Source organism: Leuresthes tenuis, unplaced genomic scaffold, assembly GCF_036924035.1.
Source record: "Leuresthes tenuis unplaced genomic scaffold, fLeuTen1.0.hap1 SCAF_13, whole genome shotgun sequence".
NCBI classification, from domain to species: Eukaryota; Metazoa; Chordata; class Actinopteri; order Atheriniformes; family Atherinopsidae; genus Leuresthes; species Leuresthes tenuis.
The window spans coordinates 11,471,960-11,704,254 of record NW_027325367.1 but is presented as its reverse complement, the minus strand read 5'-3'; the positions used below and the strand labels follow the sequence as shown (position 1 = coordinate 11,704,254).

The 232,295-nt window shown below is 39.5% G+C and overlaps 3 protein-coding genes across 6 annotated transcripts; 1 reads left to right on the top strand and 2 right to left on the bottom strand.

The window, feature by feature from the left end:
* The first annotated feature begins 4,089 nt into the window (after positions 1 to 4,089).
* Positions 4,090 to 16,637, top strand: slc22a16 (solute carrier family 22 member 16). Its single transcript, XM_072362193.1, has 8 exons — positions 4,090 to 4,258; positions 5,117 to 5,593; positions 6,714 to 6,831; positions 8,490 to 9,051; positions 10,324 to 10,451; positions 13,553 to 13,662; positions 13,934 to 14,033; positions 15,112 to 16,637. Exons 1-8 carry the CDS (start codon positions 4,215 to 4,217, stop codon positions 15,304 to 15,306), a joined length of 1,734 nt encoding a protein of 577 aa, XP_072218294.1. The 5' UTR covers positions 4,090 to 4,214; the 3' UTR covers positions 15,307 to 16,637.
* Positions 16,638 to 18,353: 1,716 nt separating this feature from the next.
* On the bottom strand, positions 18,354 to 69,155 carry usta (uronyl 2-sulfotransferase a). The gene is made up of 8 exons (XM_072361764.1): positions 68,638 to 69,155; positions 38,588 to 38,631; positions 33,068 to 33,223; positions 27,236 to 27,315; positions 26,989 to 27,142; positions 20,544 to 20,641; positions 20,269 to 20,426; positions 18,354 to 20,055 (listed from the first exon to the last, which is right to left on the bottom strand). The coding sequence occupies exons 1-8, from the start codon at positions 68,867 to 68,869 to the stop codon at positions 19,763 to 19,765; spliced, it is 1,215 nt and encodes a 404-aa protein (XP_072217865.1). The 5' UTR covers positions 68,870 to 69,155; the 3' UTR covers positions 18,354 to 19,762.
* A 2,337-nt stretch (positions 69,156 to 71,492) lies between these two features.
* Positions 71,493 to 224,381, bottom strand: sash1a (SAM and SH3 domain containing 1a). Of its 4 annotated transcripts, none has more exons than XM_072361755.1 (20): positions 222,936 to 224,381; positions 110,943 to 111,071; positions 102,214 to 102,264; positions 102,029 to 102,078; positions 96,923 to 96,963; positions 96,613 to 96,702; positions 96,407 to 96,519; positions 94,072 to 94,170; positions 89,555 to 89,690; positions 88,794 to 89,215; positions 86,225 to 86,299; positions 85,846 to 85,989; positions 83,794 to 83,926; positions 82,784 to 82,953; positions 82,294 to 82,503; positions 80,154 to 80,304; positions 79,709 to 79,837; positions 76,019 to 77,064; positions 74,361 to 74,492; positions 71,493 to 74,111 (listed from the first exon to the last, which is right to left on the bottom strand). In XM_072361755.1, the coding sequence occupies exons 1-20, from the start codon at positions 223,434 to 223,436 to the stop codon at positions 73,854 to 73,856; spliced, it is 4,080 nt and encodes a 1,359-aa protein (XP_072217856.1). In that variant the 5' UTR covers positions 223,437 to 224,381; the 3' UTR covers positions 71,493 to 73,853. The 4 variants fall into 4 exon arrangements, with proteins under 4 accessions (XP_072217856.1, XP_072217859.1, XP_072217858.1 ...); XM_072361758.1 differs by lacking the exon at positions 222,936 to 224,381 and adding an exon at positions 139,615 to 139,802; XM_072361757.1 differs by lacking the exon at positions 222,936 to 224,381 and adding an exon at positions 119,040 to 119,696.
* Positions 224,382 to 232,295: the final 7,914 nt, after the last annotated feature.

Here is a 232,295-nt window from a genome sequence, read left to right as displayed (position 1 = left end):
CTGGAATGAAATCTAGTTAAAGGCAGGAAAATGAAATGGCTCCAGCTATATCATGTCATTGACAAACTCCTTTGTTTTGGTTTTGCCTTGTAACCAGTTCTCTGCCATCTTGGATTAAAACACTCCTATTACTCCCTTGGCATCTGTATTGCTGAGGTCACGCAAATTATTGCTTTTAATTTAGAAGCAAAACAGCACTTTACTTCTTTATGATCATGCAGTTTCGGATCAGTCACTGTATACATACATACATTAGCAAACACATACTCCTGTTGTAAAGAGCAAGGAAAGAAATCCTTGGCTGTTTGTCTCGTTTGTCTGTATGTGGCCCTGTGATGGACTGGCAACCTGTCCAGGGTGTACCCCGCCTCTTGACCAATGACACCTGGGATAGGCTCCAGTCCCCCCGAGGCTTTGAGTTGGACTAAGCTGGTACAGAAAATGGATGGATGGGTCTCTTTATGTAAAAAAACCCAATAGAAATGAGGATTTTGCATCCTCTTTCCTCTTGATGAATGTACATGAACAACAGACACCATCTCCACAGCATATTTTCAGTCACACTGCATAAAAGGGTGACTGTACATTGCCATTCGCTATGAAGTGGCATTATTAAGATTTGAGTAGTAGTGGCAACAATGCACTAGTAGTTTAATGTATTGATCCATCCAGCTTTTTACTTGCATCTCTAATTAATTGAGTTTTATTTATACAAAAACTCAAGTTGAACAAAAAGCTTTAAAGTTTCAAAGCATTTGAAAGAGTCTATGTCTTAATGTGGTTTTATCGGACTAAAGGCTGCTCCAACTGTGTGAATCACTTCTCGTAACCACAAAATTTTGTAAACCTGGCAGTTACACAAAATCAAATGAATTTCATTTGGAAACCCAGAAGTTGTGCGAAACACGTTATTGACATAAGACAATCTCTGCTGCCACCCAGTGGCTGATTATGAACACTTGTCACGTCCATACGGAATGGATTACATTATGTGAGTCTGTGGATTCCAAATGCAATGTTCTTCAAATAGTACTAGAAATGATGATGGAAGGTATAAAACCATAAGTAAGGAATGCGTGTAGTTAGAAGTGTAAGAAAATGGTGATATTACAAAATTAAGCAGGATCAATGCAAACATACACCAAAACCTAAGTTCAGGGTATATCTGCACACACATGTGCAACTACAGTTAAACATGAGCGTGAGTCCTTATTTTGTGTGCCTAAAGAGAATGAAGGAAGCCTTTATTAAAAAAGAAAAAAAAAAGTAACCAAACCTTTTCAAATGTCAGACACGTGTATCTAACACAAAGAGAATCTGCATTTCTGTTATAGCTTTTTTCAGCCAGGATTACACATATTGCAGTAATTTGGCCAAAACCTGTTGCCACGTGGAATGCATTTGTGTCTGACTGCTTCTTACTCTCCTCTGCTTTCCTCTGTTCCACCAAAATAGACGTCATGAACACAGAGTCCACTAGCATTGCCTTTTTTGTTTTTTAGCCTTGTAGACATATCAGAGCAGCTGTCAGAGGGCATTCGGAGGTCCGCCATTAATCAACAGACTCAACAAGCATGAATGAGCCAACTTGCTAGCCAGCTTCGGTGTTAAATGGATAAAGAAAAATACCGACCTTCACCCAGACATTACGCTGTTCAAAATTTTTAGCACACAGCTCTTGCAAAAACACAAATAATGCTATGGCAGATAAGACTGAGTCAACAGATCAGCTATTGAAATTTTGAGGGCTGAGGAGAAATGGTCAAATGAGCCTCCTGGGAGTAAGAAGAGGGAGGAAGATGGTATTTGTGACATAACACAACAAACACCTAACGCAAGGAGAGAAGACTAAATCCACATCTAGGTCACAAAGCTGAAAATCTTTTTTTAAATCTATAATTTCAAGAGAACGTATCCGGGATACTTGTAAGTGGAAATTACTTGATGCTGTCTTGTAAACAGGCAACAGCTCCTCTGATATCTGCTATGTTCAGATTTCACAACACAAGGCGTAAACTGCTCTGAACTGGACTAAGATAGGTTGGTCTGCGAAGCAAAGTCAAGGATTTTTATTTTTTAGCTCGTGCGCATGCTGAGATCTGGATAAATGTATTGAAATCTCTCACAGTGGGAAGCAACCAGTTGTGACAGGAGCAGGTGAAGGTTAGTGTGTGTTTGCTTCTGGCTAGAGACCAAGATTTCCCTCACAAACACACATGCGCACACTTTCAAACATTCAGTTAAAACAAGTGTCTGCACACTGGCTCACTCAAAAACGAACTACTCTAAGTTTGAAAAGAAATACACAAATAAAAATGCACTTGTAATGTGACAACAGACTGAATTAGAAACACAGATCTAAAACTTTGACACATACTTTGAACAGGTTTAAAAATATTACCTATTTACTTTTTTAAAAATGTCTTTGAAATCATATCCAATGTTTGGACGTGTTGAGATCATCATCGGATACATCTGGTATAGCAATGAGTAATTTTGTTAGAATTCCTGACTGTATTTTTGAGTTTGTCATTTTTCTGGGTAATGATTAAAAAGATGTTGATGACTTAATTAATTTTGCATCTCCTAAAACACTTACTTGAATTATAACATTTATGCAGCAGGTGCTGCCTGCACCGACTGGTAAAGATGACCAGTAAGAGCAGCTTGGACTTTTTAGGAGAGAATGCCTCCTTAGTTTGTTTTTAGTGTAAATAGAAATATCAGAGACAGATGCCTGTCTGAAGTCACTGGGTACTTTGATAACCACATGGCAGGAACTTGCCAGAAAGCCATCAACTTGGTAACAACATCTACTTGACAATGTGATAATCAGGGACAATCATGGAGAGAATTCCCACATGACGGCAGTACAACTTTAGGGCATCAAATCCTTTACAGTGTGACGAAGAGCCTGGCTAGATCTTCCTGCTGTTTATTTCCTGAGGAAGTGCAGTGAATGATGAGGAAATACAACAAACGCAAAGACTGCTGTAGCTCGTATCAGTAATTCTGCTGGATCCAGCCAAAGCAAGACAGTATGAGTTCTTACAGCCCCAACTACTGCACATATCAATCATTAATCAAAGGCCTTGTTAGGAGCAAATACAGAAGCAAAGACACACATTGTCAGTTAGTATAACATATACACACACATATATATATATATACAAGTGTGAGAAAGCTGATTTTTTTTTGTTTTTGTTAAGCTAATTTTTTCCATACATGACTGTGACAAATGGATGAGAAAATACTGAGAACTTAAAAGTTCTGGTGCAAGCTATCATCTTCTTGGACAAACACACAATACCAAGTTCTTCTTTCTTTCTTACCATTATATATATTAAGCCAGATATATCAAGCATGGCAACATTATAATTTTTTATCGACACTTATTTTTCTATTTTTTTATTTTCTTATTAGGAAAGATGAAAAGATGTATAATATCTGATGCTTCGGAGAACAAATGGTTACTTGAGAAAATAATGATAATAGAAGCTTGATGATGAACTCGCAGTTCATTATTATTCTTCATAAACTGAACATATTCAGGGCACATTGGCAGCATCTGTTTGTTCCATTGGTTTATAAAAAAGGTTTATTTTGACAGTTATAGTACCTTAATAGAATTGTGTCACCGTGATGTCCCAGTACCCAGTGTCACACTGGTGGGGGTTATGTAACAGTGTGTTTTCAACAGAAAGTGTTTCCACACTGAAAGTGGCGGCTTTCCTAAAATAGGAGCTCTTCAGTCTGCGGTTAGATTACATGTGAGAGTTTTCCTGCAAGGGTTAAAGTCGCGATCGACCTCAACGACTATGAAGTATCTAGTAATTGTATTAACCTTCATTAAGATGTGAAATGCACACTTAATAAGGTTACGTCATTGTATGATTGCATCAAAGTCTAATCCATCAAGCCTTTTTGGGAATTCTGTACACTTTCATAAGAAAAACAGTGTCTAGTGTGGTGTTATGAATTGCGTTCCAAAGCACCGTCATGTCTTATCAAAGAATTCCTCGCTTGAAAGTATATAATTCCTTCCGTGCATGTGGGAGTGAGTGTGTGTGCGCAAGTTTGCGCGCCCCTCCTACCCCTCTGACCGTGAAAGGCACCACTCAACAACAAATTTCAGGTCTGAGGCGCTGAGGGACCCGCTGCCCGCCCGGGAGAGACGCACTGGATCCTCAACGCACAAACACACCGCTAGAAAAATGACCGTAGAGAGAATATTCGACGAGCTCGGACATTTTAAAAGGTAACACGATTATGTGGACTTTTCCACCCAACATATTTAAGGCAATCTACTGAGCGTTCATCTTTGTTCTGGGATTGAGTTGGAGGGTACGTCCGTGTTCACCAATCAACAGTCAGTTGGGAAGCTTTAGAACGTATAATGTCTGAAGTTATTTTTGTTCCAAGTTACTCATGCGAGTTTGAAAACATAACAACGAGTGGCCGCGTTCCATTTGATTTGACTTCATATTCACGTATGATTTGAACACATTGCTTTCAATAAATTGACTGAGTTCCACCAAAGAGAGAGTCATAATCCAGGCAATAGCCATTGTATGAGATATTAAAGAAAAACAGTATAACTTATGACAGTATAAGTATAGGCTCTTTTCAAATTTGCGAATTGCCAGTACATCTAACCATCCAACTGTTGAATCTATTAAACTTTCTTTCAAATTAGGCGTTCTGAGGATAATGACAACGCACATCAATTGGATGTTTTCAGTGAATTTTGTCCTTATGTTCATCCTAACTAAACATAACTTTCACATTACCAAGCAAGAAAACGTTTTGTTATTAATCAAGTTGTCTTTTACATTTCTGGGGCAGGACCTGTATTTTAAATACAAGGGTGAAGATTTATGTAATTTCAAAGCTAACGCTGCCTGTGATCTGGACTCATGAGAATAGATAGCTTATATAGTAGAATGCATTAGCATCACCTGGTTGATTTTTAAGACTCTTTGAAGATAAGGTGTTCATTTATTTATTTATTGGAGATTTATGTGGGGAAAAAAAGAGATACCAGATTGATTGCAATCTATCAACCCTATTCCCAGCTCTTCATCGGAGTATTTTCATGTATGCTCTGTCTTTACAGATTTCAGGCATGTCTGTACTTTGCAGCAGTCTTCCAGGCCACAGCGTGTGGAATCCACTACCTGGCCTCTGTTTTCCTGATCCAGACACCAAATTTTGTGTGCAGTGTGCCCGGCAACATCACTGATGTCCTCTATGGTAACATAACAGCATTCAGGCTGGAAGATATCCTGCCAGTCTTCAAGTCAAGAAGTGGTCCCTTGGTGGTGAGGACTGCTCTGGGGGAGCAGTGGGAGCTCAGCCGGTGCCACTGTGCCCTGCGCATCAACCCTAAAGACTTTACATATGAGTTTAGTGGCAACAAGACAGTGGAGGCATGCGGTGGGAACTTTGTTTTTGACCACACTGAAGTTTACCAAAGCATCGTGATGGACTGGGATTTGGTGTGTGACAGAGAGTGGTTATCCAAGCTGTGCCAGCCTACATTCATGTTAGGGGTGCTGATCGGAGCGCTGTTGTTTGGGGACATTGCGGACAGGTAAGTAAGAGCCACGGTGTGGCGGAGGAGGGTTTACTTGCATAAAGAGTGGAGATACAGAGAGAGGAAGTAAATCTCTTGTAAAACATATAACATGGAGAAGACTTTCATCATATAGGGAAGTTTTCCTCAGCTGGCACAAAACAAGAGTGCTATAGGGTTAAATCTTTGAAGACTTCTCCTTTATATAATCCATGCAGCCAGAACTTCAAAAGACATGTTTGAACTTCTGACTTCATATTTAATCTGACAGTGTTCTCTAACACTAAGTGACGTGTTAACACAGAGCTGTATGATTGCTTCGTTAGTTTAATTATCAATTTGATAAGAAGCTGTGGAGACAAGCTGATTATGGTGGCGGGAAAAGAGGAGGCCAGATATCTGTAGATGGTGATGATGGGGATGAGAGGAAGAAGGCAAAGTGACTGGAGCACAGACTTACACAGACTAGTGAGCCACTGTAAAGTCAAGTCATAACATCATCAACCACTCAGAATGGTTTAGTCTTTGAATCTAAAGGCTATTTTGTTCAAGGTTAACAAGGAGTTGGCAAAAACATCAACAACAAATCACAGGGGTATATTTGAGGTGAAGGTTTGCTTCTTAATGGCAGGGTGATGACTGAACATGCAAAGTGCAATCATTGCTCCCATTTATTTTTGTCACAATGCTAGATATTTTTGATTATTGTGTTGCATGAGTGCAGCTGATTGTTCTCATTTTTTTTTTTTTTTTGTGGATAAACATGTTAATCAGTTAATTTAGAAAATGATTCCCTGATAGATTAATACTGAAAACAACCACCATTTTCTGTAAGAAAACTTACATATTGGCGTGCAGACCTACAACATCTGTAGACCTTAAGAACATTTTATTCCTGTGGCTCTATTCAAAAGCATGAATTATACAGGTTGTCATTATTCCGGATTGTTGCCACTGAAGGATTTCCTGTTTACCATTTTGTGCAAATCCCTTTACAACTTTGTCAGCTGTACAAGCCCCTGTTTATGGGTTACTGACCTGAGCATGCAACTTTTTCCCCATTTCCTCCTTTTTTTGCCCATCTTTCTCTGTCTCTGCACTCCTTCTCCTCTTCTCCATGTTTGGTTTGTTGCACCAGAGTTGGCCGTGTGAAGATTCTGATGTTCACCAGCCTCTGTCAGTTTGGACTTGGGGTTTCTGTGGCATTCTCTGGAAACTACTATTTATTTTTGGTGCTCCGCTTTCTGCTTGCCATGGTGAGTTCAGTGTGTGTATAAACCTAAATGCACTTTGGTCTGTGTTTCTGTTTACATAAAAAAATAAGTCATTCTTCTGGACCTTTGTAAACCTTTGTAAAATGGGTCAGGAGTTGGGATTACTTTCCATGCTCTGTTCATAAACAACCAGGGTCACTATGTGCGGTTTCTGTTCAAAACTGTCTCTCAGCCACTCAGTCACTACTGCTCTCAATAAATGTACTTGGAGCCACCTTCTGTTAGTCATATTGCACAAAGCCAAGATGCAAACCAAAGCAATATGTTTGGCTCTAATTTGGCTGTGTTGAAGACTTTGCACGTATGTCCACTTTTGCACAGTGTTAATGCTTTTGCAGAAGCAAAAAGAAAAAGAGCCCTAGTTTAGGAAACTATTATAGCTGGGGCTTTGGCCTGAATAAGACATATGCATGTGTTAGAAAGCCCTAAAGTCACATTTTTATCATGTTCATTGTGAGGGCAGGCTTTCATCTTTGCCTTCATGTGAAGCAAAAATATTTGTGTATGTACATTGTAAATATGACCTTTACATTTACATCTGAGTGGAGTTTATACTCTAGCCCATGCGTCTAGGTAAATACTGTACCTGCCATGGTAACATTACATTGCGGCTTACAAATTAAGTTAGATTCTGAGTCCTGGTCCTGCATATCAGTTGTGTAACAGCTAGAAAAGCATGACAAACTTTCTTATCTAAAGCAAGCAATCAGTATGAGTGACATGTGCAGGAAAATTTTAACAATATAGCCTATATATATGCATGAGAAAATGTGAGTTCAGAAGGGAAAATAAGGGTGTCTTTACAGTTGGAGGCACATATGGTAATAAAGTTGTGCTGAAAGGGCCTCTACAGTTGGTTTCATTCCCCTCCGTCTTCTACCATCCCCCCTTTCCTCCTCAGCTTCAGCTGTTGTTTTTCACACAGAATCAAGCGCTCAGATAGTGAGGACTGTATCTGCACGGTTACACTTTAAAGCATGTTTTATCTGGTCATTTTTAGCTCTAAAGCATGGCTGTGTAACTTAAAAGATGAAAAGACACATTGTTCCTTTTACAAGTAAATAGAAAGTCAAGGCTCTAAGTGATATATGCTGGATTTGCTTTGTCTGGCATGACCAGGAGTTTATTTTAGTATATTATATCTTAGTAGTGTCATAGTATTATATCTTTGTAGCTAATGTTAGGAAACTAAGAAAAGAGCTAGGTAACTGCTAATTTCATCAGTCGTTTCTACTTGTGCTACCCTCATGTATGGTGTACCCTTTTCCGCCATAGAGGATTGTTGCAGCAGTGACTGAAGACCCTAATTTGTGGTATTAAAAGAGAAAACAATGTGTGCATTCTGTGGTTTCAATACTGACACAAAGTGCTCAAAAATTAAGTCCAACACTTCATTGTGTACTCTGTATTGCAGGCACAAGTAAAGTTAAAAAAAAACTAAACAAAATACTTTTTGTTGTACAGTTTTTGTGGCAAATGACCAAATCCTGCAATTGACATCCCATGTTGTACATCTGTCAACACTTTCAGCCATTCTCATATCTCCCATCTTTCCTCTCCCTTTCAATCTTCCAAACCTCCACCCCCTTCCTCCTCTTCTCTGTCCTTCTATTCCTCCTTCCCTTCTTTACTGCTGTCAGGTCTCCAGTGGCTATCTGGTAGTGGTGTTTGTGTATGTGACAGAGTTCACCGGCAACAAGGTCCGCACATGGACCTCCATGCATGTGCATGCAGCCTTTGCAGTCGGCATCATGGTGGTGGCCCTGACCGGTTACTTAGTTCGAGTCTGGTGGATCTACCAGATCATCCTGTCCATTTGCACCTCACCCTTCCTGCTCTTTTGCTGGAAGTTCCCCGAAACGCCCTTTTACTTGATGGCCAAGGGCCGCTACCAGGAGACTCAGAGCCTGTTGGATACGATAGCTCGCTTCAACGGCCTTGATTGCAGGTTGAAGGCAGAGGAACTCCTAGAGCCAGAGAAGACAGAGAATGGTAGAGCTCTGCTGACGCAGGAGGCAGAAGGGTGTCCGTCCCAGCCTGAAAAGAAGCTATCCATCCTGGACCTGTTTGGCAGCTGGAGGATGGCGGGCCGCACATGCACAGTCTGGGCCATCTGGTTCATTGGCAGCTTAGGCTATTATGTCTTCTCTTTGGGCTCAGTTAACCTTGGAGGAAACCAATACGTTAACCTCTTTCTTGCTGGTAAGTGATTTTATGATTAGTTCTAATGAGTGTGCAAGTTAAAGTAATGATCCTGTGTGATCCTGAATGTAAAAGAAATGCTATGAAATCTATGAAATGAAAGTGCATGCAAAATTTACAGCATCCTGGTCAAAATATCTGTCACCATGAAAAGTTCTGTCAATAAATAGTAACGATATATACCTCACTAGGTTAATTTTAGATATTCAGTTTTTAATATTTTAAGCATTAGCTGATAGCTAATTTAATTAATTTGTGTCCCTACCGCCCTAAAGCATGATGTTAAAGCTAAATTCTGCATCCTTTTTCCTCTAAAGATATTTCATTTTAGCTTCATCACTCCACACCACCACACTGTCTGCTAAATCTTCCTGAAGGTCATTTTGAGCCAAAAGGGGATTTTTCTTTTAACAGTTAAGACTTTGTTGGTCTTTGAGACTCTTAGATAAGAGGGGTTGGATCATTTTTGGAGTTTTTGCACTTCTCACGCTGTAATTTTGCAAAAAAACAAAATAATCCTCTGATATTGCTCCAGATTTTAAAAGTAGGTTTCATCTTTAACTTTTAGATTTTTTTAGATCAATTAATCTTCAGATTGTTCAACTTGCTCTTGACTTTTATGAGAAATTTTGATCCATTGTGCCAAAACATTTCCATGCAACTGCACTGGTCTGTCATTGAGAAGGCACTAAGATAATTTGCTGTTGCTGTCCAGTGTAGCTTTGTTTACTGCTCTGTTTACGGTAACAGAGAGTGAATGTGGTCTTTCAGCAATGACCAGCAGCTATCTTCAGCCAAATGACTTCCCCATGGTCTCTAATAAAGAAAATAAGATTTGTGCTGTAATTAACATTTTGTTAAAGAGATCAAGACCTACATACTGCTCATGTAATGCTGTTTTTAAAATGTTTTTCGATGCCTTTCGTGTAAACTTTGAATTTTTATAACTAATACATTCTAAGTTAGTAGTTCACACAAATATGCAGCTGCAGGATGTTGTATTTGATCAATACACTGAGTGAAATGCTCATTTGCTTGGTCTATTTTCATCTTTATGCTGAGGTCATTCTTATTTATTCATCTTCATTTAATTTCTAGTTAGAATATAAATTGTCCCCTCTCACATCTTTTGAAGGTCTACAGTTGAACTCTCTCTTAATACAGTAATAACATACTGTATTAGATGGTTATTCAGGTCCCCCAGATCGAATGTCACTGTGTCAGTGCTGTGAACATTTCTGACCACAGGCTGCTGTGATTGGTTGTTTCCAGGTGCAGTGGAGATCCCCTCTTATCTAGTTGGCTGTTTTGCAATGGACCGGATTGGAAGAAAGAAGACGTGTGCCCCAGCGCTGCTTCTGGCCGGGGTTGCTTGTATTACCATCATTGTGGTACCCGCTGTATGTGCACAGACATACACTATAACACTAGATTAGAGTTTTTTTATTCATTGTAGGATAACTGTCTATGCTAGTTTGGTCGTCTTTTGCAGTCATTGTAAGTGCTCCCACAGACATGAGTCAAATCCTAATGTCAAACTGCACTACACTATTCTTATGAGCAAGTTAAGTTGTTAGGAGTTCTACACTGATCAGCCATAACAGGTAAAATGAGGAACACTTCTCATCTTGATCCAATGCAATGTTCTGCTGATAAAACCTGCATCCATGGATTTTACTTTGACACCTACCTAAATACTTCTGCTGACCAATCACCTACAGCCATACAGTATGACAACACCACTCCCCTAACAAGCAGCTTTTCGCAGAGGGAGAGCATGAGCCCTGCAGAAACAAGGAAGGGTTAAAAAGCATGTCAAAGAGCCTGAGGTGTCCCTCTGACCTCTAAACTCTCCAGATACCAATCTGATGGGATCCGATAGTATCTGTGCGATGCAAGCCCAATACACAAAACAACCCTCCACCACAACCAAAGGATCATTTGCTATGGTTGTGGTAAACGACACTGCAGTAAACCTTAAGAATGAACTTTGACCACAACCTGACTGATCAGAGCTCTTTTGGCAGGATGAGGCGGGCACACTCTACATCAGGCACGTGGTCATAATTTTATGGCCGATCTGTGTATGTCAGCAGCAAGGGGGAAACAGGAAAAGCATAGGTGTAATAATGCAGTTCCTCCTCTCGTACAGTCTGTTTACACTGTCAGTATCGCATTTATTGTCACTGCACTGATCTGAGTCACTGGATGGTTACCGTTGAGCTCCGATATATGACACTCACAGTTCCCAACGTGTGCATGGCCTGCGCTCTGACCCATATTAGCACTGTTTATGGTTGGACGGGCAAACAGCTTGTGCTTAACATTTGAGTAAATATGACCTTTGACTTTGGAAGCTGATCTAAACGGTGCACTCAAACGTGAAGTAAAAAATACCAGCATGGGTACAGTGGAGATTGCGGATTAGTTATATCTTTTTTTTCTCTTTTCATGCTTTCTGTCACTGTACTAATGTCTGCATTCTTATGAAAAAAGATTGTTTATGGCCCAAATGGACAAATGTATCTTAGCTCGACAAACATGCCATGGTCTCCAACATAACTGCATAACAGAAAGAGTTAGTGTGCAGAATCATTTGTAACTTCAGAACCCATAAGCTTGTTTTTGTGGCAAAATCTTATTAACTCACATTATGTACAGTGGACACTCCTATGTTTTTGCCATCCAATGATAAAGTCCCCTAAAAGAAGGAGAAAAGAAAAGAAGCATTATTTTTGGCTGCTCTGAGTGCTTTTTTCTTTTGGTTGGTCTTGTCTCCTTAGCAATGCTGGACTGTATTACTGAGGGAGGTGTAAGGGGAGACTAATGTTGAGTCTTAACATCTGTGTTTATCTCAGCGTCTCTACACACCCCTGCCTGTTTTTTGTGAAAATCTGGCATTAACAGCCAGAGGTTTTACAACACACTGTAAGCTCTGTGTCAGGGTTTTCTGGGAAATTTAGCATCTGCATGGGATGGAAGAAAATCCCTCTTTCTGACCTTTGTGATAGAAATGTTCCATTTCAGAAAGGACAAAAGGGTGTTTTCTTTAAAACAACTCTGCATGTCCTATGCAGTCACACCACAGTGTTGAAACAACTCTTTTTGGATGGGATTACATTAAACATCCTTCTTCTTTTGATCTCTGTTGTGGCCACGTGTTGCATCATAGTAACAGTCTGAGTAATAATTCTCCTGGTAAAATAAGCACCTGACGTCTGTGGTTTAGTCTCCAAAAATCATTTTTTTCTTTTTAACATGCACATGTTCAGCAGCATTTCAGCACATACTGGAGCTTTGCTAAGTTGACTCATAGGTCAGTTTTTTATTTATCATGTTTGGGTCACAGCCAAAATTCTGTATTTGTAGTCCTGGTGCTGCTATTGTGTGTTTTATACTCACACTGTCATTTTGCAAAGTGCTTATTCAGATGCAGTCTTTCTGAACTATAAGTTCTCTGATTAAAGTAAGTGAACAGGTTGTTTGTTCATATACTTAAAATCAACCCATAGAGGCATCTACCACCCCTACTGGCAGGAGGGAAAAAAAAAACCTCATGTAAGAGTTTCCACATTGGAAACATTATTTTCAAGTGTTTCCTTTAGCAAGCCACAAAGTCCTCTTAAAAAGGAAAAGGTTGGGTGGGAAAGGGAGCAATTACATGCAGCACTCTCAACCATAGTAAGCAAGTTTGACTCCCAGATATGACAACTGTTTTTTGACTTCTGTGTTACGTTCAGTCAGAAAGACGACAACAAATTTCCAAAGCCAATTTCGTTACTCACTGTTTGTGTTGTGTTTAAGCCTTAATGTCATTTGGTTACGGTTACAATTCATATGTAGCTCTTTTTTGTTCTTTGCCACCACTGTTACCTAAATCTATGCTATTTTGACACTTCACATAACTGCAGTTGTTCTAACAAACACTAGTGGTCCCATATTCTTTAATTAGTATGATTGGTTATTATTGCCTGCATAAGCAAACAAACCTCTTGGAGGAGGACAGTTTCCAAGACCAGCATCTCACTGAACACACTTCTTAATGCAAACCAACATTGTTAGCCAGAGCTTTCTTTGTAGTTAATCTGACACTCAAATTGCTAATTAACTGATTTTTAAGATGACAGTGGAAAATGCAATTTATAACAGTGATATAACTATTCAAAGTGTTACTGTGTTCTCCCTTATTTTGACAATAATATTTTGATAGTAATTTTTGAGTGACATGTAGCAGTAATTAATGTTGTTGATTATACTGCTTATGTGAAAATATTGCAAACGTGAGTGGTCTTTCAGTACAGCGCATGTTTGAAACTGATATGTTAGGTGGACCCTTTACTACTGTGATGGGATCAAAAATGATATAATTTACAAATTTATTTGTGAAAAAGCAAACCAAAGCTTTTTTTTTAAATACATGAAATGTGAAAAAAATGTTAAACTTGTTCCTAAGGATTTTTTGTCTCTCATCATATTGTATCATACTCCTCCATCTCTACAGGACATAGAGGCCCTGGCTATTGCTCTCAGTATGATTGGAAAGTTTGCTGTTGCGATTGCCTTTGGTCTCATCTACTTGTACACTTGTGAGCTTTATCCAACCATCATCAGGTAAGGTCATACACAATCAGACAAACACGATGAAAACATGTAACAAAGTGGGATTTTAGAAAACTTTGTGATCTTTTTAGTATGTACTGCAACCAAAGTGTAAAGGAAGGCAAGTGTGAAACCTCTTTTGGTTAATTGATTCAGACAGTCAACTGCTTGAATGTTTCTTTTCTTCTCTAAGGGTTTACAGTGACTTTTGTATAATTCATGCTATTGATGCCATTATTCAAGTTAGAACAGCTAATCTGGACTGTGTATGTTCCTCCTCCAGGTCTCTGGCAGTAGGGAGTGGCAGTATGATGTGTCGCGTTGGCAGTGTGGTGGCTCCTTTTTGTGTGTATCTGGCCGACATCTGGATATATCTACCTCAGGTATAAAAACTAATCTTTTCTTCTGGCAAGCCCTTGAGACCGAGACATAATATGTGACATTTAATCACCAGAATCTTGTGGCATTTCAGAGTGTTCATTGTGATATTAACACATGCATATTTCTCAGACTGTCTGTGCAGAAACAGGAAGGTCTTAGCCAGTGTCATACTCTCTGCAGGGGTCTGTGTGATATAAATTGTATCATTAGAGGGTGAACAAGAGGCTCTGTGCTGATGACTCTGTATCACCTGGAAAACCAAATTCGAGGCAGAATTTAAACAGAGGTTGTCTTGTCCATTTATGCACAAATCCTCTTTCAAAGAATGTTAAGACAATCAAATGCGCAACCATTTGTCTGGGGAAACAGCCCAGCTTTTGGGAAAAGATTAATATGTCTTCCTGTAGATTTATATTTATTGCACACTTAGAAAGTATCCTGCAAGCTGACTCAAAGCAGATTAGAAGGCTATGTCAATTATGTGAGTCTGAACCTCTCCATGAGTCTGGAGGGATAATAATTATTTTTGTGGCATGCAAAGAGAGAAAGGCCACTGGAAATAAAGTATGCCTAAATCAGGTAACATTGGAATTGTGTGTTTTGAGAATCCTTGTAGCTTTATCTACCAATGAAAGCAAAAGTAATTTTCTCAGAGTTGCATATGTGTGCTCTATGTGAGACAGAACAGATAGAGAGCACAGGATTCAAGGTATTGAAACTCTGCGTGTGTTATCATGATGAGATGTGGTCCTGGAAACACATACAGTTGCAGGAACTACCACAAAGGTAGTGGGTGATCTTCAGCACGTTTGTCTCTTTGTGTGTCACAACCTCTGCAGATACTGTCACAAAATGTGCAGATGTGAAGTTTAAAGATGGTGTAGCCTGACCCTTGAGCACTAAATAGACATAGAGTTATGTGATATTACTTTTAAAAACTACTCAGCATGTGTCAGATTGTCATCATGTTGATGGGTGTCTCAGCTCATGTGAGCTCAAACTTTATCTACAAAAGTGTCCTCGTAGTAAAACTAATTGTATTAAATTGATATATGCCTTTTTTTTACAATCTGGACGTAGCTCATCGTTGGAATCCTGGCATTTATTATTGGAGTGCTGACACTGTTGTTGCCAGAGACCCTGGGGGAACCTCTAACAACTACGTTGGAAGAGGCCGAAGCTCTTGGCCGTAAGCCCAGCAAGAAGAACACAGCTCTCTGCAACAAAGATGCAGAGGATGGGCTAGAGCTGAACCAACGTGGTGCTAAGGCCTGAGTGTCATGCTGCATGAAAACCAGAGAAACATTTTGGAAAACAAACTGGTTAGACAAGAGAAGAGGCGGTGATCATTGATTTATTTTATTGCTGGACGTATTAAAAAAACAGAAGATCAAGTTTTTAGTTGACATTTTGTTCGTCAAAGTGACCAACAGTTCCGTATTTAAAGGGTCCTGGTTACTTAATGGTGCAATCATGAATTCAGTGTTGTCATGTGCTAAGTGTATGGTATATGTGTATGTTTGCATGAATCGTGTGCAAAACTGCAAAATGATGTATCCAAAAGAATACTTTTAGTTCAATATTAGTTTCATTTTTATAGCTGACACTCATTTGCAGCAATTAAGCCACACCAAAGACTACAATGTTACCCTTACCAACAGGACCGATGGCTATAACTACAGAAATAAGACCTAAATTGTAATTAACCAAATTCAAAGAAGCATATATTCAGACCAAAGCAGTAAACATGAGTGAAATGCTGCGCTGTGATTTTGTAACTAATCAGCAATCAGGAACAGTGCAGATCACTGCTTTGTCTCAGTTATTTTACATAGCAGGACATCTCACATATTTTGTATGCTGACACAATAGATAGCACCATTAAAATATAATAGAAGTGCCTTTTTTATAAATTCAAAGTCGACTTAAAAACTTCTTTTAATCTCAGGGCAACCTTATTACTGTGAAATTATAAACTTAAAGATATTCTAGTTTTGAATTAGCTTTACATCCTCAATTCCATGTTGTTTAAGATGCCATTAATGGATTTAACATCAGAGTCTAATGTGAGTGTATCTGTTGGCGTGTTTGCTGTGTGTGTGTGTGTTATTACGTACATCGGTTTAGTAAGTTTGCTTCCTTGTTTTTCAATTGCTTATCATGTGTTTGCAATCTAAACGATGTATTGAAGATGAAGTATATCAAGTTGTACTGCATTACTGTTTGTTCAAGAGTCAAGATGTCATCTCCAGATGTTTGGACCAAATACAGGAATGAACCACAATAGTGAAGTAATGTATATAACAGTTTTGCAAGAAGACTAGCAGGGAAGTAAATTAAGAAAAGCAGCTGTTATATTAGCCTCAGACACTCAGGTCCAGTACTCTGTTTTAATCAGCTGTAGGAATTTTTTTTTATCTATGATTAGTTTACTTTTTTGTCATCAGTGAACAATAAATAATGACTGATATTGAGGCTGCTAGCCTCCTCATTGCTACACAACACAAATATGTTTTGTTTATATGTATCTGCTGAAGCAGCTGTAGTTTTAAAGTGACACTGAGAAGAGACTTGAACTCTTTAATAAACCTTGTTTGATAAATACATGATTTTAACGCTCTCTCCTTCCTTCCTTCTTTGTCAAAATGGGGAAATGCCCAGTTGAATCTGGGACTTGAAACTAGGAGAATTCATTTATTTTTTCTTCAGTCTGGGACAAACTCAACACTTGCAGTGTCCTGTTTGTGGAGGAGGTCCTATTGCAACAACACAAGCTCACTGTGCGCCACCCTTCATATAAAACTCCTCTCTGTTCAATTTCTGAGTGGAAAATTGTAGACGGATGACCTGTGTGTGTGCGTGTGCGTGTGTGTGTGTGTGTGTGCATAAGTGCAGGCACATGTGGATGGAAAAGTTACAGTTCTGCACATTCCTTAAATGTTAAATCCTCTTCCTAATGTTAATTTCCACTTCTGTCATACTCTTCCTGCATATAATCTTTTGCTTATTGTTGGACACTCTTGAGTACAGATTGTGGATACCAGCTACATTTTGAAAGTGACCCTTTTTCAGCGAGGATGTTTAAAGTTTAGAGCTTGGTTCTAAAATTTAGATTATTATGAGGAAGGTAAGTACACGGTGATGGTTGAGTGGTTAAGGAAATCAGTTAAAAGATAGATTTGTTCTCAGTGTAGAGATTGATTCTATAGTAGTAAAGACACATCACGTTTCTCAAAAATTGTCTGTTTTGCATTGGCTTCAGAGAATTCTTAAGAAATAAAATAGTAATTTTAGCCTCCTTCATTCTGGATCCCTGAGGAACTGAATTCCTCTATAGTTTCTAAAGGGAGGTCAGGTATATCCATCCATCCATTTCCTATACCCGTTTAATCCAACTCAGGGTCACAGGGGGGCTGGAGGTGGGGTACAGCAATCCATCACAGGGCCACACAGCGACAAACAATCATCCACACTCACTGTTAGGGTCAATTTAGAGTCACCAATTAACCTGACACGCATGCTTTTTTTGGGTGGCGGGAGGAAGCCGAAGTACTCGGAGAGAAGCCACGCAAACACAGGGAGAACATGTTAAGCATATCAAAATGATACAGGTTTACCAGCTGCCATGTTTAGAAGGTGCTAATGGTCTGTTTGAATACAGAAATTGAATATGACGCCCACCTAAAAAAAGACATGATGTGTAAAATACATTTTTAACTATTGTTAGTTTAACAGTAAACACATGTCTTCTATTTTTTTTATCTGCAACAACTTTGATGACATAACCATATTAATGTCATTATTGTTTTTGTAATGTGACCTGACCTTTTTGTTGTCACCTATTCATCCAGAGTAAGAAGAGGAGGGTAAAAATGAAGCAGAATAGTAATTCTCAAGGTACAAGAAATAGTAAGGAACTGAAGAACCGAGACAACAAAACCCCCCTTACTGTGTAAACTCAGCATATATCATCCAAAATTCAACATTCTAATTGTAATTGCCCATTTAACCAAGAATTATGTTCAATATTTCTTAAAAAAATGGTTTTGTTTCAGGATACAAAGTGTTGTCCTGCTTTAAACTGGGAAGAAAATGGTCCAGATGAGGTGGGATGATGGACAGGCTGCTGCAGGCAGCAGAGAGGCTGCTGGACCATGGCGTTCCAGAGGGAGGTATTTGCCAAAAAACTGGGCAGTTGTAGCAGGATGACAGACTTTAGGAAGTCTGAGGATGAGGCGAACTGCAGCACTCTGGTCGGGGGTTGCTGTAATAAATAGCAGTATCAATTTTCCGTTTAAAAAAAGTAGAGCAGACACCGAAGCTGCAATAGTTAGAGGACATTTATTCTGAGGATGTTAAAAGATGGAATGCATTTATTTCTTTACCCAGTTGACAGTTTGCTGATATACACCCATTCTAGACACACTTTAAATAGCAAGAACAGTTTAATGGCCGTCAGAAACCTGTGGTGCAAATGCTCAAGTTATGTAACGTTGTTTTCTTTCCTGAGAATTTTATCGGGAAAGTAAAATGAGTAGAAAATAATAAATTAAACTGCTATTAAAGGAAACATTGAACACATTAATGCAACAATAACAAAGGTACAGGCAATGGAGATTAGACGGGTTTGGTAAAAATATGTAGATCACATATTAGCTTATGGTTATTATTCTTTGGATGACTTTTACATGAGTGATGAAAAAAATTACAGGAATTAGCTGTTAGCTGGTTGGTTAAACTTTACACACTTTCATGATAACACATCCTTCCACAGAACATTACCAAAGCTGACATTAAAGGCAGTTTTCATCCAGCTGTGACCAAATCGCTCATTTTGCTGTAGAAGTTCAGGAAACTATGTAAAAGCAGTTGAAACACTGGCAGTTGACAAGCGCAGTCTTTTAACTTTGGATTACAAACAAGGCTCTGTGAATGCTTTTAGCAGCTGACTCTTAACCAATGCTTTCCTGTTTCCCAAATAATAAAAATCTATGCTAAAATATACTGCTTGTTTGGTCAAACTCAATCATTCATGCACACACAGTTGGAATTCTTTGAATTCATAATTGAGTGCATATAGTTTAACCCTCATTTATACCTAATAACATCTTACAATTTAAACAAATTATGTTTTAAACCAATTCTATAGCAACTTTACCATATCACCATTTCACCCATCTGTGCACAGTTACAGGAATACTTATTGAGGTTTGGCACTTAGAAAAGTTCTGGACAACTCATATACATACAAGACTTTTGGCACTTTTAAATTCATGTTCCAATCCAGTTTTTGGGACATCAGCCCTTTCATAAAGTATGAATCTCTCTCCAGGGAATGTCGTTGATGTCCTCTCGAACATTTAGCAACAGATTTAGCTGTCCCCAACTTGCTCTAATCTCTCCTGGAGATTACAGCAATAAGTTATTTTTATATGAACCCTAAAACAAGCTCAAATTAAAACAAAACAGTTAAGCAGTTTGAGCTTAATATAATTTCCCTCTGTCCTTAATGAGTTTTTAGATAAAGTTTTTTTTGTCCTTCCATTTACTCAAGTCCTAAGCGTTGAGGCTGTCAGAAGAAGAGCCTGCAGATGGGAAACAGAACTTGCAAAAACACAAGCATTAGGATCCGAAAGATGGGGAGCACAATCCCTTGCCCTCAGGCTGCCTCCAGCTTTCTTTAGCCAATTTCAACTATTTTTTTTGGCATCCACTGTTGATCAAACAGCCCTTAGGAATGGACTAGCCAGCTGTTAGCATCCTCCAGGTCTGAGTCCAGCTCCTCGTCTTCATCCAGCGGCTCTGGGGTTCTGAGGGCCAGTTCTCGCAGGAAAGCGGGTGAATATGCAGGCGGTTGAGAGACAGACTTGAGGCCAATTTTCTTCTTCATGAGATGGAACTGGTCACGGATGAAGTTGTAGAACTCATACTCATAGCGCATGCGGTGGTACAACACCTTCAGGGCCTCCAGAGATGGTGTGTGTTTGCGCACTGTGCCTGTCATGTTCCCCATTTTCCTATACTCTGCAGTCAGAAGATAAAAAAACAAACAAACAAACAAAAAAGACCAAGGAGTGAATTTTCACAGAAACATTCATGATACCATTGGCCATTTTTTTTCAATCATCTAACATAATCCTACATAAGAAGAAGAAAAAAATGCTGAAGAATGCTGAAGAACTAGACTTTTTTTTTCTTGTCCAACTTATTTTGATCTGTTCTGCAGTGTGCACCAACCAGGGCTTTTGTAGATGTTGAGTACTCCAGAAAAGTAATGAGGTAAAAGCCTCTCCAACATAAGCAGAACATCCTCCAGCTCCTCCAAGATACCCACGAGGAGGTAGTTCTCTAGGACATTCTGTTTGGCCCTCTCTAAAGCCCACACTCCTGGCTCTCTGCAAAAGAAAGAAGAAGAAAAATATTAGCAAAAGAACAGATTTACTTTACAAGAAACAAATTAAACTCGTCCTCGTCTGCAAGTAACAAAATGCTTTCCAAAGTCTTGCATCTACCTGCACTGAGGATGCTGTCCACAGAAGTAGGGAATGATGTAGAAAACTCGAGGGTTGGAGCACTCGGGGTAATTCTCTAAAATGCACACATTGATATCCTGAAAGCAGACAAAACAGAAACAGACACAGACGCTTTTAATTTTGTAGATGGGCCTCAGACAAATTACAATTATTAATTTGTGCCACTAGATGGAGCTCTCTCGTTGCATTTCAATAATTGCAGTCATATGAAAAGCCAAAGTGCTTTGTCAAACAACATCCTTTGCATACAGATAAGCTCAGCTCCTCAGCTGCTGTAAGTGCTAAAATACAACAGAATGAATTACACGTTTTACTTGTGTTTGATTTTTATATTCAAGTCCCCCCACACCCCAAAAAAACAAAACACATGGTGTTGAAAAATTCCATGATCAAAACGTCAATACAAAAGTAGTCAAAACAAACATGTGAAATCCATGTTTGAATCTTGGAGCCATCCAGTAATGAGAGAGGGGGAAAAAATGAACAAAGATTAAAAACACACATACAGGAGGGAAGCTGGCCAGCCAGAGAGTGCTGTGGAACCAGCAGACAAATCCATGTCAGGTGACGTAAGCCTCGTGGATGGAAACAAGTCCTCAGTAACAAAACACTACACGAGGCATTACTCACATGCACACTCAGGCACATGCAGATATGCCACATGATAATGCTCAAACACACACATACGGCACAACAGCAGGTTACATGCTTGTGACAGAGGGTGTTGTCAGGCAAGTAAGATTAAGAGAGAAGAGATCTAGTGTGGGGAGCAAATTGCAAGCGTAATGATTATGTCAAAGCCTTTCGATTGCTCCTCCGATAAGTTATTAATGGTTGATTCAAAAAGAGCGGTTTGTCAAAGCCAACACTGAGGCTAACATCACAGCGATTAAGTTGAGTCAAATAGAACCAGACGCCTGGACTTTCCCAGGGGATGCAAGCTGCTGCTGAGAGTGTGATTTGAGGGGTGACCTTTTGGAAACAGGTGGAAACATTTCTGAAGGCATGTTTATACAGTCAAGGCTTGCTTCTGTGTTTGAGTGTCTGTGTGCTTCTGAAAAAACATGGCGATGGCTAGTTTTACATAGAATTAGATACCTTTTTTCTAATGTAATTTTGGCTTCACACCAATGCATGACAATATAAAGGCCAATTTTATTCCAGTTTTTGCGTTTTGAGAGTGTTCATTGAAAAAAAAAAAAACAGGGGGCTGTCAGGTTAATTACATTTTATTCATAAAGCCCAAAGCCTCAAATTTGCCTCAAACGGTAATAAAACACCTTCTAACTCCTGAAAGAGATAAAGAAACACTTTCCAAAACTCATTAACATGAAAAACAAAAGGAGAAACTGCTGCAGGACCTTTCTGCTAGGAGGGACAGAAATGCAGCTGATGTCATCCTGCAATTATAATAAGGAGAGTAGAATAACTGTACAGAAGCCAGAATGAGACATTAGGATACACTATTTGTACATGTTGAATCTAACAAGGCAGTAATGACAGGATCTGAGATAGCCTATAATAGTATTTTTTCCTTTGCAGCAGCCCAATGTGGAACAACTGTGTTCCTGGTTCACCCAGCAGCTGCATCGTTACTACTGACAACAATCAGTCACACTGTGAACTGGAAACAAAACCTACTAGTGATCGCTGAAGCAAATAACTGGAAAGCTCTTCAAAGAAACTACAACAAAACCCCAGAGGAAGCTTGAGAAAAGAGTCAAGCTTTGTACCATTGTTATTGTGCAGGTCATGTCCAGACTTACAAAGAGTTTGTTCCTCTCTCCCTTAACTTTCAATTTTAAGAGCACTGTTGTTGTTCTTGTGCTTCTTTATTCGAAGGATGACAGTTTCAATATAACCACTGTTATAAATGATAAGTTGTTCTGCAAACCCAAACAGAGGATCTAAAAAGAACAAAGATACTGTGTTTATCACTGTTAGCCACATGTGGAGAGTTTAAAAGTACCTCAAGCAATGGGTGAAACCTGAACTAAAGAAAAGTTTAATTTACCTTTATCACACACAACCTCATCTATAGCCAAACATTTCTGAAAAAATAACAACAAACGAACCAAATAAATTGGAAATTCAGAAACAGAGAAAGGGATAAGTGTGACCACATACAACAAATCTCGTGGCAAACCTCAAGGAGGTTAAGGAAAGAAGGTAGGACTTAGGAAAAGACAACCACAATGAAATTAGTGTTTGACCACACTTACACTAAGCCAGTAACTAAGTCAATAACAGTCTTACATGGAAATTATGCCATACATATCATATTACAGAAAATATAGAATATTACTTTAGTAAGTTTGTAACTGAAAGAAAGAAAGAAATATTTTTAAAAAGTGAAATATTGTGTTGTCACACCCTATTTATCCACATGACTCAGTTATCATGACTGGATGAAAATAATCAGGCATCAATAATCTGCTGTTCTGCTCTAACATGATCCTGACTTTATAACTGTAGCATAGTCTGACAATATATAACAGCTGTTCAATGTTTTGGTCATATACACATGTTAAAAGATCACTCTGAGGAAGTTAGAAGTGGCAGAATGCCTCCTGCATTCCTCTCACATGGTGAACAACCTTACACAGACAAGGGCTGAAATAAAGCATTTAGGACACAAGCTTAAATGAGGCTCTGCAGCACTTGACATGTAAATTCTTTCAAGCAGATGTCTAAAATAAAATGATGAACCTGTAAACACGCTTCAGGGTATTTTCAATCTGCAATGTCATTTTTCTTGCCACCTGGGGGCAGCAGAAACAAGTTATGAGCCCAAGACACACTTTATTGTTTATCTGTTGAATATGTTAGTATTTACGCTCTCAGCGACAGTTACTTTAGCATTTATTCAAAAAGTCCTTATAGCTCTATTTTTGGTTTTCATAACATCTCAAGATAGAATCGTGTGTGCTTTTGGCTTCTTTGCCTTGACAACTAAATGTTTCACTTTTCATTTTCATGTAAGTAGTCCCAAATGATGCCGATAAGGGAGGTTCATTTAAGGGAACCAAACTCATACAATTATGGGTGCTAAAACCAAAGCAATGAAAGATGCTAAAAAAGCTAGAGAACAACAGAGTCAGATGATCATGTTTAGTGAGTTTTGTCCCCACATGTTACACCTTACAGTCAATGACTTATAATTATTAGGAAATACAGGTTATACATGATTTTAACAGGCAGTTCATGAGGAAACTTCTCTGCATCTTACAAAAACATATACTGGATCAAAAAGCAACTAACCATTTGACAGTTAGGCAATTATTCCAAAAACAGATGCACCACCTTTGTTTCAAATGTCAAGGCATGCACAGGCTTGATTTGTAAAGTAAATCTTCTCTTATTGTGAGCACACTTCTTTGTTGTATGACTGTATGTCTGTTAGTGTGGGAATGTCATCTAATGAGATTGGTATATTTGAACAAACTCACAATGATTCGAAAGCCAGAAAGGCCAGACAAGGGAGAGGTTTATCAATCATTGTATATGTATCTGTATATATTCAGTGTGAGATGTCATTCCATATCCCACCTAAATTCAAAAAAGGTTCACAATATGTGTCCTTCGTGACAAGCTTCGGCACTATGGCTGTGCTCAGTATCGTGCATGTTTGCACAAGCCAGTATGTGTGTACATCGTGTGTTCAAGTGACCACTGCATGCCTTTTGAAAATTAAGTGTATTTGTATGTAAAAAGGGGTGTGGGACCTGACGGAAAAATTCAAGCCAACCACAGGAATGTCTCAGTAACACGTGCTTCAGGTTCCTTCGGCCCCCAGAAAGCAAACTGACAGTGTTCTTTCATTGACACCTCTTATGTACACCTCGCACAGGAAAAGGAGGGCTGGTGCACACCAAGCAGGGGATACAGTCAAGATGCCTCTGCACTCTGACAAGGCAGGGAATACTTGCTAACAGACGCTATGGAATTCCAAACTTAGGAGTAAATCGATTGCATCAGCTCCGCGGTATTAACATAGAATCAGCTATCTTCACATAAGTCTCCAAATGTTAAGATAGTTGCTGGAGTTGAGGGAGTTGCTGAGCTGTCTATCCACTGAGCTCACAGTATCTGAAAGCTTGACTCTCCTAACCAGCCACATGGCTTTAAAGCTTATTCCTTAAATCCGACTTTAATCGTAAGGGTTTGATAAAAAGATAAACTAAAATCCTTTCTATTACCATATTAAACTCAAAATACTTCAAGCTGTTGCATTAGTTTACATCTTCCCTACACGGAGTTTGAATTTTTAAAACTCAAACTTTTGGCTATTGGCTTTTTACTAGCATGCATACTTTGTGGTGCAGACAGTTTTTAGCAGCTGTACACACCACACGATTGCTCGTGTGGCATGTTTTGCAGCTACTGTTTATAGATATGGTTTAGGACATAACTGCAGGCAGTTTTTGTTGATTTGGTAAGATTTGTCATTGTTGCTATCAAACACAGACAACAGAGGGAAGAAATGTGTCAAGAGCAGCAGAGTGGTAAAAGAAAAAAAGTATAGCAAAGCAAGAACTAAGCACATTTCCTTCAAAAGGTAGTTTCATATTCATGCCATACAGTACAATCCTATCTTTGACTCATGGCAAAACACACTGTATTCTAACCACCTAAACTAGTCCCACAGGGAGCACCAAGAAAATCTATGACATTAAATGTTAAATAAACGAATAAAGTTAGTCTGCATATGTATAGGAGTGTTGCAATTGCACACACAGGTAAGTCAGTCTTAAGCAGCACAGCCTGCCTTCCCCTTAAACTGTAGCATGGGGCCCCTCTGCATACTTTAATAACTCAACTCACATGGTCCAAAACACAAGGGAAAGCAGTGCAATACTTAATTACACCCCGTCAGACTCAAGCCAGACTGACATTCACTCCTATTAGCCTCTCAGAATGTACCTCTCAGCTCCCTGAGTCTCTGACGGCATGGTGGACTGTGAGAGAGGGACTGGAGCGTGCACATGTTTGCGTTTGGAAATCGATTTGACATTATATCCAGAACAATTACTAATGTGATCATTGTTCTGACCACTATATTTTTGTTTCTGCCTGCTTTTGCCTGATCTCCTATAAAGCTGTTAGTCTTTCTCTTTTAAGGGGGAATTCCAAATCCACATTTGATCAGTCACTTCACAAAAAAAAAACTGGCCTGTCAACTCAAAGTGTGTTTAAGTTGCTCCTCCTCATCATAAAATGCACACAGAGATTAAATAAGATGTAGAAAATCAAAGAAAGCCTCAAAAATGTGTGTAGTGTAAAAAAACCCGAGATGCATTGGCTTTAGTATGGTGCTGCAGGGACAAACAACTCTGCGACGCAGATGTACGATACCAAGTTTCTCATGTGGTAAACCAGGTCTGTAATTGAAATCATAATCTGATTTAAACATTGGGTTAACATCAAGCTGCCACAGTCTTACAATTTGCCGTCCTCCCTCTGGCAACACAACATGTGGAACAAAAGAGCAGCATGTGGTTTTAAAACATTGTGATACATTTAGAGTTTAGGAAGTTAATATTTGCCTCAAGATAACAACAAACCAAAACTATCAGAACACAAACATAAGAAAATAATCAGCTGGGCAACAGTATTATTGTATTAGGTTATAGTGTTATTCCTGTAAGATCTTTTATGGAAGGTCATGCAGTGTATTCATAGAGTATAGTACAAGACATCTACAAAAATCTATAAAGATTCCTCAGCGTTAAAGGCTGCATTTGAGACACTCTACAGAGAGACATTAGTATGTATATTTCAGGTCATGTCTCAAATGGGCTTTATGCTTTACTACCTGGCTTGGAACCGGAACAATAGAGACTTGAAACACTGCTTCTCGCAAGCAAATGACTCACACGTAAATGAAGTGGGCAGCTACAGTATGTCAAACACTCCAAACACATTAGTATTTCCAACCATAAGCATCTGTAGAACTGATTCAGTCAATGTCAATAAGAGAGTAAATGGGCCTGTGGGCACTGGGACCTAGATGAAAGGAAGACAGAGTGCGGGGATACTAAAAGATTCAGCATTTGTTTGACATACTTGATATGGTTGTGATAATGTTCCTTGCAGGCACTGGAACACTTGGGATCACAACAAAACAGTAACCAAAAATCCTACCTGTTTAAAAGCATCAGTTGATGTTGTGTTGTATGTTAACTGGTTCAATATTCAACAGATTTAAAAAAAAAAAAAAGTTTCCTTTTCCTTAGACACTTCAATAATAATTTTCTATACCCGCTTATTCCAATTCGCGGCTGGGACCTATCTCAGCTGCCATTGGGCGAGAAGCGGGTACACCCTGGACAGGTCGCTAGTCCATCACAGGGCATAACACATCAAGTAAATTGTAAATCTGAGGTTAGGGAATAGCTGCCACATGAGAAAACAAGTTACTCACCAGGTATCTCTCATCATCTTTCATCCCTGGTGTTCGGATGAGGTGGTTCTGCTCACCCCTCCAGTCACCAAAGCGGCGAAAGAAATAGTTGGACAGGAACCGGTTGATGGGGTCCCGGATTATGTTGATATAGACAGGCTGCTCTATCCTGAACCTGACAAAAATAAACAGAAATATAAGTTAATACTTTAGAATAACTGCATAAACAGACACTTAAGCATTAATATCTGCTGTTGAAGCTCCATACCTTGTAAAGTTGAGGAAGTGAACATGTCTTGTATAGAGGAATGGTTGGGGGATCTTACTAATGTTTTTCATGAGATCCACCTGTACAAAGGACACACACACAGAAACACAGCTTACGTTAAAGAGGATATATTATGCATTTTGGGTTTTTCCATTTCCTTTAGCGTATTTTGTGGCTATTTTAAGCATGTCAAAAGTCTGCCAAGTTTTTAGGAGCACATTCTAAACCCAGGAGTCAGTCTATCCCACAAAAGACTCTCCTCAACTCTGAAAACTGTTTGTGGTCAAGGCTTTTCCTCTGTTACTTATCTACATCTGCGTGTAAATCAGCTGGCACACGTTCTTCCATTTTTGATCAATCGGGTGATTATTCAGAGTAGTCAAGGCCTTTTAGGAGTGTGGGCTTTAAAGACAAAGGAGACTATTTAAAGAGTGGAGTGGAGTGCTATGTAAAAAGACTAAAACAGAATGTTTCATATCTTGAAAATGCTAGTCAGTCACCTGAGTCTATTATTTCTTGACTAAGACTGGAAACAACTGGTTAACCACATAATTTTAATCTTGGCCAGGTCTGATGTGATTCATGAAGTTCTATCTGTTTCCTCCTAACATGTGTTAAGTTTTATTAAATTCAAACACCACGTCAAGCAAACAAATCTCCTCTTTTATATCCTCTAAATTAGCATAAGAAATTACTAGTATCGCCCTGTAATGGACTGGCGACCTGTTCAGGGTATACCATGGAAAAGGGATTCTTAATAATCATACCGCAGAATAGCACATACTATCCCTTGGGAAACTGTCGTCAAAATGTAACCAAGAATTTGGATTATGCACAGATAAATATTTTAAATGAAAATAAAACCATGGATAAGGTGCAATTTGGCCAAGAATTTAGATTTGTGGCTATGGGTGCACCTCAACACATTCTAAATAATGTTGATTTGTTGTTCAAACTAACCTCATATCAATGAAACATTGTAATGTTACATTTTTTCTTCTCGCACAATGTTCAATCCCAAAGATCATGTTTCTCCAATTTTATTCACAGGACAGATAAGACTTCTAAAGCCGTTATTCCAAGTCTCTTTATCCTTTGTACAGGGTTTCCAGGTCTGCATGGAAAGACAGGCTACAAGCAGCGGCATATGCAGGGCAGATCTTTAGCATGATCTTTGACAAAAGGCCCTGACACTCAATCCAACATGCCTAGTCATTCCAAACTTAAATTCTTCCATACTGGAATAACATATCATGATATCATAACTTGTTTTTCCATCACTCCATATACAATTCCCCTCAAGTTTTCAATAAATTAAAATTTTCATGAGAATGTCTAGATATTTAAGAGGTCCATTGAGAATTGAGCCACTAACCCAAACATCAGCTTTTATTAATGCCCACATCAATATAGTTGATGAACAAACCCACAATCTCAGAAATTCAATCACAAGAAAGGTCAATTTAACACTTCTCAAAGTTTTATGTGAGCCATTTGTCTTCCCTTTCTTACATTTTCACCTTTGTTGCTTTCCAATACATAACTAATCATTATTAGAATGAACTGCTTCCAGAAACTTTTTTTCCTTCGGACAGTTACACAATGCATCCTCCAAATATCCTGTGTCGCATAATGCATGTCCCTAAAGCATTGAGCAGGTGTTTGTATCGCAGCGACAGGGACAAGATCCTGCAGAAAACCTAGAAGTACTGCTAAAATAATCTGAAACTGAAAGGTGAGTGTGTGCTTAGTCCTGTCAATTTTAAGGTATATGCAGCGCAAAACTATTGGTGAGAGATGAGGCTGGCCCACAAAGCTAATAGCTGTTGACTGGTATAATTCATGGCCGGGCCATTCTGGAAACACAGGCAAGCGTTTAAAAGCTAACATGTAGTGAATTAACCTATCACTCTGTTTTCCAGTATGATGTATTCACAAACTTTTCAAGTAAGAAGCAAAGACAGAAACACAAAGGTATATGAGAGGACAGAAAAGGAGGGGGTTTCAACAACAGCCATAACAGGAAGGCTCCACCTTGTAATGGCTTTCCAACTCACAGCACCTGGCTGCTGTCATTGGCTTTCCTTAAAAAGCTCATTTCACTGAGGATCAAATGGTCAGTTAAGACTCCTGAATATCAACATAATATCAAATGGTTCTTCCTAAGAGCTGCGAATATACCATCATCCTGTGTTCATATGAAGGGATGCGCAATGTAGGCATAGCAGCCCAAAGGCTGGGGACTGCCGAGATGATGCCATTTAAGTGGCATGAATATGAAAATATAAAGGGAATTTTAAAAAGATCATAATAGAATAATAACCCCAATCATCCAATGCTTTGATAACTCTGCATTTTTATAACTTAATACAAGGGGTTGAAAAAAGAAAGAAAAAAAAGAAAGAAACCAAGAGCAAAGACGTTGTGTTTATGCACACACACAGAAAAATCAAAAGAACTAACAAATGTTTTGTGAATGAATTATGCATCCCAATGGGGGAATGGGCATGGTGGGTTAATTAACAAAATATGACTGGAGGTGTTTCCTTGGCAAATTGAAAAACTCCCCTTGGCATCTAGGCTTCCAGATGAGCGACTGGAAAGCAGCAGGATGTGCTTAGTCAATGAACCAGGAAACTATCAATGAAGCATTCCTCTGGAACAGAATCTACAAGCTCCAAGAAAGAAAAAGCACAGTTATTTCATAGGAGACAGACAGCGGCAAGCTGAGGGTGAGGCAAAGACGCACTGATTTAATTCATCTGTCTGAGTTTGGAGTAGTAGCTGCTCGTCATGCAAAGAGAAACTGAAAACTTTTTTCTGCTTGACTGATATGATATGCTGTAAATGAGGTATCATGTTTTCACTTTCTCTTTTACTCTTTATGTTGTCAATAACTCCAGAGCCAATTTCCTCCTCTCCTCTGCTAAGATAGTTACATTTCACCCTGTCTTTACTGTTTCCATTGGCTTTTATACAAAGACTTATGTAGCAAAAAGGCACTGATCTGCTGAGGAACTGTTTCAACATTTTGCTCCTACAAACCATGTATTGGTACATGTTATGTCATATAGCCACTATTTGAATTGCAACAGCAATATGTATACTTGTTTATGTACACAAGGCAGTTAATCTAAGGCCCCAGTCAGATTTGAGCTTCACACCCTCCCTCCTCTCTATAAACTCAGTACATTTCCACTTGCTCTGCTTCCAGCTCTATGGGTCTCTTCTTGTATAAAGCATACAATTTGAAGTTTTCATTACCACTGTAGAACATATTTCACCACTCTGTGTCAATTGTCAATTCAACAATATCCTCTTAAGTAATATATATCTACTCTACTTTAAAGAGGAAAAAAAAGGTTTTTAAATGTGCTCTCAATATTCCCTCCCCCACACATGGGTGGTGTGCATACGCAGGATGCTTTTGGCACATTTGGGGAGTTTATGTGTGTGTGTGTGTGTGTTTGCTGACCCAACCCCTCAGTCTGCTGTCTGGCCAGACCCCCCTCTCATTTACCAAGAAGGGCTACAAGGAGAAAGTGGAGGATTCCAGGCATACCTGCATCACCCCCTCCTCCTTGAGCCCCAGTGGTGTCCTCACAGGGCTCATCGGGGGAAACAGAGGAGGAGCTGGAATCACAGAAAGCCTTGACTGCTGCCCTGGGTTTAACCTTATTTAAACCACCTATACATTTCAGTGAGAGTTAAAGACAAGTTCAGTCTATCAGAGAGATTCCAAAAGAATCTGTCCAAATATGCACTTGCTTTGAAATTGTTTTGTGGTAATTACCTGCTTGGAGCTGTAGTCACAAAAAATATCAGCTGACCTGAAATGAAATGTCCTATCTTATCCAATTCTCATTAAATGACCAAAAATATTGCTGCAATGAGCATTTGTGCCTGGTCATGACTGCGGAGCGAATATTTCTTCAAATTAATTAAAAGAAATACACAAAAGCTGTCTCTTTTCTCGATGCTTTTAATCTAGCTTTTTCTTTTTCTCCCCCAAAAGACGTCTTCTGTCTTTCTCTGCCACTGAGCATGCTCCCCCGAAGAGCTGAGGAGGAGAGATGGGTCATTGTACTGCATGCTTCAAGTCAGAGGAAGATGCACAAGGTTCCAGACGAATTAGCCACCTTCACATTTGGCAACCCAAACACAAGACGTCGACCCTGGGTAAACCCAATAATGCATTACTGGGGGAGCCAGCAGGAAAGCTATCCAAAGACTGCAATGCTGAGCCAGAACCCCAGCTGACGAGACCAGCATTTCTAAACTTAGGCGACATGCGTCTGCATCTGCATAAGTCAACATGCACTGAAGTACACAGGCAAACAAACGCACAAAGAAGGAGGCCAAGTTTACTGAATAACACATAAACACAAGCACACTCTTAAAGAGACCCCCCTCACCATCAGCACCGAGCTAAGACCATGTGGAATGCGCACACTCTTTCTGGGAAGCGTTGCTTGGACCATTCACAGAGACGTTTTATTTCAAGAGACCTAATAACACTAATGGTGTTAAGCCACTGAGTGTGCAGCCAAAACTGACATTGACACATGAGCAAACAAGTAACTGCTTCAATATTGGCCTACCATCTACATGAAATCGGTCAGTAATGGCGTTGCATATTTAGCATTGGCTAACCATTCCCCAGTGGTTAGCCTCTTCCTAAAGTAACATCATGAGAGGATGTGAGTCACTGCTGCAATACTCCCACACATTACATGATTAAGTTGCTTTCACATACAGATGGCTCAAGAGATCACTGCGTTACTGAGAAAACACTGATGTTACCGACAAAAATGATGTACCAGTTCAGAGAAGCCCGAATGCTTGCCTTGGGGAACATCAAACGTCAGAGTCAGCTGACTTCCAGGAGTAAGAATAAAATGAACTGTACAGCAGATCTGATTCGAATAACCATACAATGCTGTTTGTGTATATAACACAAACCTGTGAAGCTTTATTTCCACATACAGTTAGTGTTTGCCTTGAACAGGGACATTGCTCAGTGTTTTAAGTATTTAGCATTGGCTTATTTAAACCTGGATGTATAAGCGAAAGTTATAAGATGGAGGCTTAGTTCAACTTGTTTATATTACTCATTAATGATTATCACTGGTTTTCATCATGGGATGTACTTTAGGGTCCCACACAAAATAAACTAATTCAAGCACTGTTTAATACCCCAAATGTTAGCAGCATTATCACAATGATGAAGAAATGAAAAAAGTAAGAATGGAAAAATGTAGATTTGTACATCTATAATTCTCAAGATGTGAGTTTAAAGGGAGGCTGCACGTGGTGTGGTGGTTGGCACTGTCGTCTCACAGCAAGAGGGCTCCAGGTTTGATCCCCACCCGGGGCCCTTCTGTGTGGAGTTTGCATGCATGGGTACTCCGGCTTCCTCCCACCGTCCAAAAACATGCATGTTAGGTTAATTGGTGTCTCTAAAATTGTCCCAAGGAGTGAGTGTGAGCATGTGTGTGGATGTCTGCCTCTGTGTGGCCCTGTGATGGACTGGGTGTACCCTGTCCCTCGCCCTTTGGCAGCTGGGATAGGCTCCAGTCCCCCCACAACCCGACAGCTGGATTAAGCGAGTATAGAAAATGGATGAATGGATGGATGGATGAATTTAAGGGAAGGTACATGGAATGACTTAATGTTCCAAAATAGTGTTTTAATCGACCTTGAGGTGAAGTTGTTATGAACAGCCCACAGTGAAAAAAATGTATGTGGGTTTTACTGTGGGTTCATATATTAGAGCACAAAACAGGTGCTCCCTGAGTACCTTTACTAAATCTTCACATCACATTTGTTTACCTGTTCATGTTTGGTGAGGCGTGTTTTATTGTGAATGTCTGAGGAGACTAGGTTGAACTGATGTTTCTCAGCCAGTAACCTCAGTAAGATCACAACCGTCCGGCTGCCACACTTCCCCACACGGTTATAAACCACCTGACTGGGGAACGGGAGCACCTGCAAACACACAGACGAAGAGGAAGACACAGACAAAGAGAGTGATGAATGTGTTAAACTGATGATACATTGATATAGTCGAGCTGCTACTGTCACATTTTAAATATGCATTCGATAACAATGTGTGTTGTATTCATTAGAATGTGTTTTTGTCCCTACATACAAAAGCAGAGCAGGAAAAAAAGGTTTGGATGAAAGTGTGAAATGTGATACAAAGATGAGAAAAAAAGGTCGAAAACTGAAGAAATGTATCAAACCCTGTCTGGATTCTCTTGCTTTCTCTTCTCTTATCTTTGGCCTCTGGTTTTCACATCAACTCTCCCCAGAGCTGGGCTCCATTGACCTCAGAGACTAAGAGTAAGCATCGGTGCACATGCTTTCATCTATTTTCCCTTCATACACTCATTCTTCCACTGAACTCAGTGAGGATATGCTGCGAAAGCATTGCTGACACAACTTTTTAGCATTTTACCAGATGTGCACACACACACACAAGCAACAGAAAGTACTCGTACACACCTCATGACTCACCAATTAAGGAAGCAGCTCAGCCATAATTCAGACACTTAAAATAAAGTAAAAAAAAAAAAAACTTGCTGTTTCTGCTCAGATAAGGGAGGAAGCTGATGCTTACATGCACATTCAACATGTGGGTCATTTTAGCACAAGGGTGGTAAGAATGCACTAATTCAGCAATTATCTCTAAAGGCCCAGGTTTGCACAAGTGGCTTCTTAAGAATGAAGGTTATACAAGCGAATTTAACAGAGATCAGGAGTGACTGAAAAATGGGGCCGGATAGAGGAATCAAAAGGACAGAATAGTAGAGAGACAGACAAGTAGCTGAGGAAAAATCTGGAAAATATCTTTTAAAAGTGATTTATTACAAATGAAAAAAGAGAGATTTGTTATGCGATCTTAAAAAAACCTTTACTCTCATCATTTCAAATGAGGCTCTCCTGTAAATCAGATGTCACAGAAATACATTGGTGCCAGCAGTCCCTCTCAAGCAACCAGTTTGTACGTTCCAATAACAAGCTAAGTAACTGGCCAGCAATGCTGTAGTCTTGCTGGGCAGATCAAAATGACCACTCACCTGCCTGTTTCTCACATCACAGTGACAAAAAATGATTGTTCATCTTTAGTTAATATCAGTGCTCTTCAGATCTGATGCAGTTTCCACACCACAGAGATCAGCATGGCCTCAAACTGTCTAAATTTCTCCTGCCTCCGCCAAAAGCAGCAGGCCCACCCGAGCACAGATTCAGTAACAACAGCGCAGGTCTCTCTGAATTTGTGCCAGAGCCCAGTGAAAACAAAGAAAAGTCACAAGAGGATGGATATTGGCTAAGCCAAGGAAGGAAAAGAAAAGAAATAAAAGGACAAGATGCTAAGATGCTAAGCGAGATCACAGGTCATCGCTGTGCTACTTTCTTTCAAGTCTGATGTGATGTGAATGTACTTCATATGATATAATTTCATATAATTATATAATAATATATAATAATAATCATATAATTATGATATAAGTTCTCATGAACATTAGGGCAAAATCAATAGTTTCCAATAAAAGGGGAAGATTTAAGGTTTATTGTATCTTTCTATTGGCTCCAAATACTGAGAGATGAAGGTTTTAGTGAATGTTGACAGATTTAAGGTTTAGGAAGCTGTTTTCAAACTCCACATTTTAAAAAAAATCAAATCTCAGTTCTTAATGGGCTCAAGAAGCTCCCACAAGTTAACAGTTTTTTTTGTTGACAGGCAAGCTCCAGCTTGTGTCCCTTGCATGAACTCAAAGCACCATTGTAGGTCATAGAACAAAAAAAAAAAAGAAGAAGAAAAAAATGCCATGTTCGAATGGATCCAAGTCTTATCAATAGCAACAGTTGCTTAAGTTTTGGAAAAAAAAGATTTCAAGCAGATTGGAAATGGTTCTCTTGGACAGCAATCTAACATTCCTCAGTGTCTGCCAAATAACCGCAGACATCTCAGCTTGGGACAATAACGAGGTGGGCGAAATAGATGCAGTGTTTTGCAGGACATCATTCCCTGCTGATATCATGACAGATGACTGTGTCAAACTTCTAACGACCTGCTGATGAATAACACTGGAAGAACACCAGAGATGCTATCAAAAGACCAAATCTCCCACTGGCAGTGAAAGCACAAAAAGGGCAATCTTTCAGTTTGTGCTATTATTTTTCTTTTTCTGTAGATTTCTGATACATGCTGTGAGAAATGTCTGCAGTAAAGAGACTCAATTGTAGATATATGGAGTAAAAAATATATACAAGTAGTATGTAGGAGGGCCGTTTTAAATTTCACATGTCATTTGGATGCTTAATCTGATTTTGAGTCAACTTCAAGCAGACTGTGTAGACTTTCTCACTTGCCTTTCCAGAAACCCGCCCACACAATTACACTCAAAACTCTAAAGGCATCATGGTGTTTTAAGACACCTTTAGACACTGAACATTAGTTCAGTATGAGAACATGTTTTGGTGACTTACTCATTGTCACATTGTGACAGTCACACACAATCATTCATTATCCCAAAGCATTTCAAGGAAACCCACAACAGTTGCCTTCGCCTCTGACCTGCTTGAGAAATAAGATTTTGCTGATCTGGGTTCAGTGCTCCCTACTTTAAACTCTGCAGGGCATGTTGAGGGGAGAATAGAGAAGATTCTAAGCATTTCCTGTTTTAAATAAGTGGAGAATGAAACATTGTTACAGTGTTTCTTTCTAAATGTTTACGTGAATTAAGATGAATTTATTCAAAAGAATGAAAGAAAATATATCAGTCACAGTTGTGGTGAATGAAAAAGTTAAAAAATTGGAAAATGTGTACCATAAACTCATATATATACATTTAAGACATTCCAGTCGTGTTTCCATGCGCATTAAAATTTCAAAGCTGTATTCTGGGAGAAGTATGGTTTTTACATACATTCTAATTTCCACTGAGCTTTCTACTCAAATTCTGATCTCTCCCTACATTTACCAGAACCACAGCTTTCTGAGCACACATAATCTAGGATGTCAGACCGCTGCTGGAATTGCAGATCAATTCCAACTGTAGGCGCATGTCAACAAAAAGATAATGAGAGATGTGACAGATGCCGCTTGCCACTGACATGGCATTAGCAGAGTCTGAGTGGGAGATGAGATGACAGCTGATATGGAATCAGGAAAGTTTGCAACTAATTTATAACAACTGTCAGCCTATTCTGTCCATCTGGAGGCTTTATGTTCAGTAGTTGTGCCTGTAAAGGTTTTATAATTTCAGCACATGGTTGCTGTGTGTTCGCATTTCATTTCACTGAGCCAGAGTGAGAGGGAATAGATCTGATTTGACGGTTTAACAACGATGCATGAGTCACAAGGGTGCAGCTGTAGGGAGTCAGGCAGTATAAAATGTTGTATCTTCAGCAAACAATTGAACAAAACAACAGCAAAATGATGCTGATAGTTTGCAATCATGTTTTTCACAATAATGGCAAACAAATATTTAACATTTTTTCAGCAGACCTGCTTATTGGTTTCCAAGTGTTTCTTTTCACTGTGACCTATGGTGAATTCTTTGGTTCATTACTTTATATTCTTGAAATTATGCTGAATCAGTTCACTGCCTGTGCCTACATGGTTGCTTGTCTCATTTGTCCCTGTGTTGGCCTTGTGCTGGACAGCCGACCTGTTCAGGGTGTAACCTGCCTGTCACCAGATGGCATATAGGATAGTCTCCAGTCTGGAACCCTGATTAGAATTAAGCAGATACTGAAAATGGATGGATGGAAATCTGTTCATTTGCACGTATTAAGTTTCCATATTTTTCCAAATTGGATAATCTTTTCATAGAAAATTTAATAATAAATGCAAGATGGATGTGTGATTTGTTCATTTCGTCAAAATGTTAGCACTGAAATCTTGATGAAAAAAAGTACCCCAGTTTTACACGCATGTTATCATTGCCGTAACTTGTATGAAAGTATATTTGGCAAACCAAAAACTTGTGATATTACAGCGATATGTGCAGGATATAATGGTCCAGGGTTAAAATCTCTAAGTTCTAAAAGAATATCATAAAGTTGGCCATCTCTTCAGGATAATAACAGTTTAGATACACTTTAGATAGAAATGAAGGATAAATAATTAATTTACTTAGTACATTGCAAGTGGGAGTAGATTTTATCTAATACGTATTACCCAAACATAAATCAAACTTTGCAGGCTTGACACAGCGCTGCAGGCCAATACTGAATGGACAAAATAAAAAAATGTAAAAAGTCTAAATAACCAGAACCAGATGTCTGTATCTTTAACACAGAGCATGGGGGTATTCAAAAGTTAAGGAAACAACTTAGGCTTTATCTGTCCACTTTGTTTTTTGAAGACTTTCTGTTCTATTAAAATCAGACGTTTCTTTGTGGATGTGACAGATGAGCTCCTGTGTTTGCTTGATAATGCAAATAAATATGCAGAATCAGATGCCTCAAGACAAATGAAGCTGTCACACACTAAACTCTATCTTTAATAGGAAGATGTGAAAACAGTTTGATTTGTAAGGCACAATTTCTATTCATTAAATGTAAGTGGATATGAAAGGTGACACCAAAGGTGAATTCCTTTTTTATTTCAGATAATAGTGAAATGGATAAAATAAAAGAAACAACATCTCCACTCTGTTCCTGTAACAGTTTGTTTCATATAAATAACACGCTGCTGAATATTGATGTATGAAATAAGCACTGTGGCTGCCTGGCTTGTCCAAGTGGTCAGAATAAGTTTTAAACATAACTAATAAACAAAGCCCACATGTGACCTGACATCCAAAAAAACAGCTGCTCTCATCAGCCGCAAACAAGCTACAAAACCAAACTTAAATTAAGTCTCCGGTTAACAATATGCTACATGCTAACACTCTATTGTAATAAAATCACGCATTACTCCATCAATAAAACGTTAGAAAGGGAATGGAAGAAATAGTTTAAATCTAAAAGGAATGAGGTGAAAATGGGGTGACTGATTAAAGAAGTTGATAATAAACAAGCAGCAGACAGAGGAAGAAAGCAGTTGGCAGGCAGAAAAAGAGGGAGCACAGAGGAGAGATAGTCCTGCAGACATGCAGCTGGATGGATACAAGGCCCCTGTGTCAGTGCTGTATGTGTGTGAGAGTGTGTTCAAAGCATTACTGTAGCACTGAAGCCAGGTCTTGCTGGTATTTAGAGTGAGTTTGCACGGAGCTCTTTCACACAGACCTAACCCTTATCCTGGCTGGATTTAACTGACTTTGATTGCAGGGTAGCACATCTGACACAAAAATTAAGGGACAAAAAGGGTATGGAAAGACAGAAAGAAGGACTTACTCGTGGAGCAGGGGGTCCGTGGTCATCCAGATATGTGGATTCACCTGCAAAAACAAGCAAACGTGTTGGAATATGTGAAAAATCAAAACTCAGACATCATAAAGGGAAACAATGGAAGTAAAACAATTTAAGCAGCTTAAATCAGGTTGCTCTGTATTGGTTCTGGTGAGAATCCTGAAAAATGCTATGAATAATATAAAGAAGACTGAGGAATACCTTGCCCTGCATCAAATACCAACACTCATATCAGTCCATGTAAACCACTTGATGTAAAGGTACACTTTTGTGTCAGTCAGCTCATTAAAAGTGGCATAAAAGTGCCTAATTTCTCTATGTTAATCTAACGTTTGCTGAGCCTGAAGCGTGCACCTGAAACTCAGACAACTTCAAAGAGCCACACTGAACTGATTGTCCGACCCGCTCTCACTCGCAACTCATCACATACTGACACTTAATTCAAAACCCAGAGAGCATCCCCAAAATATCACTTCTGGATGTGAAGGGTTTCCTAAGCTGGTGACATGACAGTTTCAGGCCCAGAGCCATGGGAATGTGGAAAATGTCAGTGAAGCTTTTCACAGTGACATGGAGGAAATTGTGTATTTTAACGCCTAAAAAAAGATGCTTAACCAAGTAGTTTCACTGCCCAACTTTAATCAAGTAATTTTGATGCATTGCAAAGTAGTAGAGTAGTAGAGTGAAGGAAGTCAAAAACAATGGACCGGAGGTCGAGGTCAAAATCAAGATGGGAAAAAAAATCCACTGAGAACTGCAGTTTGTAGCTTGGATTCAAACACGGGTCTGTTGCTTGGAAGTTGGATGTCTAATCCCCTCACCACAAACTTCACATGGCCCATGACACTCTGTACTAAACAAACACTGCAGACTGATGTTTTCCTGTCTCTGTTTATCATCAGCACAACCAGTGTATTACTTATCACCCCTGAAGTAACAGGCATTATGCAACAGATTTCTGTGCATATCACCAGTTAAAGGAAAATGACAGTAAAAGGACTGCTGTGCTTAAATAACACAAGTTGTATTTTGAAAGTGGAAGTTTGCTTTGATTGCAGTAATGTAAGAGTATATCCAGAATAACTAACTTGTTAACAGAAATGTCAAATCAAGAACATTTCTTTACAAAAGCAGAGCTTTGATAAATGTGTGTATATAAGAAGTATGAGAGAGATCTTTATGACAACAACACACTGATAAATATAGTCTTTAGTTTTTACTTTTTCACAGTTTTGGATCCTTCTGCATCTACTGAGCCCCCCCATAATCATCTCTGTTTATGGACAACATTTCTACTGTGGATGGACATTTGAACTTTTTAAGATTACGCTGAATTCCACAACTTTATGTAAATAATAAATAAACAAGACGATAAATAAGAAGATCTATTCTTATCGTGTGGGGTCAACATCAAACTCAAAATGTCTGTGTGTGTTTTAAATAAAATTAGTGCTAACCTCCCATCTTTCCTTTCCCTGACTCTAATAAGCTTTTGTTGATATCTTTAGCCAGGCACATTTTCCATTCTACACCCTGTAGGTCTATACATGCTCATTTACTTTCACCAACAAATGTGTTACTGATCACTTGATCTATTTTTTTTTTTTAAATCAACTGAAATATCAAAGGAATATGCATATACAATATATTTTTTGCACAATTGGTGACAAAAACAAACAAACAATCATTGAACCTTTCTTGATTCATTTTCTATTTCTTTTGAATCTTGCTAATGTCCTTCTAATGCCTGATGACCCATCCGCACACCAATTAGCTATACAATCTATAACCTTTTCAGGTTCACAGAGAGTCATCAGACCAAATCATGCATCAGACCACTATATATGCTACCTCTCACACATATGGCCAGTTATTATAATATATACATCTTTGGACTGCTGGAGAATCCAGCCACGCAAGCACAGAGAAAACATGCACAAGACCAGTGCTTTGCAGAATGACAGGAGATGTATGCAAGATATGACCAAGTTTAATCATATCTTAGCTTTCACTGAGATCATTTATTTTTCCTTTTCAGTCCTGCACGCACTCCAGAAAGGACACGTCACCAGATTAGGTTTGAAAAACTGCATCAGGCCTAATTTTTAAAACCGCAGTTGAACCCAGCAGCTGCTTGTCCCCCACCCTCTGTCACTCACACGTAAAATAAAGCATCTATCTCGTCCGCATCATGTGTGAAGATGTTGTGAAAAGAGTTGTAACTTATTCATACAGTATGAGGAACACTGTTAAGCTGTTTCATGTGAGAACAATGGAGCTCATTCAAGGTTGTCCCCACATTGATGGTCTGTGCACGCCTTTCAGCCCACTCTTCTAATCTAAGCCCAGGACTCTCACAGCGGCCTTTTCTTTGGCTTCCTATTTAGACAAACAGAGAAGCATAAGTCCCCATTACATGTACACCATGAAGGTTTCAAAAGGTGAGAGAAGAATAAAAAATGGGAGGATTAAACTGTAAATCGATTACATATTACATAAGAGAACAGTCTGCCCTTGTGTCTCTGAAATTAGAGTAAAACAAAATGAAGCATGAACACTCACAGACTTATTTCTAGCCAAGTTTCCCTCTTGGCACACACTTAGAGATGTCATTGTGCAATTGTACTCTAAGTCCATGACTCTGTAAGTACAGTTTATACTTTAGATAGTGGTGATGTGGAAGCTTTGAATAATTAGACTAACACGGAGTCTGGCCCTGTTGCATTATCACTCTCTCCCACACACACAATCACAAAATTACTATATGGAATGTGGCTTCCTGTGTGAGACGCGGTTCATTAATTCATCAGATGCTGGATCTACAAAAACTGACACAGCTGCACTATGCTCACCCTCAGGTGCTTTTTTAGACTTTTCTTTTTCTTTTCATCTGTCTCTTTATTGGGGCTTTATAGAGTTTTCCTGTGGAATGCTGAAGAAGGCACGTGTTTTCAGCTCTTCTCCGAGGCATTTCAGGTCATGGTGGGGTGAGGATGCAGAGAGACAGACGTCTCTGTTCCTTCCTCTGTCATCCATCATAGACAACCCCCCACACCCCCCAACCCCCCACCGACATCACCACGACCTCCACCCAGCCCCTCCTTTCCTCCTGTGTGTGCTTCTCATTAGCGTTTTGGATAGAGGATTGGAACTAATTTTTTCCAGGGCAAGAGCTTGTAAAACCTGACAGCTGCCCTCCGCCTCCACCACCCACAGAGGGAGGAAAATAATCTTAAAGAGCCACTGTACACTGTACTGTACTGTACTCACTGACCCCATTGTCCTCCGATGCTAGATGCCAGAAAAGTTACTTTAACAGTTTCACTTATTCAAAAAAAAAAAAAACCTTGATCTTGAATCTTTTTAAAAAGGGGCAACATCAAAAATACACTATTTTCATCTTTTTATTGATCTATTTTTTACTGAATGGTACTCATTCCCTTAAAAGAGTTACTCAGGGCTCTTACGCTCCATGCCAGAAAGCTCTGTAGCTGGAACCTTGGGATGATCCAACATTGTTCTTTCTTAGGGCCAAATGATTCACAGGTCATGAAAAATTCTTAATAACAAACTGTTTGATTGGACCAAGCAAAGAGCTTACTTAAGAGTCGGAGAAAGACTTCAGAACTTGCATGAAAGTGAACACATTCTCACATTTATCCTTTTTGTGTGTTGGTGCCCGCACGCACACATGTTTGTGTGTGTGTGTGTCCGCAGGTGATTGAAGGAAAAACTAACTTGAGCATGGGTATGCATTGGTATGTTGCTAAATGGTAAATTGGATTAGTGTGTCACAAGATCCGTTGACTTGCCTCTGGCTAAGAAGAGCTGAAGACGAGCAAAATAATTTTTAATTACAATTATCTAATCAATACTGCAATGTGAATAACACTAATCTGTTAATGCTTTTAACTTTTAATTAGTAATAATATGAAGCACACAGTATGTTATTCTGCTAATGCTAAAGATAAAAAGCTTATAGCCTACATGATGCAAACTGTGGTATTGCTTATTACAACCTCTAACGTGTGGGGATACCAGTATTTTGTAGTGGATGCTACTTCCTCTTCAGTGAAGTTCTCAAAAGATTTTGTTCTGCATTGCTTTTTTTTTAATTATTATTATTATTTTGGGCTTTTTATGCCTGTAAAGGATTGGGCAGTAAAAGAAAGACAGGAAACAGGGAGCAGAGAGAGGACCAATTGCAGCGAGGACTGTAGCTTCTATACATGGTGCGCCTGCACAACCAACTATATCACCGACCAACCCTGGATTGCTTTTCTTTAAAAGAAACACATATTTTGAGACTTTAAGAATTTCCAATGGGGACATTATGCAATGTGAGTTATACGGCAAACAAAATGTAATTTTCTGTAATAGGAATCACGGTAAGGGGGGCTACATTTCAGATTCCCAATATTTTCCTCAAATCCATCAGAAACAGCGGACTTTAAAATGATACACAAAAAAACCCAGTAACACTTTTAAATATTGTTCTAATGTGGACACCAACTGCTTCTTCTTCTGTTGATAACCAGAGAATTCTATTATCCAACATACATACAGCTGTACAGCTGCAAATGAGTGAGTATATTAAACACCCACCCTATTAGCTAAAATAAATCACCTGACAGTTAATTCAGACATTCAGACTCTTTTCAGGAGACCTGTAGCATTTTTGTTTCTCTAGTACAAGAGGATGACACTGTCATGACATTGCGGTTATTATTCCGACCAAGAGATCCCAGACTATCTTGATAGCTTTACCAGCCATGGAAACGTTGAGTCGTTGAGTACAACAACAGACAAGGCTAGAGATTCAGGGAACCAAAAGAAACCCCAAAAAGCCAAACAGAGAGAGCTCACAAAAATGACATAATGGGCAAAATGTGTCAACTTTAAAAAAAAAATCTTGACTACTCAGTACAGTTTACAAAGTAATGTATGTTTAGTGCGTGCATCACATTTTATGCACATGCTTATAGATGAAGCAGGACTCATCACCCTATAACACCAGAACAACCTTTCTCTAAAAATGTTTTAAATGTTGTGAAGGAGTTTATTGTGTGTGAAACACTAACCAAGTAGTTTAGATGCCGAGACCTAATTTAGTAGTTTCAAATGACTGAATGTAAGCACACCGCAAGGGAAAGGGATATAAAATAAAAAATTCAAGCGATGTTTAAAACTAGATCTAAAGAGCATTAAAGCCTTGGTCTTATGTGACAATCCACTGCCAACCCTTCAGCCCCCGAAGACAGACTAAGCCACTGTTTAAAAATATGGACTTTATCTTCTCATGTTCATGTACATGAAGCCATGCGAGATCCAAGCTTTTCTGAGGTAGTGTTTCATGACCGTTTCCCGAACTGCTGTGAGAATGGGTTTGATACCAAGTGTAGAGATATTTACTTTGGTCTGTAAGAAACAATTTGTAATAATATTGAAAAAAAAAAGATTGGCAATGTTTCCAGACATGGTTAAAAGAAACATTTAGGTCTCATTTATCCTATAATATTACATCTGTTCTTTGATGAAATCAGTGCGGAATAATTCCTTCAGGCTCTGGAATTTTCCTTTTAGTGTTTGCCTGCTCGAGGAATGTTCCAGCAAGTTTGGGAATTTCATAAACATGTATTTAAAGCATAGACCATTTCATTTGCTTTGTAAAACTGGCTAAGTAGAGCTTAGGAAAGAGCGCGCCTAAGAATAGGCCGAGGTGGGAGCAGAAAACCACACAGGAATGGTGTTTGAGAGGAAGGCCAAAAGGATAGGCGCGGGGTAGAAGTTAAGGAGCATTTGCAATGCTGTGGGCCATGGTTCAAAGCAAAGATGGGAGCTAACAGAGCTGCTGTCATGTAATGTTCTACAAGCATGTGAAACCAGATTACAGGTTCCTTTAATTGTGAAGACTCAACTCTCTCATCTATTTACCACATCCTGCTGTAGTTTCTTAATACCACAGAGGGAAATGCGATGAAAAAGAGGGTATGCAAATGCTTTGAGCCACTACTGTCTTTTGTTTTAGAAATACAGAGCACTGCTTTGAAATTAAAACACATAAATAGCGGAAGAGATCATGTGGCAATGTGCACAATGGTCAAGAACCACAAGCCTCCTGTCTATCCTCTCTAAGTAAAATGCATTGAGTTAAACTCTGACACACCTCTGTTTTTTGGCCTTACTAAACATTGTGCTACACTAAGTCAGTGTGCATGTTGTGTATGAGTTATATACAACATGCTTTTGTGTGTGTGTGTGGTCACCAAGCCCTTTGATCTGATGTGTGGGAGTGGCCCTCTATTAAGACCCAAAGCACAACCCATCACCTAATTACAGAATGGAGTTAAGTTGAGGGTCAGGGGCTCCACCCACTACGCCCAGCTCCACATCACCCCTCGGTCACTCAAGAATCAACAATGGTTGGACAGCTTGGTGATATAAATATAAAAGGAGTGCCACTGCTGTGTTATTGCAGGTGACCAAACAGCAAAGGCTGGTAGGAAGACTTATTTGCGGGCTTGATGCTCCCCTAAAATTTTGGTTGGTGAAATGCTGCACGAGGATTCACACACACAGACATGCAGATGTGTAGGGTTTGGGAGACTTCAATATGACCGTCAGCGTGTCATTTGTGGAGACCAGCGATTGCCACCATGTGTAGTGCACAACAAGGACGTGCCACAAAACTGATGACCCAGCAAAAAAGCGTACACTCTGGTGACTGTGCAGCTGCCACGAAAGTCAAAAATAAAAGACACTGTGGAACAAGAGAAGAAAAAGCTCAACTATTTATTTCAGGAAAAACTAGATATGACAAACTGAATTCATACGAAAATCATCCATGTGAGTATCACTCTAATTTAAAGGCAAGTTTTTAGCTTGGAAAACTTGACTAACTGTGGAAAAGGAAAAAAAAAAAGCTGCGTCATTAAGAAACTATTTCAAAAGTACTTCTCAAACCTTCAGAAGTAGCTTTTACACTTGACTTGGTGCCTGAAAACTTGCTGAGGTAAAGAGGCAGTTAATAAAACTGAATGAACACGAGCAAAGTGAAATAAATCAAGTGAGGCCATTCAAGCATGCAGAGTGAGGAGCAGCCAAGCAGCCACAACACTACATTACAGCATGACACCTGAACCTAAAAACACCTGAAGGAAAATTACTTTTATCTCTTGAAAGGCAAATTTTCAAACCGGAAACAAAGAATTTGGTTTTTGCATTTTGAAATGTTTGTAACTGATGTAAATGTAAGTAAAATATGTTAATTATGCGTGGAAATTACGGAACTCTTTTATTGTCAGTGGTTTTTAGATAAAAACAGGTGTAACATCAGATCATTTTGAAATGAGTTTTTCCTTGAATATGACTTCCAGGGACGTTTATGTCAGCATTGCCACAGCAATGAGAAAGACACAAAACTGTCAATAACAGGATGTGATATGAATAATCATGTGATATGATGTACAGACATGACGTTATATTACATAATTTCGATGAATTTCTGCAAAACTGCTCAGTCGGCTAATTCTTAAGAAGTCAATCCCCTTCCAGAGAGCTCCAGAGTTCTCGTGCAGTTTGTACGTACCTTGTCTTGACCTGTGGGCATGTGGACACGACACCAGATGTCTTTCTACCCTGTCCTTATGGATTTTGACTGACCAGTGATTTTTCCAACACACCCCTACAAAAGAAGTCAAATGGAGGTGACCTTTTGAAAATGTCTTCTAAATCTGTAGCAAGTTGACTTTACCTACAAACCTAATGGTTGGCATACTTAAAAGCAGCTAAATATACAAAGGAAAGGCTATGCATATTTCACATTTTTGTGTGTGCACATGAAATCCATATAATAACATGGTGAATGGCCATGCCTCAGATTAAACCGACATTATCTTGTCAGCGGCTCAGGAAGATATGAAAATATTCTGAGGGTTTGAGTCAAAATTTGCCAAATGGATGTAATTTCTTTGTATTTTAAGATATAAAAATGTCAACTCCATCTACAACAACAACAATAACAGCCAGCCCGTTATAAACCAACCATAACTGGGCAACTGCCTGGCCTGCGTTGCTTTACACTAGTTCGAAGCTCGTAAAACACGGCCAGATGTGGAAATGCATCATGCTTAAATGAGTGGGCCCCACAGCTACACAAAAACACCACTGGTACAAGCTTAACTGAAAATGGAATTATGACTTTATAAAAGTCAATTAAATGACTGTTTTGCTGTTAGATGTTACAGTCACTACAAAGAGTTGCAGTGTAAAGTAACAGCACAATCCTGACACCAGAGACATCACATATCTCCTAAATATCCAGCAGGACACTTTCTGCCTCACCAACAAAAATTTCTTCGCGAGTAGCAGATGCTTCTACATTTACTGATCTGTGATGATATGGGGTCATCAGCAATCAAATAGTTCTGCGCTTTTATGGTGTCAGAGTTTTGCTAATCGAACAAAACATGTCTCTCTTTGAGTTTCATGCATGACTATAATTTACAGTATTAGTAAAACAGTGATTGTTCAGCTTTTTTTATTGTGTCTCTGAAATATGAGCGATGTAGCTTTTGGACAGAGATTTTTTTTTTTGTACATGTATCAGCGTGGGATAAAGATTTCATCTTATCTGCAATAAAATGCGCCCTTAAAGTAAGACAGACAATTACAAAACTGTTTTGTTGTTTAGCCAAATAGTTTCTCAACAAGTGTTTCAGCTGGGAGCCTTCAATGTAATCCTCTTTAAATTTACCGACGCACTCTCTCAACTGTAACGGGGACAGAAGGTTGTGATTGAAGCTCGGCACTCTGAGAGAAAGAAAAACAGAAAACACCCTACTTTAATTGTTTGTTTACAACACAGCTCCCTCGGCCCTGAGCGTAGCGCAAGCTAAATCATTTCTTGAAAAATAAAAAAAATAAAACAGCTTTTCTTTTTTTTCTTTTTTTTTAAACATGAAACCGCTTGTTTATGACTCTGAAGCCTGTTTCTGTGTTTTCCTCACACATAATTGTGATCCTGACGATTTGTGAGGGTCCAAGAAGTGACTTGTTGACTGCAACATATGTATGCTCTCCAATATTTCTGCCCGTGATGACATTTAAGTAGCAACAATTAGCAAGAAAATGAATATGGTGTGTAATCACAACTCCCTTCATCGTGACAATGTCAACTGAACAACAGCGACACCCATCTTTTAGAGTTCACTGGTGATGCTGCTGAATCATGAATGAGGCAATGCTGACATAAATCTGCTGGTTTTGTTGGGCAATCATCATAAAAATCTGGTATTTTTAGACTGCAGTTGAATCAAATCTTAACACCTGTTCTGTATTTTTGCTGCCTTATCATGATGTTAGTCATGAAAGACTCTTTTCCACGTCCACTGTTGCTAAAACTGAAGAGCAGTCATAAGAACGGCCTTTAGGCGACAAACTCCTACTGTTAAATGCCAAGTAACTTTGCTTTGTGTTTAGGTGTCCCACCATTATTCAAAGATGGTTCACAAGTTTTAAAATCCGCACAATTTCTCCCACTGTGCTTGTTTTCACGCTGAGTTATCTGTTTGCTTTTGGTTTTATGCTTGGTTGTGCCTGTAGCCACTGAGAAACCTAGAGTCCACACAGAGCAGCCAGCTTTAACCCTACAGATAAGGACAAAACTATGAAACACGCAACAATTACATCAACATGACTCTGCAGAATATCAAATCAAACATGCTGGAACGTATATGACCTAATTTCCAAAAGGAATTGCAAATGATAAATCATATCTTTAAAGTTTTAAAATAATAAGAAAAAAAGAGAAAGGTTTGTTGCCAAATCTTATCTTTCTAAAAGTGATATGAACACAAGCTCGTTTTTAGGTCGGTCCACAGATTTTAGAAGATGCCTGATGCTTAAGCTTGTCCAATTTAACATGCATTTATGTGTCATCATCCTGTCATCATTTCCTTTTATTGACTTATTGAGAAACACAAGTGCAAGATCAATAGTTTAGAATAAAAACTAGCTTGAACTATATAGTTTTTACTATACTATTACACTAAAATGTCTTTTAGGCTATGTCATCAGATGGAGAAACAAACATATTTCAATCGACAGCTAAGTTTTCAAGAAAACCTTCCGATTTTAGAAGACTTTATAATAGACTTAAATGAGTGCACTGAATCTATTCTTCTGAAAACTAGTGAGATGTTACCATACCACTATCTACAACACAAGTCCAGAGTATGATCAATCCATCACAGGGATTCACAATTAGATAGGAGTTAGATATTCCCATGAAATTTTCCATTCATCCCACAAAATACCTTTTCCTTATTGCTGTCAAAATAATCTACTTTAACTTGTCCATTTGCAAGTCTCCAACACTCAATTCTGCTGTGAAGATGCGAAGGGTTTTCCTTATGACTTTCTAGAAGGTTGCATTTGTGAACATTAAAACAGTTCACTATAGGTCTATAAAGCCTCGTTAAAATGACAAGATTTTCAGTTGAGAAAAATCGGTGGTTTATTCAGCAGTCACTTATCTCTGTGTGTGAATTATTCCAAGTAGTTGTTTTTCAGATACACAAATGTGTTCATGTCTCTGAGTGAATATCTAGTTTTATATCATCAAGGAGTTGGAATGAGTTGCTGAGTCAGCAAGGAGCTACAGCCAATGAGAATGCAATAAACGTTGATAGGCGACAAGCAGCAAAGCTTATGTATTAGACTGTGCTGATTGGTGGAGTTTGATATCTTTGGATGGCTAGCTGCTTTCCTGTTTCCTGTTTTATGTGTATGTTATGCTAAGCTAATCAGCTGAGTCTTGAGCTGCACAAATTGAGCAATAAAAATCACAGTGACATAGATATTCTCCTCTACTCTTGCCAAAAGACAACTCCCTTCCAAACTTGTTAAAGTCTTCACTCAACTGCTTTTCTTCTTATGGTTTCTTAAACTCCAAATTATAAAGAGAGAAACACTTACAATACATGCTTGCAGACAAACATTAACATGCACATGTATGTTAATGGAAGTCTTTGGGGTTGTAGATAAAGTTCTGGGGGATAAAGTTCTGGAGAAGTAGAATTGGGGCACAGGAGGAATGACAAAAAGAACCATATAAAGGAGGGATTGGAAGGTAGTGAATTACTACAGTGAACCATGAATTCCTCAGAGGTCATCATGTGACACAAGAGGAAAAGCAGCTGCTGAACAGCACAGTGAGGAAATGAAAAAGAAGGGGGTAAAAAGTCAGTGAGAGTAAATCGGAAACAAATTGTAATCTAATCAGATTTTGAGGTCTCTGCAGAGGTCAAAGGAAGAAGATGAAGTGCAATATCTGGCAGTTTTCTCAATGGACTGAAATGCCTTTAACAAAGTGAAGCCTTTTGATTCCACTAGGAAGCACATAATTATGCACCCACAGACACAGAGTACTCTATGCATGCACACAGATGAAAGGACTGAAATCGCTCTTCAAAAAGCCTAAAACAGGCTTTCTTCTGTTATTGATATCTGAGGTGCACATGGCAACAAATTCTTGAAAATCAGGAACTAACTCATAACATAAAATGAAGATTAATGGCTGTAATGATTAAAAAACATACTGGATGTGGAGTATGATGGAATTTTATTGCTTCCTCACAGGAAGTTTTGGCCAGAGACTCATCCAGCTGTGAGCAACAGCCTTGTTTTCTGGTTGATGGCACGAGATACATGCATTCCACTGCATACTATTATAGGCCATGACAGAAGATACACACAGATTCAGTAATTCTCAAATGTCTATCTCTGCAGAAGCAGCAGTCTGACTTTGCTTGCAAGTAAAAATGGCAAGGAAGGAGTATCAGCTTGGCCCTGCAGAATAAACAGACGGCATAAAGAGAGCCTGTGTGGTGCTAAGTCTCGCACCGAAGTGAAGGACAGGGAGGAGAGGAAGGGAAAAGAACCAAAGGAGACCAAAAGGAGAGGACCAAAGGAGAGGGTCAGGAGGAGGCACAGCAAAAGAAAGATAAAGATTTAAGAAAGCAAGATGATAAAAGAGAGAGGCAGTAGTTAGAGATGCAGGGTGAAATGATGAAATGGAGTCAACGTAATGGCTTTTTGTTTTTTATTAGCCTTGTCAAAAGTGAGACTGTGTCTTAAAATCTTTCCAGAGGAGACAAAAAAAAAGAAAACTCCACACAAATGTGTGCCTGTAATCCACTGAAGCATGCTACTTTTCGCATGGGCCCCAACGACAAACCTAAATATGACTTTTACACAGGTCTGTCTGAGACAGAGAGGTGTGAGTTCACAAAGACATGACCCATTCATGCATGTTATTTACACACATGAAGGTCAGGTAGTATCACTGGCTGTCAGTTAAAAAGAGCTGTGAGCAGCACAAGAGATTCTTTAGTATCTGAATGTATCAAAAAAACATATAAAGGTTAAGCAAATTTGAAGTCTGTAAAAGCTGCTTTTCTACTTAAAAGTTAACTTTTCTCTCTTTACATCTTTTAACAAATAAAGAAATATATACACTGTACACTATACTCACATTAAGAATAGCAAAGTACATGAAGTCAAAAATACAAAAAATAATTAGAGTGTATAGCAAAAAGGGGATCTTTAAGGAAATGCGCCCTAGAATAAGTATGGGCATGCTGCATGGTCAATACTTTGCAGAACCACTAAGATAAAGTACTTTTACACCTGGATTACAAAGAATATACAAATATAACGCATCCTTTAGCATTGCAACAGCTAGAAAATTACTTGATAAAGAGCTTTTCAGTTCTGCTCGTGAGAGGCTGAGGAACAGTTGGGGCCATGTCAAAACCTTTATCCAGCTTTACCTTTACCATGGTCCTATAATTACCATTCTATACCTTTTTGTTTTGCAAAGGTAAGATGCCCCCTTTCTTTTGGGGATAAGCCCTTTGACTGGGGCTTTGGGGGCCATTTCGGTGGCTTGGTCATGTTTAGGTTAGGTGCTCTTTCTTGATTACCCCATGAAATTAGAAAATGGCTACTTGAAAAAACTTTGCCATCTTCCCAATCGCAGTCGGATTCCCCTACTAGCGAACATTCGTCATTCTAATTCTAATTATTGCGACAAAGTTTGAGGAGGTAGCATATTAACAAAGTTTTGAGATTTGGATTCCTGCCTTTTTCCCAGGATGAACCATAGCCTTAAAGGCTAATTAAAGCTTGAGATGTTGGTGATAGTTATCAGTGAATCTAACTGATTGGTGCTCTTTTCATTCATTACCTTGTGATTGTTCAAAAGTGAAAAAAACAAACAGAAAACAATGTTGATGATTATTCCATTTGCAGCAAATATTTTGACCTGTGGCACAATCTTTCTATGCAGCTCTAAATCCCAAACATGAACGTAAAAAAGGTTGTTTAGAAAATATACATAATTACTGTAAATTAACAGGAAAAGTCAACGGAATCATATGTTCTGCTAAAAATTGAATGTTATTTAAATAACAATAGATATTTAAATATCCAACTGAGGAAACTCCTTCACTTTTCAGCAGCTAATACATCATTATAATCATATTGTTGCAGTGTTTTCTTACCAAATTACAACTTTGGAAAAAATCAAATGCTTCCAAACCATGACTCTCCCTCTCCACTTTTATCTGCATTCCATACAGACTGCACACTCATGTCTGCACATAATGTATGAAACTTTGAGCAGTCTCTATAATCAGTGATTTAGTCCACTCAGAGGGGTATCTGTAAGTGTCTACACTTAACGTCTATTCTATCGGGACAGTACATGTACATGACCAGTGCTTTTGTGTAGTTGTGAGCTTGCCGCAAAACCCCCAAACCTCTAACTAATGACACAGTGGATGGTGGCACAGCCCTGACCTCCATGCCTGCATCATCTGTTACATAAATACTCATTTGACGGAAACGGCTGTCAGGCTACATCTCGGTCTGCAGCGTCGGTCAGTGCCAGGTTAAACCACAGCTAGATCAGGACACGGCAACTCCCTTGTTTTGTGCTCAGTTCTTTAAGGATATGCAAGCATGTATGTTTGGGAATGTGTGCTGTGCGAAAGAACAAAAAGAGAGACAGATAGTATGAAGTTAGTATGAAAAGTGTGATGTGTGAGAAGGAAAACAATGGCAAAAGCTGAACAGAGGTCTAAACATGTGTTTAAGAGCATATGTGAGGGGAAAATGTGTGCGTGTGCAAAAATGCATTTACAGTTCCCAAGACCAGAAGCCACAGGATGACCAGAACGCACCACCTTGTGCCCCATGACATTATCCAAGTTCCACCCAAAACTTAGTACACACATCAGGGGCACACAGAAACACACACACACATCTGACTACATGTTATGTTTTTCCTTCTCAGGAGGTACCAAAAAAGTGCAAATGCCATGTGTTGAGCACATGTCGGTAAAGGAGATCTGTCCCACTACAGAAGAGAACTAACAAACTTGAAGTATCAAGAATCATGATTGTGTAATCAAAAGCATGTTCATTGTCTACAGTACAAAGCATTCTGACTGAACCAATATTCTATTTGAATTTGTTGAAATACATACTTAGCTGAGGTAAAATGGATTGACAGTGTTTTACCAGTTTGGTGATAATGCAGTGACAGCCATTTGGCACTTGCCTGGACAACAGTGGCTAGAAACAGAGCAAAGAGCAGCAACTAAGCAATAAACAACAGATGGCAGCTCTAACGTCCAAGAACAGCACAACAGCATTTATTGACATAACGTTTAAAACAGGCTGCCTACTGCAGTATCAATCAGGAAATATCACTTCATCAATCACCACTTCAAAGGCAAAATCTGAGGGAATATAAAATAAGCTGGGATTGGTTTGTTTTATTCACGTCCAAGCTGTACTAAAGTAGATGTTTCCCAGATTATGTAGTCTGTAAATATGTAGATGTTTGACATTGAAAAAAAAGCAACTTAAATGGATAAAGGCTCATACAATGCATCATTCTGTCGATATAGACTAAAGTCCAGGTAAAATCTAATTGTAAGAAATAAAGAAGGATGAGATATCATCTATTTGTGCAGTATTCTTGCCTTAAAGCAGATAAAGACTAATCAGTTAGTTGTGACTGGCAAGTTACCATATTAATTATTCTGCAATAGGGAAGGAAGCAAAACATGCGCTACAGGAAGTGCATCCCTGGTGGCTTAAACGGGTCAAGTCAAGTCGAGTCACCTTTATTTCTACAGCAAATTTGAAAACAGCTGAGGTTGACCAAAGTACTTCACAGATTAAGAGTACAACAACAAAAAAAACAATAAATAATACATCATAAAAATAACGGTAAAATCTGCTAGGAGGATAAAATTGCTCAACTCGAAAGGAAGGCCAAGAAAAACAGATTGGTCTTGAACAAATATTTGAATTGCTCAACAGTGGGAGCAAATTTATTCTATAATGGCAAGTTATTTTACAATTCAGCCACTGCAAAATCTTGATCACCCTATGTTTTTTTTTTTCTAGGCACGTCAAGAAATCAAGGAGCAGTTGGTTGGCAGTCCACAGGCCTCCAGTTGGGCATAAGGAGGGGGTGGGGTGGGGGTTGGGATTCAGCAGGTGGTATTATGTCTCCATTGAAAGACCCCCAAAACATCTTGGAAGGAAGACTTGTAAAAGAAACATAAAGCAAATGCTTCCAAACCATGGTGGAAGTGGTGTAGTGTTGGTCACTAATGGAAGTAGGTCTGGCTGACAATATAATCTATAGTTGAAATAACTAATGATCTAGGAAGGAAGGAAAGAAGGAAGGAAGGAAGGAAGGAAGGAAGGAAGGAAGGAAGGAAGGAAGGAAGGAAGGAAGGAAGACTTTTTGACCCACTTGATAATTGGATGGCAAGGGAAATATCAGTGCTGACTTGAAAAATAAGCCCTTAAGCAACCAAAGCTCATTAAATCTAAACAGTTATGATAAAGAGGCTGTTCATTATGCTAATAAAGGCACAGATGAATAAATGCTTCAAACACTGTCATATTTGCTCTGACACACAGCATATGCACAGTCAGCTTCTGAGCACTCTTTGGTTGTTTCCTCTTTACTCACCCCTGTTGCAATTAAATCCAAACCACAAGTACTAAAGACAGGGAATGGAGAAATACACACCTATTACGGGTCATTAGGAACCAAATTTTCTTCATAAAGTGGGTTTCCTTGTAAGTGTCAAGTGTAGTCCACCACCTGTTTCCATCATTAGGGGCAGTGGGAAGCACATAGAAGGGCTGAAAGTGCTAAATCTGCCCCTGTCGCTGTGTTAAGGCAGGGTTACATTGGTTAGAAGTAACACAATGAGTCCCTGTACTGTATCCACTCTCCCAACAGGCACCCTCCTGAGTCTGACACATCTCTCTCACTCTCACACATACATATTGCCAGTGTACACATCCAAGCAAGGCAGAGGCAAACAAACGCAGTATCCATGCATCGCCACCGCTGTCCATTCATGTCCACCGGTTGAGCGCCACAGCCTCAATTTGAGGGAAACTCTCTCACCCTTGACTTGTCACTTGGAAACATGGATGTGGCTTAAAAGTTAGGCCTAAAAGTAACTCACACATTGTGAGCCATGGCAGGAATTAGCCAGTTTTCATTTATAAGCATCATCTGATGGTCAGCTTTGTCATTTGAGGGCAGCTATGACGATTGACTCTTAATTGCGGTCTGGCCGAGTGGCTTTAAATGGCAAGCTTTAAAGCTTGTTCTGTGGTAAGCATCCATTAATCTAGCATTTGCACACTTGTTTGAAATGAATGAATGTTTGAAAAATTAGCACTGAACTGAAATTTGAGATCAGTAAAAACTAGAGCAGACAGAGGGAAAAAAATTATAACATCCCCACCCAGTTTTAAATGTACTGGATTAGTTAGGGCTGGATCCTGCATACATTTTCACCTCAGTATGTCCCTCATACTGTACAAACGTCAGCACTAAACCACACATTCGCACAGATTGTGCATGTGTCTAACAGTACTTGCGGTCAGTCGTGGTCATTTTTGTCCACATGCTGCTGGTCACAGTTCACAGACTCAGACAGTCTGCTCTGACCTGTAATCAACGTGTCAGATGTGAGAGTTTGTGTGGGCAAATGCTTTTAGCTCGGCCTATAAATAAGCAGGGAATCTGTCCTATTCATTAAGACTCTAGTCTTTAAGGCAAAACTGTCAGAGAGAGATTAAAGAAAAAGAAGATAAAGAAAGAAGAGAAGAGATAAAGGAGGCAGCAAAGTAAAGGACATCTGGATAATGAGGAAGTAGTACCGAGCAGGACTCACAGCACTTCCTTCCCTGAAAAGCATTTAATACTTCACAGAACAAAAGCCACACACACACACAAGCCCCTCAACAGCCAGGTTTGACAGACGCAGTGTTCAATCTCTGAGGAACAGCATGGCCAGGAGGGATATGACCTGTTCTGTGAGAAAAAAAAAAAAAGAATAACCCACATGGGCCAAGTTTCTGCTGCTCCCTTAACTGCTTACCCTTGAAATAAACAAGCAGCAACTCGTACACTCAAGTGTGTGTTCCTGAGCAGTCTGCATCTGCATTAACAAATGATGAATGCACAGAAGTCTGGAGCAGACGGGAGGTTTAGATCAACTAAAGTGGTAGTATTGGAATTCTTTAGAGCCCTCTGCATGTTAATTGTGTATTTCTTTTTAATGCAAATTGAGTTATACTTCACAGATTGGAATTTCACCAATAAAACATGCAACGATGGTATAAATTTAGTCACATACTTATTTTCCAGATTGCTCTGTGTACATAAGCTAAGACACTGGATATCCACTGTCTTCTGAGAATCTCTGATCTCTTATGTGTTTATGATACTCCTCTTTTTCTTTCACTCTGGAATTTATTATGAGTTTGTGAAAAAAAAAAAAAACTTTAGTGGTGGATTTCAAATGAAAAAAAGGCTAACAAGCTATTTGCTGCCTTAAATACAAAGTACATGTGTATTAGTTCATATATTTTTTTGGCAAAACATTTTAGAAAATTGGTTGCACAACAGACTCACTTATTTTTCACTATGCCTCACAGACATTTTGATATGTCTACAGGAAATGCACAAGTATAGTTGTGTATAGATATTCATGCCAGCATTCCACTTGGGGTCCTGATGTTCTACATGCCGGTTCATTGTCAAAGCTCACAGGCCATAGTTAATGTAATTCATGACACGAAAAAGGTGTGTCGGTCCTGTTTTTGTCTTTGCAATGCCCCATGCACATGCTGTGTTAAACTACATGGAGAAAAGCTGATCAAATTAACATATCTTCCCTGGCTGTGATGAAGTTTCCATCCTTCTGATAAGAATTACACTTCCTTGAGCTGAACACATGAGTACAATTCTTTATATTAAACACTGAAGCTAAGGTGGAAACAAAACATAAAAGCACAGGCCAGTACTTTCCATGAAGCACATGCTCCACAGTATCTAGTACAATGCAGCTTACACAAAATTACACAACAAATAATATTATATGTTCTGTATAAAGTTGTAAAGTATCTTAATAGTCATTTTACAACTAGGGAGAATGGAATAGCACATAACATCGTACATGGTTTGATATTAAATCAATATATGTAAAGTAATATTTGTCTATGTAAATATATCTTTATACATATAGATAGATATATTTATATATGTTACCAGCATGGAGCATCATAACAGGAGCAGTAAACTAAATGTTTTTTATGTGGACTTCTCACTGAAGCGCAGTCGGCTGCCATCTGTGACCTTGAAGATGGAGCTTCTCTGTAATTTAGCAATGTGGGCTAAGCTACACTAGCCGGTGGTCAGCGGTTTACTTCAGCCTTTCAGAACCACCTCATTAGAAGCGAAAAAGCTAATTATAGACAGGACATCACTAAGCTACATACTGGATGAGAAACAACATATTATGAAACATACAAGGAAGAGATAGAAAAGTTGTAAAGACCATCTTTGTGATCAAGGAGGTAAGCTCAAAGACGCTTAGAAGAAAAAAAGGATATGGCTTCTAATTTAGTGCTCAGCTGCCTTTAACAGATTTAGTTGGTTTGGACTTAGTTTGGTGAGACGAGAGATAGTGTAGACATTTTAAAAGAAGAAAGAATATTGAAAATACACATGAATGAACAATACTGTTTATTCATTATCCTTAAAGTCTCTCATCTCAACAAGTTTTAAGAGGTAATTATATTTGCAATTATATTGCAGGCAACAGACAACATGAAATCTATCAAATGTATCCTACTGAAATCATTAATTATAGAAACTTGACAGTCCATACTCATTTTCATACCAAAATCACTTGTACAGCACCTAGACACAAACATGCAAATGTGCACGAATTAAATGGATCTGGTGACACTTGAGTCTGCAAACTCACATACACACTCCAAGCATAAACGGTAAGACATGCATCACACTAGATGAATAAATGAGTTGAGGATGATACAGGAAAGCTAAGAGAGACAGAAGTTGTGCAGTCTTCCATTTGAGTATGTTTTGGAACTGCATGCACTGATTAAAGACAAAAATGTTCCAGCTGGCACTAACGCACAGTCAATATACCCAGTGGTGCTATCACAAGTGTGTGTGTGTGTGTGTTTACACTATTCACAGTACGTTTCACTGTAGTGCTCAGGACAACACAGGTGCAGTATCTGTTCACTCACATTTTTGCTGTCCAGGAAAATCATTTTTCTATGAAGGAGCAAAGGGGGGAAGATGGCATGAAGATGTAGAAAAAGGAGGAAGTAGCAAGGAGCTGATGGAAATGGAACAAGATTGAAGGAGTTATTTGAGGCAGGACAAAAAAAGACAAGAGTGTGGCAGTTGTTGGGGTAAGAATTTGTGGCGAAGAATTGGAACTACTTTTCATAGAGTGATGGTCAAGCTGGCGCAAATTCAGCCTGGTCCAAAGCAGACTGGTTTAGCAAAGCTGTTCTGGGTAAATCCGTGTAAACACTACACAGCAAGAATCTGGGCCAGAGAACCATGCCAGACAACTGATAGCTTTTCACAGGACACAGTGTGTAAGAAATACCAGTTAACTCTAGAGCTGCTCATTTAACCTTGAGATGGGTTTATCCAGGTCCTTACATGTCCTTTAACCGTTTTTTAAATACACCTTTTCAAACTTCAGATGCCTGTCTCAGAGAAAAAGAGAGTTATGACATATCTGAAAAGGTACTTGTTTATTGTGGTAGTCTGCATTCCTGAACCTGTTAGGCTGGCTGCAAAATAACTACAGTGGAATGTTTACATTTCAGTCCATAATTTTCTCTCTCAAACATGCACAAACACAAGTCAGATACAACCCATTTCTTTCAAAGCATGCAATTAAGACCACTAACGACGCCTGCCGACTTCTCTGCAGAATCAATCCCATGCTGAGAGAATAAGGACTCAACCTCAGTCTTGACCGTACAGGAAAAAGAACAACTTTGTGGAAGATGGGCGTTTGTGTATTTTTTTAACAAAGACTTTGTTAACTTTGGACTGTGGCACTTTCACTCATGATGCGTCTTTAAAACATCTGGAAAATGTGGTTTCTCCGGGAGACCAGAACATTTGTACAGAATTATGACTGCAGCACTGCAGTGTGCTTTAGCTGGGGTTTTATTACTTGAAGGAACTTTTATTTGCAGGGTAACATGACAAAAAATAAAGAAACAAATTCAACTTATTGGAGACTTGATAAATGTGACGGGTGACAGCAGGATGTCAATTTTAGCACCACAATATTCTGTACTCCTGCCTTCGCATACGCAGGGTGCTGAGAGAAAAATGTGTAAGTATTAAAAAGAGGAAGACTGGGGAAGTCAGAGAGGAGCGGTGGTGAACAAAGGTGGATTTCAGAGAAGGAGAGCACATTCTGAGACAGAGGTGAGATATTTGGCAGAGGTGAGGTTTACTTTACACCAGGGACGACCACATTCCAACTGGATATTTGAAACATTTTTAGATAAACGTAGAAAGTTTCAAGTCTTCTGTCAGTTTGGGAAAAAAAGATAGAGGATAAAAAAACAAACAAGCATATTCATCACACAGGCCCCTTAATGTGCGATGAGTCACACTATGAAATAGCAGCAGAGTTTTACTAATTAATTTCCAACAGTGTCTGTTTTTGCACCATGTAGCGCATCAGGAAGCGATAAGATAACTCTGAATCAAAACGTGTCAAAGTCGATGTTTGTGGTGATCATTCTTAAATGTACCTCTCCACTTCAGTTCATCTCCAATAGAGTTATGACATTATGAGTGACAAGCAGAAATATAGACCTGTTGCAAAAGAAATCGATTGCTGGGAGGTGTGACGGAGATCCTTTCCCAATTTTCTTCTCTGCTTAGCTTGGCCTTCAGATGTGTGGAATGTCTCTGTAAAATCTATATTTCACTGAAGAAAATAAATGCATTGTCTTCGAGCTAAAGAAGACAATGCATTTGTCAGAAAACAGCCATTAGACTAAATACAGGAAAGCACTGCAGTACAGTGAAATTAAACACAAAATCTAGAAAGTTACACACTTGAAGCAGCTGCTTATATTCTGTTAAACGTTTTTTTTTCTTTTGTAATTTTTGGGTTTGTAGGCAAATATGGATGGCATATCTTAATATATGTCTAACTGTGTGTGCAGACTGTATGCATGCACAACAAAAAAAAGAAGAAAGAAGAAAAAAAATCACAAATCCATTTGGTCGTTTTGGTTTTTGGAGGGAACGGGTCTTGTGGAGAGATCAAAGATCTCTAGAATACCTCTAGGCTCTAGAAAAGCTGTGTTGTGTTATCCTTTGGAAAAAGAAACATTTGTAATGTCTTTGAGAAGCCTATTTCTGATATTATAACAAGTTAAATGCTGTGTTATCGAAGCAAAGCAACATTTATCATCTGTATTTAAGTCATTTCTGCATCAAGGGGACAAGGGAAAAGAGGCATTCTACTCACTTACTATGCTTCACTTATACTGCTATTTAAGACTAAACAAGATCTATCCATCCATCCATTTGCTATACCCCCCTTCATTCTGTTCAGGGCCGTGGGGGGCTGGAGCTTATCAAGACTACCATTAAGCAGCTACACCATGGACAGGTGACTATTATATTACAGGGCCAACAGGGCCATTTTTTTTATAACTTGGGAGTGAAAGCAGAGAAAAACAACCTGGCACAAAAAAGTTTAGGTCTCTTCATTTCATTTTATCGCTCATGACAACTGCATGTGGGGTGTATTTTAGTACAATCCCATATTTGAATAGCATCAAGGATTAAATATCCTTGTGTTTATGCCTTTACTTTTTTACTAATGGTAATGCTGGGTGACTGAATGTCTTATGTTATCTTATGGTACCCACCACCTCTTATGGGAAATTTGGTAAAAAAAAATGCTTTACCAACATCTAAAATCTGGAATCCTGTTCAACTCAGCTGAACCCAAAAAAGGGGAAACTAGGCCACATTAAACTTAAAAGTGGATCGGAATACAATTCTGCAAAAGATCACATAGTGGTTTTCACAACATGGGCAGCAGCTCTATCTGCCCTGCTATATATTTAAGGCTGCTATTTTAAAGTACTATATATTTTTTCATTACCGTGAAATGAGGGGAGCAGACAGAGTTGTGGTAAACTCACTCAGTAAAGACAGACCGAGTTCCTTGAACAAGGTATGTCACTGACCACCAGGGAACATGTTTCTGATTAATATGTCCTATAACAAGCATTTTACTTTGGTTGAAGTTTCCCGATTCTGCTAAGAAAAAGTCTGAATGTACTTTTGATGAATCTGGAAAGAAATCGCTCAACCACACAGACCTGCTGTTTGATGACAAGTGTGTACTGTATGCTGCCAGCTGAACAGAAAGAAGAGCTCTAAATGTTGGATGTTCCATAGCAATAAATTGAGGAATGTGGAGTTTAACAGACAATTTAACACTCGCCAAAGAAGTGATAGAAACTTCCAAAATATGTCACCAGCACTCAGGAACCGAGATTAGAGGACAGTAAAGGCTGATCTAAAAATGCTCATTGGGAGGGGTGCAATTGTGTTTCTAATTCTGTCATGAAAGTACTTGGATTCAGATTAAAGGTTTTGTCCTTCTACATGAACAAGGCAGAGATAATTAAAGCAGGGCACTCCGTTTACACGTAATAAGGCAACACCTAATTCTCTTAGAACCTCTGTTTATTCTGGCATAGATTTTTTTTTTAAATTACAAGATATACAGTATAATCAGCTTTTTTCAGATGAGATCAGCCAAGGTAACACCCAGTGGGTTTCACCCACCCAACTATTTACATAGCACCACAGGCACTAACACAAAACCTCTGAAAGTTACAACGGTCCTGAAAAATGTCCCTGCTTTAGGCTGATATGCTCTTCCCCGAAATAAACAACTACTTTCATTCAAGCTAATTCCCTTCTTCACATCACAAACATCAAAAGACAATTGGGTTTATCAAAGTTTTGAAAAGGATTTTCAGTTATATCATATTCACAAAGTGTCTAAATCATGAAACTAAACGTCCTCGTTTGGTAAAATGGTAAACCTGTGAATATGGTGCCATTCTTTTGATAAAGTGTAACACGTGTGGTAACAAAAAAACAGCAACAATCATTTTTATAGGTTAACAGAACTGCAAAGGTGATTCTAAATGATTTGTTTTCATTACCGTCACGAGCCTGTTTCACGCTCGAACGTCTGAGATGTTCAGAAGAATGTGCAACCAATTTGGTCTTTTTCCACACTTGCAATTCACACAAGCACTTCAGAGCAGTTTTATTGGGATTCATAAGTAACCATGTCAGTTACCTTCACTGAGCATAACAGACACCTTGGCTACTTGCCTGGCTTATAAATATGCCTACAACCACTTCTAATGCTCAATAATGAACACAGTGTAGTGATTTTTGAACCCTCTTTATGTTTTGACAAACTTTGGGTTATTTAAGAGAAATAACACACACATAGTGTGTGTTTTTTTTTTTAAGTTTTGCTTTTCCTCTTCATAGCACTTTTGATTACATTTCTGCTTGAAAAGTGCTGTATAACTAAAGTTAAGTTCACTTGAGTCTGTCTGAGTCGTTGAATTATATTGGGAAGTTTTGACAAAAAGCCACAGGACAGAAACTGATCATGTACTACAAATATCAATTAAAGAAGACTAACTGTGGATGTAACTAGAAAATCCCAATTTCATAGAACATGTTCTGTTTCTACTAATGTTTACCTGTCCCTCGAAATCATTTGTCAAAAGCAGAGGCAACAAACATTCCGTATCATAGTGCAGAAGCACACTGTCACAAACCATTGCCCACAAATTAGTCTGGCATTTCACTTGGGTTAAAGCCACCATTGCTCAACAAGTGTTGAACAGCAGTTGCACTTCAACAGCGTTGATGCATTGGTAATTTTCTTTCCTTCTGCTCCCCTTTCATGTGGTGAAAACAAATGAACTAATGAAAGGAAATTACCCTGTGTTGTTTTGGTGTTTGCCTGTCTCTCTGGAGATGGCAATAGCAACCTCTCAGGCATGCAGATGCTAATTGGTAAAGCTAATTGCTATTGTTATTTAATGACGGGACAACATAAAGCCAGATATAAGCCAGTTTTAAACAGTTTCATATTGTGATAACGAGGACAATAAATAATCAAAAGATAATCATGACCAACCAAATGCTGTCCTAACCATGGCATATGGATCTATTCTTTGCCTTTATCAGTTTTAAACCAAAGTCAAAGCACTGTGAGACTTTTTCAATTTCCATTGGATAAAAACTATTATCCCTTCATGGAGTCTTAAAGCCAATTAGAAGCTGGCATTCATGACAGAAAGCTGTTGAATAAACAGAGCATGGCTCACCTCTGCTTAGCAGGGAGCACTGCTTGTTTTAAAAACCTGGAGGAAATTACAAGCAATCTGATTGTTTTGGCATTTCGGCTGGTTGTGACGCGAGTCCAGAGTTGTTTTCTGGGGTCTGTTGGAGGTTACGCTTAGTTTTCCCCAACACTAACAAATGGGAGGCAGTGGGAATACAGAGGAAGGAGGCCAAGTTGTCCTACTCTCACCTCCTAATGAGTTTTGTCAGCTGAAAGTGTTGGCCGAATGCAAAATATTGTTCTATCTTCACCTCTTAAACGTGAGACTATCTTAGACCAGTAGCCTTTAGTATTAGCTATAAATGCTTTGCTTTACAACTCAACTCAAATACTTTATGAGTAAATTACAAAAATTCAAAAGTGGCAGCTTAAGTATTTTTCCACAAGGCTTACTTCACTTAGACTCAGCCTGGTGAACACCTGGCAACCGGTTAAATGCTGAGTGGCAGCTTGACTGGAACTGCTCTGTTTCAATTCTATTTGACACTTGGTACACTGCTTTAAAGAAGTGATTTTGTCACATCTGGCGAAGGGTCAGGGCCACTAAATCTGTCAATTTAAAGAAAAAAAACTTCATAATTTAGAAATAAACCTTGTTTTTAAATATACTTTGGAAGGAAGTGGGCGTGCTGGTACGCCTGGGTCAGTGGGTTTGTTCCAAAACTCACATTTACACTGCTGGTTCGCTCAAAAAAGCTTTTGAAAATGTGTAGCTCGTGTGTCACCTTCCTCAACACTGTATGACTGTACACAGGAGTGAAATACATATGTGGCTGAGCATAATATGTTTTAATCACATTTTAGCAAAGAAGCACAGCAGGTAAGATTTGAGGTTAGTGGGGCAGGTTTGTAAGGGTCTTCAGCTCAAAAAGCTGGGAGAGTGATTAAGTACCATTCCACACTCAAGGTCACAATTTATGTAAATCTTTTTAGTTGTATGTATCAAATAAAGCTTGTCTTCACAACATGTTTAAGGGTGATGATACCCGTTTTAGTGATTTAATGTTGAGGAATGTAAAATGTCACAGTTAATCGAATTAACTCTTGTAATTGGCATTGTAAACCAGTGTTTGTTGCACATTTTTCTGCTTGCAAGGTGTGCACGTTTGAGTTTGTAAGGAAAAGAATAACTACAGCAGAATACTGTTGTTTGTGTGTCCTTAACTACATTCTTACGCCTCTCTTTCCCGTTCTCCCTCTGCACCACTTTTCTTCGTATATTATTTCTCTTATACTTTAAATATTACGTTTTTTCAAAGTTACTTCTGTAAAGTTTTTAGCAGCCAAACCAAGCTTTATCTAGATTTTCTCCCAGTTACTGGCCAGCAATGCCATAAATATGACAGAAAGTGAAAGGAGGGTAGAGATCCTAAAGGTTACTCTATATCCACACGTGCCTGTCTAATCCCTGAGCAGTTACTTTTATGAATGGGTTTTAAGGTTGCAGAGTTCTTTTGAGAAGCAGGCCGACATTTGATGATAGACTGACAGCCACATAAAGCTTGTTCAGCGTTTACGATGCATGGCAAGAGGAATGCGGACCGTTTCAACACACAAGCACTCAGGAAGACCTGTGTAGCTAAGTCTCTTTAAGAGTCTCTTACAATCATCCATATGTCTAAGAATGAAGTGTATCTGTCTTAACCTGAAAGATGCATTTTCAGAAGGTAGTGCTCTGTGTTTTGCTTACCACTCAGAGTCAACTGGCATTTGGTATGTTACAGCAGAAGTGCGGGTTGTGTGGTGCACGCATAAAAGGGAAAAAAGAGCTAAAGACAGCCTCCTTGGCTTAAAAATCTGACAGTCTTTCATATTCCTCTTATATGCAGCGTTCTCAGACAGGAACGTAGACTGTTTCCTCTATAAAAGGATTTCTAAACTGGTTACAAATCACACCTAATCCATCACTCAGCCCAGTTATAGTCCGAAACTGGTGTTTCCCTTACTTGTGAACAGTTGATGTAAACTATAAAAGACAGAAAACGCTGCCCAACTTTCTAAAAAAAAAAAACCAACAACAATAAATTCAATCATATCTTGGTAAAAAAAACAGTAATAGATTCAATCATATCCTAGTCAGACACTGTGCCACTCAGCAAGCTAAAAAATTCAGGGGAGTCACTGCTACACATTCAGGTACACAATAACACACGAATAAACACAAGGCAAGCATACTCAATAAGAGACTTTTTGGCAAAGCAGCTAGATCAACATTTATGGCTGAAGGAGAGAAAGAAAGACTTGGGAGAGTGTTAGACGAGGTCAGTGACTGGGAACATGCAACGGTGAGCACAAGACTTATAAATCCAGGTCTAAAGGTCTGCACGCCCATTTAGCTACAGCAACTACATGTTGAGTGACAGCCTCAAACACCAACCTCCCCACTGAGCTGAACAAAACACAGTCTGTTCCCTCTACTCTGCTTCTGACGGAGAAAAACCCACACACCTAACTCACAATCCTACTGTATCAACCTACTATTCTCTTTCACAGATCCCACCAGTAATCCTCACATTCATCTTGGTACAGTGCAGCCAACAATACTACAAATCATTAAGAATAAGGTTGACATGTTGAACACACAGTGACAGAAAGAGCTTTTTTTAAAGTGCAGAAGCTCATCACAGTGCTGGCTGGGTGCAGGCATTTCAAAGGATTCATTATTCACCTTATTTCAGCTGGTGGAGTAAGAGGGTTCTTTAATACAGCGTGTTGGAATTTGCATCCAGTCATTTACCGACAGAGATAGAGACTAAGAACTGATCATTTCAAACTTTCTTTAAGGCACCCGCAAAGATAATTTTGTCACATAGTCACAGGAATACTTTGCCTCTTTTTCTTACTTATCAGAGATTTCTCTCACTCAAGATGATAGGTTCCTCAGTCTGGAGTCAAGCACAATTCAAGTTTTTGTTTCTACATTTTCCCTCATTTCCTTTCTCCCAAACATCATCACATTGTTGTAGTATGCAAAATGTGATTTACACAGGGTGGGGGGTCAAAGGGAAGCAGGTACAACACTAGCATGGACTTCAGTGAGCGGCAGTCTTACAATCTTCTCAGTAACATGCTTGTTTTAGCATGATGTCTGCAGGTTGGCGATGATGAGTCAAATATATTACATGAGCTCATAGGGCTGCCGTGGAAAAGATCCAGTAGAATATGGATTTGTGTGGAAGTAAATTCCTCCACTCCAACCAACCTGTAGTCAAACAATAGCTTAACCCACAACAAAGCAGATTTTAGTCCAAAAAGTTATTTTATTTCAATCTTGCTACATACCCAGAACCTCAATCTTCAGTTTTTCGATTTTCCCATGTCACAACTTTTTGTGTCAAACAAAAATCCTCCATTTCCCAACTCCTCAGCAACATAGAAGATTACTCTTGGAGAAGATTACTCGTGCAGATCCCACTGAAGGTGCTGCACTGTGGCCATATCACTGTTACATAAGAAACCTCCCTACTTAAATCGATAGAGCACAGAGAAGTGAGTGTCTGACCAGCCTCAGGTCGTCAGGGTTTGTGCACAGAGCTGCAGTGGAGATAACGTCATGCAGGTGGGGACCAGACACTCATAGATCCTCAAGAGGGATTCCTGCCTTAGGGTCCACACATAGCTGAGCCCTGGTGTGTTATAATGGTGCACATATAATTTGTGCGTCTATTGGTATTTTCAATAAAGCGTGTGTCTGAGCTAATGGCATTTACATCTACTCTGTCAACGCCACAAGATTATGCATGTGTGTTTGTTCAAGCTTTAGACAACTCTAGAGAAGAGACGGTGCAAGAGATTACAGGTTCTCTCACTGTGCATCCACTCATTTTGTAGGGGTACTCTAAAATAGAAGGAACTTGCATTGACAAGTTTGATTTCTAAATCACATCAGGCTGCAAATCTTGGAGCTATGAAACTTATATAAGTGTATTCAAAATGTATTTTCTGTGCAAACACTGAAAGTGAGCAAAAGCTGTCAGTGTTCATGCTTTGAACCAAATCAATGCTCTTGCTTAACAATCACATGCAGCTGTGGTGTGATGGCATGTGCACACATGCACGCATGTGGGAATGTGTGTGTCTAAGAGTGTGTGTCCGCAGGAAACCAATCTGACCCGCGGGATTAGTGGCTGACTTGGTGAGTGGCTCTCATTCTGTTCCAGATGTTTATCACGTCATAAAGGCCTTAAAGCTCTCTGTGAGAAGTAGGTAGGAACACAATCTCCTTTCAACACACACATATTCAAGATGCAGCCAGCTTGTAGCCCAAAGACCAACGTGCTGTTAAGAAATCCCCTTTGCATTTGATTATGTTTTGCCTATTAAAGGCGGCTGGAGTGAAAAGACCACATCTGTTCACACAAACATGCGTTACCTTTTTGACCTTTGATAAGTCTAAGGATTTTGGCAGAGGCAAATGTAGCCTCATATGAAAATATTTACTTGTTATCACAGTGTAGCACCGTCAAGTCTAAATTAAAACAAATTTGACGCATTAACGAACATTTCAAGTTGGAAAGCTAATTTGAAAACATTTAGAACTAAAAACTTTCACATACTTTTTTTAATGTAACTACGAATCTAACAATACCAGCACCTTTCAGAACTCTGTTGCACTTCGTGCCAGCGGTGCCAGCCGTGCGTAATGAGCGCTGCGTGGATGGAGCGCGCCAGCTGACTGACAGATGTGTCACTTATGATCAACATACAGTTGCTAAGCTCTTGATTTCATAACAGTCAAGCTTCGACAAGTTATAACTGATATTCTCACGGTGGAAAATGGAGTCCAAAGTAGAATTTTAAAAGCGGAGGAGATGTGGTTTATTAAATAATTTACTGAGTTTATAGATATTACCTGATTGTATTGCTGCCACCTTGCTGAGATGTCTGTCATCCTAAAACAACTTAACACGTGTCTAACTTGATGTTTTTACGATAAGGAATAATGTGACAACATCAACAATAATCCATTGGAGGTAAATGGAGTCGAGGGACCTTCGGCTGATTAAGAGAGAGAGAGAGAGAGACCTTTTCATTTTGGATAAAGATCTTTGTACTTCTCATCAGAAGAATACGTCTAGAGACGCAGGGCAACTTTTAATTGAAGGTACTTCTTGAATAGTGAACTTCAGCCTACGCGGAGAAATGAAAAGTTCTTACCGAGATATTGTCTGATGTCCAGCAGGATTTTAGGAGGTCCTCCGTTCAGCTGGTAAAAAAGAGAGCCGAAACAGAAAAGGAACAGCGTAGCCATGCAAAAACCATAACCTCGCAAGGAGAATCGCAAAGGCAGAACCGAGAGTAAGCTGTGCTTTCTGTTGTGACGCTCTCTGATGTGGTTGGGAGTCTGGTTGTTGCTGTGAAGGGGACTGCTGCTGAAATTCTTCATCATCTCCTCCTCACAAAGCACTGTGGAAAGTCACCCATCCGCATGTGGAAAGGGAAACTTGTCGCTTTGGGATCATTTGAGGCAGACAGCCGGTTAGTTTGGAGACGCGTAGGCACCCAGGATCTCCTCCGCTGCCCGGAGCCACGGGTGTTCTTTTTTGCGCGTTTGGCTTTGAGCTCCGTCCCTGCCCGCTTGCACTCGTTGTTTGACTGTTCCTTCCTTCCGTCCTTCCAACCGAGTTTAAGGGTCCATCCTTTTCCTCCGAGTCTTTAGGGTGTCAGATTACTGAACGTGGAAAGAGGGGAAACGTCCACCTCATACAGGAATTAGTCAGGGTTGCAGTGCGTAAAACAGCGCCTCCCGGTGTTCAGAATAAAATACACGATATACAGTCAGAGGGCTTCATTGTGTTTTGTTGTGCAACAGCGTAGACAAAGATGGACAGTAGGTCTGTGGTTAGAAAAAAAAACGTTTAAATTACTTGCGGATTACCACATTTGTCTTTTTATAAAGAAGAAAGAGTAGCTTCTTCTTTGAAAACGTGTTAACTTAATGAGAAATAGCTCCAAAATAAACCCCTCCTACAACAGATTTGAACATCAGGCTAATAATGCACCCTCAGTCTGCATTCTTTCTGTAGAATGGGTCGAATGTTCTTATTACCACATAATCATGTTGTAGAGGTCACTCCTGCTGTGTGTGTATGTGAAACTTTCTCTTTCCCCTCAGGCAGGTTGTTACAACCTTACGCTGAACCATATATTTTCCCACAGCAGGACCAGAACCCACCATTAGACTAAACCTGCACTTACAAAGTTATTCGTAATAGTAACTAAGAACCTTTCAGGGTGACAGTTGTCAAGAGAGTACAAATTATTTAAAAATGAAACAGTTTGGCTCGAAAGAGCAAATGTAATACAAAGGAATAGAATATTTCAGTTGAGGGACAGTTGGCACTTTTTCCTGGTCAATGAAGTCAAAATGTTATAGTGCTGCAATTTGTAAGCTAGACGCAAAAGTTGTAAATGGATTAAAGGTTTATAGCTCAGCCAGCCAGCCGAATCGGCACAGACATTTATTGCCCAATACAATAGTATAGATGCTTGTAAGGTCACTGCTCTAAATCAGATGGTCTAATCAGAACCAGTTTATACAGGCCCAGAAAGGTTTCTGGTGCCATCACATCTTTTTGACGTTCACCATCCATTCATTAAGTTCACAGGCAGCTGGTGGAACCTCATACTCCTCGCACATGACATCAAACTGTAATGTGTAATAGAGTTTTCTAACTTTGTTATGGGGTATTCTGTGCATGTGTGTTAGTCAGTAATATTGAGGAGCTGGAATTCAGCTGAAGTTTATTAGGGTTTGCGCCTTACAGAGTCAGTAAAGACATTACCTGCCCATCTTGGTTTTCACAAAGGTTTCTGAGTGCTAATAAAATAGAATAAATATTGGAAAAATGGCAAGAGGCTGAGAGAAATGAACTCGGATCTCATATGAATATTGCACTTTAAAAGAAGGCATTATGCTTGGATTAAGGGGACATGCTTTAGAATTAAGCAGCCCTTGAATTGAGTTTACTTTTCTATAATAAGAATCCACAGACAGCGCAGAGGGAATAACAGGCAGCAAGAAATTCAGATAGCTGGATTTGCCTCACAAAACGTTCAGGATCAGACATCAAATAAAACACAACCTCTACATATTCTGTACAAAATCACAGTTTATGTTGAAATACACAATGGTCCAATCATATCAAGGAACACTGGAATGTTCTATTCATTAGTCAGAATCTAAAAAGTCATCACTACACATTATACAAGGACAAAAAAACACTGAAATCATCTCAGATCATGTCCTTTGGGACACCACATGATCCAACTAGGGTTTAGATTCCCTCTGTGAATGGCAGGGCAAACTGTGTTCACAGACTTTCAGATTTCTCAAAGTGTGTCCTGAGCCTGCAGTGATTTACACGACAGACTCCTGCTCGTTCCTCCCGCTGTTGCTTTGCATGTAGACAAATCATTAAAGTTGCAGTTATTCATTTTGATGAGTCTTGAATAAGATGAGAAGACCTCAGTGTGATTTCGACAACAGCTGCATTGCAGCAAGAGCAAAACAGGAAGTGTAACTTGTTGACTTGTCACTGAGCGGATGTATATAGTTTTCTAAATGAAGCATTACAAGCAAGACACAATAAAGCAAGGCTGGTAAGTCGCTTGTTTTCAAAGGACTACTGTAGGTCAGCTGAACCTTTGACAGCATAGAAAGCCCATATTTTTTAATCATTATTTTGTGATGCAAAATGCCATAATGGTGACAGATTATTATTTCTTTTTTTTGACAAAACCATAAAAACTCCATTGTTTCCTATATCCAAGAATAAAATAATGATATGTTTGACACTCTGATTTAATTAATTCAAGTTTAGTGTTATTATACCTTCTGTGCAAATCCACATATTCTTCATTTCTAATTCTACAATATAATTTAGAGTGGTTTGAACAAAGGGCTGTGCTATCATTCATCTTTGCCAAAAACAAAAGCCCACATCTTCCCATTACTGCATGTTTGCACACTGATGTGTGTTAACTGCATGACAACAATCAGAGGGTCAGTGTATGGCAAGAAACTGTTTTTATTATATTTCAGAATGACAAATAGTTATGGACATTACTTTTGTTGTTCCAGTACACAAGCAAATCTGTATGGACAATCATTAGGTAGATGAAAACCAAATAAAATAATTTGTACACATATTTTACAATACATAGTGTAAATCCTTACTGGCTAGAGCAATATGCATTATGCAGGAAGGTATTGCTATTCATATAGTACAGCTAATTACAGTTTATATGAAAAAAAAGCAAAAATAAGTTATTTAAATATCAATTACATATACAGAATGTGCAACTTCTGCTAAGCATTTCATATATGTAATTAAGAATTTAGTTTTGTAAGACTGAAAAAACAAACTGGAAGTAACTGGAGGTTAACTCAGGAATGGTTATCAAACTTGGCATTGGGAACTCAGTACTAAAAGAAAATACCAGCATAACCCATTGAAACCCTTTACAATACCTGACAACAAATGTCCATTTGAGGACCTGTGAACAAGTGTAGCCAATTCTGCCTATAAAACTGCTAGATTTACCATCTAAAGTGCATGTACAGTGTCAGTATTTTCATTCTTTACAGAACACTTCTTGGGGCATTTACCTGTTTAAATGTGACCCCCAATCCTCACTTTCCCAGAGCACCACTTTGATTGAGAAGAGATAAAAGGCATCCAATATCTATCAAGTTCCCACTTCAAAAAAACAGCTTTTAATTTAGAAATAACAGCTGGCCACATGTTTAAAAATCAAATCCATGGAATATGTCTACAGCTCAGTTCTGGCTATGAAAGATATAACTGTTATAACATGAAGAAAACACACGCACACACAAGGAATATTTGTTTGCTCCTTTTCATGCAGAGCGCGAAACTGAAAGAGTAACAAGTTTCTGGCTATTTTATGTTCTTGGACCAAAAACTTCCACCATCTGACCACACTCAGTGCTTCCCTGAATATCAAGACTTGTTTGCGGAATGTGGAGGTCAACTTCACATCTGATGTGTAAGTTTGCTTTTACCATTTCTTTCACTCGGTTTGACAAGGGTCCAATTTTTCACTGGCATTGATTTTAAGTTTAAAATGATCCCGAAAGAGCTTATTATACAGCTACAATTCAAGCTCCTTGACATAGTAACCAAAAGTGTAGACAGACCAATAAATTCTAGATATGAAAGCTCAGATGCCTGTGTCTTAGAGGGCCTTTTCAAATTTTTCTGCTTCCCTGTCTCATAACAGTTCTGCAAAAAGGACAGCGAATGGGTTTCAGCATGTTACGTGGATGTTTAACACGGGATGATGTCTCTGAGCGTCACTAGAATAATCCCCTCAAAGCATGTTCTGTGGTCCATATATCACCAAAATGAGCCTGCTGTGTTTGTGCATTCAAAAAAATCTCTGTCTCATTAGTTCTCAGAAACGTTCGGGACATAAAAGACTTGCACCTTTGGCACAGTTCTGTCTCTGTCATAGTGTAGTAAAAACTGCAGCCTGCACGATTTCTTTTAGCTATTCATTCATAATGGTAAGGCAACTTAAAATGTTCTTCTGTACACAGGGGAATGTATTGTTTCAGTGAGAGCTGATTGTGATTACAACAGCAAAACAAAGCCTTCTGTAAGACTTGATATTAAAACAAAGTGCGCATCCAAGATATGCTGTGAAATAAGAGATACAGCAAGATATAAAGGTGGGGTGTCAGCTGTTTCAGCTCAGATATGACCAAGAGCTGGCCTCAAAAAAGGCAGTAACATTCAAAAGGTAAACACAAATTTCAACATATAGATCATTTTGAAATTAAGATGTGCTTTATGCTATAATACAGAAACATGATACAAAATAAGCCATCTGTTATCCACTGTTTGGTGTCTGCATTTAGTTGATTTAAAGTCCAGATATTGCCCCCAAATTATGCTTCCTTGTCACAAGAGATGAAAATGATCCACTCTTGAAATACGCAGGAAATAAACCATCTTTCTGGAGAAAAAAAAAAAAAAATCCATTCTACAAAAGAGTGTGCTGTCCTCTGTCAAGGCATATCCAAGTCTTTATTTCAAGACTTTGGGGGTGTCCTCAGAATGGAAGCCATCCCGCTGAATGAGTGAGTCTTGTCTCTTTTAAAAGGCATTTGATATCTTGTCTTGGCTGTTGGGAGAAACTCCCTAATGCCGTAAACATTTAAGAAAAGACAAAGTTAAAAAGAGAGAAAACCACAGAGCAGGGTAGCTCATGTTGGGTCTTTTGACATGTGCAGGACAGGAAGGACTATAGTGCTGTGGTGACACATGCGGTCGCTCAGTCCTGTGGCCTACTGGTCATGTTTAAATGAGATGATACCGACCACTGAGTTACTTCCACCGACATTATTACTGCACCTCTCTGTGCGAGTTGACCAGTCGGGCCTCACTGATCAGACGACGGAGGTGTTTTTCATTCCGCACTCCAGCTTCCCACACATTGCTCTCTGTTAACAAGGCCACACGGCTCAGAGTGTCAATGCCTGCCGCTGCCAGAGATGGGGCATACATGGGCAAGCCGATGGAGATTAGCCAATCAGATACTGTGCTGATGTTACTCAAGGGTACAGGCTTCCGGCACATTTCTGTCAAACCTCCAGAGGGGATCTGAGTAACACAGTGAGATAGAAAGTCATTAGTTTTAGAGTGCTTGTAATCATGACCGTGTCTTATTAAATCTACATTGATCTATGGTGACACAAACGCTGCAAAGTCATGAAAAGCTACTGGTAAAGATTGACTTTATTGCATCTGTGCTACATTTAGAATACCTTGCAACTGTAAAAAAAAGGTTTTGTTGTATTTGTCTAGCTTGAAAGATTTCTCCAACATGTTCTACAGAATTGGTTGTCTTACAGCCATGCGGTGTTGTTTACGGAGCTCTTTGACTCTGAGCTGGTCCATGGTGGAGACCACATCTTTGACAGGCTGCTCCAAGTCTTCAGAGTAACGCTGTACCAGCAGCTGAGGAATGCCAAATTTTCCATGCTGGATGGAGGAAGAGGAAAGAGACATGTTAAATATGGCTATATGGAAAGAGGACCATGTTTTAAACACACAAATCTTTTCCAAAACAACCAAAAAAAAAAACAGTATTACATAAAGGCTCACTGAAGTTGGCCAACATGAGGGAGAAGCTTGACTTTATATTATGCAGCCTGAGGGATGGTTATTCATGAATGAAGAAGATTAATCACATTGAATTATTGGCCAGACTTTTAAATGGGATAAAAACTATTTCAGTATTTATTTCTGCCTCTTAATACACAAACCCTCTTTCACTGAAACTAGACATATCAAAATTTACAAGACATCAGATCTGATTAGGGATTTTATTGCAAGCACTGATTCTGCTCAGGTCCTATGAACACTTGCCCTTGTTGTTCTTCTTTTTGTGTACACATCTGAGGCTATGGATGCTTTTCAATAAGACCTGGCTTTCGCAAGTTCGACTGGACCAGAACTATTTTGAGTATGAAAGGACGGGATGATGGAGGGAAAACGGTTTTGAAGGTTCTCAGTTGGTCAACCAGAATCACTGTGCAGTACTGTGTGAAGTTCTTAAATACTGGTCAGCTCATAAAACTACTTTCACAGTAAAATAGGCTAAATTGCTCATTAAATTACATGAATGAGTTGAGACACTAATGGCACAAGGCCCGCTCTCACGCTGATGCTACAACAGCAACAAAGAGCTTCTCGAGTCCCTGCCAATCCACCTACGATGAACAGAACTCCAGCAGAGCTGTGCTGTGGTCTTAGGCACTATTTCTCACCTCATTCCTTGACACCACTGACTGTTTGAATATGTGTTGTTTCTCTGCCAATGTCGGGGGCTCTGCAATGTTTTAGGGGCTGAGCCTGGGGTCTGGCGAGTGCCAAAATTTTTTATAACACCGTCTGCCTTCAGTAAGATTCAGCCCATAAAGTTAACAGTCTAAACCGCATCATAGTCAGCCTGAAGCCAGAGTCTTTCCTCCTCTGCTCCAGGCAGCATATTTATTATTGCTCATACACACACACCCCCACACCATAACTCAGAAATAAATCCCCTAACACATAAAACGGCATCTGAACACACTCACAGACTTTAGACTCTATTTGTGTCTATTTATAAACAAAAATTAGTTCTTGAAGCAAGCTGCTGATTTAATTGGCGTAAACACAGAACAATTTGGAACCAAGCTTCAGTGAAATTATGACTGAGTTAAGTTAGGCATGTTACAGTGCTAAACCAGAAGAGCCTGACGCCAGACAAGTATAGCCCTGAGGTGTCTGAGAGCCACAATTTTCACATTAACTATGAAAATATGGCTTGAAATACAGTTATGTTCTAACTACAATATGACTTTATCTGTTTACTGCTCAACAACATCCATGAATTAAAAAGATCAATTACTGTAAGAATCCGATTTTAACCCTTTTCTCCTTCTCAGCAGTGAATTGTCAGATTTCTAGTGTTCGTCCAATCTAAATAAAAAGGAGATTTTCTTGTCTAAAGTTGCATTGCTGACCTTGTCAGAGTAAGGCTCCTCAGTGAGATCAATGCCCTCGGCCAGCAGTCGCTGTTCCAGGAGGGTGAGCAGGTCAGGACTCATCTTGGTGTGCGAAACCTTCCTTGTAACTGCCATTTTACCCCCAAGATCTGAGAGCCAAGGAGGCTGCACTGCTGGTGGAGTGCCTGATTCTTCGCCCAAGGATGATGCTGATGAGGTGGCACATGGACTGGCTGGCGTACTTGGGGTCTTGGGAGGAAGAGCAGGGGCACTGAGGATGGGGCTGGGGCTGCTGCTGCGGATTATGGGGCTGCTGGGTTGGGAACGGTTGAAAGAATGGGAGGGTGAAGCAGAGGGGGATGGTGTGGAAGGCATGGAGAGAGGTGGGTGACGCAGGCCATTGGCGAGCCTTTCTTTTGATTTCTTGGCGGGAACTGGAGGTGGGATGGGAGGCTTTTTGGGATGAGTCCGAATGACCCTCTCTCCACTTGCACTAGAATCAGGAGGACTTGGAGTTGGACTTGAAAGAGATTCTGGAGGGTTGAAGGAATGGGTTGTTGGACACGGGGAGCGAAGAGGCAGCTGGGAGGGTATGGGTGGTCTATCAGCCCTTCCCTTTGGACTCACTGTCGGACTCCCATTTTGGCCTGGAGAACTCTCCTCCCTATATACCTTGATGGGACTTTTGCTGCCCAATTTAGGTACCTCCTTGGTGGGTTTAAGTACCACACTCGGATCATCTTTCTGCTCAGAGTTCTCCTCCCAATGTAGATCTCCCAGAGAGTGTGAACGTTTCCATGGTCCGGTGGGCCCTGGGGGACCATCGAGGCCCTCACAGCTGCGACTAGCTGGGATGGGGGACTTTCTTTGGGCTTTACGCAGACCCAACAAGTTGAAGCCCTTCAGGGATGGCTTGATGAAGAAGGGTTTTGGGAACTTTGTGCGCTGGTTTTTGCTGTTCTGCTGCAAAGCCTCTGTAGAAAGGGTCATGGGCAGTGTTGGGTAGTCTGGAGACTGAAGCCCAGCTGAAGAACGACTTGAACGGGATGCTTTCCTGCTCTTACCTGCAAAACAAACAAACAAAAAAAAGGTACTCTCTTACAATTTGTCTTACAGCCATGGCTGCCTTTTGTGTCCTCTATTTTATGTTGTTCTATTCCTTATGAAGTCTTGGACAAAAATATAACTATGTGGTAAAAAAATAACATGCATTTATGACACAAAAACTTTCTATTACTGGAAAGTAAACTGGCTGCACCAATTATTTCAAGCTGTCTGAGAACAAATAGGCTTTTCTGTCAGCCGCATTCTACAGCAGAAACATATATATGAAAGAGAGTTTGACTGACACTGAGACAAGATAAGCTCATGGTCTGACTTACTGACTGATCTGTTGATATCAGAACAGTTCCAAATATATATATCTGGATGGATTACTTTATGGAGAAAAAAGGAACAAAGGATGTAGAAACTTACCAGCTATCCTTTGGTTTACAGAGCAAAATGGATGGATGAAATGGAGGAGAACCATATAGTATGGCTTGCCAAAAAAATTAAACAGTGGCATGACAGAGATAAGTTCAACAGAAGGATTGTCAAGAAATGTTATGGTAGTTTCCAGATGTGTTAAAAATGTCAACTATAACAATTTAGGTACACATGACCAATATATTTAATCACTTAACACCTACACTGCAGATGCTGTATTTTCTTTTCTTACAGCATTTTTTTTCTTTTTACACATGAAATAAAGAGAATAGCATCCCTCCAAATTGAAATGCACTGTAAGTTGAGTGGGTGTGGTCATTTAAAGACTTCTATTGGCAAATGTATTATTGAATAGATGGTACTGAAACATCATCAGTAATAGATCTTTGAATGTGACTGCTAAAATGCATCTTGTATGGTGACTTGTATCTTGTATAATGTGACAAACTTGACCAACTGCAGAGTAAGTAAAAAAAATCTAAGATTAATCAATTTAAGTAACTTTATACTGATTTCACACATGCAAGTGGACATTTAGCTACATTGAGTTATTATCATATGCGATCACCTACCTAATATCAATAACCACCTTTTAAGCAACTAATCAATACATGAACAAATTATGTGTATGTATAAAGGTCTTGAGTTCAGAATTTTTCTTTTTTTTATGTTGTGAGGAAGAATTGCTACATCTGATGACAACAATGAGACATGTAGATCAAAAGAAAAGTTTATTGGAAAAAAAAAGTGCAGATGTTCAGAGCTCCACAGTGACTTCCACTGCATAATTTAAATCTAAATCAAATGTCTCCTTTTAACAATCCTCTCGACCAATAAATAGTCAGAGATATTCATTAATATAGGTAACAAATCAATGCATTTGTACAGACAGCGGAGCTGTGGAACCCTGAACCAGCATGAAACAAGCAGAATGTTTTCTACATGCTATGCAGCAAATCTATGAACAGTTTAGTGGGATGAAAGAAAGAACAGACAGAAAAAAAGAGAGAAAAAATAAATCAAACAAGCAGCACCAGAGTCCCTTTTATTATTTAAGAGAAGTTGTTTTATTGCACAACTTTTATTTCTACTGTGGCAAACTGCACACTTTATGTTGCACTTGAACGGCATTACACAGAAAGAGGGAACCAGTACTTACACTGGAACCATACAGATAGGGAAAAAAGCAGTGATTTATGAGTTATGGAGCTGTTAAAAGAATGTTCTGAGTGAAAGACGGCGACATATGCAGAGAGATAGTGCAGTCTGAAGAAGTACACAAAAAAAAAAATCTAAAATATAAGACTTCAATAAACTTTTAGGAACAGAACTCTCTCACAATCTGCGCTCTACACTTTCAAATAATTTTCATCCACATCATTTCAGGCACATATTGTATGATTGTGCAATATAGTCATGATAAACACAGGCAACGTGACATTTTGAAATGGTGAAAAGACTAAAGACTAAATGGCAGCACTGTTCTATTACCCAACTTGTACATTTGTTTTATTAGCCTATAGAATCATCACTGCAAGAAAACACAAGCATTTACTGGAACTGCTACTCTGCAAGTATTTTTTTTTCCTTTTTCTGAACGCCACATTCTGAAAAGACTCAACAGAAACACTCTCTGAGCTCACATTCATCTTCCTGGCATCCATCTATGGACCTTGAACCCACAGGTGGACCAGCTAGGAACCCATGTCCACAGCTGGGCAGTGAGTTTGTTCTCATCAGAACAGTTCTGCGCTTTGGGAATAGTCTCTCCCGCTGCGCTCCCAACATTGTGGGGTGGACTAGGCTTAGTGGTCTGGAGCCTGGCTCCCTCTCAGTTACAACTGGACTGTGGCACTGACGACACAGAACGCCTATAGGGTGAAAAGAGTGGTGAAGAAAGTGGAGTGAAAGCACAGTAAAGGTGTCTTAGGGGTTATTTCTCTAAAGCATCTACACTAAAAAAGATAAAGATAGGTAGGTATGGACAGGGAGCAGATTTGACAGCAAAAGGTTGATGGTGATATAAAGGAGTGAGGTGGGCAGGGTGTTAGAATGACCAAGCATGGCAAGAGAGGGAGCAGGGGGGGAGACCCAGGAAGGAAAATAGGCTAAGGGGTCACTGTGATAAAAGGACAAAGCTGGAGTTGGAGCAGGCTTAAGCTAGACTGATTCTCAACAGGGTTTTGGGTGTTTGTATAGACTAAGCAAAGCGATCATTACCATTCTCAAGATTTTCATTGCTCTCATAGCATCCGGAGTCCCGTGGGGAGTCTCCCACCAGGCCCCGACCCTCAGACAGCAGCTTCTCCTGAGAGCCTGAAAGGCCACCACGCTCTGGATCACTACTGCCTGGTCACAGAGAGACACAGCATAGTATAAATGAATGGTTAACTCAACTTTCAAATAGAAAACTACTAACTGTTGTAACGTATCACTCTTTGTTTCTTCTCTCCTTGACTTCATATAGACATGACTTTGAATTTTGGCTGGTTATACAGCTGAAAAGCTAAATGGATTACTGTGAAACTATGTTTTGGTGATTATGAATTGGGCTATTCTTTATAGTCAAATATACTCATGGAAACACACTAAAGGCCTGAACACTGAGGGTATCTTCACACTTCTGTCTAAAATGCATAGATCACATGCTTTTCAGTCTACTTACTATCATATTCCTGTAGCAGCTCGACAGCAGTGAGAAGCACGGCTCGGTGCTGAGGATCCCTGATGTTCAGCTCATCCAAGTCCTCCTCTTCCAGCAGCTTGAACGTATCCAGGTCCTCATAGCCATTGAACAAGAAAGTGGGCATGTGTTCCTGTGGAAAATAGAGTGAACTTAAGAAAAATACACTTTGGATCCGAGGCATAGCACGTGTGACAAGCGTGGATAAAATAGTCATGGCAGGGTAAGGAGGAAAAAAAACCTGTAGAATGGACTAGTCATCTGCTCATAATTTCCGACCCACAATGTGTAGTTTTAAACGTCTGGTGAGCCAAATCTAAACTGCTACTTTGATTTTTAGATGGCATGTCATCACTTTAAGCCACTGTTAGCAAAGTTATAGCTGCTTTAAATGTCAACACACTTTGATATGGAACAAGCTTTGTCATTTCGACAGGAATATAAAAGCAAGCTGTGGCAACATTAGCAAACTAGATGTATACATAACAGCATGTGAAATGCATGCTAGCTATGACCAAAATGGCATACAGAGGTTGAAACTTAAACCCACCAACTTAATGTGAGATCAAATGGGTGGGTTGAGAAATTCATATCAAAGTAATTTTAACCACGGAAGAAAGTAGAACAAAAACCACCCCCGAGTCATTGTGCTATCTGAGATGACATAAAAATAAATTTATATGATACACCCTGCGAGTGAGTGGAAAACCTGGCACCATCAGTCAAAGCAGTCGTAACTCCTTCTACTTTTATTCTAGGTTTGTGTGACCCACACATTTTGTTGGACCAGTACATAGACTGTGTGTCACCAACAAGACCGTCAATTACAATGGTGGAGTCCACAGTGGAGAGCAGTGTGTATCTGTGCCGTTTCTACTGGATGACGCAGGACTAAACAGAGGACCACCATCGAATACAAACACAGGCAGCTGCGTCCTCTCCCTCAATGAATATTTTCTCCTTCTGGCCAGTTGAAAAACTTAAACACGTTCCAAATCTGAAAGTTACTTGGCACAGAGTGCACAGGCCAAATGTGCAAGGATGTAGAGATTTACACTTTACAAGCACTTGTTACCCCAACGTTTCGCGGAGCATTTTCAGAGGAAGAAAGCTTCCTCTTTGGTGTGTCATAGGCCAACTGTCAGTCATTTTTTTTAACTCATGTAGCCTGTCAAGAAAAGTTTCTAAGAGGATGGAAACTGCATAAAACAGAAACTTGAGAAAGGATCTCAGACAAAGCTGAAATTGATATAAGTACAGTAGAGGACTGCCAACAAACAAATGAGGAAACCAAAAACTTCTTGAATATCAGGTCTATCTCTATCTTGTCTCACAAAAGTATAAGATGGGGCTGATTCATAAAAAAAGGAAAGTCTGACCTCCTTTAGGATAACTTGCAATAAGCCTTATGTCAATAAGATAGTTATATATAAAATGTATTTATCTCAATTTTCTTCATCAGCAAACACACAAGCAAAGAAGGAGCATTTAAAATAAAAAGGTAAGAGAATATACACTGACTGAAAATTGGAAGCTTTTGCATGTTTTGTGTGTTTAGTCTAACTTGTCGACTCCAGGAATCTGGTGGCGACCAAGAGGACTCGAGCACTTTGTTGCACTTTTAACAAGCAGATTCACAGCTTAGCAACAGTAATTTTCAACAGTAATCTTCTGGGACTCGGTTATCGAGTTGGCCAGAGATAAAGACAGACAACCCACAGAAAGAATCTCTCTCCGTCTGATGAAGTGAAGCCTGCTGACTGCCAGGCCGGGAGAGGATGATGGCGAGCTCAGAGTGATGCGTAGGATTTGATGAAAGATCCAAGCCTGTTGCTGGGGCGTGGTCGTCACAATGTGGGCGTTAATGTTTGTGTGCCGGTGTCACATCAGACATCCTAAGTCATACAGCCTGTAATTGGGTCCGCTATATTTGTCTTTTTTAAAAATATTTTGTTTACTTCAAAAGATTTTTTCCCTGTCTGGGTGATGTGATGGGTGGGGCTTTTTCAAGTTAGGCCACAAATGAGTTGATTTGTGAATTGATCTGACAGTATAGGTCAAGGATGTCTAAAATTGAATACAAGGCAGTAATGTGAGAAATCTGCAGCGCCTGGTACTCTACCTTGAGGTTGATGCGCTCCAGCAGGTCCTCCACTGATGTGGGTTTGGGTGGTCGACCCTTCCTCCTCCTTCTGACAGGCCTCTTAGGCTTCTCCTCTTCTTCATTTAGCACATCCACATATATGAACTTAAAGGTGCCCACTTTGTTATTGAGCAAGCCCATCCATGTTCCCATGGGTGGCTTACTGATGATGTCAATCACATCCCCTCTCTAGAAAGTCACATAGAAAAGAGAACACAAGTGTTACCTGACCCTGGCATTTTGAATTGTATCCTGTGGGGTTTTTATATTTCTTAGATCTAATTATTAAAGCTGGCTGTACTGAAAGTCCTTTGTCCTACTTTGTCATACATTAAGGGTTAAAATCTACCCTTTCTAACCATCAGCATGAGGTGTGGTCACATCTGTATAACTAAACTGTAATCATTTTAGGGGGAAGTTACATAACACTGAATTTGACTGTAGGCATAGCTGAATGTAAAGTATCAACCTTCAGTTTGAGGGAGTCGGTGTCATAGGGGCTGGGAGTAAAGTCTGTATGGACTCGGGCACGGCCACAGAATGGTCCTCTGTAAGGTGGCTCCTCATCATCTCCATCTTCTGACTTCACACTCTCTCTGTTGCTGGCTGATGAGTCAGTGGTGCTCACCGTCTGACCGCCTGGACAAATAGACAGACATGTGAAAAATCTGTATACAAGCTATAAAGCAACCGCTGATAAATTCACGATGGCCACTTTCTACAAATAGAAAAGAAAGCAGTAATTAACAACAGTTAACAGAGTTTTCTCATGAACAATCCTGACTCAGACTGTCCTCAAACTATCTCTGTCATCTCGCTGTAATAAAATGCCTCAAAAACCTTTAGAAAGCCAGATTAGAAGTCATAATCACAGTTTTCATTTTGTCCAGCTTTTAATTTCTCTGCATTTTTGTGTCTGCGGCGAGTGAAAAATATTAACAGGGCCACTTGTAAACTCTTGACGTGTAGAATTTTAGAGTAAAGACTTCAAATAGTTGTCTTTGTATCTTCTGTGGCTCTGAATCACTGACAGTCAGCCAAGACTTCTGTTCACCCTAAGCTTTAAGTGATGGAAGGCATTTCATCCACAGACAACAACAACAAGTTGTATAATGTAGTTTAACAAAATGACCTAACAGATCAAAACATATCATTCACTTGGTGGGACTGGGTGTATTCTATCTACAAAAATCATAATTGGTATTTATGTAATGCTAGAGGCATTTGAAGCAGCCATCAGCAAATGCTACCAGAAACTTCTTGTTTGATTTTAAAATCTATATAGAACTTCTGATGTTCTGACATATGTAGTGATGCCCAACAACTGTATGACTGTGCCATAATCCTTCATATATGCTCCATTAATTAAAGGACCTAGAATGGGTAAATTAAAAGCCATTCTTTTTTTCTTCAAAATATTACAAAAAACATAAAAGTTACTGTTTCAGAAAAATGCTCATTTGGAAAGAATTGTTTTACTCATTGAACTCTGTCCGCTGAGTGAGCTGCGCAGGCTTTCCACCGAGCCGCCGGCCTTAAGCTTCGGTTTCTCCAGAGAGTCCGTGTCTGGCAGAGGGGATTGTGGGGAACCGGGGGCTCCATCCGGACTGGACTAAAACATGGAAAAGGAGGAGGAGATCCAGATGAGTTATGACAAAAAAATGTGCAAAGTTGAACGGTTGGGAGAGATGAGAAGCATATTTAAGGGAGAAAGAAAGGAAAAAAAGACATGGCGGGAGATCACAGGTGAGGGATGTGATAGAGGCTGTTAGCATAATTTTCATCTCCAAAACAGGTACACAAATACAAAACTTTATCAGATAAAATTTTAACAGAAAAAAAGGAAAGGTATATTTCCGAATATTAAAATAATATTTTTAAATCATATCTATTCCGCACAAATAACATTTGACTTTGTTCAGATGTTTTCAGATAATAATTAGATCATTTCTAACTATGCAAACATGTCTATCCACATGTCTGTGCAGTGACATGACATTGAGAACCAATGTACCGCATTCTTATTTGCTGTACATGTTCCAAGAATCCACTAGGTGGCACTGTGGTCAAGCTAATGGCTGCCACACTGACAGCTGGTGGAGCGTGACTACATTAAATTAAGTTTTGTGTCCCGGTATACATTTAAGGTACTTCAGTTGGGTCATTTCTTATGGAGCCCTCTAGTATAATATTGTGGTTTCTAATCAATATTTATCTGGCAGCTTTAATTACAACTGAGGCGATGTCTGTGACCTAATTCAAAATTCAGTTTTTACATGTTAACTAGATGAAATAATGATTGTGCTGCAATCTGTTTAGCTATATGTTCTTGATCTGGTTTGTGTTGTGCACCTCTTTCCTTAACAACATTGTGATCTCGTCCCTCCCTACAAGCCCAAACTTCGTACCCCACATGCATTGGTATATTTAGCTCAGTACAAACCAAGATGATTGATAGAGGGCTTTTTGCCAAGACTATGGCTTCTAGAAGTCTGACAAGGAAAATTGTATAAATATAAGGGTTTTTTTTTAGATCAACAAGTGCATGTGATGTTCCATATCCAACATCCATTCATTCAGGAGGAAAAACATTTATATATAATTGTTATAAGTTATACAACTGCAACTGAAATGTGTGGCTTGATAAATTTGTCTCATTTTGCAAACCGAGCAACACACTGATTAATAGTCAGTTTATTCCATAATGTTGCAGTTGTGCAGTAAAACCCTGCCTTTAGATGAATGTCTATGTAATAATAATCTAATAGGCGTTTACAAATGGAGCAGTCCTGCAGCATGACATTTGTATTTTCATTTAAGCAGAGAAAAATGATCCCCTCCTCTACTTTACACTTATAATTACTCTAAACTAATAACTCATGTCATGATGTATGGGTCGCATTATTGAGAGCATCATGATGTTCAGCTGTGCATTAATGGCATATGACACGAGGTGACGTCAAACTGTGAAGCTGGACAAGTGCTAAAGCCACTGAAAGCCCAGAAAAGTTAGGCCAGCCAAGGAGAGAGGGCCCTTCCTCACTCTCCACTTCCCACCATAAGAGCAAGCCCCGGGGACAATTGCATCACTACATGAGTTCAGCATGAGGTGCACACTCCACCCAAAACACTGGGCCCAAGGAGGGAAGAGCAGAGAGCAAAGTCTAAATGGGAATGTGTTTCAATGATTTATGTTTATTCTGTTACTAACAAATATTCCCACCCCACTTACTGATTGTGGACAGAACATGTGGTTTACACTTGAAAACACTGAAATGTCTGTGCAAAATGGGGAGCTTTTCTTTCTTTACAGGTGGCTCACCATTTTGAGGATTAAATGCATTATGTATAAAATATTTATGCATTAGCTGCTCTATTCTACATAAAGTTATGGTACAACTGTTATTATTAAATACATAATTTGTCACGTAAACAAGAACACAGTGTTTAATGTAATGCAAATTTCAAACAAATGCAAAAAAGATCAAACAAATGAATCTATGTGTGTGTGGAGGTGGGCTCATTTCTAACCTGCTCAGACAGGGAGCTGCTGTATTTCTTCGACATGCGCTTCCTCATAGTCTCCTTTACCGACTTGACTTTCTTGCCCAGTGAGATCCGAGATGTGGTGGGGGATTTGACCACTTCTCTGTAGATTGCTTCCTGGTCTTTATTCTATGATTAGAAGAAGAAGAAGCACATGAGAACAGGATGGATCCAGATGAGGACGATGATAGAAGCGGGCAGATGGGAATGCATCAGAAGCAGGAGCGGGAAGGGTCAAAGGGCAAAGAGATCATAAAAACAACGGCAAAAACGGAAGACAAAAGGTGATTCAGTGTGACGGGGGCAGGGGTTCAGCCTGTGCTCCTCAAAGCCCATTGGTTATTTGCAAGCTGCCAGCACTTACATTAGCCTCAGAGCCAGAGTTGACCACATGGAGAGCCCGGTTGGACAGGTCAAAGCCCCCGAAGCTGCATGTTCTCTGTGGGGGAGCCAAAACACAATCAAATGACTCACACTCATAGGGTCACATTGGAGAACCTCCCCACCCATACCCACTCCAGTATACTCACAATGACTCATGCTTGGCATGACACAAGCAACGGTTTGAATAATGTACATGGCAGAATGCTTTATATATATATATGAGGGCATGATGTCATATGGGACCGTGGACAGCCAACAGACATGATGTAACAAACTATCAAATTAACTCCTTTTAAAACTTGTGTTACAGTAAGCAAATGAGCTGTTAAACTGATGGCTCCTCATATGCTTAAAACTTAAAGCCCTGGAGAAAAAACTGGACTCAGTTAAACCTCTCTTGATGTGGCAAAGCTTAGATAATAAAATTTTACAAGCAAACATATATTTGTTTTGCATTTCAGCCTGATGCATATTTGTTGTTGACGTTAAATATGACAAATGCAAACATGAACACATACTCTGGTTGCTAAGAGTCAACAACACAGGATTCTCACCAGCATCACTTTCATTAAGAGAACTGTTTCATCTGAGAGGACAAACCTCTCAGAAGGATTATTTTTCTGGGCCACCAGTTAATAATGCTCGACACAAACGAGAACTATGACATGAGAGGAAACTGGATCTGACTTTCTGTACACAAAAAAATGTAGACAGACATTCACAGAAAAAGATCTTGGGGATGGGGTGGGGACTCGATGGTATTTCCCTTCTGCTTCACAAACCATTACTAAACTATTTCACTGGAAGTTTACTCAACTCTAGAAGAAGAATCTTCCAAGTGAATAAGCACTGCACATTGAGAAAACTGTTATTATATCGCATGTCCACAGCTGCAGTCCACATCACAGCTTCCCAGCAAAAGCAGTTTGGAGAGCAGGCATGTTTGAAAGGATGTCCAAAAAGAATGTGATGGTGATGTTCAATGGAATGGACATGCACCCAGAAAAAAATGTCTCTTAGAGATAATTACAAAGTAAAAAAAAAAAAAACGTAAAAAAAAAAGAAAAAAGAAGCCACATCTGCGAGAGAGGCACGGGCCATAAAAGAGGACAAAAAGCAACAACAAAAAAAGTGGATTCGGAGAGTTTTTGTATGAGAGAGACCTCCAGTGATTTCACTAAAACACAACAGGATTCAGGTACCCTCAAAGCTGCAGGATAGCTCCACTATATCACCACTCCCTCTATTTCTATCTGTGAGTCACTTCTGCTGGAGCACACAAGCTATTCGTCGGGAAATAAGCCAAGTATCTGCCATGCGTTCAAACTGAAACATTATTACTTAAATTTACAATCACTGCAGGCTGAGTAAGTTTCTCTTTCTTCTTCTTCATCTTTTTAAAGCTATTTTCAGCCCTTATAACATCAATTTGAAAACCAATAGGCACAAAGATTGTTCAGTTACTAAAGTTGACTTAATGAGGCCATTAATTGAACATGTCTTTGAGGCTATGTGCTGAGCTTCAAGCTTGTACAACATTTCCTACACCCAAAGGGATTAATGTGACCGTGTAAGTGCACATGTTCCTCAGGGATCCGACATTTATACAAGGCACTTATAAAACTTAACCTCCCAAGTGGAGCACTGCATATTCCGTAATTATTTCATATTTAGCTGAAATAAAAAGGTTCTAAGCCAAAGGCATTTACTTAAAGGTTATATAGATGGTGTTCCTCTAAGTGCAGTTAGGTCTGAGGCAGGTATGCCAACTTATGACATTTTCAGTACATAAGAATGATCTTTTCCTTTTTTGTCTATTCCTTTTTCATACACTCTATTAAACATGTAAGTTAGAGACATTTCACCAGCTGTGTCTCCTCTGTCTAGATATTTTCTGTACTTTTACCTTTAACCTCTGAGCTATTCTGCAACTTTAAAGTACCGAGTCCTGTTCACACGCGGCGGTCGACTTGAACCTCGTGGTCTAAACTCACAGACTTCTGCTGGATGCGCAAGAGCACACGCTTGGTGCAGCGGTCCACACTGGCCGCCCACTTCCTTTCCACTTCGCGGTCCTCCTCCAATAGACAGCGCCGCTCAGCGCGACTGAGGGTAACTGGGCGGACCAGCTGAGCCCAGTTGAGGTGACCGTACAGGCTCCGTTCTACCACATAGGTGATGTTCAGCTCACTGACTGCTGTTCGGCCTCGCAGCCTGCGAGAGGGAAACACCCAGCCCCCTCCCCCGCTTCCAAAACATTTTGATTTGGCTACATCACAGCGCGCAGGGGAGGTTGGGGTGACAGACAGGGGGGAGATAGGGGCCTTGGCATTGCGCGAGCGCTGATACAGCAGGTGCTTGGTAGAATATGCGTAGTTGGGGTCAGGTTTCCGGTGTGTCCAGCTGCCATGGTGCCGATTGGCAGGTTGATGTTTGGGGCTGCCTTGCGGCCCATCATCCAGGGAGATCAGAAGGCGGGATTGGGAATGGGGTTTGGGACGAGGTTTGGTGAGGCCATAGAAGGCGTAGAGGGCTTCGTTGTTACTTACCCCATGGGAGATGGAGCTCAGGGCCTTCCTCATCTCGCCATCTGTTGTGGAGCGTGACAGCTTTCCCTCATCATCCAATCCGCACCCATCAAGCTCTGAGAAGGAGGAGCCACTGCCTGCCACGCCAGAGATGGAGCCTCCAGGGGCGCTGGAGCCGGCCGGGGTTCTCCTGGGGGGCCGGATGAGACCGTGGGTACTGGAAGACTTACTGAAGGTTTTCACTAGCTTGTGTCCAGACCAGGTGTCCAGGCTGCTGGAGGAAGGGGAGGTTGTCAGGCTGTCTGTGTCTCCATCGAGAGAGAGCTGATCATGGGTGAGGGAGGGCAGAGAAGCTTCCTGGGGCAAAAGGGGCTTCTTTAGAACCCCTGTGTACAGAGCTGAGTTGTCTTCACAGCAGGGAGGAGTCTCCAGATTCAGAAAATCTAAAGAAAAAGATAACAAAACAATCAGTCAGATAGTTTGTCATTCGGGGGGATAGAGACTTGAGCTGCGGTTTGGAATCAACAAGCTATCAAGTTATCAAGCTATCCAACAAAAAATTTACAAAAAATTCTTGATGTCTCCGTATCAGGCATAGCTATTCACATTCAAACAGTAATTAAGTTCTTAAAAGAGATTTTAACCCACAGGAACCAGCATTAAACATACTGTACATTAAATATAATGCATGACCACTGAAGAATATAAACAAATATGGCTAAACTTAAGCTGTGTTGAACTGTAAGATAATACATTTCTTATTTTCAGACAGAAATACAGACCTTCCGGTGCATGCTTCTTGCCCTCCTCCACCTTGATGAGTTTCTTCCTGACTCGGCGTGTTGAATTGACCAACTTGTGAAGCCGTTTGAACTTCACTGAGTCCTCGGATTGCTCATCATCTGACTGTTCCCGAGACTGGTGGGAGAGAGAACAAAATAACAGTGGAATAATAAAAGGGACAGTCACTTAATTAAAAAAAAAATCTAAAATCTAAGTCAAAGAAAAAAGTAAGGCAAAAAAACAAAAAAAACAGATAAAAGCTCATGGTCTTAACACTGACAAATTATTTAGTTTGAAATCTATTAAACAAAGAAAGTATATTATATTTTTGGTTTTATTATGCAACAGATGGGTGCTTTGTTTAGGATGGTAACAACGTTAGTGAGGTGAGAGATGGAGGATTGGAGGGATGGTGGCCCACTGCATTGTATGAGGTTCATATTTCTAAACAACACAGAATGAAATTCACTGACATAATGACATAGTAATTTGAAAGGACTGACTAAACTGAATGGGATAAAGGTCCATTTAGAAAAAAGTTGGACTCAGAACTCTTTTCTCCAGAGGTTATTGAAGTACAATCATTCGCAAAAGCGTCACTAACACACTTACACACACACAAGCGCATCTCCTCATGAGCTGTTCACTTTAGCTCCGGCCTCTACTATGTGGTCATCAGCTGAATTTAAATTGTGACACCATCATCTTTATCATGAATCTCAAGCAACTTTATTTGTTCCCGTTTGTTGCCGACTTCCCAAGTAACACCTCCTTTCTGGTCCCACAGTTGCCACAACGATACATGCAAAGGGACGGACATGAACACACGCACATTGCACAATAAGACAGACCGGGTCTACAGGGCTGTGCTCTCTGATAAAATGTAGTCTCATCGTGCAGCAGCGACACCTAAAAAACAAGAAACTGCAGTCTGCAGAACAAACCACAGGCTTGGCTCAGAGGCTGTTGATGTAGAATGCAGAAAGGATTATGTTAACAGCTGTGGCTTGTTTTTGAGCAAACATCTGACAGTGGGAAAAAATGCAGCACTGCACCACCAAAGAAACATGATGACATTTAATTTCCTGCAGGTATGACTGCAACACAAAACTTTACCAATCATTGCCAAGTTGAAAAAGAAAAACAACACGTCAATCATACAAGTTTATTCTATTAAACCTCGCTCCCTTCACCACCCTCACTCCTTTCAGAGGTGTATGACCAAACATTGGCTTTTCTGTCATGTCAACCCAACAGACCAGAGCAAAGGCATTACCATTCATTTGGCCTCTGCCAAACCAACAGAAATAGGCTCTGAAAACCCATAACTCCATTGAGCCCTCAACCCTGACAATCTCTCAACTGAATTACACAATTCTGACTGAAGCAGTCACTCCTTTAAACTCCTATTCACCCTAGATTAGACTTGAGAGTATTCATTTCAGAAAAATATATGACTCGACTCTAGAGAACTGATAAAAGAGCAAGAAGAAAGGCTGTAAGGTTAGTAGACTGAAAAGTTGGGCTTAGAATCCAATTTGAAGCTTGAAGCTTGGTTTGAAGAAACAGATTTTTACAGACGAAAGCACCATTTGTTATATAGATGGAATAACTAATGAAGGACAACTGCCTCAGTAATTTTGAACAATGTGTGACTGAAGGACAAAGAAGTGGAGAATGGAAAAGAAGGTGACAATGATATAAAACTTCTAGCTCAGTCCCAAGGAGCACCATCCATGCAAATGACCAGATAAGTAGGGAAATGAGACACCCAGAGAAAGAGAGCCAAACATATGAGGACATCTATCAAGGAGGGCTGAAAGGCTGCAAATGCAAACAAGGTTAAAGGAAAAATTCCATCACCACAATAGCCGTTTTGCTTCACGAATCACTTTAGGGATCGTTCACATAACTTTTAGAATAACAGGAATCAACAACTGAGCTGCACTCTAAAACCATTTGAAGAAAAAACTAATTTTGTGCAAAAAATAAATAGAGCATGCACTAAAGAAATATTCTAACTGAGAAAATCAAGAAAACCAGCGTAAGTTCAACACTTACCACCTCACTGAGGAAAATAGGTTACTGCTTCCTTTACCAACATCCCATAAATAAGAAAGAAAAGAAGAAGTAAATCTCTAGTGCCTTGACTGCATCCTCATGGACATTTCATCCAAAATAATATCTGTGCATCTGTGCACATGCTGGCAGATGCAGCCTGTTAGTGAATTCAGCTCAGAGGAATGAGGGACTGTTTGGAAGTGCCGCGCTGCATAACTAGCAGAGAAAAGGCGTGTTGTGCATGGAGAACAATCCAGCATTTGAGCCCCTCTGACCCTGCTTTGGCCCCTAAATCACTAATGGCCAGCCCTGGAATGTGGGCTCTGATCGCAAGGGTTCGACAGACAAGAGAAAGAAAGCATCAGAAAAAAGCCTCACAGCAGTACTGAATACTGCAAATTTCTCAGCTACAAGAATGCACTGTGTTCTCATGTTTCTGTATATAAAATAAAAGAAAAACTTTAAGCTATTTGGATCTGGGAATGAGCTAATTCCATTCACAGGAGAAGAGAAGGGGCAGTTATGTGACACCATCAGAGACCTCTACAGAGAGGAAATATTTCCTGCAGTGGCCAATTTTGGAACTTGGGGAAGAGATGCAGAGCTACCCCCCTTTTCTGACCTTCGGGACAAGTGCAATGCCTTCATCTTTACTCTCTCGGTCTCCCTCGTTTCCTCTCTGCCTCCAGCACTTGCCTCTAGAGCCAAACTGTGCGTTCCTCTCTACAATACTTCCTCAGTACTGTAACTCTTCAGTCTTCTGTAGTGTTTTTAAAATCCCTAAATCAATCATCTGCCTCCAACAGGAAGTGAGCAACTGGCGGCAGCTGTGTAACACAGGGTTTACCAGACTAATTAATATGATCAGCGTACTCATGTACAATTCAAGCACCAACATCAAAAAGCCAGATAGAGCATAGGATTTGGGCTACGGTTGTGCATGCTGGGAATGGACCTACTTTCCATTTGAAAGGAAATCATCAATCATTACCCAAAAGAATATTTTAATAAGGATGGTGTGAGAAAACAGTTTTGCACGAGTCTTCATTCATAGACTTACTGATTCAGTAAGAAAGAGACATGCAGATCTGGTTTCTTTATGGGTACAAGCCATGTATTACTTAAGCTGAAAGATATGAAGCCAAGCAAACAATTCACTGGAGCATATTACTCCACCTAAATGAAACTGTAATTTTGAAATTTCCTCAGTGGACAGGATCCAAATCCATATCTAAATCATGGCAATGAGGTCAAGTGTTCATTTACTTTAACAATAAGTGAAAAAAAAATTAACCGAGACAGTTTCTAGAAAAAAAGCCAGTGTTTATTGAGGAATTTGCAACGTGATTCATAATAGCAACAGCTCACATGTGCTGGGATTTATTTTCAGAGTGCTTGGAATTTCTGTGTTTGGATAAATTCACTTCCTGTAAAAAAAAAAAAACTGGGTCAGCGTATGAGACTGTCTGCCTGCCTGCATGTTAATCCCTCATGATTCCATATAACTGAAACTAATGAAAACTCACCACTGCTAATTTCCAAATCAGCATTAAGGCTGATCAGCAGATTAGTAAATACATACACACACATACAGGCCCAGCTCCAGAACTCATAGCATCCATTTTGGATCTGACTTTACAACATGAATGTATCCTCAGAGATCTTAGCACTCTTTATGGTAATCAGAGGAGGTTTTGAATATCTCTCAAAGGATCACAGCTGAAAAAGCCACTCCAAACAAATCTGCCGCAAAAATGTGGTGTGGGTTATGTTCGCCTGTCCACTCAACTCTCAACAAGTTACAACTTTGACTGATTGATATAAACAGAACTGACCTAAAATTTACATAAGTCGCCCTGTCATTTGGGCAGCCAGTTATGACTTTGTTGGGACAATTTCCAAATGAGATGCCTCTGTCAAGACTAAACCGATCAATAAAATATGCATGAGCACTTGCAGCAAAATACATAGATCTCATTGCAAATTCAGGAGTCCAGCTTTAGAAAACCAAAGGAAGCAACGGCCTGGAATTTTCAACACGAATACCACTAAGCTGCATTATGACATGGTGGAGAGAATATATGTTCGAAAGTGGACCCATTGCAATTTAGCCCATGAATGAAGAGCACAAAGAGAGAGAGAGATATAAGGAGAGGAGGTCAAGAGAAAGTTGATTGAGGATGTTCGAAGTTAGTTTAAAAGGGAGCTCGACAGGTACAGGTTAATTGTATTTGAATATAGATAAACAGCTGGGGAAAGTAATTTTAGTGACATGAATTACATTCACATACACCCACACACCAATGCACACATTTATCCAAAAATAAAAATCACTGTTCCCCATCACAATCTTCTTGGCTGAAAAATTAAATTGAAAAGAGAGATTTTTTAAGAGAGGTAGCGGGTCAGATTAAGACTTGGGGGGTGTGAGAGTATCAGGGAGGGATGTACTTACATTGCAGTTTGAGGACTGGTTTAGATTGGGTGCAGATCCATCAGTCCACTCTGCAGTGTCAGTACTGCTGGACTGTCTGCTGCGCTCATACTCCTTCAGCTACATGGAAAAGAAGAGTTTAGAGAGGAAGAGGGGAGGGCCACCAGCTGTTACCCAGCACGTTATGTTTCTCTGTGCAAAAGATTCATTGCCTGAAAAGATGCTGTCGTGTACAATCATACAAAATGATTGTTAACATCATGGTCTAGACATGTAGAAGGTGGTTCTATTTACTGTGCCTGCAATTTGTATTAAGTACAAGAGACATCGTGGTATGGATCAGTAAAGTGTTGGCATATCAGATTACAGAATATCTGAGTATCTAAGAATGGTACCATGTCTTTTACTCAGTCATGGACGCAAAACACCCCAAAATGACTAGATCTGTACTTTCTTTTCTGAACAGGGTCAGAGGAATTAACAAAAAAAAAAAGTTAGTACTTTTTCATCATCTCCAGCCTTATGTATCAACAGTGTACATACTAGTCATAACAGAGTAACTTATGAGCTCTGATCCCAAACAGGATAGGACTCCAAATGAGTATGCACAGGCCCACAAACAAAGAACACGTGCCACATGTCTAGATTATAATGATAATAAATATCAGGCACCCTTGTATGAGGTTCAAAGCCTCAATGCATGTTCACACAATGATGGGCGTTTTTGGAAGTGGGGAGTTTCTTGTCAAAAAACTAACTATGTGGCCACAATAAAAGGTTAGATTTAATGAGATAAGCTGCTTTTGTGGAATAATGAGAAAGAACCTCTAATATAGAGAATGTGATGGTAGGTCACACCATGTTGCATGATGGGACAAAAGTGCCATCTTTTAAGGATTTCTCTCCCATTACTTCCATCTAGTGCCATTGTTGTCTGTTTAGTTTTGAGATTAAAATTGCCAAACACAGCATAGAAGGGAAGACCTGGAGGAAGCAAAAAGGACAAAGAAGATTACCGGTATGTTTAATCTGCAGTAAATGAACTGCGTCGCTGAAAGCAAAACCTGCTTACCAAATTAACTAGTATTGTGTCAAAATCTGATCCCCACTAAAATCAAAATTCCATTTTTCTTTATCCATTTATTAAAGTAAATTGACCACAATACTTATAATCAATTCCATTTGTTGGACTGTGTGGGAATTGTAAGTCACTACACTTTTTTTTCTCTTACTTGCTATGTATCTATATAGATATAGGTTTTCAGGAGTAGAAATAGACAGATATAGGACTTTAGACGTGTCAAAACAGACGTGATAAAAGTGAATGTTACTCTAAGACACTTTTCTTAAGAAATAGAATTAAATGGTACCTTGTTATAATGAGAAAATGCTTTCACATTTTTGTTATGTAGCACCTTTATACTTTTTATGTGTCGTGTGGTGTGCTGTTGTGTTAAGATTTGTATCTGTTTTTCTGAACAGACAATAATCTTCATTTATAAATATATATTAGTTTATAGGCAACTTCAATCCTCTACATACCACTTGAATAGCAAAAAAAAAAAAGACAGGGGACATAAACCACAGAAACAGAAGCACAACAACAACAACAAAAATCACCATCCAAAAAGGCTGATTGGATTGATCAGATAAAAAAAAAGAAAAAAAGATATCTAAAAACAAAATATAGAAAGATAATCAACATGTGCAATCCAGTTCTCAAACGCGGCTTGCCAGTCATGCTATTCAAAAGCAAGGCATGATGACTGACAGGAAGGGAGAAAATAAGAAAAGAAACAGAAGAAGAAAGAGCAAAGGAGAAAAACAACAAAGAACAATCAAGAGTAATTGATTGCAAGTCAGTTCAAAACAATAGTGTAAGAAATTTTATAGGAAAGCCAAACAATTATCCACCATGTCCAACTAGAGAAAAACCACAATGCACCACAGAATCCCCCCAACAGGTGGGGCTATTGAGCTACAGACCATCAACCTCGTAATTATGAGCTGAATGACACACCCACACACACTCCAAAGAGCTTGAACCCTAAAATTCCCAGACTCCTGAGCCTCTGGACACGCCAGTTGGTCTGGAGTTTGTGTGTGTGTGTGTAAATAAGACAATGCAGTGTTAAATTAAAGGGCCTATTAGGGGTTAGTAATAGTGAGTCGTTTTAGTAAGCTACTGCAGGACTATGGGAGTACAGGGGAGAGGGAGGCTAGAATCTTAATTCAGGAGGTGGTGAGGGGTTGTGGGGGATTAAAGGGACGTTACAGATCGGTCCATGATGTTGAAGTAGGGAAGGGGCTGAGGAGAAAGGGAGAAAGTGAAGGAGATGAGGCAGGAGATTCCTACCCGAGCCAGAGCTTCTTCTACTGTGATCATCTTCTCTTTCACCATCATCATCAGCTGGATCCGCTCTTCATCGCTCATGGTGATCTCACTGGCCACGTAGCCAATATCCTCTCCTGATCGCAGTAAAGACCAAAGAGCAAAAGTGCAAACATGAAGCGACAAACGTTCAGCAAAGTTGGATGTGAAAAATAAAGAGCCACACAAACCTTTGGACGACTGTCGAGCAACGGGTTTGTGCTGAGATTTTCGGAAGTTCTGCCAAAATGATTTGTTTTTCTTCTTATTGTCCCACTTGCCTAAAGGGACACGATATCTGTTCAGTTACATGGTGGTTAACCTGTTACAAAACTACTACTCAACCAAGTGTCAAACCTCAGCTGTTCTTAAAGGCACAAATGTTGTAAAATAATCCCTTTATTCAAATTTCAAACATGTCTGTTGAATCAATGAATGACAAATGCTGATAAAACATATTCAGAGAGCAGAAGACAACCTTGAAATTGCATCTCAGCTTACCTCCAGATCCATCTTCGGAGCTGGACTTGTGCAGGGGATTTCTACAGAAAAGGAATAAAATAAAGTGAGTTGTAATTACAAGAATTAAATAAATTATTTTTATTAGTCCTGTCTGTATCAACACGCAAATACACATTAATTCTGTTCTAGCACAAATGTTTAATGGATATAGTTTTCTTTGTTTTTTTAAAAGTGGGGCTGCAGTTCTGCAAATTCACCACTTGGGATCAGTGATGGTACTTCAGAGACCGTGAACCAGGCTCCTGAGGCTTGAGAGGGAGAAGGAGGTAGAGGATGCAAAAACAAATGGGAAAGACCAAGATGGTTGCAATACTAACTCCTTAAGAGGCTGTAAAGACAGTGAAAAAGTCAATCAAATGAAGAAAATAACAGAGGACTATGGAATTGCTTGGTGAGCTGAGTGAAGCAAGAAAGTTTGGAATCAGGGAAGACAAGGAGACAGGAGTTGGAGGCGGAGGGGAGAAACCACAGGGCAGACTCAGCCTCTTTGTGTTTCCACTTCCCTCCGCAGGATAGACAGTCACGAGGAAAAGACAGGGAGGACTGGGTGAGAAGGGAGAGAGGAGGAAAGCTGAGGGCAAAACAGAGAGAGAGATGGAAAATATTTGAGTGAAACAAAAAAATCCCTGACATGTGTATAAACCAGAACTAACATGGAGAAAATAACAATTTAAAAGCTGCTTGTAAAACATGGACTGCTTTCAGCTTCCAATCAAAAAGTCAAGTATGAGCAGCTTCAACCTATTTTCTAGCAAGTTCAGCAGCACGTTAGATCTTGGCTGACTCTCCCATGGTCTGACAAAGATGAGTAACCACATCAAGCAATCTATTTCTGTCTACTCTATATATATACATATTAAAAAAAAACAATGAGCTTCAAAGGTTTGTGTCCAAAGTAGCTGCTGAAAACTTGGCACTAAGTTAGCTGAGCGAGATGCTAAAGAGTCGCTGTGATGAGAGTGATAGTAAAGTAGTGATGGATGCAGATTGTAACTTTTCAGTCTTTTGGTTGAAAGGAATTAAGTTACCCAAGAAACATCTGAAAATGTGTTCAATCAATCTATTTCCTAAGGTGACAACTGTCTCCCTGTTATAGTCTCTCTTTTTTGGCTACTTTAAGGCAGTTGCACACCTGCCATAAACAGACGGCTGACACTAGAGTAATGTGAAAGCATCCGACGGGATCCAAACAAAAATGAACAGTTCATTTTCCCCTCCAGTGGCTACATGTCTTTGTGTACGTGTGCGTGTGTGAACATATGTTTGTTCAAACATGGCAGTCCTCTCTTGGTGAAATGGGAAATCTTTGCTCGGCTTATAGCCCGGCTACCATGGCAACATAATGAGATGCTAATTGAATGGAGGCCTGTACGGTTTGCCCCTAACCCTCATCCCCCTATCAAATAGGCTAGGGCCAAAGCTAATGCTAAAAGAACTCACTCAATAGAAGCTTTTCTGAGGCAGCACCCCCCCCCCAACACACGCTCTATAAATTAACCCCCCACGCTGTGCGCAGACGCATGTACTCATACACATTCGCACACCCACACTCTTTAAAAGCGACTGAATGTCTTCCGAAGAGTGTGTCAGTGAAGGCATTGTGATGCTCAGCATCTTAATTGGTTTAACCTTAAATCTTTGCCATGCCTTTCTGTTTCAGTTTTGTTCTTTGCATTCAGTATGGGGCTTTCTATCTCAAGAGCACGAGAGGCTAGCTTAGGCATTGCTCAAAATATATCTTAGCTGTTGCTAAGCCTGTGCAGGACAGGTTGAGGTTACTTCTCATGATACCTCAACAGGGTGAAAATGACATGCTATAGATGAATATATAATATATAAATAAAGTGATATATAAGCTTTTTCCATTAAAATTTGCATTTGTATTTGTGAGTTAGCGTGTTAAAAATTTACTACTCTCAACTTTTTTACCTATGGGAGGAGTAAAAAAAAAGAAAATCTTCACTTTAAAATGACTGGCTGTTCTTATTTTACAGGGCTGCACAACATGTGGTGCAGCTGCATCTGTGAATTATTTAACAGAAAATACGCAAAAAATTGCACAAATACTGCAGAGTGTCACATTTTTTTCTGTCTTTTATTGCACTCTGAAAGAATTACAGTGCATGTGTGTATCTCGGCACAGTGACTGTGTTTTTGTGTGCTTAAAAAGGCTAGCCACCTGGAGCAAATGGGTCCCTGATGTTCTAGTCGAAACAATGAAAGGTGACAGTGTGACGATGGCAGTGTATAACAGGAAGAACACGGGATCACCTCTTCAGGGGCGATTGGTTTCAAGGGTCACATGGAAAGGAAAGGGCAGAAGCTCGCATTGCAGGGAAATAAAAAATCATATGAAAAAAAAAGACACTGTGACTGTATTTGAACTGTGCGTGCATTTTTCTGCTGTTCGTCCACTTCGTTTCATGCATAACAGTTCCATGAGATTTGCAGCCCTCAGCCACACGTGGTAAAATATGTTGTAAAAAAGGTAAAAAAAGGTGCTTAAGGTTTCAAAAATGGTAGTTGTTTTGATCAGATTCTGCACATGGCACAGCTTACAAATCTATCTGATTATCCCGTAAGCTGGGCTTCAAGATGCCTCTACATGCACTACTCTCTCTACAGTCCCTGTTGAAGGCAATAATCTACCATTTGTATCTCACCGCTGTGCAAATGTATGCTTTCGTCAAGATCCATTTACTCCTTCTCTTAAAGTGACTGATAAGCCAGCTGCCTCCTCTCTGTAACAATACCAACCAATCAATCGCATTCCAAAACAGGAAGTCCCCAACATGAACCCCTTAACCTTCTGAGAGCACTCTGTCATCACCAGTCAAGCAGGGAGCTGTGCCCACTCCTTGCCGACAATGTAACAGGGAGACATAGAGACGTAGGGGTGGCACAGCCGCTGGATGAAGTCTTGCTAATCTCCTTGCTATTGTGCAGCACAGAGAGGTGATGATTGGGTATCCGTGCGTGAGAGTGCAAGCATGCTGTTTTGTGGGGCTGTGTGGAATGTGTCTGAGAAATGGACGGGACTTGTCCATCAATCTCCCCGCCATGATAAATCATTCTACCTGAAATCCATTCACCACAGTGTAAAGTGGACAGTAGACAACATAATACAGAAGACTAGTGCGGCTGGCAGTGGAGGATAGATTCACAAAAAATCATTTGGACTGGCTGTTAGATATTTCATCTATAAAAGCTTTAAAATTAGGTTTGTTACATGAAAGTAAAATATAACTCTTTATTTTGAACTCACAAACCTACAAGTTTTTGTTAGAAGACAACCAGCGGAATGAGTGGAAAAAAATGCAAAGCAACTTCAACAAGGAGACTGTCTGAAGACCATACTGTAGGTCAGCCAAAGAGTGGATGTTTATGATACAAAGGAGCTGACAGTATCCATGCAAAGAATGGAAAACAGAAAGAAACCAGCCTGACAGGAAGAAGAGACAGAATATTGTGCAGTTGGGCTCTCTTTTCAGGCTCCTCTTGAACAGCAGAAAGACGTCACTTGAAATTTGGCATCTGGTTCTCATCACCCTCAGCATTTGCCTGTGCAACATATACAGCCATGGGAAAAGAGATCATGTCTGTGGTATGCATTTCCTCCGCCGCACGTGGTCATCACATGAATGTGATCATTCCACAGGAGGGTCGCATATGGGGGATAATCAAGATAATGAAGATCAAATACAAAGGAAACTACAAATAAACTCATTATTTTTTTAACCTTTGATAGTGGTAAAAGTGGCTCTGTTGAAATACATGTTACTCAACCTGTCATGAAGAAAGGGGCTTTGTTTTTTATCTTGGTTTCACTGAAAGGAGACTAAATAAGTGGGCCAATAAAAAGGCCAAATTGTGTGCGACCACCACAAATGTAACTCTTTTTGAAGGCAAGACAGCTGCTTTGCCAACCAGCTAAATGGACTGCTTTTAAAGCGTATAAAATTGTATTACAGTGACCTCATGCAAGGCTATTATGGAGAAATTTAATACACAGAAAAAACAGCGATGTGCAAAAATGAAAAGCCAAGGCTTTTGTGGTACAGGAACCAGTAAAAAGGAACCCCACCCATGCCCTGTTCCATCCTGCTCTTTCGTTCAGCTTCTTTGCTGTAATCTTTCGACCATCACCCTCTGTGTCTCCCCCTCTACCCCACAGGACACAAAGCCAGGAAGGAAGTACAGAGGGCCAAAGAGCAGAGAATGGCAGCTGAACTGAGCAGGTCAGCCCGAGGAAGCAGTCGTCTGTTTCCTTTAACCACAGCAGGGATGAGGCCATGGGAGCTTAGAGGACCAGCTACGTCACATTAGCGATGTCTATGAATGTAGAAGGCAGGATAATTGTATACCCTGTTAAAATTTTCCATTTTAATAGTTATTAAACACCAAAGTAGCCACCTGAATCGTGGCTGTTTGAGGACAAGTGTCAGCACAATTGGCAGTTCATGAAAAATTAACTTTAGTCCAGTGATGGTTATTGGATTTGGTTAGGCTTTGGGTAGGTGTGCAGACTTGGGACAGTGGGTTGATAATTGACAAATTTACAAGCATTCTGATCAACTATGGACTGTGTGCAGTGACCTAAATTTCCATACTTGAGCCAAACCTGAGCAAATTCTCGGTTGTCAGTCATCCGGTCCCCTTTTTCCCCGCTAATTTAATATCAATTAACCGGAAATATAATTTTCTAAACATGTGAACGCATTGGGTACATAACTGAGTAGAAAAGGGGTATACATTTTTCACTGTTTGAGGATTATATTTTGAAAGAAGACCTCTTGTTAGGTAAGCTAACGAGCAGCTGACAAAAGCCTCAAGTTTAAGATTCAAATAATGAAGAGTACTCAGTTCAGTCAACTTTAGCTCAAGCTCTCATAGAAGGTCTCCCCTCTCGATCTTTAGCTGTTAAACCACAGAACGTCTGTGATACATTGCATACAAGCATACACGGGTTGATGTTATCCAGACGCGCTGCGAACTGCACGTTGTTTAGACATGCAACAGCTGCACAATTCAAGTTTCAATACAACAGACACATGTTATAATGAAGTCGAAAGAATAAAAACATACTTTCTGTCTGTTTCAGGTGTGGACACCTCACTGCTGAAGCCCAAAGATTCCTGTCGACAAACAAATGGAGACAGGTGTCAGATTGGTCTTTAGCCAAGCTTGTTTATGAATTACAGAGTACAGATTAAGCTGACACTTTTATGCAGTTTCAACAGTTTAGTCCACATAATCATATCTCTGCTTACCTGGATCTCGTTACGGAGCTGCAGAGAGGTACTGCTTGGGTCTTGTTTCTCCTGAAAAATGGTAAGAGAGAGAAGTATGAGGGTAAAATGTCATCATCAAAGACCAATCACTTGTTCATTGCTGAAGCAATGAAGTTAGAGCACAAAATGAAGACCAGACAGGTCAAACAAAAGGGAAAGGGATAACACAGGAGTCAAACAGTGGATGGGATCTTTTCCAATGCCCTGGTGTGGGTAAGACACTCCATTGTAAGATTTAGACGCACCTGCAGTGAAAACAAACACAAACACATGTGCACCTGAACAACCCATCAGACAAGTCAAGACTTGCTTGAGGTCCCCAAACCTGTGATACTCGTTTTAAATGTTATTGACTAACGCTTGGCAGAGTAGAGTGACTTGGTGAAGTCTTGGCTTTCCTCGCAGCACAAGACATAGAAATGCACCAAGATAATCATTTCCATAAATTCCACAGGGTGATTACATTAGCGTGCACTCCCTTCTACTAGCAAACACCTGTTGGCTTGCCTCACATTGTTAGAATACAGCATGACATATTTGACAAACCGAACTGGCAGCACACATGGAAAAACGGGTATGGAGGGAAAACAGATATCCAAACCTGGCAGCGATTGGCCTTGAGTTTTAAAAAAATGCTTTGGCCTAACACAAACTGTAAAGAAACAATATAGAATTCCACAGTTTTAGAACTCCCCATACACGCAAATGCTGCTGAGCTTCTCGGGCTTACCATGTCTGCCAGAGTTGTTTTCACTGCACAGCTGGTGCTTATGCATATGTCGAAGCAGGTGTGCTCATCATAACATATCCAGATAACAAGATAACGATAAGCCTCAAATCAAATGATACTGCCGACCAACAGATTAAGACTATGCAATCATTATAAATCTGCAACTTGGATTTTAACCTGCAGTTATTTAAAGTAAAAGAACAGCCTTCAGGGACGTTTTGACAACATAGTTTTTTGATGGAGTGTGCTTTCTAATTGTTATGATGGATATGACCTGACTCCATGACAGGGACTCTATGTACTAACATGTCATTCTGCTCTGTGTTTTCTAAGTAGCACTAATACAGACAAGGTCAGCAATTTGCTGAAGAGCAGTGAACTGATTTTCAAGTACCAGACCAGGGTTCACAAGTTAACTTCATGTCAACATTTTTACTTGCAGAGGTCAGAGAGAAAAATAAGCCTTTACTCTCCTGTGCTATAAATCACTCAAGGATGAACTACAGTGTAACCATGAATTATCATCTCCCATAAGTATATAATACATAATATGAGCATGTACATTGTGGCTTGGGAAATATTTGTAAATATCAGTAACATTAAGAATACAACCTTTTTATTGATGCAATACTTGCAAATGTTCAAACAGAAAAAAGTAAAAAACATAGCAGGGATTATGCTAGAATGACATTTAAAAAGTAGAAGTCATTGAAGCAACCATTAAGATTGGTTGTGAGCACAGCCATGCAGAATATAGACCAATAATTAAGATTACAAAGGCTGATCTTCACAATGAGGTCATTGGTTTCATTTATTTTTGAGGAAGTGTCAATGCCACCTCGACCACTGACTTTCATTAGGATATCTGTTTCTACTTCCTGTCTGGCTTTTTTTTTTTTTTAACATTTTACCAGCAAGCAGAGAATTACAGGAAGAATGCCACAATGAATTACATTATACTTGCATTTAATTTCTATTTCACATTTCTGTATATCTGCTAACTGTGTTTATCTTAAAAAAAAAGATTTTTTTTAACAATGTGTTAATGATAGAGAAACTCAAATGTGTCATTGTCTCTCTATGGACTTTAAGCTTTACACAAAATGTCACTGATGCACTATAAGGTGAGATGATTGCAAGTGTCGTGTGATAAATTGCCTTTTAAAAGAATTTGAGATTAGATCAACTTAAACAGAGTTTAAGCTCTTATCAATCAGCTGGGCAGTTCAGGTGGCATATTAGTAGGTTATTTTTACTTCAGGCGAATTTGCTTGGACAAGGAACTGGACATAAGCTAAATTGAGAATGTGCATCATTCCTCTATCTGCACTGCCAGATATTAGATTGTAGGATAAGCTGAACATACAGGACTTCCTACAGTTTGTATGTCATACTTCCTAATCAAGGTGACCTTTAGCTGGAGTTTTTTTTCTTTCGGTTCCGGGCTTTGAGTAGGGGAGTAAAATAATTCCACACTGTCAGCCTCTAACCATGAGTGAGTGCATTAATCAGAGGTGATATAACCTCCTTTAAGACCTCTTTAAGAGCTTGTAACCCACAAGTCAAATGAGCAGCAGCCCTGAAGTGTTGAGATGGCTAAAGGCCTCCGAATTAGCCTCAACCCTACACTTACCATAACTGTAATCAACTGTGCACAGGCTGTAAAGATGTTTTGCAAGGCAGCATGACTGGCTTTACTTTCGTAAAAAACAAGTCCTGCAAGGCATTGGTCTACTTGTCTGCTACTCTGATCAAGCACACAGACGCACGCATGTATCCGGAGATTTTCCATGGGGTAAATCATGTTATTCTGGAAAAACCTTTTTAACAGCTTGTCCATCCCAGGGAATTTGGCAAATCCCATAAGTCAGAGAGCAGGTATCTGTCTTAGGTCAAAAAGATTTCTTCTCCAGGCTGTAAGGAAAGTATGGGACAAGACTGTTTGTTTTTCTCTTAGAGGCACAGATTATGTGACACAAAAACACCACATCCATCCTTTAAACAAGCACAGCTTTGGCAGACTTGTTTAAACAACGGCATAATGCAGAATATTGTGTATTCAGGAAAACCCACATTAAGAGGGAGAGTCACAAAACACGGCATGTGCTCAAATGCAGATGCACAGCCACAAATACTTTCATAAAGGTAGCGGTGGACTGGTTTTGCTATCAGATCCTTTTTGATGGCTTCCCTGGTTTGCAACAACAGGAGAGATATGCAGGTCTCACCAGTGGGTATGTACAGGTACTGTGCCAACTGGGAGTAAAACCTCTTTTAAAAAGCACACATTCTCCTTGCTGCCTTACAAGAACCACGCATAGATACACACGAATACACTGCCAGACACAGACCCTGACATACATGCCACCACACACCTAAACCCAGTCTGAGAAACTCCTACACACATGCACACGTTTCGCCTCCGTTTTCACAGATAGAGCTCCGAAAAAGGCACAAAGCAGCTCTCTGTTCCTCCTACTCATCCGCAGCTTTCTTGTATTCCCTTTCTGTGCGCACCGTCTCTAGCATGAGAGAAAGGGATGAGACGGAGAAAAGAGAGGACGATCAATGAAAAACAAACTAATCCTACATCTTGTCCCTTTTCATCGCAGATTTGTAAGACGAATCTGGAACGATGTGGAGACAAAAATTGTGTAAAAGCTTCCAAAGCGTAGACATTTGCCTCATCAGAGGAGGAACATAAACATACAGTGAATAAGTTGCAAGCGCAACTGAAAAAGAAATATCAGATCAATACGTTTTGAAGGGGCTTCTGTGTGAGTGTAAAGCCGAGCTCTCACAATCCACTCCCTGAGGGGGCATGTTATCCTTTACATGAACTTAAACGCATCGTCTTGTGATACTGCCCTACTTACTCAAAACTGGCACGTATGTGTGTGAATGTGCACATGCTTTCCCTCAGGATGGCTGTAGGGGTTGTTTGTGCACTGTTCACTCTGTGTGTGAGTGTGCGCGTGTGTGTGTGTGTGTGTGTGTGCGCGCGCGTGTGCATGTGTGTGCATGTGTGTGGGTGTGCATCCGTGTGCATGCATGCCAGTTTGATGTAAATGAATGATTTCTCTGATTGCTTGGGCGTGACAGAATTGAATTAAAATAAAAGACAGCAAAGGGAGAGCTCTGTCTAATAAGGATCACGATGTCAGCAGAAAGGGGACTTAGCATCTCAACCCCACATACACACAAACACAAACTCCTGAAAAGTGACTGCAATTTCAAAGACCACACTGCTTTCCATTATTAGCCCGCAAACTACAGCTAAGCTTAGCTTTACTACAGCAGGGCCAGATCCTGTAAACCAAAGGACATCGGTAGAAACACAGATGATAGTCTATTCCAGATTATTCGGGTTATTGCATGGCCACAAAATAATTCCTCCCACAGCGGAGTTATTGCCAACAAGCAGGCGGATATGCAGCAAAAGCAGCGAGGTGATTTAGGGGAGGCACTCCAGCTGGCATGGCTTGGTGAATCTGGGTGGGCGAGTAAATTTCCAAGGTAAGACTGCGGATGTGGAGGAGCAGGCACTAAATGGAAAGGCAGGTTAAAGTCTAAAAAGACGTTAGTGGAGGAACCAGTATGACACAGTGCAAGCCTGCAGAACCAGCTCAATGAGAGGATCTGCTTACTCACATTTAACCAACTAATGATTTAACACACGAGAATGTATTCCTGTTGAAATCTTTGACATTTTGCTCGCAAAAGCAGCAAATGTTTATTCACAGTAGACTAGCCTTCCATGCTAGCTCAAAGCTGCTGAATGCCTAAGCAAATGATTAGAACACAAAAAAAGGTCTTCCTCTCAAAAAAGTGTGGATGCTGGCATGTAAAGCATTCCTAAGCCCTGAGGATCATCATTGTTTTGAGATTTCAGAACTAATACCAGAGTTATTACAAATTCCAATGGCAGTCACAAGTCCAGCACAGACAAATAAATCACGAAATAAAATTACAAACATACCACATGGTCCCCACAAGGGTTATGCCAACAAGAGTGCACCGCCAACATCGCTTGAAAAGCAACAAAGGCAGCTGTGTGAGCAGGTTGACTTTCCTTGTTTCTTGGCAAAAAGCAGACAGTGGAGAGGGCAAGTAGGCAGCAAAAACTCACAGCAGAGCTTGTCTTTCATCCGCACTGTAGTTTTAACCCAGATGAACTGACCCACTTGGATGAATGAAGTCCATGGAGGGCATCAAGACATTAACCACACTGTTCCTCACCTCATGGCAAAACAACACACGAGTCTGTGCTTGAAAATCAACCCCCAACTGTCAAGCTACTCAGCGAGAAAACAATTACAGGGCATTCCTGAGGCATGTAGATTGCTCTGACACAAGCCGAGGGTTTTTTGTGCTAAAAATGTTCCAATTATAAAGTCAACAGTGAGACCAACGACTGAAGAACTTTGGCAAAAACATCAAAGCAATTATTCTTCAAGTGGTCCTTGTTTACCCGCAACTTTAAAATTACTCTCACAGAGAGTGTTGCTATATCTAATTCCATTGTATGTACTAAAATTTTAAAAGTTTTGACCAACAACCACATATTCAAAAATTAATCAACCTGATTTATATTTGGTGCATCATCAGTCGCATCACTGTGGTAAAGCAGAGATTATGTTTGCCATTTCTGTGTCTACGATTTTTCACCTCAACAGCCACTCACTGCATGCCTTAAGGATCCCTCATCTGGCCTATATGTCATGTTTTGGCATATTTTCAACCTCGGCAGAAACTACAGTAGCGCTGACACTGAACAGAGTGACACAGCGGCTGTATACAGAGATGATTGAAATATCTGTCGAACTATCTCGACCCCCAACTGTCAAGACTGTCCATCTATCTTACTGAAGAAAAGACGGCTTAAAAAACAGGCTAAAAAAATTCATATCAAGTTTAACCTAAAAACAATTCAGGTGTAATTTACCTTTATTGAGGGAGTGAACATCAGTTTTAATTTTCAGATCAGATTTTATTATGGCATAAAACTATGTGCAAAAGGAACAGACTTGATATCTATAGCTTGCATCTATTGGGAAAAAAAAAAAGTTTTGTTTGCGTGTTTGAGAAAAAAAAAACTGCAACCTTTCTAAATATCATTTTGACTAACAGTCTCTGGCCAAAAAAAAGTTAGCTTTGCTCTTTGACCTGACCTCTCACTGACCTGCCACTTAGAACAACACGTTTTACTGACGCTGCTCAACAATAAGCCTCGTGCATCAACAAATTAGCATTGCGAGTGAGAGGCATCCAAAGTCTCGTCTATAAGAAGTGGTGGGAAACTGTGCGCACAGTAGCACTAATCCATTCAGAGGGGATGTTTATCCAACCACTTGTGTCCCAGCAGCTCATAAAACTAACATGGAGATGCATAGAAAACAACTGAGCAGAGAACAAGCAGGAAGTAGGTGCATCGATAGCCATCTCAGAAAGAGCCTCCATCATCAGGTTTGAATAGAAAAGACTCCCGTGTTTTACCACGACAGAGACAGCCAATATTGTGTTAACATGTTGCTGGTCAAGGGCTGGTAGATGTGCTGTTCATGTGAAAGCAAACTTAAGTGTTGCATTTCTCAAGAAAAAGGAGCAAAGAAGCTTAAACAGAAACCAGAATGTTCCCATATAAAAAGTGGATTCTTCTTGTTAGAATGAGAGTCAACATGCAACCGTTTTAAAGAACAGAAACCAAAAAAGGACAATTTCTTTTGTGTTTCTACACTGATCTCAGCAAAATTGCAGACACGGGGACTTTCTTGTGGGAATTTTCAAATGTGTTGTCAGCAGATGGGCCTATATATATATATATATATATATATATATATATATATATATATATATATATATATATATATATATATATACACCATGAAGTAAGTTGCGTAAACTTTGAATGAGATCGTCATAACATGTCACTGAAGCGGATTTCTTCTATGGTTAACTTGTTGTGTACCATTTTTATCTTGACCTCTGACCTCTCTTGCAGTCTGACCATGAGGACAAGGAGAGGCTGAAATTGAGATGACCTTTGCCTTCAAAGTCCCAGGTCCACTGACCAGAGCCAATCTGGATAGACTTAAATCTTTGTCCCGAAAGGCTGCAGTGGGAACGATGTGAAAAGATTTAAGTTATCAGTCAAAAAAGAAAAAAAGACAAAGAAGAACAGAGCTGACCTATAAATCTTGAGAACGGATGAAAAGATAGACAATGGTTGAAGAGATTGAGTGGATCTTAAAGACCCTTTCAGGTTTGCCTTTAAATGCCATGACCCTCAAGTCCACCACCAGCTAAATGTCTCAACACTAATGTGACTCTTAGACATCGCAACCTTCTGCTATAAGGGGAGATAGCTTCATGAAGTTGGCTTGAAGCCACTGCTTTTTGGACACACTTCAAAAGATATAGAACAGCCTTTCACTTCTCAGTTTCTGACTGGGTGTCAGTTCCACTGTCTAAGTTATAACTGAGTTCATCTTCGTCTCTTGTGTTCTGTCTCTCCACGTCCTGTCTATTCCTTTAACAATGCTTCTTAAGAAGATCTCTTACAATGAAAACTTTGTCTTCATCCATTGTATCCTTGGAAGCCGTGTAGACAAAAAACTGATCTGGACTTGAACGTTTCCCAAAACTAATTTTAGAAAAGTCCTGTATTGAAATTAAAGTCAAAGTTCAATCCATATCATGTGGGTTGATCCAGCACTTTTGAGAGCTCTCAGTAAGGTGTTGTCTGACCTATATTCCTTTCGTCATGCATTTTTCTCCTCTTCTCCTATATTTTGCTGCCAAACTTTGCAGAGTGGCAGGACAGCTGCAGGCTCTCACATTCTCCACTCCTCCTCCTCATTCCCCTCATCCTCCTCCTCTCCTCTCCTCTTCTTCTATTCAGATCCTTATCCTCCTCCTGCACTAGGCTTCAGGCTCAGGTCCCAGTCAACTCTTTTCCGCTCTTCTGCAGTGCCAGAAAAACCTGTCCAATTTGTTTCTCTTCCCCAGTTTTCTCTCCTCAGGGTGAGACCATCCCATAAGTAAAGCATGTCCAGACGAAAAATACTTATTACTGTGCAACTCACTTGATGGAGAAAGACGAAACAAAGCTAAACACATCTACTTTCCGGTCCCTCTCCTAAAAGCTGTGAAAGGAGGATGTCTGAAGTGATTAAAATAAAGAGCACAGTAAATTAGGATTCCATCCAAGCCACACCTGTCAACACAATCAAAACCATAAAGCTGCATTCAAGCAGAATAGGCCTCCAAATGACTATGAATATGTAATGACAAGCAAAAATGCATGTGCTGAGACAATCTGGACGAGAGCTACATTAAAATTAGAAAAGCTGCAACACATTACCAAAATATATGGATGAAGGCCTGAACTGTTATTGTGTAAGGCACCACTGTTATACAGGACATGCAAGATCTAACTTATCTTATTCACATCTTACTTTCTTGCAGATTAATGCTATAGACTACTAATTATTTGTGACATAGCTGTTTGGGTGTTTATTTGCTAAAATTGTATTTTTTCTAAGCGACATAATTAATCACCATTAAGGAGTCAGCTGGAACTGTAGCGCAATATTTTATGCATTCACTTGTTATTTTGTGGATCTGATGGGTTGAATACTGCACAAAGCACCAGCAGCATTCCACCATACATTTGTTTGCAGCTTGGCAACCAAATGGCTTCGCCACTAGCCTACATCCTAGGGAAAAGGAACTCCAAACTCCCCCTAATGGATCTCCAGAACACCAATGCATTCACATCCAGACAATGCCCTTGTGGAATGTCATACACTTTAGTACACATCCGTGATCTTCCTGCTTTTTTTTTTTTTTGGCTAAGATTGTGAAAAATACAACGTTTTCATTCTTTGTTTAAAAGTTAAGACATTTTTGTTCCAATCATGCAGCTAGGCAAGTTTTTGTACATGTAAGCAAGTTTAAGTTCATGTAATGCAATTACCACGTCGAGGTCCTGGGAGACTCTGCGTTTTCGTAGTTCCTCCATGCGGTCACTGACGTCACTAAAGCAGGTGTTGTAGTATTCAGAATACTCCTGGGCAAGGTCATCTATGTTGCCTAGAGAACCATCCTGAAGGGAAGCAGAGATGGAACATTTTAGTGAAGGGATTCCAACTTCCAGGCAAGGACCTTGTATAAGTCAATCGTTAAAACAGCAAATAAAACAAGAAAAACAGTCTTTGGAGAGTATGCAATTCACTACAAACTTGAAAGGACAAAAAGGCTTTTCTGCACCACAACTTTACCATTTAATTACAAAAGCAATTCTCATTCTCTGTCTGAACTGTCTTTCTTTTAAAGGCCAGAGCATGCAAGCATTTACTCTTTCATGTAGGCTCACTTTACAACATCCCTCTCGTGATTTAGGAAGGGAAAAGAAAAACATAATCAATTTAACAACAATTCCCCCCTAGTCCATGCTCTGCCTTTACTGCATGAATACTTTTCCAAAACCAGTATCCCTTACACTCAGAATTAGTGGTACATAAAAGGCACTCGTTACACTAAAAGGCATGCATTTTGGTAAACCTGGCATGGCTTAAGGACGGAACATAGATGTGCAAATAATCACCTACATTTCCTGCACAGATTAATAAACCGCATGTTTTGTGACTGAAGGCAACATCTGTGAATTTGAGTGCTGCTTTCTGTATGTCTACATCGTTCTTCCAGACAAAAGAAACCTTATGTATTGATGTGTTAAGAAATTTGTTGTGCCCATTGCAGAATCTAATATACTTCATACAATCAGAAACACCTAAAAATAACCATCTGCACCAGTGCTGTCTGTTATGGCCATTTATTCATTCTTATCAGTTCCCATTGAGTATCCCTGGCAAGCCCAAGGTTTGTTCCTGGGTTTTGTCTTCATGGAGGATGACTTCAAGGATGCCCTTCACCACCTCAGGCATTCACTAAGCTCTGAAGCAAACACATCTTTCCTGCTAGCTGTAGTTTAGATCTGCACAGTTCCTGCCTTTGTGGGGAAGACTTGTTCGGGATTGAGGGTGGAAGCTGTGCTCCAAACAGTATAATTCTTACCCAACTAAGAATAACACTCACTGAATATGAACTATAACAGAAAAGGCCCACAATATGAGGAAAGAGTTTAAAATAAGCTTTGATCGGCTGACTTTAATATCAGTCCACAATTTGCGTCTGGAATATCAACGGATGGAAAAGAAAAAATTAATTTGATTTTGTTCCTCAAATTAAGTCCTTGTCAAGTTCTTGTACAAGGTGGCAGTGAGGACCATCTCCCACCTCTCGCCTTGGTCAAAATGTAGGCCATTCAGGCAGTGGTGGCCAACTGTTGAATATTCATCAGTGTTGATCTAATCAGTGCCAGGCAGACAGCTAGCATTGAGTCACTGAGCAGGATCCGAACAGTCTCTCTTAGTCTCTGTCTTTCTTTACCGGACTCCCGAACTGGGTGCCAGGCCACAAATGAAAGGATCACTGTGAGTGTGAGTGAGGACATGCACACAGAGGGGCATAAGGCCTTCTTCAGAGATGGGTGTCTAGTCAGAGAGAACGCACATTGGCATGCACACACATGCATGCAGTGGATTTAAAAAACATCGGACCAAAACAAACTGAGGCAAGCCAATAGTAAACAACACGGCTCAGTGGACAGAGTTATAGAATGGGGTGGTTGTTGGCTACGTACAACATCACTGACTAATACACGTTTTGTGTCTCGTAGGTATAGTTAAAGTGGCAGTGATCTATCCTCCCAAAGTCTTTAGCTGAGAAATCCTCCTCTGGCCAGACATATGGTTTGAGATAACTGAGAATCCCAGTGGGAGAACTCCCCAAACAGACACGTGCTCTCTCCCTCATTCCTCTCATTACAGAACTCCATCCATAATGACTAACCACATGTCAAGATGGAAACTATGCTAAAACATGACCAATTCCAAAATATTAGAGCGCCACTCAAATTGTTGTTAAAAGTAATGGATCATTTTTGGACATAATTAGCTACATAATCTCCCACTCTTGGCAGGTATGTTGGAGTCAAACCTCATTAGACAGGTAGAGCTAAATGTTTCATAAAAAAAAAACACTGCATCATTGCGAAAACAAACATTTATCTGTGGGATATAACTAGGATTCCTTCATTTCTCCTGAGGCATTAGCTCAACCCCAACACTCAACCACCTTAACCCTGTAAAGTGTTATGTATGTCCACTATAAGGAGGCATGTGAACTCAAATCATGCAAGAAAGGAAGTGGCTTTTAGTTCAATCACAGTGAGTGAGGAGGAAAAAGAACACTTCTCTTGTGATGTGAGATCGACTGTGTGTCAGTATATTAACATGTGTTTAGTCCCCATTTCAGAGAGAATCTGTCAGTGTGGGAGGGAAGGGCAGGAGAGCTGACAGCACTCATCAGATCCACTTCAGAAACTGGGCAGAGGATTGGGATGTAGGCTGGGCAGGGGATTCTGTCTGATCTGAAATAAAAAATAAGATGGGAGTCCAGCATCTGAAGCTTACCACAGAACCCATTAAAAGAGTCTTACTTGGACAATATCCTTTCAAAACCGCTTTACAAATAATTATCTAGAATTAAAAGCCATCCAACTCCATGCATGTTTGAAATGGTGACCAATGCTGATGATGTAATAACTACTCCACCCTGGATGTGAGGGAGTCCAACACCACATTATGACTGGAACAATAGCAACAATAGTCATACAAAAAGGAACACCCATACACGAATGTGTGAGGCATTTTGTGTGTATTTACAGTAAAGGGAATGAATTTGTTACTTCTTGTAAAATTTCCATGAAGCTGCTACTGCTAATTTGCTGTTGACATCTGTCAGATATACAGAAAGAGTCTTCGGTGTTATGTTCCAGTTTGTGTAACTTAGAAGAGAAGGGGTTCAGAGAACTGATGTGAAGAACGCTGGTCTAATCTCTGTTAAAGAGATCCCCGTGAGTTAATATCTGTCATGATGGTTTAGTATCAAAACACAAACTGCCTGTATTTCACCACAGTAGATCACCATTTCAGTCGTGTGTAATAAAACTGCTACTGAGCAATTACCAAGTGATTTACACAATTTTCACTGAAGACTGAGGAGAGCAAATAATTTGCATCCTTGCCAGACAAAAAAATGCAGTTAATCTCTCACATCGTTTTTCAATACAAATTAAATATGACCATATTTGATAAATCTCCTTTATGCAAGCAAAAGGCAGCAAATGTGCACACATTAGAGTGAACCCAGCAAGTAAGCCCAGTAGCCTCTGGTCAACTGGTCATGGAATTCCTCACATCCTGACTAACACAGACGTTTATCTCGGTAAGTAATTACAAAGCAGCATCCCTTTGATCAATCGGCAAGGCAGCATATGGTGTTAAACCGTTACATCTCATGTTTTCAGTGACAATGGCGTTTATTAACACATACCAACGAATCTACCGAAAACCCGCAACTAGACAGTTTGTTTCAAGTTTAACTGATGAGACACAATATTGCACATCATTCAATATCACATTCAAACTTTATCAGCTCGAGTAATTTCTCTGGTTAAAAGCATCAATGCAGTTTCACAACACTTTACCCAGAGACTGAAATCGGACATATGCCTCACAGGGAACCACAGCATAGACTGTAGAAACATACTTTTCTCCAGAGTTGTAGATTTCATTAACTCCCGTTTAGGTAAGAGTTGTTTGTTTGAACGCTGGAGTGTTGCAATTGTTTTGTTTGCCAGTGACCTAAAAGTGGCAAAAGGACATTGCACTCAAAATAAAAATGCCAATAGGATTTTGGGATATACTTAAGTCTTTGTTGGGTCAGTTTTGTAAAAGCGTGTCACTTAACCCTTCCACTTTTACATTGCGTATAATAAATAAAAGTGCATTCCACTGCTCAATTGACATTTCTTCCAAGACAGACTATCTAAATGACATGCCGTTGAAGTTATCTCTGGTAAATGTATTAAAAATTCCAGCCATCATCAAAGCCACTGACAAACTGGGTACTTCTGTGTGTTTGAGAATCGAATCACTCAACCAAGTTACACTCAATACAAGTCTCTATAAATTATTAAGTTCCTATTTGAATTAAATTTCAAAAGTCTACAAGCTTAACCTGTTTGTTCTGTTCTATCCTTCAGGCTTAAATCGCTTTGCTCATCATAGTGAGGCTCCGGTACACAGGAGTTGAATAATAGTGTACGTGGCATAACTATTGTCACAGGGGTGGCTTTATGACTACAGGGCAGAGAACAATGATGAGTGTTTAGAACAGAGTCCTGTTTCTGATGTAATGTCAGAGCGTCAGTAGTATGATGGCTTTCACTTGTTACTCAGCCTCAGGACAGGGGTAGCCAGTTAAATTTGGCACTAACTGGATTTTCTTGCATTATTGTACCAATGTTTTGTTGAGAAGAAAAGCACAATAAACATTCAGATTGTGCATGAGTCACAAACTCTCCAACCTAACAACTGCAAGTTCCCAACATCATTACAGCAATGTAACCAATCCTCTAATCTACCCACCCAGTTTCTCAAGTTCAAACAGCAAAGTCTGGACCATTCCCATTTGAAGGAAATGAATCAAAGAAAGAGAGACAAACCAAATGAGAGATTTGGAAAAGATGAATGAAGACCATTTCATGGAAAGACCGCTCATCTGCCATGTTGCATTACCTGACTACAGCAGTTCAGAAAAAAATGTTAAAGCCACAGCAGTAGAGAATTCGACAAAACCCAGAGTGAGCAGATGGCTCACTAAAAACTGTGGTGTTGACCTTACAGCAGCCAACAGTGCCAGACTTTTTAGGAGGGTAAGGCCATAGGCGACAGCTCAGTCTTTTAGAGTTTCCTTAGGATATCCGCAGCTTGAGTAGAACAGTGCTTTGCCTTCCCAGCAGAGGAAACCTGCCCGATCTCTCCGTGACCTCATTAATGGGACTGGGCAGGGGTGGGGGAGCAAAGTTGAAGTCAGGATAGTTAGACTGGCCAACAACAGACAAAATTAATCTATTAGACTTCGTAGGAACATTATTGGCATAGACATAAAAATGGCCTTGCTGAGCAAAGTTTTGCAGAAAAACACTGACGAATATGTTGCCACTATGTATTAAGTGTTATGTGGGAGGAGGCACACAGGGATCACATCATCAAACTATAAGCTTTCCAGAGACAATCAATACTGGATCCTAAGGTATAGAGATGAAGCTCTGTCTCTTCTATAATCAGTGTTTTTGAAAAGGACGAGCTCCCGCCTACACTGTGTTAAACACCACAAAACTCTTTTCAAGAAGAGAAGGATTCCCTGCAGGCAAGCAAAATATTTCCACAAGGCCTTGGCTCAACGTGACCTTCCAAGAAAAAATAGGAGAATTTTCTTTAGAAGGAAAGGAGGCTTATGAGTGACTATCAGCTGTCCAGGACTGTGATCTGAAAATATGTCTGTACTTGTCACTTTGTTGAGAAATATAGCAGTTATTCCGCACAAATAAATTCCACATACACAAGGAATATTTGCCAAATGGATTGAAATGGAGAGAGCAGCTGCTCCTAAAAGAAATAAAAAATGTGATTTTTTTTTTTTGTTTAGTTTAATAATAATATTCAATAAATACAGTTGAGATCTGAAGAAAACCCTCATGTCTTCAAAATTAGGGTGGAAATGGAAGCAAATTCCCATTAAGACGTCAGTAAATCCAACCACTTAAGAATTACAGCTCATGCACCATACTGTCCTAAACAGCTTTCGACTCTTAATTAATTCAAGGGCTATTAACTTGGCTTCTACCACAAATAAATGACTGGGTTTCCTAGGTATTCTTATTAAACACATGCCTCCACACATTACTGTGTATGGTAAACCTCAGACACAGGGGGCCCTCAGAAACATGCTGCACGTAGCCTTTGATTTACAGTCAAAACATGACGGTAACTCACTTTTAAGGTGCAAATGAAGATTACATTATGCCGTGGGCTGTCATAATACTTATCTGCACTGTCACTAAAATATTCTGTTCTCGTGTTTGGTGTGTGTGTGTTGAAGCATTTTACTGTAGGTATGTTGAGCAAATCTTGATCAGGCTGGATATCTTTCTGTGAAGGTAGTGTATTTGGTCAAGGGCCAAACCCAAATTTAAAGGGCATTCCCATGTAGGCTCCCTGGCAAAACAAAAGCTATTGAAAGTTATAGTGCGATGGTTATATATAGTATATTCATTTTATTTAAACAGAGATACGGTGTTCATTGTGCTCAGCGCACAATGTGTTTAAAGATAGGAGCCTGAGCAAATTGTTAAGATAAAGTTCACCATAAAGGGCAGTTTTGTTATGGTTTCACTGTCATGCTCTTGACATCAACATTTATGCAACACCTTTTTGAACAAACAGAAAGACTTTTTTGAAAAAGAAACTTAGCAAAACAGTCCAAAGCAAAGAAATCAACCTGACAAGTTGTCACCAGTTAAGATTTTTGCCTACTGAATTCCAGATGCTCATTCGCTTTTAGGGAAAAGCAACCAAGAGAAACTTATGCATTATCATGGTTGTTAAACCTGTTAGTTGCAGTATGAAAAACTGGCTGACTGAACACGCCACAGGCAAAGCAACCACAAAGTTCAATCAAGTATCACCCTTTCATACTTTATTTCTAGTCTTATTCTGCTGTTAAAAAGTAGTTTGTGGCCTTGCAAGCCTATCAGATGCTCAAGACATAAACTTGTGAAGTGATACAGAACACAGACTATGAATCCAGCAAATACTGAGGTCAGGGATTTTGCAATTATTTTAGACTGCGCCACGTCTGCTGGCAAGATGGCTAATGGTGTTGAAATTACTTTCTAGTGTGCACTAGTAGAGCGGTCACTAACGAAAATCGAATGTTAAAGTCGGTCAAATATCAACGGATCTCGACAACAACAAAAAATGGACAACCTAAGCTTCATGTTCATTCACCTTCATATCAACCCAATACGCATTTTATCAACCAACAAAAACAAAGAACATAATCTCTCTTAGAGAACATAATAATTCAACTTACTTTTTGCTTAGTGTGTGTGTGTGTGTGTGTGTGTGCTTCAGGCCAAGCAAGAGGAAAAAGAACAAAGATAAGCACAGCCTAGCAGACATTTGCTTCCAGAGCAATAAATCTGGTTAAATTGCCTGGCTGGCTCCCAGGTCTCCCACCTAGTGTCACAGGGGCAGGGCAGCACCCACCACTCTCACCCTGTGCACACACAATCCTGCATTTACACACCATTCACATCCTCAGTGCCAGACCAAACCAAATTAACACCTCTGTTCTTTAACAGACTGCAACACATTTGGTCAGGAGATCAATCAGATCCATACGCCTAAGATTAGGTTGGCAGCCAAAGGAGCCGAAGGAATGTGTGTTGCTACAAAAAACATCATCTCTGTGATCATATACACTTAAAAGATACACAAAATTTGAACTCCGATTACTAAGACAACAAAACTGTAACTATTAGGAATCACACCAAACTTGCATTATCTAAACATGACTTAGTACATTGTAGGATGACAGTCCCTCCCTGCAAACCAAAACATATGACATTGGATATATGAACATCTCTAATAATCAGTACGTTTAGCCTGTTATCTAGTTTAAAATACAGAACAGTCATGTTTGACTTTCAGAGGAAAAAGATTGTAAGCACAAAAATGTCCAGCAGCCACAGAGAAGAGTGTATGGCAGCACAAAGAAACAACAAACACCATACAACAAAAGGTTCATTTAACAGCGCGTAACCTACCAACTCCCTCCAGTTTGCACGGAGCTCCGGTGGCCTCAACTGTATGCTCTCAGGAGCTAACAGCCCAACCACCCGGACACAAGACTACAAGTACAGATGGATTTGAAACTCGGGCCTGCAAGGACGTGTTGTTTTGATGCGTAATTCTGTATGCACCGCTACACAATAACCCAGTTGAGCAAATCACCTTTGAGGACGAAGGTGAGAAACTTCGATTAGTTGAGTCTGTGATGTCAGCGTGTGATCTTGTCACCCCCCTCTACCTGAACTTACCAGCATCCCCATAACGTCCGTCCACAGTTGGGAGAAACTGTCTGACGCAGCAGCGTTGTCCGCCTGGGGCTCATCGGAGGGCGCACCGGTCCCCTGCTCACCCTCCATTGTGTTAGAAAAAAGAGTCTACAGGCAGTACGGTGCAGAGCTTGAGTCTAAGCCCACAAATAGGGACCTGAACACCGGCTGTACACGAGATATCGGTGCCAAGGCTACTCCTACAAAGAGTTGCCCTTGACGCACAGGCGAAATGTTCCAACATTGCTTGGCACGATTCGAAGTTTGGTGAGCAAACTAAGTCCTGGCATGTTGAGACAAAAAATCCACGACAAAAAGGTGCGTTGAATACAAACAATAAAACCCCAAAGAAAAAAGACAGGACTGTGTGGACTCTGTTGACCCACAATTTGTGAGAGTATTCTCCTTTGCTCCGAAGTCCGCACAGCACGGATTCGTCTCCGGGCACAAACCAAACCTCACGGCGGGGGAGATGAAGTCGTCGAAGTCGATTAAAAAGTTTTTAAAAAGTTAAATAAACCCATCGAGGAAAGGCAGCAACATGTCTAAAGTAAAGCAGCAGGCGAATACATGAGTATTTCCATTAAAAAAGTTCGAGTGAAAGAACGCCCGAGCAAAACATTGCGCCTCCCCCTCTCTTCACCCGCCGTCTCTCCCTGTCTCTCCCCCTCACACTCCTCCCAACAAGACATTACAGCAGGAAGAGCGAAAAACAAACTTATCCAACACACCGCTTACTAATGATTCACGTTACAAAAGCTTTAAAATAATAAAAACAAATGAATAAACACTCATGTCACTCATTTGTTTGCGTCATCTATTATTAACGAGACGGCAATACTTGAGCACATTGTTAACGTTTCACTCTCTGGTGACTCTTCACCGTCAAAATTCTACTTAATGGATTTGTTTTTGTATATGTTACCTTATTTAAGCCGAAACTTGTGTAGACGTTTTTCCTAGTGCTATATACTTTATTTAGGGACTGTCAAAAGCCCAGAAATTCTTTTTTTCCCCATCACATGTTGGCATCCTTTACATCTCCCCAGACAGTTTTCAATAGGGATTGTGAACAAAGCACATTCTTTACACAATTGTCTGACAAACAAAAAAAAAAGCGCATGGGAACAATGTTCGTAAAGGGTTGATGCATGCTGTGCCCCATTGCATGCATAAGTCTGCCTAAAATGCCAGAAAAAGACAAAAAAATAATAATATTATGAATAATAATAAATAATACAAATTTCAAGATTAATCTGAAGTTGCCCAACTCTTTAGTGAGTTTCTGAGAGTTTTGTCTAACAGTTAGATTGCTGCAGACATTACACAAACAGTATCTGTAGTGCAGTTTAACAGCATTTGTTCTGTTCTGCAGATATAATTTGAAAACAAGTAGCATAAAGAGAATCGTGTAATGTACAAGCATGAAATTGCACAGCTCCCTTGTCTGATCAGCCGTTTGTTATGCTCTGCCAGCAGGCTTTACTATTATAATGAAGAAGTCCTGAAGCCGTCTGTGGCTCTCCCCCTTGTTGTAAAGTGCACATTTTCTCAGAGCAGCCACAGCTGCCAGGTCTTGTGACAGTAGCCAACAGGACAGGGATGTGAGATAGTGTAAAACTGAACATTTTACCATTCTTCATTCAGCTACCTTCCCTGTGGTTTAAAGATAGTCTAAAATGCTGCTTTACCTGCCTCATATCAGATCAATCACATGCAACACCACCACATGCATTCAGAGCATGCATTTAAAAGTAACATAAGCAAAGGGTAGAGGCCAGAAAGAACTGTTAACCACACATTCTTTCTACGGCCATATAAAAGGGGATCAGTTACACAATAATCCCCAAAGCTACAGTTTCACTTGTGTGAAAGCATGTGTGTAATAGGAGGCCTGCTGTCAGCTATGTATGGTACAAAAGGCTCAGATGCATTTCATTTATGCATTTGCATGTTTGGTGGCATAATGTACAGGTGATCAGTGTATGAAAAGTTTTAATTTTAATTGTCCAATAAAAATAGTTATTATTAAAACAAGGACATACAACATGACAGTAATTGGGTTTTCATTCACTCGCAAAGCAAAACAGAAGCAATCTTTTTTTTAAAAAAGCAAAAAAATACGTTTCGATAATACTTTTCTATTGACTGGTTTAAAGTGAAAAAATTAGGCTGCACAGTCTTGCCATATAGACTGGCGATATAGACTACTTTGCTCGTGGCTATAATTTAGTAGAAGAAGTAGTTGTCCAAAGTGGAAACCTCAAGGAGAAAATAAACAACTACAGTAGACATTCACAAAATGAAAAATTGAGAGGTCTTCATCAGGAATGATTTTTGTCTATGGGGAAAATCTAGGAAGATGTCTGGCAGAAACGTGCCTTTGTTTGTTGGCTCAGACCCAAAATAGCTGGTAAGTCATGTAAGTTTAATCTTTGCCAAGTTAGACACAATCCTCAAAGTTGTTTTTATCTCCTAATGCACATCAAGTCTTTTGTCAAAACAGGCAAAAATCACCTTAAACAAAGGTTAGGTTTTTTTTTAGTTTTACCAATTCCATTCACTTTTTTCTTACTCACATATTTTACATGTGATTAAAAAAAGCAATGGAAACACAGGTAGTGACCTCTGGAAACTTCCGTGTAGCCCAAATATCTGTAATTTTGCGAACTATCACAATGAAAAGCCAAAGAAAACAAGTCAAGCCACATCATGCAATGGAAATGCGGCATTAGTTGGGCAGGTACCCTATATAGATTATAAATATTTTATAATTGGATTGATCTGGATTATTATTGCATTTAATCCAAACAATATAGCGAACCTCACAAGGGAAAGTCCAGTAAGTTACCAAAGTCTTTAGTGTTCCTCCTCGAGTTCTGTACAAAGTTTAAAAGTAATCCACAGTCACATTTCAGTCTAGACTAAAGTAATGGTCAAACTTGTGTCCTCATGTGACTAAAAATTAATTTTGAAGTTTGCTTCTCCTCGTGCACAAGAGGTCCAGCCTTACTTACAAAGGACTACACTTTTGTTGGCATAAATCATTCTTTTATTTGCAATATCCTGTTTCAAAGTCTGTGTTGTTGAGAAATGACTTTTAAAGGTCCTGGATGAGTGGCAGCTGCTCAACAGTATCTTGCATGCAGTCTAAACATACTGAAAACACTCACACAAGAACAGCATTGTTGGGAGGCAAGTTGACAGTACGGGGGGTCTGCACTGCCGACCTCTCCTCTGTAACCATCGGGGGTGGCAGCCGCAATAAGTGGTAAGGCTGCTATTGTACATGGCAATGCGTGTCCATACTGTTGATAAATATTCGCTCCATCCATCAGTATTCTTCTACAGAACAGTGTCCATGTTGTAATTTGTAGGCCTCATCCTCCCCTGAAAAAGAGGTTCTTAATCTCAATGGGATTTTCCTGGTTTGATGAAAAAAATAAAAATCCTCATCCTCTTTCCAGATTGGAAGCCATCCCTACCAACACATCCTTCAACAGCAGAAAAAAACTCTTCCTGCAAAACCATCTTTTACCTCAATGCAAGACAGTGTGACTCCCACCTGGAGTGCCACAAACAGAGGGGTCAAACCATTAATGGGCAGAGAGGGAAGCCTGTTGACTCAGTACATGCTCTTGAAACACTGCTGGTGTGCATAGCAGCCAGATTTCCCTCTTTTCATACTAATCACTAATCAAGGTGTCATGTTGCCAGACAAGAGAAAACAGAAGTCACTCTTGTTATCTCACCAGATGCTAATTGTATGTTGAGGTCTTCTTTCATGAGGACATTTCTGAAGATTCCACAGGAGATTCCACAGGAACATTTTGTGACATTTGTTTAGAGAACTTTTTCATGGTTCAAGAGGCAGTACCCTCTTGAAAAAAAAATTATAATGCAATAAACACATAAATTGCTATGAACATTTTAAAAGACTCAAGACAAATGTTGCTATATAATATATTCCCCTAACTGTTTTAACCATCTTCACTAGACATCTTTGTCTTGTTGAGCATTTGTTTGGAGTAGAGCTGGTGAACATCAGAGGAGACAAAAGAATATTATATCTGACATTTGAAAGCCTTGCCCCTTTATCGAAAACATAGTTCTTTCATGGAACTACGCTGTCATTGTTTGGTTAGTGTAAAAGAGCAAGGGCTGCATCTGCAGCATAACATAGGGGTACATACCATACACAGAACTAGAAGTTCGTCCAATAACTACCATTACATCCAAGAGGAGAAGCCTGTAAGCTTTGACAACACAATCAGATGACATTACCCATTGTCCTATAGCCTGTATTAGCACACAGTTTTTTAAATGCATTATTTTTTTTAGATAGTTCAGCTAGTTTATTATTTTTGTCCATGAGTTACTGCTGTTATTTACAAAACAAATATGTGTGAGCCGTGCCCACTCAAGCACTCTTGTACGCAGCACCGCGCATTGAAAATGAGAATATACACCCCGCTGTTCTATAAATCTAATCAGCAGCAAAGCCGATTAATACCTGCCACTACTCCAGAGTCACTTGATGTGAGATTTGATGCCGATTCAACTGTTAGTGGGTTTTGTTGGCGTCATAGTGCAATGTCTTTGGGAAGAGGGGTCTTTATCTGCATGGGCCTATGATCCAAGTGAAAATTTAGTGGATTATTTTTTTTTTTGTTACAGCTTATTCTATCTATAGCCATAAACTTATATGAGCTTATTGTCTGACCATTACAAGATGCTATCTTTTCTAGCTGCAAATACTTGTTAAGCACTCAATAAAAGACAAATTCAGGAGTGAAAAAGGGTGTGATTCAAATCCAACAGAAGTAGTGCCACATTTCCAGAACCAGGTGGTAATGAGAAGAGTAAAACAAATCCATGCTGGATTTGCAAAGAGAGGAACTGGTAAGAGTATCATGTTTTGCAGTTATCAGCACAGTTATGGTTAACCACAGTTAACCACTCAAAATCTCCCCCTGGCTAAATAATCTTAAAGAGCTGTATAAACGTCCACAGAGGTGGTACAGCACAGCGTATCATTTTCCACTGGAGATGACTGAGCAAGATGCCAGAAGAAGATAGCATTTAAGACCAAATCAAAGCTAAAAGAAAAGTTTATAAACTTTATAGGTTTGCAAGTTAAACCACATATTGAAATAATGTGGCTTTCAGAGGCCAAGAATCTTTATTTTCTTACAATAAGATGTTAAAGGTGGAGCAAGGAAAAGACATTAAGTCAAGAGAAAGAGGAGTGGGAAGACAGTCCTCAAACCTGGGGTAAATGGAGCTAGAGATAAAAAAAGAATGTAGGTGGTGTTAAAGCAAAGCAGGGCTGGGACCTCCCCTGATAGTGAGAGTGACCCTTCCTGGAGATCAGTGACCCACAGGCTTACAAATATCTCCTTGGGGAGTCAAGAACGCACTGGCAGCAGTGATTAACAGCATGGTGGACAGACATCAAGGGTACCAACAGCACACTTAAGGAATGCTATCCATGACCACACAACACTGACACATATTGCATTCTCTGCAGTTTATACCGGTGATAGCTAACAGTCCAACAACTGTGTTTTACAGGATGAATACTCTGGATTTAAAAGATTTCAAATGATAAAAGTCTGGTCGTATTTTCTTCTACCCCAAACAGAAGAAAGAGTAATGAAACCAAAAGGATGACATAAAGCCAAGACAGCATGTAGTCACCACTTATTCTCTGATTACTGAAACTTTTCAAACTCTTTTTCCTTCAATCAAGTTAAGACCTATGCCTATTTACACTTAACTAATGGGGTGCAAAGTCCTGATCCTTTAGTTCTCAGCATGCTTTTGTTGAAAATCTGAGATCAAGAAATTCACATCATTAATTCCGCTAGTCGATGAGTCAAAGGCCCGACAGTCCCTGGGCATTCTCTTTGAACCATTCAGACATCAGTGGTTATTTATTTGTGCGTGTACTTGTGTGCTTTTGTGTATTCCAATGTGCAAGAAAATGCATCTGTGCAGGCCTGCCCCACTGTGCTTCACACACTGCTGAGTCTGTGTGGGAGTCATCACACAAGCCCAATTAGCAAGAAAACCAATTACTGTTTCCATGCTGCAACTCTCCCTAACACACACATACACACACTAACGAACACTTAGTTAAGCAGCACATTAAATTAAATCAACACTTTGGTCTTTCTGCTAAAAACAAAGCTTTAGGGGATCCGCAGGCACTTGATATTTGTGTGTTTTAGGTATTACTTTTCATAGGGTGGTCGAGCGTAACTCTGGAGTCTTTTGAAAGCTGAAGAAATGTTAACTTTAGGAATCAACACTGGAATTACCTCTGGGCTGCAGTAAGACATAGAGGAAGAAAAAACAGGGATGACAACTGAGTGTGGGATAAACATACAAAGCAGTATATATGGGAAACAGGGAGAACACTGAGAACAGCAACAAGCTGATAAAGTGAAGAGGAATGAAGGTCTGTCTGGGGTAGGAACATGAAATAATCTACTGTAAGTAGAAAAACTAAAACTCACTGTTGAAACCTCTCAAATAGCTCATCCAGTGTTTGGTATGTCAGTGGAAACAATCTGAGATAAGGGAGCATTGTCAAGAAATTCCAAATCTGTATACCTGTATCCACAGGAATTCGATGTCAAGAGGAAAGTCTGTGTCTTTGAGATGCTGAGAGGATAGGAGTCAAAGCCTGGGGTACTCAAAGTTTTTCACAATGTTATAATTGGCTTTGTTCTTAGACATTATGCACTCATATAATATAATTTTCTAGATAAACCATGTTTCTATTTTGTATTTTTCCACTCTGCTCATACTATGTCCTTGAATAGTCCAAGACTTTAAGATGGCATAACGGGACTAAAGGGTCAGATAAAGCGTCTCTATCGTGTCAGATAGGTCTGGTACATTAGATACACGCCTAAAATAACTCTCACACACGCTGTTAATTTATAAAGAACATGACAAAGACGGTGGTTGGCCTGCTCTTGTCACTAAAAACTGTCCAATTATACTCTGACGCGTGTAAGTGAGAACCTCTGTGAGATAAAGGTGAACATAAATATGAAATGTTTCCGGATATCGGAACTCGTGCTGATGGATTTCATGCGAGAGCTTTGTCACTCCGAGTCCAGCGCTGCCATACTTTACATGTGACCAATGACAAACACTTTTTTTGCTTTGAGATTTCTCCGGCTTGTTTTTGGGCTTCCAATGAAAGAATCGGGCTAACAACAACATGACCTGCTGATACCATTGTTGATACAGACAGAAATGTAGTGTTTACATGCTTTCAGTAATGCACTGGTAACTGTAGGTCACTTTCATGTGATTTGAGTTAAAAGAAAAAAACACGCTAATATAAAAACAGTGCATATTTCTGTTAAGCCCTGGATTCCCAGATTCTTCATGCTGTGCACGCCTCTGTAGCTATGCAGTAGGTGATTATGTTACAACACTGTGTGTGAGTGTGTGAAGGTTCAAGGTTTTTTTATTTTTTTTATTTTAATCAGGCACAACTGAAAGGACAGATGTTTATTTGGATGTAAGTGAGATTCTAAAAGAATGAACAGTACTGTGTCAGAGGCCAGTCCTCTAAGTGCACAGTGTTTGGCGTGTTTGAAGTATGTGGATGTTTGCTGGCAGGGATTTGTGTGACACAGAAAAGACCATGGGGGGAAGAATAAACTGCATCATTGTGAAACTTGTGTCCACAGGTGTGTTTGAAAATGAAAAGAACGGGGTTTGTTTGTTGGAGATAATGAATCCACAGGTGCAGATTGAGGAGATGCTTTGGCATCACTATAGATGGAGGTCATGAGACTTGGCCAGCAGCTGTGCTGGTGTCAGGATGGCACTGCCAGGCTCTCAGCTGATGTCCAGTGTGTCATCTCACTCTGTGTATTGGAGGTCGGCACGAGATGTGCTGTGGCAGAGCAGTTTCACAGTATGGAAAGAGCACGTGAGTGCTCAAGAGTCAAGGGTTTACAGACTTCTAGTAACCACAACCGAGTAAATTATATTCTTTTATTTTTCATCTCAAGCGTTTGCAACACACTTCATTCTATAATAATCACAGGCTGATGTGAAGATAGTCAGAGGTTATTTCTCATTTTGCAGTATGGAAGCTTAACTATTCTTAGCTCTACACCAAGTGCATTGCAACTCCAGTCAAAGTAAAAAAAAAGAGTCACCTTTAAATCTGAAAAAAATTAGTCAACTGTTAAGACACAGAAAGATGTAACTGATGGCAGTAAGAAAGGCATATATGTGACTTGACAAAAACACTAGCTAAAAATGATGGAATGCACCTTTAATCTTCAAAACCATCTAAATAAAAGGTGTTTTCTTAACCCTTTCTTAACTTAACTAATAAAGTAACAATACTTAAGCATCATTCATTTTGTCCAAACCCTTCTACAGAACTTCCAGTGTCTGAGTTTCCATCCATGTGTGAGTTTGTAAAATGGGACATAGTGGTTCCCCCTGCTGTTGTCAAATATACTTACAAGCCACAGAACACATACCCGGCTCACCCAGGCAGGACACTGGACTGTCTATTAAACCTTGTTGCACATACTGTTATGCCAAGTCAGCCAGTCTGCCATATGTTAGCCTCTGAGCTAGAAACTGTAAAAATAGGCTTGGCCTCAATGTTATTAATGACCATGTGTGGTGTGAACACACTGCATAATTATGTCCAAGGACTCAAACACACACTCAGGAACAAAGACATGCATCGACACTGAAACTTGCACACATCGTCTACTGTACATTCCAAAGCTATAGATAACAGCAAGTGGATGTTGATAAAGGTTTTAATGGTTTCTGCGTAGTTTCTTAACCTAAACACAACACAGCTGAAAGACAGATAATAAATATTGGCTGAACATATTAAACTCAGAAAACCACATGTTAGAATTTTTCATTTTTCACCAGTGCTAGTTGTTTGGAATCTGAACATATGTAAAAGCAATGAATGTAGACGTTAAGGGAGTCGGCTTATTTAGTGGAAACTGTTAGACAGACAACATTCAGGTTTTATAAGAGCAGAGAAAGACAAGAGAGTCTCTTGTGAGTGCAGTGAGTAAAGGATTCCATCCCCATTATCGCTGGCATAGATCGTCTACATAAACAGATGCTAGATTATAGCACACATTCAGCCATGCATTAACTGAAAGAGTAACAGAGCAGCATGAAATCTGCAAATCAAATTTAGAAGAACATCAGGTGGACATTCACAATCTTCAGAAAAAAAAGTATTTCCAATGAGTTATGTATCACGAGCAATTACAGCTCAACTATCCTTATTGATTTATGTCACGTTGCAGCAGCAAATGCTGCAGACATGGCTGACATTTGGTTATGTATCAGATGTTATAATGACTTGTTACTGAGCCAGCCCCAAGCTGCTGTGGTACAGCCTTCTGTAATTACTGTCAGTATCAACACAACCACCATATATCTCACGCACAATCCATGACACACAATCTGTCACACACTCCATATTTGGCCATTTGCACATTAAGAGGCAAATAAACAGCAATGTTAAAATACATGCTGATCAAAAATTTGCTCTGACTCACATTGGTGGATGAAGATCAAAACCTCAGTACACAGGGGTTATCAAAACATACATTTGCATCTCAATTCTTAGTACAGTCTTATTGTTACAGATACAGATAAAAGATTATGATTGACAGGCAGGACCAATCAATGAACCGTTTTGCCACAGTAATAATCTCTTCCAGGCTTGCTTGTGTACAAATGAGTATATTTGACTGTATGTACAGTTTCAAACTGTCTTTGTCTTTCTGGTTGGCTGTCTACTTGAAACTCAACCACATAACACACCAACATAATGCAAGCTCAGCTCAACAATTGCAGCCCTCCACTTTTATAGGAATTCTTCCCCACTTTAACCCAGAGGATCCTGCTTACACTAACAGAATATGAGCCCAGTGGTAGCATCAAGCCACAACAACACAAAACGAAGCAAAACCTGTAAATTTTCACGATTACTTTACTTTTAAAGGTTTACATGGGGATGTACAGAGCACTGGTCAAACTTGTGGGCTGCATCTTCAAACAAATAAAGTTGTTGATCCTAAGTACAGAGGCGAGAAGATTTTTTCATAAAACCATCTGGCTATTTTAAGAGATTCATTCAAAGTATTTCATTTGGAAGCAATACAGCCATACGTGTGTTTATAATCACCCTAAGAATTCAATTATTTACCTGATAATTGTAAACAATGTAAAACTATCTGACAAGGCATTTGATGGCTTCCAAAATCATTCTGTCTGAAAACACAGCCCTCACCATTGTCATCTAACTGAAATATTGAAAGAAAATCACGTCCAACTCTTTTTCTGCTTCTTCTGTAACTGGCTAATTCAGAACCTATTAGGTGATAAAGCCACAGGTTACCATAGCAATGACTCCATGCCTGGCACAAGTTGGGGTGATGGTTGCTTCAGCCTGACGAAAGCTCCCTACAAGCTGGTGGGGAGTCCAATCTGTAATCACTGGTCCAGACATACACTCAGACCTAATTAACACACCTTTTTGACGCTCACCACGCACAACTGCTCTGTAGCTCTCTGTTTTCTGTGTCTCCGGTGATTTTTATCACATACCAACACACACACTAACAATATGATCAGGGTAATATACAAAATGAATGTCGCTGGTCATTAGCTTAGAGGGTTTAATAAGTGTCCTTCCAGTTTATGTTCGAGGCCAGTTATTGCACCAGTGAATAGCCTGGTCCACTAACCCGTCACCCTGTTGGAAGAGTGGAGCTTCCCTGGAGCCAAGACAACACAACCAGACCAGAGGCAGAATAGAGGTCAGTGGGTTCACTGAGATTAAATGAATGTTGAGTAAAATGTCATTTTGGCTACAGATGGTTCTATTGCATAACAAGATGCACTCCTAATAGAATATTTTGAATAGGGAATATTAGCATCTTTATCTGGAGATTTACGTGATGAATGGACATTATGGATGCTGTTAGAAGAAATATAGCCACGAAAAAATAATGAAGCCAGCTATCCTTAAAAAAAGGAAATCAATTAAAAAAGAACACTTAATCAAAATTCACACTTAAGAAGCTTGAATGAGCAGATTTTTTTCCCCTTACACAATACCTCAGTTATTTACTGTTTCTTGTGACAGTGCCATAATTATTGAAATAAAAAATAAAAATAATGATAATAACATAGTGGACGGACCCAGCAGGTTGCAAAACATTAAATAAGATGAAATAATTCATCAGGGAGGGTATCAGAACAATGGAGTCCCTAAGGGGCACCCAAAAACACATGCTACAGACACACGAGGTATGAGTTGGCTGAGATGTTTTGTGCTGCAGGGCTTAGTTCTGAGCCCATGCTGGCCAAAAAAAGAGATCTATATTCTGTGGCACAACTCTGGCTTTTAGCAAAGAGCTGTGCAGTATTTACCTGCCTTGTCTCTGAATATCATTACTCTTTTATGTTGTATCATCTGGTGAATATCAACACCACAAAACCACATTAATTGTGCATTCAAGATGCAGAATCTTCTTAGGGTCTGAATATGAGGGTCAAATCCTGCAAAACTTCAGAAATCATGCTCATCTTGATTAGACTCTAGATTTGCTCAGCTGCATTATAATAAATGCAGAGACAGCTTCAAAAGAGACAAGGAAATAAAATGTTCCTCGGTTTGGATTGAAATCGGGGCTTTGCAGTGTGCAGAGGTCATTGTCAAGGACTTCAAGTTTTTATTCAACGCCACACATTTCTTTACACACAGACTTTTACTCTGTGTCTAGTCTGGAATATATTGAGGGACAGCTGCAAGAGGGCTGATCTAGATGATCTCAGCGCCAAAAAAAAAAAAAGCACATGTGGCTTGTAAAGCTCAGTCTTGACTTTTGAGCATAAAAGCTCTCTACATTACATCCGTATGGATATATTTCATATAGTCCAACTACATGTGTTAGTGTTAATATCTTTTTAACATATTTATAATAAGCATGTTAGGATTGCAGGGTTTCTTCCAGAAATTACAGTTAGACATCATCAAAAGCCATTCAAGACATACTCGGCAGATGCCAGTTAGCGACTGTGAAATTACCTAAACGTACGACCAAGAATGCGCTTACAAGGTAAAAACTGCAGCACTCTTTACTTTGAGACTAACCCATATGTCAGTGTTACATGACGCGTTTTTCTCAGATCACCTTACACACCATCCACTGTATTTTAACAACAAAGATGAGGTGAAGGAGTACAGACAAGGCAGCTGTGCATTACCTTATGCTGAAATGTAGGTGAAGCTAGAATAAACTCACCCTGGTTTAAAAATTTTCTGGTGTTTTGTTAAGTCATGACCTAAGGCAGACATTTGGTTCTATGTGTTTATGCCAGGGACATGTGGTGGAGACATGTTTACATCAGTGGCCTGTACTGGAGCTAAGAAGGAAATGCAGGGCGAAAGGTGGGGAACTGTTTGCCACCGAACCAAATCATGACTTGTTTGTGTAATATGATGAATACTAAAAAAAGAAAATGAGAAAAAGTAACTAATGAGGAAACTGATGTAATAGACAGAGACGTTAAAAGAAGGAATTCATGGATCCAGGGGGCAGGACAGGGCAAGAGTTTTACAATCCACAGCTGGAGAAAGAGCTCCCCCTGGGGCTGAGTACTGTTAATACATTGAGATCCCTTCCACAAACTTGGGAGAAGCGTGCAGATTTTACAAAAAATGAATACAGAAAATATCCGGATTTGATTGGTTTTGTGAAAGCAAGAGCCACTTCAAAGGAAATAACTCAATTTGAGGTACAGGACTTGCATGCTTCCAAGCTAGTAAGCAACTAGAAACCTTCACATTATTCTCCATTCCCATCCTCGTGCATTTTCTGGTTTATGTGTTTACCAACCTTTACTTTTACAATAGCTATCAAACACACACCTCTGAGTCAGGCATCAACACAAACAAGCACAAATAAGAACAATAATACACCCACTGACTTCCTGTTTGAGCCTCCACATTTGAGAGAAGTTAACAACTTTAAACACATGGACAGGTTCATGCATACATGTGCTTGAAAAGGAGCATATGCTCATTCAACTGCTCTGAGAACATGAAGCATGCATTCTTGATTTGTATCCATGGATGCGGTTGGGGCAGCTATGATTATTTTTCCATTCAAGGCTGGTAGCACAGCTGTCCAAGGAAGAGGCAACCATTCATTTACAGATTGACTGTTGCTTAAATCAGAGGCCGAACAGAACTCTGCCAATCTGGACACGACAACCGCTCTGGGGAGGGAGATGATGAGTCAGATCACCATGCTAAATAATGTCATTACAGAAGTGTGCTGCTGTGTCAAAAACAGAATGAAATTTTAGGGAAAATACGCCAATACCCACAAACCGAGAGAAAAATGTCCCAGATGACAAAAACCGCAAACCACTGGTCTTACATACAGGAAACACTAACACTAAACTCATATTTTTTTATTCTACTTCTAATTACAGCATACAAAACTCACTATTCTAAATTACTATATAATATTTCTTTTGTATGTATGTAAATATTACTCGCACTCTCCCCGATAGTCACCAAAATGTTGTATTTTCAAATCTGTTTTGAAATCTGTATCATGTAATCAGTTAATGTTCCTTATTATTTTTACTGGCACATTGGTCAAATTTGCATCATATTACTCCTGCCAGCTCTTGTGGAAATGCATAATAGTTAGAGAGATTGTGCTTCTGTTGTCCCCCTTTACTTTAAACAGACATGCTCAGGATGTTGGCTGAACTTGTAAAAACATTACCTTTAGTACCAAAAAAAACACTTCAATTATGAAATGAAAATTAAGGTTTGGCCCCTTGGGGGACATGAGCTATTTGCTTTGCATTGCTCTAGATATTACCAGCGCCAAATGTGAGGTGAGAGTGTCTTGCGTATGTTAAAGGTTTTTGTCATGATTTGTGATGTCTATGAAGGATCATATGCAAGGGTTTCGAGAGCGAGGTCAGGGCAGCTTTACTTATTGCCGAGATACAGAGTGTGAGAAAGTCCTGAAGTCAAACGCTGGTTGCAGCTGATATGAGTCCTCTGGGACTTCCCCTCTGTTGAGGTCACCCCTCGTGCTCTAACAATCATACATCACTGCTGACATCACCACCGATCTCTGCCAAGCTGTTGCCACAGGCAACACAAACAGGAAAAAGCATGTGTGTATGCATACTGGGAGTTAAAGTCTCTACTAAGTTTTGAACCTTTTTCATATTTCCATTAGATAGTTATGTTACAAGACATATCACAAGCAAACTCAGCCATCAGTGCTATGACTAAGAATTTCTGAAGCTCAGAAGCAAGGCTGAGCGAAGAGTTGTAGCACTCGCAGAGAAGCTTGCTCGTTCGCTCCAGGTCAAATGGACACTGATTGCAGAAACCACAAGCTCCAGCAGCATTGACCTAGATGAGGCCGGGAGCTGGGCTAACCCTAAAGCTATCTGAACGAACACACAGCAGCAGCAAGAACAAGCCATAAACTATGGCACACTATCCAACCACCCAACTAGAAGCTTGCTCGCCCAAAACTTTCCTCTACTAACTCCTAGCCAGCCCAGCACTCTTGGAGCAAGCGGCTTCCATGGCAAGCTAGCTTCCAGTATGCTTGCGGTCCAATAGAAACTTCACTGTTCTAGCTTCCGGGCTAGCCCAGCATGACTGGAACTAGCTGCTTCCATGGCGAGTGATCTTCTGGTTAGCTTGCCCGGCTTGCCTAGCCCCATGGCTTCTTATTTGACCATATTGCCCTTCTGGGAACTTGACTACCTCTGGAGATAGCAGCACCTGCATTATTGAAAGAATAGAAAAATAATTTGCTATTTTGTTGCTTCCATGTCCCTACAACCTTGTACAATTTCTTCAGCTTTCAGATTAATGGCTGAATTTCATTTGAATAGAGATTAGAGATGGCCACACTGGATGGCTACATCAGACAAATATTAGAAACGGTGATTCCTTATCAGACCCGGGGAAGCATAGTGTCAGCTGCTGGTGGGTGGAAATATGGGTCAGATTAGCATTTTCATAGCACTCATTCACTGAATGAAGACGAAGAAGTCGAGTTATATCCCAAGCAATTTTAAAATTGACAGTTTTTTTCCTGGCTAAAACTTTGAAATGTACAATTCACATTTGCACTTTAGCAGTTTATAACTGCTTCAGTTGGATTTTAGGCAAGAACATCAAACTTTAATGGTGTTTAAGTGAATGTATACTGGCATGTTATGCACTATCATGCAAAATGACAATCATTGGAAAGTACATCTATTACATCAAATTTTGTGTGTTCTGTGTAGCCTATCAAATAAACATTCTCCAGGTCTACAATAAAAGAGTGTTCTTACAGTAAAGTGTTTTTTTTTTTATGTGCCCCTGCATGTGAAAATTTGTGTTGGTTTGTAGGTGTTTGTGTGGTTGGAGCCTTCAGTGCCTCCCCACTGCGCCAGTCAGTGCATGAAATCCTGGGAAGTGGGGCATCAGTGCCAGCAGTAATCAGAGTTCTTTGTGTTCAGACACCAGAGCTGGGTAATAATCAGGAAATGTTATTATTTCACCAATAATGGCTATAAACCTCTCATTTCAATGTGATAAGTAACCTGCGACACGCTACAAAATTGGGATTTTACTGAACTTTTATGCCTGGTGTGCGACTGGTTTTAAATCATAATTAATGAGGTTTTTGAAATCCAGCTGTTGTAGTAACAGCAGAACCACTGAAAACTGCACAATGTAGCTAGCAATGGCAGAAAGTGGGGGGCAAACAGAGGGATAGTGATAGTTCTCCAGAACAAACTGTGTGAATGTGTACCCCTGTGCACCAAAGAAAGAGCCCAGCAGAACACTGCATCTGTATGTGGATTCAATTATGTATGTACCAAATGCAGTCATTATGGACATAAAAAACATGCACTTATTCCTTGATATAGGGTAGCAATAAACCACTTGTGGTACAACTGCTCATCTTGTTACAATGCAATGTTTTACATGCATCCTGGCATTACAGTGAATGTTTGACACTTGCTACCCATCTAAACATTTATGCAGACCAGTCACACCCCCATATGTGAACAGCACTCTCCAACAGTAATCACTTCCAGCAGTGGGCCTTGCAAAAACTGCAGAGGGGCTCGAAGAACACAACACAAAGTCTGAGGCGTTCACTCAGTCTCCAAACTTCCCAGATAAACAGCTGAAGGGATCTGATGGCATCTGTGGGAAGCAAGCCTATACCACAAAAACCCCACCCAACATCCCACAGGGCCCAAAGAATCTATTGCAAATATCCAGGTCACAGACAATCCAGGATACCCTCAGATGGTCTTCGTCCACATCCTGACCAGTCAGAACTCTTTTAGCATCGAGAAGAGGACCTACTCAACATTAACTGGTCATAATTTTAAGACTGATTGGTGCACATCACAATTTAAAAACGGGCTGAAAATATCAGAGATAAACTGGGGATCTGTGTATTACATAAAACTAGACTCATGATAATGCCTCGAAAACTTAATTTTACTGGATTTTGCGAGTTAGAATGGCATTTTGCTGAAATCAGTTATTCAGAAACATATTCATTTGAGATGATGGGATGTGAAGATGGCAAGAGAGATACAATACAGAAATGACATGAGCAATCAAATGTTGAAAACCCAAAACAAAAACCTAACTTGGAATTCCTTTATTTCACAGACAGTGCACATTATTGTGGAAAAGCTGAAAACCCACCAAAAGCAATTAGGCTGTAAAATGAACAACTGTCATGCAGCTGTGAGATCATTTGCAGTGACAGATATTTTAGGTGTCACTGGTATGCCCACTCAATCCATACAAAGCTTTAAGAGAAAAAAGCTGACTGAAAAAAATAATATAAAAAGACTTTTAATCATCTTTGTGCTCGCAGCAGCGTTAATTAAGCAACGTGCTTGACTAATTTATCCCAGCTGACTCAAGTCTGACATTTTTATTAAAGCTGACAGTCAGAGAGCAGATAACATGGACATCTGCCTTCAACCCATGCAGCAATGTTATTGTCCATCAGTCTGTCATAATATAAAATGTATTGGCTTCTAAATTAGCTTCTGATGTTACTGTCACATCGATGAAACAAAACATGCCTAGACCCCACATATAAATATGCTTAAACAATAACTCACAAGAGAAATATGGTGTATAATGTAGGCATCTGTGAAGTACATACATGTATTTATTTGAGCAAAGGCCCACATCATCACATCCTCACTGACCAGAATCCATTCCCAGATGCTGTAAACTGTCATGAAGTGTGTGACATGAGTTTGTCAAAGTCAAGACAATGAAAATGTGCACGTGAAGCATTGCATATGCACCAAGATCAGAGTGGAAACATAAAAATGGCAAGTTGGGCATCAAAAATGCGAGACAGACAGGCTTATGGTGCAGCTCTGAAAACTCATCTGTCCTAATATACAAGAGGCTAGATGAATAACAGAAAGCGAGAGATAAAGAAAAGCCTATTTGGAGTTTCTGCATGTGTATTCAATCCAGTTCACAATGCTCAGGAAATGTGTTCCTAAAGCCTTTATCAAATAAACAGAGTAGATGGATGCAATGCAACATACTCTGACCCATTTGCATGGATGAATGTCTGTCAAGGTTATTTCTCGTCCTTCTTTTTTTTTTCTCGTCCTTCTGATGTGGTCTGATGCTCCACATCCAAAATAACCCGTCCATAGACCAATGCAAACAGATAAAGTGCATTTTAATAAAATCCCAAAGATCTAAAATCAGCTGATATCCAGATAAGGATTGCCATAACTTGACTTTTCAATGTAGAAAAAGCGGTGTCAGTAGCAGGCTGGACTTGCAAATCTAAATAACCATTTTCCTCTATTCCAGGTTAATATGTTTGTTACAACCTGTAATTTCCAAACTTTAATAAAATGCTTATTATTTATACGTAGGGGTCTAAATAACCTTTAGGTTCACGTATGAAGTTTTGGTTTCACTTTGCATTTATTCATGCTAATCTAAACACAAATTTTCCCCCACTGTGGCAGTTTGTTCATTGACAGTCACTGTCTATTTCTTGCCAAATTACTAAGAGACTCATTGTTGTACACAATGTACTGGCACTACTGTTCAGTGAATATTATCGCCATGGCCAAAACAATCCTGAGCTTTCTGAGTCAGCTGAACACATTTCACTGTTCTCTACTCTGATTTGTTGGCTGGCACTCAAACAGTACTGTACTGTACACTGCTTGTTGTGCCAAATGACACAACCTTATTGGCTATAGCTTTCAGCTTGCTTGGTGACAGTGATGTGGTGTAAGACGGCCTAATTTGGCTGACATCACAACAAAACTAAGTATTGGAAAGATCATTCCAAAGGAATTTCAATACATTTTGAAGACTCTAAAACTGATGGTTTTAACTGGAGAAGCAATAACATTAACGCCAATGTCAAGTCATAAAGAGAATGAATTCACAGTGTAAAAGAGTGCAGTGGTGACCTCACTTATGCCACCTGCGTTGTAACATCATCCCCTCATGCCCTTAAATCACATAAAGATGCAGGCTTAACTAACAGCCAGACATAAACTAAAAAGTGGCGTTACAGGCAGACACAGACCAGCTGCACAGGCAGAGGGAGATGACTGAATCACACATGAACATATGGCAGAAACTGCTCAGTCAAACAATTCCTGGGAGGCTGTGGAAGAACTGAGGGCTTCTGTTTCTGTCTCAATCGTAACCACCACACAAACTTTACAGACGACGCAAGCGGCACAAACCCCCCCAAAGCATTGGCAAAAGATATTTATGAATGTACATCCAAACAGCCTCGACCACTGCTTAATAATTAAAAAACATCAACATACACCTGTTGCCATGGCACTTGGCCCCGCCCTGTTATGAATACACAAGCACATGTGTTCTGCAGTTGGTTCGCACAGTTTAATCTATCAGTGAAACTGAGAAGAAAAACAACAACAACACAAATAGAGAAATAAAACCAATCCAGAACAACTGAGTTTCTTTTAAGTCAAGCTTTTCATTATGGTTTCAGAGAGTCTCAGCAGAGTCTAGTAACGGATTGATGAGCTGTAAAGTAGCAGAACAAAGAGGCTGACAGTGAACAAGACTTGCTTTGACAGCCAATGCCTTGTTCTAAATTTCAATTGAAAAATTCCCATGTGCTGCAAGCTGTCCATGGAGCACAAGCACTTTCTTCACTGGCTTCACAGTCACTTGCATGTGTATTGCATGTAAATGTGTTTTTGAGTGGGTGCAGTTGCACACATTTGAACACTGCATGCACATGCTTAACATGCACACATATCAAAAACTTCTTGCAAACATGTGAACGGTTGCTTCCCATATGTGTGTGTGTATGTGTGTGTATCTTCAGTGTTTGTTCCCCCTCTTAAACTTTGCAAACACAATGACATTGTGAGTGTGCCTTTCCTGCACAGAGGGAAGTCAACCAAGGCAACTGTGGATGAAGAAAACTCCCCTTCCTCTAATTTCTATCCTTCTCTCTAAACCCCTATCCAGACTTCCCTCCTCCCTTTATCCGCTCTCTTGTTCGTTGTCAGCTGGAGGGGAGATCCAGATGTGAAGGGGGAGGATTTGGACAGGAAAAGGAGAAGGAGAGGGACGGAGAGGTGACAGACTTCATTGTCCAAGACCTTTTAGACACATACACACAAACAATTATGTGCACCAAACAATGGAATCCCTCTTGACAACAGGGCACTATTGTAGAGTATATGCATGTGTTTGTATCTGTGTTCTGGTGGCGACAAAGTAAATCAATGAGAAACATCTTTGAGGAGATTTGGTGTTGATATTTAACTGGCTTACTTATAAGGATTCTTGGCCAGGGGTGAGGCTATTGTTCTCTTTCAGTTAAAAAATGAGGGGAAACCAATGAGAATGGGAAACCGTGCGGAGTAACAGTGAATAAGAACTGTATAATAGCACCCCTCTTTATTATTTTGCTGTTTTTCTTTAGCTATCTCTTTTGACTGATTTCCCACGTTTAGATACTGTATTCTAGCAAATAATTGAGTTCAACTGTCAAATACACTAAATTGGAAGAACACAAATGGGTAACTGTTAAGAATTGCTTTTGAACTTGTACCCAATGGCGAACACATGTAGACTACACACACCCACACAGCATGGAGCCATATGAATTAAGTTAATAGAGTGAGTCAGCAAAAAGGGAGCTATTCAGTCAGAAACAAGAGGCGATAGAAAGGCTCTCACTACCAAAACATATTTTTTACAAAGTTACTCTACACAAAAGTTTCTCCATGTCCGTTTCACTGTGTGCCAACTTGACTGACTCATTTAAAAAAATCTCCCACTGCACAGATCATCACAACATTTACGGAACTCTGAGAGTTTATGCTCTGACAGAGCAAACAAATGAATGAGACAATTCTCCTCTCCCAACAAAAGCTCCAAAATGAAAATGTCAGTACTCACCACGAAGCCCTGCCAAAGTCTTTCCCGTCAGTCTGTCTGTAGAGCTAACACAGGATAACTGTTCGAGAATGGGAGCGACAAGAAGTGTACAGTGGAGAACAATGCATGTCTGCCTAAGCGCAGCAAAGCGTAAGCAGAGCGGAGACACAGAGAGGTCCAGTCATCAGGCTGCTGCTCACATGGGACGTGGAGAGGAGGAGGAGGGAAACAACAGAGCTATAGGATAGTCTAACTCACATTTGGCCAGGGGAGGGATCTTGTCCTTTAGCTCGCTGTGTCTCCTTTTCCTCTTCTAACCAAAAAATGTCTCAAGAAGTCTCAAATTTCTTGTCTGTTTCAAGATGATCTGGCCTTCCATTATTTGTACACTCCCCTTTCCTTTGCCAGCTCAGTTCTTTTGTTCTTGCGTTCCTTTTAGCACACACACAAAAATACATACAGCGTCTCTTTGTCCTTGTTGTTTTCAGTTTTGAATAGGCTGGCACACTGCTTTAAAGTTGAATTCCTGAGATAGATAACGATGTTGAGCTGTACCTAGACACACCTAAATTGGGCAAACTAATAACAGACGTTCATAGCAGACATGTTTATTCATGTATGCCCACTTACAAAGTGACCAAGTTAGGTTCAAGAGGGAGGACTTCAAGTTTCCAACAGTCACACATGCAATCATAGAAACACAGCATAAAATTACAGGGTCACTCAATTTCTGGACTCTTCTCTCCTTTTCTTTCTCTCCTTCAGTGATGCCACTCTTTTTTTCTGCCTTTTCACTCAAAGGCCCCGATTCAAAAGTGGCCCAGATACCACACTGTACTGGGAGAAAGGGTGAAAAGCAAAAAGAGAGTCAGAGAAAGGAGTAACCTGATCCAACTGAAAGCAACAATTATTTGAATGAGTCACTCAGCAGTGAGGTTTGGGTTTTTCAATGTTAATTTGAGAGAAGGAGAACGTAACCAAAGAAGAAGAGGGTATTAAAAAAAAAATCATCCCATTTTGGAACATTTCTTTTCCTGAGGTATCCCTTAGGTCATGGGAGAGGAGGCAGGAGAAATGGAATAGAAAAAGAGGAATGGAAGGGCAGGGGAGGATAGACATGGGCTTGGAGAGGTACCAGAGCAACTACTTTCCCTTATCCCTAATCCATCCTCCAGGACATGACTTACCAAAACAGTCATGCTGACAGAACCAAATAACGTGCACCATACGGTCAAAGATGATGGGTGATGGTTAGCACACACTGACACGGTGGCAAATAGGAAACAGATTATACCGGCACACAAAGCAGTGGAAACTCAAAATACCGTGAAGCCATATATTAAGCTGATGTGCACCTTCTAAAAACATGCAACTGCACATTAGAGACTCAAGCTGGTCAGCTTGTCTTTGCTTCTATATTTCCATTGCTGGTGAGGACCGATGACAGACAGGGCAGTATGAATCAAGTCTTAACTGTAAGGAAAAGTCCAGCAGCATAGACTTTTGCCTAATTTGTTAAATCTGGATACTTGCAGTGTAGCTTTGTACAAACCGCATGATTACACTGATATCAGACCAGTGACATTCAGGCCAACCTGTGTATCTCTTGTGTAAACTAATATTATAGCTGACCTGCATCCTGTTTAGGCCTGCTGTCACAACATTTACAGAAGGAAACATGTTGAAAAGGTTTCTATAAACATACATTGTAGAGGAATTACAATAAATGCTTAAAGAGAATCTCAAGGATGTGCAGTATGACCAAATTTTATAAACAGACTGTTTTAGAAGTGTATACACATGCAGATGAAGGAGCACTGACAAAATGTGCTCAGCATTCTTTGTTCAAGTGGGTAGAAAACACATGTTCTGTGTATGGAGTGAAGAATGCTTCTGAGCCATTGAATGAATCTAGTTCTTTACGTTAAAGTATCAGGTCAGATCCTTCGGTTGTAATCTGAACATGACCGTGTTCTTGTATTTACCATAGCTACATTTAACCAGCCAACAACCGCACATGATATATGCGTAGACATGAAGGATTTTTCTTTTGATCCTGACAAACAAAAAATCTGAACAGCACAGGGATTTTCATCATCAAAGAAGGCTGTATTGTATATTTGCATGCAAAGCAAACACATACTGGCACTGTGAAGATGTAAGATATGGCCAGCTTTAATGTGAGGAGGTTGAGTACCAGCAGGTCCAGGAACATACATGAGTACCTACATTCCACTGTTGCCGAGTTGCCTTTGAATGCATGCAGGTCAACCCTAGCAGACATAGTTAACATGAAAGCTCTGTTCCTTAATGTGATGATTTATCATTTCATATGAGAACTTCATATATGTGAAATATGACTTTTTTCAATCTAGAAATCTACAGTGGTTCTCCTTTTCAGCTTTTTCCCTTTTGGTTTGTTTGGTATCTTTTGATGGCAAATGTTTTACCATCCGTGTATCCTTGATTTCAGAGGAAATTGCTAAGATTTTTTACTCATTTCCTAGATATTCACTCTAACCTTAACTGCTACTGTTGCCCAACCCTCGTCTTACCAAAGCCCTAAATTATGTATTCAACTCAAATTTGAATAATGTCTGGTTTGATGAGACAATTTTTGTCCCCAGAAGGAAAGCAAGCCCCTGTAATGTGATTAGATAAACAGATTCAAGTCCTCACAACATAAGCAATACTTGGATGGGACACAGACAAACACACAAAGAACCACAAAAAAAAATAAACTAATCAAAACCCTCAAAATCAATTAGCAGAATGTAAATAGGCCATTCAATTACTTTTAGTACCATCCTTGTTTCCCCTGAGGCAAACAATCAACCAGCAGACACAAATTAACTCTGAACAAGAGTGCTTGCCTTAAGTCTGATCGCCCAGAAGCAATGATGTCAGTATCACAGAGCATTTGTGTGTGCATAAAAGCATGTTTGTGATAAGTCAAAACAAGTATGTCTATATATTTTCTACTACATGGGTTGTGTTGATGTTCATGAAAGGGTCAAAAACTGATTAAACTGTGGGTCAACTCAGCTGAGAAGGGTGCTAATTCATTACTGTTTATTCCTATATGTGAACCCATTCTTAAGATTTTCATAATATTTCTTGCTCTTCCACTGCAGACTGTTGCAGATAACTTATGCACGCTGGAACAAATTTCCCTTCAACACTTAAACTGGATGAGTTTAAACACACATGGACACCCACACAACATGAATACAAAGAATGGGAAAGCGTCAGAGATTTTCACAGACAAACTGAAGAAGAAATCACAAATTCTCTGGGCAAATTCCAGGGCATATGCACACCTGCAGGTATTTTTTTTTAAATGCATGAAAGGGTTTTTTTTGACAGCTCAACTGTGTCTAAAAATATTCAAAAGAATTCATGAATTTTAAACCAGTGGCAGCTAAGGAACTTAGCAGTAACATCACATCAATAGCAATTTATATGCAAATATGAGACAAGTGGTGGTGTAAAGAACTGGAGAAGAATTAGTGCTTGCTCATTGACTTAAATTACCTACTATACTAATATAGACCAGCATTAATGAGTTCCAAACCTCAACCTCCATAAACACACAGGTCAACTATAACAAAATAGTCCTTACAAAACACTCCACACTACTATGTTTCCACATATTTTATTATTTATACTTGATATCAGATGTGATCTCACTGACCCCACTGAAAAGGTTGAGGTGTTCCTGCCGCTAGATGGCAGTAAAGTTCTGGACTTCCATACACATAAACACACACGCATACACACACACAGCTATTATACTAGTAGTCATGCCAGAGTAGGGAGTGAACGTGATGAAAGACCACAGCAGAAAGCAGACAACCAGACTCAGCCGCAGAGCACGTAGAACTGAGATTTAGAGACAAACAGTCCAAGTCCTTTCATTCACTCACTATCTCCACACGCCACAATGTTCAAGTCTATGGCTCCAAAGACAGAGCTGAAATGAATGTAGCTATAAAAGCAGGGGTTATTTCTTTTTGCCTATCAAGCCACTAAATCACACTGCTGGTTATAGAGACGTGCTCGTGTTCTGTTTGAGTGGCACCAGCAAGCTTGGCTGTTAAATTAAATGAGCAACCATTCTGTATTCCATATTAGTGTCAGTGCTGCAGGCAATGTGGGGGTTGCTGTGTGTTGATGAAGAGAGACAGGCGAGCTGGAAAAAGCAGAACTTCCATTAGATTTAGCCAGGGGGGTTGAGAAGTCACGACGCCTGGGTCCACCATGTCAAACTGCATGGAACTTTCTTTTTTCTTTCACACAGAGTGGAGGGTGGCAGCTCTACCAGAAGGTCAAGTTGCTTGTGAACTTGAGCATAAAGTCAGCTACTTCAGATTGATATTACCTACTCCACTCTCTACTTCTTTTATATTGATATATATTGGATCTCATACTGGAACATTATTGGAGTAAGTGCACAATAGGACCGATATATACAGTACAGTTTCATGCTGAACCACAGTGAAACACACAAAAGGATGCCTTTTTATGGCTGCATCGTATGAAGATAATTCAGTCTGGAGGTCACTTTCATACTGGGATATTTAAACTCTCAAATTGATTGCCTTGAAATTCTGTTTAATGTATAAACTCATGGTTATTTGAGGATTAGAGGCCAATGCTTCATTGGATCAGTGGAAGTGGAAGGGGTGCACTGCTGTGCTCGGTGGTTCAGATAGGTCAGTCGGGCTGCATAGCTGATGCAATCAAGCACCAACCAGTATTAGTCTGACTGGCTGGGTGCCGACTACTCTGACTTGCCTGTACACTTACCACTCTCCTTCGACTGTTATAAAATCTCCTTTACCAGAAACAACAACCTTCAAGCCAGCAACTGAAATGGGCAGCATTTAATGAATATTTGTTTTGTACAATAAGGCTTGCTCATATGGTTCTTTTGGTAATTTGATAGAATAGGTTTACAAAACTAACAATTTTTTTTCTAACAAGGATGTTCTTGGAATCTTTTCCTGGTTCCACTAGAACAAGCAAACCTGAGATGTTGTTTTGCAGGAGCATTGTCAGTGTGTGACTTAACAATGCCCATTATGTTTCTTTTTCCTGAGTTGGGGTTGAATATTGGTAGTATATGTCTGTGTCTGGATGGAATTCTGGCAGTTGCGTCAAGCTAAAAGTACTCATATATTTACCATCTTAAATGTATTAAGTTTTAAAAAATTCCCAGCAGGATCGATGTCCAACATATTTTGCTATTGATCAGATTAGTCTTTCTGAAGCTGCATCGGAGTTGTTGGATAGCAGGAGATTACTTTTGCAAAGATTTGAAGATGGTACAGGTTTGTGCTCATCCAGGTTTTTCGTTAATTTCTACTTAGATGGTATGTTGGGATTAAGGTGGCAGAACAATCAGTCAACAATCAGTGGGCGGATCATGCCCTGCTCACGCTGTCTCACTGCATACTCTGACTGCCAAACACAACAAGACAGCGACAACGGTGACGAGCCTGGGAAATTCAAAGGTAGCGTCCTCAAACTGGAAGTACTTGCAATACTTCTCGCCCCTTTTTAATTAAATAATGTTTAATGTAACATGCACGCTATGCCCAGGATAAAAGACTTTATCCACATCTGCCTCAAGCAACTTGAATCTTATAAAGCACCTCAGCGGCAGGATTCAATGCCGCATGACAAAGTAAAACAATTGACTGATGCAAAAGTAATGCAGTGTAAAATTCACTATATGTAGTGTTTGCTCTAACTGTTATGAACCACTATGTTGGCTTCAAAATGAGCTACATTATGTGTAATATTAGCAAAATTGAGCTCGCTAACATAATAAGCAGAAAAAGTGTCTCATTTATGTATACCCTCTAACACACCAGTGTTGTCCTAATCCTCCCCCTCCTCCTTTTTTATATCTCACTCCACCTTGCAGCCCAAATCACAGGTTTGGGATCATGCTGTTGAGTCCAGAGCAGCACAAAAATCCAGCGAGGGAGCTGATGATTGCCTGTGATTACATTCTGACCATCTCCTCTGGGCTCATCTGGCCATGCTTGGCTGAAGCAATGCTCTCCACACTTCAGTCATTAACTGGAGAGAGCCAGAGCTACGAAAAGCTCGCCAGGGAGGCAGTGACACGTTTCCGTCACCTTGACATTGCCTGGAGGTTGCACCATTCATTTTGCAGTGAAGCAAAGTTCTGAGAGGTGAAAACCATGTGAATGAAGGATCCCTGATACATAAAAGGTATTTCTGTATGAGAGAGTCTTATTCCCTTGGCTCTAACCCTAAAGTGTGCTCTGAACTGTTGGAATGTGTGTCGACAAATCAGAGAGAGTAACTGTGTGTGAGAGAAACAGTGAGGGGATAGCACAGACTGCAAAGCCTCCTGAGGCAAATTTGTGATACTGGACTATGTAAATAAAATATGACTTAACCATGAATCTGTGTGGACTTGTGTGTCTTACTGAGAGAGCAAGAGGGAGCATGTTGAGTCTAAGGTGGAGAGGGATGTCAGACTACTGGCAGCAAACACTCACAAGCTTGAGCCTAATCCTGTGTTCTAACACAGCTGATTGTTGTCTTTCAGATCAATCAGTCATAGATGTGCACTGTGTCTGTTCTCTCGCATTTCTCAACAACACTAACTGCCTGTCTGACAAATGATCACCGAGATGAAACATTGAAAGGATTTATGCTATGGGTCAAAAGTGCCATATTAATCATTATATTTCTCCTTTTGTGGAAAGCTAGGCACCATAACTTGTATGTTATTAAAAACAAGAGGTGATTGTGTATTGAATACAGATGAGCAGTTATATTTATGAGTCTTTTGGCAGTGATTTGCTGGTAACCCATTCTGGCTCGACAGATGTTTTCACTATATGTCATTCAGAATACTATGGGATGATCGACAGCTGCCTGTGGCTCTTGCAAATGTGATTTAACCCTCATAGGTGCCAGTGATCCTCCGTCCCGTCCCTGTCTTGACAAGTGCCTCACCTCAGCTCTCTGGGGGTTGGAGTCCAGCCAGCCGTGTGTAATTAAAAGTGCATAAAGAGAGATCAAGCTCTCTGCTGCTGTTTCTATTCAAGATTGCCTTGAGGCTAAATCCACCCAGTGTCCTGCTCTGTCAAGCTCCGGGGAACTCATTTATTATCATTCAATACCCTTATTTTTAAGATAGTCATTTCTAAAGGATTTATTCAATGAGAAGAGTTATTTTATAGATTAATATATGACTACGAAGACTGATATGACTGCAAAGTGTTGACTAAAGAATTATACCCTTAAAAGAGAAAGTAATAGATATCCATTCCTTCATTAAATATTCATTACTTAAAGGCACACTACACTACTATTCAAATGTATTCTAATATGGCCCCTACTTATTGGCTCAACAAGCAGGAATGACATAAGGCAAAGGTTTTCAATGGCTAGAGACAGAAAAAGGCTACAGCCAGTCACAGAACCGGACATCATACGGAGAAAATAAACCTTATTTACCGATTGTGTCACAGTTAGTTTTATAGTACAAATAAATGTGTCCACACCTCTATGGATCTCCTCACAACCCTGTGGGAAGGTACCATGTTGGACAATTTTATGAAAATCTCCACTCTGTTTAAGAAGCCTGTATATTTCTGTGGCCAGCTCTGGCTCAAAGAAAACCTCCTATAGGTACATTTGTCCACATGTCCAAAATATTGTCACAATATAGGCTCAAAAGTTCAGAGATGGTAATGTTTTACACTGCCTGATGTTTTGTGTACAGCAGAGTCAGTGTGTGCGTTAGTTCTGTGACAGTCTGTACTGTGACCCCACTTCCCAGCCTCTCTTACCTCCTTAGAAGCAATTCTGTAGGAAAAATATGAACATATATGTATGTTTTAACGGACATAAAGACAGAAACATGTTTCCTTTGTTCTCTGGTACAACCAGTAATGTTAAGTCTGTGGAATTTTTTGCCTTGGCCAGAACAGTCACTCTTCATCTCTTTTTCTTTCCGTGTCAGTTTTGTGGCTTTGACCACACTGAACATCTTTATAAGTTGCACAAAAATTGCTTGTCAAGGCACAATCATTGCTCATTTTCTCATCTTTCCACACTATTTCCTCCATGTCCAGGGACACTGTAAAATATATATGCATACTTCTTTCAAAATCTGTGCAATCAGGTCACATTTTAAGAATTGTTTTAATTGACATTGTTACAATTTACTTTATCGCTTTTCCAGGAATTACAACTTAGGAATTGTTTGTCACTGTAAAGAAATGCTTTTGCTTCTTCAGTGTGAGCACCAGATATTTCAAAAACTGGATGCACACATCTTGGCACTCTGTGCGAGTTCCGTTGCCAGCGAGCAAATCCTTTTTTAATCTTCGCTTTTCTCTGTTGCAAATTAGTAATTCAGTTTCCTTTTATGAGACCAGCAGAGGCATGCTGTTTTATCTTCTGAAAAGAATCCATATCAGAAAAATACAAGCAGTTAAAAAATTCAATTCTCACCTCCTTTCACTTGCTGGTTACTTGTCATGAATCTGATTATTTACACCCACGGTGAGCAAGGCATGCAAATGTCAAAGTGATCGACACTTCTCAGCAGCTGCTGGAGGAAGTAAGGGAGAAAAGCAGAGGGCCAAACTTCTTACGAGTCAATACACCGAGGGGAGAGTTAAAGGTGAAATGCAGTTCATCTTAGAGAAAGTGCTGACTTTTGTCAGAAAATTTTGTTGGCAGGAGTTTACGTGACCTATCTATACCCTTGAGGCTTTTCCAATGAGGGGAGTTAATAGTCTAAGAGACTAAACAAGGTATTAAATAACCAGAGGTAGACCACAGTTAATTATCTGCTATATATTTTGCAGACACTATGATGGTGCATTGGTAAAATCTTGGATCTGGAAGGTATGGTGGTCTACAAAGCAGTAAAATATGGAGATGATGGCAGACAGGGTCTATGATGGGGTGACTTACATTTTGTTTTCTGTCAATTGACTGGAACACAACTGTGGATGAAAAATACCAGGAAATTACTGTAAAGGTTCTGAGAAAGCTGAAGGCTCCCTGCTTAGTAGGATTTGAGATTGTATGAGAAATTATAGTTACAAAAGCAATAATTTATTTGATTTTTTTTTTTAAATCATTGTGAGGACTACTTTCAAAACTGTTTTCTCAAAGTCATCTTCAGGAAATTTATAAGATGTTTTCAAACATGGCTATTTTTGTTCATGAGTTGCTAATAGTTTCACATTTTTCAAAACCAAATCAAAGGGTCTCAACCCAAAGATGTGTAATCAATACATATTTACGAATGTGGTGCGATAGCCATTTTAAATAATCAATATTAACTGCCCTACTGATATCCAAGGCTGCTTGTTTATAGCAGCCAAGCCATGCCCTTGAGACTCTACTGGAAGATTTGTTTCCTCATACATCAGTGAACACGGACAGATGTGTGTATATGCGCCCTAACACACCTATACGCACACACAACGATGGCCCCACTGGGTCATAGACCCCATTATCACGACAGGTTCCAATCTTGTCCAATACGAGCTAGCGTGGGCACACAGATGAAACCCTGGAACAGGGTTACAATCACAAAACCATAAAGAAGATGTAAAAAAATTGGGGGGGAGGTCTGAGATTTATGAGTGTGAACAGAGTGTGCTCACAGTGTGTGATATTACAGTCTTAGTGTGCTGGCAGGATGGAATTGTTGAGTATTAGCTTATTTTTTGCGCTTGCCAGCACACACACACACACACACACATACATACACGCACATAAAGACGCAGGTGCCAGTTTCTATACTCATTGGATGGGGGCTTATGATTCACTTCTGACAAAATGACTTCTCTAGAGAAAATGGACATCATCGGTTATTTGGTCAAACAGACCATCATCACACATGAGATCAACATCAAACAGGAAGCAGTCTGATGTAGCTAAAAGGCCAGGAAACAGACACAGGGAGGAAATCAGGCTTTTTAGCTGGATATCCTAATTGTGTGATTGAAACAATGGTTTGCATATTGAGGACCTGTTGGCTAAAACCGCATTGAAATGGTCTAATTACACTTATCCTCTGGCTATGGAAGGGCTTGCTTTTTTTTTCTCTGTCAGCCACGCTCTGTGTGAAATATGGACACCTATCTTGAGCTATTCTCCTCCCTCACCCCATCACCGTTCCCCTTGGCTGCCTTTAATTACAGATAGAAGGATAATCGAACAGCAGAGTGCCAACCTCAGAGGGGATATAAGTGCGACCAGCGGTGGTCATAGCAGCCAGCTTGGGAATCACCTTTCGCTGGTGAGCCAGTAAAGACACTAAGGGCACAGATCCCCCATCCTCCCAAAGACTCTTGTCATAAAATGACTGATAGCTATGTCTTTACACAAGACAGAACTCAAAGCCCACAAGCTGTGCTTGAGTTTACTAACACGATAAACCAAGAACTCTGTCCGTAACAACAACCTGGCTTTACATTTTTCTCAAAGAATGGGGCATTAAAGGTGAATGGTTGAAATAATTATGAGGTAGTGCAATCCCTTGCCTTGTAATCTTCTTGTGTGGTCTTCCTCTTGGTTTTAAATGTGAATTGATGCGAAATAATAGATCGTGGAGCTGGGGCTTTGTGGTGTCTCTTAGCTGGATGTTTCCTAACCAGCCCCGGAGCAACCCAGTGTCCCAGAAATTCCATTTAATAAAGATTAGCTCCCTTTCTTGCAGACCTCATTCTCCTTCTTAATTAAAAGATGAAGATAAAAAAATTGGTGGGCTCCAAGTTTCAAAAATATCCCCAGGACTTCTTACACAAAACACAGCTCAGCGCCCACATGAAAGGCAGAGATTAATGCATATTTAATGCCAATGGGAAACAACTTCGATCATCTGCTTTACTGAGATCACTGCGGAAGCTGAATGCACCGTTACTATAACCCTCTGTTCTTTGGGTTGGGCAAAACACCATGTGCAAGTAGGCATACTATACCAAATGTGTGTGCTTGTGTCGGAGTGTGTGTGTGTGTGTCTGCAGGGGGTGGGTTGGGCTTCACTGAGCATGATTGCACAGCAGGACTTAGTTCCTGTGTAAAGAAGAGTAACACAGCAGGGAAACACACACACACACACACATATCCCCACACCATTGTCCCAGCTTCATGTGATACATTTCTTCAACTTCATCACAGAGAGAATAACATGTAGTGATTTCTGTGACAGTGGAACCATCTTTTGTTGTCAAACGCTAGTGAGAGATTACACTTAAGATCATTGCACTTCTAATACAATAAAACCAAAAGGAATGTTCAAATTTGACTTTTTATTAAGGAGACATTAACATATTGAAGTGTAAAAGTGATATTTTATTCAGTTTGTTCAAATGAATGTACTTAAGGCTGCTCTATTGGACCAGCTGTATGTGTCTGCATAATAGTGTAGAAAAACGGCACCAGTCATGAACAGCATGATCTTCCTAGGTTATTGGGCAGAATTAAGTAATAAAAGAATCCTAGCAAGTGGATAAAGGTGCTTCATTGATATCACTTTATGAAAAAAAATCTGTAAAATTTCTTAATCTTAAAATCAGACCAACTTAAGTCATAGCTGAAAGTAAGATTGTGTGGAGTATATAAACTGCAGTTTGCTATTCTGTGTTATTCTTATTTGTTTCTCGTTGCAGAGAAACTTTCATGTTTCTGTATATGCACACGGGTGACCAGTCATGGGGAAACGAATGAACCAGATGCTGCCATGACAGCTTCACTGTTAGTGTTTTCATCAGTGTTTTTCATGCATATTTTAACACTGAAAAAAAGTTTGAAAATTCATTGAAAATATATTTTTTTCTTTTCTATAACAGTCAATTCCACTTTTTCCCCCCACTCTCCCTGAATAGCATGACTAAAATGGGCACTAACTGTGCTTCTCCGCTTCAACAAGACTATGGGGAATTATAAAGTATATATATAGTATATAAACAGCAATGTAACAACTTTCCATTTAACTTACAAATTCAAATCTCTCTTGGAGTGTCATGATCAAAAAAGTGAGCTGAGAGAGTTCATTTTCCAGTCCGCATAAAATGCAGTAGAAAATAACTCATCAAGTCAGAAAGCAAATCACACTTTTTCTGTTAGTGTAGCCTTCATGACGCGACAGTACTCATCAGTAAGCCACAGCACCAATATGTGTAATCTAAATATGATGCCGCACAGTGGGATGGTGGGTACAGGAAGCAGATGGATGTCTCTATAGATATTCAAGGCCATGGTGCACAGGCAGCAGAGCTCCTCCTGCAGGTGGCTCTGCTCTCTCCTGGGGCAGCTAGCTATAAAACACGGAAGAACATCTGGTGTTTCGTTGTCGGTGTGTATGTGAGGAAATGACACAAAACATACTGCTACACACAGCTGTATTTTCTGGATCAGATTTCCACCATCCCAGAGTAACTGTTTAGCCTTTTGCAGCTTTGCGTGAGAGTCACCAATTTCATTTTAGATGCATCAAGTGTCGCGTCGAGAAAACAAAGCCAATGAATCTCTGCAAACAGCCGCCACTTCATGTGATTGAGAGTAAGAAAACAACCAGAGCTCTGTGTCATTCTCTTTCGGTGGCAGCAGCCTTTGGCCTGTTGAACTTTATGGTGAATGCAAATCATTGGGGCTGCAGGGCTCTTTAATATGCTCCCCAGAGCTGAAGAGCTGTTAGGAAAATGCCAAAAAAGACAGATGTGCACGACAATTTTTTTTTTCTTTTTCACAGAACTGACACATGAATATGAACATGTATCATAATAAATATAGCACAATAATAATCATTTAAAAATACTCATAAACCATTTTGTTTAGCTGCCATATACATGGAGACAAATACATGGTTAATCCAACCTTCACACAACTAGTACAGAATAGACATCAACCAATCTCACATGCAATACATTTGCATTCACTAGAGGCATGGAGGATTATATTGAGACTCAATTCCCTCCTCAAACCCCGCTAACTCCATGTTAATTATTCAAAAATAGAAACTCGTTAACACAGTAAAAATTATGACCTAATTTTACTGAGATTGGGATTTGAAATGATTGGTAGAGCATGTGCACATGCGTGCATACATCTTTGCATGCATGTCAGGAAGGACTGACATGCAAAAGGAAAATGATGGGCTCAACCTTTCCTTTTCAAAAGTCATCCAAAGAAGGCTATCTTGCCATCTGTGCAGTCTACTGTAACTTTACATTAGAACCACTGCGTTCAAACAAAACAAAACAAGCCACGGCTTTAGATTCTCACGCTAAGACCCGAGTTAAACAAGGCAAAGATTGACACAAAAATACAATGTTTACATAGTATAGGCACGTGTGAACAGTGCATGTGTGTTTAGTAATTAGAGTGTAGGGAGTAATAAGAGGCTTTGTGGAGCTGTTCCACTGCAGAGCCATGCTGGGTGTACTGTATTGATCTGTTCCACTGCTGGGAGGACTGGAGCGAGATAATGATTACTATCTGTGATGTTTTATTCTTGTCCTCTGTCTCAACAGCTCACTTTTGTGCTAAGATGCATGTCTATGCCATGCTTAAACAATGTGAATCACATTTAAAAGACAAAATTGTCACATTGACATGTGCTCTTTGTCTATTTCAGTTTTTATGGTTTTTTTTACTCGGAATTTCTCTTTTAACATGTGAGCACAAAACATGTGCTGCGGGCTGTGTTTTCCCATTTCATTTGTTTCAAATATTGCCTTGTATTTGGTCGCCAGCGCCACCAGAGTTTTTAGCCCTAACAAAGTGCTGATGCATAGCATCACCTCTCAAAAGGCTCAAGGCTTCAAAGCAGCAGACAGCTTTTATGTCAGATTCAGCCAGACCGTTGATGTTTTTTTTAATGCTCCAAAAGCAGGTAGCAATTCCTGAAACAGCACAGCTCTTTTTATTAAAGGCTTTCAGAGACCTTCATGTACACAAAAGTACTACATTCAAACACATTTAATTCAAACAAGGAACATGCTGGTGAAAAATAAACAGGCAATGCTTAATAGAAAAAAACCCACAGTTGGAGTGTCTAAATACAAATAAATTATATAAATCTTTCGACTTGGTAATCCCGTCTTTCATAGATTTTTATCAGTAATATAACCAGATGTACTGCAATGTCTGTGAGGGCTTCAGTTGAGATTAAAAGGGAAGGCAACAAATGAAAGGAATGAAAAAACATGGACACACAACAGAAAGCCTTGAACTAAAAAGGATTAAAGCGGTCACAGTTCCAGACAGGTGAAGGTGGCCAATCAATTTATAGAATGATCAATGATTAATCAATAAATCCATTCAGACTGAGTGAAAACAGCCTTTAATTTACGTTTTAAAAAAGGAGCCTTTCATCCAGTGGAAACTGCATTATTGCATTATTCAATCAAACACTGAGCGCCATGAATAACACAGACATCAGGCTGATGATAAACCAGCAATGGTCATTTGTCATCCCCATCTCTGGCCTGTTGACAACTTGCTCAAACATCCTTCTCCTATTTCACCACATCACCGACACAGAGTGCTGTTCTAATGTGCCCATCATGTCTGCTTCATGGTTGGCTGGAGTCTTCATTAATTGCCCGCCTTAAAATGATGACCCAGCGGATAATGTGAATAATTGTTGACTGGTAGCCAATAATTGCGTGTTTCACATGTCTGTCAAGTATTAGCTGAACGAGTTTGCATGCATAACGAATATTTCTTTCAGAATACTTCTTTAGTTATTCATTCACTTATTCCTTCTTTCAATAAATTAATGGTAAAATAATGGAAGTGATTAGTGGCTGTTTACTTCACCAGCAAAGGAATGAGAACAAGGGATGATGCCAACAAAAGCAACGGAAAACACTAACTGTGATAAAATGACGGACAAATTAACATTAACATATATCCCAAAAATAATCTGCTAATTCCATCCTGAAATAATATATTGTGTCTTCATTTTTTCCTTTACAGTGCTTCTCACAGTTTCATGAACATATCTAAAAACACAGGCAGTGGTCAGAGGATCAGTAAGATATGCAAGTCTTTACAGTGTGGTTCTATAAAATCTTTCCAAAATTGGCTTTCATTCACACAGTAAAAACAAGAGTAAGTGATGATGACCAATCCAGATGTTCTACAGTAACTGAGCACGGCTAATATCTCCGCTCCAAAACACATAAACGCATCCCTGTCTTTTATGCCACCGATACTGTACATTAAAGGACTACATTTCTCTGGCCTGTGTCAACTCAATAAAAATGGTGGCAATCAAATACTGAAGCTTTTTTCTTTTTGTTGCTTATTTGGAAGTAGAACAAAAGGGAAGAGCTGGTTCCCTCTGTATAAATGACGGGCAGATTTCGTTAGGTTTCTGAGCACACAAGGACGATCCCCACCCAGGTCATTCAATGGAAGGTATTCAGATGTTGATAAATAAAATATTTTACGAGACAGTTTTAAGTTTTCCAGAAAACCCTCAAGTTTTAGAACATGGCTTAAGAGTTCTGAATAAGTTAAGTGTCCACTACATTTATACACAGGTTTTCAGTCATAACGTTTTCTTGCATGTCACTTTATGGCTCTAAAAACCCACTAAAAAACTAAAAAAAAGCCAACTAAAAAATGGGTGGTGTAACCATTGAGTGACATCATGGTGTGTTTATATCGCTCTTTTATATATAGTCTGTGACTGGAAGGCAGGTAACGTTAGTTTGTCACAGGGCCAGGCTAATTGTTAAGTGCTTTGTAAAGAATCGATTGTCTCAGTTAACATCCAGCGCGTGTCGTTACAAGTGCACATCCTGAAATGATGAGCTAGGGCTTTAAATTCCAAACAAAAGCTTAACCTTTTCTGATGAAATGGGACCTTTTCCAGAGCCCCAAAAACAGTGCCCAGTTTATCCATGGCCATTCCTCTCAGTGCCACCACAGTTTAACAATTAAAAGCTTATTCTCTGGCTTAACCATGCAGGGAGTATAGCATCAGAGAGCACTTGGGCAGAAAATGGCAAATTAAAAGTGCACATTCATATGCTAATATGTAAATAGACTACCTGAACTGTGTGTAAGTGTGTATGGGAATGTGTGCAAGCCAACCTGCATGTGGGCATGTCTAAGATGCATGTGTTCAAGTGTGTGAGTATGGGTCCCTGAAGCAGTGTGTAGCATCTGTACTAGTATGTCCTTGAGGAGCAGAGCAGCAGTGTTATTACAGGAAGTAATCTCAAGAGGAAATGGAATATTCATGAGCATTGTGCAGCCCTTAAAACAAAGCTCAATGCCTCTCAAAAAATCTCAAATGGCTGTCCATACAAATACAAATGCAAACCGGTGTTTAATGAAATGAAACATTCCACATGCATAAACATTAAGTACCCTATGAATGTCACTGAAGAGTTGAAGTCAAAATCATGAATAGTAATTTAGAAAGCGACACAGATCTGTCTTAGCGAAGAATAAAAGTAAACCTCGCAAGTGAAAAGCATTTGTTATTCATTCTTCTGAGTGGAATTTAAAATAACTCCAAAATAACTGCAAACTGTCCTGAAATTAAGCACTTCAAACAGATCTCTGGTAAATATATATAAATAAATAAAACCTGTGCAAAAGTAGGCTAGGCGAATGTTTTCTTGTGGCTGTGGAAGTTATTGTCTGAGAAGACAGACTTATTTATTTGAGTTAATACTGTAAGTCTCTTAGCTTCAGAGAATCATGAGGGAGCACAGAAAAACAAGAGTGGATATGATAGCTCATCTACTAAGACGGATCACGGATAGTTGAGACTACTCACCTATTTTTCCACATTAAATCTCTTCTCTTTCTGTGTCTCCAACACAAACCAAAGGACCTCAGCAATTACCCCTGAAATAACCTCCTTGATTGATATCTCAATTACGCCATGCCTTTCTTGTGCGTTATCTTGTCTCACACACTCCTGTCCCCATTCTCAACTGCTCAATGGGATGCTCAGAGGAAGAATGGGGTGACCTTGCTGTTTTTTTTTTCCTTTCTTGTAGAGCTCCTGCTCGTAGGCCTTTGTCTATCCAATTACTCATGTCCGTGATACTTTATTGAATTCCCCTATCATCTTTATTTGCCTAAATGTGGGCTGAATTAGAGACCCGGACAGATCGTGGAATGAAAAAGGGTTTCAGGAAGTCACTTAGTTTCATGGTCCACAGAGCCGTCCGGTGAAATTTAGGAAAGATTTCCTTGAGTTTCTCTGTGTTTCTTCCAAAGGCAATGAGGCACTTTGAATGTGACAAAATTGGGTTCACTGCATCAACTTAGTTTCATTAGGCAGAATGTGCAGACAAATCAGTCAGCGGATAAGCACATGTGATGGGTTAACAAAGGCCCAAAGAAAACAATGATACACATTTTTTTCTATTACACGTCTGTCTGAATGCAAGAAGATTGTTCTTACCTGAATGCAGTGGAGAGGAGAAGTCATGACAGGCACGATCCGCAGATGAAGCGTGGAGAACACAAAGAAAAAGAAAATATTAATATCAGTAAAAATACACCACATTACCATCCTTGAAGTTTCTTCATCAAGATACTACTATATCATTAGAACAATTAAACAATCATTAGCAAAACATTAACAATTATCACTGTGTTTTTAATTAGCAATGCTTTTGGATGCAAAGTATACAGAGCTAATGATGCTTGGGATTACTAATGGATTTAAGTTAACTGCAGCAATTACTCTGAAGTGAGGTGTGTCAATAGTTCAGACTAAGAGCTGTATCTTAAGCAGGAGTTCAGCAGCAGTTCAGAGTGTGATGCAATGACCCCAAAAGCCTGTTACTGTATCCATCTGGTTTCCGTCCCTCCTCAGGGGCTGGGACAGATGACGAGTAAAATCCTCCCCAAATTTTATATGTGGCTGGAATGAATTTGGTTGGAGTGCAAAAACAGGCAAGACACAGCTTGAGTCAATATCATATATTTAATGAGGTATCGCTGTTTTTAGTTTTACAGGCATGCAGATGCCACTGAATCCACTCAGACGGCCAAATGACACACTGCAAGATACTGTGATGTGCTTACCAAAGTGAATGAAAATAAATGACTTTCTCATGTGCTCTGCGGAGGTAAATTGCTTAAGGCGTTTTGCTCAGTTACAGCTAACAATTTCACGCTGGCAGTGTGGGTAGGCCCATATTCAAAGAAAACGTCTCATTTAATTGGCAGAATCTTGTTGTGTCACTCTTTTGTACAAGCTGTCTTACAAGCTGACTGATCACCATGAGAAATATGATCTCCTCTTTGTAATGACACACAAGTTATGACTGACTGAAATGCTTAGTATGGCCTACTGGCGGGAGGTCTATAATGAGCTGCAGTTAGATTTGGCCCAGTCCCCAGTATAGCTCTGGTTTTCAAACCATTTCTTAAAGAAAATTAGAGAAACATTTTATTTCAGTTTTTCTTTTGCTTTTACCAAAAGGGATTTTCAATTGAAAAATAATCCTGATTTGTACTCTAGTCAAAAATTAAAAGACTTTGAATTTGAAGACTTTTAAAAAAATGAATAAAAGCATATCACACTGGGGAAAAGGACAAGAAAAAAACAAGCATCAGGTGTTCAGATTATTATTTAATATACAACAAATGCCAAACCAAACAGTTATGATAAATGTGGCTTTTAGGAAGAGATAAAGAGGATATTGAGTTGGCCTGCCCAATAACTCCAGACGAAAAGTGTCACAGCTGAGGGCCCCAGAGGATGTAAAACTCATTTGGGGTTAGGAGATTCCAGATATAGGCAGAAACTAGACTTTCTCAAGCTTTAAAACAAGTAACAAAATTCTCAAATCAGTAAAAGGCTTCACAGAATCATTTTGTTTCAACTGTGGCTTTTTGATGTTTTGCCTGCTTGTACAAGAATACAGTGAATTGCAATGATGACTTCTTATTGGGAAAAACAGGTATACAACACTACTTTAATCACCTCAACATCAAACGACCAGTCTGAGTCGAAAATAACAACCAACTCAAGTGCTTATTTTCTAATATTATTAGATACGGTGCTAAGTGGGAGGTAGATAAACATCACAGGTCTTAGAGGCATAAAACTATTCACTCATTGTTTGGTCAGTTTTAGACATCACAACTTCTTGAGAAGGCATTTGTCAGGTTTGAAATACATGGCATCATTTCCTTTATGTTTACCACTCACCATTAAAATGGTCTCTAAACGCTTCCTTCTGTGTTAATTTGTGATGGCAAGGGGTACCTTACAAAAGAGCAGTGTGCGTTGTCACTGGAGTGAGAACAGGCTGAATTTTCAGTGTGGATGATTGCCGCCAATTTTCAGAACAATGCCTCCTTATATTTTGCAGCATTAAAAATTAACCATCTTTGGTGTGTCCCAACAGCATTTGGGTAAATGTTCCACAAATCGACACCTCATCAAAACTTGCTGAAAGTGCTGGTTTACAGCTCTGCACTGATCTCTACTTAATAGATTACATACTTTACTGCCAGCACTCAAACACTCCACCCCCACATTTCTCTTTGGCTCCACCAGACACACCTAAAGTAGACTTCCCACACAAATTCTTCTGAAATCATCTTTGAAAAACTCCGTCCCACTTGCTCTAATGATCTGCAGCATTTTTGCTGAAAGGAACAAAATAGAGAAGAATAAACGTATCACCACTCTTACTCTGTCATCGTATTTAGACTCACATAAATTCCTGTCAGTGCTTGTGCCCCTGAGGCCCAAACTCGTTGATAATAAATTCTCTGGCATTAACATAAAGATCAAGCCATGAGGTCAACTGTTCAGGCTTGTCTCTCCACCAGAACTCCCAAACCTGTCAGACTGTAGCTATGCTTAATGGTCCAACCAACACCTTTCTTTAAAACCAGGATGACAGAGACATTCACACATACACACACTTGATGTGACAGACTGTCATTATAATAATATTCCTATTTAAATGCATGGACTGGTGTTTTGCTAAAGGCCCTTGTGTGAACAATGGCTTCAACAAGGACAGATGCACAGACATATATTTTTTTTTCCTCCATAGATTACTAAGAAGTCACAGCAATGATGGTCTGGCCTTTGAGAGGTAATTCAACTAAATGTAGAAAACCACTTTCTATATTAACTAAAAATCACAACACCAATGATTATGTTTCTTTGCAGACAGCACATTTAATAATTTCCCATTTTTATCACTGTGGGAGAGAAAGCCTCATGTGGAAATGGTAGAAATTAAATGAATATTTTTTCTAATTGAATCAATCAACGGAACACATTACTTATACTGAGGTAACATGGATCAGGCTCAGGGAGAGGTTTTACTAAAAATGCGAGTGAGAGAGTAAAGACCTAAAAAAAAAGTGTAAACAAATTGTTGGAAAGTAAGACAATTAAAGCTCTAACTGGTCATCTGTGTTGTAAATGTCCAATCCAAGGAAGAAAGCGTTGTTTTCACTGACATGACGGATGAAAGCTGTAATAATGTAATAATATCTGATCAATTTTTCTTGCAACTGAATTCCAAACAATCTACATTCAAGATTTTTAGATCAAAACACAGTATTATCATTTGTATATTCATTATCAACACAATGTCAATGTTTTTTTCTTTTAGTATCACGGTTATAATCAATTTTGGGATACTGCGACATCCCTTATGCATATCAGATAAAAGCTGCATTGTGTCTTATTGTTTGATATGGTGTTCTTGCCATACATGCAAATCACTTTTAAAAAACAAAGCCAGGGGCTCAAGTGAAGGTTAAAACTGCTGAATTCCCAAACAGCACAAGTGACCTACACAGAGGCAACAGGTCATTGATACCTATCAGCAAATATCTTTGTACACACAATGTTTTAAATAATACAACCGTTAACTGATGTTTGTCCCTGTGAGTGACAAACTGTGTAGAACAATAGCAAAGGTCCTCATCTACCCTGATTTCCACTGCTTTTTGCTGTATTTTTCCACAAGCCCTTGATGGTATTCCTATTTTCTCTCCCAGACAGGAAACAGGAAGGTGAAGCGCAATGAAGGTTAATTTAACAGGAAACATTACACCCATATCTGTGTACTGCACTTTGTCATTCCTGAATGTGTGAAGTTGTTTAATCACGGAATTAATGTGTTGGTATCAGCTGTCGAGGGGGGCGAGGGCAAAAAGAATGTTTAATTTGCTCCGAAAGCGTTCAACAAAATGAGAAAAAAATATATAATGCAGAAGGAGTGAATAAGCGAATCTCCAAAATAAGAAAGACTTCCCTTACAAAATAGTTTAGGTGTAAAGGAACAATCAGAAAATATTCATGCTGTGAATCTACATTTCCACATATTAAAACAAGCCACGCTGTCAAGACATGTGTGATGGCACACCAGGATATGTATCACTGCATGTCCGATTCCCTGATGGGGTGGAGCACTCTGCCAGAATGATACTGCTGGGCATCTCTCACCTTTGCCCCCCATGTATGACAGTGGATAGCGAAACATATGGCGACGCCAGCAGAGGCGGTGTCTGTGTGGGGTAGGAAAAGGGCAGTGCTAAGCAGCGTGCGACTGTGGCCTTGTGTGAGGTCACACTGGTCGATGGCTGGCACCTGCAGGTTGATGATGTGGGCTACTATGGCAAGGGATAGGTACTGTGTTTCCTTGCACAGAAGGAGGGGTACATTGTCAAAATGACCTTCACACCTCAGCACCCCGAGGCAACTACAGCATTTCACGAGACAAGATGTGTGAAGAAACTAATCTGGGCTCACCTGAACACAGTTTGGATACACAGCCTTTTTCGTTTGAGGCTTTTCTGTTCTTTGTTCTCAATTATGTTTAAAGATTAGTTTGAAAGCTACACAAAAGGAAACTTGATAATTAGTGTACAAGGTGAATTCTGTCCCGGGCTCTTCTTTCTTTTGTGTATGTTGCATTTCAAAGGTGAGTAAAATGTCATCTATGAGAAAATGTAGCCTTGCTCTCAGGCAAAATGTCCCCTTTCCTCTTTGGCCCTGTTGCCACCGACCGCTCACATCAACTTTGGTGATCCAACCACAAAGTAGACAGCTGTAAGTAGAGGTGCAAAGGCAACAAAGATAAGGGAGGACGAACTAAGATCTGATTACACAGACCACACTAGGCGGTGGCCTGAATGACATATAGTCACATTCTTTTAGCGGTGTGAGATGTCCTGAGAGGGCAAACTGAAAGACTTTTGCAACACTTTTGAATGCCTTCAGCTGGAGAAAAAAAAAAGCATCAGAACAGTCCTGTGAAAAAGGGTTTGCAGCTATTTGTCATTCATGGAGCCCAAATTTAATTCTGGGTCAGGTTGGCGATGTTATATCGATGCAGGCAGGTCAAGATTTGCCTTGGAGATAACTGTAAAAAACACATTTAGTTGTACAAATGAAACTAAAATATTATACCAGAGAAAGATATTCCACAAAGAGATTGATTAATGTGGGGATACATTCTAATACCAGGTAAGAACTGGAACACTTGGAGCTGTCAGTTTGTGATGGGATCACCCAAGATCCAAGATGTTGTACAGGGCCTGTGATACCATACAGGACAAATTTCCAATTACATTTTTCAAGAAAAGAATAGAAAATTATCAGATTACACGTTACAGAAACTGTAATTCACTGAAAAAGATTAGTCTTTCTGCAAAGGTAAACACATTCGTTACATAAGAGCAAACATGATGGCCTACTCTGTTACACTCTGATGTGAGCTGGATGTCATTTTACATCAAAAAGTCCTCCTTTGTGCAGCCGAGCTGTCATATATAGCAGTACGTTTTTCATGCTTTCTGACTCTGACAATTAACCTTCGGGTTAGAGGTGTCACAAGAGGCAAAACTGGCAAACCTCTCCTGCAAAGCAGGATACACGAGTGTCATCTTCCTCTGCTCTGTCGAAACATCCAACCGTCCATCATCATCTCACACTTACTCTGTACTGACAAGTGATGGATGTGTGCAGAACTTTTCAGGGACAATGAGCTGAACATGTAGGAGTGGATGTTGTGTTATTTTAAAATCCAAAATCCTCATGCGGTTACTTATTGTTCAGCATGTGTGCGTATGTATGTAGGTCCATTGTCTGTCTATGAAAGGGAATGTAGTTTGGACATTGGTTTATCTGTTTATGGCCTGAACACATTTTTTTTGTCCTTTTGTGACTCACAACTCAGGTTTTAAAATACCAGCCTGATAAACAATTAAATTTATCACAAGGTTATAACTCTGCTGTCACACGTTAAAAGCCCTGCAACAAAAGCATCTTTGACTTCTACATTGCTTCAGCATCCTGACAAAAACAAAATCAGAGTCATATATTCTCTCACCACCTCTTTATTTCAACAGCAGTGGCTTCATCCTTTTTGCCTTCCATTCCCAGCATGGGGATTTATGATAAAGAAGAGCGGTTTGAGATGAGGTGGAGGAAGACAAGGCCCATCATGTTCAGCCTGTAACAATGACACTTCAAAGAAGAGGCGCCGGCCCGAAAACCTCAGGCGCTGTCAGACCTTATCTGTGCTGATCTGTGACCCGAGTCAAGCTGCAGCACTTTCAGCTGCAAATACCAGCTTCCTGCACAGACAGAAGCATTTATTTCAACATCTAACACACACATACATTTTAATGGCAGCATGCCCATTTGATAGCAATATCAACACATCTCGGCTCTGTGACATTTCATCTGACTCCCTGATGTAAAAATATTCCCTGTGTGGTTTTCTATTTGATTACAGCAAAATAAAATGATACAGTGTTTAACACCCCTAAAACTACATTAAAACAAAAAAAGAGTGCAGCGATGATAAACTAGAAATGTCAGATTTAAAACAAACTGTCAGTCTCGAACAAATAAACAAGGTTTTTATTATTATCATAGGTCTTTGATTTACAATATCTTTGTCTGCATGCACAACTGGAATGAAGTGTGCATTCCTGGACCCTTGTAATATTACTATTCTGATACCAAAGAGGCAAAGAAGTAAATGTTAACATGTTTGACAAGCTAGGGACCAGCTGCCTGTCTATCACTTTTCTGCCAGCCAAGAATGCTGGAAAACTAAAAGACAAGCTGGCACATCTTAGAGCTTGTAGCCTTTTAGGAATCGCAACTGACTGGAATTATTTCAGTCATTAATATAACACAGAGATCAACGCTCTGTCTTTTGGGAATGCTTGCTATTGTCCATACTTGCGTGAGAAATAAACTTATCACATCACTAATCAAAGCGGTGAATCATTACACTGGTTCACAATCTGAGGTAACAGTGTCATCAAACATGGAGGTGATGTGAGAGAACAAACTCTAATTAAATTCCCTGACGCGCTCATCAAGTTGTCACAGTGGGGTGGATATACTCAACATCAAGAGGAGTGAGTATTCTTAAAAGGCCTGCCACATCAAGCTTGGATGCCAGTCATTTCTAGAGAGTGTGGACTCAGCAGCAGCAGAAGCTTTGAGGTCAAATTTACTGTCCATTGCATCACCAATCTGCAGGCAGAGATGACTAACTGCGGAGGAGTTGTAGTTACATGCTCTTTTAGTCAAAACTCTTGCTGGCCTTGTCTACATGTTGTTCCAAATCTCCCCGCTCAAAAGTCTTTTGTTGTAGCCTGACACGTGGCTCATGATTACTATCCAGTGGCACACAACAGGACCACAGATGAAGGGAGCCATTAAAACTCCATTTAGCTGATACTGAAATGAGACGTCCACTTAGTTTCATAAATCGATACGATCTCATTCCATTAAGAGGGCAATTATACAGACAAGTTTGTTTTACGTGACACTGCTAATGTTTGTGTGCAAAGACACACAAGCTACATACTGTATGAATGAGCACAATGCAACTGTACTCAGACAAAGTAAAAGAAAAAAAATCAATGTCCAGGAGCTGTTTAGGCAGTCTCATGAGTAACTATTTTGCACATGCTTGGATGGTATGAGTCTACTTGTGCCCAGCAATACTTGTGGTTTTTGAGTCACTTTATAGCTGGAGGTTGACATGCTCATGATTGCATGTAAAAACCTTTTTTTTTTTCAGCTTTTTTTTTTTTTTACTTAGTTTTTGTTGAACAATTTAAGTTCATCTTTATAGTTACCATAGGTTAACAGAAAGTTAGTAGCAGCCAGGTGCTGCTAACCAAATGTACTTGATTAACTGATCATCAGTAAGTGTGAGCACCTCTATAAAAGCAGACGTTTTGGTTGTTTGTTGGTCTGGAACATTCAGGTGTGTGTCAATACAATGCCAAAAAGGAAAGATATATGCAATGATCCTAGAAAAACAATTATTGCTGCTGGGCAGGGTTAAAAGGTCATTTAAAAAAATTTAAACTCCAACATTTGTCAATGAGAAAGATTATTCACAAGTGGAAAACATTCATGGCAGTTTACAATCTTCCCAGGAGTGGAGGTCCCAGCAAGTTCACCCTAAGGTCAGACCATGCTATACCCAAAGAACCTGCAAAAAAACCCAAAGACTCTACAGGCCTAAATTTTATATTTCATGACAGTACAATTAGAAAAAGACTGAATGACAATGGCTTGTTCAAAAGGGTAACCGGGAAAAAGCTTTCTTTTTAACAAGACTATAGTCTGCACGGCTCACCTAAAGTTCACACTACATACCAGATCAAATGTAAACATTCCTCAACAGAACATATAAAATAGAGAAGGAAAACTGAGAAAAGTTAACCAACAAATTATTATTGAGGCTGTCATTTACAACCATAATAGGATGTTACCCCAAGCCAAGTGAGTATTGGTGATCTTGCAGCTGTGACTTTGTTTAATTAACAATTGTTTTACGTCAGAAATGAATGTCAGATTTACCACAGCTATTCAAACTAACGCAGGTTGCTACATTATTTATGTAAAAGACTAATTGCCACATTGTAAGCTATGTTTACAACAGCTGCAGCCATTGTTAGGGTCAGTTATGAAAATAGACGTTTGCGTAATGATTTCTTTTGTGTCAAGTACTCAAAAATAAGGTACTGGAACCTGCAGTTGTAATGACCCTTTCTTAAACCAATAAGTCACTTAGAAAACAGCAACCAAGATGGTGACAATGTGAACATGACGGAAGGAAGAAAAAGGGAATCCATTCAAGTTTTTTCTGAGGAGCCTTATATTAGTATGTGTGAAAATCAGACTAGACATACCAATAAATATTGGACATTATCATCACAGAGAGCAACAAAAGCTCCAATGTCCTCTTTTGCTTTATGAGAAAGGGTGCTGTTGACAGACAATACTGTGGTTATTAAAATAGACTGCAAAAACTCTGCATAGCCAAAGAAGATTGCATTGTGAGCTGAGGAAAAGTAGAAGGACATTAAACCAAACAGAACTTTTTAAAAGCTAATAGCCAAGACAAGATTATTCAAATATACTGGGGATCAGTGGTGCTATGCACCAAGCATTTTTCTGGCTGACCTACTTAAAATGTCAAGCTGAGTAAGTCTCGTGCGGTAGCAAAACTTCCAAGATTCATTTACACTGGTAACTTCTGGACATAATTCCCAAGCTTCAACACTAAAGTCACTGAGCTTTTGATGAATATTTCATTGCTGTTTCTTTTACAGAACAATTTTCTCTCAGTTCCAAGCTCTGATCTTTGGGGCACATGTTGATGACTAAAGAGTTCCCTTTAAAGGGGAAAGGCAATGTGTTGAAGTTAGCAAAGCACTGAACAGAGGGAATGTCTGATTATAAAGAATGACAAATGGCAATACTTAATTCTAAGATGCATTTTATTACAGAAACGTGGCTTTCTGCAGAGCCTCATATGGATCTCAAACTTGTTTACAATACCCTGATATTGAGCAATGTTTTTCAACTCGCATGCCCTTCATAACCACAAGCTGAAAATTCCACCAAAACAATATAATTTATATAATTATAACCAATGCTGGGACATCAAAGACTAATGAGCAATAGTAAAACATGCAGTATCACATTCATTAAATGATTAATCATATCAAGGCCAATAATACGACTGGGACAGGCACGCTGTTTTTCTTTTCTTCACGAGTTCTTTGATCCAAAACTGGATCGAGACCAAGTAGGTGTATTCCAGAGGCATTTTAAGGATTAATCATGCATTCCTCGCCGCATCCAAGTCCTTCACTCCCAGGAGGCCCGCTCACTTCACTAAAACCCTGAAAGGGTTTTACATGGAAAACTATTGTGGCTGTGCAATAATTACAAAGAGGCATAATAACCACAGAGATGCAAACGATTTATTTAACAGCGTGATGATAGGCGTCTTTAAAAATGTATTGTTTGCTATGGTGCTATCTCAGCACTGCCTCAAGGGCAAAAACTCAATGGAGATAAACAGGCAAAACAGATTCACTTTCTCTTGTCTACATTTCAACCGATCCATGCAGAGAGCAGAAAATCAATGACTATTCAGTTGTCATAAATGTTGAATAGAAACGTAACTAAAATCCAATCACATAAAACAAATCAATTGTTTCAACCACAGTGAGATTATGGAATATCTGTCTGTGGACAAAACAGAGCTTCTGGGGAAATTGCATCCGTGGGCTGGATGAACTGAAATAAACTTCAAATGCATTGGACCATGATTTAACAACAGCCTGAAGTCTAATTAACAGAGGTCATGGACAGACTCCGCAGTTTGTTAAGTGCTCCGAAGCGGGAGGAGAAAGAAAGGGTGTCATCTTTTCACCAGCGTGCTGCTGTCTGCTCAGAGGCCTGCAAGAATTACTGTGGTGCAAGAGAAAGGTCTCAACTGGGAGCTCTGCTAACCCTGAGTCCTGCTGAGCTCCACAGGCTGACAGTGCTCAGCCATCCACGGCTAGCCAGCAAGATAATGGATGGCAATGGATGACAGCTCTCTATGGAGCACCCCTCTTTATTTGAAAGAGACAATAAAGGGAGACTGCGAGGATAGCAGGATGTATGAGCCACACTTTTTTTGTTGGAGCTTGGAGGAGGGTGATCAAACAGAACGGCTGTAATTATTCAGTATGTATAGCCACATGCATTCATAGATATTTAACAGAAATCATGTATAAAACTTTAAACTATGCATTGGCTCTCTACAGAGAACTGCAGGTCAAATATCATCGACATAACCCTATCAGTTACTTTTAATCACATTGCTGCAGGGAGTGTTACAACAAAGTAGAGCTCCAAAGCATATGCAAGGGGGAAACCTTCCATATTAAATTAATTAGAGAAGCAATTGCCTTGTAATTTCTCACCACTCAACCCCAGTGCCGCAGTGTTTTGAAGTCCTATTATAAGCTCACATAACTAGGTATATTGAAACGTTTGGAACGTAATTGTTTTTGTGATGCTTGGCAAAAACAGCAGTTCTTCAAATGGTCACTGAATGCCATGATAAAATGCCTCAGTGAAAAGCAAACATGTTTACAGAAAGGGGCAGAAATGGCCTTTTCATGACAACTGTATGAATTTTGTTTTATAACTCATCAATCTAAATAAAGTGTCATTCCTTATAATGGCTGAGCGGCCACGTTCAGTGCCATTTAAGTTACCAGTCATTTCTGATTATAAAAAACCACGATGGGAAGAGCTCAGAGCTGAAATCAAAGTGTTCTACAAATCAAAGGATGACGTCACAGGTGGCATTCATCTTTTTAAATACTATCCAAAGGTTTTCCCACAGAATTGCAGCACAGTTTGCGGTCTGTAGCATGCAGATAATTGGAAAAACTGGCTTTGACAAGAGAAACGATAAGAAAGTTAAACAACTGGACCCTAATGAAACGCCCACACTGCAGATGAGGTTTTAAATTTGTGTGCAAAGCCCCGAAAAGCTTTGAATTATTCCACTCCTTCTTAGTAAAAAGTCATCTCCAAATATGTGTCTTTCTAAACAACACTGACATTTGAGAGCGCTGATAGATTTGGCAACTTAGCATACAAAGAGAGTGCATTGGAGCAGTTTTGGCTGGTTTCACTCACAGCTCCAATAAGTAACACACAACACAGAGCCAAAACTAGTTATTTGAGATGAGCCCTGTACAGGTGGCCATCTGTCAAAACGCATGCACTCCAGGTGACAGTAACATCTGCTGCTCCTTCCTCCCTGGCAGAGCCCTCCTCATATATGTAGATGAAGTGGAATGTTGACAGATGAAAAAAAGTGACATGGAAAACTGAAACAACTTATTCCTTTTTGTTTCCTGAATTCTACATGATACACTGATATATAACCATGCCTCCTGTGTATTATAGCACTGCCTGTCTGCGTGGTTCTCTTCACATGTGGTGCTGTACTTGCTACATCATAAAAATGACAACATGGTATTGTCTGTAAGTGCTGCTTTCTTGAATAGACTTGTACTGTGTGTGCCAAAGAGGTCAGAAAGGAGGCAGCCTGCACTCTGCAGATTCAGTCAAGCATCCTCACACACAAATCTTCGCCCCCTCCCTGGGGCCAGCACCGCCATGTTACAGACGACAAGGCAGTCACAGAGAAGACAAATAAACTAGAAAATAAATAAATAAAACATTCCTTTTCACGACGCTCTCTCGCTTCGCCCTCCAACCATTTCAGTGGACATCTGTGCTCCTGCAACAATGCGGTGGTGGCGGTTAAGTAGCTGAAATGCAAGGACAAGGTCGACCTGAGTGAAAGGTGCTTTGTAAAGACTGAATCAGTCTCAAAGAAACTGGTTAAATGGTTGCTGGGTAAAGTTTTACATATCGACGTAACAAAAACTCAAAGTCATTTGTTCCATAAAGTTATGGTAATGTCTAATTTGTGCAGAAACAAAGCTTATCCACAAGTACAAAGAGTTCATGAATAATAAGCAGGTTAAAAATCACAGAGACTCTGTAGGTGCCACGGATGACTGCTAAACTCATTAAAATCATAACGCATGCATTAGCATTACCAGGGGACTTCTTGTACAATACTGAGAGAATTAGGACTAGAGTTGGAGTTTGAAGAAGCTCAAGGGGAGAGTATGTTCAGGTGAACGATGAAAATTTAAAAACCGCAGACCGTTTGTTTTTTATTATTTTAATTCAAAGAAAATTTCTTTCACAGTTTAAAACTGTAAGCTCATACAGGTATTTTAATGTTTCAGACGTCTCCATCTACCCTTCCATAAGATTTAGTCATCATTAGAACAAATTCCATTTGACAATTTAGGGCAAACCAAGAAAACGCAAAGAGTAACCGAGAGAAACAAAAGAGCGATATAAAAGAAGGTCCATCTCTATAGATGACTTTTGTGCATAGGGGGCAGATTTTGTCCCAGTTGCCATCAGTGGTGGGACAACAAGATGGGGTGGAGAAGGGAAGAAAAGGGGAATGGGAGACCGGCACTGAGTGGTGATGTAAGTGCCTTGGTTCTACTGGCTTTATAATGTTCAGCACACACACACAGTCATGCAGTGGTGGTAAATGGTGTTCAGAGAAGCCATGTGATGCAAATCAAGGAGCTGCTCCAGTGCATGTTTGTATGCTTGTGAGGACACGTCCGTTTACCATAATCCATCTGAAAAATTACACTTGAAGGTGGAAACTTTATCTCTAACATTAGACTAAATGTATGCTGCGGTGAAACATTGTAACGTTTACCAATTAAAAGTCTGATAAATGCATCAGACAAAATATCAACTTAAATATGACACCTCCTACTTCCCTCCTACCAATAAAGACTTCTACTGTCATGTAGGGCTGAAATAAATACTATTCCGGGGTAAGCTGTTGTATAACCATGACACCTATACAGCTACCAAAACCACACAGCTTCAGTCCACAATCAACTCTCTTCTCAGGTTAACGGCCAAGAAAATATGAACATTCTCCATGACTAAGACAAACCCTTCCATTGATCTATAAGACAACTTTATATTTAAGTTAACACCTCAACAATCAATTGTTGCTGTCTGCTCTCTGCTAGCATTAATTGTGGTGATGGGGGGAAAATTACCCAATGCTAGAGCACAGGGTTCACACAGGAAGGCTGCAGTGTGAATTATTGACCAGTTCATCCATTTTCAAGTGCTGCCATTTTAGATTTCAGTGTAATTACAGCCTCACTGGGCAATCTGTGCCATCGACCGCCTCCTTCTAACAAACAACTCCCTCCAGGCTGGGATTGCTGGTGTTGGCTGCCACGAGCAGAGTGGCAGCGGTGTGAAACAGGCTCAGACTGGGAAAGGTTGTAGACAAAGATGCTTGTATGTGCACAAACAAACATAATGAATGTGTGCGCCTCCATTCCAAGCAACTGGGGAAATAAATTCTAACAAACTCGAAGTGCATACTGAGCATTGACAGCAGGTCTGCTGTATGGGATTTGATTAGTGGGAGTGTAATGGTTTGAACATTCACTCTGCTTTGCTCTGTTAAGTAGAGTCTGAGTTCATACTGTGTGACACACCTGTGACAGACAGCAGGAGGGGAACTTGTGTTCTGCCAAAATAGAAGAAAACTTGTGTAATCTTAATCAGTAAAAAAACGTTTTACATTTATTCTATGCATACTATTTTTGTTTACTGGTCCAGTATTCTGTGAGAATAGCTGTAAAATAATTAGAAAGGCAATAAAATCTATACCAAGTAGATGATTGATACATGCAGATTTATAGACTCAGACTGTCATAACAAGGGTCAGACAATGTTACTTATAGGACTTCTACTGAGTGTAGAAAGGTTGCTTATGGTTATCTGAAAGTTAAAAAAAAGAAAGAAAAAGAAGAGAAAACAAAGGTTCAGGTGTGCATATTTTCAAATTGTAAGACATTGAGCTACATTACCTGATTATGCTTTCACAGACTAACGGGGCAAGTGAAGTTGTAGTTTATTGTGCTTTTAATGGATCTAAAAACTCTTTTCAATACACTGCACCTGGCATTTTGCAGTAATCATTTTTACCTGAATGACTGACGAGATCCTACACCAAAGCTCCTTCTCTTGGAAAATAAAAGGCTTATCTAAGAGTGGAGGTAATTTTTATACACACTTTTTTTGCTAGCATCGACATAGATACAAACAACAGCACGGCAGAGAGTGAGCTAAATAAACCAATTTCACTTTTACAGTGACAATTGCTTCTTTGATTGCAACATAGGTATTTTGTAGCTGCTAATCACAACTGCATCATTCTCAATTCTAATAACACTCTAAATCATAGAGGATGTGAAAATACAAAATAATTCAGAATTTAGTACAGGGACATTAACTAAACAAAACAAACCACAAAGTCTTGAAAAAGTTTGATAACTGCATATTTGACAGAATAAGTTTATCATACATCTTAAATCAGACAACCAGAAACCAAAAAAAGATTATCTGTAGCTGTCCTTTAGAGCAGCAAACATGGATCTCTGGTTTGATCAATATATGTGGACCTTTGTAGAGCGGGAGCAGAATACATCTACATGTAAAATGTCAGCAAGATCAGCTTACAACTACGCTCTTTAAAAAAGGAGCAAGGGCTTTTGTTATGGCAAATGCTCAATTTATTCTACCTGTTACCCACACTGCACGGATTACAAATAGTTCAACAATCATACCTATTCACGAGTGCTCCTCCCATTGTAATGCTGACATGTGTTGCAGGACTTAATTCAAACCTTTTTGGATGTTTAAGACATGATTATCACTGTTGATATGGCCAATTATAATGTCATGGTTTATTTAAGTAAATAAAAAGGTGACATTGTCAGGTCTACTGTTCCTTCAGAAATCCATTGATAAAACTGATGCCCTCAACCTTGTTTATTGCATCTTCCTTTCTCACAGGGAATTAGCATCTTACCTTGGCAAAGTGAGCCTGACAGGGCGCAGCTCAGGGCAGTTTTACCTTTTCTTTCTGTCAGTTTTAACAGTAGGAAGGGACACATATGATGCACTCCCAATATATGATATCATAGCACATACATGAAGCAGATGACCCTGTATTTATTTATAAGCAGAAGAGTAGTATTCCAACATCTTACTGCGCATTTCCATATTGTTTATATGGCTGACCAATATTGAACAGGATATGTGAACCGTGCAGATGTGTTTATACTATATCCATGTTTATTTTTAGTTAAATCTGTTGACACAATAACACCCAGCTGTTAAAAGGTTAAATCTTGAGTCAATTTTCTTTGAGAATTATTTTCAGTGCACAGAATCTTAATACAAAGAAAGCATTAAAAGGAAGCAGAGTCACTGTGAAAAGCTCTATTGGATTTAATGATTGTAATGTTTCAATTGTTAGAGAACACACTATACTGCAAAATAATGGAAAGAAAAAACTTTCTGTCAAAATCAATTAAATGATCAATTCTACTGTATTCAACCTGAGAATGAGAAAACCGTTTCTTCCCCATTGTTGTATAGTAAATGGTTTTGACAAGACTTCCCATAGCCCTTCAGTGCACTCACCAGATAAAATGCTCACATTATTGGGAGCTGTGATAACTGCTTCTGTCAGCACATCATGGCAGAGGGGGGAATATGGTTTTCCAGGGGGAAAGAAATAGAAAAAAAACTTGTTTCATTGGAAACTGAAAGAAGAGGTTTTAAGGAAACAAACAAAAAAATGATCTCTATTAGTTTTCTGGTTTGGAAAGCTTGGATTTCCACACCTCGAGTAAATTGATTCTCTCCTCTGTTACAAATGGTTTTAAGAGAGACAGCAGAGTCCTGCAAGAAACCACATAATTGTATGGCTGTCTGTTCATCCAAGGGATGCCTATGTCTGTCTGGACCAATGTGATGATGTCACTAGTGAAACCTTCCCAGCAGCACATCTGGGACATGTTAAAACTGTTAAATTGAAGGATATTAAGGCTTTAAGCCTAATCTTGTACCCTAATTCTTTTAGAAATCATGGACACGGTACATTTACTCAGTAAAGATCAATGTATTATCAATTACTTGATCACTTTCTTTTTGATAGATAATTAAAAGAGGGAAATGCAATAAATCCAACCTGATACAAGCATAAAATGCCATATAAAATGGATTATATAGTCTGTAAAATTGGCTTCTCTCTCCCTATGTGCCGGCACATTTTCTGCAAACAGGCTTGCCGTTTTATGACAACCATTAACCAGACAAGGCAGCACAGGACAGCAGGGATCTGAGAGATGGAGATCTCTGCTGGGAGAGACATGACTTCAAAGCAGTCAAGATCAATGATGCCGTTTGCCTATTGATCCCCTCTCCCTCTCAAGAGAGAACTATCCATCAATAAGGCTCAGCTATGGGCTGGAGAGGGATTAGGCTCTCAGCTTTAATCTAAGTCCCTTTACTAAATTTGAGCTAAATCCCCTTTGTAATGAGATGTATAGTATTCTTTTAGGTGTTAGAGGAAATTCCTGCATAGCCACTGCATAACCTGTAGTTGTTTTTTTCAACAGGGAAATTAAACAAAGGATTACTGTGGTCTGATTAATCAAATATAATCTGTTCATTCAGTTTTGTTAAGGTAAACCTAAAATGCATCCTCTGACTGTTCAGTGTAGTGCTGGCAAAGAGAAAGAGGGCCAAATATGGTCTGTGATCCCGGGGGAAGGACAGCACTGCTACAAATTGTCACAATTTATCCACCCTTCAGGGTTCAGCACATGACAATAGCCAAACAAAGACCTGAGGGACAACATGAACTGATCCAGCGGCTGGGGCAAAAGCTGCTGAATTTACTGTATAGTTTATATAAAGGAAAAGTGTCACTGCTTTCAATTCCCAAGCATATTTAATCTGCAAACCCTTAACACCATTTCTAAGGTGAACAGAAAAACATTACATGTCAGCGTTGGACAGCCAAGCCATTATAAGATCACATGCACACACAAGATTGCTCAACGCATATGACATATTCTCAGTTCAAAGCATGTAATTCCACCCTATATACTCTTATGGCTCATTGTTGGGTGTAACAATGCCAATTAATACTCTCTTTTCATTTAGTTACCTTTCCTGGCAATCCAGCAAGACCACACTCAGATCATGTAAGAGCTTAAAGGACCGACCTACAAGGTACTTTTGGTTATGTGTGGTTAGACAATGTAATATTGATTGTTTTAAATTCACTAGAAAGACTGTGGAGTAGACTATCCATCTGTCCGATTATCAGTTTCAGTGAACAAAGCTGCTTCTGAAAATAACTGAACTGCATTGACACCAGAGATTGGGCATATGTTAATGATTACAATGAAAATGGAAACTGCCCCAATGCTGTGGGAAGAAACAGCAACTGCTTTATTCTTTTTTCCTTTTTTTCCCCCAGAATCTGTGAATGCAAGTGAGTTGACACAAAAACAAGCTGCTTTAAAATTCATGGGAAAACTCCAGTGATTGATTACAAACAGCTATCCTACCCTTGAACCTCTCTTGAGGAATAAACAAACCTTAATTTGTGGCTCATAATCATGGCTCTATTAGTCATCTGTCAGTGGAGAATGGGAGGAAGAAACCACAGAGAGATAGTATGTGGCTCTGGTTTTAGTGGTTAAAGGGACTCTTAATAGCAGCTATCAGGGCTGGGCTGGATGGCGGCCGGCTGCCTCTGTCTCTCCTATCGATCAGACTCTCCTATGATTGCCAGGAATAAGAGTTGATTCAAGAAAGGTATCAGCAAAGCTAGCCTCCTGAATCAGGATGGAAACCTGATTCATCTCAAATGTAGAGGACAAAAGATATCAGGATGTACAGAAGCAGAAAGACATATGAAAAATATTATAATATAGTACATATAATATGCCACTGTAATGGTGCTTGTTTTGCTCATGAGTGAAGTGCAGAGTTGCACAACTCAGAAGAAATATTTTTACAGTACATTTTTGACCAGAAAAATTTAATTGAGGTGTACTGAAAAAGAGATTCTGCCAATAAGAAGAACAATCAACCCATCTGCTCTCAAACAAAAGAGCAAATACACACCTTTATACATACAGTAAACATATAAATCAATGCACATTTCCACCTGCCATGAAAGCAGAACAGAGCCAGTTTTAAGTTTGGAGTGTAGAATCTGCACAAGGGTAATACTTAAAAGACTTAGAATAAGATAGATCAAAACAAACGGCAGCATACTGAAATGGGGTAGATCTGACAAAGACAAGACAGAGTAATAAATCTACATGTGACATTTCATGAAAATAAGCGCCAGATATAGTAAACCATTATTTTAGTCTATTATTTTGTCCAGTTTTTTTAATATGAAACATTAAATGCAGCATAAAATTGTGAGGCATCAAAGATCAAGCCAAAAACAACATTCAGAAACTGATGATCCTGCTACGAACGAGGTACTAATAATGACTTCCATTTCTCCTCAGGATATTTAGTGGTGCTCTTGAGGCCGTGCTGCACACGACCACATCTCTCGCTTCTCTTTCACTCTTGCTGGCAAAATGAGCCCCACAGAAAATTTGTTTCAAGGCCCAGTGCCTCTTGTAGGCTTCCATTTCTTTATGGGTTTACCAGCTGCCAGCTACTGATAACAAAAGCCACTGGCTCCTGAAGAGCTCTCTTCAGTGCCGCAGCCAATGGCTGTCACCCACTGCATCATCTCATTACCATAACAAAGGATGTTTATCTGCAAGATTTTCATCTCGATACAAATACCTCTTTCTTTGTCACCCCCTTCATCTAAAAAAAGGCCGTCCATTATTTAATATTTACATTCCAACACTAGAGTACCCCATTTGATATTGATTTTGACAGTTTGGACAGGTGTAAGATATGCAAATGCCGATGTGGTTGTTATGATGGCTTCTCTTAAGTCACATGAAATGTTCTTCCTTAGATGTTCCTCTACTGTGGATGATTACAAGTTTGTTCAGTGCTGAATGCAAACTGTATTACATGGTGATTTGCTGATGAATGGTGGCGCTCTTCTGTGCAGTTTGTGTTACTAACAATTGTATGGAGGGGTTTGAGAGTTTTTTAATATATAGATGACAACTTTACCAACAGGAAAGCAAATCCATTAGCTGCAGGCCTGCAGGGGGATGGAAACAAAAACCTAGCTTTACAGTTATTGCGAAAATTTAACAAGGATGATCAACCTTGATGGGGAAAGCATGGGGGGAAGTGACTAAAACAAATGTGTTGAGCGCTGACATGGGTCAGTGGATGTCGGCATGTGCATTTAACACAGGTAGATACACAGCACAGCTGTGCCTTTCCAATTATTTGAAACCTGGAAAGAATGATAAGCAGACAAATCATGTTTTTACACATGGAGATAAAACTTGCTTTTTCTAATTTGTCATCATAACACAATTCACACTTTTTTGTGTGGTACTGCACTACAAACACACACTTCTACTGCCTGATAAGAATGTGTTATATTGTAATGTGATGAACTTTAAGTGTAGTTTTGTGCAGCTTCCTGCCTAGATAATGTTAACACAAAACAGTTTTGGTAGGAGGTTGGCTTAAGAGGCTTAACAAACTGTCATGTCAGCTGCAGGCCATCTGAACATGATACACACACATTGACACACATTCCTTGCTGCCATGCCTTCAGATTCAAGGGATTTATCGCCATACACAGGGCTGTGGGTGCTCTTTAAATCCAGAAAAGCTTTTTTTTTCTTCATGACAGTTTTTAGACACTGCACGCTAATTTATGCAGCAGGTTTATTTCCTGAGATGTAAGCTTCTACGTGACATGGTGCACTGCTGTGCGAGTACTCTGGATCAAAGGAAACTACTAATAGTTCCTTTCACAGAACAGCATTTGTAACAAAAAGATTCCATCTAAAGGAACATTATCTCTAATAAAGTTAGGATTAGCACCACAGAAACACACATACACACACATACACACACACACACACTGTCAGGGGGAGATTGTTTTCATTTGGAATGTCTGTAACTCTACAAGGTCTAATTTGGGACACATGGCCTCTCAGTAGTGTGTTTTGGTTCCGCACTGAGCTAACTGAATTCTAATCCCCTCACAGAGTACGTAGCATGTGTGAAAGTGAGCGTGTTTACAACAAACAAAATGACTGCACAAGGTTAACTGGGATGAAATCTCTCTGAGCAAATGTTGTGAGAACTACGCAGAGGGGTGTTGTGTCTATACAATCCGGCAGTGGCTTTAGAAACGGCAAACTGATTATCGGCTCGTACAGATCTGGGTTTTTTGAAAGGCGAAAAGATCTCAAATACCGTAGCATGAGATATAGCAGACATAAGGAATGCATAAAGACAAAAAAAGTTGCACATTTTCAGCTCGTACTGAAAAGTATACTTTTGATTAATGAAGATGATTATAAAATGTAAATCATTTTGCATTAAGGTTAATTGTTTTCCTGAACATCTTGATATTTATGACACCTGCGCAAGACGGAGAAGAAATCAACTAAAAAAGGTCAATCATTAAAATGAAAGCATACTCTCTTCCTGTGCTCAAGCTGAAATACTAATGTTGTGTGACTTAATTAGCTGCATTATCAATTTGTAAAACCACATCACATCCCTTTGCCCATATCCTGACCTTCATTAATAAACATTCAATATGTTGGAGATTGCTTATTCAAAACAGCCTGAAGCGGATTATACATTTTTGTCAACAAAACATGAAAACTTATTGGATAATTGATGACTGATGATTCTGGCAGAAAAAAAAAAAGTCATATTAGTAACTGGACGATTGGATTTTCGCAAAACCAACATATGTCTTTGAAAACTAACAAGTTTCCTTATGAGCATGTGAATTGCCAGGCCAAGAATCAGTGGATGCACGTCAATTACTGAAACACATTGAAAAAAACGAACAAAATGCATGATAATCCACTCAAATCAAGTACATTGACCGAAGTAAAGAGTCAAATAATATCCAAGAAAAACCCTTTCTCAGTATTATGCACCATGTAATCAATTCCACACTTTTTTGGTTCAGTGCCGTCTTTGACCAGATACAGATTTGAAGCTGTTACATTTGGCATCTCTGTCTTTATGTGTGTACTGTGCGTCAAGCTGAGACTAACAGATGCGGAGCCATGCACACGTGGAGTCCACAACGTGACGTGTGTTTTTCATTCCACTCTTTTTTTCTTGTGTGCCTCTACCTGCAGCGTGGGTTGCCTTTTGTTCACTTTGTGCTGTGAAGTCTCTGGAGAGGCCAGCAATGGATTTGTAATGAATAAAGAACAAATTCTGCACAGTGCTAGTTTAGCTTGTGTACCTTACTTAAGGGTGACTTTACTCAACATTAGATATCATAGTCAAAGAAAATCTATTAGTCTTTGGCACAATTCATGAACACGGGCATGCTTTATCCATGTATAATTTGCATTCAACTAATCTGCTTAAGTATTATACACAAAAACTATGTAAAATTACTACAACTCAGTGTAAAACAATTAAGCAAGTGCAGCTCATGAATCATTGTTGTTCACCACGATATCAGGTGATAAAAGAAAAGGATTGAGCTCCATCATCTGTTGTTTTGGAAAAGTCTAATCAAATTGTACAGTAGCATATGTCAAATGAATACAAACATGATTCTATTATATATTATGGCACAGATACCCATATTCCCATCTGATACAAGCTTATGTCTCTGGGCAATAACAGACACTGATCTAATGGCTACCCACAATGCACTTTGAAGAGGATGGAAATCTGTTTTGCATAATTGAAGGAAGGTGGTCTTTTTTGGCTCAATTTTTACCTTTGTCTTGTTCATCATCTTGTCTGTTCAACAATTATTTCACTTTCACTCATCTCCCTTCTTTCTATGTCACTCACAGAATGACAGACACCAGCTGCGTTCATTAGCTTTGTTCAGCTTTCCTGTTTGGGGTTTAATGATGCTTTTCAGTGGACACAAGTTAATCCCAAGGGACACTTTATTAGAGCAAAATAATGAGTAAATGCACTCTTGTATTCCAAGTATTGTAAAGGAGGGAAGTCAAGTCAATTCAAAGAATTTAAAAAGTCAGCGTTCAAGTCAGTCATATTATAAGATATTTTTATAACTGTTCACAATTTATGTTGCTCTCTGTAACAAGGGAGTCTTAGAAATAACACAGAGGGTTTGTTACAGACTATAAAGTCAAGACAGTATTGACTTTCCTCAAGTAATACAAGCGACAACATAACCTCCAACAAATAACTCCACTGCTCCTTAAAACATCATTAAATCCGTCATTTTAAAGAAATTATCAAATGGAAGCTTTTGAAAGAAAGCCAAAATCCATTAACTTATTCTATTTGATTAATTTCAGCTACACTAAAAGCCCCTTAGTCTACTTTATGTTTCACTCTGCATTTCACCATTTTACCTCAAAAATAAGCTTCCACAAATACAGAGAGAAGCAATCGAGTGGAGAGCTCCAGGGGAGACAAACTGCAGAAAACCCACTTTGTCATCGTTTTTGAATATAAGCACACCACCAGAACATTAACTGGCAGCAGAAACCATTAAACTGGCAGAACTATATAAAAAAGAGAAAATGCCACATTGATTTATTAGTATTAAATGCAAGCCGGAATTACAGTCTATCACATTTTCTACTACCTTTGAACTAAATAATATTCAGTGTTAACATGTCATACCAAGCTGACTAACCACAGTAATGCAGCCTGTAATGTTGTGTCACATTTCTGGGGAGGTGTATATCAGCTCACTGCATCAGATCAAGTGTAGGGCACACGGCCATAGACTAAATACAAAACCAGAAATTAATCTCTAAAATGTTTCCATACGTGGCTCTGGCTCTCTTTTAGAAAGAGGTGTTGGCAGCAGCAGTTCATTTGCATTTCAAGCTACCAACACTCAAAGACTACTTTTCAGAGTAGGTTTGGTCAAAAGATCGATGCTGATGATTGTATTTTGAGCTGAATCTGGCAGGACACATTCTAGTGATGTGTGGTAGTCACATTACTCTGTGAAAACATTTTGGTATAATATAATACCTTTGGTACAAAAAATGTGGCAGCTCATTCTACATGTCTGGATATAAAGAGGAGTGGGAGCGTCTCCTGTGTTGAAAAAATGACTCTGTGTTCAAAATGATTCCACACTTACCACCCCACAGCCCTTCGGACCCCTTGTGGCAAAATACATCCACTTACCTGCAAGAGGAGAGAGACAAGAAAATCAATGACTGCACACTCAATTATTTCACAACTTACCAGGCAAGTGCTTTCTTTGTTTTCCTCAGGCAGAGATAGAACTCTTTACGTCTGCACAATGTATGAAGCTGCTCGCTGAGATTTGAGATTTACACTTGTGCATCTAATAAGCTACTTCATTAGCAAAACAATGCAAACCCAATAAAAAAGGTTCTCGTGTATAGTACAAGGCATGATCAAACCTCACCCTTGTCATCCACTAGACCTCTATGCATCCGAGCAAGCCCTAATAAAAAAGGCTCAGCTTTTGTAGTATCATAAAAGACAAGGATCCTTTCAAAGATGCCTGCAACCTTGACACTGTTCCTTCAATCAAAATGAAGATGGATATGATTGCCTACTTGTCAAATGGAGAATGTTGAATAGCCAATGTAAACACAGGAGACAAACAACAGCAAACAAAGCCAGGGTAGGCAACCTACAGAGCAGTAGAATTGATGATGTTCCATATCTTGCTGTCTGACGGTTCCTCAATAAAGGAGTTAATGGGCAAAAAGACCCTGACCTGGTCACACTGTTAACTGCTTGTATACGTGCACACACCACTGTAGGTGTGCCTAGGACTTGCAGCGAGGGATATTTCCACATGTGTGAAAAGACAAATTATTGAAAATCCAAGGCTGACTCCCAAATTAACACAGGCTCATGTTTATTTTCAGTGGGATGCATCAATTTGAATTGCAGAATAAGCAGTGCCAAATATTCAAAGTTGATGTATCAGAATGAACTTTACACAGTAAAAGTGGGTCGGATGCACCTTTAGGGCTGAGACTGTTTTTCTTTAAAAACAAACTATTGTGGGCTTTATCTAGAATGTTCTAACCCATGGTGGAGTTCAGCGTTGACTATTTCAGGACAAAGACTGAAACAACTCACAGCTGACGGAAAACAGCGGCTATTGTTGGCTGATGTATGGTTAATGGTAAGGTAAGGTCAACAATAGGAAGAGAAGTTAAAAAAGAAAATCAAAGACAACAGGGATATTTCCTTTGCCCTTCTACTCAAGGTTCATTTCCACACACACCACAGTAAAGCAGTGTCAGCAAGAGAAAGAAAATAGTCATTTTATCATCATAGTTCCATTATTGTTTGACAACATCCTCCACAGCTGCTAGAGAAGTAATAAACCATGAGGGCCCATTTGAGCATTCAATTTACCTAACGCTGTTAAGGAACCTCTGTCAGCATTTTAAATGTGCATTAAAATTGCCACTAATACATATGCAGGAAACAGTAAATAATGATTAGCAGTTTTTATCTGTGTCTTTGTCCCTGTTCCCAGCAGGGAGAAGTGTTGAACCTCAAAGCCCAGCATGTGGCCTTTGGTGAGTGACTTATCTCTGCATAGCTGATCAATAATTAACCATGGGACATGCTCTAATGAGGATGATAATGCACCGTTAGGAAGATAAAGCCTCAGAGTAAGGTACTTGACCACTTCTCTTAATTTAGATCCACTTATCACCCTATTAGTGTATTTCAGTCTTACTGAAATTGCCATCTGTCATTCTGTGCCTGCCTATATCCTTTTTTCTTCTCAGTTCACCTGAATTTTAAGTTTAATGTAATCCTTTCTTTTTTTCTTTAGCTTGACGAGCTGTACGTCCTCTTCTCACTCATTGATGTAACCAGCTATAACAGCTCTGGCGACTCTCCCGTGTAGCACATCAATACATCTCCATATGCTGCATGACACATGTGGAAAGGACCATTTCTGAGACCATCCATCAGAGGGGGGATGAGCCCTCACCCATCCCCACCACTCGTCTACTCTGGCTCCTCCAACAAAGCGCGTTCAGCAGACAGGTTTTAATAGGGTCCATTAATCAGTGGAAGCCAGACTGAAATTCAGCAAGAAAAGACCGTTCCTTGAGGAGCTCTTCATGTTTGGAAATAAGACTATGCCACTACACATCTGCACATTTGAAAATGGACATAACTAGACAGCGCAGGACATCCTATCACGTGTAACAATTAATATATTTAATTTACACAATTTTTTTTAATCCAATTATTTGTGTCTCTGATTAAACTGCCTAAGTCAGTCAAGCGGTGGCAGGTGATAAATGCCTACCTGTGGTAGAACCAATGATGACAAACAAAAGGCAGGTATAAAAATGCTTGAGACTGGTCTGTCTATGTCTCTCAGTAGCGATTCTCTAAGATCCCATTAGATGAACATAAAAAGAATAGACTCCTTGAGAGAGGTTAGTTTTAGTATGAGTGAAAGTGCAGCTACACACATCCTGGCACACAGGGAAACATTATACAAGCACACACACAAGCTGAAGTTCATCTTGAGCGAAAATAATATTCCTTTGACTTGCAGCGAAGCCAGGACCTCTGTTTCCTGAAGATACCTCAGGCTTTTTCTGTGCCATCTGCTTCACCAATACCTTCTCACAATGGAGCTGACTGATGGCCAGTTGGCAACGAATCTGAGTACAACAAGACTCAAGAGATGACTGGCAAGAGAAAATGCAGAAGCTTAAGCTAGCCAAGTTTCGGCGAACATAAAATCTGTTCCCTTGAAAGATAAAGATTTTCTGTTCAGAGGGAAAAATCTAACTTATACAGTCATCCTTATCCGTGCAGGTGTGTTCATTTTCCAAAGATTTATCTTCCAAGATATTGTGCTATTTCAACATTGTAACATTTGCCAATGGCTACATTTTGCTTATGAAAACCAGCACAGTGGGATTATCTTAACTTCCTCTTCCACTCATGCTTAAAGAGGGACACACAGTGACATCAACAACACAAAACTCGATTGCGCTTTTTAAACAAAAGCACTATCAAACTAAGTCGTTGCAATGAATTAGATTAAATAAATTAATTTAAGGACCATTACTTTCTACCAAACATTATTAGTGAAGTGCCATGAACCAATCCACATGTGCTTCCATATCATACATAAACAACAACAATGGAATACATCTGTCAGGCAGCTCAGTCCCCAGAGAGGATTCTTATAAAGACAGACGGTTAGGCCATCAATAATTAAAACAGATGTAATTCCCATTAGCCAAGGGAGTATACCCATAAATATTTAATGTGCTCCTTGTGCCCTGCACCATCCCCTCACTTTCCTTCTCTTGCCCTCTCCTCTCATGGCTTCATTCCATCTCTCATCTGTCATCCATAGCCCTTTTTGCTTGCTTTTCTGCTCCTCAAAGTTTCTCCTCCACAAGTCCCCCCCACACACATACATCAGAGAGCAGTGTAGAGGTGAGCAGGCTCCAATGCAGACATGCACTATCATTCTTATTATAATGGTCCCACTGGGGAGGTTGGATAGGATGAGGAAGGATAGAAGGGGCAATGGAGGGAGCCTTGAGGGAACGGAGGTCACAATTTACGACCTGGGATTGCCAGACTGGTTTGCTGGAGAGGAAGACCCTTGTGTCTCTTCACACTTCAAACTGACAAAGATGAAAAACAGGCCCCACTTATTCTGACAACTTGAAAGACTAAAACAAATCTAGTTTTTCATCTAAAACATGCTTTTAAAACAAGACTAACTGTTGAAAGTTCAAAGGGTAATTTAGGGACAAAGATGTGCCCCTTTTCAACAGAGACAAAAGAACGTGCGGACAAAAAAATTGTAACAGGCACCTTGAACAGAATATCAGGAATATCTATACCTCTCCCTGATGTATAACAAAGGCAGAATGTAGAGTGGGAAGCTGAAATTGAAACACCCATCTACTGATGTCGCACCATCAGTCACCAGACGCCCCTCATTAATCCAGACTCTCTTCCAACATACAACTTCTCCATCCATCCTTCCTGCTGCTGGCATGTCTCCGCTGTTGAAAAAGCTGCCCGCGCAACTGCAGCGCTATGGGAGCACCAGCTGAGCAGCCATTGTCCATCCATCTCCTGGCTGACACAGGGCCTAATGTGCTGGTTCTACACCAGACAGGCCTCAGGCAAAAACAACTTAAGAGGAGGCCAAAGAGGCTCTCAGTGAAGACAACAACTCCTCAGAAGAGAAAAAAAAATGTGATTACTGCCACTGGCAAAATGCACAAACTGCTCTGACAGCTATCACAAATCTCACCAAAGCACTTTATCTTACCACAAGATCAGAAATTACTATAAATAGTAAGACTAATGGTAATTTGTACTCGTATTCCTTATATAATCATTTCTAACACAGCAGAACAGTTATATTGAAATACTGAAATTGTGTCAAACCTAATTGACTTGAAATTTACTAGTGTCATGCGACCTGCGGTTAAAGCTGTGTGCAGCCACTACGAGGCCCAAGTGAAACCCCTGCCTTAATTTGTCTGACCTACTTAACCAAAAACAGACGCACGCTGGTCCATGCAGTTAATCAAGCTAACATCATACAGCATCTGTCAGAGACAGTCTCCTGAATTATGATCTGCTGTCAACATGCTTTTTTGCGATGGTGGCAATATCAAAAGTGCTACACGGATAACACAGTGCATAAAGGAAAAGCAACAGGAGTTGTGGCTGAGTTTGACCCCTGACAAATAGGGACAAGGCACACTGTCAGCTGCTGAGAGAACTAAAGGGGGAAAAGTAACTGATTAAACAGTCTGCTTGCCACCAACTGAAAAAGACCATGCTTAACACCTTCACATCTACTTCTAAATGTGGATCATCCAATGTTTTAATAAAGGGCTCCATTATATTAGGAGAGACAGAGCTTGTGTTTCCAGTTGTTGTACTTAAGTCAGCAAGTATTCATAAATATCCTACTGTAACATTAATGTTTCCTAGCTGGCACTCTATTATAAATATATATTGTTGTTTGGACAGCTAACATCCAAAAGCCCAGACCTTTCTTTGTGTTGTATTCAGTCTATTTCAAAGTATACACTATAAAAATATCAAGGTTTTTCTGGATACTTGCATACTTTGTGTTACTTGGAACAACAGTATGAATTATTTCAAGGATCTGGAGTAATCTTAACAAAGAAAACACAATAGACAAAAAAAAGAGGGGACTATTCCACTGCTTGCCTTGAATTATAAAAGAGGATTTTCCAACATTATGTTAAGCTGAGGGTTTCTTTACCTCATTCTACTGTAAGTGGAATCTGAAGCATCTTGAAAGCCAGCTTGTGCAGGGCCACTGCTCTTCCGCTTTTAACACCAGAAACTGTATTCCACTCTTTGGAGCCAAACTTTTTCCCACTGGAGGGGAGTTGGCAGCTCTAAGCACCACAGAAAGTCATTCATCATCTCCCAAAGGAGTACGCACTACATCAATCTGTCTGTCAGCAGTCCTCCAGACCTGTATTCCTTTGCCTGCCTCTATACATTTCACACCGGATCTCAGTACTCCGTGGGCTTAACTCTCTGTGTTTGACTACACTCATTATGGTGAAGGACCTGTGAAATCTCTAACAACAATAACTAAGATTCTCTCGGTTCTTGGAAGTAGTAAAATAATTAGCAAATGCAGGTGATCATTTATTTATTTCCTACTTAATTGTCCATTAAGAATAAATGTCTTCAAAAAATGTTACTGGAAAAAAAACCTATGGTCTCTCGGCTTTCAGATATTTCAGACGCTGCAATTTAGCATAGAAGCAACCCAGGGGGCATATGATGAATCAAAAGAACCAGCGGAGAGTACAAGAGGTCTGAGGATTGGCTATCCCATGGGTAAGGTTTCTGTGTATCGACACCTCCCTCTGCTTTCTGCTAATCTATTTGTCAACTCAGCATCCTGGTCTGATTAGTAATCTAATGGGGTCTGCATTTCATCTCATGCAAACACAAAAATTCATGCATATGCACTTTTTATTTTGGTGTAAAGGATGGTTAGAATAGAGAACAGTGCAGGAAACACAATTTACTGTGAGAACGGCTTCAAACTGAATAGTGCTTCCCTCAATTTGACAGATGCTGACAGTAAAAGTAAGACATTCTGAACAGGGTGTCATGGTGGATGATGCTTTGTGTAGTTTGGGAGGCATACAGAATATTAAACTTCACACAACTCAATATCAACATTTCTGTCCTTTTGTTGTTGTATGTTGAAAGTTTTAAGTCAAAAGCCAATTTTACACTGTAACACCGGAGATTTTCAGGAAAATAAGTGGAAATTTGATCCAGTCTTTTTTCGTAGCTACTCTTAACATAAGCACATCATGGTGGAATACTTTCTGCTGGTTATGTGCTCCTCCTCCTTTGAGGAATGGCATGCAGGGGGACAGGTGTCTAGAGCTAACAAGACGCCGCACGTGAAATCTTGCAGCGAACTTAAAGTTAGCACACAGGAGCTGACACAGTTGAAATACAGGAAAACAAAATCTTTTGATGTTAATTCAGTTCAGTAATACTTCATTAATCCCTGAAGGTGTCAGCAGTTTAAATTATTATAAAATATATGCTATATTATGTTATGAATAGAAAAAAAAAAATCAGCCGACAAACATGTAGCGAGTTGAAGTGCAGCAGAGAAAAAGGCGTGATAAATATCTTCAGAGGCCACCATCAATGCTTTTGTAGCTTGGCAACAACTCAGCTGATGAGTGTAAAGCTAACTGGTATAAAATTACTCTTTAAAGGGAATGATGTTATGTATAAGTTAAGTGCGTTAAGGGAAAAAAAAAGATCACAGAAAAATCCACAAAATAAACTCATTTAAATTCTTAACATTCAAATCTACACAGTCAATAAAACAATCCAAAACAGTATATGGCTAAGTATGCTAGTAATAAACAAAGAAAGTCTACATGCATGCCTCTTTGTAATTTCTGTTTCAACTCCTTGCGAAATCAGGAGGGCAGGAAATGTAGCTGCACACCAGCAATCAGATCCACGGCGGCTTTGAATTCAAATTGTGGAATTAAGGAACAGGCAGCTGTAGTTGTTCAATCAGCTACCCCTCTTTCACTTTTCCATCAGCTCAACATTCTGACAGATCACCACTGCCAGCCCTGCCCATCCAGCAACAAATGATTTCTGCAGCATCTTAATCACTCTGCTCCTTTCAACGTCGTTTTAAAAGCCTTGACACAACAATGAAAGCTTTATGTTTCTGAGGCAAAGATAAGTCCGATGAGACATAAATACAACTTTTATTAGGCATTAGCAGTAAATACGCTCATCTACTGTAGATATCCTTATGAACACATAAATAACTGAGGTTATACAGGTAGGTATGTACACACAGTTAAGCAAGAGGAGATGCAAAATAGTAAACTATTTACATTTTACTAATCTACGTCAACCATATCCTTACTCGGCACCTGCCTGCTGACTTTCCAGTCGAAAGTTTCTTTACTTTTCCATGATTAGCCAATTTTAATAGGCTGCTTAACGCTGCACTTTCAAAGTGAGACTTTTATTCCCTACTGAATCTGGCTCCTCATTCAGTTGAAAAAGAATGCAGCAGGAAGGTTATACATGAGACTAATCCAATGGGATACTCCCAACAATAAAAATACCTTACTGGCAGTGCCTGGTGGAATGACCCATTTTAATTGTGCATGCACTAATCTATCCCACAGCAAAAAGTGCTGCAGTTACATCCAACACTCTCTGCGGCTCAGTGGTGCATTGTGTGGGAGTGTGAGGGCTGGAGGATCAGCAATATTGTTTTCATAGGTCTAGGAAGGGCTTACAGAAAGGCTTGAGCCCTCTGGGCTGTACTAAATTTAATCCTGCATCAGGAGCGGCATGATCATCATGGATGTATTTGATTATTTAAGTCAGCAATGATTACACTTTGAGATCACACAGCCTTGAGAACAGTCTGATTTGTTAAACAAACCTCAGAATAGAACAAAAGAAGTTGGACTTGGAAAACATTCTCAGATGCAGACGGGTGGCTCATGCTACCCTTGAATCAGCATTTCAGCTATAAAGGTGTGTTTATGCAGGAGATTTTTAGTTTATAGAGCTGAAGAGCATTTATCTGCAATAAACTATGAACTGTGCTAAAAAGAACTCTCCTATCCAAGCTGTAATACGCCACCTTTATGCAGGATTGAAACAGTCAAGGCAAATCCAGTGACTGTCTTGACCTTTTATTGATGTCACCTATCAGATTTCATCAGTCAGGAATAGAACACATATTTTAGATGACATGCAGAGTGACCCTGTTAGTGATTTGAATGATTTTGAACTGTGAAAGAACTTCTCTGTCTACCATTCCAAAAAGGGGTCATAGATCAGCGCTGGATATACTTTATAAAATGATAGAGGACAATCTCACTGCAGGAGGTCAACTAATTCATCAGCAAGTGACATGACCTATGATTCAATCTGAGTCACTGTTGCCATGCAAAATGGACCACATGTGGACCTCACTATGTAACCCTTAAGGCAGTATACAGTAGCGAATCAGCATTTCTCTTCTTAACTAGGGCAAATAAGCCCTTTGCCCTTTTTTGTGCATGGCGATCTCACAACACATCCCCAATGTTGCCGCAGGTTGTAACTGACATTTGGCACCTCCCATTTATCTTACAAAAGGTCATGAATTGTAGCAGGTTCTGTGATGAATCATGTGCAAAATGGATCACGGTTAACACCAATACCAGAAAGGTCAACTGACAGGCCACGTTGACCCCTGGCTCTGTGCTTCCAATTGTTCATCAATAAATTAAGTGAGTTATTAGAGGGGCATGTGCACATCATCACAGAGTGATGGGATGCCTTTCTCCTGAATTAGTTTAAATCCCTGGAAGGCCCTTCACTCGCTAACACATAATAAGCATTTCTCTAATAAAAAACAAAATTGGCAGTAAGCTTTTAAAAGCCCATGGGGATAATGAGAGGGACATCCTGCAAAGGTGCCTTTAAGAAGAAAAAATTTGAACTTAAAGTGAATAATAATTAGGTCCATTACTGTGACTACTTTTAATGAATGAGAAACTGCACCAGAAATTGTCATAAAACATGTTTTGACCATGTGTTTGCTCAGGAAAATACATTTTTGGGTTTCTCTGTACTTTAGTTTGACTTGCAATGCTCAGTATTCTTTGTCTTAAATTTCTGTAATAGAAGGTTATCCTCAAGAGTTTATGTTTTGCCTTAAAACAAATCCAGATATGCTTTGCAATAAAATAAAGAAAAGTTTTTTAAAACTAAGCAATTTTAGTCAAGTATCTTAGACTTTGTTTTAAGTTTTAGATCTTACTGATGGGAGTTTTTAAATCAGCCAAATGCATAGCCTATACCTCCAGGGACCTGTGCTACGAAGTAGGTTCAGCATATCCACCAGGGTATGTGATCACTTTAAGTAACCGCAACATGGGAGATCTGGCTAACCAGTACTGTGTTGCTGGTTATCAACATGGCAAGTCAGCCGAGCTTTTCCAATACATGTGCGTGTTCATATAAAACTGGTGGAGAGGGTAACAACCGATCAATCATAATTATGTTTGTAGCAGGCTGAAAAGCTAAATAGATGCTGCAGCCAGCCATAGCTGAAAGTAAAGCTGACAAAGAATACAGACTGTGTGAATGCATACATTAGTAACTGATCAATATCACTGCCGTGTCATTAAAACACGAGTAGCTCGGAGAATTTGCGATTGCGTGTTTTATTAAATTAATGTGCTTCACGTGTATTCCTGAGGCAGAAAGTCTCAGTCACATTCAGTCAGATGCTGTTTTAAATGCTCTTTTATCCAAATATAGAACAAACATTTACACAATTTAAACCAGTCAATGGGGCTGTTATAAATACGCAAGACCATTTTATGTCATCCAGGCTACAAAATGGGAAACAAAAGTTTTGTTAGTTATTTCAATTAGTTTTTCAAATATTCAGATGGATGTGGATAATAACATGTATGTTAATTTGATGACATTTTGAAAGGTTGATATGCTGCACACGCATGCTCTGTAAGGAGAAGTCAGGGAAATCTTAACCATCTCAGTGATGTTTCTGAAAAAGGAGGGTTGATCAATATTTGTGCCAAAATCCTTGAAAGTCAGTAGAAACAAGCTTTAGAATAATCAGCGTCTGTTTTGCTACAGAAGCATTCCCTTTGGATGACACATCTTTCGTAAAGATGCTTCTGAGTCACTCTCATCAAGAAGTCAAGAAGAGGGGTTCTCACTGTTTGAACACGAAAGCATCCTATTTATCTATTAATTTTTTCCAAGATAACTGATTGGACAGGCAGTGATGCTTATATATGCTGCTTTGGAGCTGATAGGTTTTCAGCATTAGCTGACATGCTGATACAAGCTGGTAAGAAGTGAAACTGCTTTGTGAAATGAAAATCCAGAGCTAAACGCTCAAGTACCTTACTAAGCCAGTAATCCTACTTTTGCTGTAAAGAACCCAGGTCTTCCACCTGAAAGTGCAGGTATAGTTTGTAGTGTTGGCCTACTGACCGATTTATGTTGCAAGCTTATCAGCTTACTGAAACATGATCACCGTAATATGAATAAAGTATCAACTTTGACAATGACATAATATTGACATGATGCCAAAAAACTGTAAATCTTTAACTAAAAATAACAGTAATCCTCATACATGCTAACCTCAGATCACACACTGCATACAACACACACACATACACACCATCAACCAGTGAGAGTTAGTTAATCATTTCTCCAACGGTAGGATAGCAAGCAAACAGCACTCCTGATATCCTGTTAAGCTGCTGTTGAGACAGCATCTGTTGCTCTACATCCTGTGTTAGAGATAAAAGATAAAGAGCAGACCAGGCCGGTGGCACCACTACAGGCTGATAAGCACTGGTACAAGCCTAATGGTCGACTGGCAGATCACTGTCCGCACCATACTTCAGTAGCAGATAAGACTTCACATCCTTACAAGAGCTTTGTGAAAACAGATGTATGTGATATGATAAAAACAGAGCAGAGTTACAAGTAGAGTAAAAAGCCATGCCATGGATTCAGACTGATGAGGTGGCGAAGCCCTGTTACTTTTCAGGATCTAAAACGGGAGCTGATTCATCTACACATTGCTTTCTTGAAATCAGTTTACCTTGGGGTCATGGAAAAAAAAAACATGCTCTTTTGACATAACATATTGCAATGACAAATGCAGAAATGACAACAAAGTTGCATGAGTTACTGCATATCTGTAAGGCTGCAACACAGACTGTGCTGAAGTGATACTATAGAGTTGTGTGTGTTGGCAGAAAAAGAGGGCCTCAGATACCTGCTGTGTGTTTATAGTGAACTCTTCTGGGAACTGCTACCCGAAACTTCCAGAGACTCTCTCATAACAGGCAAACATCACAAACGTCTGACACAAAAGTAAAAACCTCTGTTTGAACTTTAAAACATAAAACATGTCCCCTAACTGCAGAAAATCCACAACTACAGAAAGAGAAAAGAAACATTTTGCATAGAAACGTTGTAATAATACATAATCACATAATGAAAAACACCAATTTTTGGCAAGTTTCTGGCTCTTATTTCTCGCACACAGCTAATTATGGGCTTTCTGTCTATACAACATCTTTATGACCCTTTTATCAAACTAGTGTGATTAAAACAAATCTAGTAGGAACTGGTGCCAATCTTTAGGAAACCACAAGCTACTTCCCAGCAGCGGCGGCAGCTGTCCTGTGGTAAACCAATACACAGAACTGTAATTGAGCGAATCTCATTGGGTGAAGAAAATTGGCTCATTGAGATTTAACAGCAGGGTATCAGTTGAGGTGTGCTACAGCATCACAGATAGGCACTAGTCCAAGTGGCTAAATGAATGTGAGCATGCGCCTACGAGTTTTTCAGTAAATGTACATTTGAGGACCGCAGGGTGTGAATAATGCTACAGGCTACACAGCAGATGGTGTGTGGAGCCATTCAGAAGTCAGTTTGAGGTAGCATGGCATCAAATAATTGGAATTCTATTCAAATGTAGCATGTATAATGACTGGCTCTCCTGACAAATAGCGATTTTCAGTCTATTAGGGATAATATACAGAAATCTGGTTGGCGATGCATGAGAAGGTGCCAAAAGTGCCCACCTAGTGTTCGCTAAATACAATAGGTGTGATTTTCTGCATTCTTACCCATTATATAGTTGATCTTTTTATACGCCTTAATTCTCAGGAAAGGGCCTTTTATTTCAAATTACTGATTTAATCTATTAATTGTTTTAATAAGGTTGTATGTTTAAGTCCTAACCTTAGGATTTTAGATACACCATGAATCTGGACAAAGTTTGGTATTGAATTTTATGTTTTTCCCAAACATAGATCATGAGATATTTGCAACAGCCTGACATAGCTGACTAACGCTTAAAACCAAATTGTTAATTTGACTGGTAGTGACTCTACCATCAACAACCTGGCAGCATACATCCACTCCCACCAACCACCATCACCTTCTACGTCTCCCTCTGTGCCTCTGCATCTGTTGCAGTCTGTGAGGCAGATGTTCCTATGAGGAGAGGCAGCAGGCAGATAGAACCAACTCCACCCTCCATCCCCCAACAATTACCTCTCTATCTGCCCAAGTGCAACAATACCAACCCCCACCTCATCCAAGTGCCACCACCTCTCTCTGCAGCAGTCCTTTGTGTGAGCTTCATTGACCCTCTTCTTCAGACAATTAGGATGGATAACAAGAGATTTGGAGGGGGGTCACTGCTTTCTTACTTGCAGACCTCTCTGCAAAGCAAAGAACAGGTCGAGCAAGTTGGCTGTCGAAAAAAGGTGACACTAAGTGTTAGTTATTTACTTTAGTAACTATGGCACCGTTTGGGCAGTAGGATTAATCCTTCATTTGAGTTGCAACACTGTAAAGGACATTTAGAATAAAACCACTAATGTATTGCAGGACTCTGGCCAGGTTGCATTTGAACATTGAACATTTTACTTCTGAGAGTTTCGGTGGCAGATATCTGGCCCAAGGCCATATCTGACTGCTGTTAGGGAGAATAATGATGATTATCTGAGGTGCCATTAATCTTGGTCAGGTACACGTGAAGCAGACTGTGTGTCCTGTGTCATGCCACATTTCCCCTGGAGCCAGGTGGTGACTAGACAGCACAAGGTCAGGAGGAAAGGTCAGAGAGCATTATGCCCCTCTTCCCTTCAGGAACAGAGGACTAACAGGACATGCATGCATTAAATCACTAAAACCTATTACTTAAAAGATCAGACTGTGGAACATATATCATCTACAAACGTCATTATCTGAGCTTCCCCTATCGATTTCAAGTGGGCCATTTGTCTGTTCCCCCAATAAATTTATTCATAAGCACCTTTTTTACTAGTTTTCAAATTCAGTATACTGAAAAAGGTTTTTCGTGCTAAATCTGCTTCAGTGGGAGAAACTATAGAATTATCAGCAATAAAAGCAGATTGAAAATGACAAATTGGGTCCATAAGGCGCTGAATAGTGTCTACTTGTTACAGGTCCTGTCGTTGTGATGGCACACAGCCCTTGAGCTTGCAATGATCCATCCCTAATAAATGAGATCTTCGCTCTGACAAGACTCGACTAGTGCTGAAAGACAAGACAAGAAAATAACATGGCTACACTGACTGTAAAGTGCGCCAGCAGTCTGAACAATCTGGCTCATAGTAATGCTGAAAAAATCCAAAGCAAGATGCGATAGCATGCTTGGGCAGGGTATATCATTTTGTATTGATCAAAGTGAGAGGATTTCTGTGAGGGAAAAGCGAACAACTCTGAGTTAAAGCCAAATATAAGCCGCTGTATTGACTAAATTCACAGTTTCCCATGTCATGTATCGGGTGTCACTGTGAAAAGGTTCCATTTCTCTCTATCTAGTGCAAACCTGCAGGCATATGTCAGAATGTACTCCCACACAGAAACCAGTTCACACAAACACACATGAATACACACTCAGTTGATAAAGAAAAAGGAGGAAAAACGAACAAATCAAAAGCAACTTTGGTTTGTGCTGTCGGTTTGCAGGACAATTAGGTTTCCTTCACAAGCCACTCTTAGTGGACTGGATTTTAAAAGATTCAGAATTCTCTTTGTTAACACCTACAGCTCTTCAACAGGCCCTGAAAGAGTATATAATCCTAAAATGAACTCTACATCACCTCCAACACAGCCAAAGGAAATGAAGCAGTGCTTAAGGCAAAGCAAAGAAAGTATGCCTACTGCCCCATCAGCCAATCATGTGTAGGATGTTAGTGGAGAGAGATGTCTTGTGGGATTGGAGAAAATGCCAACGGAGGACTGATAACCCTGTTCAAGAAATCCTTTAAGCTATCAAGATGCCAAGGAATATTCCATAGTATATGTGCTGGAGCATTGATAGGGCATTGAAATCTGTGGAACTGCTATTGCTGCTCTGTTGAATCAGTCACTCCCAAGAGCTTTTAAAGGCTTTTTTAAAATTTTGCAAACAGATATTTCCGGCATACAATCACAAGATAAATGTGTTTTTTATGTTTCCATGATGAATTCTCTGCTGTAAACTGAGCAAAATGATGTTCTAAATCTCAAAAGAGGTAAAGTATCCTGTGTAGCAGACGCCTCAGTTTAATGTATATTATTCCTGGTGGCCTCACTTTTAGTTAAGATGAAACAAAGAAATGGCATATCGAAGTGGCATGCATATATGATGAAAAGATACTTGAACATTAAAAACATCCCCCTCTGCTCAAGAAACTTGCTCTCTGTAAGCTCCAAACACCTGGTGGGAGAAAGTATGGCTCCAAACCCTAAAACCACCTCGTTCAATGTGCTCTGCATGCTACCTGACACACTAGCAAAAAACACAATCTATTCAAACAGCAGGGAGAATAAGCATTAGATACCCATAATGCAAAGGAGAGCTTAGAGAGAGAAGGAATGAGGATGAGACTGAACTGAGCAGCAGCTTGAATGATCATTTTGCACTCTAAATGCAAGGAAGTCCCAGTTGGATCTTTTGTCTATTCCAATTCACTTCACCTCATTTTCTGTGTTCATTTGGCAGTATAAACCTGGCCACAGCCCTTTCTATGAATTTAACAAGCAGACACATTTACTTCAGTACAAACCTTTGGCATCCACTTGACCAAAAGCTAAGCTAAAGTTGCTTGGCCAGCCTTGCCAGCTCAACCATATGGGTGTTGGATTGGTCTCTACAACAAATCTATGATCCTCCTGAAATCTCAAGCTTATCTTGATCTCAAGGCTATTTCGAGGATGAGGAAACATCCACACATTACTGAGCCATTTGTATGCCTTTGTCTTGAGACTCAGTCCAATTTTGTGCTAATTACACCAAGGTGCTCCCCATCACAGCTAGTTACACACAAACACGCTCCTATTAGGAATAAACCATGACCTCAACTTAGAAGTACCGTAATTTAGAAGAGGCATAGTCGCATACTGTTATTTTCTATTGATCTTTTAAGTCTGAGGGCTCACAGAAATCTTAACATGCATGGACATCCTGTGTAGAGAAATTCACAGCTCACTATACATTTTACAGTCTGCTGTAATTCAATCAGCAACTGGAGAAAGCAGGAAAATGCTATACGTTTTTACGGTTGTGCTGCCCAGAAAATGGGTTAGACTGTAATTTAGTGTGTGTACGGTACTTGGGATTTAGTTATTACTGAAATGTTTCACATCTAAGGTTTTTTTTTTCATTAGTATGGAACAACAAGTTCTAAAAGCAGCTGCTGCATCTTTCTGGAAATCATCAGAACACCATTATGAAATAGTGACAACAATTTTCATCCCTGAATAGCACTGCTGTTTATTAGACCTGACAGCTTCAGAGGTGTCTCTTTTTTTTTTCCTTGCCACCTTTGAGTAAGTGCCTTCCTGTGGTCATGTGCCGGTCTGGCTGTGCAAGAAAGTGCTCCATTTGTCTGCGGGTAAAGGGAGCTGGGAAAAGATAGCACACTGAAGTAGGCAGTGGAGAGACACTGCGATATAGTTTGTCAGGAGGTGTGAGGTTTTGTCTTGTGCTAAAAGTGTTGGAAAGTAGCACTAGAAAGAAATAGAGAGGAAGGAAATGTGTGACAATTTGGATCGTACATTTATGAATTATATAAAACATAAATCCATATGTTGTGCACGATCAAACCGTCAGGCTATTTCTCAACTTAAATATAAAGGTGAAGTTTGTGCCCAGAAAAGACTGACTATGCATTGAAAAAATGTTGCATTCATACACTAAATGTTTCACAGATTGGAATGAACCATTTGCATGATCATTAAAACATGAAAGTCCCATTTTGAAAATGTGCACATAACATACAGCTGTTTCTCTTCCATTTTCCTGTCTCCTTGAATCTTATGAGAGAATTCTGAATCTATAAAAACTGAAAACTAACTAATTTCACTGGAGTAGAACACAGATTTTCCTTCAGGTGTTCCTGAGCAACACAGTAGAGCGTGGAAAATTCAGCTTGAAAACAACCAAGGAGCAGCCTTTCACTCATTCCTGAGGAAAGAATTTACACAGCAAGGCAGCGCAAGGCAATTCAACTTAGTTGGGCTAGTGCAGTGTGCGTGTGTGTATACAAGTAGCAGAGGGTCAAATGTTTATTTATCTATATCTGGAGCTATAGCTCATTGTGATTCTTTTAATGAAACAACTGCATGGATTCATTTAATAGCCATGTTAGCTCACATCATCTCTCAGCAGCACATATACTCAGAAATGTACACTGTGCAGACTGTTCCACAGAAAGCCCAACACATATGCTGCAGAGAAGCTGATCGATCAGGATCACTGTGTTAGCATTGCAGATGGCCATCATGTGAAGGGTATCATGTGGGAATCAATCATGGCAGCAGCATTTGAGCTCTGGAGATTCCACAGGGATAAGTTCGCTCAAATCGGACGGGCTGGGATTTGGCACTCCAGAGCTTTGCTTGTCACAATATTGATTTAGAAATAATTACCCAGACTGCTTAGTGATTCCGAGAGTGTTCTGTATCCTGATTCAACCTCAGTCTCTCTTCTGCATGTTACTGCAGCAAACCAGCCATTATTAGTTCTCTGATTAGATGTACCCAACATAATCTGTGAGAGAGCTGTCTGTTTTGAAATACAGCTGGAGCCATTGGCTCCGCCTGCAGAGAGGGCTAACTGAGCTGCTAGTAAGTAATTACCATCAAAGCTGGTGGGTTAGCATACAAAGTATGACTGACAGCTATAAGCTCCCCAACTACTGATGAAATCAACATAGATAGGAATTACTGAGATACATCATTGCAAGTTTTCATCCTATTTACAATCACCTGAAATCAATGTGAAATACAGATACGAATTTACATGTCAACCAAGACTATTCATTTTTTTGCAACTGCAACTGTGTAATCCAGGCTTCAAATAGCTCAACAACCTTAAAATGCACTAAACAGAAGAATATAGGGGCAAGGAGCACCATGCTTTTCTCATTTTACTGTCTTTTACCTTGGAATGGCTTACATAATGTAGATCTAAGCTACTGTCTAAACTAATATGTCATTATCGTAAAAAGAAAGTCCATTTGATATGTGGAAAACAAATCAGGTACGTCACAAATGGTCAAACAAGTAACAGCATATTTCTGTGGTTTGCGTGGTTGCTGGCGCATCTGCTCTACTGAGACAATTTGATAAAGTGTCCATGCAGACCATCTAGCATAACTGCTCAGCAGGGATAAATGAGAAGGAGACATGGTGACTTTAAGTGCTCTAATAGCACTGGATCATATAACCCATCGCTACTGCCCTGCTGTAATAGACTAATTATGGCTCTGTGCAATACATACAGCAAGGCAGGAGCTGAGCAAATACTCTGTTTGCAGCCTATCAATCCATTTCTCATGCTTTCCTCTGCATTCAAGCCTGAATTAGAGAACGAGCAGTCAGTTACTCCCTTCAAACATCTCATCAACTTGACATAAAGACAAGGAAGAATGAACTTCTGAGTTGTTTCTGGCATTCTGGCATTTTTTTTTTTCACAGGCTTTGAGAGATAACATGTGCTATACCTAATTGGACAGATGGAAGGAAGATAAATGGTTTTCACTTGCTTTGCCTCTGGACTATCTCAGAATCGTAATCAAACTAACTGATACACCAGTTCAGTCACATCTATGGGTAGCCACTTTCAATAAATCTTGGTAATTAAATTATTCACATTTCTTTAATGAAATGTTATATGTTACTTTCCAATGTTTTAGGAGCCAGGGTTGGCTTACGACATGAACACAAAGACTCAAAAAAACAAAACAATGATACTTATTACAAGCAACTAGTTAATTATTAGCTTATTAGATTGCATAAAAAGCTGTAGACTGATGAACAGACAGCTTATAAAGCAACTTAAAATCAATACATCTAGACTTTTTCTAAAGCATATGTTAGAATTCAGAATTGAAGGCTTTTGGTGACTTGAACTCTAAAGTTATTCTCAATGTTTGCAAAATTAGAAGTGCTTCTGGCGGAGGCTCTGCATGTCGTATTCACTGCATATGCTTCTAATAACCATTGTGCAAGAGCCAGGGAACGTGTCTGGAGTTGCATAAATGTTTCTGATCAGCAGGACATACTTCTTTTGCCCCCAATGCAAGAAATTTGAGAATTTGAGATAAGCTACATAAAAGAATACTGTCAACATCTTCCAGATGAGCTTTATAGGCCTCTTTGAACTCTGTGCCGTGACCAAAGATTAAACAGTGAATCCCAGCACAGCAGAAATGGGGAGCATAAACGGAGTTATATAAATTCTGATTTGATGGTTTGATGGTTAAGACACAGGACAACAATTACAATTGACATCTAAAGAGATTTAATTTTGCCTGATTATTGGGAAAGTTTCTTGCAAAACATCTACTGAACAAAAACACTGGGTCTGAGTGAACATAATAACAATGTAGCTTTCATTCTCCCCAAGCACAGAGGGATTTTAGGTTCTTGTTCTCCACACAAACCTCTTCATCTAAACCAAAATCTCCTTATCCATAATTACAGCATATTTACTGTAGATATCCTATTAAAACCTGTTATTTAGCCAGGTCTGGGCTGAATAACAAGTTTGGGTTATTTAACCTCTGCCAACTCATCTGGCAAGGCAATGTAAAATCAGCTCTTGTCTTCTCATTTTGAGCACTCTACTTTTACTAAATCTCTTTCTCTGGAATCAGCCTCTTTTAGCTTCCCATCTCACAATGAGTGCCACTTATTCAATCTTACTAACAAGCCTTACGAAGGACCAGTAGCATCTCTGTTGTGTTGTCTCAGCCCTGCCATGTTAATGACCACATCTATGCAAACAATTTGTCCCCCAGGACAGCTATGGGGCTAATATGACGGTTTCATCGCTATTAACCAACCTAATTTATGGTCTGTGGTAATAAGACATGGACGAATTTTACTTGAACTATTGGCATATGGAATATGGAGAAAATCGTGTCTTTTATTATTTCAATTACTTAAAATCCCGTGGCATCAAAGGGAAAACTCAACTGTTTTATTCAGCTAGTAGCTGCGTAAAACATCAGTCAATGATGAGTCAGCAAGAGCAGAAAGATAAAATCTTTTCAAAAGTTGCTCTGAAAGCATGTATCACGTTTGTCCGGTAAGTATGCTTTCACAAGTGTTAGTTTCATGTTATTCAAAATATTTGTTTCATGACTCCTTGACAGGTGGTTGTATCATTACAACATGCTAGGAAGTTGACTTGACGTACATAGTCCTCAAAATTAATTAGAATATTCGAAGCATTAGTGTTTCTATGCTTTAAGCTATTATTAAATACTTCTTATGTAAAATTCTGTAAGACTGAGAATTGTATATTTTTACAATACAACTTTTATAATTTGGTACAACGTGCTAAGAGAGGTGCATTTTTTCTATTTCAGGCATTTCAAAATCACATCATTGATCCACATGCAATCAACAATCTCCCAGATTATTAAACCATAAATAATTCAGTGTGTTCAACATTAGCTACAACCGAACCAAAAGCCCAAATCCAGAAAACAACTGTTTGTTGTTGAGGTAATGGCTGTAGAAGAGCATTTTAACACACAAAAGCTGTGGCACCAATACATGTGAAGTTTAAGCATCAAAATGACTTAGTAAGTTGTTTTAGCTTAAATACAGCTGTAGACATTTTACTCTGGATACTGATATTTTAACAAATCATGAACTTTCTTTGACCACCAGGGGAATATGTCAACCTTAAACCACAAGCTTGTTAACCCTACCCAAAGAGGTGACCTGCAGGATTCACAGCCAATAAATACATGAGAGAGCTGCTGTCAAATGTAATAAACTGAAAATGGGTTAAGGTAATTGCCAATTAACATGATCTACAAATCTCCTTATTACATTTGAAACATTGTTTAGTACATAAACTCTTAACAAAATGTATTGATATAAAAAAAAATTAAATGCAGTACATTCACACACTATGAAACCTAGAAATAGTGGGTGTTATGACATTTTATGCATCAAATCGAACCCAAGCTTTCACAGCAACATCAAAGAGCATTTAAGATTAAATGCATGGACCATCAAACTGGCGCACATTATATTTTTCAGTTTGTTTTTGAACAGCTACAAGAATTGTAGACAACGGGACTTCTGTGTGGTGGTTTTCAACATGCTCCATGAAAAATTTCACTGGATTTCAAGGATTCAATACGAAATTATGAAGAATAATATCTTTGAAGAGACTGGCAACATCTTTCTTTATCCAGTCTTTGTCCAGTGATGGTCCTTTATCATTTCAGTAGTCTGCCCTTATTGAAGAACAAACACAAAGTGTTTGAATATGGCTATACAACTTGACTCTTAGCTAAATACTGCAATCAGTGCTTAAACTTGACCGTGTGGCCAAATCTATCACACAGGCCGTGTTAGCATAATTTCAGAGGACACTGAGGGTAATCTGAATAAGTCTGGTATAAAAGAATAGAGTAATAACATTTTAGAGCCACAGTTCAAGACAAATAAGTGAACAGCCAATCTCTATCCTTAAATAACATGTCAAAAATAATCATGTATAGCTTGAGTTTGTCTCTGATTTGTTTGTTTCTTTTTTAAAGCTATGATCAAAATAAAAAATTAACAAAGTTTAGTAATAGTAGGAGATTGATAATCATAGGCTTTCCAAGACAGAAATAAGCTAGTGTTCCATTTTTTCTCGCAAACTATGCAAATTAAGTGATCCATCCTCACCCAGAGCACTAAACTGAATTTACAGAATGCATTCATTATTTTGCCATTTCACAAATGTATAAATAGCCTATTCTACATTGGCATACAGTAAGACTTGTCTCTGCTGATGCAGCTTTATATTCATCATGTCACTTGGTGGTGACATATGCGCAGAGCTGCTGTCATCTGAATTTAATATTATGAACGGCTGGATGTTTTTTTCAATCAGGAAAAGAAAAGGGGAGCGGAGGGGAGGCAGACAAGCAGTTGGAGTTCTACAGGGCATTTGCACAAGCTCTGTTGTCACATTGTGACTCATTCATGCTCAGCAGGCTTTTCAATTACTTAAGATTAAAAATCTTTTGGTATTTTTTTTAGGCCAAGCAGGGACTGCCTTCTTTATCATATGTAACTTCAACAGAACAAAGCAAAAGAAATGGAGATTTATCTCATGGCTGACAGTTTTATACTCCCAAACCATTCAGTGGCAATTAGAGTCTTGCTGACACTCACATTTGCTTTTTGATCATCAATAGCTGATGCATGATGACTTAAATGGGTTATGTTGTCCTTCATGTCAGATGTGCAGTTTTCTTAACACCACAAGTTGTGGAGAGTTATTGTTGCATCATTAAAGCAAGACCATTAAAAAGGGGCATTCATGCAAAACAGGAGACATATGATGAACCACAATTATAAAGAAACTGGAATGGAGTGGCGCTATAACCAAACATAAGACTGTGCAAAATTAATCTTGCATATGTGAGTAAAAATCATTATTTTTAAAAATAATGGAGGAAACAAAGATAGGCCACGTTAGGATGATTTTATCTTGTATAGCTTATCAAAAATTGCAAAAATATTCAATCCAAAGAATTTATTTATAATTCTAAGTCTTCTTTCTGCAGCCATACGAGATGAAAACAATTTAAAAGAAAGAAATCTGATCCCTGGTGTCACATGCTAATTCCCTCTCCTTATTTGGCAGTAATGATGAAATTCTTTCTCTCATAAAAGTATGCGACAGACACACAGGTTGGTTCAGACAAGCAATCTGCCGCAGCCCCTCTTGACCTCAGGGGCTGTCCCCCTGTTGTCACCTCATCCAGCGAGGAAACCGTGTACAGGTGCTCCATGAATCCATTTGCATTAATGCACCTGATGCAACCTATTGTAAATCAATACTGTGACACTGTGAAGTAACTAAAACTGCAGCTGTAATTCAAGAATTGATGCTAGATCTTGCTGTTTTACCAGCAGAAAATGTTACCATCTCTTGCATCAATGCCATTTCCAATTCATCAGGTTTAAAGCAAATAAAATTACACCAGACAGGAGGGTTTCTCCTGTAAGAAGTTTCTCTATGACTGATATGAAGCAGAGTTAACCTGTCACAGTATGATAAGGGCACACAGTGTCATGCTGTGCCGTCTTGTGAACAGCGACCTGCAGCTGCAAAGGAGAAATTTCTCCAAGCCTTGTCAGATTACATTTGACAACATATATCAGAAAGCAGGAAAACCAGAGGGGGAATATACACGTCAGCCACAACATTAAAAAAACATATGCCTTATATTGTGTATTTCCCCTTTGTAACACTAAAACCACACTTCGGTCTGGGATTTACAGAATTGGCAGCCTGGACTCTTTGTTTTACACAAGCGGTTCCTAAGTAGTTTTTGAAATGTGTCAGTACACATCGTCCAAGATTTCCCTGCAGAGCGCTGCAACAACTTCTAACAAGATAATAAATTCCCCTCAATTCACCTGTCAGTGACTTTCAATGTTATGGCTCATCAGTGTAGTGCTTAACTATCTAAGCAAATTGCTACAAAAATGTAAAAGAAAAATGAAAATCCAAAGACTGAAATGTCTTTTTCGAAGGTTGTGCTACAATGGATGTTAAATTTGGAAAGGAAAAGTAACCAAGTCAGTAGAAAAACCTGTGAACTTTCTTGATTTTGCCCTCACCCTATTAAAGGATGCCTCCCAGCCACAAATGATCCTGATCATCATTTTACTTTACATAATACTCTGACAATCCAACCTTTGTAATCGTTTCAGAAACAACAGGCAAATGGTAAAAAAAATATCACAACATGCTAAGCATAATAACGTGTTACGTAAAAAAAAAAAACATCTGCAACATCCTCAATGATGGCTGCTGCCATGGTAAAGCTGTAGCTCTCGGAACAAGAATCTCTCTATGATTTCTTCTCTCCTCATTAGCTTCTTCTGGGTAAAAATGTAAGATTGTCATATTTTTGACAACATGATAAAAAATACTGATTTTAAGTGTTTTTTTATAGTAAACTTTTTCTTACATCTGGGAGGGATACTGCAGAATCCAGAGTAAAAAAAAAATCTATGTGATTATGTAACTATTTTTGTCATGTTGCCTTAAGGTCATAAGGTTAGTTTTGTTGTCATGCAACAAAGCAATCTGATTAGGGGCACAATCTTGCATGCATGTAAATGCAGGGGTTTCATTATTCCAAAATCGTTTGCATCTGTATTCCAGAGTAATCCATGGAAAAGAGCTTCAGGTTAATACCTGGTTAGATTTGCCAAAAATGGAATCAAAGCAAAAACAAGATATTAGTAAAAACAGGAGTCTTTTTTTAGTTAATAGAGTTTTTTTCAGAGTATAACTACAGTGGCATTGGTCATTTCCACATTCTTTTTCTTGTCTAAAGGAAACTAATATTACCAGACAAACTCCTCTTGTCACTCCAATCAGCCTAAGGAACCTGACAAAACTGAGCATTCATTCAAAAAAATGTGCTGGGCTCAGCCAAAGCTCCTTTAAGCAAACATCACAGTGGAGTGAAACTCTATCACAGAGGTACTTCAGGGTGGCTGAGAAATGTCCACTTCAGTTGCAGATCTGCCCTTTACACTCTAGTGCCAGTTCCCCTGAAAAATGGGCCCCGAAAAGCATACTCAACATTTGTTTACAAAACATTGTCAGGCACGAGTGGAAGGCGGCAGGATGGTGGATGGGGTTCACAAATTAGGTCACAAGTGGATTTAAGCAATACTATGTAAATGACCCCTGCTATAGGATTTCAATGAGCACTAATCTGGCTGTATGACCCAGTCTCATCTCTCTTTCTCTCCCCTCCATTAACAAAGAGCCTCTGTCAGCGAGTTTTACTCTGCAGAGAGACGGAGAGGAGAGAGGGAGATGGAGACAGTGCAGACACACACACACACACACACACACACACACACAATAGATGAATGCTTTACAAAGAAATGGAGATGAATAAATAAGCCAAGTTTCCTTTCTTTCTCGTGTGCTTTTCTGAATCTAAAATGATGAGGCAGTTCTTTCAAAGTAAATAAACAGATGACTTAATCACAAAACAAAAAGCAAGGACTTGTATAACTAATGCAAATCAAGTCCCGACTGCAAAGTAACCTCTCTGGAGGTGGAAGTAGAGTGCATAAATTGACATTTACAGGCAAATCCAAGGCTGTTATGTAACTTACTTACAAAGCAACATTTGTGTCATCACTTGATTTTTAACAGTCACAGTATCACACTCTACTTATGCGAGAGTTGTGCATTCTTTCTCTCGGCTTGGCCAACATTAGAATTGACATCTCAAGCCAAACCCATATGTCTTAGGATGTAGTTTCATATTTGCAGATAGGAGATGAAATTAGGGCAGCTGTCATACCTCACTCAAAAGTGGAATCCATACACAACACTGATGCAAGATGAATCTCATACAGTGGTTTTAGTGGGATGACCCTGACCTGACCCAGAATATGAATAATGATCAATAGGCACATGAAAAGATAAATAAAAATGGTATCTTACCAATATGAGGATCAGCTTGAAAATCGTCAAAAATGTCAAGGCACGAAATGTCCCAAAGACTAAAATGAATGCTGTTTCAATTTCTAAATCTACAATCTACGTCTATCACAAAGAGTTTTATTTAAACAGTTTAGAGTCCAAAAGTCTTAAAATGTTTTTAGTGAACATCAGTGCTAACCCCTGAGTTTCTGAGATGTGAGACTCCGACTGCAAACAAATATTGAGTCACAACATTGCAGGGACAATCCCACATGCTCCTACCCTCCCCCAAAAAGAAAAAAAAAATCCATGGCTCCCAACTTCCACCATTTCTCTTTGGATCAGCAAAGGATTAATAATAAAAACTTAATGCATGTGTGGAAATAGGTGCATTGCATGTTCCAAGCCCCCGTGGGCTGCTCGGCCACACTTCCCCCACTGCTGCTGCTTTTTTCCACCTCTGTGGAGGCCGGATGAATCATTCCACTCAACCTCTGACCTTCAGTAGGGCGATACGTGACACGCAGTTAGTGGCACATTAGCAGCTGAGAGCCTGTGGGCATGCAAAGACTGGCTGAGTCAGGATATTCCTATAGGACATGCCTGAGTCCAAGCCTTCAGGATTGAATGACCGATGGTCTTCATCTATAGTAATGTATGCCTGGGCTTGGTATTTAGCTGAAAAGTATTTGAGGGTAGGGACATGTTAGCACTCAATCTTTTAAAACACAAAATATATATATAGATATATATCGCGACCTGCTTCTTTAGCTGGCATCTCTAAGGTCAAACATTCAAAATAAAAAAAATGTTGAGGGGATTTCTCTGAGCTAATTTCACCTGGTATGTGTCAATAAATGACACCCTGGCAGTCTTTTCTGAGCTGTAAGACATAATCTGAGTCATTATGATCCCAGTGCAGCAGTGGGCATATCAGCAATGCCTGTCACTGGGCTTATTGTCCACAGGATCACAGGAGAACATGGCACCAAAATCCCGCAGCAGTGCTTCTACATGTTGCCTTGGCAACCTATTCCATTTTTTAAAAAAAAAGAAAAAGAAAACATTTTCACAGCTTGGAAAAGAGGAAGGATGGCAGACTTGACATCCCATAATGAGCTGGCTGTGAATGGGGTTCAGCGGGGAGTTTCAGTCAGAACCGTGGAGACTGTCAACATAAATACCCAGGCCTCATGCTCTCTTTTAGAATTGAGAGAATACCCAAAGAGGAATTTGTCACATGGGCCGGCCAAGTACGAGGAGGCTTTACAGCATCAAAATCTTCCTCTCGTTTACAGTGTAGGCAGAGTGTAGGTGCAGTGTTAATGGGGTAAATGAGCACACTTACAGTGTGTATGCCACATGAGTGCCGGAGAGGAGAGGTTTGAGAGGTTTCTGGGTTGGCAGGAGCCATGAGAGTGCAAACACAAACACAGCCTCAACTCAGAGACTCTGTGGAACAAAAAAAAAAGCTTTGTCACACTTCTGCTTGTGTTTTACATCCCCCTGCAGTTTGAATCTCCACTCTGGGGAGCCAGAGTGCTGACGCGATGGGAAGTGTCCTTGGCAAGAGCTTTCATGGCTTTTACTCACTGGACCACTAAGGTAAGCAGTGGGTGATATTCTGAACATGATCAGTTCTTAAACATTGAAGGAAATACAGAAAAAAAAGGTTAACTCCTGCACAAGATGCAAGGAAGGTCACAATCATTAAATATGCAGCATTTGACTAACATCTTTTTCCCCTTGAGTTAAAAAAAGGATGCAGTCCAAAACTGGACAACACCAGTAAGACAACATCATCTCACACTTTCTGCTCATGTCTCAGTTCAGTTTGCAACACCAAAAATCTCCCAGACAGAAAATAAACAACATGCCAAATCAGTCTCAGATTTTCTTTTTGACAACCCCCTGAGCCCCATAGATGTCAAGTGGATTACATAAGCTGATTTCAGGAACCCTGGTGGCCCGGTGCTTACTCGTATAGAGATGAATGTCTGCTTTCTCACACAGCAATCACATGTGAAGTTTTTCTTTTACAAAAATCTGCCTAACAACAGACGTGGAAGTGACGAGACAGCTACTGCTCAACAATGTGCCTCTTCCTCTGTAGGAGCCAAAAAAAAAATGGAAAGATATTCTCCGTAGGGAGAACATTAACAATTCTAAAAGTCTTCTTTTTTTATATTTGGTTAGATTCTATCTAAATATCTTCTGGCTGACTGTTTGTGATGGATCCAACATAAAGAAAAGTTCCAAATCCACTGGTTTCTTTGGAAAAACAGACAGTAAGTTGCAGAAAATCTACATAATTACAGTTATTTTCAATCCAGTCCAAAAGAATATTTTCTCTGAAAAATAAATATACTTGTGATGTATTTGTAAAGGAAAGGGTAATGTTAATCCCAGCATACAAATACTACATTCTAAAAAGTTCATTTTTAGATAAAGTGCTTACAGCAGTAATGTTAGCAGATCATGTGAGGATATCTTAAGTGATCAATGTCATGCACTGTGCCTATAATAAGCCGAGTAGGCAGTTTGCGATAGCGTTGCAGCCTTTAAACTGTGGTTTTGTGATATCACTTTCTCTTCTGTCAATGTTTTTATGGCATATGGGATGAATTGTTTTTTTACTGGTTCTGCAGTACTGTTTGCCTTAAGCAAAACTCTTTTACTGTAGAGTCTAATGCATTATGTTGTTTTATTAAAGTTCATAAAATGTGTTTCAGTGCCTGTAATTGCTTATACAAATAATATGTCTACAAGTGTGTACATGTCTGTAGTTTTGCATTTCAACTGGACAGGAGTGTTGCATGTTTCTAAAGTAATTCATTAGCTTGTTGAAGCAACAGCATGCAGTTGCAAGACGTTTGGGTACATTTTCATTGTTCATAAAATCTGGTCTGATCTTCATCTAAGTCCTGATTCCGACAAAACACAATCTGACTTTTCATGTATTTCTTGAACACACTAAGTAATTGTTCCCATCTTAGACTGGAAAAAACGTTTATGATCCTCTGTGCTCTAGGCTTTTCCAAAAGCTATTTGCAATCATGTGTTCCAGCCAAGGAGATTCTAAGAGTGGGCTGTAAAGGTGCCCCTCCTAACTATGAAGAAATACAAAGACTGGTCATTGACACCCTGCTCTGTTTAAAACAGACTGGTTGCTGTTAACAATGCCTACATTACAATAACTTTCATGAGAGCCATTATGAAGTTGGAAAAAGCCATAAAACTACTTACACACATTACAGTCATCAAGGTCATGACAATACATGGTGCTCAAAGAGAAAACAACTAGTGTTCCTTTTTATTCTAGAAGACTGAAGAAAGAAAAAGGCTTAGTGGTCAAGTAGTGAAACACTTTCAAGAACCAAAAATAAGTCCAACTGAACTATATTTGAGCACTTAGAACAACCCGAGAGGAAGAAACTATAGGAAATAAACATCAGAATGATTGAAAAAGGCAAAAAATCTGTTTTTTGAAAAGTCAGAGCGGTGATCTTAACCCAACAAAAATGCTTTGGCTTGGCCAGAGGTTCAGTTAAGATTCCTCAGAAATATTGATTAATGGAAATAGCTTTGTATTCCTGCTTATTGTTGTTAGAGTGGAGGATTTCCTGAAGGATGGTGCTACTAAAGACAGCTCTGTGAGTTAGAAACATTTCTCCATCTTTTTTCAGCCCAAGTGATTACCCGGTCTAGTTGTTTGTGTTAATAGTTTAGGCAGCTTGTGTTTCCATGTAATTGTGATTTGAACAAAAAAATATTAGACCACACCTTATGAGTAATCTATGACGGTAATTGCAGAGACGTTTTGGTTTGGGTTGAGGAATTTGAGTCATTAAGTCCACTTTTACAACGGCACTCTGTTTCAAAGTATTACCATTTTGTGGCTACTTTATTATTGTAATGATCTAATTACGCACTCTGTTATGGTAAATTAATCCTGCTTTCTCTGAAACTGTAACGTTCTTATTCAATTATCTGCATCTTTGTCACTAACTGATCTCAGTATGAGCAGCAGTTGCTACCATGACTAAACAGTCACAGAGCCGAAGAGTGCACTAAGTGAGAGGGAGCGTACGTAAGGACACAGAGGGAGTTGAAACAAACATAACAAGTTCACACACTGAACATTTTCATGTCTGTTAAAGTGAGAAGCAGGGTGTCTTCTGAACAAGTAAGAACTACAGTGAGTGCATGCCAGCAACCTGAAAGTGGAGAGAAAACGGCTGCCTCTCACCCTGATAGAACTCTACTTGAACTCTACTTTTCACAAGAAAAAAAGAAACAGAATTAACATCTACTAGTAAATTCGGTTAATGTGTCTCTTCTTTGTATAAACAGTGTTGCTTATATGACTGAAATAAATAAGTCTCCTCTGAGTCTCAACCTGTGAAGACATAATGCCTCTTCACAAAAGCTCCTTCAAGTGAGAAGGGCTCATCAATATACTGATTAGGATTACAAGAGAAGCCTTAGTCTAATCAACAGTAAGAGCACTTGATCTTCGTGCCTTTTGTTGTATTTTTGCAGGATAATGAGCACAGAATATGTGAGGGACTTTGATTTCTACACAAACATATTTAAGATTCTACATTCGGTATAAGGCCTGCTTTTATCTGATTTAAACTAGACACCAGACTGGTTTGTTCTACAGAAAATTAAAGCTGATGTTGGGCACAGAAACAAAGTGATGGTTTGTGCATATGTAGGCAGATGTATTGTAATCAAGGAGGATAAAACAAACACAATAAAAACACATTTTCACACTCCTCTGCCCTTCTCTGTAGCATTTACACACAAAGCAGAAACTCAGTTCCAAGCAGACTGTACAATATGAATGTCCACTTTACATAACAATTGGTGTAAGCTCAGCCATGGAATTCCTGCATGACAATGAGTACGTCTCCACACATAATCGCTTGCCTAAACTTTCACTGCTGCATCATAATCCACTTGCAAAAGAATCCTAAGCGTGGCTGCCACTGGAATCAGTGAGGACCTTCAGTCATCTTCCAGGAAGTATTAGGAAGGTAATCGAGTCTTCTGACTAAAATACACTTGTTCCACTGAAGCAGTTGCCAGGGTCTATTTAAAGGCATAAACTGCATTTTAAGAATAAAGCTTTCACTTAATCTGGGGTAGTACTTGTATTGGGGGTGGGTGGGGTCCAGTTGTGGAGAGGAACAGGCATTTAGCTCTTAAATCATAAATGGAGTGGACAGGGATCATAGCAGTAGGGGCAGCTGAGAGAAGAAGTTCTGGCCTGCAGTCCATTGTTCTGCAGTGACAGTCTATTCTCATCCAAGAGGAAAGAAAACAATTCCTTCTGCAGGCTTCAGACAGGGCTAAGTGGCCATAACAAAACCCCACATCACAATACAGTTCATCCAACAGACGACCAATGACCAGTGTTTACATACTGCTGTCCCATCAAAGCATACGTTTTCTACATGCCCACAACTGCTATCAGGGAAAAAATTGAGAGAAAGTAGAATAAAAGGCGTGAATGTACTATCAAATTATGTTACATTTCCCTTTGGATGAATAGAGTTTTAATCACCTGATGCATCTTCAACAAATGTATTTATATGAAGCATACTCTCCACATAGACTACTTAGTCACTATAGTAACCTCGGCCATTATTCTTGCATGGTTTATTGACTGACCCATGATCTAATCATTTATTTATTAGTTATTCAGCTGTTAAATGCTTCAGGGCATACATAATGAGAGTCACTGCTTCCAAGACAAAGCTTTAAAATACAACCATGCAGATGCAAATATGTACATAAATAACAGTAATAGCACTGGCACATCCTTAAAACAAGTCCCACATGAGAGAGTATTACTAATGACTAAAGAAGGTCTGAAAATGCACATAACGAATTCTACCTTTCTGTCAATCAAGCTGCATCTCTTCTGACATTTCTTTGTATTTTCTACTTTCTCTGTCTGTCAAAAACAGCCTGTTTGTCTGCCTGTCATGCCTGCTGTCAGTCTTTCTCTCATAGTCTCTGTCAGTTTGACAAGGTTTCAAGTTTGTCAATTTGTATTTCAGCCTTCCTTCCCTGTCTCCAAGTTAGTGAGAATGAGGCAAAACTGGGTGAGGATGTTTGGTGGAGCAGAGCAAACTTGTGATGCATGACCCCGCCGCTCAGGCTCAGACTATTAGTTGCTAGTTGGCCTGTTCATTGTTTAGTTTTTTTGTGTGACATCAGCTGTGGGATGCATGTATTCAAAGACATGAGGTGATTTACTGGATTAATAGCACTTCTCCTGCCACCAATGCCACTGCATGTTAGAGGAATGTTATCAATATGCTGTTACTAGACAGAGGGGTTGAGCCACATGATAGAGACTTTTTAAAAAGAAACCAAGTGTGCTGCAGTACAATATAATAAAATGTTATACATATTTCAAAGGCAATTCATAACTTTTATACATAATTCAATTTTTAATAATTCTATAACCTTTTTTTTTTATGGGGACCAACTACAGTTCTTGCCACCATGTTGCATCACGAAGACTAGTGGATAGTTTGTTATCAAGTCTGTCCACTGAGATAGCAGTCAATCTGTAGGGCTACAGATTGAGAGCTGAGTGTAGCTATGGCCAGTAAGGAGACAAGAAGTACACAAGCTCAGGTTCATCCAAGGAAGAGTCAGAGAAAATGGTCAACACTACTTGGTGTGCGTGTGCTGTTGCAACAAAACAGTCAAACTGCTGTTAGGGAAAGTAATATGGTCCACTTATGTGGACAACCAAATAAGTGATAACCCCTGTATAACGCAGAGTTGCACTTGTCAAATGCTCCAACAGTATCTCAAATGTTCCTGAGAAGTGCTTTTCCTATACAAAGACATTTGAGCAGCCTACAAACAACAAGTGGGTTAACCGTGGTTAACAATATCTATTTGATATAAAAAAAAAGCCAAATGTTGCCAAGTGGACTTTGGCTCAGAAGTTGTATAGTGAACCTGATTGAAAGCAGTTTCTCTCTATGAAGCCTGCGAACTAGCATGCTCAGGAATTGATGTGGGCAAATAAGAAGGTCGGATCCCAGACCAATGCTAATAAAACAATATAAGGCTGGTGAATGCAGAGACTGTATAATAAATCAGTATGTGAAACAAAAGGAAACTATTATGCATAAAGGATGGAATGAGGGGTCAACTACAATATATTTTAGTTTTATTTTATAAGGGAGGCTCTGAGGACAAGCTCAGCCGACATTCTGTTTAGCTAACCTTCTCATTACTACATCATTTTTTCTATGTTATTAAGTGGAATATTCGAAAGCTCATTATAGGCTTCTAATCTAGTTTTTCTTCAAAGGCTTCATGTCGAAATAAATATGGTCTTAGTCTAATCCGCTTTAAAGCAACAAATGCTAACTGTTGACTGGTTACACAAGCTACTGGCTCTTAATAAAAGTCACATCAGGCCAGTTCCAAAGAATGCAAAAGGTTAAAATTTCCATTTGTGATGACTTTGTTCAAACAGGCATCTGTTTAGCTCTAAATGACTTTAGATGACCCTAAGACTTAGCTGAAGTTGGAATGATCAAAGATCTTAGGATGATGTCCCATTGTGTTAGAAAAAGTCAAAGTGAGATCAGAGGAGATGCTATGCATCGCTAGATTTGCCTGAGAGACTTCCTTTAGAAAGAATTCTTGTGAGTGATTACAAATATACAAGGGTGGGTTTGGCATTTAGTATTGGTTCAAAGATATGCTAACATTAAAACTGTAGATTTGTGGCTAACCAACAGTAGATGAAGCCTCACAAAGAGTGAAATCTATCTAGTGTGAACAAAGGCCACATGATAGAATAATAGAAAAAAACATTTCAGAAAAAGCTATACCCAGAGGGAAACATTAAGGGCTTTGTTCTAATACAAGTATTAATTTTGTGGCTCACAACCTGCTTGGAATCAGTGGTGAACCATTTCACACAAATTCTCAGTTTATACAGTATAACTAACAGCACCCAGAGTTCATTCACTCTTGTGTATTTTAGATAGATTTCAATGGATGAACTGAATGATGGGCTGCAAAGTTAAGCTCAACATAAACAAACCTGACCAATTTTTCCTCTGCAGAAACCACAGAAATCCAAACTCTGGTGAAGCTGTAATGATATGAGACTCAAATTTGAAGCCTAAAAAAGAGGTTTTGGAACAGCCTGGGCAACTAGAATGGGATCTCTTCTTCCCTATATGAAGCTGTGTGGCAAGTGATTAGCATTTAATGAATAGAACTATTAAGTCTAACATGCACACAGGTCAAAAAGCAGCAATTAGAGTGATGAACTCCAGCCCTCCACAAAGAGAATGTCTAGATTGATCCCCTAATGCGTGTCTGACTAGCTGGCAGTATCCCATTTGGAAAGAATTGCTACAGTCGGCTTAACCTCCCTCACAGAAAAACAATTAAACAGTGAAGGAAACTTTTTTGGGTGGCTCTTTTCAGGTTTATCCACAGCTAAAATGTTCCAAATGGCACAGGCTGCACCCTGTCGCATTATGCACAGTTCTGTCTCAAAAGATTCACTTGCATTTCAGCCAAAAAGCTCTATCTTAATTTCTGTCCAAAAATATTGCCTCATTTAGACATTTGTGGGAAATCTTATGCCTAATTTGGTGGGGAGGACACGGCAGAGGTTTTCTTAAGATGATGCCTACATAACGGTCATATTTGTGCAGGTGTCACTGCACAGTAAAATGAAAGTTCTCGAAAGGTTTTCTTGGTCTACCTGATTCCAATCTGACCTCCACGCTTCCTCTTAACTACCATTTCTTGTCTTGCAATATTTTCATTTTTTTATAGCCCTCACAAACCAGTCATCATCATCTTCTCAATTTCAAGTCCACAGAAACCTAGATATTGAAACATTTGCATGCCACTATATACAGAACACACACACAATCTTTATAATATCAGGTGTAACAAACCACACAAGACCAAACCGTACCTATGAAATGCCTCCGGTACTCTCATGAAAGAATGAACATGAGCAATACACTAGAGGTGAGTGTGTTTGCGTGGGTGTGTTTGAGGAATGTAGTAAATGCTTGGTAATTAGGGTTCAGATTCAGGTATGTAGAGCCGCAGGGAAGCCAGAGTGAGAAAGACTGACATACAGTCACTCTGGGGGTTTAGTTTGGTGTAATCCCCTGCCAGATACAACCACTACAAAAGCACTCAGGTAGGGACATATCGACACTGGTGTGGTCTCCATGATCAAAGCTTTCAGCGTCCTGCCCTCATGCCTTGGAAATGGACCAATTAGAGATAAGGAGGGGCTGAGAGTTAGTTGCTCTGCGTTCCATACACCTCGCTGGCAGCAGCTTCAGACGGGGTAATTATACACACTCTCCTTTCTGTCTCTCTAACACTCAAACTCTTAGCTATCACACCTCACTCATCTCTCTACACCCCAGAATTACATCCCTGAAACACAGACCAAGATAATATGGGCTGACATGAACCAAACTGTAGCTGCATGTGGGGCAATTAATCTCCATTGTAGGTTGTAGAACTTAAACCCTCCCAAAACTGCTCACTGCCTAAAGAAATCCACCACTAAGAACAGCAAGCATTGTGTGTCTCTACCCTCATCATTCTGATTTATTGAGCATGTCTGGGCTCCATGTTTTGCAGGGAACACTGCCATCATTCTTACCTGTATATTCATAGGAAACAGGATTAGTCCATCCACTTGGAGAAACATGTGGAAGCAGGGCTTGAGAAAAATGACTAGAATTTCCTTTGTCATGTTTTTAGAAGTAGAGATCTGCTCATGAAAAGGGGGCTTACAACTGTCTAGTTGTCTTACATCTCCCCTGCACACTCGTAAATACATTTAGTTGAATATCCATCAGTTTGAATAATCAATATTAAACTTACATTTTAAGAAAAAAGATATATTCTAACAATGTAAAAAAATATATTTATAACATTTCTAAATGCTTGAAATATTTCTAAATTTGGAATAATAGGTGGACAAGACAAGCAGTTAAAATGCTACCTTGAACTCTGATAAAAGAAAAAAGATTGGTAAATTATGAAGATAATGATTAGTGTTGCTCATTGTAGCATTCACCCTTTCAAAATGATGAATTATCTTTGTAAATATAACACCAACAGAGAGCTGCTTCGCGTCATGCTTGATGAGCAATATTTAAATAGACATTATGCAATAACCCCAACCAATATGACTGCAGGAAAAAAAAAGAAAGAAAAAAAAGGTCTCCATGGTTACTTTTAACAATGCTCCTTTAGTTTACGACCTCCTGGCTCACAGTTCCATGGGAGTCAGAGGTAATTAGACTTCTTGGCGTATATAGGTCACACATGACAACCTCATACAAATACAGCAAAATCAATGCAATAGATGAATGTCAGTGTTTACAGAGCAGATATATGGTATCCAGCAATGTATGGCTGTGCATTTCCAGTACAATTGGTCACTTTCTATGAGGAAATGTGATGATCCACCCCACAGCAGTCACTGTGAATGCAATAACAAGTGTGTGCAAGACAGCGATGTAGAGGGAAAGAAAACATGAGTGGATGTGTTTATTTGCAAGCGTGTTTGCAATCTGGATCCTGACATGGACAGATGCTCAGGCCTGCTCTCTTGTCATTTCTAGTCTTGGCATCCTGTTGGGGCACTTGATATCTTCATTTTCAGGACAACGGGGTCATTATTGCACACATATAATGTAACCATGGCAAAGGCTGCTATGATTAAGGCTGTTGTGATGGGATTTCTTTGTGCCTTCACATAATTTTGGGATAAAAGCAAGCTGCTGCTTTTGCATTTTGCATTTGCCAGCACCAAGAAAGAGGCGGTGAAGAAACGTGTGAAAAACAAACATGTTTACAGCCGCAACTGAACATCTAGTGTCTCCTTTTGCTGTTGCTGACAAGAAATCTGCTCTTTTTCTCAGTGAACCATAAAATATTGCTGTGAGCGGAAAAGCTTGACTTCAAAAGCACTTTGTTAATTATTTTTTCTCACCAGAGAAAAACACTACTAATAAAACCAACTCTGCTCTGTATTGATGTATTGATACTGTTCAAATACAATTGTGGCATGGCATCAGTTCAAATGCTTTTACCTTAGAATGAAGCTAAATACCAAAACAAAGTTCAGTAAATGGACAAGTTTAAGGAGCAAATGTCTGAAAACACACCAACAACTAAAAGAAAAAGAAAGGAGCAAAGATAAGCTGATATTGATAATGCAGCCTGGAGTCTTGTGCGATACTACAGTATGTCTGTAATGCAGTCTGGCTGTCTGGAAGCTGCTGAAACCTTGGACCAAAATAGCTCTGATAATGCATCTGTCATGAATGTGTCATCAGGACCTGTTTCTCTGCAGACCGTGGAAAATTAAATGGCCTTGATGACTTGGTGGTCTGCTTTATTTAAAGCTGTTACCCTCACCGTGTTACTTTAAGTCAGTTGGTTGATTATTCCTATTGATGAACAAAGAATATTCAGTGCAGTTGTGCTGCATTGTGAATCTGAACCCTGCCGTCACACAGCCAAGGAATCAAAGTGGCTAAGAAGTTAGTTGATCATGTGAGAAACAGCACAGTAGGAACAAGCTCCTCTCAGTCCGAGCTACTGAAATGAGAAGCCCAGCTGCACATGTAGCATAGATCTTGCTTTCCCACATTTGCACATTCCCTAGAGATGGCTGGTTCAGTCTTTATGACAGTGGGAGAAACAAATTCTCTGACTCATGGTGCAAAAAAAAAGAAGAAAAAAAAGACTTCTCATGAGTTAAGTTTTCCTTGCAGAGATAACATTTAAGGAAATAGCTATACTGGACTGAACTACTTTTGCAGGAATGTTTTTGACTAAACGGGAGCAAAGATGTGCAAAATATATCATGAATTATTCCACAATGTACGTTCTGCAAATGGTAAAGTGATTTTGTGCACTTGAGACAGCGATGTAAAATAGATTTGACATTGAAAGATCCGGTACCCACTGAGAACCACAAGGCTGCAAGGGATCCACTTCTTTCAAGCACCAAAGCTTTGTTTTTGGTACAGCAGTTCCAAGGCTGTGGTGTCAAAAGGTCAATGTGATAGCCATCGATCCTGAGTTACTTTCCAAATAGCTAAATACTGGTAGTTGCAGCTAATGCTTAACAAAGATGCCTCAAAAATCCCAAACCAGTTTTTTCTTTTTTAAGAGGAGCTGTTATGAGTTATGTATGTATGCTGTTATGTACATGACTTTTCAACATGATGGAAATGTGATCCATCCCTTTTAAGTGCTCCATATAACCCTGTTTTTCTATCACATAAACAGCAGCTCACTATGCTAATTGACTTTCCCTGTCCTCTCAGGACAATAGAGCTGGTCCTTGACTTCTTTATGACTTCCCCTTTATGAGTCCTCAGCTGATTATTCCTTTAAGAAGCCTTTAATAAAAACTAAGCAAACAGTTCTCTCAGCAGAGTAAATGAAAACCTCAGAGGCAGCTCAGAGAGGTGCTCTCTGTTCTTGTGGCTAAATGCCAGCCCCATAGGAATGGACATGGTTGATGAGGGCATTTCCCAAAATAACGCATGCTAAATAAAAAGCTCAATGAAGCTTTTACTGCAGTGTTTTCAATGGAAATGAAAAAGCTCCTGATTTATTAAAAAACATCTTTATAATGAATTCAAAAAATGTTTTTCTGAGCACATAGTTTATGAGAAGGCCTCATATGAACAGAGGCAAAGGACTGAGGTAGAGTTAATATGTAATGAAGCAGCTGAGTGTGTTTTCAACTCAGATTCTTTTTCTCCTTTCACCTGAACATCACTGAGGCTGGCAGTTGGCCTGTGAATGCATATGTTGTGGCAATGCTGTGGTAAAAAGAGTTGTGATATGCTAAAATTTTTTGTCTTTCCAAGACTTGGCAGTTGTCCAGTGAAGCTTAAGGGCCCTTCGATAATCACAGTCAGCCAACACAGGGTCATCTTAAACTATACCCCAATTTCCTGCTGGACAAGATTAGGTGGGTATTAATCAATATATGAGGACTGAAACAGGAAGTGAGGTGAATGCTTTTCATGCAAGGTGACCAACTTCCTCTGTCTGCAAAAGGAAATTTAGAACACAGCCCGTTGAAAGCTGTCTTTCCCTCTAAGTAACAACACCTCTGTGGCTTCACTGCATTTTTCACATTCCTAAGATTGGTTAAGCTATAGGCCTCAATAATTGTCACCCACTACATTAGATCAGCTGCTCTGTAGGGTCACAGAAAGGTCTTAAGGAGCAGACTTTCCCCAATAACTTGGCACTCTGAACCTTCCTTAACACCCACTAAGCCCTTCACAGGCTTCATAAACAATGTGTCCATCTATTTACAATCCTTACTCCCTCTGTATGATACCCAGGTTTTTAATCACCCACCCATCAGCACAATGCTGGACGCTTGCCTCCACAGCCCAATTCAATGGGCGGAAATTGGGAATGCAAAACAGACCAGCAGTGAAAGGACATATGGCTCCATCAGCTTCCATACAAACAATAGAGAATCTCCCACTGTTTAGCTTCTACTTCCTCCCGACACACAGCGCTAACAATGAGGCGCTATTATGACCGACTGTGTCTGCTGCATCCAGCATCAGGATGAGGCCGGGATGGGAGAACATCCTCACACAGTTTGGTGTTGAGCTTATTTAACGAATTGGCATTAAAACATCATTTTTTTCCAGTGAGATAAAGAGAATTAAACTAAGAGATGACTGGAGCAGAAAATGCAAAAAGAAGAACTGTAGGCCAAATGGGGTTAAATGTAACCATAAGCCCCTTTCAGACATGTAATCCTTAATTAATCTGACCGTAACTAAATGTGTTGATTAGTATTCCAAAAGAACATAACGCAGAAATCTATAACACGATCCATTTAACATTTTGTCATATTTTTACAGTTAGAAAGGGGCTATGGAATAATTAATGTGTTTGTTAAAAGCACTTTAACGTCCCATTAACCTTGGAAAATGTGTCATGCAACCAGACAAACACAGAAAAAGACACAAACTGATGCACTGAAACTCTCTTGCCAGCCAAGCTGAAAGAAAATGCTTTTGATAACAATTTGTTAGATACGGTTTACCCTTTAGAAAACTTGACTTATTGGCTAATCTTAAAGTGACATATGCCTCCTTATTGAAAAATCCAGTATGCAACCTTTTTTCTATCTAAAAATTTGAATGATTTGATGCAAGATGTCTCCTACATCACTCAAAGTCTACTGCCAATCTATGTGAAATGCTAAGTTACAGTTTCTTCATCTTAATGGTATAAGTTGCCTTTTTGGCCTGAGCAGGCCTCTAAACTAGTTGTGACATCACCAAGCCTGCTCCGAGCACCTTATAAATGTGTTTTCAGCAGAATTAGAAAACAGTTACTTTGTATCAAACCCTGCATGCACTCTTATTTGGTTTGTGTAAACATCTGAGCAATTCAACAATGACCAAAAAACACTTACAAAAGACTGCAATAGAAAGGGATGTTAAGGTTGATGAAGTCTTAAAGTCTACAAATGTCGTTAAATTAAAAAAAGTTGTTTTGGGATAGGAGTCAATGCTCTGGGCATGATTTACTGCACAGTGCCTCTCTCTGGAGACAAAAACAAAGCAGGCATAGCTGTTTTTTCTTTTTTTTTTTTAAAAACATTATCAGATAGGAAGAGTTGCTAGTTATAGGAATTCATGAGGATATCTGAACGAAAAGAAAAACAATGTTAATTCAGTGACTGCAGTGGATGACAACAACAAGCCAGCCGGCAACAGTCTTCTCTGCTTATATGGTTCCCTGATGAGAGATCGTGAAATGTGCAACCCTCGGCACAAGTGTTTGTTTACATCATAAGAAATAATACTCTCTCTCAGACAAGGGGTCTCTGTGGCTTTGATAAGGATCATGGGTATTTATTACACCCAGCAGAGCCTTTTCAGTGAATTGTTTGATAATGGGTTGTCTCACCAGAGGACATTCAGCTCACACAAGAGAGAATTTCTGAATCGTAGTGCTTATATTTCCACTGGATTCGCTTGCTTACAAACGATGGAGGCAAATCCAGTTGCACAAACATGAACAAAAATCAGAGTATTAAAAAAACGAACCTCTCAGAAACTGTTTAAATGTGGAGGGAGATCTTGTTTATGCTATATAACAACCATCCCTTAAAACTGACAAAGTGTGTCCCGTTATTGCCCCAAAATCTGGGTCTGTGTCCTCAGTCTCTGCTGGGGGTGACATCTTGACAGAGAGGGGGGATATCAACAGACCAATCACAGCCCACTTAGTCAAACTCTATCAGCTGGTCACAGCTCCATCTCCCACACGCCTCTCAGTCTTCCTGGGGAGAAAAGCACTGGGATGAAGCCAACTCAAAAGTACAGGGTTACACACACACACACATACGCGTACACACACACAAACAGAGCAAAAGAGACTGAAAGACCTTGACCTGCTCATTCCTCTCAAAAGCCTCAATGCCAAAGCTCTAGCTCTAAATAAATACAGCCTTCAAAAGGAAGATACTTTAACCCTCTGAAACTAATGCTTTGTTTCAGCTCTGATTTGACAGTTAATCCCTCACAAATCCCAAATCTCTAATGGATTCACCGTTAGCCAAAGTGGCAAAAATACACAGAGAAAAGGAGCTTAAAAACATGCAAAGCACCAATCAAAGCTGTTGTCAAGTAAGCACTAAATATTGTCAACAATACAAAGGATGGATGAAAAATGAAAAAAAGATAGTACAGAGAGTTGTAGGAATGATGATTATTCGCTGTATATTCAGGAATCTTTTATGTTGGAATGGAAAGAGACACTAGGAATCCATTTCTCCATACCCACACAAATTTGCAGAAACTACACATTGATTGAGGTTAGTTGGCCATACTGATAATAATCATATCAATAATATTAAAAATTCTGCAAACTTAACTGCAAACATTTCAAAGCACACGTAATCACTAAAAGAAAAGTTGTTTCAGTCCTCCGAGGCACACTCGACTGCTACAAAGAAGCTCAGTTAGCAGGCTCAAAATCAGTTGAATAAAGTGTGGAGGTTCTTGAGCACAACAAAAATGAATATTCAGAAGAGGTTGCTCTGTAGCAGCATGTGTTGTCATCATGACTAAGCACTGGGATTTTCTTCACTGTATACCTTATACAAGCCCATTGTTATGCCAGACGTCGTGTCATTACGTTTTGAACATGTTGCTGTACAAAAGTGCAAGTTAGAGAACCTGAACAAATGCACAGGACCTGGTATCTGCTTCCTCAGTGGCCTGCAGACACTCTGATCAAAAACCTCCTTGTCTGTAAACAGCAGTAATTCAGATGGGCCCTCTCAGCTGGTAGGCATATGATTCAAACACTTCTGAAGAAGCATCACTCTAAGTCTGAAAACAAGAGGCCCTCTCAGTCTGGCTCGTAGCACTGCAACAGCCTACCCCTGCTGGGGTCTCTTCATCTTCTGGCCCTGAAATCAACAGCCCATCACCCATTCATCACAGATAAGAGATGGGGGCTTACAGCCCTGTGGACCTGGTTGATCCACCCACACTGAATCCCGAGAGAAGCCAGTGGACAGGTGGACTCCGAGTAGATTGATAATCAGTGTAAATCATTTTGCCCTACAGACAATCACAAAGTGAAAGCTTCACAGGAGTTTTCAGCACTCTACTATCTGCTTATTGATCTGCGGCAACTTCACTCCAATCATTCACCATGACAGCAGCCACTCACAATTGTGCAAAGTGCAGTGGTCCTGAAAATGTTTAGGAATTACACTCCAGCTCAGATTCATATTTGATGCTGGGCACTTGTGTAACATACAGCATGTCTTTAACAAAAGTTGTGCTCATGCTGACACACAGCATGCTTTAATCCAAACGTGGACCATGCTGAGCGGGAGAAAGCAACGTTTGTGTCATGTAACCATCTGTGGGATGATGGAAAATCTCATCTCTGAAAATAATTTGTGAAAAATTCCTCCACTGAAGGAATAGTTTTGCACTTGTTCTAAAAGCAGCACTATTTTTCTTAAATCTGGTCCAATTTTCTTACCTTATATAATGCAGATGAAGTACTTTTTAAAGCATTTACATAAGTATCATATGTGGGAAGGGAGTATCAGTTTTAGATGCTTTCATATTAGACTTCTTAAGTGAAATAAATTTGGGGTGACTGAGCATGATGCTTCGAGTATACAGCAGTGAGCTTTGAGTGCCATTTACGTGGCATGACAAGTGTTACCTTATTAGAGTAGGGCGGCTTGGCCAGGTTGATGTCATCTCTGATGAGTTTATCCCTGATCATGATCTTTAACTTCAGCTTTGGGTAAATAGTCAGCTCCCTCCTGTTGCCCAGCGTCAGGTTCCTTTGCGCGCCCATGTACCCACCGTTACGCCCAACCCGGTCACCGTTGGGCTCGGTCCAGGACTTGGACCCCCTCAGTTTTGACTCATACTCCACCATGTGACTGCTATAAATCTCGGCTGCGGGTGGCATCGGCTCAAGCGTGAAGTACAGTCCACTGGCCGTCTCTTTGGCTTCCTCTTTCAGCCTTCTCACCGCGTCGTGAATCCTCTGCCTGTGGTGAGGGATGTAGACGCCGATGGCATCCAGGTCGGGATCCCCTATTTGTTTGCAAACCTCCAGATCGTCATATCCATTATCCACGAACGACTCGACATACTGGGAGAGCTGGAGGGTTTTCAACCACTCGTAGACGATGACAGGTCCGTTGCTTGTCATTTTGGATGTTGCCAAATCGGCTACAACTTGGGAGAAAGACGACACTGAAGTGAATGCTACTTTCCCACTTGGCGTTTCAAACGCATTATAAGGTTGTCAGTGACCGTGTGTTTTCTCCATGTGTTAGGGGCGTAGAAGAACTGGATTAAATAATTTGGGAATAATCCATATAACAGTTTTGGTCACCATACCCAACCTTATCAAATCATACAAAAGCTGAATGGAGATTCTGCCTGATACAGACTATGGTCAACACTTGTAAATATTTAGACATGAAGGAAACTTGAGCTTCATTTGACAGCTTTCAAATCCCACACGTTTCTTTAAAGATCAATCTCACTGACCCACGGTATCTTACTGTGCGCAATTACGCTTCCTTATACGATCAGATGCCTCATACTACTGTTATTCAAATAGCTTCTATATCTGATTTCACCCGTTACGCAGGGTAGGTTTTAACAGTTTTCGCTCTTCCCCCTGATTCTTTGTGTCGACGAACACAAACGAAAGAAAAATAATAATCCAAATAATGTCGAACAGGTTTCAAAATGACAAAGTCGGCAACAGACGACTGACGCCAACCGCAGAGATCCGTGTCCAACTGCTCAGTGTGTGCGCAGCCCCGTTCCTCCAGCCGGCACATCACTTCACTGGAACTGCAGCCAACATGCTCGCTGCTGCTTCCCTGCCGTCCACGCCCCCTAAATCTCACATTTAAAAATAGTGATACAAGTAATTTCCCCCCTCTCTCAACTTGTAGCGCAGTCTCTTGGCTTTCACTTGGTCTCCTGGTTCTCACCAACTTGTCCAAAGTTCATCCGCAACGAAACGCTTGTATCTTAAACCTGTCGCTCGGTCCTCATGGATTTTCTTGATGCTGGCTTGTGTGACATTATCACTCCCCTGCGATGTGATTTCGTCCACCGCACCTCTCCTTTTCTCTCACTCGAACACACACTAACTCACTCATTCAGCATTTCCACGCTTTGGTTTCTATGCACACACGAGCTCCCTCTATGTGGGGACTTCGGAACTGAACATTCCAGCAACACCGAAGCTGGTGAACAAACGTCTCGTGCTTTTTCATCAGTGGAATCCAACAGTGTCTATCCGATCGCTGCACAAGTGGACGACTTCGTCATCAGTATGAGACAAAGTCAAACTGTCTGAGAAAAGTGAGATGGGAGAAAGAGATACCTAGAGAGCCCTAAGGGGATAACGTTGCTTGGAAAAGACCTGTCTGCCCTGTCTAAATATATGCCAAGTTGGCCATTGCTGATGCATGCTTTATCAAATGTGAGCTGACAGCTTGTTAGGGGTCAGTTTGATACAATCACTGTCTCATCTCTAAACTGGATGTGATTTGCCTCATACCATTATGCCATGCAGCAAGGTTAGACACACCAGCCAGGGAGGAGCATAAGAAGCATATCAAACAGCCTTTTGTAAAAGCAGCATCAGAAATATGCCAGAAATTCATGTCAAAGTATCAGAGGAAGAGGTGTGTGGTAGTGAAGATCCTTTATGTTGCCACTCCAGTCAGACAAGAGCAAGATGACATTTCCGGTGATTTACCTGACTGTGCCTCAGTGTAATTACTCGGAAATGCTCTATTGTCCTTCACTCTTTGTTGCACAAACTGGTTCTACTGACATGAGCAAGAGGGGTCAAATGTGTCCAGAGTCTGATATGATACATTAGATCATGTGCATATATATGTGTTGTAATCTACATTTCTATGTAGATTCAAAGCAACATTTCTATACAAAAGTTGTATATGTATAAAGTTGGTGCACCATAAAAACTAAAATGGGATGCAATAATTTCAAAATATCCTAAGTCCGATATTATCAAGAAAGTACCAACAGGTTATAAAGTCTAAACCTATAAACTAGGATTTTTTAATCTATGAATAATACGATTTAAAATTTTTGATCATTTCGAAAAATCTTTTAATGCAAGGGTAAAAGACAAAAACTGGTATTAAGTGTCTGTGATTTTCAGGGATCAGGTGGCATTGCATTAAACGCAAGGCATAATTCTGTAGTGGAAATCCCTACATGTGCCCTGGAACACACCTGAAAACTACTTTCAGCAATCACAGTTCATCACAGCTTCTACAATTGCATTTTTTAAAAAAAGACTCCATGCAAAGACAAATAAAAAGAAGCCAGAACAAGAAACGCTGCCATCTTCTCTGGGCCCAAGCTAATTTAAAACTGAAATGAGGCAAAATGGAAAACTTGCAAAAATAGAATTTTTTGGAAATCATGGACAGTGACCTTCTTAAGGGGGAGGATCATCCAGGTTGTGCACAGTTCAGAAGTTAGAATATATGATGGTTTAGGGGGTGAGTGAGTGCACATGCCATGCTTGCCAATTTAGTCATTTCAGAGGAGGCCCTGCCAAACCACATTCAGCACATAGTACAATAAAATTGCTCCACTGGTGCTTTATTAAACAAAAAAATATAAAAAAGGAAGCCTCAAACCATTGAGCTGCTTAAATATGTAAACATGCTGTCTATCAGGCAAAGCATTTCCAAACTGTTATATGGAATGCTAACAGTATTCAACATGCTTATATGCCAACTTTTCTACAGAATGAAATAACTTAAAATCAAAAAAGCTTAAAATTTCCCAAATAATTGAATTTAATCAATTTCACTAAGTAATTAGTCCTTTGTGCTGCTTTTCAATTGAAAACTATTTTAAAAAATCATTTAATTCTGTCTTGTACTTGCATTTTACACTTAGTTCCAACTTCTTAAGAAATTGGTTTTAAATGTAATATATACAGCAACAAAAATTGTTGTGTTTTTATTGAATAAACTCAATATGCTACAACACCTGACACATAGTTTGACTTGCTGTATTGTTCATTTTATCTCCATTTAGACAGAAAAAACATTTGACATCATAAAACAATGGCAAAACACCAGCCAATTCCAGAGTGCAAAGACAAGAAAAACCAAAAACTTCAGATTGTGGAAAACTGTCGGCTGGTGAAGGACATGCCTGGTAATCAACAAAAGCTTAAATAATACTGATAACATTCACACTGAAGAATAGATTATCAATTTTTTCAAAACTCCCGATTGGCTATTTTGAGCAACAACATCTTATAAGATTGCTTAAAGGAGCAGGGAGTTATGGGGACATGGTGACAGATGGAACGGGGGAGAGGTGTGCTCTATGACGAATGAACTCTGGGTGCGTGCTGGCAGTGCCAGGATTGCTCTGTTTCCACTCTGTTGCTCTGGCCATGGTGAGCAGCAGCAGGCTCCAAAGGAGTCAAAGGTGATAATAGAACAAGTGTTGCACCAGCTCCATGGACATTCAGAGATGGATAGATCTGTTGGTGAAACAATCCTAAAAAATCAACTACCCTACAGAACTGTGACTTTAAAAGAAAGCAAGTCCATAATAATAATAATAATATAATCAAAATAAAGTCTTGAAATAATGCAGTGGTATCAGACAGGGCACAAACCTGTGGATGACAGTCCAGTGACAGCCGATTGATAGAGAAAAAGGACAGTGACAAAATATTGCAGTTAAGGGTTTTTACTTTGAATAGTCAATAGTTTTGCAAAGTGGTTCCCCCTCTTTCCATCTTGTGACTCCTGTTAACAAAGCTATGCTGCCAAAGTGCAAATTCAGTGTGAAGGTGAGAGTCAGTGTGTGGCCAGTGAAAGTTCAATTCAGTGCCAGTCAATTAGGCTGATCTCATAATGTTACCTTTCAATTTGTCAGTAGTTGAGGTATTCAGTCTTTAGTGTAGGTGCAAGAACAAATTAAACAGTTTCTCCATTACAAATACAAAAACAAATTGAGGGATAATATCAGTATGTGTTTTTAGACATAGTGCTCAAAGGCTCCCTCAATAAATTGTTTAATTGGTAAAAATTGAGAAAATTGTATCTCAGCTCTCAACTCTTGATGTACAGCATCACACAACTGAAATTATTTAAAAGATTTGACTTTCATTGGCTCACACATTATACTTCATATTCCTTCTGATAGTAGGTGTCTTACCCTGCAGTCATAGAGATGCTGCCACATCAATAACCCCTCAACAAACATCTTATAATGAAGCCTGTGGAGTAGTTAGTGGGGGGGGGGGGGGGGGGGGGGGGGGGGGTATGAATGTGTGGCATTGGGAGTGCATACTCACATTTACGGTGGTAAATTTGTGTTGTTTTTTTTTCCGTGCTGATTGAAAATGACTGCAGCGAGGCCAGGGAAAGAAAGCTCCAGGAGATAGATGAGGGTAGGAAGTCAAAACAAGGCAGATAGCAGCGCTGCAGATAGTCAAGGTTTCTGAATGCAAAGAGTTGTTACTTTGTGCTTTTATATCGCCAAGGTAGACTTCTGCATCACAAGGTGGGGATTTCAGCTGAGTGAAATTTTAGGGTCTCTTTGCCTTCAGACACAGAGGCTGCACCTTTCAAGACCTCAATTTTGAAATCCTTTGAAGCAGAGAATGACTTGTGTCCACCCAAATGCAGAAGCACTATGAAGGTCATGGATGTCAGTTTCTCAGGCGAGGCGTTCAGAGGTGACCATCTTTCAGCCCCAGACAGATACGCAGCATACATGGAAAAAGAAAATACAAATGATAGTTCATGCTTCAAACCAAATTGGGTCCTGAAGTAGATACGATGACGCATGTCAGCTATTTCTGACTGTTACTAGTGCAAAGATTTTTCTCTCCATTCATTTCAACTTGTAACCTTATGACTTATCTTTAAACTTTCATATTGGCAGAGCAATAATGAATCAAAAATCCTGCATGCATTTAAAAAAACAACAACATCTCTTTACCATTTATTTTGATTTGAGAATTGCATGGACGTGAATTTTCAGGAAGACTGAAAGTCCCTTGGACACTATTATTACTGCATTTGCATGCATTTTGAATGGAGAACAGCCCATCATTCTTAATGTTGCAACATGACTTTCAGTATGATGGAGGAATTTTAGAACAAATTTGGGCATAAGAGAACTGATTAGGAGTTAATCTGATTTATTAAATCTAAAGTCTACAATTCTAACTGTCTTGAGAGATAGTTAAGGGGTCAAAACTGGTCAAAACCTCTTTTTGCAGGTTTCAAAATTAAGCTTTGCAGGCTAAGGGTCTGGGCTAGGGCAGCTGGTGAATTCTATTTCAGCCAGCTGATATTTTAAATCAAGCAAAAAGGACAGAGCTTTATCTGTCTTTATGCTCTTTTAATTACAAACGGCTGGCTGGGCTTGAGCCTCCAGGGACCAGAGGTGAAGAGAGCAAGTCAGGGCAGCTGCCATTCTGCTGGCAGCTCAGTATCAACCTAAACATCCCCAAACCTAAGGGGAGAAGGAAGTTGAAGCCAGGGTTAATGCAAAGGTTGTATTTCCAAATATATCAGCTACAGACACCTGCCAATCACTACACACAATCTGTAAGTAAAAGAACAGTTCAGTTGTCGATGTTAGCATTCCCACTGGAGTGATAAAAGTGATGCCATCAATCAAACACTCCTCTGAGTTGCAGCTACAGCTAACTTCTTAACTTCCTCAGGGGTATAGTTCAATAAGGGCTGTGGGTGGTGATAGACAGGTCTCAGCTCAGACAGTAATGGTGATTACTCTGAGTGGAAAATGCAGCCGCAGAAAGAGCAGACCTCAAATCAATTCCTATAGCTACAGATTGAACATTACCGTATTTCAGCTCCATATTAAGACTGGAAAGGAAGAGCCTTGTATCAATAAAAAAAAGTGAAAAAGAAAAAAAAATGGCTAAACTGATACAATTTCTTGTCTGTTCTTATTGATTCTGCTTTAACAAGAAGTCTCTGGCATCTTCTTTTATTCTTTCAAAACCTGATTAAAAACTGGCATATCTTTTGAGCTGAAAGCATCTCTTACGAAACAAAACAGAAAGCACTTGAAAGAGAAGAAGTTAGTGCAGATCTAGTGGAGAGACCCACAGCAATAAAAGCATTACTAATTAAAATCACTCATAACAAACCAGCAGTTAAAATGAATGGTTTCTATCGTGCCAAAAACACAAAATTCACAAGGCAGACTAATGCGCTGCAAACATTTCGGCATACACAAAGAGAAACCTCTTTCACAACAGGTAATAAGTTAATTTTGTATAAATGGGTCAGACTGTCTTCAGACATTATGTGCTCGCACAAAGCTCAATGACAGTAATAACAGCAAACAGAAAAAAAGCAAAAAAATAACTAGAAATAACAATAAAATGTAACAAATAAACACAAGACCACATATGAATAACCTGAGAAACGCTGCTGCTTTATAATTTTAAGCTGGTATCATGAAAGGCAAAGTCTTACCAAAGAGAATTATCTGGCAATATGACTAGTTATTGCCTTTGGTCATGCTTTAATACGTTTGCAGCAGCAGAGGAAGCTGTAGGAGAGATTTGGTGACTCAAAGGGCATCAACATGCCCACGGGAACTGCCACTTAATTCCCAGTCAACTGCACTGACCTGCCATCAGAGTCAACTACAGTGCTTCTAATTAGTATGGACGACCATGCAGCAAATGAGTACAGCAGCACAAGTGGAAACTGTATATATGCAAATTTTTGACACAAGGCTACTGGTAATTTTAGACATGCAACTGAGCAGTAATATGATGCATAAAGAGACATATTTTCTTTGGCACTGGCAGACTTATGATGCAAGCTTGATGCAACCCCCCACTAATTAATACACATTCACAAAGAAAAACCAACAAATTAAATCCAGAAAGAAATCAGCCAATGCTAATTTCATATAAAAGGTCTAGATTTCTGTCCAACATCAGCATCACAAAAAAATAAAATAAAATAAAATAAAATACTCATCAACGGTTACCCTATATGACAAAATGCAAAATATGACACCAAAGACTTTGGCCCATATGTGCATATGGAACAAGTTGGAAATGAGACCAGGCTCTGCCTCCTCTCATCTCATCAGTTGACTTTAATTACAGATACAAGAATCGTCTTAAGAGGTCATGGTCTGGCTAGAAACAAACTTGACGGTCATGACAGTTATTGACTAAAAGCATTTCCAGCTAGCAAAATCACCACATGGTCTACCACTGAGCACAATGGCACCCAGAGGTATTGGGTCTAATCTCCAAAATGACCGACCTGAGGATACAAAACATCACTCAGACTGCTTCAATGTAAACTGATGTACTGCTGTGCAGTTGTATTCAAATCCTCAGACACAATGAACGATAGGAAAGGGGACATGGACTATAATGTGACGGAGAGTGAGTGTGTGCATGAATGTGTGTTTTTGGGGTACCTTTGGTTAAAGGGAAGGTTTCAAGCTGATGATAAATGAACCGTCATGTGACTTCAGAGAATGTTTTATAACAATCCCTTCAGCAATGTAGCTATGCAGAAAGCCAATTTAATAAAAATTAGTTAATTTTTTTTTCCATGGACCTCCTTTTCCTCCTTAATTAAAACAAGGTGATTGAAAATGAATGAATTATTATGCAGATATGTGAAGATTCTTTTTTTTTCTGAATTAGATATACATGAAATCAGGGACTTACCGGAAAAGACTGACAGCACACGAGTTAAATAAAAAAAGATGTTCTTTTTTACTTATGCAGCATGGAATTATTGTTAAATTAGTGTCTTGGTAGATAGACTTAACTCTTGAAAATGATGGACTCCTGAAATTATGGACTTCCAGTATCTGTACCTCAGTAAAACTGAAGATAAAAGACCTATTAGACTTACTACTACAGCCACAGAGGTACCGCTGCAATAAATCTAGCCACAAATGGATGGGAAGATGAGTGCCGCAAGCCCAGGTTTGTTAACATGTGTTATTAATGAATAAGGCTCTGAGCACATGAACTTGTGCTCCAGCTACACAGAATCCTGAACATTCTGACGTATTGGTGGAAAAAGGACAGCACATAGGGAAAAAGAATTGTGAATCGCTGGATGCAAAAGCTCATAATGAAAACAATTTAATTAAATCATAGCCATGTTGGAGTACTTTTATCTTACCCTACATGTTAATAACATATTGAAAACCGAGTGAAAAATGAGGTGAAGGTAATGGGTTATCGAATGAAAGGTTCAGTTACTGCATTTATCTCTGAAGTGTGACAGACGAGAGAAATGGAAAGAATAAAGGTCCAGGAATCATTATCAGTAACAATGATGTCTGTAGATGAAGATTTCATCATAATCCAAACGATTTCCCAACAAGAGAATGACAAATCAATAAGATTCACCATCTCACTGTGGACTTTGCTCCTGGACAATCACCTCATCTGTTAATGATACACTGCTATCATTTTTTACACCTTTTGAAACAACAGAGGACGATAATGGTTTTAATAAAGAAACAGAGGTAATCAGCTTAATGAAGCTGGCAGACACATTTGAACTGTGCATCTTATTTTTCAAGTTTTTCTTACATAAATGTAATATATGAGTTTAATTTGCTGCATTTTCTCCACCAGATGTAATCTTATCTTTATTGCTCTGATTTTATCGATTGTTCTTGTTTCTTTCTTTTTTGTTTAAATTTTAAATCATGCTTTTATTAATGTCTCTGTAAAGCACTAAGATGTTCCCAGAAAGGTGATTATCCGTAACTAGTCACCGAGTTCATACAATAAAATGTTGCTGCACTGGACAGAATTAAACTGGGAGGTCGTGTCATAATGCTCCTTTTCTGTGAAATTTCTAAACTTCAATTGAGCCAGCTCCTGTGCCATACCATTTATAAAGATATTGTGTTATGGCAAATGCAGAACACATAGTAAAAAACTAAGATTTATGTATGAGTTCTTTATAAGAATTACAGTAATAATTTGCTTTTGCAA

Bases quoted from the DNA above. Each gene is read 5' to 3' on its own strand.
- slc22a16 (XM_072362193.1), top strand. From the start codon at position 4,215: ATGACCGTAGAGAGAATATTCGACGAGCTCGGACATTTTAAAAG. The intron at 4,259-5,116 runs GTAACACGATTA...CTGTCTTTACAG, and splicing joins GAGCTCGGACATTTTAAAAG to ATTTCAGGCATGTCTGTACT. The intron at 9,052-10,323 runs GTAAGTGATTTT...GGTTGTTTCCAG, and splicing joins CGTTAACCTCTTTCTTGCTG to GTGCAGTGGAGATCCCCTCT.
- usta (XM_072361764.1), bottom strand. From the start codon at position 68,869: ATGATGAAGAATTTCAGCAGCAGTCCCCTTCACAGCAACAACCAGACT. The intron at 38,632-68,637 runs GTAAGAACTTTT...TTGTTTTTGCAG, and splicing joins GGACATCAGACAATATCTCG to GTGAATCCACATATCTGGAT. The intron at 33,224-38,587 runs GTAAGTCCTTCT...GTGTGTTTGCAG, and splicing joins ACGGACCCCCTGCTCCACGA to GTGCTCCCGTTCCCCAGTCA.
- sash1a (XM_072361755.1), bottom strand. From the start codon at position 223,436: ATGACAAGCAACGGACCTGTCATCGTCTACGAGTGGTTGAAAACCCTC. The intron at 82,954-83,793 runs GTAAAACAATTC...CTATTTGTCCAG, and splicing joins CAGCGGACAGAGTTCAATGA to GCGGTCAGACGGTGAGCACC. The intron at 80,305-82,293 runs GTAGAGTACCAG...TATTTTCCACAG, and splicing joins TGGAGCGCATCAACCTCAAG to GAACACATGCCCACTTTCTT.